The following is a 252,227-nucleotide window of genomic DNA, read 5'->3' on the forward strand; positions in this document are numbered from 1 at the left end:
TTGCTTTGCACTAGTTTATCTCAATGCTTGGGGGTGATCAATCGCTCAGCCCTTTTTAAAATGAAAACGCAAAGGCTATGATATTCACTGCAGAAATCTTCACTGCAAAAACTCATAGTGGATCGCAGTTTAGTACCATGTGATAGGTGAAGACACTCCACGTAAAGCAACTTGAAACTAGGGCACTGATCTGGCTTCTGTATTACAACCATGGAAGCCTTTCAGGAGGTTCTCATCAAGAACTGTCTTTTTAGGACCTGCAGAGACTGTGCTCAGGAAAGCCTGATTCCAGGGAATCAGGTGCTTTCATGGGAATGAACGACTCTTTCTTCTGCTTTATGGAGGTTCATGACACTGTTGAGGAGGGGAAGAGGGAAAAGCATGATAAAATGTGATACCAAATTGTGAGTAGAAACCTTAATCCTGTCCCATTTGCAAATCTCTGAAGTGGCTTCACCTAAAATGTAATCTGACTTCCTGCTTGAGACAAATAAATTGAAGTCGTGAGTCCACAGTGACTGAGAATCCATTTTCTCAGCACATTATGTACGTTGGGTTTGTCTGGGGCTCTGAACTTGTCCCTGTTTTTTCTTGCTTAGAATATTTGCTTATGTGCATTTGGGGGCTTTCAGGGGAGTGATTTATAAACCACATATATTCAGTCAGATATATAGACTTGTGGGAGTCCCTGATGGCAGTGAGGGATAACTTGATTTTTTTTTTCCAGTGGGTAATGTAGTCAAGAATAGGTTTGAGGAGTCCTGTGAACACCCCATAGAGCTTTCACAAGAATTGTGACCATAGAACCTAGGAAACATCAAATGATTTCTTTTAAACCTTGCTCAAGGCTTCTTGAGGAAATACTGGTGTTTCAGGATTTTTACCAAGCACTAAAGCCTTGATAAGAAGCAGGTGGTGGCAATAAGCACCTTATGAAGTATTCTACAGTGAGCAGTACCCGGGTGGTAAGCTGTAGTGTCTTGGGTCATTATTGTAGAATTGACTTATAAGAACCCTTTCTAAAGGGCCTTTGGAAATGAGATGTACTATCATATCCTAGAACATCTCTGGTCAAATGGAACTGCTGTAGGAATTTGAGGGGAAGTTCTATGGCCAGTGTCATACAGGAGGTCAGATCAGATGATCACAATAGTCCCTTCCGACCTTGGAATCTATGAAGCTATCCCTATTTGCCTCTGCTTCAGCTCGCTACAAACAGTAGCTAATAGTAAAGCTCCTTTCTTTCCCATCTAGACTGTTCTCAGTCCAAACAGCCAGGCTCTGCTCCTAGGTATGCTCTTGCAGCACCATGGACTTCATTGGGAGCTTCTTGGGGAAGATGCTTAGCTGGTATAAGCTGTCATAGCTCAGTTGAAGACGCAAGCCGAGGGTCTGCCCTTAGAGCTGAACTTGCTGCCCTTGGCACACAGCTTGATTTACTGCCCACTATTTAAAACACCAGATGTTAGTCATCTGATGTTACAATACCCGTGTCCGATTTACATGTTAACTTTTTTAGAAGCAATTGCTAATAGCTAAATGATGGTATGGCTGCTTTGCACAGGCCGGGTGAAGGTTCTAGTTTTATGGCCATAGTGAGTTACAGATTGCACCTGCACAATTTATGCTAATGAAACTTTAGAGCATCAGCCAGTTTGCTTTGATAGTTTTATTTTTTCTGTCATATACCCTAGTTTTTAAATTTTTACATTTTTGAACTCTGCCCATGCTTTACAGAAAATAAACGCAAATCAGTACTGCTAAAATTTCCTGTGTCACTTTCTCTAAATGGCTGGAAACAGAGGCGTGACCCCAAAACTGTAAAATAGCTGCAAATATTACCTAAAATCCATCTAAACCTGGTGCGTTTAAGGTCTGTATTATATGGAACTGCTTTGAGTGAGCTATGCAATTGGATTAAATTAGAGAATAAACAGAACTGAATAATTTTGTCTCTTAAGGAAAAAGATTCAATAAACAAAGAATTATAAAACTTGAAAAAAGTTTGATTCTAAAACAATTTACTTGAATCTTCTTAATCCAGTAGAATGCATAGGGTTGTTTTTCCTTAGTGCTACCTAAGAACTGTTGTCTTCTGTTTTAATGTGTAGCACCTGTCCTTTTGCAATGCAGTACTCTACCTCTGTACAAAGTGATGTGGAATCACTATTGGATGACAGTGATAGGAGAGACTGCATATATTTTGTCTTCAGAGAAGAGATTTTGCCTCTTTCCCCTTCTTCTCTCCCCCCCTCCCCGCCCTCCAAAAAAAAAAAAAGGTCAGTGACGTTCAGGCTTGATTTTTTTACAATGCAGATGACTTTCCTCCCCCAAACTCTTGAAGAGGGGATTAGAATCCACCCTGTTGAAACCAAATAGCACAAATTAAGTATTTTGTTTGAGGATTAAAGCATCCTTTCTAATTAACATTGCATACATCAGACAGAACACATGACTGCAGTGTAACTGTACAGTCAACTTTATGATCAAATCTGAGTTCATCAGAAGCTAACGAGGATGGGTATGAATATACTGAAAACTAGCTGGTTCTGGGAGCTGGAGTGGAAGGCAAGATGAAAAGGAGCAATGGCAAGGCTGGAGAGCATTTTCTTTTTTGTCTGGTAATCCTTTGACTGTCTCTTAATTCTTGCCAAGAAGTGGACCCATCTCGGGCTGGTATTTTCCAAAAGTCTGTGTTCAGTGTTGTTCATTGGCCTTTATCCATTGCCAAATTGCAATTAAGCACTTGTTGATAGCTTCAGTAGAGGCACCAAAGATTGAATGGGCCTTGTAAACTACTCCCTGCATCGAAAGGGAATGTTTCCAGATTCACTGCATTTATTTAGTGCCTTAAATCAAAGGGTCTTAAAACTCTGCAAATAACTGAGTTAAATCTTGTGACACCCTGGTGAGGGAGGGAAACATTTTCCCTATTTTACATATAAGAAAACTGGCCCAGAGAAGCTGTGTCTTACTCAAGATACCAGGAAGTCTTTGGTAGCCTTTAGCAAATCACTTAACCTCTCCATATGTAAAATGGGATGGCATTTCTCTCACTTAGCAAGGATGTTGGAAGGGTTTGTAAAGCCCGTTGGGTCTGAGGTGATGTAACTGAAGAGTATTCTTTCTAGACTACGGTGTGCTGCATGCTGCTAGGTGTTTTACAGAACTAGGGGCTTGAGGGGACATCCAGTGGGCTTAGGATCCTCTTTCTACATCTACTTGTGACCTCCCAGCACTCAACCCCAGCATCCCTGTTGAGAGAGAGAGAGAAACCATGGGGTGGGGTATGCATATCTTAGCCTGGCTCCCTTTCAGATTTGGAGCTCTCTTGTTTTCTTCCCTTGCACCTGCCAATCCCTGGGATGTTCTCTTAACCTCCTCTTCACCTTGCTGGCTCCAGAACCTAAATACCATTCTCCTTAGAGGGCTGGATAAAGGTCATAACTTCAGTTTGTCTTTAAGGGAGCTAATGTGGCAGCCCCAGGACTGACACCCAATGCAGCATCTCTGTTGAGTTCAAACATTGTTCCTAAACAACAATCTGGATTAGAGCCTCTTTGTGCCCTTTGACCAGCATCAATCCTCCTCTCCCCATTCAGAGCAGTTACCCCAAGCGGGAATATTTCTCTTATCTGTTTCCCCACACCCCAAACTCTGCCAATGCCTCTCAATCCTGACCCACAGAACCTGGGCTGCTCCAGCCTGAGGACAACCTCTCAAGAAAAATCTGGGTTTTACCACCTTAAGCAGACATGGGGGTGCTGTTAGGCCTTGGTACTACACAGCACTTTGCCCAGGGGCCCTGCTCAGTACATCAACAACTGGGTAAAGTACCCAAATGATAATATGCCTTGTGCTGTAAATAGGACTGTTCCTACTCTTCCATCCCCATACTCAACTCCAAAGCAAACCCATCAACACAGTGACCCATCAGTCCTAGTACCTCCCTATGAAATGTATAAGTGGCAGAAAATTTTTTTAATGTGGAATACAGGAACAATCAGAAGCTTCTTAATAAAAATCCCAGTTTGTGTAAGAAATCCTCTGTCAGTAACCATTGTTCCCATTGAAGGAATTCTCTCATTCCCATATTTAAAGCTGAATGCACAGTGTTCTATGAAATGGGGCAAGGGCTTACCAAGCTATCGACATCTGAATGTTTTCAGTGCCTGTCTGCAGAAGAGGATGTCTGCAGAAGAGGATGGTGCAGAAGAGGGGAGGGGGGGAATCCTGCAATGCTGCTGCCTATGCTGAACTGTCTGTGGATAGTGGAACTTTGCTCTTCAGGGCTGTCAACCAGGCACCACTTGCAAAAGTTCCCTGCTCTCCATCTCTTCCATGTCAAGCTGTTTGGTTCCTATTTGACTGATGCTTTTTAGCTTAAGGGATTTGCAAACTCACTTGAGGGAATCCGTACTCAGGAATCCTAAAGCTGGTTGCACTTGTGTCACTTCTGGGCTGAACATATGTGGTTTTTCTTGCAGCTGGGTGTTGAGGAGGGAAGATCCGTTAATCCGGTAATGGGATGTCGTTCTGCCCTCAGTAATAAGTCTTTTTTTTATTTGACTTGATTTTTTTAATATTGGGGGACTGTTTCTCCAGGAAAAAATTGATGTGCAAAAAACAATTTGATATTTAAAAAGAATAAACAAGTTTTATCACAATGTTGTCTGGTCAATTTGTTTACAGCATTAATATACAAAGATCATTTTCTTTGTTTTGCGATATATTGACCTCTACTACTGGCCTCTCAGCTTCAAAATCTTATCCTTATCTCTTTCCTAAGTGAAGGTAATTTCCTTGTAATATTTCCATTTTGACAAGTAACAAACTAAACAGAAATTCACACTGTTGTAAAAATCCTTGCTTATGATGGGTTCAAAATAGTCATGTAGGAGGTTGGTAAATTTCTGTTTGACCTCCTCAGAGCACTACTTTAGTATGGAATCTTAACTAAGTAAAGCACGTGAGCAAGATGTTGCATTCTGATTGGCTGCAGCATGTATTCACAGAAACAAGTCAGGCCACCTATACAAATGACCTCTGAGCCAATCAGAACGCAGACAAACATTTTGTCTCGATCTTTAACTTAATCCTTTTAAAAAAAGAAAAAAAAAACTTAGATTCATGGCCAGAAATGAAAGCTCATGTTAAAGATTCTCTTCCCCTGCTCACCAAGCCCATTTAACAGAATGGGTATAAGCATTTTTTTACAGTGATGAGGTCACAACTAGGCACATTTGGGCTGTGACATCATCACAAAGGCCAAACTGGACAATTAGAATGTAGCTTTGGCTAATGGGCCAAAGTCTATTAGTTTTGAAAGGAAACACTTTTTTCCCTTCTGAAATTTGTGACAATAATGAAGACGTTTCTGATAAAGAAACTGCCCCGGAGTGCAGTGACTGGTTTCCATGTCTTGACCAAAATCAGGGTGTACTGACCCTCGAGGTATCTGGTGAGCAGACTTCTTAATTCACTACGTCTTGATCATCTCAGAAGCCGTCATTGTAAGATAAGCTTTTCTACATTAAAAACCAAAGCTGTTTAAGAGCACGCAGTAACAGAATGACAAAGGAGTCCATTTGAACATTGGTTTCCTCTTCACTTGCCGTTCAGGGTTCTACACTTGAGGTGCTGAGGTATTAAACTCCTGAAATGGTGCTCGGGGCTGCTTGGGTGTTGGTATCACTGAGGAAAAACTGAACCTTGACTGTGGCCTCTGCAAGCTAGATATGGAAGAATCTTAGAGATGGAAAAGGCCTAAGAGGCCAGCAGTGAAAGAAAGTCCCTACAGAACACGGTCTTGTTTTGTCCAGTGCCGTTCTAAACATAGCAAGTGATGGGACCACAATCACTTCCTGTGGGAGATGATGAAAATGGAATAAATTCCAAGGCCAGAAGGGACCGTTGTGATCTAGTCTAGGGGTTCTCAAACTGGGGGGTCGGGACCCCTTGGGGTTGTGAGGTTATTACATGGGGGGGGCGTCATGAGCTGTAGCCTCCACCCCAAACTCCGCTTTGCCTCAAGCATTTGTAAGGGTGTTTTTAATTTATAAGGGGGGGGTCGCACTCAGAGGCTTGCTATGTTAAAGATCACAGGTTCAAAAGTCTGACCTCCTGTATAACACAAGCCACAGAACTGCCCCAAGATAATTCCTAGAGCAGATCTTTTAGAAAAACATCCAATCTTGAGTTAAAAATGGTCAGTGATGTCTTGGTAAATTGCTCCAGTGCTTAATTACTCACACCATTAAAAATCTTATTTCTAGTCCAAATTAGTGTAGCTTCAGCTTCCGGCCCTTGGATCGCGTTAACCTTTCTCTGCTAGAGTTCATTATTAAATATTTGTTCTCCATGTAGGTACTTAAGCTGTAATCAAGTCATCCCTTAACCCTTCTCTTTGTTAAGCTAAATAGTTTGAGCTCTATCACTATATGGCATGTTTTTTAAACCTTCAGTCATTTTTGTAGCTCTTCTCTGAACAGTCTCCAATTTGAAAAGGAGTACTTGTGGCACCTTAGAGACTAACCAATTTATTTGAGCATAAACTTTCGTGAGCAAATAAATTGGTTAGTCTCTAAGGTGCCACAGGTACTCCTTTTCTTTTTGCGAATACAGACTAACACGGCTGCTACTCTGAAACCCGTCTCCAGTTTGTCAACATCTTTCTTGAACTGTGAGTACTGGACACAGTATTCCAGCAGTGGTAGCACCATTTCCAAATATAGGAGTAAAATAAGCTTTCTCCCCCTACTCAAGAGTCCACTGTTTATGCATCCCAGGATCACATTCGCTCTTTTGGCCACAGCATCACACTGGGAGCTCGTGTTCAGCTGATTACCCACCATGACCCCCAAATCTTTTTCAGAGTCACTGCTTCCCAGGATAGAGTCCCCCAACCTGTAAGTATGGCCGACATTCTTTGTTCCTAGGTGTATATATTGACATTTAGCCGTATTGAAATGCACGTTATTTGCTTGTGCCCCGTTTACCAAGTGATCAGGATCACTGTGAACCAGTGACCTGTCTTCATTATTTACCACTTCTCCAATATTTGTCATCTGCAAACTTTATTAGTGATGATTTTGTTTTCTTCCAGGTCATTGTTTAAAATGTTAAATAGCGTAGGGACAAGAACCACTCCCTGCAGGACCCTACTGGAAACACACTTTCTCAAGGACTATTCCTGGTTTACAATTACATTTTTTCTTTGTCTGGAAGTTTTTTTTTCTCCAGACATCTGAGCCTTGTCTACACACAAGTTGTTCTGCTTTAATTATACCTGTATGGGAAGGGGAATACGCTATACCAGTATAAGCACATTTATTCCAGTAATACTGCATCCCCTACTTAGTTATATTGGTAAAACCGATCACTAAAAATCACACCCCCAACCAACAAAGTTATACCACTATGGAAACTCTGTAGACCAGACTTCAGCCACAAGTGGATAAGTCTTGCATCTCACACTTGTCTGCCCCTTAGTAGTTGGAGCAATGATAATGGGAAGGAAGAGGATTAAAGATGACACACAGCACCTTGGCGATGTCACTGAACTTAATCATAGAGGTTCACTTCTTACCTGCCTCATGCTCTTCATTAGTATTTTATACCTTACCCACACATGATGTAAAGTTATTCATGTTTCCTACAATCTGCTAATTCAAACATCACGTGGCTAAGGGTCTGAGAGGGCAGCTACATGGTCTAGTGGCTAAACCAGGAATGTGGGATTCAGGAAATCGTGGATTCTAATTCTGGCTCTTTCATTCTGTGGCCTTGGGTAAATCATTTAACACCCTTGCCTGTATTTCCCCATTTGTAAATTGTGGCTGAGACATCCCTCATGCAGGTAGAGAGTCTCCCATGGACAAAGCTTGTTAAGTGCTAAGTGGTGCCATGACTGTGCTAATAAAATTCATAAACTACAGCAGCTGAGGAAGCGTCTTGCATTGTTTAACTGTTGAGGAAGGCAGAGCCTGCCAAAATAGTGACTAGTTTTAAGTCACCTTCTAATTAAAAACTGCCAAAATTTTTAAAAGCTGAAGTTTGTGCCTGGCTTAAAGGCTTTGACTGGTTTCTCTGCAGTGTGGGGAGGTTCACAGGAATGCAGGTAGCTAGACACCATAGTAATTAGACACTGGACTTGCAGTCAATGTTCATGCTGATATTCACTCCCTTTTGCCACTGTCAGTAATATCCTTCTGCTCCTGGTATCGGTACCCCTACACTATTGCAGATGGGTCATGGCAGATTCTCCATCACTAACCATTGTTAAATAAAACTGGATATTTTTCTAAAAGATCTGCTCTGGGAATTATTTTGGGGAAGTTTTGTGGCCTGTGTTATACAGGAAGTCAGACCACATGATCACAATGGTTCCTTCTGGCTTTGTAATCTATGAATCTCTGTCCCAACCCCTTTTTTTAATCAAAGCAATTTAAGTCTTCAATTTGTTCTCCATAAGTCGTTCCAGGTCCTGAGCTGCTTTTGTTGCTCTTGTCTGAATTCCTTCCAGTTTGTTGACACCTTTCTTCTTATTGTGTCTGTGACAGTGTTCCATAGATGGTTGCAATTAAGCCAGAGCAGAGAACGGCTGTCGTCTACTATACACTAATATGTTTTGGATGTTGTAGAAGAAGGCGCCTGTAAGGCCTTATCTATGCTGGCAAGTTTCTGCGCAGTAAAGCAGCTTTCTGCGGTGTAAATCCCGAGGGGAGCACCCTGATGAGAGATGTACGACTTTCTGTGCCAGGGGTACAGCGCCGCAGTGCCAGTGTGGACACCCTGGTTGATTACAGCGCTGCAATTGGCCTCCAGGAGGTGTCCCACAATGCCTGTTCTCGCCTCTCTAGTCGTCGGTTTGAACTCTACTGCCCTGCCCTCAGGTGACCAACTGTCAGCCCCACCCCTTAAATTCCTTGGGAATTTTGAAAGTCCCCTTCCTGTTTGCTTAGTGACGCATGCAGTGGTCTCAGTGCATCTTTCCTGGTGGCCAGGCCTGCTCCACGCACCAGGCGATCCCCCACTTGGAGCAATACTGGGCTGCTGGACCTCGTCAGTATTTGGGGAGAGGAGGCTTTCCAGTTCCAGCTGCCCTCCAGCTGTAGGAATTATGATACCTACAGACAGATTTCACGATGCATGTCAGAAAGGGGCCGTGACCAGGACACACTGCAGTGCAGGGTCAAAGTGAAGGAGCTGCGGAACGCCTACCACAAGGTGCGGGAGGCAAACCGCCAGTTCTGCAAAGAGCTGGACGCGATACTCAATGGAGACCCAACCTCCACTGTGAAGGCCAATGTGGATACTTCGGTGGTTTGTCTGCCACTCAAGAGTGGACCAAGCCAGGAGGAGGAAATCTTGGACGAGGATGTGGAGGGGGACCCAGAGGCAGAGGACAACTCAGAGGTCAGAGATGCATGCAGCTAGGAGCTCTTCTCTACCCAGGAGGAGGCTAGCCAATCGCAGCTGTCGGAGATTGGCGAAGTGGAAACAGGAGAGGAGGCCCCTGGTAAGTGGCTTTGATTTTGGGAATCACTGAAGCGACTTGTTGGGGGCAGGAGGTTTGCGGAAAGCAGACTTGTGTCTGTATGATGCGCGTACACCATGCCTAGGCTGAGCAGCAGAACAGGGTGTTTGACTCCTTCGCTTCACAGGAACCTCCCTCAGAGATCTCCAGGAAACTCTCATGGAGATACTGGGCAATCTGCTGTTGCGGGTTCTTTGGCAGAGCTGCTTTGTTTCTTGCCCCATTAAGGGTAACTTTCCTGGGCCACTCTGCCGTCACCTGGGAGCGGGGGGGGACCATTGCTGGATACAGCCGAGCTGCATAAGTGCCAGGGTAGAAGCTGCAGTCTTGGAGAAGATCCTCCCTTGATTCCCTGCTCACCCTCAGCAGCAAGATATCTTCCATAATGAACACTGCCGGTGGAAAATGTGGGGACAGTAATGATTATAAAGCTTCCCCCCCCCCCCCCCCAGTGCTGGCTCTCGCCAAGTGCCCAGTGTACAGTACAGTCCTGGAACACTTGATTTCTCCTGCAGTTACTCACCATTTTGGGGGTCTTGTGGCTTATGTGTGCTTGCCTGGGGTCAGCCAGTTAGTGACAGGTAAGTGAATAGTGGCTGTGTTTTAAATCACTGAATCCGTGGTCTGTGTGTTGCGAACAATACTGCTTCTGTAAAATGTTGTGTTTAAACTTCACAGATATGACCTTGGGAGCCCAGCCTCCCTCTTAATCACCGGCTGAACGGCTGCACAGAATTAGAAAGCATCCACAAAGAACAAAAGAGGACTTTCTGCAGGATGTTATGATGCACTCCACGGCCGAAAAACAAGAATTGAAGGAGTGGCGGGACAGCGACTAGAGGGACCGAAAGGAGAACGCGGTGTGCCAGAACGAAGCCACAGAGCAGCTCTTAAATGTTATGAAGCACCAAGCGGACGGATTCCAGACAGTACTAGCTCTTCAAACCGAGCAGCTCCATGCCCACCCTCCCCTGCAGCTGCTGTCACAAAACTCTTTCCCATGTGTCCCCCAGACCCCGCCAACACACTCTTATCAACCTCCTGGCTTCAGTCTGTACCCACGGCATTCCACTCCTCCCCCATCACAGTCCAGCACTGCAGAATCCCAGAATTCAGTACGCTCAAACCCATCCCTCTGCAGTTTAGCCCTGCTGAAATACTGTACCCGCTACACTGTACTCCAAAGGAGAAGGTTGCATAGGATACCTGGACATACACAAATCTTTAATCGTCCCAGGACCCCACCTCCTTCTGGGACCCTCCCTTCCCCCATCCCCCTCAGTGCTGATGTGTTTTTTTTGTTTGTCTCTCTCCGCCGGTTGTTGTTTTTTAACAAAAGAATTGTGTTGGTTTGAAAGCAAACCCTGCAGAGCAACAAACAGTTTTCTTAAACCTTCATAGTGCATCATCTGCACCAGTCCCAATCACCTCCTAGCACTACAAGCGCTGCACTCCTGTGCATAGCAACAAATATTAGTGGCTTTCACCTTCAAATTGCTGCCTCAAGGCATCTCTGATCCTTCTGGACCCATGCTGCCCCCTCTCCAATAGCCCTGGTCTCTGGCTGTTCAAATTCAGCCTCCAGGCACTGAGCTTCAGTGGTCCAGCCCTGAGTGAAGTTTTCACCCTTCCCTTCACAAATGTTACGGAGCGTACAGCACGCGGTGATAAGCACAGGAATATTGTCATTGGCCAGGTGCAGCTTCCCATATAGGCAGCGCCAGTGGGCGTTTAAACAGCCAAAAGCACACTCAACAGTCATTCTGCACTTGCTCAGCCTGTTGAACTACTCCTTGCTGCTGTCAAGGTGCCCTGTGTATGGTTTCATAAGCCACGGCATTAAGGGGTAGGCGGGGTCTCCGAGGAGCACAATGGGCATTTCAACTTCCCCTATGGTGATCATCTGGTCCAGGAAGAAAGTCCCGACTTGCAGCTTCCTGAAAAGGCCAGTGTTCCAAAAGATATGTACGTCATACACCTTTCCGGAGCAGCCTGCATTAATGTCCATGAAATGCCCACAGTGATCCACAAGTGCCTGGAGAACCATTGAGAAATACCCCTTCTAATTAAAGTACTTGGTGGCTAGGTGGTCTGGTGCCAGAATTGGAATATGTGTGCCATCTACTGCCCCTCCACAGTAGGGAAGCCAATTTGTGCAAAGCCATCCACAAGGTCATGCACATTGCCCAGAGTCACGGTCTTTTGGAGCAGGATGTGATTAATGGCCCTGCACGCTTCCGTCAACACAACTCCAGTGGTTGACTTTCCCATTCCAGACTGGTTAGCGACTGATCAGTAGCAGTCTGGAGTAGCCAGCTTCCACAGTGCAATCGCCACGTGTTTCTCCAGTGCCAGGGCAGCTCTCATTCTCGTGTCCTTGTGCTGCAGGGCTGGGGCGAGCTCATCACGCAGTCCCATGAATGTGACTTTCCTCCTCCGAAAATTCTGAAGCCACTGCTCATCATCCCAGACGTGCATGACGATGTGATCCCACCACTCACTGCTTGTTTCCCGAGCCCAAAAGAGGCGTTCCACTGTGGTCAGCACCTCCATGAATGCCACAAGCAATCTCATGTCATAGCTACGATGCGTGGCGAGATCGATGTCACACTCCTCTTGCCTTTGTAGTTCAAGGAATAACTCCACTGGCACTCGTGACGTGTTCGTGAGAGCGAGCAGCATACTGGTCAGCAGTGTGGGATCCATTCCTGCAGGCCGAAGAGGCAGGACGCGCAGTACACAAACCGTTGAAAGATGGCACCAAATGCAGACGGAAGCACAGGGATTGCTGGGATGCGAAGCAATGCATCACGGGGCATTGGGACAGGACCCAGGATGCCCCACAACCCCCTCCGCCTTCCCACAACTCTTAGTGACAGAAGAGGAAGAGATGCTCTGTGGGATAGCTGCCCAGAGTGCACTGCTCCGAATGCTGCTGCAAGTGTGAACTCGCTATTGCACAGGCAGCTGACAGTGTGAACACACAACTGCGGTTTCCCTTCAGTGCTCTGAGCGGTGCTGTAACTGCCAGCATAGACACCCTAACTTTCTTTGGCTGTTTTGGGGGGTTTGCTGCCCTATGACATGACAAGCTCCTATTTGATTTGCCATCCGCTCTCATCTCTAGGTTACTGTTTTCCTGTTGGGCAATATAATATTTTGTATTGTAGTAGTGTGTAGCAGCCGCAGTTAGGGGCCAGGACCCCATTGTGCTAGGCACTGACAAACCCAGAACAAACACAATCCCTGACCTAAACAACTTATAGTCTGAATATAAAACAAGACAGCAGCTGGCTACAGATGGGGGAGCACAAGAAAACAATGAGACAATATCATCCCCGGAGCTGCTTTACCGAGTGACAACTGCCTCTGAATTCTAGGAGAAGGTGTCTTTCTGTAAATGTATAATTGTGTGTGTGTGTGTGTGTGTGTGTGTATTGTACATTGTCACTTCTTTGTATCTTAATGGTTATGGCTTACTCAGGTTGTGCCACTTCACCTGGAGACCTGCTAATGCTACATCTGCCAGTCGCATTGTAAGGGGCTTCAAGAGACGTGGATTGAAGGGGGTGACAGTCTAACTACAGTCTAGTTCCTGAGTGTATTTTTGATAGGTTGTGCAATGCATTTAGGCTGAGTGCTTGTTCCCAGCCCATGTTACCTTGCCGATGAGGCACGCCTGTTCCTATTACTCTACATTCCCGCCCACCCACTTTTTTTTAAACTAGGTAAGAGCCATCTGCAACATGTAGCGTTGACGAGACCTCCCCTATATGCCTGCAGCCCAGGGGTGCAATGCAGGGGCCGGAGGGCCCAACCATCGATGGCAGAGGCAGCCTGTTGGTATGTGTGGGGTGCAAGGTAGGGAGTCTCCCCTGGGGTACTTGAGCCTGGCTGGAGCTGCTGTGAGGCCCACCCTCCTCCACCCAGGCAGCCAGAGACTGGGCCCCCCCCCCTACTCCAGGAATCATGGCCTTGGGCTTAAGAGCTCCTGAGCAGCATGGGGCAGGGGTAGCTCAGCCTCCCCCTGGGGCTGTGATTCAGGGAGCTGGGCTGCTTGGGTCCCGGCAGGTCCTGCAGCAGATGCAGGCAGGCTTGCAGTCCTGGGGGAGACCCCCTGCCCTGCACCCTGGCACCCAGGCCCACTCCTTGTGTTGTGCTTGGCTGTGATGTGCCAAGGGGCCACCATTTCCAGGGATGGCAGAACCAGTCAGGATGGGGTCTAGTGCCCCCACAATGGAAATTTAGTTACGGGGGTGATCTCATTTCCACCCCAATGTGCTGTTCTCTGTGAATGGTGCACGAATGGGACAGAAGCAAAAGGAGGACCTGGAGGGGCCACAGCAACACCTGGGCCCCCAAAGGAACATGGCACTTTAGTAAAATTCTGGTTCAGTCCCTGCTGCATCCCCACCCGCATCTTTGCAGCAGCGGGCTGATCAATTTAATGGACACGCTGCCTGGGAGAAGGCGATGGGCAAAGAAGCCTCAGCTTATAACCTCTCCCTATCAACGTGCCGGGGGCAAAGGAGAATGAAAGACATAAGGCAGCCTTAACGAAAGGGGTGGGGGCTAAAGTAGAAACCTAGAGAGATCAAGGGACAGATGCGAGAAGCCCAAAGGGCTGAGGGCAAAATATGAGGGAACACACTCTGGTGCTAAGGAGTATGTAGCTGGAGCAGGCTCCAGGCTTGAAGCAAATTCCTGGTTGTATACTGTCTACGTGCAGTTGGGGATCAAACTAGAAAGAATGCAAGCGGATGCATTTAGTGTTGGCCAGTGGTGCAGAACCTTCATTTGCTATGCAGTTTAATCCCAAAATACATCGTTAAACAAGACCAATGTTCTACATGTGACCTGTCAAATCCCTTGAAAGGGAATATTTCAATGTTCAACGTTCAAATTCCGATCACTGTTCTGTCATTTCCTAACTCCTCCTTTCTGAGGTCATAGGGGCTAGTGGATAGGGCACTGGACGTGGACCTAGGGCAGCAGGTTCTAATCCTGCCTCTGTCAGTGATGTTCTATGTGCCTTGGGTAAGTCCCGTCCCCCATCTGTGCCCCAGATTCCCTTCCCACCGGTTGTCTTTCTTGGCTAGTTAGACTGGAAGTGTTTAGGGAGATCCAGTGCCAAGCCCGGGGGCCCTTATCTTTAGTGGGGTCTCTGGATAGAACAATAATAACATTTCTGATATTTCTACTGCAGTAGTAGTTGGGAACGAAAATGACTGTATTTTTTGGCTCCAGCCCTGTTCTACCCAGTGTGCTTATAAGCTTCTTTCCCAACACACTTGCTCCCCAAGAGGTTCTCCCACAGTCTCAGCAAAGTTGCAAAACTGGCTTGGCTAACTCTGCAATTGCATTACGCTGGTGGAGTTTACCACAAAAAGCTGGCAAGCGCTCAGTGCTCCATGCTGGAGCATCAGCCAGCTCACTGCAGAGCCCTGCCAGGGAATTATGTACCAGGTTGGGGAAACAGTGCAAATTAAACACATTTTTCTTGTTACTTAATGTGGAGGTGAAACTAAAATCAGCCATCAGTCCCCACAATCGTTTGAACATTGTGTTCAGTAGCGTCAGCTCCTGGAGTTCAGAAATCCTGACTCAAACCCCCCAAAAATCGTGAGACTGGCCTGAAAATTGAGATTTTAAACCAAGAATAAATCTAGTTTGTCTTGGAGTTTATGAACTCCCCTGCCCCACCCCAATATGGGATAATTACAGCTTGAAAATCCAACCTTAAATATACACAATGTGCAAATATAGAGACACCACCTCTCCGATTCCTCTCCCTCTCCCGGCTCCCCTGGTTCAATTCCGGCAGGCCTCCAAATCCCCAAGCAGGCAGGGTCCTGCAGCTGTCCCTAGTTCCAGCTTGCAAAGGAAGAGGCTTCCCTGAGACTCTTACACCCAGTCTTTTCATTCCTCCAGTCACTGTGTATGGGGAGGGTTGTCAGGCAGCTGCTGTCAAGGCTGGAGTGGGGCGGTTGCGCTCCAAAGCTCTGTCTGGCACAGGGGTGCCTGGCTCTGCAGACAGCAGCTACGTCTGCCCTCTGCACAGAAGCCTTTAGTGGCTGGATAGGGGAACTGCTGGTGGCTCAGGCCAAATTCCTGAGCTGCCTGGTTTATATCATGGTATTTCCCCACCCCCACCAAAAGGGGCCAAAATCATTTTAAAAGATTTTCCTGCCCTATATCAAATGAGTTTTAGTCCCTATTATTTTCCAAAACAAACTTCAATTATATTTTTCTTTATAAGAACAACTAGCACCAGCCCAGAAGTTCCTAAGCAGCCCCCTCCCTGATCTCTCGTGTGTGTCATTGCATTTTACTGTGTTTTAAGGAAATTACTTCTGGGTTTGAACAGGTCATTATTATACAAGCAGAATGGGGGAAATCGACTTGCTGCAGATTGGTAATGGGATCCCGTCATTTTTACCTCCCGGTCCATAGTTCAGAATCTACACAGGTCTGTAAGAGCTTGGTCCCATGAGGTACTGAGTGCTTCTAGGATTCTGACTCCCATCAGAGTAGATAAAAGTTGAGGGTGTCCAGAACCTAGCAGGATTGGACCCTAACTGACAGAAAAGTGGTTGGTTGGCTCAGGCCAATTGTTAGTGGACAAGAATCCGTGTCTCTCAAATGACTGTGACAGATGGCACCAAGTGGCTCCCCTGTTTACAGTCCTAGCAGAGAGGCTACAAGTTAAACAGACAGAACTCCTTTCTCCCTCTCAGAGGTAGCTCTAAGGTGGGTTGAGGCATGACAGCTGGGGAGGAAGCCAGCCCTGCCATTAACTTGCACCATCCCTGCTCTGAGAATAAGAGGGCATTGGTCGTCTAGTAGCACGTCCTGCATAGCGCAGGCCAGAGAACCTCACCCAGTAATTTCTGCGTAAAGCCTCTAATTTCTGTTTGAGTTACAGCATATTGTTTGCAAAGACATCCTAATCTTGATTTAAAGACTGCAAGTGACAGAGAAGCCATCAGAGCTGCAGGTAGATTGTCACAATGGTTAATTACCCTCACTTCATTTATTTCTAGTCTGGATATGTCTAGCTTCAGCTTCCTACCAGTGGATCTCATGCTGCCTTCTGCTAGTGAAAACGTCATCTTAGATTCATAGATCCCAAGGCCAGAAGGGACCTTTGTGATCATCTAGCCTGACCCCTTGTATAACACAGGCCAGGGAACTGCCCCAAGATAATTCCTAGAGCAGCTCTAGTAGAAAAACATCAAATCTCGAGTTAAAAATGGTCAGTGATGGAGAATCCACCACAATCTTGGGTAAATTGTTCCAGTACTTAATTATGTTCACTGTTAAAAATGTATGCCTTATTTCCAGTCTGAATTTGTATAGCTTCAACTTCTAGCCATTTGGTCGTGTTACAGCTTTCTCTGCTTGATTGAAGAGCCCATTATTAAATATTTTCCCCCATGTAGGTACTTATAGACTGAGCTGCCGTAGTTCAATATGCTAGAAGTCTCAAGCTGTGAGTACTAAAACATCCCTGGAATTTTTTAAACATTATAGATTACAATTTCCTAACTCTAAAAGTGTTTTAAACCAGGATGGGAGAATTCTAAATTAGATTTAGTCTTGACAGATAAAGAGGAATTGATCACAGAGTTAAAGATTAATGGTAGCCAAGGTACAAGTGATCATGACTTGATCACATTTGTAATGTGCAAACAGAATCAAGTCCAAACCAGTAATATGTATACTTTGTATATATGTTGTGACAAAGTTCCTCCTCTACCTTGGTGGGTCCTGCTCTTATTGGCAGATTTGCTCACCTTGGAGCTTCACAGCAGCCCTTAGTATGGCCGTTTTCATGAACCCACAGTCCAGATCAACTCCTCCTGTGTCTGACCAGGAGTTGGGAGGTTTGGGGGGAACCCGGGCCCACCCTCTACTCCGGGTTCCAGCCCAGGGCCCTGTGGAATGCAGCTGTCTAGAGTGCTTCCTGGAATAGCTGTGCGACAGCTGCAACTCCCTGGGCTACTTCCCCCGGCCTCCTCCCCGCCCCGCCCCGCCCCGCCCCTTCTTTATCTTCACCACAGGACCTTCCTCCTGGTGTCTGATAATGCTTGTACTCCTCAGTCCGCCAACAGTCCACACTCTCACTCCTAGCATCTCTTGCTCCCAGCTCCTTACACACACTGAAATGAGCTCCTTTTTAAACCCAGGTGCCCTGATTAGCCTGCCTTAATTGATTTCTAGCAGCTTCTTGATTGGCTGCAGGTGTTCTAATCAGCCTGTCTGTCTTAATTGTCTCCAGAAGGTTCCTGATTGTTCTGAAACCTTCCCTGTTACCTTCCCTGGGGAAAAAGGACCTATTTAGCCTGCCCTCTGGCCTGGGCTTTCCTTGCTTTTGCCCCTGCTTTCGGCTTCCCCCTTGACTGGGCCAGATGCTCTCCCCCCTTTCTTTTCTTTTCTTTTCTTTCTGTTGTTGTGTTTTTTTCTTTCGCAGCTGTTGCTAGAGTGCTGGCCGGCTGTTAGGTGCCCCCCCCCCTCCCCTGGCCCACCCTTGGACGCTGCTGCCGCTCCAGCTGAAACCCCCGCCCTCTGAGAGAGGGGGGATCTGCCGGCCTGCTTCTCTGGGGCGGGGGAGTGGAAGGACCCAGACCCCAGACCCAGCCGCTTGCTGTTTGTCTGCGGACCTGTCTCCAGCTGAGAGAATTTCTTACCATCCGCTCCGGCATCCCTGGAATGCGAAAAAGAAAGCCCGGAACAGACAAAGAAACAGCCGTCTATTGGAGGAACACCGCACAGGAAATCTACAAATCGCTGTGGAGGGGGCCCAAGACTGAGTAACTTTCGAACTGTGCTCTCGTGTGGGGAGAGGCCTTCACTATGTCGTGACTGTGTTTGTAGGGACACAGGGGGTGTGGCACAGAGCTGCCCCCTGATCCATCTGTGTCCTCCCAACCCACAAACTACTATCCTCATCACTGCCCCCTCCATCGTCATTGCTGGCTGTTTAACATCTGCCTCTGGACTTAGCTGCTCGCCCTGATTCCACTGTGTGGGCCAGAAGCACCAGCCAACCAAACAGGACTCTCTGGACAAGCGTACGGTGGTTCATGGCCTCCCCCCCCGAACTGCCCATCCCACGGCCTGTCCCTTTTTACCTGACCCCAACTCCTGTTAACCACCTGTCACCACTCCTGCTGGGGCATTGGCAGTGGAGGGCACCGGGGTGACCTCCGGCGCTGCCATGCCCACTGCCTCCCCAGACTCTAGGGGAGCCCCCCCCGCTGGCAGGAAAGGCCAGGGCAAGAAGAAAGGGAAGGGCCCCGCTAAAACCACCAGGCCCTCCGTGGCAGGGGCTACCCCCACTGCTGCGGCCCCACCACCGACCACGGCGTCCCTCCCCGCTGCCCCCTCCATCGGCTCTGCGGGTGTCCCTCCCTCACCCCCCAGGATGTATGCCCGGGCGGCGGCAGCCCTCCCCCCCCCCCCGCCTGCCGCTTCATCATCTCTCCCGCCCACCGCCTCTGCCACCATCAACACCGCCGGGGCCCCTTCCCCACCATGACCAGGAAGCTCGGTATCCAATGCCTCCTGGTGCCCGCCTTGCCCCACATGGAGACCTACGTGTGGGCGTTGGCGAGGGTCGTGGGGCCCTCGGCCATTGTGGCGGCCTCCAAAATGTATGGGAAGGTCGTCTTCTTCTTAGCATCGGAGTCTGCTGCCCAGGAGGCGGTGGAGAGGGGCCTGGCGGTGGGGGGGGGGTGTTTGTCCCCCTAGAGCCACTAGAGGACCTGGGCGTCCGCCTGGTCCTGACCTCCGTCCCTCCCTTTCTTCCCAATGCTGCCCTGTTACCCGCCCTTTCCACGCTGGGGAAACCTGTTTCTGTCATCAGCCCTCTCCTGTTGGGCTGCAAGGACCCCACCCTCCATCACATCTTTTCCTTCCGCCAGCAAATGCAGCTCCTACTGGCATCGGCGGCACGTTTCGGAGAGGCGCTCGAGGGGTCCTTCCTAGTCCCCCACCAGGGGGCCTGTTACCGGGTGTATTTCTCCACGGGGGAAGTCCGGTGCTACCTCTGCCGGGCGTCAGGGCATGTCCGGAGGGACTGCCCCTTAGCCCGGCAAGGAGAGGCACCTGGGATCCCCGAGACCCAGCAGGACATCGGCCCCATCATTGCCGACGCTCCTGGCTGCCCGATACCCGAACCTGCCCCCCCTCCTCTTCGGACCACCACTTCTCCCACTCAGGCCCAAGGGGCACCTCCCCTACAATGCCCAGACGAGCGGGAGAGCCCCGCCCTTGCTGCTGACAATCTGGCAGGGCCTATGGAGGAGGGTGTGGCAGAGATACCACCAGGCATGGGAGAGAGCCTGCCCCAGGGAGAATCCTCCCTCCCTTATGCCACCCCCACCGTCCCAAGTCCCGGAGCCATCGCCTTTACCCCCTGCTAACCAGCCCCCAGATGATGCCATGGAGGGCTGGGCCCTAGTCCAGGGGAAGCGATGCAAGCGGAAGGCTCGAGCTCCACCTCATCTACCCGAGGCGGAGGCCCCCCGGAAGACCAGGAAGGGGGGCACCGATGCCGAACCTTCCGCTTTGCCCATGAGAGCGTCCCATCCACCGGTGTCAGTCGGGAAAGACGTGGTAGCACTGGAAGGCAGTGTCTCCCCTCCACGGGAGACCCTCCCCTCCGAGACCCTCGAGGAAGCCCCTTCTGTCCTGACACTACCCGAAGCCACCGTGAACCCCGAGGCAACCGTCATGGCGGGTGCCAGCAGGGAGAACCCCGGGGTGATGGAAAGTGACCTCTCCTCCACGTTCAAGGAGAGCGAGGCCCTAGATCTGACCCTGGTCGCCCAGGGGGAGGACAACCTTCTGCCAGCAAACCTCGATTTGGGCAACCTCACTCCACCCCTCTTTTCCCCATGCTCCCTCCCCCTAACTGCTGCTTCTGCTCCCACCTCTGAGGAGCCCCTGGACTCCTCCATTGACCCGGCCACTGATGGCACCCCGCTGACGACCACTGAGCCTGCTCAGATGACAGCCGGCGCCACACGGCCGGGACACGAGCCGCCAGGGGCACCCCCCGTTGGTGCGGAGCAATCGACTTCCTTTCCGGGCGGGGGCCCTACAGAAGATAATCCACTTCCTGATACTGTAGCCGCTAAATCCACCAAAGAGCCTGCTCCCGGTATCACTGAGAGCTCCCTCCCCACCCTCGAGCCTGATCGGGAGGCGCCACCATCCAGCTGCTTGCCTCCCGAAACCCAGAACCTCGCCCCTGCCCCTGCCTCTACCCCTATCCAGTCTACCTCCTGCGATGTTATCGGGGCTGTCTCCTTCCCTTTTCCAACCAATGACCCCCAGGGAGTGGCCTTTGCATTCTCCTGCCCCGACCCATTAGGGGCTGTTATTTTCCCTCCACCGTCCCCTATCGCCCCAGGGCTTGAGGCGGGCCTAGAAGCTCCAGCCCATCAGGCACCTTGTCGGGGGTCCGCACCCTGCTTGCCCGTTTTAGTGGGCCACGGGGCTGCACCAAGGGCCCCGCCAGGGAACAACCGGGAAACCGTAACCCCACCCCCCCATGAGCTGCGAGGAGAGCTGTGGAAGTTTTTAGAGGATGTCCGTGGCTCCCGCAACAAGGTACAGCTTGCTCTCCAGCGATGGGGGGATTTTTTTCAAATCCTCCAGGCCACAAGGGCCCTCATGGGGGAAGGTAAAGGGACGGGGAAGCAGGATGCCACGGCCTACTGGCGGGTCCGCATCTTCCGTGACCAATTACTCACCTACAGGATGGGTCAAGGACTGTTGTGCGGCTCGCTGGGGGATGTGAGCGTCCCTGCCAGTGAGGAACCCCCAGCCCTCCCCATGACACCTCTCACCATCGCAACGTTAAACACCTGGGGCTGTAGGATGGCTCTCCGCAGGTCCCAGGTGCTCTCCTTCCTTTGGGAGGGAGGGTACTCTGTGATTTTCCTGCAGAAGACCCATACGGATCCAACCGCCGAAGACAGCTGGCGGCTGGAGTGGGGGGACAGGGTCTACTTTAGCCATTCCACGGTTCGACAGACTAGAGTGGCGACCCTGTTCTCCCCCGACCTACGGCCCGAGGTGCTAGGGGTCGCCAAGGCAGTGCCGGGCCGCCTGCTGCATCTCCGGGTCCGTATGGAGGGGCTCGTGGTTAACCTCATTAACGTCTATGCCCCGACATCTGGCCCGGAGCAGCTGCAATTCTATCAGCAGGCGTCCGCCTTCCTTGGCACCTTAGATTCGCACGAGTGCCTGGTCCTGGGAGGGGATTTTAATACCACCCTTGAGGAGTGAGACTGCTCGGAGACCGAGCAGTGCCCAGCCGCCGCGGACACCCTCCGGGAGATAGTTAAACATCACTCCCTAGTGGACATCTGGCGTGACCACTACCTGGATGACACTTCCACGTTCACCTTTGTCCGGGTGGAAGCCCATGGGTCGAGCCACTCCCGGTTGGACCGCATTTATTTATCACGCTTCCATCTCTCACGAGCCCACTCCTCCAGCATTCGGCTGGCCCCATTTTCTGACCATCACCTAGCCACCATGACAGCCTCCCTCTGTGTGGAAAGGCTGGGGCCGGCCTATTGGCATTTTAACAACAGCTTGTTGGAGGAGGAGGGCTTTGTGACGTCCTTCCGGGAGTTCTGGCTGGCCTGGTGAGGGCAGCGGCGTGCCTTTCCCTCGGCGCGGCGATGGTGGGACCTGGGGAAGGTGCGCGCCCGGCTTTTCTGCCGTGACTACACCCGGGGCAACAGCCGACGGAGAAATGCGGCGATAGAGCAATTGGAACGGGAGGTCTTAGAGCTGGAGAGGCATCTGGCCACCAGCCCCGAGGACCCGCTCCTCTGCAGAGCGTGCCGGGAGAAGCGGGAGGAGCTTCGGGCCCTCAAGGACCATCGGGCCCGGGGCGCCTTTGTTCGATCCCGCATCCGCCTCCTTCGGGAGATGGATCGTGGCTCCTGCTTCTTCTATGCCCTGGAGAAAATGAGGGGGGCCAAGAAACACGCCACCTGCCTCCTGGCAGAAGATGGCACCCCCCTCACGGAACCGGCGGAGATGTGTGGGAGGGCCCGAGCCTTCTACGCAAGTCTTTTCTCCCTGGATCCGACTGACCCTAGCGCTTGCAGAGTGCTTAGGGAGGAGCTCCCTAAGGTCAGCGCGAGCAACCGAGACCGGCTAGAGTTGCCTCTCACTCTGGCCGAGTTCTCAGAAGCCCTCCGTCGCATGCCCACCAATAAATCTCCAGGCATGGACGGGCTGACCGTGGAGTTCTACCACGTGTTTTGGGACGTCCTCGGCCCAGATTTAGTCACCGTCTGGGCCGAGTCTCTGCAGAGCGGGGTCCTCCCTCTTTCGTGCAGGTGAGCTATGCTCGCCTTATTGCCGAAGAAGGGGGACCTCCGTGATTTAGAAATTGGTGTCCCATCTCGCTCCTCAGCACGGACTACAAAATCCGTAGCAAGAGCAATCTCGCTGCGGCTAGGGTCTGTGCTGGCGGACGTGATCCACCCAGACCAGACCTACACCATCCTGGACCGCAGTATCTTTGATAACCTATTTATGGTTCAGGTCCTTTTGGAACTTGGGTGTAGAGACGGTCTGTTGTTCGCCCTCCTGTCCCTAGATCAGGAGAAGGCGTTCGATAGGATGGACCACGGGTACCTCCTGAGCACTCTGCAGGCATTTGGCTTCGGACCCCAGTTTGTGGGTTTTCTCCGGGTGCTGTACGCTTCCGCAGAGTGCCTGGTTAAGCTCAACTGGACCCTGACCGAACCAGTCAGCTTCGGGCAAGGAATACGGCAGGGGTGCCCCCTCTTGGGCCAGCTGTACGCACTGGCGATCAAGCCCTTCCTCTGTCTCCTCCGCAGGAGGTTGACAGGGTTGGTGCTGTGGGAGCCGGAGCTGCGGCTGGTCCTGTCGGCGTATGCTGATGATGTGCTCCTCGTGATCCAGGACCCCAGCAACTTGGCGAGGGTGGAGGCTTGCCAGGCCATCTATTTGGCAGCCTCCTCCACCTGGGTCAACTGGGTTAAGAGCTCTGGCTTGGCGGTAGGAGACTGGCAGCAGGCAAGCTCCCTCCCACCTGCGCTTCAGACCATCCCGTGGAGCGCGGGTCCGCTGCTCTACCTCGGCGTTTACCTTTCTGCCACGTATCCCTCTCCGCCGGAAAACTGGGAAAACTTAGAGGGCGGGGTGATAGAGCGGCTCCAGAAATGGACGGGACTACTCTGACGTCTCTCCCTCTGAGGGAGAGCGCTGGTGCTTAATCAACTAGTCCTGTCCACGCTCTGGTACCGGCTCAACACCCTCGTCCCGGCCCCAGGTTTCCTGACCAACCTCTGGACATCGATTCTGGGGTTCTTTTGGTCAGGAATGCACTGGGCCCTTGTAGGGGTTCTTCATCTACCCCTGAAGGAAGGAGGACAGGGCCTGAGGTGTCTGTACACTCAGGTCCGTGTCTTCTGCCTCCAGGCCCTACGGAGGCTCCTCTATGGTGCAGGCAGTTCGGCGTGGAGCACACTGGCGCACGCCATCCTGCGCCACATCCGAGGGCTCCGATATGACCGGCAGCTCTTTTATCTCCGTCCGGGAGGTCTTCTGCGAGACCTCTCCGGGCTGCCAGTCTTCTACCAGGACCTCCTCCAGACTTGGAAACTGTTTTTAATGACCAGGTCTGTGGCGGCCACCGAGGGGGTAGATCTCCACGCGGAGCGCCTGCTACACAACCCCCAACTCTGTGTGCAGGTGGCGGAGTCCCGCTCGGTGCGCCAGAGCTTGATCCTGGCAGAAGTCACGAGAGTCGGAGACCTCCTGGACTACGACCGGGGAGACTGGCTGGATCCCCTTACAGTCGCCCGGCACATGGGGCTCTCCAGACCTTGCACCCCCCGGCGCGTACTTCAGGAGGTGAAGGCTGCTTTGCCGCCTGCTGCTCGAGCTTACCTCGACCGGGTCCTGCTCGAGGGCACACCCCGCCCACCCTCTACCCCAGGCCCGCCGGACCTTTTAATTGGACCCCTGCCCCGCAGACCCACTCGACCCCCTCACCCCTTTACTGCGAGCCGGCTGCATGAACTGCAGCTGGTATGCTTCTAAACTGCACCAAGGAAACATCTATACATGCTCATGCTCCACACCCTTCACGCCCTCACCCTGGTGTCCTGCCCCGACACAAGTGGCGAGACCTTCTGCCACCTTTGGAGGGTGAGCAGCCCCGGTGGGCCAGCCTGTATTCCACCTTGGTTCCGGGGCCCGTTGGGGACATCAGTTGGCGGCTCCTTCATGGAGCTGTGAGCACGGGCATGTACTTGGCGCGGTTCACCCCCGTCCTAGATACTTGTCCCTTTTGTGGTGTGAGGGAAAACCCTGGTGCACGTATATTTGGAGTGTGCCAGGCTGCAGTCCCTGTTCCAGCTCCTCACAAATCTCCTATTACGTTTTTGGTTGCATTTTTCCCCTCACTTTTTTATTTATGCACTCCCCATCCGTGGCGTCACAAAGTCGCGGGATCTCCTAGTTAACCTCCTCCTGGCCCTGGCTAAAACGGCCATCTATAAAACCAGAGAGAGGAGGTTGGCCGATGGAGTTTCCTGTGACGGTGGGGCCGTTTTCCAATCCTCGGTCCGTTCACGTAGCCGGGCGGAGTTCCTCTGGGCAGCATCCACCGACTCCCTTGATGCTTTTGAGGAGCGGTGGACGCTGTCCGAGGTTCTCTGCTCGGTATCCCAGTCCGGGTCCCTTTGTCTGACCCTTTGATTGGGGGAGAGAGTAAGGGACCCCAACCCCAGCTGCTGCGGACACCACCACCTTAGAGGGGTCCTTTCACACGTGGGTGCATGTCCCCCCCCCCCCCCCCCCCGGACTGTCCACCCCACAGCCTGCCCCTCTTGTTGGGTGCTTTCAGAGGAGGGAATTGTTGGTGACACTCGGGCGTGGCGCCAGGTAACTCGAGGGGGTGGAAGACTGTGAGAGTCGAGGAAGCCCCCCGCTCTGGGCCCGTGCAAGCTTGAACACTTCCCTCCCCTGAAGCTAATGAGAAAACAATTGTGATTGGTTGCTGTGTTACACATTGCATATGCTGCTGTTTTTACTTTGTAAGTGTGTTATGCAAATAAAAATAGCTTTTGCTTCCAAAAAAAAAAAAAATTACTCTCCTGTAGCCATCTGGCCCGACCCTGTCACAATGTATACTTTGTGCTTTCAAAAAGCTGAAAACAGATATCAGCCAAATCAGCTGGGAGGAAAAAAGTAATCAGAAAAATGTGAATGATAATTCGGAATTGTTTTTAAGAACATTTTACTAAATGCCTCAAAAGCCACAATCAAGGAAGAAGGCCTTATTGGTTTAGAGGGGAGTGAAAGCATATATTAAAAAATAACAAATGGAAGAAAGGGGAAGTTGAAAGTAATAAATATATTTCAGAAGCTAGAAGTTGTAGAAAATTGATAAGGGAAGCAAAGGATCACAATGAGAAATCTATGGTCGGCACAGTTAAAGACAATAAGAAGGAGTTTTTAAAGTATATTAGGAACAAAAAAGAATCCTGGCAATGGTGTTGGTCCATTACCAGATGGAAATGGTAGATTTATCAATAACAATGCAGAAAAGGCAGAGGTGTCCAATAAATCGTAATGTTCTGTATTTTGGGAGGAAATGGATTATGTAGTCTATCATATAATGATAATAACGCTCTTTCCATTCCACTGGTATCTCAGGAGCTTGTTAAACAGCAACCACTAAAGTTAAACATTTTAAAATCTGCAAGTCCAGATAACTTGCATCTAAGAGTTTTAAAAGAGCTGTCTGAGGCGCCCACTGAGCCATTACTGTTGATTTTAAATAAGTCTTGGAACACGGGGGAAGTTCCAGAAGACTAGATGAAAGCAAATGCTGTGTCCATATTTAAAAATGATAAATGGGATGACCCATATAGGCCTATCAGTCTGACAAGGATCCTGCTCAAGATAATGTAGCGGCTGATATGGGACTCAATTAATAAAGAATTAGAGGAGGGTAATTAATTAATGCCCCATCAACATGGGTTTATGGAAAATAGAACCTGCCAAACTAACTTGATTTTTTTATGAGATTACAAATTTGGTAACGCGTTTGCCTTGGTACTGCATGACATTTTATTTAAAAAAACCAGAATGATATAAAATTAACATTAAATGGATTGAAAGGTAACTACGTGAAAGGTCTCAAAATGTAACTGACAATTGGGAATCATCAGCAAGCAGGTGGGTTTCTCAAAGAGTCCAGCAAGGATCTATTCTTGGCTCTATGCTATTTAACATTCAATGTCCTGGATGAAAACACAAAATCATCACTAATAAAATTTGTAGCTGACCCAAAAATTGGGGAATAGTAAATAATGAAGAGCACAGATCACTAAAACAATAATAAACTGGGTGCAAGCAAACAATATGCATTTTAATATAGCTAAATGTAAATGTATACAACTAGGGAGCAAGAATGTCAGCCACACTTACAGGATGGGGGACTCTGGGAAGCCATGATTCTGAAAGAGTTGGGGATCATGGTAGATAATCAGCTGAACATGAGCTCCCAGTGCCCAAAAGGGCTAAGGTTACCCTTGGATATATAAACAAGGGAATCCGAAGTAGAGGTAGAGAAGTTATTTTACCTCTGCATTTGGCACTGGTGGGACCACTGCTGGAATATTGTGTCCCGTTCTGGTGTCCGCAATTCAAGGAGGATGTTGATAAATGGGAAAAGTTTCAGAGAAGAGCCACAATAATTATTAAAGGGTTAGAACATATGCCTCATAGTTAAGGCTAAGATTTTTCAGGGTTCTTTTTAGTAAAAGTCACAAACAGGTCAGGCACAATACACAAAAATTCAGGGAGCCCGTGACTTGTCTGTTACGTGACTAAAAACGCGGCCCCCACCAAGCCCGGGGTGCAGCGGGGACGGGTCGCACGGCCCCGGCTGCAGCCCCCGGGGGAAGCCGAAAGGCCTGGTTCTGCCCCCCAGTTGCAGGGCAGGGGGGCACAGTCCTGCCTCCTGCTAAGCCCTAGAAATCAGGAAATCTGCGACTCCCGTGACTAAAGCGCAGCCGTCGGGCGGCCGAGCTCCCGGAGCCGCTCTCTTTAGCGAGCAAAGGCGGGCAGGCCCCCGCACTGCAGGCCCCCTGACCCTGGGGGGGTTCGCGGCTAGGTGTGTGAGGAGCCGGCCGGGGCCCCCGGGGCGCGATCGGGTGGCCGGGGGGAACATGGGCCTCGCCAGGCGGAGGATAACGCCAAGCGCAGGCCCGCGGGGCCCGTCCCGGGGGGGACGCCCGGAGCCCGGGGGCAGCAGGGGGCTGAGGCCAGGCCGGGGGCTCCCAGCTCCTCGGCAGGGGGCTGGCTCCGGCTCTGGCTAGGAGACGCCGCCGCCTCCCGCGCCGCGTCTCCCCGCCCGCCTGCCCGCCCCCGTCACGAGTGCGGCCGCGGCGCTGCGCCGCCTCCCCTGCGCCGGCCGGGCTCCCGGCACAGGGCGGCGGGGCCGGGGCGCAGCGGAGGGCCGGGCGGGGAGCGGGGCAGGGCCCCCGAGCCAGCAGGACGGAGCCCCCGGGCGCCTGGCGGGCGGGCGGCGGCGAGCGGCTGAGGCCGCCGGGCCGGCGCGGGAGGAAGCGAGCGGCCGCCGGAGGCAGCGCCATGGAGCCCGGGGAGGTGAAGGACCGGATCCTGGAGAACATCTCCCTGTCCGTCAAAAAGGTGAGAGCAGCCGGGCCGGGGCCTCGTCTCCCCCGGCACCCCGGGCCGCTGGCCCCCGGCCTGCGCCGCCCTGCCCGGGGTCCCGGGGGCCCTGTCCCCGCCCTGCCTGGCGTCCCTGGGGCCCTGCCCCTCCCAGTGCCGTCTGCAGGCCCAGCTGGGCTACAGCACAGAGTCTGGTGGGTCAGCTTCGCCCACCCATGGCTGCCCCTCACCATCCCCAAGCCGTTTTCTCCATATCTAGATGTTGTTTACATTGGGGCTGGGTTGGTCTTTTCCAGATTTCCCCAGTGTGCAGCTGCATCATTGGTACCCGCTGTGGGGAAGCTGGCGTAGGCTTGACTTCCCCAGTCATCCGCGGTGGTAATGTCCTGCTCTGCGCGGGTGGAGATGTTGTTAAACGCAGACAAGCGCACTAGGACTCCCGCCGGTGGTGTTGACCACAGTGGAAATAATTTCCAAACCAACACCCCCGAGTCAACCCAGCCTTGACGTGTGCAAGTTCTAACAAACCAGCCACAATCAAATAGCAAAAGTCCCAACTTGGGCTACAACTCCGCCCTCTAGCCACTGCATATGGAGCTCTAGTTCCTCCAAGGCATCACTTTCCTCCAGTTACTGGGTAGCTATTTTTACAGAGCTTCCTGAATTCACTGGTGTCTGACTTGGGCCCTCGGTCTCCAGCCTCCTGATTTACTCCACAGTGTACATTAGTGCGAGATCAGAACCGCTAATTAATTCCCTGCCTGCTGGAAATCAGGTAGCACCCTTCTAGACTCTGACAAAGCCCACACAGAGATCTGAAAATTCACCTTAAGCCTGACCTCCATCATCCTCTGCTCTTCCAGTCCTGGTCTTTCCTGAACAAGGCTGCTAATCATTCTGAATTGTCATGCTGTGTAGAATGGGTTTTAATATCATAGAATCATAGAATATCAGGGTTGGAAGGGACCCCAGAGGGTCATCTAGTCCAACCCCCTGCTCGAAGCAGGACCAATTCCCAGTTAAATCATCCCAGCCAGGGCTTTGTCAAGCCTGACCTTAAAAACCTCTAAGGAAGGAGATTCTACCACCTCCCTAGGTAACGCATTCCAGTGTTTCACCACCCTCTTAGTGAAAAAGTTTTTCCTAATATCCAATCTAAACCTCCCCCACTGCAACTTGAAGAGAGTATATCTGTAAGAGAGTATTGGATCTCTGATTTCAAAACCACTCTGAGCCCTCTAGCCGCACAGAAAGCTTACTTTAATATTTGCCACCAGTTTGATTTACACAAAATAGCCAGGACTACACCAAACACGCAAAGGCTGAAACAAATGATGAGTAGGAGGGAGGGAAAGCACCAGTGAAGTCTAGGGCCAATAGCGCCAATGCCTGTTGCTGCTGCTCCTCATAATTTCCTAAGCAACAACTGGAAATTGACCTGATGCGTCTTAGTTTTACTGCTTCCTACAGATTCTGAATAGCAACAGTGAATCGTGACCAGATTTTTGTCAGCTTCACGTTGCTTCACATTGGGAAACCATGGGACAAGGGCGGAGACACTGGAGATCGTGTGCTGCTGACTGGGACATCCTGCATCAGGGCACATTCAGTGTGTTACCTTCACAACGATAAGGGCTAGAAAAATAGGGCTTGATTCAGATTTTATACTAGTGTTACTTCCTTGCCTTCAATGGACTTTTGAGTTTCTCTGGTATGAGATCAGAACCAGCCCCTCGGGCTTTTTCAGGATGAAAGTAGCCAGTAAATTGTACAGAAATTGGTATTGGAGGCCTGTTCATTTACCTGGGAGAGTATCCCACTGGCAAGTGGATTTGTCAAGCCCTGGAAAGGAGGCAAGGATACTTCCTTATTCCCCGCCCTCTCAATGAAGTAATTAATGATCATGTGCCAGAGTATAATCAGTAGGTGAAAAATGTAAGGGAGTCAGCTTGACTGGAAAGAATAATTTAAAAAGTTACAGATCATTTAAGAAAAGTGACAGAAAATAGACCAGTGGATCACAAGAAGGACCTTGTTAAACTACCTTTTGAAAATCCTGGTGGAAGAAGGTTAATTTGCCAAGAGTTGTTGTGTATTTTAGGTATGTAAAATGAGGGGGGAAATACCACAATGACACAATACCACACTTGTTTGAATAATCAAGCATGGCAATTGTTGGTGTATTTCGCCTGCCAATTCTGCATCATTAAAGGCCATGAGAGTTTTACTGTTGACTGCAATGGCACAGGCTCGAGCCCCAAACGTACAGAAGGATGGGCAGAAATTCAGAGTTAAAGAAATCTAAATTGTCAGCTTCATCCTGAGGGGTGCCAAGTGCCGTTAACTCCCACTGACTGCATTAAGAGTTGAGAGGGCTCAGCACTGGCAGAATAGGCCCCCACTTGCTGTAACTGGAGCAAAACTGCTGTATGTATGACCTTTCTCCTTAATCAGCTCTGTACGGGTATTGCCTTTGGGAGTATAGAATTGTCTGCTGTTTCAAATCAAATATCGGGGGGAATTGTGAGTGATGGGTTGATTTACTGTCTGTAGTTTGTCAGCTCTGTCTTCCCTATTAGATACCAGTTCATTCAAAGGAAGATAGGTTAGCTTTTCTGGAGATTATTTGCACAGCTTAGTGATATGGATTTCATTATTTCTCTTTAGCTGCTCCTGCTTCTCTCCCTAACACCTGGCCAGAAGGCATGTGCACCCCACTTCCAGCTTAGAGGGCTGTGCTCAAAAAAGGAATTATGTTAATTGTGGCAATTTATGGATGATTGTTTTTTAAAATGAATATAAGGCTTGCCAAAGGCACAAGACTGTCACTGCTGGGATCTGAAGATCTCTGCACAGCCATGTGCAGTCAGTGACACCATAAGCTTCCACACTAGGTGCCTTAACCCTGGGATAGGTGGGGCACTTTTAAAGGTGACAGAGCAGATCAGTCTTTGGTTTCTCTGTAGAAATTACCACTCTGCCATGGTAATCATATGTACCGCTGTTGGCTGGGGGCACTAGATGGAGATCACCAATTAGGTACACACAGTACAGTAACAAATGAACACAGTATAAATGCATAGATTTCATATATGCTCCTGACCAATCCTCAGCTGGTAGCACGTGCAATCAGTGATGGCCTTGGTCACATTCAAACTAGTGACCCAAATGTGTCCCATTATCAGACTTCTGTGCCATCTGGGTAGCTGCAGGCTCCATTGCAAAGGAGGAATTTGTTATCTGCCTGGCTCAAACTCGGTGCCAGGATGTGGATTCCCAGTGCTGCCAATTTCAAAAGTTAAAAAATCCTGAGCAAGGCCCCAAATCGTGGTTTTTGTTCGTCTCCAGGCGTGTGTGACAATGGCAGGGTTGCCTACTCTTGCCAATTCATAACGTGGCTCTGGCCTCTGCTGCAGGAGCTCTCACTGAAAGACCCACCTGAGATCAGATCACACCACTTTATACAAAGTGCTGCCTGATGGTGCAGGGGGCTTCCTGCTGCTCTCCAAGCTTCCAAACTGCCCATTTTTAATTCTGTCCCCTCCAGCCCTCTGTCAATTCTCTGCCCCTCAGCCCCACATCAGTTGAGTCTCTGCCACACATCTGCCCCAGACCTACATTGACTCAGCACCCCCTCCAAGCCCCACATCTACCCCTTCCCCCCAGCAGTCCTGCTCCTCCTGCAGCTGTGGAGGCTTTTCACCCTCAGGGCTTGGGAGAAGGGTGAGCGGGGAGGAAGAAGAGCAGCTTCAGTGGTTCTTCACCCCTCCACCAGGCTTTGGGACCAGCTCCCATGTGTTCTTCTCCTTCTCCCAGGCCTGGTGTTCTCCTGGTGTTCTTCTCCTTCTCCCAGGCCTGGTGTTCTCCGGTGTGTTCTTCTCCTTCTCCCAGGTCTGGTGTTGAGGGGACAGAGAGGAGGAGGAAAGATCAGCTGACTCATTTTTCACAAGAGGGTAGTGGGGAGGTGGTAGCAGATCTTCCTTCCTCTGCTGGAATCTCCCCCGACCCCCATCCTGTGGACATGGTATCTGCTGCTCCCTCTCCTTCCTCTGCCCCTACGGGATGAGCTTTGCCTGGCTCCTGCAGCTGCTCTGATTGCCTGTTCTTCCCCAGGAGAGAAGTGGTGAAGGCAGCTGTTCAGAGTGGATTTCCCCTTTGGCAGGCTGATACTGCAGCTTCTGGCTTCACTGGGAGGCTACCTGCAGCAGCAGCCCAAGTCCGGTTATGCTCAGTGATATCATGAGAACTGGAGGGGAGGGCAGCGGAGTGAGATGGCTCAGCCTCCATTGCTTATGCTCTCCTTTCTGCAGGGCCTGTTCTAGCACAGACTGATTCCTCCCAGTTATATGACGGATGATTGATTTCACTGACCAAATGTCCCATACCATTTAAAGGTTAATGACTGTTTGGAATCTGCCTAGAATTGACATTGTTCATCACCTGTATTTTGACAAATGCTGTCTCAGGAGCGGGTGGGGGAGGTTCTGTGGCCTGCAGGGTGCAGGAGGTCAGACTAGGCCAGTGGTTTTCAAAGTGCGGGTCGCAACCCAGTACCGGGTCGCAGAATGGAAGGCCCTGAGTCACGGCAGCTCTGGTCAGCACTGCTGACCAGGCCGTTAAAAGGCCCATCGGCGGTGGTGTCTGGCTAAGGCAGGCTAGTCCCTACCTGTTCTGACACTGCACTGCGCCCTGGAAGCAGCCAGTAGCAGGTCCGGTTCCTAGGCTGGGGGGCCATGGGGCCAGCTAATGGGAACTGGGGGGCGGTGCCTGCAGGCAAGAGCTGCACGGAGCTGCTTGCGTGCCTTGGTCTAGGAGCCAGACCAGCTGCTGGCTGCTTCTGTGGCACAGCGCAGTCTCCGGTGCCAGGACAGGCAGGAAGCCTGCCTTAGCACCATCGCTGTGTGCCACTGACCGGGAGCCACCTGAGGTACGCCTGCACCCCAATCCCCGGCCCCAGCCCAAAGCCTGCACGCAGAGCCCTGACCCCCTCCCGCGCCCCAGCAGAGAGCCCCCTGCACCCCCACCCTCTGCCACACCCCAGACCCCTCATCCCCAGCTCCATTGTGTCACGGACATCAACACTTTTCTTCAACTGGGTCTCCAGAAAAACAGTTTGAAAATCCCTGGGCTCGATGATTGTGATGGTCCCTTCTGACCTTAAAGTCTGTGAGTCTATGAATCCTCAGCACTTGCTATGCATTTGCCTTTGTACTGGCCACAGTGTGACTTTGCTGTAGCTTTTACTAGCCCTGCATATGCAGAACAGCCTCGGCAGCCCCATGTGTGATCCGTGCCTCTGACAGGCCAGCTCAAAAAGAGCTGGGGCTTTTTAAAACCTCTTCAGTTGAGACATTTTGTTGTCTTACGGTAATGATCTACGGATAGCAAAGCAAATGTCACAAACCAAGCGCTCTGATGCCTTCCGCTCATGCTGTTGACCTTGGGAACTAGTATTTTTCTGTATTATACCAAGAATCCTCTACAATACTAACAAGAGTCATTGAGAGTGATTTACACCTCGTTATGATGCAAATGCTTTCTTCAGCCATTTTTGTGTTCCCCTGATCCTGCACCAGCTGTGTGTTGGCCCAGTCCCCTTAGTGAGAACACCTGGAGGGGTTGCTAATTGTGCCGTCTGAAGGGAGTGTAAATAGGACCACATCCCCTCTCCTCCGGTACTGTCCCCTATGCTGGCTGCTAAACCAGCTATATGTCACCAGAGGATCCTGCTGCACTGGGGTGATACTCTCATGGCAAGATACACAGCCATTTTGTGCCAGTGGAGTGGTGTGCAACAGCTGAAACACAGCTAAGGAATGGGGCCTCTGAGTCCTTCATCAAGGATAACTTCTGATGTATACAGTCATTAATGTTATTAACGTGTCTATCCAGCTAACCATGATTAATGTTGGAAAACAAATAAGAAATAGCACGTGGTTCCCATCATTCTCAATAGGTGTTGTGGAAGGAGAAATATTCCAGGAGAACCTCTTAGTGCAAGTATAACCCAGGGGTTCTAAAGCTTTCTGAAGCCAAAGGCAGCTTGTTTAAAAAAAAAGTTGGACAATAATTGATGACAAATGCGCTTACAAATTAGCCATGAATATATGGGGACGGTTCAGGTACTTTATGTACTCCTTCTAGAAAGTCTCACCGATCCCTAGGGGTGGGAACATGCTCCCCAAAGCTTGAGAACTTCTCTTCCAGTCATCCTCCAAGGGCATTTACAGGCGTCTAGTATTTGTTTGAAGGTTCAGTCAGGAAGACTATCTGCTAATAATAATAATATAATTCAACACAGATTGCTAAAAGCAAAACTTACCAAAGTATCGCCGTTTATTTCTTCCAAGTATATTTGTCATTTCAGGCGTTCTCTTTTGAAATATCTACTGCCGTGTCCTGATGCAGAGGTGAAGTTGTAATCAGGCTGATCTTTCAGTCACAAGTGGGTTAAATTATACAGGCATCTAAAATGAAGCCTACTCACTGTATCTGCTAGAGACTGTTTGGAAGCTCATGTGAACATCTGCTGGTGGAGAAAGCAGCAATGGTATTTTGAACCTTTACACTAGTTCTCCAGACTGCTGGTGCAAACCCTTTCACATGGTGAGAATGGCTTGTAAGGTGGAATTGTAACTGTGAAGCTGTGAATCTGATACAGTGACCGGTAATTGACATCCTTTGGTCTCACTGCCTCTGATCTACCATGGCTCCTAAGCATTATGCTGCTGGTCAGAGTAATGGAGAATGGAAACCCGTTGTCTGGGATAAAGAAATAACAGTTGAACAGCAAGCTCTTGGCATTCCTTAGCTGTTTCTTATTCATTTTAGATTCAGTCCAGGATATATCACCAGGCAGATTCAGACAAACTGGAGGGAATTCAGAGAAGAGCAACAAAAATAATCAAGGTTACAGAGTAGCAGCCGTGTTAGTCTGTATCCGTAAAAAGAACAGGAGGACTTGTGGCACCTTAGAGACTAACAAACTTATTAGAGCATAACCTTTCGTGAGCTACAGCTCACTTCATCGGATGCATGCAGTGGAAAATATAGTGGGGAGATTTTATATACACGGAGAACATGAAACAATGGGTGTTACCATACAGACTGTAACAAGAGTGATCAGGAAAGGTGAGCTATTACTAGCAGGAGAGCGGGGGAGGGGGGAACCTTTTGTAGTGATAATCAAGGTGGGCCATTTCCAGCAGTTTAGTGTCTTTCTCCCCCCCCACCTCCACCCCGCTCTCCTGTTGGTAATAGCTCACCTTTCCTGATCACTCTTGTTACAGTCTGTATGGTAACACCCATTGTTTCATGTTCTCTGTGTATATAAAATCTCCCCACTGTATTTTCCACGGTATGCATCCGATGAAGTGAGCTGTAGCTCACGAAAGCTTATGCTCTAATAAATTTGTTAGTCTCTAAGGTGCCACAAGTCCTCCTTTTCTTTTTAAAAATAATCAAGAGGTCTGTAGAGATTGACCTGTGAGGTGATGTTAAAAGTGCTTAATCTGTATTGTTTGGCTAAGTGATGGCTAATGAGGGGAACTTTGAAGGAAGCAGACACCAAGATGTAGAAGAATTACTACTTGGTGTGACAGACAGGGGCGTGACTAGGAATAGTGGAATTAAATTGAGAGAGAAAAACCATATCTAGCTGCTGGGATTCTATGAAAGATTGACGAAAAATCAAAGGCTGCTTCTTTCTGTAAAGAGAGAGACATGTTAGTACCTACATGATTTGCAGAAGCCGGATTTTTAGCCATCTTGATGTTGATCAGATTTCTTTGTTCCAGAGTTTTCCTAGATAGCAGACTCCTGAAAACCAGTTAGCTTGCTCTTCCTGTAGTGATTTTGAACCTTGCTTGTTTTTCTCTCCCGTGGAATCTGTGCCTCTGTTGTGCTGAAGAACTTGTGACCTGTAGTGCCTTTTTCTGTAACATCGGGAACACTCTCCCTTGCAGTCATGTGCCACCCCTAAGTCTTGATCATCTGTGTCTGACAAGCTGTACCAATACCAGGCTATTCAGACCTGGCTGTCAAGACTAGGGTGTGTTTCAGGTCTTAATTAAGATGCCAACCGTGTGTGCAATGACCAGTTAAGAGGCTGCTGTCTATTACAGGGGTTGGCAACCTATGGCACGTGTGCCAAAGACAGCCCGAGAGCCAATTTTTAATGGCATGCTGCTGTCGGCCGGGGACAGCAGCGTGCAATTCAAAATCCGGCCTGGCGCACTCTTCTCTGCCCACCGCTCTCTCCTTGCAGGGCAGGCAAGCTTCCCCCTCCCCCTGCCTCTTCCCCCAGCGTGCAGGGTTCCTGCCCTCCTTCTCTCCCTCCCTGCGCCGATCAGCTGACGGCCCTTGCTACAGAGGGGAAGAGGGAAAAGCAAAGCCGCAACGCACTCTCTGCTCCGGGGACGTTGGGGAAGGGGGTGGAATCGGCATATCCCCTCCAGCCCCCTGCCATGAGCCGCGCAGGGCAGGGGGCTGGGAGCACCCCCACGACCCCAGCCCACACCCCCAGCCCTCTGTCCTGACCCCTGCACCTCCCTCACACACCCTCAGCTCTCTTCCCTGACCCATGAACCCTCCTCACACACCCCCAGCCCTCTGCCCTGACTCCGGCACCCCCTACACATACCCAGCCACCCCATGCCCTGACTCTTGCACCCCCACATCCACACCCCCACCCCACCCCCACCCTGAGCACCGAACGGGAGCTCCTGCACACACACACCTACATTCCCACCTGCACCCCTCGCACCAAATGGGAGCTGCCCAGGTAAGCGCTCCACACCCAAACCTCCTGCCCCAACCCTGAGCCCCCTCCCTCATTCTAGCTCCTGGCCACACTCTGCACCCCAACCCCCAGCCTGCTTCTTCACCCCCAGCCCTGTTCTCAGTGTACTCCCACCCTCATCTCAGGTCAGAGAGAGGGAGAGAATGGGCCAGAACCAGGGAGAAAGTAGGTACCTACTCTATGTGGGCAGGGCCGGGACCCCAGACTGGCAGCGGGCTGAGCGGGGCCGGCAGCCGGGACCCTGGGTGGCAGGAGCCGGCGGATGGAACCCCAGACCGGCAGCGGGCTGAGTGGCAGCGGGCTGAGCCACTCAGCCCACTGCTGGTCTGGGGTCCCGGCCGCCGCCCCTGCTCAGCCCACTGCCAGTCTGGGGTTCTGACTGCCGGCCCCTTTCAGCCCGCTACCGGCCTAGGTGAACGGAACCCCAGGCCGGCAGCAGGCTGAGCGGGCCGACAGTGTAAGATCAGCATCTTAATTTAATTTTAAATGACGCTTCTTAAACATTTTGAAAACCTTGTTTACATACAACAATAGTTTAGTTATATAATATATAGACTTATAGAGAGAGACCTTCTAAAAAACATTAAAATGCATTACTGGCATGCAAAACCTTAAATTAAAGTGAATAAATGAAGACTCGGCTCACCACCTCTGAAAGGTTTCTGACCCCTGGTCTAGTACATGCAAACAGGTGTCACCAGCACAAGTTAAAACCAATCTCCAGTTCCTGTCTGGCTGCAACAGGGCTGTTTGTATAGATACAGTGCAAACGATTGGTGCCTGGAGTCGAATCTCTCTGTTGGAAATAGCATACCTAACCTAAATGAAGTCCCTTGGGTTTGAAAATACACAAGTGTAGGACACCCTGGAACAGGACAGTTCTAATGGAAGAAAATGACATGGGGTGCCCAAGAGAGCTCATGAGTAGAGGGAACCTGGACATGAGTAATGAGACAGAGAAGCTGTAAGCCTCAGATTCCAGTCTGTTGCTTGACTGCTTAAAAGTGTCGGGGCTGAGAGTTCTGTTCCAAGCTGTACAACTTCTACCCTCTATGGGTTCAGCACCCTGTAATCAAGGCTCCTGTTCTGGTGCACCATGAACATGCATCTCTCTCTCTCCAGGCTATTTTGACATCAGTGAAAATTGTTTCTCAGATGGTAATATGCTATTCAGGGAAAGCCACTGGATCTGCTAATATGAGAGCAGATATCTGGATTATAGCACAAGTTGTGTTGGTTACCTCTACGTTTCTGGGGTGAGAAATAGAATGCTGGGATCGCTGCTTTGTCACATGCTTGTTCTAAGAAACGTTGGGTCAGATCAGGTGACCCGGAAGCGTGCACCTGCACCCAGATACCCCAACGTCTCCTGCCTATGCAAAAGTGAAGGGACTTCAAGTTTTGCACATTTTTCATTTCACAGTTGTCTCTGGGACTCTTGCTGGGAGAAGCGAGTTTGATTAGAACCCAGAAGATAAGAGTATTGATTGGCTAATGTGTTGATCTTCAAGAGCAAAATGAGATTCTCCATCTCCTTATTCAATTGAGTCTACCTCAGGAAATGAGATCCAATAAACCAGACCTGGAATAAGTAATAATGACGGAGAGGGCGTTCGCTGGCAGAAATACCTTCTAGTCTCTTTGCTGCGGAGCTGACCAGAGTCGCATTGCTGCCCTTCGAAATTCACTTCATTTACTATAAAGCTTATTAATGAACATAAGACTGCAAAGAGTTACAAAGGGATCTCACAAAACTAGGTGACTGGGCAATGAAATGGCAACTGAAATTCAATGTTGTCATTGAATTTGGTGGTGTCAGGGTCTGAATTAGGTGTTACCACTCAGGAAAGAGATCTTGGAGTCATTGTGGAAAGTTCTCTGAAAACATCCACTCAATGTGCAGCAGCAGTCAAAAAAGCAAACAGAATATTAGGCACCATTAGGAAAAGGGATAGATAACAAGACAGAAAATATCATCATGCCTCTGTATAAACCTATGGTGCACCCACATCTTGAATATTGCATACAGTTCTGGTCACCCCATCTCAAAAAAGATAGATGGGAATTGGAAAAGGTACAGAAAAGGGCAACAAAAATTATTAGGGGTATGAAACAGCTTCCGTATGAGGAGAGATTAATAAGACTGGGACTTTTCAGCTTGGAAAAGAGACGACTAAGGGGGGATATGATAGAAGTCTATAAAATCTTGACTGGTGTGGAGAACGTGAATAAAGAAATGTTATTTACTCGTTCACATAACACAAGAACTAGGGGTCACCCAATGAAATTAATAGGCAGAAGTTTAAAACAAACAAAAGGAAGTACTTCTTCGCATAATGCGCAGTCGATCTGTGAAAATCTTTGCCGGGGGATGTTGTCAAGGCCAAAACTATCATGGAATTCTAAAAAGAACTAGATAAGTTCCTGGAGAATAGGTACATCAATGGCTATTAGCAGCCCCGTGCTCTGACTGTCCATAGGCTCTGTTTGCCAGAAGCTGGGAGTGGATGACAGGGGATGGATCCCTTGATGATTCCTGTTCTGTTCATTCCCTCTGAGACACCTGGCATTGGCCGCTGTTGGAAGACAGGATACTAGTCTAGATGGACCTTTCGTCTGACCCAGGCTGGCTGCTCTCACGTTCTTAAGTTCTAAGGCAGGCTGAGCCCACCCCCATTGTTCTAGTTCACCTTCATTCTTTACCTCAACCCCCTACCCCTCCCTCAGAGCTGCAATTACTGTGCTTGGCCAATGGCTGGGCAACCAACACGAGACAAGAGCTCTGGATCCCATGCTTCATAGAATATCAGGGGTGGAAGGGACCTCAGGAGGTCATCTAGTCCAACCCCCTGCTCAAAGCAGGACCATAGAATATGATTCCCGCATGGAGATCCAGGGTCACTCCTAAACCTCATTCTACTGCATTTTCACCGCAGGGCCAGATTAAGGCGGGAGCTTTAGGGGCTGCAGCCCAGGGCCCCGGCTCAAGGGGGCCCCACAAAAAATAAATCACAGGCAGCGATCTCCAACTCCGGGTCACTAAAAGTCCTGCAGTGCAGTGGGGCGCTCAAACAGGCTGCCTGCCGTGGCCCTGCGCCGGTCCTGGAAACGGCTGGCTGCTAACATGTCTCTGCGGCCCCTGCCCATGCCCCCAACACCGTCCTCACAGCTTCCCATTGGCCGGAGCTATGGGGGTGGCACTTGCCGCTGTCCCCCTCCCCCCAGGGGCCGCAGAGACGTGCTAGGAGCCAGTCACTTCCGGGAGCGGCGTGGGCTATGGCAGGCAGCCTGCCTGAGCCCTGCTGCTGCACCGCCAGCCAGGAGCCGCCTGTGGTAAGCACCTCCTGGCCAGAGCCTGCATCTCGCACCCCCTCCTCCACCCCAACTCCCAGCCCCAGATCAGAATTCCCCCCCCCCCGGCTCCCAAACTCCCTCCCAGACCCCACACCCCAATCTCCTGCCCCCACCCCCTCCTGCACCAAACTCCCTCCCAGGAAAAAGGCTTGTATACAGGGGCCCCACAAAATCTAATAGCCCCGGGTCCACAGGAGAGTTAATCTGGCTCACTGCCAAGCCCCTAGGCCAGTTGTTAATTGTCATTTTGATCACATTGCTAGACTTGATCACATTGCTAGACACATGAGCTTTTCAAACTGTGTTCACAGCAAACTACAGGCTTTAAAAACACACGGTTTCACTTGCAATGCAAAGGCTCCATACCCGTGCAGCAGGAAACCTCCAGTGACCCAGCTCATTACCAGCCCTGCACGGGCACAGTACATCTGTCACGGTGCTGGGTGAAAGAGCAGGCCGTAGCAGCAAACTTGTGGATATGGTGCATCTTACCAATGGCTCACGTGTCCCACCAACCTAATTCCCCACCAACCTAGTTCCATGATTTTGCTAGCAGTTGGAGTATTGTCTGTTCAGAGAAAGCTGCTTGTTCCTGATGGAAGATGTTATCAGCCCCTCTGGAAGGGGCTGAGAGGTTGGAAATGGAGACAGAAAGAAGCCCAATGTAATTAAAGTTACGTGATCAGCCTCCACTTCCACTCACTGCACTGATATAAGCGCTTGTTTTGCAATCCTGTTGCAATAGAATAATGATTGCTAATCAAGCACGTACTCAGGGAAGGGGCTTTACAGTTCTGCACTTCAGATCAATGGCCCTGCAAGAACACAGTGGTTAGGAATAAGAGCTGGCCCACAGGTGTGTATTGAGTAGCCCTGTCTAGCTGTTTATTTTGCTTTTTCAGAGTGTTTGTCTCATCAGGGGATATCTCTGAAGCAGTACTCAAGAATTTCAAAGCCAGGTGAGCTGAGCATTCAGTAACCAGTCAGAGCTGGAGACCACAGTTGAGTCATGAAGGTCAGTTCTAGGTGTGGAAGAAATTTCCAAATTCTAGTATGGTTCTGTTGCTTCCGGTGAGAGCTTTGCTGGGAGAGCTTGTGCAAGTTGTTTAACTTCTCTGAACCTCAGTTAATACGTGTGTGAAATGGGGATAGTATTTACCTATCTCATGGGGGTTCCTGGAACTTTTTAACCCCTTAAACTCCTTCCAGGCTTGACCAAAGCTGCAGTGCCATCTGTAACTGTCCCAAGACCTGGCATTTATTCATCATCTGTTTTCTCCTGGGAGAGGTACAAAACCTTCCCTCATAAGCATCAGTGGTTTATATGTCAGTCTGTCTCAGGAATAGATGGCATTGACGCTAAGGACAGGTACATGCCTTTTGTGGAGTACTTTGGTACCAATATTTCAGAAATTAGGAAAGCAAAAAATATCCATTGATCCTTGCCTGCTTCTGTATTATCCATTCTCAGTACCAGAAGTGGGCAAACTACAGCCCATGGGACCGTCCTGCCTGGCCCCTGAGCTCCTGGCCCGGGAGGCTCACCCCTGGCCCTTCCCCTGCTGTTCCCTCTCCCCCGCAGCTACGCGGCTGATCAGTCCTCAGAAGGGCTTTAGTTACTTTTCGTTACAGCAGTTTCTGTGTCTCCCAGTCCTGAAGGGACTTTCTACAAACTTGCCATTGTGTTCTTGAAGTAGTGAGCACAGACCACAATCTTTTCTTACTTCTCCATTTGAGCAAAGGCTTGCTGCACTGCATCCAGCTTTCGATGCCGTGAGTCCATGTTCTGTGTTGCAGTCTTTAACATCCACATTCCAGACTTCGGAGATGAGGGCAGCACCGAAGCTAACCTTGTAGCCAAGGTCAGAAGTTGCAGAGGAGGAGCAATCTTTATAGCTGGACATCCAGCATTTCAACTCCCTCTGATCTCACCACATGGCCCATTTGGTTTTTCCATAGGCCTTTAAAACTTTCTCCAGCGTGCTCTAGGATATGATCTCTCTTGAGGAGCCTGTCCTCCAGAGACATCGAAATGAAGTGACGTATCAAAACCAGTCCTCAGCATGGAGTAAACAGAAATGCTATGCTTTATCCACGAGTTATCCTGCCAAAGGAGTGGGGGTAGTGGGAAGAGGGCCTCTTCCATTCTACTCAATTTTTGCTCTGTAGTAGAAGAGCAGTAAAAAAGTGGATTGAAAAGGTTCACACGCACCAAGACTTGAGTTCAAAAGTCAATTTGTTTTTCAAGAGTTGGTGAAGTTACTATAAAGCGGTGTAAGGAATGTCCCATCCTGCCCTGTTCTAGGTGTCGTGTTGAATCTGGCATTGGTGATTGCAGAAGGAATGCACAAGCCTCAGCTCAATTCTTGGCTGGTAAATGAAAAATGATTTTCAGTGACATTAGCTCCCCTCTTCTCTGAAATTGGGTTATGTATGTCCCATCTCTTCTGCAACCCTGTTTATTCAAAAAAGTCCCCTATTCCCCATTGGACAAACATTTCTACTGTTCTTTGTTTACAAACAGATCTAAATTTACATCCCTGTAATTATTTGGAATCTTGAGGAGTTTTATTTAGAGTTTCTGTCCGCCTCCTTGCCTGGCTGGCAGGTGGAATTGTTTTTGTTCGTAAGTGTCGCAATGACATCGATCCGACTCTGTTCAGATCACGCTGTGTCCCGTCGCTTGTGAAACTTAGAAACACCCAGCTGGTAATTGCAGGGATGCTTTTTGGATGTGGACACATTTACTTTGTCCAGCAGAAGGTCTATAGATAGCTTTGGCTCAGAGCTCATTTGAGCCACATTCTGAATGGAGTGACGTCCTGCTCCATCTCCTGCATTGGCTTTGCTTATCATGCTATCAGAGCTGAAGTTACTGGGTTAATCCCAGCATCTGCAGTTGAGTGAACCCAGGGAATGATGAACTGAACTGACGAGAGCGTGTGAGGAGGAGAGAGGTGGCTAAGTGGAAAGACCATAGAATAATATCGTTGAAGGAAATGCTACCACATTGTCAAAGCTTCCCGGCCTTCCTCCTTGTCCAACTGCTAGAGTCTATATTTAAGTTACCAGCTCAGCCCACAGCCACAGGCAGGAAATTACTTCACAGGAGACTCTCATGTGAAGGAGTATTTGATCACCGCACTCCAAACAGTTTCTTTTGGCCAAATGACTAATTAGACTGAGAGAGGTTTGTTTTCAATTGTTCATTTGTGCTTTATAACGATATTTGCAGGAGGCAGCTCAACAGGACATATAAAATGCACAGAGCTCTTTAAAGCAGGGGTGAGCAATACTATGCATCTTGTACAGAACTGAGCACGTTGCTGAAGACCTGCAAGCAATAAGTGTACAGGTTACAGGTGTGGTATTGTTAACTGCAACTACTTGGGGCTGGATTGCTGTAGTGTGGTTACACAGGGATGGTACAGAGTTGTTGGGGTTGTTCTGTTTGTGTTTTTACCAGGTATATGGGCAGGTGTTTGGAGACACCTTGATGATTATTTTGTTAGCGCAGTTACAGAACCAGGGATTGGTGCTTATAATGAAAATTTTCCACCCCAGGCTGTCTCTGGATAATTTTCAGCTAGTCTTGAGCCATGCCCAACCATTTCATTATCTGATTAGAGCATCCACGTTTCAACCTGTGTTAGCCAAAACTAGCTTTAAAGGTTTGTCACTAGCTTGGTTTCCCCTAGTCAGTGTGGCCATGAGCTATATAATAACTAGATCACAATCCCAAACTAGAGATGACCTCCAGAGGTTAGTCTGTACTACCATGGGTTGGGTACCATGAGTTTCAGCTAAAATCCTGTCCCACCCCACCTTCCTTGATCCTACCACATCCTTTCCCTCAACGGGCTCCCCGATGCTTTCCAAATTAAATCCAAGCTTCCCATCCTCCCCTTCAAGGTTCTGCTAAATTCCACCTTTGGCTATGCCTTTGGTTTCCTTTCTTACTACCCTTCAGTGCCTTCATTCATTCAAACTTGCAGCCAAACAGCTTCCTTCTCATCCTTTTCCCACTCCCCTTTTCAGGCCACTTTCCATGGTGTCTCTGACTCTGGGTGCTTCCTCCTCTAACCCACTGCCCCTAGTGCCCCCCTTAAAACCCAGTGCTTCTGCCAGGCTCACTAGTATTGACCCACCTGAGCTAGGCATGTACTGTCTTGTGTCTTCATTTAGGCTGGAAGCCCTGTGGAGCCGTGGCCACGTCTGCCTTTGTGCCTTGTGTAGCACCAAGCCCCGTGGCTGTGCTTCACTGATAACTCTGTTTGATGGCTTTTTTGTGTATAATATATGCTGTCTCCCATCCATTGCATAGTGGTAGCACTTTATTCTGCCGTGTGGAGGGCACTAGTTTAGTCAGTGGATGCCCACTTCAGCTTGGCGTGGCCTGGAATTGTTGTGGGCTTTGCAATCAGTCCCCAAGGGTGGCAGGATAGTATCGCATCCCTTTGATGATTGGCATAGATAGTTTGTAAACTTTTGGGGAAAGGAATCTGGCATCCCTGGGAAGTGGCATGCACACGATAGGAGGGCTGTCCCCTCAGCCCCATCATCTTTAACCTCACCAAGGAGCTGTTGCTGCGAGCGATCTCCGAGGGCGCAGACGGCTTCAGCCTCCACGGTGAGAGGGTGAGCGTCCTGGCCTACGCAGATAACCTGGTCCTGACCGCAGACGACCCAGAGAACCTCCAGCATATCCTAGATGCCACCAGTTGAGTTGCCGATTGGATGGGGCTCCGCTTCAATGCAAAGAAGTGCGCATCCCTCCACATAGATGGCAGCAAAAGGGACTTGGTACAGGCGACAGAATTCCAGATCCAGGGCGAGCCCGTCATCCCCCTGGCAGAGGGGCAGGCCTACCGACACCTCGGCACACCGACGGGTTTCCGTGTCCGACAGACACCCGAGGACACCATCCCAGAGATCTTGCAGGATGCCACCAAGATCGACACCTCGCTGCTAGCACTGTGGCAAAAGATAAACGCCCTGAACACCTTCCTGATACCCCGCATCTCATTCGTCCTAAGGGGAATCCGCCGTGGCAAAGGTACCCCTCAACAAGGCAGACAAGATCATCCGGCAGCTGGTGAAGAAGTGGTTATTCCTTCCCCAGAGAGCCAGCAACGAGCTGGTCTATATCACCCATAGGCATGGCGGTGCCAATGTCCCCTGCATGGGTGACCTGTGTGACATCGCGGTGATCACCCACGCCTTCCGCCTGCTGACGTGTCCCGACGCCATGGTAAGGAGCATCGCAGCGAAAGCCCTCCATGACGCAACACAAAAGCGGATCGGTAGAGCCCCCTCCAACCGAGACACCACCAGCTTCCTGAGCGGTTCCCTGGATGGCGAATTTGGCCGAGATGGGGGTGACATCGCTTCACTGTGGTCCCGTGCCCGCAATGCCACGTGCCGCCTGGGGAAGCGCATCGGCTGGCGCTGGGAGTGGTGCAAGGAGCGCCTGGAGCTGGGAGTCCTGGTGCCGCAGATCAGGTCTGAGGGCAACACCATCGTCACCCCGAGTGCCCAGGAGCCTGGTGGAGAGGACCCTGAAGGCAGCCATGCACTCGCTGTACATAGAAGCCCTGAAGCGTAAGCTGGACCAGGGTAAAGCCTTCGAACTGACCAGCAAGTGGGACACCAGCAACCACTTCCTCGCTGGGGGTGGCTTCACGCGCTTTGCCGACTGGCGGTTCATCCACCGCGCCCGGCTCAACTGCGTCCCGCTCAACGGAGCCGTCCACCACGGGAACCAAGACAAGCGTTGCAGGAAGTGCGGCTACTCCAACGAGACCCTGCCCCACGTCCTGTGCAGCTGCAAGCCCCACTCCAGAGCCTGGCAGCTGCGCCACAACGCCATCCAGAACTGCCTGGTGAAAGCCATCGCACCGCGCCTGGGGGGCGGTCGCCGTGAACTGCACCATCCCCGGTACTGACAGCCCGCTGCGACCCGACGTGGTCGTCACCGACGAGGCCCAGAAAAAGATCATCCTCGTCGACATCACGGTCCCCTTCGAGAACAGGACCCCAGCCTTCCGAGAAGCCCGAGCTCGGAAACTGGAAAAATACACCCCTCTGGCCGACACCCTGAGAGCGAAGGGCTACGAGGTGCAGCTGGACGCCCAGATCATCAGAGCCCTGGGCGCTTGGGACCCCTGCAACGAGCGTGTGCTGTGGACCTGCGGGATCAGTAGATGCTACACACGGCTCATGCGGCACCTCGTGGTCTCGGACACCATCCGATGGTCCAGGGACATCTACATCGAGCACATCACCGGCCACCGACAGCACCAGGAGGTGTGAGCCGGTACGACATCGTGCACCCACTGTGGAAAAGAGACTGAGAGGCTTTCCCCATCGGACCGTATGAACTGGAACCATAAACCCACTGAACATTAAATCCCACCAAATGAGGGTAGACCCATCCCCACCGTCGTATCCACTCTCTATACTCCGCACCTGAACATAGCCGTTGTGTGGATATCTTATCTCCATATCTCAATGTCTGTACTCTGACTGGTTAAACTTTTACCCCCAGTCGGGGAGATGGCAGATTATTATGTAATTCTTACTCCACCAGCTCCTAAATCGAATTTCGCACCCCTTGATAATCTGTACCTTATCCCCTGACAACCAGAAACTTCTGTGCTTGAACTCTGTACCGTTTCTTATTTCAACATTATCTTAATAAAATTATTAAATCTGGTGACCATCTCTGCAGCGGCAGCTCTGATGGATTCTGCCCTACGCTGCGCGCTGGAAGAGGTGTCAGGAATGGAGGCCGAGTCCTCAGGTTTTTTGAAAGAGGGGATGTTACACTCTGTTTCTGCAAGATCCAGGTTCCACTAATGTCTAACACCGAACAGGTGTGTTCTTCTTGGGCAGGGGTTCTCAAACTGGGGGTCAGGACCCCTCAGGGTGTCGCGAGGTTATTACACGGGGGGGGGGGTCGCAAGCTGTCAGCCTCCACCCCAAACCCCGCTTTGCCTCCAGCATTTGTAATGGTGTTAAATATATTAAAAAGTGTTTTAAATTTATGGGGGAGGGTCCACTCAGAGGCTTGTTATGTGAAAGAGATCACCAGTACAAAAGTTTGAGAGCTACTGTTCTTGGGGGTTGGGCGTGTCACCCATCCCTTGATGTATCCATGTCCCCGTAATTCAGTTGCATAGTTCTGTGTCTATTGATCCACAGCAGTCATGACCACTTCTTGCAGTTCCCCATTATTAATCCCAGAAGCACGCTCTTGAGGGTCTCCTGCTGGCTCTGTTTGGTGTGGAGTTTTGGTGTGCGAAGTTTGGGTTGCATCCCCACTTCTAACAGCCCAGCAGATCCTAATTAAAATGGTGTGATTCAGAAACCCTGAGTCAGTCTTCAGAGGAATCACTGTGTGTGCATGTCTGCTGTGTACAGGTGCCCCACATTCACGGGGCTGGGTGCCGTCACATGACCACGAGCCCTTCAGCAAAAACAAGTCACACAAGTGCATCGCCCAGCTCCTGACATTACAGAGGAAAGTCTCATTGCATGCACATGTATTTGCACTAGACTAGCCCTGGACATCGCTGCAGATGGGATATGGGTGTGGCAGAACAGTAGCAAAGCAGGGCTTTGCACCATAGGGAATGTGTACAGTGCAGGGCTACACCCCCTGTACCAAGATATATTTTTCTCAGATAAATATCACATGTATATGTTTGTGACCATTCATTTTGTCACCAATACTAGGATGCAAGGGACCCCTTGGTTGTCTGCCCCTTGTGTGCTGAGTGCATTTGAGGAGTGCTAGCTTTCAAGGCAGTCTGACAGATAAGGAAGGGAAGGCTGCATTAGGAATCCTGCTCATCAAAGACTCTTCAGGCACCCAGTGTCAGGGCTCAAAAAGAGACTGTCTTGCTGACTTACTGCACGCTGCCCATAGGAGCAGCAGAATGCCCAACACTGTTTTGAGGTGTTGCCAGTGGACCATGCCCTGGAACCTCTGGCACTGTGGTTCAGAAGACAGGTTCCTCCTCAGTGCTGCTAAAGAAAATGCCGATGCCCTGTGTCAGAGGATCCTTAAAGAATGCAGGCAGCATGTTGTGAAGCTTCTGTTTCTGCTGACGTTACTTCCCCTAGTGGGAAGTGCTGCAGACGCTCCTTGGAGATGTGTAGAAATCTGGATGAAAAATGCTCGATGACCATCACAGTTCCGAAGCAGAGGAGGTGATCTAATCCTGGGGTTTGCTGACTGTTTACAAGCAGAAGGACGGTGTGATGCAGTTCCTTACATAACAAAAGGTTGAGCTCTTGGGACTGCTCTCCAGCTCCATAAAAGTAACAATGGTGGAGAGTCTCAAGCAGGCTGTAAGCTACGAATCGCGTTAGTTCGTTTCTAGCTGTGCAAAGGAAGAACAGGGATGGAAATTGAAACAGTCTAAATTGGTTTGGGGAAGGAGGGGAAGAAAATGAGGAAATGCTTAAAATAGTTTAGCCATTTGCTGTTGAGGCCTGGATTCGTTCCCTGAAATGGGAAATTTCCATAGTCTGGATAGTGAGGTGTTCAGGAGCTTTCAACCAAGGATAATAAACCATCATGACTTTCCAGTGCTGGGTGTGCATACAGAGGCTCATTGCAAGACGGGCAGGTGAGGTGAGATGGGCAAGGGAAGACAAATTCCTGACGAAGGTGAGAGACAGATCATCATTGCCATAGGATAGAATTCTCTGCTGGTGATCTCAAAGCACGTTACAAGCATTGCTAGCTTCATTATACCTTGTGACAGCCCTGGGAGAGAAGTACTAAGTTACATATATAACAAAACAAAAAATCATGAGTAAGATCCTCTGCTGGGGTAAATCAGCAAAGCTTTGTTGATTTCAGTGGAGCGATGTTGATTTCCATCAGCTTGTATGTCCTCTGACTCACCCTTGGCTGCAGAATCATATGATAAGTCAGCAGAGAGCCTGCTTTTCCGGTTTGCTCAGTATCTGCACCTTCTGCTTTCTCCAGTCAATGGCAGAGCTGCGAATAAGCATGTCAGCCCTGGAGGGACATATGTTAGTGTCCAACCTGTTAAACGTCCTGGAAGGAGACCGATCGGGACTCCTTGGATTCTACTCCAGCTCCCCTGTGTTGCATGAATTGTACGTAGTTGGGATGAGCCACGAACTTCTGCTCTCTAATTATGGGTCTGGCACCAACTTACTCTGTGGCAGGCACTTAACCTCCTTGTGTCTCAATTCCTCATCTCTAAAATGGAGAAATGCTTGTACATTGCAGGATGGTATATTCCCTAAAGCCTGTGCAGCAAAAGTCCAATACTCTGTAGGAGTGATGTGTTATTACTATTGTAGTGTACATGGTGAAGGGAAGCCACTTTGGTAAAGGGAGCAAATGTCCATTTAATGGAGCAAATGTCCATTCTGTCTGGGCAAAAATCACACTGAGGAAGAAACTACTAGAGCCTGCCCTGGGATAGTGCTTGCAGTGTGCTATAGACCGCTGGGATCCGATCTGGATATGGATAGAGACATTTTTAATGAAGTAAATACTAATGGGAATTGTGTGATCATGGGAGAGTTTAACTTCCCTCATATAGACTGGAGGACAAGTGCTAGTAATAATAATAGGGCTCAGATTTTCCTGGATGCGGTAGCTGATGGATTCCTTCACCAAGTAGTTGCTGAACCAACAAGAGGGGTTGCCATTTTAGATTTAGTTTTGGTGAGTAGTGAGGACCTCATAGAAGAAATAATAATAACAAGGATAAGTGCAGGGTCCTGCACTTAGGACGGAAGAAACCAATGCACCGCTACAGACTAGGGACCGAATGGCTAGGCAGCAGTTCTGCGGAAAAGGAGCTAGGGGTGACAGTGGAAGAGAAGCTGGATATGAGTCAACAGTGTGCCCTTGTTGCCAAGAAGGCCAATGGCATTTTGGGATGTATAAGTAGGGGCACTGCCAGCAGATCGAGGGACGTGATCGTTCCCCTCTATTCGACATTGGTGAGGCCTCATCTGGAGTACTGTGTCCAGTTTTGGGCCCCACACTTCAAGAAGGATGTGGATAAATTGGAGAGAGTCCAGCGAAGGGCAACAAAAATGATTAGGGGTCTGGAACACAAGACTTATGAGGAGAGGCTGAGGGAACTGGGATTGTTTAGTGTGCACTGGAATGCGTTACCTAGGGAGGCGGTAGAATCTCCTTCCTTAGAAGTTTTTAAGGCCAGACTTGACAAAGCCCTGGTTGGGATGATTTAATTGGGGATTGGTCCTACTGTGAGCAGGGGGTTGAACTAGATGACCTCCTGAGGTCCCTTCCAACCCTGATACTCTATGATTCTATGATTCTCTGAGATGCTTGCTCATCCAGCTTGGTCTACAACTCCTGCCTATGAGTTTTTTCCCTTTTCTTGGGATGCAGGCTTTTGATAGTTTCTGCAACTTTGACTTGAAATAATTCTAGGCCTCCTCTGCCTTTAGAGCCACAAGTTTTTCAGTCCAATCCACTTCCGTAACTAATTTCCTTAATTTTTTAAAGTCAGCCTTTTTGAAATCAAAAACTCTAGTCACAGATCTATTTTTGTTTATCCTTCCATTTAGTTTGAACTGAATTAGCTCATGATTGTGCGAACCAAGGTTGTCCCCTACATCCAATTAATAGAATCATAGAATATCAGGGTTGGAAGGGACCTCAGGAGGTCATCTAGTCCAACCCCCTGCTCAAAGCAGGACCAATCCCCAACTAAATCATCCCAGTCAGAGCTCTGTCAAGCCTGACCTTAAAAGCCTCTAAGGAAGGACATTCTACCACCTCCCTAGGTAACGCATTCCAGTGTTTCACCACCCTCCTAGTGAAAAAGTTTTTCCTAATATCCAACCTAAACCTCCCCCATTGCAACTTGAGATCATTACTCCTTGTCCTGTCCTCTTCTACCACTGAGAATAGTCTAGAACCATCCTCTCTGGAACCACCTCTCAGGTAGTTGAAAGCAGCTATCAAATCCCCCCTCATTTTTCTCTTCTGCAGACTAAACAATCCCAGTTCCCTCAGCCTCTCCTCATAAGTCTTGTGTTCCAGACCCCTAATCATTTTTGTTGCCCTTCGCTGGACTCTCTCCAATTGCGTTGGATTATCTTTTGTTTTAGCTTGTGAATTTTCCCTGTGCTAAGAGGGAGGTTTATCCCTGTTTTTTGTGACTTTGAAGTTTTGCCCAGAGGGGAATCCTCTGTTTTAAATCTTATTACCCTGTAAAATTACCTTCCATCCTGATTTTACAGAGGAGCTTCTTTTACTTTTTTTTTCTTTATAATAAAGTTCTGTTTTTTTAAGAATCTGATTGGTTTTTAGTGTCTAAAAACCCAAGGGTCTGGTCTGTGCTCACCTTGTTACCTATCTGGTTGGTAGATTATTCTCAAGCCTCCCCAGGAAAGGGGGTGAAGGGGCTTAGGGGGAATATTTTGGGGAAACAGGAACTCCAAGTGGTCCTTTTCCTGAATCTTTGTCTAACTCACTTGGTGGTGGCAGCAGTACTCATCTAAGGACAGGGAAGGATTTGTGCCTTGGGGAAGTTTTGAACCTAAGCTGGTAGAAATAAGCTTAGGGGGTCTTTCATGCAGGTCCCCACATCTGTACCCCAGAGTCCAGAGTGGGGAGGGAACCCTGACAGCCTTCCTCTGCAGCGTGGGCCACGGGTTACTTGCTGGAGGATTCTCTGCACCTTGAAGTCTTTAAACCACGATTTGAGGACTTCAGTCGCTCAGAGATAAGTTAGGGGTTTGTTACAGGAGTTGGTGGGTGAGATTCTGTGGCCTGCATTGTGCAGGAGGTCAGACTAGATGATCATAATGGTCCCTTCTGACCCTAAAATCTGTGATTCTATGGTTTATAAATAAGGAGGAAAAACCCGATGGTGAGGAGTGCGCAGAACCTCCCAGGATGGGGAGAAACAGCAGAGTCTCCTGTATTCTGTTTTCTAGCAATATAATGATGAGTTTCCAGGTGGCTTAGATGCAGACTGGAATGTGTCCAATACACCACTTGTTTGGTCAGGAATCCAACACTTTTATTCCCTACATCAATGAACTCTGTAACATGCTGCTTCTCCCATCCCTGAGCAACCACCTCCCTCAGAGCAAGGAGCTGCCATGGATAAATTTGTAGGGCCTAGCAGATCGCTCTTCCAGAACCCACCCTGCTTTACATCTGTTGCTAAATGGGACTGTGCCTTTAAATGTGACTTCATCCCTGGCCCTTAGGCCTCCTCACTGTGGGAGCATGTTAAAGCGTTGACTGTAGATAATGGCTGTCATAGATGTGGAATAATTGAATATTATGCCATTCTTCCCCCACCCTGGAACTGCATATTAATAGCATAATCTTCCAGGGTATTTTCATCCATCAAAAAGCTGAGAAAATATTATTAGCTTTATGCAGAGGGGTGGCGGGAAAGGGTTTGGAGGAATAAACTGGGGTAAGGATTGAAGTGGGGTGTGAGTTCCAGGGCGTTGAATGGTCTTTTTTCTAAACCTGAAAGATGATAGCATCTTATCACCTCTGCCCTATTAACACGGACCAGAGCCTCCAGGATGGATCACAGTCACTGGCAGCGTCTCCTGATTCATTTAAAAGGAATTAAAAAGCTTTGATCCATGTCTTAGCGGCACAGCCTTATACTTGAGTAATTCTGGTGGAGCTGTGGAGCCAGTCCTGCCTGGAGAACTCGCTGCCTTGGAAGGAACAAAGAGAACAACTGCACCAGAAAGCATCTGATTCCACCTGGGATAGAGCCTGGGAATAATCTAAGAACCACACCGGTGGCTTTATGAATGATTGCGGAGAGCTCACACGGTGCCCCGCTCAGTTGAGAGCACAGAGTCCCTGCCTCTCAGAGTTTCCATTTGGGCAGGCGGGCAGACAGACAGACAGGCGCTGTGCAGTCAGATGATTCAAGCTTCACGTTCCCATCCTTGGTCAGACTGGCGCTCCCAGGCACAGCAGGTCTTTCCCCGGCTTGGGGGCAGGGTACCCTGGGTGGGATCAGTCTGCACAGGGCCCCTGGCTCTGCAGGGCTTTCTCCTTCTGCTTTGGTTGCTTCTCCTTCTGCTCTCTCCTTCTGCTTCTCCTTCTGCTCTCTCCTTCTGCTTGGTTAAAAGCCCACCTCCTCCTGAAGTGGGCCTGGGACATGGGCCTGAATTCTCTGATTTGTAAGGGAGTCTATAGCGCAGTGGGGGTTTTCCAATGTCGAGAGTCAAGGCCGCTCCCCCTCTCCCCCACACTACTCTGCTCGGTTACCCCAGCGTCTGTCTGTACTAATTCCCTGGCATTATTTGAGTGAGGCTGGATTTACACCACTCTGAGAGCAGAATTTGGCCCTGAGTGGGAAGCAACTCCTAATTAATCCATAAACCAGTAACTTTTTTAGATCCGACCAGGTTTAAAGCCTCATCTAAAATAACACGCAAAAGAAAAAGCACTTAGAGAGAATCCTGTCCCTTAATCCGTACAACCAAAGGCTTGGCTCTAATGATCTGAGCCTGACACTTCACAGCTACTAGCAACAGCCTGGTGTCTGTCTGTCCAGCTGAGAACAGTGAAGCAGGGGCCTACTTGGCAATGAGGGGACTGAAAATTAGATGGGTCTGTTGCTGGGACTAGATAAAATTCAGTCCTGGGCCAGTGCTGGAAAGGGGCTATGGGCCCGAGGGATCAGATGTGGTTTTATGGTCTGCTGTCTTGTAAGCTGTCCGAGCTAGAAGCAAATGCTTTTGGCCACTGGAAAGCTGTGAACCACAGCTATCGCATAAAGAGCAGGGTCAGCACTTCTAAACTGTCTTCTCTGTTGTGCTCATGTGGCACCGTTAGGATCGTTGGTGTCTGAAATGCAGGGGCTTTGTCCATGTAGAAAATTCTGAGTGCAAACAGGCTGCACTGAGGGCCCCTTAAAACCTTGTCTCTGCATGTCTTCTGAACTGATAGAGAGACTAACGGTTAAAATCACACTGGCATTGAAGCTGGGGGTAGAGAAAAGATGATAATCCAACTGTGGTTTTTAGTGTTCATTATTAACTCAAAACTACTAACATTGGTCTTGAAACAGGGATCAGAGCAGGAAAGAATATCAGTTCAATTCACGATGAATTGTCTGGCCAAAGGCCAGTATGCTCAGAATATGAAAGCTCCTTGTCTTCGGTCTTGACCGCGTGGGAGGACTCTCTTAATAGATATGACATTAGATAGTCTCTAGTGCTCTTCTGCTTGGGTAGAAGAAACAACACTTGCCATTTGTTGCACTTGATTTTGCAGGCCCAAAGCATGACCAGTCATGCCTTCTTAATTCCAGTCGTCGGCTTCCTAGCCAAGCTAAACAGGGAGACCCCACTTTAATTCTTCAGGGTCCCTCTTCTCTGGCAACACTTCAGGGTCTGGTCTGATATAGCTCAGAGTTGGAAAAGGTGACTACAAACACCTGTAAAGCATGTGATTCCTTCATTTGTTACACAGAAATCACGCTGGTGGGAGTCTGAGGTCATAAGATTTAGAGGTGATCAAGGCCTATTAGATCATTTCCCTCATTCCCTAGAAGCCTAGTTCAGGATCACATTGCGCAAATCACATGGTTCCTCACTATCATTCTACCTATATTATATAGGAGTAGTTAATGTGAGGCATATGACTAAGATTAGAAGGTAATCAGTAATCCTACTGAATGAACCCTGAGTATGTGTTAGAGATGGCCCCAAATAGAAGGCTGGCAAGTCAGCGTGTGAGAGAATTAGGATTTAGAGCTAAGGGGATTTCTAGTGTCTCTCAAAAAGAAAAGGAGTACTAGTGGCACCTTAGAGATTAACAAATTTATTTGAGCATAAACTTTCGTGGGCTACAGCTCAAAAAAGAACAACTTTACACTGTATTGCAAGAAGTAAAAGGTCTGGGCCCTCTGAGCCATCCGCTGGGATTCCCTGGCTGGAGCAGGCCCATTCTGCGGATGTAGCCTCTCTCCTAGTCTCTTCGCTAATAATCTACGTTCCCATCCCAGTGAAAGTGCTGCCTGTGAAATTGCCTTCCTGCCTTTCTTACTGACGTGATGGGCTGAGCATAAGTGCAACGAGAAAAACTAAAGATCCATTTTCAGACCGTGAAATCTGATCCTAATGGAACCCTGGGGCTGATGGTGAAGGCTCTTGTTTTATAAGCCCAATTATGCAACACTGTCAGAGAGCAGTCCAGTGAGGTGATATTTATCAGCAACAATCTATAGTCCTCGCACACCATGGGGGAATGTGTGCAGTTCCGATCCTCCCTACCAGAGCCCTTTGTCAATATCAAAGACAAGTGTCTGACTTAAGCCAATAGTAGTAAGGAAAGCTGCCTGCCTCTCTCTGTCCTTAATCTCCTCCTGTGATTCTTTCACATTGCTGAGGTCTCTGATCCCTGTCTAATCTTAAAGTACATAATGTGTGTTGCAATATCTAGGAACAGCCCTAGCTTTAATTGTCTTGGCTCTTCCCTGTTCACACTGATATCCTATCTGATCCACTGGTCATTTAGATCCAATATGATTATCCAAATGTAGCTCAACTGGATTTGATGTAGTAAAAAGTGTTGATAGCCAATAGTAATGTTCTTGTCTAGTTCCTTTCATCTGGTAACCTCAAAATGTCTTTTATAACTGTGATTGGAGCCTCACGACACTCCTGATGATACTCCATTTTACACATTGGGAAATTGGGACACAGAGTGGGAAGGGGACTTGTCCAAGGCCAGATAGTGAGTCTGTGGCAGAGCCAGGAATAGCATCCAGAACCCTTGATTTTTGTAAACTGTGAGCCATGCACGAATGATTTGGTTTCTAAACCCCCTGGAAAACCTGTGTGTCTAATGGAACCCCCAACATACCTTTTAACTCCAGTGCAGAGATGTCCAGCAGCATGACGGTTGAGTAACATGTTGAGTTGCATTTCTCTGAAATGAGCACATGCTTCTGTGGATTATTTTGTTCCTCCCAGTGCTGCAGGGTGCTCTTGGAAACAAGTTGCTGCACATCTCTGAGCTAGATCTAGGTGTGACTTATTAAACTGTGGTTTACTAATGCTTCTCTGTAGTGCTTGCTGAGTTTCAAAGGGCGTATTCTGTTGCCCACATGATTACCAGAGGTGATAGCGTTTAATGTATGTGAAGATTGGGGTAGAGATGGGCCAAAAGCAACACCTTAGATCCAGGCACGCGAAAGGACTACAGCTGAGCTTTACGACTCAGACCTGCTGCTAGGTTTTGGAGAACACACTGAGCAGCCTCCTACATGTGTTTCAGAGCCATTCTTTAGCGAGGTGCTTACATCTGCAAGAACAGCTGCTGTTGCTGAGAAATGACAGGATAATCTTTGCTCTGTTAAAAGCTTACGTAGAACCCATCGGACTGTTCATGTGGGCAGACTGAACTGGAGCTGGGCATTTAAACCAGGCCATGGCCGCTGAGTCTCTTTCTTTCCCAAGCCCATGGCAGTTCTGTGACTAACTGGGTTGTCCTGAATGGAGGCATTGTGGGAGCAGTGCAGATGAGCCTGGAAGCTACCCGGAGACACAGCCTGCCTTTTGAAACCTGTCAGTGCAGAGCCAGCCTCAAGAATCCGATTCTGTGCTTTGCCCATCTAGCACATTCGGTGTGGAGGATCTCCGAGCACTTTACAGACCTTAAAAACTGAAGTCTCATTACCGTCCTGGGTGGCAGGACGGTATCACCACCCTTGTTTTATAGATGGGGAAACTGAGGCAAAATAACTCAGCCAAAGTTGCACAGTGAGTCAGTGACAAAGCTGGGGATAGAACCCAGATCTCCTGGCTCCTGCCAAAGTCACAAGACCATTCTCTAGGCATGTAGGTCAGTCTGAGGCCTAGTACAACGAATTAGTTACACTTTATTTATTACAAAGATGCATGACCATCTCGTTGCATCTGTGTAATAATAGGAATACTCTGCTCTTCTCCGGTGCCTGTAACCTAGGGGGCCCTACTTGCGTCACAAACATTAATGAATTAAATTCCAGCCTCTCTGTGGGTATTACCCCCATTTTATAGATGGGGAAATTGAGGTGGTGATTTACCAGTGGTCCCCCAGTAAGTCAGTCAGAGCCAGGAACTGAACTCCCTGTCCTGCACCCTAACCAAAAAACCCAGCTAGAATTGGACTGATATGTCATTACCCTTTAAAGATGTGCATAGGGAGAGCTCATGTTGCGCTTGAGTAGTTGTCCTATTGAATGATGAACGTTTGTTTTCTAGCACATGCCTGGCTGTGAGAACCATTGCCTACACATCAGTGTTCCTCACGCTGACTTTGGCCAGTGCTGAGCTCTCCTCACACCAGTGATAACCTGGTTTCTATAGTGACTGCCCGGGCAGAAAAGCAGAGGGGACTTCAGCACTGACCAACAGAGACATGACATCCACACCCAGTGAAGTGCCTGTCTCACTAGTGTCAGTGCAGCTGTTGTGAATCCAGTGAAAATTGTTGCAATCTCTCGCTCATGCGTGCATGTGGTGTCTGCAGAGCAACGTGCTATAGAGGCCACTGTAGGTCCATAAGCCATTTCAAGGCCTCCTTTGTGACATGGTGGTTAACATCCAGTTCACCTTTGAATCCATATTTGAGGCACTGCATGATGATGTGTTTGATGGTTCGGATGTTCTCACCGCAGTCACAGGAAGCGGAGTCTTTGATTTTCAGCTTGTAGCCACGCCATCCTTGGTTTGTTCAGGTGCTGTTCAGTGTAGTCCAAAGACTGCATGGCAGGTCGAAACTGGGGCAGCGGCTTGTTGGGGCAGTAATAATATGCTTGTTTGGAATGGTAGATGAGGTCCAGACAGCTGTGCCCTTCCCTGGCTAGATCCAGAGGCATGGGGAGGTCATAGTGCCGCCTCTAAAATCAGGCTGTTTGTTCAGTACTTCCCATTAACAATGGGTCAAGACTGGCCTGTGTTTCCAAGCACTGATGACTCTCAAAGTACCGAAGCGAATGGCTCATATCCAAAGCATAAGGAATAAATATTTAGACACAAATGCATGCTGGAAACATGAAACAATCACAAAGAAACATTAATCCTGCTCAGAAATCTCCTTCCCTTTAAAAGCACAGCCCTGCTGGCTGACCTGTGCCACGTGTCTCTGCTTCTTGGAAAATCACCTGCCAAACCTGTACTCATGGGTGCAAGCTGGTGAGCTTTTAAATGTGCTCAGCAAGCCATGGCACAGGCCGCAGGACAGGCTTACAGTCCGTTATGTTGTCTGTATGGTAGGGCAATAAGGCTGCGAGGAGATAGGTGGATGCAATCGCAGTGAAATCTGATGGAATTGCACTTGTTTACCCCAGGACTGAATGTGGCCCTGAAGCTGCATATGGGTGAGTTAAGGGCTTAGGGTTTCCTTACATCAGGGTGGGTCGCTGAAGGAATGTATGAATATGGCCCTAGAGATTGTAATGTAATTGACTGAAACTTGGAGGGCTATTCCCCTGCTCGGTAGCTGACACTGTCTCTTCTATTTTCAGTTGCAGAGTTACTTTGCAGCCTGTGAGGATGAGACCCCAGCAATTAGGAATCATGACAAAGTCCTGCAGCGGCTATGCGAGCACCTGGACCACGCTCTGCTTTATGGGTAAGATCTACCAGGCTGTGGGACGGTGTGCTCGGCCAGCCTGTGCCCCACCCAAGTTACAGAGCTGGGCTTGAAGAAGGGATGGGGTGTTCAGGAAGGGGAACAAATGATTTCATTGTGCAGTATCCTAGTGGGATCCCCAGATGCATATTTTGGCTACCTGCTTCTAAACTCCGGTGTCAAGGTCATCCTAGCTGGAAAAAAATACTGCAGGGCACCAAGATTAGGGACCCAATTCTTGTTTCCACCTTTTCAATCTCTTCCTTCTTTTGTCTTTCCCTCACCATTTGAAAGGTACTCTCCTCCTCCCACCTCTCTGAATTTCCTCCCCTTCTCCTCTCTGTTTTTTATTCAGAACGAGGTGCTTGGGTTTTGAAAAAGTCGTCCCAGTTAGGAAACCCTCTGTAGCTCATCCTATCCCAGCCTGATGCTGAGACACCATGAGTGGTGCTCTTGTCATGACATTCAAGGATGGGTGGTTTCCAATATGGACTATGGAAAGCGCATCCCTCCCTCCACTCTTTCTAGGCAATAACTTCTTTGCTTCAGGGTCTGAAAGAAATGAATTCTTTCCTTAACTATCCTTGCCGTTTCCATTCCCCCAGGCTGCAAGACCTCTCTTCAGGCTACTGGGTGCTGGTCGTTCACTTCACCCGCAGGGAAGCCATCAAGCGGATAGAAGTCCTGCAACATGTGGCCACCAATTTGGGGCGCAGTAAGTATTTTATTCTTCGCCTTCTAGGGCAGCTCTCTCAGCAGGCAAGTCTCAGTTCTAGGAAAGCTGGCATGAGATCTGAGTTGGTTTTAATTGCTGTAAGTTTGAGATTCTGGTCTGTGTTCATACCTGGTATATGCAGGAAGTCAGTGAAGTAGTAGTCACACATGCGATCTCTGAAGCTGGCCCTGCAGTACAGTCAGCAGTCTCCTCCATGTTTGCCTTGTCCAGACCAGGAAGTAGGGAGTCATTGTGTGGTGACCATAGGTAGCACAGGCTGTTTGTTACAGAGGTGCATAGATGACCTGGAATGAGACCATTTTAATAAGAAATGCTGCAAGCCCAGTTACCAGATGTTAGTGGAATGCCCCAATCTCCCATTTGGATGCTCAGATCTGGGCATAAAAGCCCATGGATCACTTGGGCCCTAAGACCTGGTTGAAACCTGGTTGGGGGGAGGGATAGCTCAGTGGTTTGAGCATTGGCCTGCTAAACCCAGGGTTGTGAGTTCAATCCTTGAGGGGGCCATTTAGGGATCTGGGGCAAAAATTGGGGACTGGTCCTGCTTTGAGCAGGGGTTTGGACCAGATGACCTCCTGAGGTCCCTTCCAACCCTGATATTCTATGATTCTATGATTCTATGAAACATGCAAATACAGATTGAAGTATCCAAATGCAGGATTTGGACAGCACCAGCACTGGAAACCTGTGCTGGGCATGGCAATAAAGTGTCTTATCTGATGTCTCCCAGTTGTCCCCTTTTGGGGTTTGCACACAGATCTCATAGCCAGGCTTTTCTGAATCAAAGGTCTGGATGTGATTCTAGTGGATCTATGAAACAAACCAACCAGCCAGGCAGTGGAATTGGCTTGTGGGAAAGATTTTGGCAGGATGGCCCTAGGTGATCTGTATGGGCTCCTCCCGTTCTGTCCAGAAGGTTACTGTGTAACTGCCACAGGTACTGAAATTCCTTTTCCTTTGAGACAGACAGAGGAAATGTGATGTGAAATGTGCAGATGTTCTTTGCCCATTATTAAAAGTGCGTGGGACCTTTTTCACATCAAGGCCAGCTTTGAGCAGGAGTGCTGTCGAGAGCCCCACTGTTCTACCAGCTTATCTCTACTCTCTTCCCCCCGCTTCCTCCCTACCCCGGTGAGATGAGAGCAGAACTGAGCGCATTCATCACCCTTCAGTGAAATTCACCTCTCTTTCCGCTCACACATTGTCCTCCAGCAGCTCCTGATTGTCTAGTATCCTGCTCATTATTTGAAATGATTTAGGGGGTGATTCTTGGTCTGTTAATCCTGCCTGAGCCATTCATTGTAATTATTCACGATTTGAAATAACAGCTGGTTTAGCTTTTGATTGCACTTGTAGGGCACATGGCATTGTGTCTGTTTTGTGATTGGGTGCGCACAGCTCTTTAGATTGTGGCTTCCGCTGCAAACACTCATGATCATTAATCTGAAATTAATTTCCTGCTACTAGTTTCTTAAAATTCTGGTGTCCAATAACATTCCTGCCAGCGAACTGATTCACTAGACTATTCATGGCATGTGAATGCAGATGGGGCTTGAACAGCCTCAGCACACTGGTTTAAAAATATGAATGAATATTTGTAGGTCCTTTTTTTTTTTTTTTTTTCCCCCTCCCAGTATTTGCCCAGCTCTGGAAAGCAGGGTCTGCTGATAAATAACCTTTGATGCTTGTTTCAGGTCGAGCTTGGCTATACCTGGCCCTCAATGAGAACTCGTTGGAGAGCTATTTAAGGCTGTTTCAGGAGAATCTAAGTCTGCTGCATAAGTACTATGTCAAGTGAGTAGCACAGTCCTCTCAGCCCTGCCAGCTGTCTCTTGGGCTCCGCTGCTGGTTACATTTTTCTTTTAGGAAGCTAATCTCCATTTTTCTAGAAACAAACTTGCAGCAAATCAGGGTCCTCCCCCAAGGTCTTTGGAAATGCTGAGTGCTTACAACTGCCTTTCTAGGGAGAGGCTTGGCCAGTTGTGCGGGCGCTGGATTGGCTAGTGCTGCAGACAGCATGCTGGTGCTGTGATGTCCCAGGCAAAGAGGAAGGTGTGACTCCTCTGTGTAACTGTGTCTGTAGCCCTGCCTGGAGCTAGCTGGTGGGCCCACTCACGGAGTTTCAGCTGCATGGAGCCAGTCTCTCACTCATGGATGGTGGCGTGTGGCTGCAGGGCACTTGCTTGTCATGGCCAACTCATCCTTCTAAACATCAACAAGACTATGGAGTCTGCTGGAACATGATTGTCTTTAATAAACTAGACAGAGCCCAGTAAGGCAGCGATAAGGCACATTCTCTTACGTCCTTGATTGACATTTGGTAACATTTTAAAAGATGTATAAGTGACCTTAAGAGGTGAAATCCCATGATTTTAGTCCCAAGGGACTAAATCGCTTTTGAAAATCAGACTTAGGCTCCTAAGTCACTCAGGCCCCTTTGAACATTTTACCCATAGCACTTATCACCTAGTTTATGATCATGGCAGCCTCTCTGTGTGTGTTCACAAATGTACTGGCTACTACAGGCACCTCCTGCTTTGTGTTACTGTACTTTGCTTCTCTCTGTCTTGAATGACTTTGACCCGCTCTTCCCCTGCCGCCCCCCCAGAGATGTTCAAAGGAGACCATAACTGTTTTTATTTTGCAGTGAGGGGCGCTAGAGGGCCTGCCACTTGACCAATGCTTGCGATGAATTTGGTAAGCACGTGGGCTGTACATTTAAAGAAGAAAGCTCACCAGTTTCTTGGCTAATTTGATGCCCTCACTGCAAGTCTAGTAGATGTCTCTTGATCCTCAGGGTTTTCAAGGAGACTCCCTGTCTGCCTCTTTCATCTGGAGGACAGATGGTTACAGCATGCCCCGACGGCTGATCTTAACTCAGGAAGGGGCAAATGTCTCAAGGAGGTGCAGCCTGCTGGCTCTCCTGAGCCTTGAGCCTGCAAGAGAAGTATGCTGCCTTCACAGCCATTCAACCCTGGTTAGCCTCGAGCACTGATACCAAAGAGAAACCTTGACGTGCTAAAACCAATGCAATCCCACTTCAGCTGTCTGAGTGTAAGGTTGTTTACTCTGTAGTTCAGGGTCATGTCCTGAAAACCAGATGGGTGGAGAATGTGTTTTGACTTGTAAGGTCATATGCTCGATGAGGGCACTCGCAACTGTTTTGTCTCCATGCCAAAGCTGAACGTTCTTATAATTTATCTGTCACAGGAATGCCCTGGTCTGCAGTCACGATCACCTGACCTTGTTCCTGACGCTGGTATCTGGGCTGGAATTCATTCGCTTTGACTTGGATCTGGTAAGAATTACTGTCTTGTTTCACTGGCTTCACTGCTGGATAGAAAGGCTGTAGAGCAGGAAAACTCCATACACCATTTGAAGCTTGGGCCAGCTTAATATTTAATAAACTCTGCCCCTTGGCTGTCCACGGTGCCTGCCAGAGAGATGCACCCTCAGAGCGTCTCTGCTGCAGTAGCTATGGGATAGCCCTTGGTCAGAGGCATCATTCAGTTTCACAAGTCAGCACTTATCATAGAATCATAGAATATCAGGGTTGGAAGGGACCCCAGAAGGTCATCTAGTCCAACCCCCTGCTCGAAGCAGGACCAATTCCCAGTTAAATCATCCCAGCCAGGACTTTGTCAAGCCTGACCTTAAAAACCTCTAAGGAAGGAGATTCTACCACCTCCCTAGGTAACGCATTCCAGTGTTTCACCACCCTCCTAGTAAAAAAGTTTTTCCTAATATCCAATCTAAACCTCCCCCACTGCAACTTGAGACCATTACTCCTCGTTCTGTCATCTGCTACCATTGAGAACAGTCTAGAGCCATCCTCTTTGGAACCCCCTTTCAGGTAGTTGAAAGCAGCTATCAAATCCCCCCTCATTCTTCTCTTCTGCAGACTAAACAATCCCAGCTCCCTCAGCCTCTCCTCATAAGTCATGTGTTCTAGACCCCTAATCATTTTTGTTGCCCTTCGCTGGACTCTCTCCAATTTATCCACATCCTTCTTGTAGTGTGGGACCCAAAACTGGACACAGTACTCCAGATGAGGCCTCACCAATGTCAAATAGAGGGGAACGATCACGTCCCTCGATCTGCTGGCTATGCCCCTACTTATACATCCCAAAATGCCATTGGCCTTCTTGGCAACAAGGGCACACTGCTGACTCATATCCAGCTTCTCATCCACTGTCACCCCTAGGTCCTTTTCCGCAGAACTGCTGCCGAGCCATTCGGTCCCTAGTCTGTAGCTGTGCATTGGGTTCTTCCGTCCTAAGTGCAGGACCCTGCACTTATCCTTATTGAACCTCATCAGATTTCTTTTGGCCCAATCCTCCAATTTGTCTAGGTCCTTCTGTATCCTATCCCTCCCCTCCAGCGTATCTACCACTCCTCCCAGTTTAGTATTGTCCGCAAATTTGCTGAGAGTGCAATCCACACCATCCTCCAGATCATTTATGAAGATATTGAACAAAACCGGCCCCAGGACCGACCCCTGGGGCACTCCACTTGACACCGGCTGCCAACTAGACATGGAGCCATTGATCACTACCCGTTGAGCCCAACAATCTAGCCAGCTTTCTACCCCCCTTATAGTGCATTCATCCAGCCCATACTTCCTCAACTTGCTGACAAGAATACTGTGGGAGACCGTGTCAAAAGCTTTGCTAAAGTCAAGAAACAATACATGCACTGCTTTCCCTTCATCCACAGAACCAGTAATCTCATCGTAAAAGGCATAAAACTGCCTTCTCCAGTTCTACAAAAGATGACATTCTCCTCCCTGGTCATGGCCGGGAGAAGGCAGCAGAGGGCTGTCATGTCGGGAAAGGAAACGGTGCTTCTACTAAGGGAAATTTTTGCCAAGCTCTGGCAAAGACTACTTATAAATCACTTGCCTTGCACCATAATATACACATTGCTTTAGATCAGAGGTGGGCAAACTACTGCCCTGTGGGCCATATCCAGCCTGCAGGACTGTCCTGCCTGGCCCTTGAGCTTCCGGATGGGGAGGCTCGCCCCCAGCCCCTCCTCTGCTACCCCCCTCCCCTGCAGCCTCAGCTCGCTTTGCCACCAGCACTCTGGCCCGCCACTCCTGCCGGGCAGCGCAGCGGTGTGGCTGGCTCCAGCATGGTAAGCGGGCGTGGAGAGAGGGGAGTTGGATAAGGGGCAGGGAGTCCCGGGGGGCAGTCAGGGGACAGGGAGCAGGGGGCGGTTGGATGGGGCGGAGGTTCTGGGGAGGGGCGGAGGGGCAGTCAGGGGATGGGGAACAGGGGGGTTGGATAGGGGGTGGGGCCCCGGGGGGCGGGAGGTTCTGGAGTGAGCAGTTAGGGGACAAGGAGCAGGGGGGTTGGATGGGTAGGAGGTTCTGAGGGGGGCGGTCAGGGGTGGAGAGTGGGAGGGGGCAGATAGGGGGCAGGGGCCAGGCTGTTTGGGGAGACACAGCCTTCCCTACCCAGCCTCCATATAGTTTTGCAACCCTGATGTGGCCCTCGGGCCAAAAAGTTTGCCCAACCCTGCTTTAGAGCCTCAGTGAAACACACATTCCCTGCCTACGGAGCTCCCAACCCCAGAGAGGTGGGACAAGATAATTTCAGCCATTCAAGAAAGGGTCACTGGCTAGGAGAAGGTGGGGGAATGATTCCTGGAGGGAGGGCTTTGAAGGCAGAGGTGTGACAGACAAAGACGAGCATGAGGGCAGCGTGGGAGAAGGCACAACGAGTAGGAGAAGGAAACGAAGCGGGGAGGTGGAGATTGAATTCGGGGAGGGAGTGAGAGGAGAGATGCTGATGGGGATGAGTTGACATAGGGCCTTGCAGGCAGTGAAGGTGGATGTCATGTAGTAAAAGACCAATGGAAGTGGGTCCGCAAGGGATTTCCAGGTTGGGGGTTTCTAGGACCCAAACATGTAGGTTCCAAAATCCCTACTTGTGGGGAAAAGTGACTGTAGAACTAGAGAAGTTAGAGCCCGTCATGCACATGGGTGGAGAGGAAAGAATGGAGGGTGTTTTCCATGCTCCCATGCGGTGCTGCTATCTAAGCCGCATTGAGCGTCTGCAGCCACTTGACTCCCTGCCCATCCTAAAGCAAAAGGCAGAGAACCCTAGCCCTGAGGACAGGAGATGCGTGAGGGAAGAGAGGAGAGGAAATGGTCATGGTGGCAGATTGTCTGTTGCCTTACTGCTTACGCGTTTAGAATACCGTGGCTACGAAGGGTTCTGTAATGAACTTCAGACATGAAGCTACACTGAAGCTTTCACTGAAGTCCATTTGAGGTGTGACATTTGGTTTGCTTTCTCCATTGGATCCATTTCCATCAGCCACTCTGTGGCTGGCACAGGTTTGCTTCCTGCTGCAGGTTCAATTTCCTGGTGGCGTCCTCTTCCTCCTCCAGTGTCTGGTCAGCGCAAGTGGCCTGCTGCTGGATCAGCAAGTCAGTCTTGTTTCCTCAGCATCTGTGTGCTCCAAGAAAAGAGATTGTGTTAGCCAGTGTCAGTAAATAGAGTCCCATGTATATGTGTGTGGAAATAGAAATGTGATTAAATCTAACTCTGGCACATATTTCCTAGGGCTCCCTTTGTCGCTCCTAAGTTATGAAAACAAAATATTTGATAACAGCCTGAGGGATAATGAAGTCATATAAAGGTTTATTATATCCAGCAAGGCTTCCTTCTCAGTCAGGGGAGAACTTTTCCAAACAGCAGCACCAGTTCAATCCCCAGTAGAAACTTAATCACATCACGAGCTACCATACAACCCTTGTCCCCATGCAGGAGTCAAACATCGGGGTGCTGCAAAGGCAGGACTGAGGCACGCTGACCGAGCTGTGGGAAGGGCCGGGCTAGCAAGGGGGTCAGGATTGAGGGGCATTGGCAGAGCTGGGTAGGGGAGCCCAGGAGTGGAACAAGAACCGGTCCTGCAGGGTCAAGATTGATGTGCAATGGTACATCTGTGTGGTGGAGGCTCGCTTGGTGCCGTACGCAATTTGCCTGCTGTTGGCTAGTGCTTTCAGAGCGAAGGAAAAACAAGGCACTGGAATGTTGTCATCTCTGCTCATCCCTTCGTTTACTAAACATGCGCAACCAGGTTGTTTGCACATCTAATGTCCTGTTTGTATTACACACGGCCGTCTGGGTTGTTGTTGTATAATGTCAGCACTGGCTGCGTTGTCAGAGGAAAGGCTGCGTCTGATGCAGTGTCTCTCTTCTCTGTGGCTCTGCTCTCAGGATGCCCCTTACTTGGACCTGGCGCCCTACATGCCCGATTACTACAAGCCTCAGTATCTGCTGGACTTCGAGGATCGCCTGCCCAGCTCCATCCATGGCTCAGACAGCCTGTCGCTCAACTCCTTCAACTCTGTCACCTCGACCAATCTGGAGTGGGACGACAGTGCCATTGCACCTTCAAGTGAGGGTAAGTGGCCACCGAAGGGAGGGGTGGACGTGCAGCTTCTGTTTGCACAAGAACCTGAATGTGCAGAAGAATGAGAGAAAAGCTCCCAGGTTCTAGGACAATACCCAGCCCAGCATCTCTTCTCACTGGGAGTATGATAAAAGCTTTGTAGCTGAACAGTACCCAGGCCTTCCCATATATCCAGTATGAGGGTGGCCCAGTCGGCTGTTAAGGCCAGAAGTAAAGTTCGCAGCAATTTTAACTAAATCTTTCCTCAGCTCCCCAGCAGCCTTCCTGACCTCCACAGCACAGCCAGCCTGTTGTTACTGTCGTAAGGCAGTCAGGAGCAATGCTGAAAGCCCCAGCCACACAGATTGGAGGCAGTGCAGGGCAGAGGGTGCACTTAGCAGGCATCAGTCCATTTTGTATTGATCTCCAAGCCCTTGTTCGCTGCCATTATACTGGAGACTAGGCCCAAGCTACTGGCTCACAGCCTGTCAGGTCCCCATTGTAGATGTAACCCATCCCCTGCTCTGTCGCCATCCGCAGAACGTGTCTGGGTCCCAGGAATACTCTCTTATGGACTGTCCAGTCGTATGAGATATTGCCATTGTGTTGTCACAGTGGTTACTACGGGTTTCAGAGGAGCAGCTGTGTTGTTCTGTATTTGCAAAAAGAAAACAAGTATTTGTGGCACCTTTTAACAAATAATCTTAAGGGTTAAATGTGGGAGATGCAGCTGTGAGGTTGAAACTCACAAGAAGCTGGAAGTGTGGTTTAGAAATGGGAACTGGGAGTCCCAGCTGCTAGGTGCAGTTTTTGGCTCTGGCACAGATTCACTTCATGACCGCTCTGCTCTGTGGCTCAGTTTCCCCATCTGTAGACGGGGATGATACTGACTGTCCCATCCCCTTCCCACAGTGAGGTAGGGGACTCGGTAAAATAAAGTGTCCTAAGCAGTTTCTCATTCTTTTCAGATGATTGTTTTGTTTACCCCACTCCCCGCTGTTCACATGCTCCCCATGTCCCCCATCCCTCCCAACGACTTCTGCTTTTAATCCTCCGTTTTATCCCTCGTTTTTGTAGATTATGATTTTGGAGATGTCTTTCCTGCAGTGCCGTCCATGCCCAGCACAGCCTGGGAAGGTGGGACATAGTCACCTATTACCATGTTTTCTCTCTTCTGCGTCCTTTCCATACCAAGCTTGCTGCATGCAAATGATTTTTTTAAAATAAGAATGACCTTCTAATCTTGGTGGAATTCTGTAGCGGCAGAAACAAGCTCTCTGTTGAATGGATCTTCTGAGCTCAGAGTTGGAGCTCTGTGTCACTTACTCTGTTTGCTGGTGGGTGAGGTTTCTTTCCCTCCAGTTACTGAGCACCCACAGAGATTCCGACATTACTATACATCACAGAACGTTGTGACTGTTTCTCCTGATGCTGATTAGTATGTCACGTGCACCGAGCATATGTGTCTGACCAATGGTTGTAAGACTCTGCTCAGGACACTGGTAGCTGAAGTTTCTATCAAGTGAAATTGGATTTGTTTAATCAAATGACTATCTAATATACTGTGGGAGCTGGATTAATAAGGGAATCTTTTTACCAGAATAATAAACCTGTTAAATTACTCCTGCCATGAAACTGACACACAGTGATCAGGGAACATCCCAAATGTATCAGGTAGTTATAAACTAAAGTACCAAAACGTTCCTTCTCAATACAGCATATGCTATATGTTTCCTGCATGTGGTAAAGAGCAGATGTGTTGATTAGCAGACATGTAGAGATCTACATTCATAAATTAGCCAGCAGGATATTGAAAATGGCTTCTGATGGAATTCTACTTTTAATAGAATTTTTGTTCAGTTTTAGGTGAGTTTTTTCTCCCCTTCACAGGCCTTGACTTAGGCTTCTCTCTTGGGTTAAAATATCTGTCAAAGCCATAACCTTCAGCTAATGACCTTATTTCGTTTGGTCATTGCTCTCCTTTTTAACCCTGGCTGTCAGCAATCTCTATTTCTTAGAGTAAAGGGCACATCTCCATTTTATGGGAGTCTGTTCTACTTTCTCTGCATGGAATACATCATCTCCACTCACATAAAGACATGACTAGACAGGTCTGTGTATTGTTCATATATAATTGGATTAGGAAATCTGTCTTCTTTACCCATGGAGGAAATATACGTATATATTTTCTGTCGTTTCTACCTAAAAGCTTGATAGATTCCTTCAGCTGAAATTGTTTTGTATTATCATCATCAAAACCAATACTTCATACCACATTTTGGTAAGGATCTGCTTGAATTCCATTAGGATGGCTTCTGGTCTCTAATGTTCTCTCCTCTCTGTAAACTTTCTCTCTCTCTCCAAGCACAAGAGAGACACTCTTTCTGGTTTTCAGAGCACACTCTGAGTAGCCGAAAACAAAAAACCACTGAACCTTTTCCTGTTGCAGTCACATGTGGTTAACACACAGTCTCGCCTAGCTCTGGAGTTCTCTGCAGCCAGGGTACTAACAGCGTTTACTATTCTGACCATTCCTGGAACGGCTGGAATGAACTAATCTGTATGTGTTTCCTCACAGCCACTCTTCCCTCCAGCACTTCATACCGAGGGGTCCTGGAACTATGATTCCCCCACAGAAGCCAGTGTTCCCCCACCACTACCCACAGCAGCTCTTGCTGGGAGAGGCTGGGAGCTTTCTTTAACCATAATGTTTTGACTGGGCCCTTTGGTTACCCTGGATGGAAGAAATTAGGTTTGATGCAGCTGTGGATTGCTAAACAGGGGATATTGGACAGCACTCATGGTGGCTGGCTTTGGTGTTGGTGTTTACTGGGGGTGTAGTTGGTGGGTATGGTGGTGTGCGTATTATCAGTCATTGTCATGTCATCCCCCCTTTCCTCCCTGCCCCCAGCCAGGCAGCATCCAGGGTGTCATCTTATGGCAAGCCTGTTTGGCTGTTGAGAGGTTGTGATTAATTCTGGTGTTTCAACATAACAATGGTGTTTGTTCCCTAAACTTGTAAATACACTTTGAAAATGCAGAGTATTCACTGCATTTTTTAAACAAGAAACAATGGGCTACTTAATAGTATGTGTCGTTGCGTGGGCTGTGGTGTAATCCCTCCTTGCTGTGCGAGATCGGTGCTGCTTCTGTGCGCAATTTCTGTTCATGCCACTATAACACAGCCCCAGCTGTGCAGTCTGATCTTTGGGGGCATGGAGCCACCCATGGGGGTCAGATTGCAAGGTTGGGCTCTAAATCATAAGGATCCAATTTTACAGTACTGATCAGACCTCTCTGCAATAACCTTGCTTGCATCAAAAAGACCCTTCTCTCCTACCTTAGCTTACTAAATGGATTTCTAGCCATATACACACAAATCAAGCAGTTAAGAATTTTTACCCCTCCTTTCACCCTTCCCCATTTAAATGGACCCTGTCAGAATAAAACCCTGTATTTTAGATAAAACCAAATAACCTTATTGGTAATAAAGGTAACAAATTAGGTGGCTGAAATTGAAATAGATCTAAAACGTCATTTAATTTTTCTGTTTTACTCAATTTGGATGGTGAAAATAGACCAGTCAGTTTCACTTTTGCATCTAGTTGTTTTCACTTTCACTGTGGTTTCATATCTGTCACTGATAACTACAGGGCAATGTTTAAATTTAAACAAAAACACTGTTTTGAAATTAATATTCCCAAACCATCTCTTAACGTCGGATTTTATAAAAACCTGTTTGTTTTCCTAACGCAAAACCTACCTTTCAAGTGTAAATTACTGGACAGTCTCTTAATTCTGTTAAGCAAGTAGGCTATTGTTTCTGTTTCTTGATTGATTGAGCCCAATGCTTTAGATTGTTGCTTCCACTGGAAACACTCATGATCATGAATCTGAAATTAATTTCCTGCTAATATTTTCTTAAAATCTCTGGTTGCAGGAACACTGATAGATTCTTATCTGGCCTGAGAATGTCTGTCTAAAGGGTATGGTAATGTTCCTTTACCTGACTTGATTTTGTGGACAGATAACCCTGAGTGAGAACTGCATGTGTCCACAAATCAGAATTGCACTGTATCTTCTGGCCCTTACCACTAATATCGGCCCAGCCGGTTGTACTAAGACTTTTTTGTTCTCTGTTGTTTCTTCTCCCTTGCTGCTGGGTGAGTGATGTATTTCTCTCCCCACACCTCCAGTCTGCTCTGTTTATTGTATATCAGGAGGAAAGTAGCATCCACTGTTATGGGCTATCCGCTGCAATCTCAGAACTTCTCTTTCCAAAGCAGAGAGCTCCTGGCAAAGGGAGTCTGAGCATTAATGTACCCTGAGCTCCATAGGGAAAAGGCAGCTAAATCCACCGCTACCCCTTAGTGGAGAACTGGCTACCTCTGCTCGGGTGGTTTCTCTGAACTATTTCTCTGATTTCTCATCGGAGAATTGGTGAAGTTAATGAAGATCTTCTTTCTAGGGTTCTTTAAATCACCAGGCCTATAAGAACAGAAGGATCATTTCTTTATTGGTTGGCCCTGTGTTGCAGTTACTGTGCTTCCAGCCAGTTAAGGTTGGTCACATCAGTCTTGGACCCAGTCAGTGTCCCTCCTTAAGCAGGGGTGGTAGTTTTGAGCAATGCAAGATACTCCATCCACAACAGCTCCTCTGGCCCCTGCCATCCCTAGGCTTTCTGCATGGCAGCTCAGAGAACAGCTGTGGCTTGGTCCTGAAGAAATTAGTTTGATTAATTGATGCTATTGAGATCTCCCTCTCACACACACCCAACTTGTAAGGGAAGCTTTGCACTTCTCCAGCACTGCCTGTGTATGTTTGCATGACCCTCCCCCCACTGCGCACAAGTTCTGAGCCCATTGAGGCTAAAGGCAAATGGCACCTTGGGCAGGCAAAAACATCCTCTCATTCTAGTGTCTTCAGGTTGCTTCCTCCTCCTCCCCCCCCCGCAGCTGAGGAGCACAATGGAACTGAGGTCTGATTGTCTCTATTGCCTAGCCCAGTGGTCTCCAAACTTTTTGGATCGTGCACCCCATCAGTAAAAAAATTTGAGCACGCACGCCCAATATATGTATGTTTATTTATGTATAAATTATATCCATGTACTACTGTACTGATATAGTGTGTAAATTATAAAACATACCCAAAAAATAGAAATTGAAAAACGATGAGATAAAGATGAAATAAACAATATTTTTAAAATATTTTTTTTATTTATTAACAGTACAAAAAACCTTTTTGCTCTCACTAAAAGAAATTATTATTCATAATAATATTTTTAGTGGGAGCAGTGTGATTGAATATGCTTTATTATTTTTGAAACTCTTGGTTTAACACTTTGATACAGCGGGCGCTCTGGGTGGGGTGTGGGGTCTGGGAGGGAGGGAGGGAGGGGGCGGGAGGGTGCTCAGGGTGGGGGTACGGGGTCTGGGAGGGAGTTAGGGTGCGGGAGGGCGCTCAGGGTGGGGTGCGGGGTCTGGGAGGGAGGTAGGGGGCGGGAGGGTGCTCAGGGTGGGGGTACGGGGTCTGGGAAGGAGTTAGGGTGCGGGAGGGCGCTCAGGGTGGGGTGCGGGGTCTGGGAGGGAGTTAGGGTGCGGGAGGGCGCTCAGGGTGGGGGTACGGGGTCTGGGAGGGAGTTAGGGTGCGGGAGGGTGCTCAGGGTGGGGTGCGGGGTCTGGGAGGGAGTTAGGGTGCGGGAGGGCGCTCAGGGTGGGGGTACGGGGTCTGGGAGGGAGGGAGGTAGGGGGCGGGAGGGCGCTCAGGGTGGGGGTACGGGGTCTGGGAGGGAGTTAGGGTGTGGGAGGGCGCTCAGGGTGGGGTGCGGGGTCTGGGAGGGAGTTAGGGGGTGGGAGGGCGCTCAGGGTGGGGTGCGGGGTCTGGGAGGGAGGTAGGGGGCGGGAGGGCGCTCAGGGTGGGGGTACGGGGTCTGGGAGGGAGTTAGGGTGCGGGAGGGCGCTCAGGGTGGGGTGCGGGGTCTGGGAGGGAGGTAGGGGGCGGGAGGACGCTCAGGGTGGGGGTACGGGGTCTAGGAGGGAGGTAGGGGGCGGGAGGGCGCTCAGGGTGGGGCGCGGGGTCTGGGAGGGAGGTAGGGGGCGGGAGGGCGCTCAGGGTGGGGCGCGGGGTCTGGGAGGGAGGTAGGGGGCGGGAGGGCGCTCAGGGTGGGGGGCGGGGAGGGAGGTAGGGGGCGGGAGGGCGCTCAGGGTGGGGCGCGGGGGCAGGGAGGGAGGTAGGGGGCGGGAGGGCGCTCAGGGTGGAGCGCGGGGTCTGGGAGGGAGGTAGGGGGCGGGAGGGCGCTCAGGGTGGGGCGCGGGGTCTGGGAGGGAGGTAGGGGACGGGAGGGCGCTCAGGGTGGGGTGCGGGGGCGGGGAGGGAGGTAGGGGGCGGAAGGGCGCTCAGGGTGGGGTGCGGGGGCGGGGAGGGAGGTAGGGGGCGGAAGGGCGCTCAGGATGGGGGTGCGGGAGGAGGCTCAGGCTGGGGCAGGCAGGGGGTGCAGAGCACTTACCTGGGGCAGTTCCTGTTTGGTGCCAGGGGGTGTGCAGGTGGCTCTGCGCAGCGCAGCACCACCCCCATGGCCACGATTCTGGGAGCTGCCCTCCCCACCCCCCCCCCGGCAGGTAGGGCCACCCGGAACGCAGGGGCTTTAGGGGCTTCAGGGTCCTGGGCTAAGGGGGCCCCGGGGCCCTGGCCTGCAGCTCCGAAGCCCCTTTCGGAATGCGGCCCTGCGAGCACGGGCCGGAGGACTCGGGAGGAGCAGGGGCAGCCGCGCAGCCAGTGGCTGGAGAGAAGCGGCGCTTTCCCCTTCAAAGCGTCTCTTCTCTCCAGCCGCTGGCTGTGCGGCTGCCCCTGCTCCTCCATGGGCCAGAGGACTCAGGGCCGCCCCCCCCCCTTTTTTTTCCTCTGGCGGTGCTCCTCCCGCTGTGCTCCCCAGTTGATCATCTTGCACACCTGACTTTGGAGACCACTGGCCTAGCCTGTGATGTACCAGTGCTGACAGTCCCTCCTGTACCAGGAGCTCCCATCAGACTGTGATCCTGTTTGATGGCTGCCTGCACAGTCACTGTCTGAACATTAAACTTCTGTTTTCAGGCATTACGTTTCCTTTGCTGGGAAAGGTCGATTGATACTGTCTGTGGCACTGGGATCTCTCCTGCCTCCCCCACATATGCCCTCTCACTACTGAGTGCCCGCTGCCTGCAGGGGACTCCCAAATGCTGATCCTAATGAGCAATTTGATGAGCAAGTCTACTGGATAGTTTATACCCAAGTGGTGCTCCGGGCCAGGACCTTTCAGAGTCCGCATTGAGCACCATGTGTGCAGCCTTGCTCTGTTGAGGTCCAGAAGCTCAGTGAGGAATTCCTGCTCCCATAGTAGCAGCTGACTGGGATCCTGGTTTTTCCCCTCTCCTGTTTCCCAGATGGAGACCTAACGGACACTTTCAGCTGCCCGCACTCCGTGGCCTCCGATCTGAACGGCTGCAAGGCTTCCATGAAGAGTCCCACGCAGCGCTACAACCCCTTCAACGAGGAGAAGGTGGAAGTGCTGTCCTCCACCGAAACCACCCCGGCGCACACCGCCTCCCTGGAGAGGATGGACACCACGATGGAAGGCACAGACCAGCTGGAGAGCGGCACGGAGCTGGAAGTCATCAGGTCAGTGCCATGCCTCCCAAATGCAAGGAGAGGGGTCTGCAAGCTAGTTGTGGGCAGGAGCTGACATTTGCCATGTGCTCTCCCTTGTACCACAGGGGGGTTATTGCTGGAAGCAGGAGCCCGGCAGGCAGCGATTCTGGGTTCTTGTTTCATACCTCTGGGGCCAGACTTTCCAACGTGCTCAGCACCCATCAACACCCATTGTTCTCAGTTGGGGGGGCGAGGCAGCGTTTCTCCATTGTTCTCAATGGGAGCTGCCAGGGGCAGAGGTCTCTTGAAAATGTGGCCTTTGAATTTTATGAAACAGATACTATAGCATGGGGAACAGAATGAAATATCGTAAAACGAGAGCCACAGTTGTGGTCCCCTGGGACTGACTTTCCGATCCCTGAGCATGCAGGGCTGGCACTGAGAGAACAATCCTTTTCATACTGATTTCATACTAGCCCCTTTTTATTCCCGCTGCACATCTCAGGTATATCTCCTGTATTACCCTCAGCACAGCACCCTGCATTTAGCTCAGTGCATATCAGCTGTTTCCTGGTGCAGGATCTGAACCTTCCAGGTCTCCCCCTCCTCCTACTGCTAATGGCATCAGTTGATTCATTCCTTCACTCAAGGCTGCCAGGCCTCTTCCCTGATGGCCTCGAGAGGCCTGACCAGCCTAGAAACAAACCCCATGAAGGACGTCAGTCAGTGGAGGCTGGTTATATGCCACCCCCTTGGTAGGCTGATGAAGATGCCGTGTGCAGGGCAGCCTTGGCACAGCCTGACCTGTGGCTAGGAACGTCCATCTGGTGAGAGTTGTATGTTTCTAGGCACAAGCTGATTTGCTGTAGATGTAGCAGATCTTGTTCCTCAGGCCCTGGGGCAGCTGGCTGGCTCTAGATGCACCCATACCTGACAATTTATTATCAGCAGAGAAACCACATGTTGTTTTAAACGTTTATCCTTTAAATCTGCACACCTGTATTGATTTCTTGGCCTGTGAATGTGTCTGATAGGGGGAGTTACTGTTTGATAGTGCCTCGCTCCAGAGCAACCCCCACATGATGCTCCTGGCATGCAGCGAGGGCCACGGGCTCTCCAGTGATCACAAGACCTCTGTTTAGTTTCTCATCAGAAAGTCAGTACTTCCAAGAGCCCAGCAAGGGCACTGATTGAGACCAGACTGAAGGGAGGTTGCCCCTACTGAACCACTAACCCCACCTTGCAGTAATACCCTGGGTTCTCCCCAGAAGTCTCTTACCCCTGCTTAACTTGTGGGATCTCTCAGCCTGCGGTGTCCCAGCCTGGTACATGTCCAGCTCCCTGGTAGCTGGGGGAAAGGGCGGTGGGAACAGCTGCTGCTTCTGACCTGCTGGGCTTTCTCCAATGCTGAGAGATGGGTGAGCAGGAGTGGGATTACATTCTGCTTTCTCTGGGGAACCTCCCTACACTCAGCACCCAACCAATGGGAACAGGATAATAGGTGTTCTGGCCCTTACTAACAGCAACCCTGACTTTGAGCCTGTTCCTGTCTGTGGCATGAGCACCCAGAATGCCACCTTCCACATGCGTATGGAGTGTCTATAACTAGAAAAAGGATCAGTGTGGTGGGTTGACGGCTCCCTCTACTGGCAGCTAGAGGCACTCTACATTGAATTTCCTCCATAAACTGGCACCTCAGAGATTAACACATTTATCTGGGCATAAGCTTTCATGGGCTAGAACCCACTTCATCAGATGCATGGAGTGGAAAATACAATAGGCAGGTATAAATATACAGCACATGAAAAGATGGGAGTTGTCTTACCAAGTGGGGAGTTAGTGCTAAGGAGGCCAATTCAATCAGGTGGATGTGGCCCATTCCGAACAGTTGACAAGAAGCCACATCCACCACGATTGAATTGGCCTCGTTAGCACTACAAAAAGTAATTTTCCCTCTGTTGATATTCACCCCTTCTTGTCAACTGTTGGAAATCATAGAATCATAGAAGATTAGGGTTGGAAGGGACCTCAGGAGGTATCTAGTCCAACCCCCTGCTCAAAGCAGGACCAACACCAACTAAATCATCCCAGCCAGGGCTTTGTCAAGCTGGGCCTTAAAAACCTCTAAGGATGGAGATTCCAGTTCTTCACCACCCACCTAGTGAAATAGTGTTTCCTAATATCCAAACTAGACCTCTCCCACTGCAACTTGAGACCATTGCTCCTTGTTCTGTCATCTGCCACCATTGAGAACAACTGAGCTCCATCCTCTTTGGAACCCCCCTTCAGGTAGTTGAAGGCTGCTATCAAATCCCCCCTCACTCTTTTCTTCTGCAGACTAAATAACCCCAGTTTCCTCAGCCTCTCCTCATAAGTCATGTGCCCCAGCCCCCTAATAATTTTTGTTGCCCTCCGCTGGATTCTCTCCAGTTTGTCCACATCCCTTCTGTAGTGGGGGGACCAAAACTGGACACAGTACTCCAGATTTGGCCTCACCCAGTGCTGAATAGAGGGGAATAATCACTTCCCTCAATCTGTTGGCAATGCTCCTACTAATGCAGCCCAATATGCCATTGGCCTTCAGTTAGGATGGATGGGCCACATTAGCGCTCACCCCCCACACTTCATAAGGCAACTCCCATCTTTTCATGTGCTGTGTATTTATACCTGCCTCTGTATTTTCCACTCCAGGCATCTGATGAAGTGGGTTCTAGCCCAGGAAAGCTTATGCACAAATAAATGTGTTAGTCTCTAAGGTGCCACAAGGACTCCTTGTTGTTTTTACTGATACAGACTAACACGGCTGCCCCTGTGAAACCTGCCTTTCTTGAGAGGCCTGGCACGGAGATGGAATATTTTGAACTCAAGTAGAGAGGCTACAACAAGTGAGATGGGTTGGCCAGAGGCAGGGAAGTCCAGTGCTTAGAACAGAGGAACAAGAGTTGAGAGACTTGGATTCTTTCTGCCACTGACTCTCACCTAGTGTCCTTGGGCAAGTCACGTAACCTTTCTACTCTCATTTCCCTATCTGCGGTGGGGACTAATACTTCCAAGCTGACAGGAGTGTTGTGCAGCTTCAGTTAATGGCAGCAAAGGGCAGTGTGGTTCTTGGATGAAAGGCACTGTGCGTGTGCATCTGAATCTGATTAAGTGCTGGGTCTTTGAGTGCCATCCTGTTCAGCTCTGAAAATACACCCCTGGGCTTTTCTCCTCTAGCCCATTGTTTGTGCATCCGAATCCTCTGATTAGTAGAAACACCACCCTGCGCGTATGAGGAATAACCCAGGGGGTGGTGTAAGTGCGCAAGAGGGAGACCCAGAGAGTCCAGGGTTCCCTCCCATGGGCACAGAGGGCAAGGTTAGGCTCTGGTAACATCAGTGCAGGTTTCTCCCCTTGCAGATTAGCTAAAAAGAAGAAAACCGGCAAGAAAAAGAAGGTGAAATTGGAGGAAATGGTGAACCCCCCTGCCCCCAGTGCCACGGAGGCTGGCAGAGACGGTGGCACAAACAGACTGAGTGAAGGAACTGAGCTGAAGACAGACAGGAGGCTGCCCTCTCCGGAGGGCCAGGAGAGGCTAGGAGAGAGCAGCAAGCACTCGGCCCTGAGCCAGCTGGGCCTGCGGATCCCGGAGATGAAGGACACCTCCATGGAGAGCATGGGGCAGCCGCTGAGCAAAGTGATTGAGAAACTGAACGGGCAGCTGGACCCCAGTGGCTGGAACTGCCCCGTCGACCCCCCCAATCAGTCCTTTCGGACTGACATGCCAGAGGAGACCCCGGATGGGCCGCCCTCTGGCAGCTATATCGAGCGGATTTCGACCCCCATGGACTTCTACCGCTTTACCGTCGAGAGTCCAAACTCTCCTGCGCCAGGTGGTGGCGACCATGACCCTACAGGGGCTGGCCAACCGCCATATGTTCCTGGTAGCCCTGAGGCTGCTGGACAAGATGAAGAAGGAGGAGAAGGAGAAACAGCTGGGGCGGTAGAGGACGCTCAGGAGGAGGCAGATAAAACCCAAGCCAGTGAAATGGAAACTGGCAACATGGAGGCGCTCAGCAGGCTGAAAGGAGACCAGCCCAGTCCCTCTCTGAGCAGCGCTGAGGACTCGGGGGTGGAGGAGGGACAGGGCAGCCCGTCGGAAATGGCCCATCCATCGGAGTTCAGGTAAGGCGAAGGGGGTAGGGGGTGTCTTTGCAGCAGGACAGCTCCGACTCTGAGGATCTTTGGGCAGGACCAGGAAAGCAGCAGTGTGGGGAATGGCTCTCCGGATAAAGTTTCCCCTCCATGGGCGAGAAGAGCGGCTGTGTGAGACCGTTTGCTCCCCTCCTTGGTCTGAAGGAGCTGGGAGTTGGGGGGTGATTTTTGGGCGGGGGGGGTCTGCCTTTTGGAATTGGGGGTTTCTGTAAGAGTTGGCTAGTGCTAGCTGAGATGTGCAGTTGGCTTTGTCTGGGTACTGGGGGTGGGGTGTTAAGTGGTTGACACGGGTGCCAAGGGCAGGGATAGAGGCCATGATATGAACTGAACAGAGCAGTCCATAAAAGAGGGGAGGCACAGCCCACCCATGTCATCCCAGATTTCCCCTCTGCAAAGGCAGGCCCTTCTGAGAAGTGGCGGGGAGCAGGAGGTAGGAGCCAGGGAGGGGCAAGAATAGCCACTTTACCCTGTATATTCACTGCTCCCGCCAGTGACCCCTGGTCACATCCCCTGCCAGCCTTTGGCACAGCTTCCGCAGGAGCAGCTCACAGGTGAGTGGCAAGTTCAGAGCTGAGGCCACCCCAGGACTCGGGAGCTTGCAGTGCTACCTCATAATCCCACCGCCTGCTGGGACCTGAGGACGTCCACTACTGCACCTTGGGGGTGCGCTTGGGGCCCCTGAGATACTTCTGCAGGGAAGGGTCCCTACATATCAAACCCTCCTTCCCACTTCTCTCAGGGTGGATAACAACCATCTATTGCTGCTGATGATCCATGTCTTCCGGGAAAACGAGGAACAGCTGTTCAGGGTAAGTCTGGCCATGTGAAGGCAAACGCCTTCCTCAGCCTCCCTTACAGCAGTTGTGGTGCTGAATGTGGGTTATTGACTGAAGGCTGGGAAGGAGGCACTAGCATCTGGGAACTGGTGGGTTCCTCTCCGTATGTACTCCTTATCTGCCCGGGCAGCAGGGAATCTTCAGGCAGGTCCCATCTACACTAGGAAAGGTGCTGTGGTGCTGGGGATGGAGTGGAAGTTAAGGATAATCTAGGCATGGCCGAATATCTAAACAAATACTTTGCCTCAGTCTTTAATAAGGTTAATGAGGATCTTTGGGATAATGGTAGCATGACAAATGGGAAAATATGGAGGTAGATATTACCATATCTGAGGTAGAAGCAAAACTCGAACAGCTTAATGGGACTAAATTGGGGGGCCCAGATAATCTTCATCCAAGAATATTAAAGGAATTGGCACATGAAATTACAAGCCCATTAGCAAGAATTTTTAATGAATGTGTAAACTCAGTGGTTGTACCGTATGACTGGAGAATTGCTAACATAGTTCCTATTTTTAAGAAAGGTAAAAAGAAGCGATCTGGGTAACTACAGGCCTGTTAGTTTGACATCTGTAGTATGCAAGGTCTTGGAAAAAATTTTGAAGGAGAAAGTAGTTAAGGACATTGAGGTCAATGGTAAATGGGACAAAATACAACATGGTTTTACAAAAGGTAGATCGTGCCAAACCAACCTGATCTCCTTCTTTGACAAGGTAACAGACTTTTTAGACAAAGGGAATGCAGTGGATCTAGATTTACCTAGATTCCAGGAAGGTGTTTGATACCATGCCACGTGGGGAATTATTAGTTAAATTGGAAAAGATGGGGATCAATATGAAAACTGAAAGGTGAGTAAGGAATTGGTTAAAAGGGAGACTACAGCGGGTCACGCTGAAAGGTGAACTGTCAAGCTGGAAGGAAGTTACCAGTGGAGTTCCTCAGGGATCGGTTTTGGGACCAATCTTATTTAATCTTTTTATTACTGACCTCGGCACAAAAAGTGGGAGTGTGCTAATAAAGTTTGCAGATGATACAAAGCTGGGAGGTATTGCCAATACAGAGAAGGACCGGGAAATCATACAGGAGGATCTGGATGACCTTGTAAACTGAATTTGTGTGGGGGGGTGGAGGGTGAGAAAACCTGGATTTGTGCTGGAAATGGCCCACCTGTTGATCACTTTAGATAAGCTATTACCAGCAGGACAGTGGGGTGGGAGGAGGTATTGTTTCATGATTTCTGTGTGTATATAAAGTCTGCTGCAGTTTCCACGGTAAACATCTGATGAAGTGAGCTGTAGCTCACGAAAGCTCATGCTCAAATAAATTGGTTAGTCTCTAAGGTGCCACAAGTACTCCTTTTCTTTTTGCGAATACAGACTAACACGGCTGTTCCTCTGAAACTTGTAAACTGGAGTAATAGTAATAGGATGAAATTTAATAGTGAGAAGTGCAAGGGCATGCATTTAGGGATTAATAACAAGAATTTTAGTTATAAGCTGGGGACGCATCAATTAGAAGTAATGGAGGAGGAGAAGGACCTTGGAGTATTGGCTGATCACAGGATGACTATGAGCCGCCAATGTGATATGGCTGTGAAAAAAGCTAATGAGGTCTTGGGATGCATCAGGAGAGGTATTTCCAGTAGCGATAAGGAGGTTTTAGTACTGTTATACAAGGCACTGGTGAGACCTTACATTGAATACTGTGTGCAGTTCTGGTCTCCCATGTTTAAGAAGGATGAATTCAAACTGGAACAGGTACAGAGAAGGGCTACTAGGATGATCCGAGGAATGGAAAACCTGTCTTATGAAAGAAGACCAAGGAGCTTGGCTTGTTTAGCCTAACCAAAAGAAGGCTGAGAGGAGATATGATTGCTCTCTATAAATATATCAGAGGGATAAATACCAGGAAGGGAGAAAAATTATTTAAACTCAGTAACAATGTGGACACAAGAACAAATGGCTATAAACTGGCCATCGGGAAGTTTAGACTGGAAATTAGACAAAGGTTTCTAACCATCAGAGGAGTGAAGTTCTGGTATAGCCTTCCAAGGGAAGTAGTGGGGGCAAAAGACCTATCTGGCTTCAAGATTAAACTTGATAAGTTTATGGAGGAGATGGTATGATGGGATAACATGATTTTGGCAATTAATTGATCTTTAAATATTCATGGTAAATAGGCCCAATGGCCTGTGACTGTGATGGGATGTTAGATGGGCTGGGATCTGAGTAACTACAGAGAATTCTTTCCTGGGTATCTGGCTGGTGACTCTTGCCCATATGCTCAGGGTGCAGCTGCTTGCCATATTTGGGGTCGGGAAGGAATTTTCCCGCTCCCAAATATGGAGGAGGCCCTGGTGGTTTTTCGCCTTCCTCTGTAGCATGGGACACGGGTCACTTGCTGGAGGATTCTCTGCTCCTTGAAGTCTTTAAACCATGATGTGACTTCAATAGCTCAGACATAGGTGAGAGGTTTATCGCAGGAGTGGGTAGGTGAGATTCTGTGGCCTGCATTGTGCAGGAGGTCAGACTAGATGATCATAAGGTCCCTTTTGACCTTAATATCTATGAATAATATCGTTAGTGCATGGCCTCATTATAGCACGTCTGCCTTGTGGAGTAGGTGAGACCTGAGGGTGCCCTGGAGCCATGCTGCAGACAGGGGCATTTCGAAGGCTGTGGCGCTGTCTGGGGACACGGTTATTACACGGGCTAGAGAACCCAAGTGCACGTCAGCCATGGAGGAGGCCACCGCATGCTGACTGGATCCCGAAGCTCGTAGCTTTGCACAGTGGAGATGGAATTGTGGCCCTGCTGCACGGGCGCCCATGGTAATTGTGGGCAGTGAGCATGGAAGCTCTGTTCTTTATGTGTCATCTCTCCTCTTCTCGCAGATGATCCGAATGAGCACTGGGCACATGGAGGGGAATCTTCAGCTGCTCTATGTCCTGCTGACGGACTGTTATGTGTACCTGATCCGGAAAGGTAGCCCATCCCAGTGGCCTCTCTAAATTACCTTCCTGGGAGGCACCATGGAGGCCGGCAGGGGTCTTTGGTCTTCAGCAGGGGGTTTACCTGTAGAAGTCTAGATGTATCGTGAGGGTGGCGTGTGGAGTACACACCCCTATGGAAAGGGCCATCTGCCCCATAGGTTCACACCACAACCAGCTGGCTCCAGGGCATTCGTAATGCTACATATCAGCTGTTGGGGGAACCAGAGAGGGGCAGGCCTGCTTAGGTGACAGGCACGGTACCTCACCAGCCAGTCTGCCAGGGACAACCCTTCTGGCCCCTAGAAGTTCAGATCCCCTCCTCCTGCTCCTCAGAATCCCTGGGCTGCTAGTTCTGCAGACTGAGCTCCTGCTGCTAGGCGGTGGGCGAGATCTGGGCAAATCTCTGTACTGCGTCTGGGGAGCGTCCTCCCCATCTGCCCATACACCTGTCCTGTGTCCTATGCTAGGAGCCGCAGAAAAGCCGTACTTGGTGGAGGAGACCGTTTCATACAATGAGCTAGACTACATCTCGGTGAGTCCAGGCCTGTCGCTCGCAGGGTGCAGCAATGCGCTGGGGGAAGCGGAGAGGATGTGAAGGAAAACACCTCTTGCTTTGCCTGGCTTTTCCAGTCCCCGGGGTCTGTCCCTCCTCTTGCTGTTGGAGGACGCTGAAGAACGACTCTTCCATGGCCGGGAGGTTTGCAGGCTCAATGCAGGTGACCTAACTGGGGATGCAGAGGGAAGCGCCTTTGCCTCCTCAGCCCTCTGGTGCCACCTCTACCTGCCAACATCCTCCCATCCCAGCTGTTGCTCTGCCACTTGGGCTCTGACACAGCCCCTGCTGCTGGCTCCCCCCTGTGGCCTTTAGTCAGCAGTACATCAGCCTTTTCAGGGCACATTTGGGGTGCCTTTCCAAAGCCTTGTCCCCATCCTGCTCCTCAGCCTCCCTAATGAGTGCTTGTGTGTTACCACGACAGGTTGGCCTGGATCAGCAGACAGTGATGTTGGTCTGCACCAACCGTCGGAAGCAGTTCCTGCTGGACACCGCCGACGTGGCCCTTACAGAGTAAGCTCTACTGTTGTGTGCAAACGGGTTGATCTTTCCATGCGCCTGGGGTTATTTGTCGGCCACTCCCCTAAAGCCTCCGGGCTGCCCCTTATATCTGAAAAATTACTTGGGAAGCAAATGCAAGTGATTCTAGTTAAGGGTAGCATTTGGGGAGGGGCTGGATCTCATGATCTCTCTTTCATTGTTGTTTAAAAGTCCCAGGGCTGTTGCTCAGATTTGATGATTGGTTTAATTACAACAATTTAGCCCCCCACAAATGGTTTGACTTCGATTGCATTAAAAATTGCAAAATGCTCCCAATAGCTCCCTCTGCTGGTTGACATGCTGTGCTGTCTGCAGGGCCTGCTACTTTCAATACCTCTCTAATTATCTTGACGCTGCTTACATTTGTTTGGTTCCCAAGACCCGCTGGGGTGACCGTGTTTTGCGGTGAATGGCTTTGCCTGTTCTTATTGCAGAAGAAAGGTTTGACATTAGCCTTCCTCCCATGATCGGGCAGTGACTGACTGGCCGCAGACAGAATAGGGATGAGGACAAATTGTCGGGTTTTGAGTTCACTGGCAAATCTGCAGCTTTGCTGTCTCCATGTTGGGCAGGGAGAAGGTGGCTTGTGCCCTCTTGGACTCTTTAGGCCCTATGTGACCTCTTAGGCAGCACTCTGGACAGCTCTCTCGTAAGCCAGTTGAAATGTTCTCTGTTTGTTTTCCTTCCCAGTGTGTTACTTCAACGGGGCTTTGTAAGTTCAGGTCCCTGAGAGGAGCGTTCTCAGGCTCCTTCCCAGAGATCAGCAGCTTCAAAGCTTCCATTTCCTTGGACTCTTACTTTATATCAAGACCCTTTAGCACCTTTGGGCCCCCATCCTGCAGTTGGATCCATGTAGGTTGAACCTTGTGAACCCCTTTGCGATATCTGTGGGAGGCATGGGTCTGCCCCTATGGACCTGATTGCAGGATTGAGTCGGCACTATAATTTCTGAGCTGGCATCCCAGCTCTCCTTGTGAACTGTGCTCCAGAGGGGTGTTAGTCCGAGAGGTGACCTCAACGAAGATCTCCATTCTCCCCTCCCCCAGGTTCTTCCTAGTCTCCTTGAAGTCAGCCATGATCAAAGGTTGCCGAGAGCCGCCGTACCCCAGCATCCTCACCGACGCCACTATGGAGAAGCTGGCGCTGGCCAAGTTTGTGGCCCAAGAGTCAAAGTGCGAGGTGAGGTGGGAATTAGGAGTATCTTGAAATATTTTCTTCACTGACGTCTCTTCTTACCAACGCACCTTCTGTGGAGAGGGGCTTCTTACTGGGCTCCTGCACTCTATTCTGTAGTGCGTTCCCACAGGTATTAACTCAACTGTGCAGATCAGTCCTCGCCACCTGTCCCTGTTGTGGTCTGTTCGCTGCTCCATACCACCCCAGAGGTGGCTGCAGTTTCAGCAGTGGGGTCCTTCAGTGTCCCATCTGTCCTGCAGAGGGCTGGGCTGAGTTCAGTTGTTAGGAACTGCATGGAGACGCTCCAGTGGAAGGTGCTCTGTACCATGATTACACTGTATTAAGCCTTGTGCCATGTAGTCCCTCACAGGAGCGATTCTCTGACTTGCTGCCCGATCCTTTTCTGTCCAGGCCCTTAAGGCTCTCAGAGATGTGTCCTAGAGATGTGATTCCTGCGGTATGGACCCCCCAGGCCAGGCTGCTGCTGTCCCTGGGATTAGCCCTATTGCTGTTAGGCCTGGGAGATTGGTAACCCTTTTGCTCAGTCTGCTGGTCTGTCTCTCACAGGCTTCCGATGTGGTCGTGCGCTTCTATGGCCTCATTCACTGGGAGGACCCCATGGATGAGACATTGGGACCGGCCCCTTCCCTTTATGCTTCTTCTGAGAACTCGGTCACTAAAGAAGGCATCCTGCATTACAAGTCTGGGACTTCCTACCTGGGGAAGGAGCACTGGAAGACCTGCTTTGTGGTGCTCAGGTGGGAGCTGGGACTGCGTTCACAGGGGCGCTCTGACAGGTCTGGAGTGTGAAGTGCTGAGGGAAGGCAATGCAGTGGGGAAGCCTTGTTGCTTGGTACAAACAGCCTTGTCTGGAGGAGCCTGGACGCCCCTGGGCGAGTTCAGGATGGAAAGACACCAGAAATCCCATCCCGACCGTCAGCCCTTATTGACCTTAGCAGATTGGCACCATAATATAAGGCTAACTTTTATCCAGGAGCAGGAGTGGGCCTTCTCCACACCCCTCATACCTTCAAATCTCCCTCCCGCCCACCCCCATGGCTGCTAGATCGGGCGTTGTTTGGAGCCCATTATTGTTTCTGCTCCAGTAAAGCCAAGTGACCCCTCGGGGCAGAGCCAGAGCTGGGACTTGGGTCCAGTCCTGGTTGCTAATAGCAGCAGCCCAGGGAGCTAAGCCCTGGGCAGCCTGCACTTGATGTAAATGATACTCTTCTTGCTGCCCTTGTTAATGTTGTACCATGATAGCAAGAGAGAGAGAATTCCAAAGATCCTATTGTCCTGAAGCCCAGGATGAAGTCCCCTGATAGAGACTTTATCCAATATCCAAGTGCAGACCTGACCTGTGCTTCCTTAGCTCTCGTTCTGGTGAGGGACACGGGCTCCGGCTACAGCCAGCCTCTCATAGCATCAGTGTGGCTCAGTCCCGTCGCAGCCTGTGCTTTGCTAGCAGCAGGAATCCACTGTCTAGCAGGGAGGGAAGTTTATATGACAGCTGCTGGGCTAAAGTGAGGGGAGGTTTGTGTTGCTGGTCAGGCGGCACTAGCTGAGTTATCTGCTTTGTCTTGTGTTTCCAATCAGCAGCAATGGGATCTTATACCAGTATCCAGACCGTACTGACATTATCCCTCTGCTCTCCGTGAACATGGGGTAAGTGGGCACTAAGCATGTTAGCTGTGGTGCAGTACTGTAGCAATGTTCCTCTCCCTACTGAAGTTGTACCTGCCGTAGGCAGTTGATCGTGTCACTGGGTCTCATTAGAACTGGCCTGTGGAGTGAGCTAGGGTGTCTTTGTCTGCTGGAAGGGATGTGTACGCTAAGTACATGTGTTACATCTCTGCACCTCCCAGTCTCTCACACCAGGAGAAGGCAGCAGCCCACATTTAAGCTGAAGCGGAGAGCGGTGGACAGTCTTGGATGATTGGTAATGCGAGCCGGAGCCTTTCACCTGTATTTCACCAGTTGAGATCTCCCAGCAGCAGGGAGAGAAAGTCAGTGATATCTGAGGGGCATTTGGCCCTATGTGAAATGAGTTGGGGGGAAGACCTCAGGCCAGTCCCTAGTGTGCAGGGGTCTGTGTTCCACATCAGAGACTACCATTACAGACAGCTGACGGTCAAATGAGCCATGGAAACTGGACTCACCCGCCTGCCCCCCAGGTCCCTGCAGGTTGGGACTGAGGTACGGAAGCTGGGCAAGGTGAGGCCACTTGTACTGTGCTGGAGATAAGTGCATCCACTTCCCAGGACTGTCGATCCAGCGCTAAGATCATTTGAAGCATACATCTGCTGGGGATAACTACACAGGAATTCCCCAGCGGTTGGCAGGCTGTTAGCAGTGATCCCCATGCTAAGGTGCAGAGATCAGTCACTGAAATACAACATGGCAGAAACTCTTCTCTTTCTGTGTTAAGTCAAAATTAGTAGGGATCTGGGAGTCAGGACTCCTGGGTTCCATTCCTGTCTCTGCCACCGACTCCTTGTGTAACCTTGAACAAGAGGCTTAGTCAGTGACTCGGTTTCCCCATTTATAGAAAGTGAGTTATTGTTTGAAGCTTTAGGTCTAAGCATGTGCACAAGTGCCTGTGAAATCCGTGGGAGCCCCAACCTGTATCTGAGAGCAGAGTATTCCCGTTAACAATACGGTGTTCCCTGAGTTTGGACCCTCCCATGTAAATACCTTCCCCACCCCCACCTCTACGTGCCCCTCTAGGGGCTCTCTGCTAGCCCACCTCACTTGCTCTCCACTCCCGGATGGTGCAGAGGAAGAGAAGCCAGGTTTCTAAGCCATAGTGATTAGAACCAACAAGTCAACTTGCACCTGGGGACCCAGTGCTGCTCAGAGGGCCTGGACGTGCTGGACTCACCGGGACTCGTTTCACCGAGCACTGAGTTTGCATTCTGTGCCAGCTGAAGCTTCAGAGGGCGTTGCGCTAACCCAACGGGAGGTGGCGAAAGTCTGAGGTGATGGTGAGACCAGGAATGCCACAGACTCTGAGCTACCTAGAGACGGCCCAAAGCAGGCCTGAGTCATCGCTGCTAGCTTGGTGTCCGGAGGGGTATAATTACTCTGGGATTGTGAGCTTCTTGGGCAACGAGTGCTGCAGTGGTATATCCACCCCGCTACCCCCACCCAACATTACCTCCATCCACTCCAGTCCGAGCCTCAGCCAGCTTGTCATCGGCCAGGCCCCAGTTTTGGCCAGACATTGAGAAAGCTTGGAATCGACCAGGCCGAGATCAGGAGCTGTATGTCAGAGCTAAGAATCAGCACAGCCCCGAACACCTCCCAGTCACTTCCAGTGGCTTCTCATGTGCATTGGAGTGGGGGAAAGGGCAGAACGAAGCCCAGAATCGCCCCACATGAGGGGTCCTCCGGCTGATGGAAGGTGAGGAGCCTCAGGGCCTGTGAGAGGAACCTGGTGATGTTGAGGCATGTCCTGCCCTCCCTGGAGCAGTGTGCCCAGACGCATGGTGCATCTGGGACCTTTGCTCTCCTCCCTTGTGGTCATCTCTTAGTCTCTGATCTCTGCTTTCTGATCCTTTCAGGGGGGAGCAGTGTGGTGGGTGCCGGCGATCGAACACCACAGATCGCCCCCACTCCTTCCAGGTGATCCTGACCGACCGCCCTTCCCTGGAGCTCAGCGCCGAGAACGAAGAGGAGATGGCAGACTGGATGCAATACTTGTGCCAGGCCGTATCCAAAGGGGTGAGCAGCTCCCTGTGCGCTCGCTGATCTGTGTGCGGCACAGGGCCACTTTGAATAGTGCCAGGCTATGATCCGTTTTCCTGACCCTGAAGGGAAACCTGCCAGCCAATGAAACCGTTGTGTAACACTCTGCAGTTAGCGTGCAAGAGGTGTGGGGGGGTGGAGATGAGAGCTGCGGTCCAGCATCGTCGTCATCTGTAAATTACACATCGTTTTGTCCATCTGCTTCACATCCATCCCATGCATAAAGGAGCCAGGCTCTCCAGCCCCCTCCCAGGGGTTCATTGAAACCTGTTAGAGGGCTTATTCCTTCACCCTTCCACTTCCCTGGTCCTTCTTGCATGAACAGAGAGCAACAATACCCGAAGTCCGAAGGTGCAAACAATTCGATGTTTATTGGGGTGAACTTTCAGCAAACTTAAATCCAAGTTCCTTTTTCCTTATTTTCGAATCCTAACTTACTTCCTGTTTGCCCCTAATTTATATACTAATATTCTCAGCTATACCTTAACCAATCATTTTACTGAAATTTACCTAACCAATCCTAACACAGGTTTCAGAGTAGCAGCCCTGTGAGTCTGTATTCGCAAAAAGAAAAGGAGGACTTGTGGCACCTTAGAGACTAACCAATTTATTTGAGCATAAGCTTTCGTGAGCTACAGCTCATTTCATCGGATGCATTCAGTGGCTAACATATTGTAACATGATTAGCTAACCAATTATATCCCACCACCCTAATTAGTTTACACACAGCAAAATTAATTATACAGCAGACAGAAACAATCAGAACCAGACAAAGACCATGCAAATAAACAATAGCAAAGTGGGAACTATAATGACAAAACAATACAGAAGTGAGGATTTCACAACTACATCTATAAAGACTTAAGGGTTTCCCAGCTGTGTCTATTGATAAGCGAGTTCTTACCAAACAGAAAACTATCAAACTAAATTTCCTTTTACATCTTCTAGGCTCTTCCCTTTCTCTGGAGGTGATAGATCGGATTACCTTGCTAACAGCCCCAGATTGTCTTATTTCAATATGACTGGTTTGAAATGTGTGAGGACGTGGCCTTTCGTTTTCCAGCTTATCCCTGCTCCCACTGCTTAGCCAAAGGCCTTAGCTTAAGAACAGAGCCTCAGACTGTCACATGAGAGAAGGCTCTTACACAGGCAGACAGTGCTTTTGATTCTTTCTTTTATACCTCTCTAACTAGCTAAATGATAAACATAGACCTACATTCTTAAAGTCTAGGCCTTTACAGACAGGCCCGAATATCTGTATCCTAACACTCCCCCCCCCCTTTTTTTTTTTCTCTTGGGATTTTTCTGCCCAGGTATTTCTGGAAAAGAGCAGGACATATGGAGACACACTTCCTGATAGGGCCAGGCAATCAAGGTGGAAGGTGTCGATATTTCATCTGTCCCACTGCCCGTTGTGTAGTACTGTGCCCTGCACCTTCTCTCTTACGGGCATACCACACCTATTCCAATTAGTGTTCCAGACTTTCACCTGCCAGCCAATGAAACCTTTGTGTAGCACTCTGCAGTAAGCATGCGGGGGCGCCTGAGGGCTGCAGTCCAGTATCGTCGTCATCTCTAAATTACACACTGTTTTGTCCATGATCCCATCTGCTCCACATCCATCCCGTGCGTAAAGGAGCCAGGCTTGAACCCCCCTGATTGTAGCTGATCATTCTGAAGCAGAACCCTCTGGGGTCACTTTCCACATTGGGGCAGTACTTGGTCCTCGGTACCAGGTTTGTAAAACGACTCTGGCTTTGTAGACTGCAGTCTCTTAGACGTCTGCCGTGCCCATAGCATCAAGTGGTGGGGTCATAGAATCATAGACTCATAGAATATCAGGGCTGGAAGGGACCTCAGGAGGTCATCTAGGCCAACCCCCTGCTCAAAGCAGGACCAATCCCCAACTACATCATCCCAGCCAGGGCTTTGTCAAGCCTGACCCTAAAATATCTAAGGAAGGAGATTCCACCACCTCCCTAGGTAACACATTCCTGTGTTTCACCACCGTCCTAGAGAAAAAGTTTTTCCTAATATCCAACCTAAACCTCCCCCACTGTAACTTGAGACCATTACTCCTTGTTCTGTCATCAGCTACCACTGAGAACAGTCTAGAGCCATCCTCTTTGGAACCCCCTTTCAGGTAGTTGAAAGCAGCTATCAGATCCCCCCTCATTTTTCTCTTCCGCAGACTAAACAATCCCGGTTCCCTCAGCCTCTCCTCATAAGTCATGTGTTCCAGTCCCATAATCATTTTTGTTGCCCTCCGCTGGACTCTTTCCAGTTTTTCCACATCCTTCTTGTAGTGTGGGGCCCAAAACTGGACACAGTACTCCAGATGAGGCCTCACCAATGTCGAATAGAGGGGAACGATCACGTCCCTCGATCTGCTGGCAATGCCCCTACTTATACATCCCAAAATGCCATTGGCCTTCTTGGCAACAAGGGCACACTGTTGACTCATATCCAGCTTCTCGTCCACTGTAATCCCTAGGTCCTTTTCTGCAGAACCGCTGCCTAGCCAGTCAGTCCCTAGTCTGTAGCGGTGCATGGGATACTTCCGTCCTAAATGCAGGACTCTGCACTTGTCCTTGTTGAACCTCATCAGATTTCTTTAGGCCCAATCCTCTAATTTGTCTAGGTCCCTCTGTATCCTATCCCTACCCTCCAGCGTATCTACCTCTCCTCCCAGTTTAGTGTCATCTGCAAACTTGCTGAGGGTACAATCCACACCATCCTCCAGATCATTAATGAAGATATTGAACAAAACCGGCCCGAGGACTGACCCTTGGGGCACTCCACTTGATACCGGCTGCCAGCTAGATATGGAGCCATTGATCACTACCCTTTGAGCCCGACAATCTAGCCAACTTTCTATCCACCTTATAGTCCATTCAGCCAGCCCATGCTTCTTTAACTTGCTGGCAAGAATACTGTGGGAGACAGTGTCAAAAGCTTTGCTAAAGTCAAGGAACAACATGTCCACCGCTTTCCCCTCATCCACAGAGCCAGTTATCTCATCATAGAAGACAATTAGATTAGTCAGGCACTACTTGCCCTTGGTGAATCCATGCTGAATGTTTCTGATCACTTTCCTCTCCTCCAAGTGCTTCAGAATTGATTCCTTGAGGACCTGCTCAATGATTTTTCCAGGGACTGAGGTGAGGCTGACTGGCCTGTAGTTCCCAGGATCCTCCTCCTTCCCTTTTTTAAAGATGAGCACTACATTAGCCTTTTCCCAGTCGTCCGGGACTTCCCCGAATCGCCATGAGTTTTCAAAGATAATGGCCAATGGCTCTGCAATCACATCCGCCAACTCCTTTTGTCCTCTCGGATGCAGCGCATCCGGCCCCATGGACTTGTGCTCGTCCAGCTTTTCTAAATAGTCCCGAAACACTTCTTTCTCCACAGAGAGCTGGTCACCTCCTCCCCGTGCTGTGCTGCCCAGTGCAGTAGTCTGGGAGCAGAGCTTGTTCGTGAAGACAGAGGCAAAAAAAGCATTGAGTACATTAGCTTTTTCCACATCCTCTGTCACTAGGTTGCCTCCCTCATTCAGTAAGGGGCCCACACTTTCCTTGACTTTCTTCTTGTTGCTAACATACCTCAAGAAACCCTTCTTGTTACTCTTAACATCTCTTGCTAGCTGCAACTCCAGGTGGGATTTGGCCTTCCTGATTTCACTCCTGCATCCCCGAGCAATATTTTTATACTCCTCCCTGGTCATTTGTCCAATCTTCCACTTCTTGTAAGCTTCTTTTTTGTGGTTAAGAGCCGCAAGGATTTCACTATTAAGCCAAGCTGGTCACCTGCCATATTTACTATTCTTTCTACACATCGGGATGGTTTTTCCCTGTAACCTCAATAAGGATTCTTTAAAATACAGCCAGCTCTCCTGGACTCCTTTCCCCCTCATGTTATTCTCCCAGGGGATCCTGCCCATCAGTTCCCTCAGGGAGTCAAAGTCTGCTTTTCTAAAGTCCAGGGTCCGTATTCTGCTGCTCTCCTTTCTTCTCTGTGTCAGGATCATGAACTCAACCATCTCATGGTCACTGCCTCCCAGGTTCCCATCCATTTAGCTTCCCCTACTAATTCTTCCTGGTTTATGAGCAGCAGGTCAAGAAGAGCTCTGTCCCTAGTTGGTTCCTCCAGCACTTGCACCAGGAAATTGTTCCCTACCCTTTCCAAAAACTTCCTGGACAGTCTGTGCAATCCTGGGTCCTGACTCAAGGAGCCCCCGCATGCTGAAGGGATCCCCTTTTCCATACTGCCATGGTGTTGATACATAGCGCTGGCCAACAGCCGTGGTGCTCTGGGGCAACGACTGTCCTGCCGGGAAGGAGACCAGGCTCAGGCATGGCTGGGGGGCCCAGTCTCTGGGGCACGGAAGCAGCTGGTGAATCAACCACTGCTTCCCCCTCAGCCAACAGAGCGGCCCTGGCTTCGAAGCACATCTGTCTGTTCAGACGCTTGGCCAGCCCCTCCCCAGAGCATCTGAGCACTGTCATTTCTAGGGCCTCTGTGACTGAACCAAAAGGGCAGCTCTCGAGGGATCCTTAAGATAAACAGTGAGGCAGAGTCTCGTGCACAGCCCAGGATTTGAAGCTGCAGAGGCGACCTGGAGTAGGATCTTGGAGAATGGGCCAGTGGAGGGTGGGCAAGATCCTCTGCTGGCGTAAATCAGTGTGGCTCCACTGAAGTCATTTACATCAGTTGTGGCTCTGGGCCTGGGAGTGGCTTCTATCTCAGGCACACGCAGCAGCGTCCGGAGAGAGACCCCTGCACGTACGCTGGGGCTGGATGAGAAGCAGAGCATTGTGGCCTGCAGCCAGCAGGGTGACTGGTTCTAACAGTTTACCTTTCACCCGCCCCCAGGTTATCCCCCAGGGCGTGGTCCCCACGCCTTGCATCCCCTGCTGCCTTGTCATAACGGACGAGAAGGCCTTCACCTGCCACGAGGATTGCCAGACGAGCTTCTTCCGCTCGCTCGCCACCGTGGAGCTGCCGGACGTGGCCACTGTCTCTACGGAAGCCGGCAAGGAGTACTGTATAATAGTGAGTGTGGGCACGTGTGTGGGCCTGACAGGCATACAGAAGGGGAGCTGGCTCCAGTAAGTAACCGCTGTGCCTCTCTGTTGGCATTTAGGAGTTTGCTCAGGATCGCAACCAGTTCATGCCCCCCTGGGTCCTGTACTTTAGTTGCACTACTGAACTGGAGAGGTTCCTCTTGGCGCTGAGCACTGTGTGGAGAAATATCTACCAGGTAAACAGGCCCAAGGCAGTGCTGGCAGCAGGGTGAGCTGCCTGTTCCTGCATCCCTAACTGGGTTAGGAGGCCCAACTGCGGGGAATGGGTGGGGCTGGCTGGTCTTGCAGAGGTTGGCCTGCATCTGCCTGCAGCTGGATCGGGTTCAAACTCTTGGCCTCCATGCTTAGGGTAAGAGAGCAGCGAAGATCCACTGAGCCTGCTGGGTCAACACAGCCCCCACTCCTGCCTTCTGCGGGTCAGGTTTGGTGGCCGTGGGGAGAGCTGTGTGCCTGCTGAGGGGGCAGGCACTGAGTGGTGTGCCTGGGGAGCGATGGGCAGTACCCATTGCTGGGGGTGTCACGTGGCTATCCTCACTGGAGGCTGCAGCTCACAGCCTGTATTGGAGATGAGTCAGCTGTGATGTGTGTCCTGGGTCCAGCGGGAGTTGGACGCTAATTTACACCAACTAGTGTCTGCTCAAGGCAGGCTCTGTCCAGGGATAACAGTGGGGGCTGTGGGGCAGGACTGAGGGGTATCAGCAGAGCTGGGGTGTGGGGACCCAGAACCAGATTGGCAGCGAGTGCCATAGGTCAAGAGTGAGGGGCATTGGGGTGAAGACTGGAAGAGCAGGGAGGACTGCAGGGCAGGCGGGAGAGGCATCAGGAGAGCATGGGGGGAGGCGAACAGTGACATAACCCATCCCCCACACTGCCAGCGCTGTTAGTCCTGCTCTTCCACAGACCCTAGTTTGTCTGGAGAGCCAAAGCAGTTTGTGGTGGTGGCGAGGTTCCTCAAATGGCCACGTGCCGCCCACCTCCTGGGCAGTGACCCGCAGGGTTCCTCAGGCCTGACGCAGCCCCACGCTGTGTTACAGTTTGTGCCAGTCAGCTGCAGTGACCTGTGGCTCTCTGGGTGTTCCAGGTTGATCTCCAGCACAAGGCAATCCAAGAAGCCTCGGTGAAGAAGAAATGCGAGGATGCCTTGAGCCTGATCCACAGCGCCTGGCAGCGCAGCGACAGCCTGTGCCGTGGCCGGGACTCCCGGGACCCCTGGTGTTAACAGAGGGAAAGACACAACCCCACGTTATAAGTGGCACAAACTAACCTACCCACCCCTGACACTAACTCTGTGGGGCAATCCTGCCCCTGTCCTGGTGGTGGCAGGTGCAGGCAGGCAGACTCTCTCCAGCAAACCAGCTTACGTTCTCCTTGGCAGTGTCTGAACTCGCTGCAGGCGGGGTTCCCAGTGATGTCCCTCTAGCTGGGAGCATACGTGTGTAAATCCTGGATTGGCTGAGCACTGCCTCTCAGCGCTTGCAATAGCGAAGCTTGGGCTTGTTGAGCGGAAACCTTCACCCTGCACCGTGGTACGTCGCTTCTCTGCTGCGTGGCAGTGGGACCATATGGTACCAGGCCCACAGCGTGGGAGTTAGGGGAGCTTCATCTAGGTCAACCACCATGCGTGGACACATGCATCAAGTTCTTTGTGCAGCGGGCCTCGCAGAGACTCTGGCTGGGTCCAGGCTCTCCTCCATCACTCAGCTGCCTCTGGGCAAGTTACTCTCTCCTTAAAGGAATAATAACCTAACATTAATGAGGGTGGGGTGGGTCTGGGCAGAGCGTTTGCTCATTTCATCATTGGGCACCAGACTGGGTCCGAGCGCTGATTAGTACTGATTAGTTGTTCATTTTAGAACACGTTAGGTTGTAAATGTGGTGAGATTGGAACACTAAATGGCTGCTGTGCATGTTTTATCCTTGTTAATACAATCGCAAACTAATGCACTGCTTCATCTCAAGGGGTGCTCATCCCCCCGCCCCAACACCTCTCCTTGACCATTCGTGAGCTGCATGGGCTGGGTCTTCTCTGCTCAGGAGATCTCTCTGGTAGTAATAGATCTCTGCCCAGGGCACATAACCTGTCCCATCACAGCCCTGCAAAGCCACAGCGAGAAAGAAAGATGTAGCTCAGGTAGAACAAGTTGCACCCGGGCTAGCTCAGTTTTCGGGCTATGGTCGTGGGTTCCTGGGTCTGATCTGATGTCTAAAAGGGGAGAGAATGGGAGAAGCTGGAGCGCAGGGTTGTGCTTGATCCAAAATCAACCCCCTTCTGGAAGCACAAGCAGCATGTTCAGCATCAGAGATGTTGGCCATTGGTATGTAGGCCCCTCTCTCTTCCACCCACTTGCCCAGTGGCTGCTGCTGGAGTCGTTAGGAGATTTGACACAGGCAAGGGGAAGTGTGTGAGAAATACTGAAACAAATCCAGGCAACCTAATGTAGGAGGAGCAGAGAGATTTAGACACATGGGGATTGAGAATTTCAGAGTATTCTAGAGGATTTAGACAAACGCCTTCCATTCATTTAACTGGAACATGTGTCTAAATCTCCTGGATTGCTTTCCAAATCTCAGCTTTGAGAGAGGTCGTACAAATATTGGAGAGCGGGGCAGGGGGAATATCTATTAATCCTTTGTGTGCAAAAGCAAATCCTTATGAAACTGGGGCCATGTAAGGTAACAGCAATTATCCACTGTGGAGAATGGTTTGGGGGTTTTATTTGTTTGGGAATTTTTTTAATAAGTTGGAGACCTAATGTAATATATATTCATGGGGCCTTTTTTTCAGGAGGTGAACTTTGTGACTGAATGTACGTGTATATACATCTGCTTCCTCTGCCCCAGAATAAATACTCATTGGTAACTTGGTGCCTGTCCTGCTGACGTCTGGCGAGCTGGAATTCTCTCATTGGCAGCTGGTTTTCCTCTGTGGCTTGCTCTAAACCATCACTGGTAATCTATGGGCCAGGATCATCATCAGTCTGGGGACTGAGGCTGGTCCCATTGCTGGGAGGAATGAAGGACTTTGAGAACCAAGCAGTGGGGTGTTGAAGTTGGAGAGTTTGCCCTGAAGGGCTCTGCCCACAGATTGAAACAGGAGGAGACCCTGAGCCATATAAGGAATCTTTAAAAGAAAAACCCCTGCCCCCTGTTACTGTGCTTAGCTGGACTCCCCTGGGCCTGCCTACGCTTTGTCTGGGCTAGACTGTTGCACAGCTTCCTATACCTAGGTATAGTTAAAGTGCTAGAACTCCCCTGGTGGGCATGCAGTTCTGTCAGTAAGGGTGCTTCCTACTGGTACAATGGTTCCCATGCAGAAAGGGGCACCTGCTGACCAGGTAGAAGGCACCTGTGTCCACACGAGGGGTTGTACTGGAAAAACAATCACACTCCTAACCTACTGGGAGAGCAGGCCTTGGACTAGAGCAGGGGTCTCAAAGTCAAATGACCACGAGGGCCACATGAGGACTAGTGCATTGGTTTGAGGGCTGCATCACTGACAAACCCCCATCGCTGCCCCCAGCCCTGCCCCCACTCCACCCCTTCCCTGAGGCCCCGCCCCTGCCCTACCTCTTCCCACCCCTTCCCTGCCCCCATTCCAACCCCTTCCTTTGATCACCCCCAGCCTGCCTGGTTAAGGGGTGTTTGGAGCTCCCAGTTTCCCCGCCCGTCTTTCCAGGAATGCAGGGAACTGGACCATTGCTCCCCACTGACCACGAGGGGTACTACAGTAACATTGTCACACCGTGTCACTTCATCCCAGATTAACCTTTCCACTCCTGGGTGGGTGGCTATGAAAGGTGGGAGAGTTGAGGGTTTCTGGTGGGAAGGGCCCCCTCTCTGATTTTGGGGATCAGATCCCTGACCCTAGCGCCCAGCCCTGATTCTGGGTTATGCAGTCGCTGACAGTGTCCTTGCAGGGGCTCCATGTTTGTCTGACTGCTCTGTGGGCAGTGTTGAGGATTCACTGGGCGTAGGCGTCTGGGAGGGATGGGAGATGATATCAAGTCTGAACGTAAAGTCAGCTGGGTGAGGTAACAAACAAACGTTCTCCTCAGCTGGGAGCTGGTGATTAATTTACCAACTTGTACTATTAGTCAGTTACTTACTTCGACCGGACTCAAATAAGGGACCATATGCACCTGCTGGCTAAGGCAAAGGCCTGGGAATTAGAATATCTACGGGCTCCTCCTGGCTCTGCACTGCTTTTGTGACCCCCTGGGCAGGTCTCTTCCCCTCGCTGTGCATCAGTTTCCCCATCAGTAAAATGAGGATGATGCTGACCCTGCAAGCATGCTGAGAGGATCAAAGGGAAGTTCTGCTCTGTAAAGTGACTGCAAAAAAGCGCAGAGCTTCAGCGAGTGCTGTGCATGTGGCTTACTGTGTTTAGAGGGTGGGGAACTAACTGTATCCTTCCACCTGGCTGATCAGCGATCCCCAGAAGATGATGCTCCCGTCCCTGAATTCTCCTCCATCCCTGGACAGCTGGCATTTGAGCAATGATAGAATAAATGTCAGATGGAATCACACGTTGGTTCTAGCCTAGAATTGGCCATAAGGCCGAAGCCCAGTTCCTGTTCTTGGGCATGCTAATCAGGTAACCGCAGCCCAGATCCACAGCAGCAGTTAGGGTCCTAGGTCCCCTTGATTTCAAGGGAAGTTGGGAGCCCCAGAACCTTTGGGGATCTGGGCCCAAGCCTTTTCTCCTTCCAAAACAAGGCTGTTTTGCAGGAGCCCCTCAGCCATGGGACATGCTCCTTCCAAAATCCCCTCAAGTGGTTGCCATCTTTTACTAGCCAATGTTCACCATGTCATAGTCACGGCGGAGGAGCAGCCCAGCACGGGGGGAGATCGTGAAAGTTATAAATAGCCTTTAGCAGCCTGCCTCCTATTGACTTTCAGTGAGAATTAGATGCCTAACTTTGATTAGCTTCCCTCCTGGTGTGGGCGTGCTCAGGAGGAGGGACCCCACCAGCCAGCATCTAAAAACAAGTGTGAGTGAGGTGCAGGATGGATACCAACCCCTGCCTCTTCGGAGTTTGGGCCACTCGTCTTCAGAACCCCTCCCTGGTTGGCAGCCCAGCTTCTTCCGTTAGATCGCAGGGAACATTGAATTGCCCCAGAACCCTTCTTGAACTTGCATCAGAGCTCATCCTAAGTCACCAGCTGCAGGTGACTGGAGGCAGGGGCTGCTATTTTCATGGCATTTCTCTGCCCTTTGGAAGGTGCATCTGACTCTGGAATGCTCTGGGTGTGGGAACAAAGGTATGCCTAGAAACAGTTGCAGTGCAAAGCACAATCCAGCCTGCTGCTCCGCAGGAGCCTACTCACCTGGAAGGCAAAGCACCTGGGAGCTGGGTCCAAAGAGAGCTGGTTGTTGCATCAGCCCCAATGAACTAATGCTCCGAGCTCTCCGAAATGGCCGCAGCAACTGAGCCAGTTCAGAGGGGAAACCTTCTCCTCCCGCATCCCCATCTGTGATGAGAGGATTTAAAGCGCAGGTGGTGCCTGGGTGCGGGGTCTGCAAAGTGTGGAATCCAAATTCCCAGCCTGTAAGAGATCCCCTGGGAGCCAGGGATCCTCTGCCCTGCTGCACCCCAGAGCAGTTGGGGTAGCTAATGACTCAAACCAGATTGCTACGAATCCTACAATGTGTTTGGTTCTCTGCTGGTTTTACTGTATTTCAGCTTACTGGGGTGCACCCCGGAAGAAGAGAGTGGCTCTGTGTTTAGCGAACAGTTAAGGGCCAGTCAAAGGGTCACCCAATGAAATGAATAGGCAGCAGGTTTAAAATAAACCAAAGGAAGTATTTCTTCACACAACGCACGGTCAGCCTGTGGAACTCCTTGCCAGGGGATGTTGTGAAGGCCAAGACTATAACAGGGTTCAAAAAAGAACTAGATAAGTTCCTGGAGGATAAGTCCATCAGTGGCTATTAGCCAAGATGCTCATGCTCCAGGACCAGGTGCCCTTAAAACTCCAACTACCAGAAGTATCTGGCACCAGCCACTGTCAGAAGATGGGACACTGGGCCAGATGGACCAGTGATCTGACCCACTATGGTCGTTCCAATGCAAAATGGCTTTCCAGGGACATCCTGATGTGGTCTGAATGATATTCACAACCATCACTGAGGTCTGCACCCACACCAGACTAACTTCACAGATGTCCTTGCATTCACACCTGCGTTAACACTGGTGCTTGTGAGAAGAGACTCAGGCCTCAGGAGAGGCAGTGTGGCTTAGGGGATAGAGCCTTGGGCTGGGATATGGGGTCTAGTCCCAGCTCTGGCACTGACCTGCTGGGTGACCTTAGGCAAGTCACTTACCTGCTTGGTGCCTCGGTTTCTCCATCTGTGTAGCAGGGACAATGATCCTGACCTCCTTTGTAGAGCACTTTGAGAGTGACTGATGAAAAGCGGTAGATAAGAGTTAGGGGTTATTATTAGGAGCCTGGAAACAGCACCTCCTACAATGGGTCCTGACAGGGGGTCTTTAGGTCAGTGGTTCTCAACCAGGGGTACGCGTGCCCCTGGGCGTATGCAGAGATACATCAGCTCATCTAGAGATTTGCCTAGGGTTACAGCAGGCCACATAAAAAGAGCGAGCAAAGTCAGTACAAACTAAAATTTCATACAGACAATGACTTGTTTTTATTTTATAATTATACAGTTAAAAATGAGACTGTAGGCAATTTTTCAGTCACAGTGTAGCTGTGACACCTGTATTTTTATGTCTGATTTTGTAAGCACGTAGTTTTTAAGTGAGGTGAAACTTGGGGGTACACAAAACAAATCAGACTCAAGAAAGGGGTACAGTTGTCTGGAAAGGTTGAGTCACTGCTTTAGGTGATCGGAACACTGACTGCAGTGACAGGAGCCAGTCTGTGGCGGTAGGGGACACCTGGGGACCACTGGGCTTTAGTCTCACAGAGCTGGGCCAGGCTTCGAGGGGATCAGTCACCCGAGACAACAGGGCAAGCCCAGTAGGACTAGACAGATCCTGACTCTGGCGCTAAGGCCTCGAGCCTGGAAGTCCATAAGGAGGTCGGTGCTCTCTAGTGTTTGCATCTTCTCCCAGGGAGTGCTGTATGTGTGGGGATGTCTTCCCCCCACTGCACATCATGCTCTGTCGGACTTCAGCAAATGGACCTTCATGATACAAAAGACCCGACTCAGCCTTGTGCGTTCCTGGATGGCAATGGGGAAGGAGCAGCCGCGCCTGTGTGCTTGGAGCAGAGAGGCTGCCCCTCTCCCAGCTCGGGGCTGGGTTTGGGAGCTCATGTCCGGGCGCAGCTCAGGAACTGTGTTGTGCAGAAGACTGTTCTCAGTCGCCCCCCAGCAATAATCGCCGCTGAATCCATGCACAGGCCACGTGCCGCGAGGGGCTCCGCCAGGACTGGGGCTCAGGCACAGATACAAAAGTTGCCACTAGCAAGGCAACACAATTGCTCAGGAGACCAAGGCTATTTCATGGGTGTGTTGGCTTCTCTGCAGTTTGGCCATTGCTTTCCCATGCCACGTACTTGTGTCAAGGGCATTTGTCTATCAGGTAAAAAGAAAAGGAGTACTTGTGGCACCTTAGAGACTAACCAATTTATTTGAGCATGAGCTTTCGTGAGCTACAGCTCACTTCATCGGATGCATACCGTGGAAACTGCAGCATACTGACTTTATATATACACAGAGAATATGAAACAATACCTCCTCCCACCCCACTGTCCTGCTGGTAATAGCTTATCTAAAGTGATCATCAGGTTGGGCCATTTCCAGCACAAATCCAGGTTTTCTCACCCTCCACCCCCCCACACAAATTCACTCTCCTGCTGGTGATAGCCCATCCAAAGTGATAACTCTTTACACAATGTGCATGATAATCAAGTTGGGCTATTTCCTGCACAAATCCAGGTTTTCTCACATCCCCCCCACCCCCATACACACACAAACTCACTCTCCTGCTGGTAATAGCTCATCCAAACTGACCACTCTCCAAGTTTAAATCCAAGTTAAACCAGAACATCTGGGGGGGGGCGGGGGTAGGAAAAAACAAGAGGAAATAGGCTACCTTGCATAATGACTTAGCCACTCCCAGTCTCTATTTAAGCCTAAATTAATAGTATCCAATTTGCAAATGAATTCCAATTCAGCAGTTTCTCGCTGGAGTCTGGATTTGAAGTTTTTTTGTTTTAAGATAGCGACCTTCATGTCTGTGATTGCGTGACCAGAGAGATTGAAGTGTTCTCCGACTGGTTTATGAATGTTATAATTCTTGACATCTGAACAACATACTAATCCACAGAGGTCTCCCTACCAACACTACAGAAAGAGGGATTCTAGGTGGACTCCTCCTGAAGGTCGAAACAGCAGACTGGACTTCTACATAGAGTGCTTCCGCCGACGTGCACGGGCTGAAATTGTGGAAAAGCAGCATCACTTGCCCCATAACCTCAGCCATGCGGAACGCAATGCCATCCACAGCCTCAGAAACAACTCTGACATCATAATCAAAAAGGCTGACAAAGGAGGTGCTGTTGTCATCATGAATAGGTCGGAATATGAACAAGAGGCTGCTCAGCAGCTCTCCAACACGAGTTTCTACAAGCCATTACTCTATGATCCCACTGAGAGTTACCAAAAGCAACTACAGCATTTGCTCAAGAAACTTCCTGAAAAAGCACAAGATCAAATCCGCACAGACACACCCCTGGAACCCCGACCTGGGATATTCTATCTACTACCCAAGATCCATAAACCTGGAAATCCTGGGCGCCCCATCATCTCAGGCATTGGCACCCTGACAGCAGGATTGTCTGGCTATGTAGACTCCCTCCTCAGGCCCTACGCTACCAGCACTCCCAGCTACCTTCGAGACACCACTGACTTCCTGAGGAAACTTCAATCCATCGGTGATCTTCCTGATAACACCATCCTGGCCACTATGGATGTAGAAGCCCTCTATACCAACATTCCACACAAAGATGGACTACAAGCCGTCAAGAACACTATCCCTGATAATGTCACGGCTAACCTGGTGGCTGAACTTTGTGACTTTGTCCTTACCCATAACTATTTCACATTTGGGGACAATGTATACCTTCAGATCAGCGGCACTGCTATGGGTACCCGCATGGCCCCACAGTATGCCAACATTTTTATGGCTGATTTAGAACAACGCTTCCTCAGCTCTCGTCCCCTAAAGCCCCTACTCTACTTGCGCTATATTGATGACATCTTCATCATCTGGACCCATGGAAAAGAAGCCCTTGAGGAATTCCACCATGATTTCAACAATTTCCATCCCACCACCAACCTCAGCCTGGTCCAGTCCACACAAGAGATCCACTTCCTGGACACTACAGTGCTAATAAACAATGGTCACATAAACACCACCCTATACCGGAAACCTACTGACCGCTATTCCTACCTGCATGCCTCCAGCTTTCACCCTGACCACACCACACGATCCATCGTCTACAGCCAAGCTCTGCGATACAACCGCATTTGCTCCAACCCCTCAGACAGAGACAAACACCTACAAGATCTCTGTCAAGCTTTCTTACAACTACAATACCCACCTGCAGAAGTAAAGAAACAGATTGATAGAGCCAGAAGAGTTCCCAGAAGTTACCTACTACAGGACAGGCCTAACAAAGAAAATAACAGAACGCCACTAGCCGTCACCTTCAGCCCCCAACTAAAACCCCTCCAACGCATTATTAAGGATCTACAACCTATCCTAAAGGATGACCCAACACTCTCACAAATCTTGGGAGACAGGCCAGTCCTTGCCTACAGACAGCCCCGCAACCTGAAGCAAATACTCACCAACAACCACATACCACACAACAGAACCACTAACCCAGGAACTTATCCTTGCAACAAAGCCCGTTGCCAATTGTGCCCACATATCTATTCAGGGGACACCATCACAGGGCCTAATAACATCAGCCACACTATCAGAGGCTTGTTCACCTGCACATCCACCAATGTGATATATGCCATCATGTGCTAGCAATGCCCCTCTGCCATGTACATTGGTCAAACTGGACAGTCTCTACGTAAAAGAATAAATGAACACAAATCAGACGTCAAGAATTATAACATTCATAAACCAGTCGGAGAACACTTCAATCTCTCTGGTCACGCAATCACAGACATGAAGGTCGCTATCTTAAAACAAAAAAACTTCAAATCCAGACTCCAGCGAGAAATTGCTGAATTGGAATTCATTTGCAAATTGGATACTATTAATTTAGGCTTAAATAGAGACTGGGAGTGGCTCAGTCATTACGCAAGGTAGCCTATTTCCTCTTGTTTTTTCCTACCCCCCCCCCCCCCCCAGATGTTCTGGTTTAACTTGGATTTAAACTTGGAGAGTGGTCAGTTTGGATGAGCTATTACCAGCAGGAGAGTGAGTTTGTGTGTGTATGGGGGTGGGGGGGATGTGAGAAAACCTGGATTTGTGCAGGAAATAGCCCAACTTGATTATCATGCACATTGTGTAAAGAGTTATCACTTTGGATGGGCTATCACCAGCAGGAGAGTGAATTTGTGTGGGGGGGTGGAGGGTGAGAAAACCTGGATTTGTGCTGGAAATGGCCCAACCTGATGATCACTTTAGATAAGCTATTACCAGCAGGACAGTGGGGTGGGAGGATGTATTGTTTCATATTCTCTGTGTATATATAAAGTCTGCTGCAGTTTCCACGATATGCATCCGATGAAGTGAGCTGTAGCTCACGAAAGCTTATGCTCAAATAAATTGGTTAGTCTCTAAGGTGCCACAAGTACTCCTTTTCTTTTTGCGAATACAGACTAACACGGCTGTTACTCTGAAACCTGTCTATCAGGTGCCGCAGTCACTGGCTCCTAATAAAGCCCCATCAGCCATTGCCCTCGCAAGGTGGATTGTGTGTGTTCAGTGCTCTGAGTTTATAAGTGCAAAGTCTGATGATGTGTGTTAAAGTGATAGGGGCTCAACACTACAGGGAGTGGGGCTATATAAATTCCTTCGGCAGAGCAAGCTCGAGGCTGCTTGAGGGGAAAGGGGGTAAGCAGACCTTGCCAAAGAAGCGCACGACAAACTGCAATCCATTTCTGATTCCTGCCTAGGGCCATGAGTCACGTGCTGTTTACTTACCCAGTGCATGGTTCCCCCCCACCCCTGACATTGTAAAACTATTACAGTAGCACTAGTGCATTGCTCAGCTATGGGGGGCAGAGCCTATTTGCTAACAGCTGGGGCAGGTCTATCCCATGAGACAGACCATAGACCTGCAGGGGACCTCTAGCGGGCATCAAGTCCAGCCCCCTGCACTGGTGCAGCTCTTGTTGTTTTTGCTTTGTTCGCCTGGCTGAGGTTGGGAAGGCTTGTTTGCAATGACAGCAACTTGTGTCTGGCAACTGCAACCAGCAGCTGTTGTGTACGTGCTGGGGGGTGGGAGCCCAGCCAGGGACCTAGGTGCTAGCAAATGTTTCTCCAGCTGGGTGCCACACATGGGAAAAGCCTTTAGCCTGATGGAGACCTGCCACACAGAGTTTTCACCCTGTGTCGCTCCATGCAGAGGTTGTGCTAAAGGGCAGACCAGCAGCGAGCTATAAACAGGGCTCACAATAAACACAGCCCCAAATAGAAAGTCCAGCCCGAGACTGAGTTCTGCTTGGGTTACATTACACGGGGCGGAGCTAGGGTGAGAAAGTGCCGAACAACCATTTCCACCACCAGGACATAGCCCTGGGGGCTCTCCAGATTCAAGGCACTTTGCACCCAACCCCACCGTTAATCTAGGGAGAAACTGACAAGCCTCACAGAGGAAACTATGGGTCACGGGCCATGAGAACATCCTCCTAAGCCTGCACTGGATCCCCTTTGGTCTATCTGTTTCAGGGCCCAGCATGGAAGAGAAAATCTTGAAATTAGCCTGGCCCTTCAAGTATCTGCACAGTTTCCTGTAGCTTTCTGTGACCAAATGTTGTCACAAGTGCAATGAGGTGGATGGTCTTAACCTCAGGTCCAGGGCATCTTTGTCTAAACCAGTGGTTCTCAACCTGCAGCTCAATCAACACACAGCTGCAGCCCTTGTGACATCTTAGGGCCATACAGTTAGTATATAGATTGTGTTGATGCTGCCCACACTGGTAAATAGCTTAAGAACCACCTGAATTCTAAAGCAACACACAGGCTGGGACAGCTGGAGGACTGCAGATCAGGGCTGAGATGCAGTACCAGAACTGGGGTGCTGACACAGGATGGGGGTGGCTGGGCTGCGGGTCAAGTTTAAGAGGTACTGTATTGGCATCATTGTGTTGGTGGGACACCAGACTAATGCGAGGGGGTTGCAGGTCAGGACTGAGGGGCAGCAGCTGAGCTGTGCGTGGGGAAACTTGCACTGAGTTGACCTGACTGTAGTTAGGGCTATTAGTTCTTTGCTTTCGTGAGCTGCTACATGGCACCTGGTATCTTACATAATCCTTAATTAGTTAACTGCAGGACAGTCAAACAGCTCGTTTTCCTCTCAAGGTGAGGTAGAAAGCCACCAGCCAGCTGTGTGCCATGTTACATCACCTTATTCTGCAGGTTTATTCTTGAAGCCACAAACAACTCATTCACTCCCCAAGCCCGAGGCTTCCCCACTGCAGCTCAGTATGCCTAGAACAACGTCCCTCACTCTGTCACTCAGGGCACCAGCTCAGGGTTTCTGCCTTGCGAGGCACACCAGGCTTCAGCTGTGGGACCTCATGGACTCTGAAACCAACTCACAACCCCACCAAGGGGTTTGAAAATATTTACCAGATCTCAGCTCCGGACAGCTCCAGCTGAATTGAATCCCTGCCGTCGCTACTCTCCTCCCACCGCCCTTTGATTCTCCACGAAGTACGGCCAGGCTCGGTGAGAGATCCTTCTCCTTTGCAATCCCTATTGGCTGGATCAGCCTTGCCATGGGTCTCTGCCTGAGTAACAGTCAAGCTCCTTTTGTATTTCATTTGAAACGTTCTCCTGGGCCAACAGCTCATCCTCTCTCCAATGGCCTGGGGGAGCGTTAGCAGGAAGTAGGCTCTGGTGAGGGAATGGCTCCCGGGAGCAACAATCCGGCTGCGGCCCATCTGAGTACCTAGGAGGTGGCCAGGCAATTCCTCGGGCCAGTCATAGCACGAAGGCAGCATGCGCAGCTAGTGTGAACAGTGAGGGTCAAAAATACCTGGCCAGGCAGCAGCTTTCTGTGAGCAGCTCAGATCCTCTTACTCAGGGTCAGTTTATACCAGGGATGCCAAGAATCAGGCCAGTGCTTTCTAAGGCAGCCTTCTTGAATCACCGTATGTCAACAGTGCTGGGTGGGCCTGCCCAGTATACGGACTCACCTGAGTACCCCACCTCAGCTGTGCCCATCATAGCAGGTTCACCCCCAGGCAACCTGCACCCCCATCACGCCTCAATACACTGTGTCACCCCAGGGGAGCCTGAACTCTGAGTATCTCCCACACACCAGGTCACCTCAGAGGACCCCACACGCCGACTGTGCCCTGTTCAATGGGTCACCCTGTACTTTGCACCAGGTATGCCAGGTCACCTCAGGGGATGCCCTACCCCAACTATCCCCGTTCACTGCGTCACCCTGTACCTCCACTGCCCTGTACACCAGGTCACCTCAGGGGATCCCCTACCGCAACTATCCCCGTTCAGTGGGTCACCCCATTTCCCCCACGCCCTGTCTGTGCCCCACCCATCCCCGCTCAATGGGTCACCCTGTACCCTCCCGAGCTGTGCCCCTGCCCACGGGGTAACCCCTGGCCGCTCACACCCTGACTGCGCCCCGCACGTTTGTGTGTCAGCCTGGACCCCCACCCCGGCTCTGGCCCCCTCCCTGGCGGCTCCCTCCAGGGGGCTGCGCGCTCCCACCCTGGTGATCCGGGCTGCACGGGCGGCAGGTGCGGGGGGGGGGTCGCTGGGGGCCCCGGGCCGGCCGCGGGGGGTGTGCGGGGCAGGGCCGGCGCTGATTGGCCGGGGGCGGGGCCCGGCCGCAGCTTGCGGGGCCCCGCGGTGCGGGGAAGGAGCGGGCAGTGCCAGGACCGAGGCGGCAGCGCTGCCCCGAGCCGCTCGCTCTGCGCCCTCGCGTCCTGCCGATGCGCGCCCGGGGCAGCCCCTCGGGGGCCGCGCTGCCGGGGCCGGGCTCGTAGCGGGGCCCCGGGTCTCCGTCCTCGGGGCGCCGCGATGGAGCGCGCCCGCCCGCCGGGCCCGGGCTCGGTCTCGCCGCACGTGGACCTGGTGCTGGGCGCCACGGCCTGCTGCCTGGCCTGCGTCCTCACCAACCCGCTGGAGGTGATCAAGACGCGGCTGCAGCTGCAGGGCGAGCTGCGCCCGCGGGGCACCTACCGCCGGCACTACCGCGGGGTGCTGCAGGCGCTGGGGGCGGTGAGCCGCGCCGACGGGCTGCGGGGGCTGCAGAAGGGGCTGACGGCCGGGCTGCTCTACCAGGGGCTGATGAACGGGGTCCGCTTCTACTGCTACTCCCACGCCGAGGACCGCGGGCTCACGCAGCGGCCCGGCGGCACCGTGGCGGCCGGGGCCATCGCTGGGGCGCTGGGGGCGTTTGTGGGCAGCCCGGCGTATCTGGTGAGTACCCGCCGCGGCGCTGCCGAGGCCCCCTCCGTGCCCCCGTCGTCTGGTGCCTTCCCTCCTCAGCCCCTGCGGACACCCTCTGCCTCCTGAACCATCCTCCTGCACGGTCACGGTCACTCGGAGGCAGGGTTCTTCTCCGCTTTCCCTCCCGAACCGCGGCTGGGCTGTGAAAACTGGGCAGCTGCCGCGGCCGGCTCCAGAGGGGGCTGCATTTCCGTGCTGGGGGAAGTGATCCGCCTGCTGGAGTGTTGGGAGACCTGGCCCTCTGGGCAGATGCAATGGAAACCTCCCCTGCTGCTGTGTTTGCTGGAGGAATTCCCTGTGCGGTCAGCCTGAGTTAGGGGGAAAGCAGGTGTCTGGTGGGGGCAAGGAAGGGACAAGACTCCGGGTCTCTGCAGTGGTGGCTCCATGGATCGTCCCCTCAAAGTGGTGTGAGTCTCCAGAAGGGCTGAGGTGGGGGCAGCGCTGCGAGAGGTGGCTCTTGTGGGGCGGCTGGCACGCTGTGGTCACACAGTACCAGGCTAGTAGCAACCTGTTATCCCAGGAGACCCCTCCTGGGGGAGCAAACGAGATATTGGGCCACATCTCTTCAGGGAGCCCTGTCACAGGTGGCCATACAGCCTGCAAGCTGGTAGCTCTGTCCCCTCCCGTGGCTCTGGGTGGAGAATCACCCCCATAATAGAACTCTGGGTCTGGAACGTATCAGCCCCAGTTGCATTTTGCATGGAGATTAGGGGTTGTTTGAACCCCAGGTGCAACCCACATGGGTGAAACTGATGCAAATGCTCGCGTGAACCCCGCCATGCTAAAGCCCCCAGGGCCCTGCAGGTGCAGCAGTAACAGTATGTGAGCTGATAACAACCTCCCGGTCACACCGAGCCGGCTGTCAACATTGGTGAGGGGCAGGAATCTATCCAACAGGTCTGGAAACCAAACGAACCCCTCTGAGACCACAGAACCGAGCAGAAATAAAAGCAGGAGGGGAGGTTAACATTTGAGCCAGACCCAGTACCTCAGCGCGATGTTCTCAGCACCACCCTGCCCCATAGATACAAGGGAGGGCTAGAATATCACAAGAGCTAGCTGGCCCCGTTCTCCTGCAAAAAGGTTTTAACTGTATCCTCGTCTCTGCTGCTTAAGGTGGAAAAGCTCAGATGGTTCCCAAGAGGAGCGTGGGGTTCAATCCCCCCCCCGAGGCTTATGATTTCCCTTTGGTAGAAGTGACAGCTCCCATCCGGATAGCACCAGGGTCTCTAATGAGAGAAAATGGGTCAAACAGAAGGGGGTGGGAGGAGACGAGGGCTCCTGCCACCTGTAAAAGTTGTCATGAATGTGCATCGTGTTTATGCTGCATCGTGTGTCAGTGTCACTCAGTTGCCTCCAGCGACATTTCTGGGTCATTAAGGATCCTGTTCCCAGACTGGCCTGGGTTTGCATCTGGAGTCCCTGTGAAGTACCTGATTTATGGCCCCCTTGCCACCTCTGCCTGTATGAAGAATTCCCAAATCGTCCCCCACAGCAGTGCCAGAGTGATGGCTCACAGGGGCCCTGCAGGGAAATTGAGCTGGGAGAGCAGCTGGCTGACTCTTCTGGCCCACAGCCATTGCCCCCACCTGCCCATCTCTGTGCTGCTGGAGGGGCTGGAGTATTTACAGAGCAGTCTGGGTGGGGTGGGTTCCAAGGGGCAATGAGTTCTGGAGGAGACTTTCAGCGCCCCGGACTCCTGGCCTCAATCTTAATAAGGTCGTGAGAGAGAGAGGGTTTGGTCTTGGCAAGTCCCTATCCGTGCACCTCGCAAGGGTACCACCAGATCTGGTATGTCTCTGCCGGGCAGACCTGGGAGTGAGCTCGGCTGAATCACTGCAGGTCACGGCTGAGGGGCCCCTCTAGGAGTGGGGGCAGACTAAGGAGACTGTGGGTCAGGATTGAGGGGCATTAGTAGAACTGTAGGGGAGAACCCAAGACAAAAGCAGAGGGGCTGTGGTCAGGACTGAGGGGCTTGGAGTGGGCTGTTCAGGACTGGACCAGCCTGGGTTCTGTGGGGCTGCCACAACCATAGAATCCTAGAGGATCAGGGTTGGAAGGGACCTCAGGAGGTATCTAGTCAAACCCCCTGCTCAAAAGCAGGACCAATCCCCAATTTTTGCCCAGGAATCCCTAAATGGCCCCCTCAAGGATTGAGCTCACAACCCTGGGTTTAGCGGGCCAATGCTCAAACCACTGAGCTATCCCTCCCCTGGTGAAGCCTGAGCTGAGGTGGTGATGACCTTTATCAAGTCCTCTGCAGTGGATGTTAGCTGGGCTCTGGAGAGGAGGTTGGCAGCTGCAAGAGAAGAAAACAACAGGGCTCAAAGTCTGAAAGGGAGCCAGGCAGAGACTCATGCAACCCACCCCCAGCTCCTCTCTGCTGGGAGGACAGGCAGACTTACAAAGAGGCAAATTGTTCATTTTCCCCAGATGCCTGAGCTCCCATGGGACCCCTTCCCCCTAGCTCTGTAGCAGGAGTGGGCAAACTTTTTGGCCCAAGGGCCACATTGGGGTTGCAAAACTATATGGAGGGCCGGGTAGGGAAGGCTGTGCCTCCCCAAACAGCCTGGCCCCTGCCCCCTATCTGCCCCCTCCCACTTCCTGCCCCCTGATTGCCCCCCAGAACCCCCAACCCATCCAACCCCCCTCACTGCTCCCTGACTGGCCCCACCCAGAACCCCCGACTCATTCAACTGCTCCCTGTCCCCTGACTGCTGTCCCCCGCTCCCTACCCCCTTACCATGCCAGAGCCAGCCATGCCGCCACGCTGCCCGGCAAGAGCAGCGGGCCAGAACACTGGCGGCGTGGCACGCTCAGGCTGCGGGGGAAGGGGGACAGCAGTGGAGGGGCCAGGGGCGAGCCTCCCCAGCTGGGAGCTCAGGGGCTGGGCAGGACAGTCCCGCGGGCCGTAGTTTGGCCACCTCTGCTCTATAGGATGCACTGCAGCCGCAAATCAGTCTCATTAGACACAAACCCAGCCAGGTGGATGAAGGGTGAATGCGGATGGCGGAGTTATACTTTTCCCCCTCAGCTCTGATTTCAGAATCAAGTCTGCTGAGCTCACAGTCATTGTGAGGAAATCAAATGCGATCTGCTTCTGCCAAAAGAAACAAAACAGGGGGTGGACAGAGCCACACTCGTTGGCTTAGGAGAGGGAATTTGTGCTCTCCGGTGAGTCTGGGGAAGTAAATTCCTTCCTTGGTAATAAATCCACATGAGCCATTGGAGGTGCCAGTTGGTCACCAGTCAACTAGATCACAAGCTCTTGATTGACTTCTAGCGTGTCAAGAAAGGGGGCAGCTGAATGGGCATAAGGATTTTTCCAGTGCTTTTCATCCTGAAGGATCGTAGGGGTATGTACAGGAATCGCTTCACCCACTACTGTAAATGCAGCCATCTCTGGGGTGGGATGTGGTAGCTGTTCAGCAGCGCTCAGCAACATGATACAGCTGCTGAGGAGAGAAAGTGAATGAGAATATCGTTTTCCATGTAAAGCGCAGGGGTATTCAGGGAGGCAAAATGTACTTAACCAAAGCAGAATTTGGCCACAACACTGGGGCTCATGCCTCTAGGCTAACAGGTATATGCCTAAAGTTAGGCTCCTAAATCCATGTTTAGGTGCCAACTTAAGTGACCTGATTTTTAAAAGTGCTGATCCCCCAGCACCTCCCATTGATGCTGCTGGGTGCTCAGTACTCCACAAGCACCATGCTGGGGCTTAAAGACTCTGAGGGAACAGCGCCGCCTACGGGAAGCCCAACACCACTTCCAGCAGCTCCCCTGCTCCTCCTCAGAGGTCTCCCATGTGAAGGTCTGACCCTGCTCAGCGTTGGAGCAGAGGAATTGAGACATGGATCAGACCAGCGGTCCAGTTACTCTAGGGTCATGTCCCAGCACCAGCTGCTTCAGAGGACAATGCAGTAAACCCCGTAGTGGACCCGTGGGGGGTAAATTAGAGAAGAAACTTCCCGTCAATCAAGTTATGCCCTTGTGAGGGGGCAGCCCAAGGCGGGGAGGATGCTGCCTCTCAATGTGGGTCACAGCAGTGATGGATCATTAGCAGCAGCACCTGGTGGGAGGGTTTGGAAAAGGACCTCCTGGACTTGGGCTCTTTGTGGGTGAGTCTGGAGAGCAGGGTGGGTCCCATGGGCGGTGGGTGCCCTGTTGTTTCCCACATCACTAGGACAGGTTGCAAGTTGGTGCCTGGATCTTCACTCCCTTGCATTAGAAGAGACTAAGAGGAGTGGGAGTGGTTCAGTGGGGTGACTCCTGCTGTCCACGAGGGCCTGAGCCAGCCCCACCACATGGGTGTCTAACTTGCTATGGGGGGCTGGGTGTAGCCTGGCAGCTTGCTCCTTTCTAACCTGGCCAATTCCCTTTAAATTGTGACAGGTCAAAACGCATCTGCAAGCCCAGACTGTGGCAGCCATGGCTGTGGGGCATCAGCACAACCACCGGGTGAGCAGAGGGTTCTGGGATCTGCCCAGTCTTCCCTGGTTTGTGCATGTGACCTGGAGCAGTTGTTAACGCTGGTGGTGGGATGAGGAGTGTTGGGTGCACAGGATGCTGAGGGGACTGCGTGGCTGTGCTGGGTGTAGAGTGTGCGTTGTGTGTATGTTGGTGTTGGGGTTCCAGGGTGAGCTGCAGCTGGATCTCTGTCTCTCTTTGGGCCCCTCTTTTAAATGGAACCTCAGGGGTCACTTGGCTACAACACCCCCTCTTTACACATCATATTACTGCCTCTGACCCCTCTGGCTCTGGGTATAGAATTCTCTCCGGAGCTTGTGACCAGTGTGAACCTGTGGTGCCTCTGGGCAGCTTGATCAAAGCCAAGTTTGGTTTACTGGTTCACAGAAATGTAACAAGCAGAGAGAAATGGGGTTAAAACAATAAAAGCCTAAACACATTCTGTCTCACCTAACCTGAGCCCCTCCTTGCCAGTAGGTTCCAGGTAAGGCACCCAGCTGCGGGAGACAAGTTGCATCTTGTAATGGCTGCATCTTGGATAGTCTGTCACCCCATCAGTATCTCTGCCCCCTGAAATCACAGGTTCTCTTTTGATCCTTTCCACACTCCTGTCCCACCTGGTGATCTCCTGTGGTTTTGTGCTGAGCATCTGAACCTGGCCAGACTAGTTTCTGCATTTCTCCAAACGGTCTGCTCTTTGCACAGTGGCTTCTTGGTGTTCTCCCACTGAGCACCAGGGGATAGATTCTGTCTTCAGCCGTTGTCCATGGGTTCTGCAGGAACCTTTTAGCCAGCAACACCTCAGCATCCAAACCCACAGAGATTATGTACAGTTATATTAGTCATAAAAATAAATAGAGAGAATTCCTATGTTCTCCACAGTAGGACGATGTGCAAAGGGGGTCTGAATGTATAGCACTATGGGGGTCGTGTGTGTGCTTGCATGTGGATTTTGTGTAGTAAATGGGCCTGCATGGATGTGTAAGTGTGACATGCATTGCATACTGGGTCCATGTGTGCAAATCTAGTGGAAATGCCTAGGTGCCCATGAGAACGGCGTGTGCGGTAGATGTGTGTGCCTGAGTGTGGTGTGTGGCAGATGGTTACATGTGTGTGCGATGGATGTGACATGAATGGTGGATGTGTGTGCATGTGTCCATGACACACGTGGCACATGTGCGACATGTAGCAACACGTGCTGTCTGTGTGTGCTGGATGTTCTGTCCGGCCTGTGGAGTGCAAGACCCTTGCACTTGAATGGCACAGGGAACCACTGAGTTTTCATGCCCGTTTCCCTGGAACGCACTGGTCCTGTTCCCTCCGGGGGCCCCCTTTGTTGAGGCTCCCGCAGCTGCCTTGCTCTGTACACACTCCCATGAATGCTCCTGCAGATGACGACACAGAGTGTTTTTCAAGAAGAAAGTTGCTGAATGGGAGGAACGGGCCTGGGCGGGCGAGGTGCGGGGGGACGAATTGTTGTCATGGGCCATTTGCTGCTGGGGACTCTGGTGACGTTGGCCCCACCAGGCTGTTTGTGTTTCTCTGCGTGGCAGCCGCACGAAGCAGGTTCCAAAGTCCTCGGCACTTTTATTGGCTCCACTCCTAGGGGCGGAGGAAGCCAAGGCCTCCTCATGGGCTGGAGGTACAGTTTGGCCAGGACACGCCGTACAGACAGCAGTCTGTCCCAGGCTGCTGGGTGTAGCCACAAAGTTGCCTGTAAGGGGATTATGTAAGTGGACACCTGCCAGCTCTTGGGTCTAGTGCAGCCCCGCTTCTCTCAGATACTAACTTACAGGCAGACCCTCTGCCAGGCTGCATCCTTGGCACAGGCTCACTCAAAGCCACTGAGCCCCATCAAAGCCACTGACTGGGTGCAGCATGCCCTGCCCACTGCAGTACTGGATTGACCCAGAGATTCCCCCCTTCCTCCCAGAGATCCCTAAATCCTCCTGTTTTCTGCCACTTTAATATCTCATCATCTGTCTGATTCTCTGCATAGGGTGTCTCCAGCGCCTTTGAGACCATCTACAGGAAGCAGGGGCTTGTGGGCCTGTGGCGGGGTGTGAACGGCGCTGTGCCCCGTGTCATGGTGGGCTCTGCAGTGCAGTTGGCCACCTTTGCGTCAGCCAAAGAGTGGGTCGAGAAGCTCAAGGTGAGCAGTGGTGGGAGGGGCTGCTTGGCCCCTAAGGGGTGAGAGATGGGCAGGGTCATGGGGCCTGGCTCTGGAGTAGTGTTGCCAACTTTCTAATTGCAGAAAACCGAACACCCTTGCCACACCACGCCCTTCTCCGAGGCCCAGCCCCTCCCTTCTCCGAGGCCCCTTCTCCACCCCACCACTTCTTCAGGCCCCGCCCCTGCTCACTCTATCCCCCCTCCCTCTGTTGCTTGCTCTCCCCCACCCTTGCTCACTTGCTCATTTTCACCGGGCTGGGGCAGGGAGTTGGGGTGCGGGAGGGAGTGAGGGCTCCACCTGTGGGTGCAGACTCTGGGGTAGGGCTAGAAATGAGGGGTTCAGGGTGTAGGAGGGGGCTCGGGCAGGGGGTTGGGGTGAGGGAGGGAGGGAAGGCTGGGCGTGTGGGCTCCAGGCTGGGGCTGAGGGGTTCAGAGTGTGGGAAGGGTCTCAGGGCTGGGGCAGGGGGTTGGGGTGCAGAAGGGGGTTTGCGATGTGGGCTAAAGGCGGCACTGACCTCAGGTGGCCCTGGCATTTCCCGGGGATGGAGGAAGTCTGCGCAGCTCCTTGGCAGCATGTTGCTCCGGCTCCTAGGCAGAGGGGCAGCCAGGGGGCTCTGTGCCGCCCCTGCTCGCAGGCATCATCCCTGCAGCTCCCACTGGCCACGTGGTTCCTGGCTAATGGGAGCTAAGGAGCTGGCACTTGGGGCAGCGCCTGCGGGCTGGAACTGCGCACAGAGCCACCTGGCTGCTTCTCCACCTGGGAGCTGGAGGGACATGCTGCCACTTCCCAGGAGCCACGTGGAGCCGAGCATGTAGTCTGCCTTAGCCTCGCTGTGGCAAACCAGACTTTTAGCAGCCCTGTCGGCGGTGCTGATGGGAGCTGCCAGGGTCCCTTTTCGACCGGGCGTCTGATCGAAAACCGGACGCCTGACAGCCCTGTTCTGGAGTGTGGGACGGGAGGTATCCAGGGGTTAGGTTTGGTCTATCCCCTTCTCGTGGGCCAGTCTCCAAGGCCATCCCTGCCCCAGCCTTTAAATTTGCACCCCAGCAGATGGGACGCTTAGCACAACACCCACTTCTCGGGCACAAAAGATTCCAGGCGCCATCTGTGGTATTGTGGGCCTCTAAGGCCTGTCATGTTAGACAAGCAGCCACAAAGCCCTGGCCTGGTTTCTGAGGCCATCTGTGTCCCAAGGCCCCTGGTCCAGTCGCTTGCAGCATCTCTTCAGAGATGATGCTCATGCCGCGGCTTCCCACCCAGGGCTCCTTGCCTTCATTTCCCCCTGCTTTCGATCACCAAGGAGGAATCCGTCCTTTGTGCGTGGATGCAGCTGCCCCCATGGAGTGACCCCACTCCTGGGAAGCAAACCCAGGGCTCCAATGGGGCAGTGCAGGGTGCCAACTGCTGAGCCAGGCAGCTTCTTATTCATTCATCCAGGCTCTGTAGACGTGGGGATCAGGGAAGGAGGGGCAGCCACCGGCAGGGGAAATCTCTGTTGCACCTCCCTCTGTTGTAGGAACACCGCAGCTATCTTCCTTGCCACAGATTCATTCACATGATCTACCGAAATAGCCCACGATGCCAGCTCCCCTGCCGTACACCCTCCAGGGTGGACTGGAGGGAGCAGGGACTGGTGTCAATTTCACATGGGTCTTTGTTCCCTTAGAGACAGTGATGCCTATTCCCCTAATCAGGTCTGACTCAGGCCTTCATGATCAGCAAAGCAAGCAGCTGCTGGGCTGCCAGATTTAACCCCCCACCTCTGCTCCAACTCCCCAGAAGTGGGGGGTGGGCGGGGGGGAGTGAGGTGGTCTCATAGCCTGCCCTCCCCCCCACTGGCCACTCAGATTGACAGGCTGGCTCTGCTCCTAACGTAACTCAGAAAAACACAGCACTGCTGCCCTCAAGTGGATCCCTCCCTGGCCCCCAGCGCTGACTCGGTACTTTCCCACCACGAGATCAACAGGGCTCCGGTGCGGGCGAACATTCAGGAAGGCGAGCGGAACTGACGCACTGCTTAAAACACACTTTATCCTGGCTTTTCGCCTGGATCATAAAAGCTAAAAATAACAGCGGGGCGGGTGAGCTGGCGGGGGCGCCCCGGCTGCTCCCAGCCCACGGGAAAATAAACAGCTGCCTGAAGAGGACACGCAGAGGGCAGGGCCACCTCCCCTCATGCTGTCGGGGCCAGTTGCTGCTCCGACAGGCCCATCTGTTGCCCCCTAGGGGCTGGGAATTAATTGCACCTCTGTGTCTCGAGAGATGGGTTCTTGGGCCCACGTGAATCGACATTTCATCATCCTGGTGGTTCAGGATTCGGATCCAGGGCCCCAGTTCGGCCCATTAGAGAGATGGAGGAAACCAGCCGTGTTTGGAGCGGATCTGGCTCAGCTTTTGAACGCTTCCAAGGTTCAGGGGTGGGTGGGGCGTCAGATTCAAGGGTTTGGTTCGACCCATGACGCAGAAGGGAGCATTTGTGAAATTTGGAGCCAGCCTCATGTTTCTGGCCCTGCCCAGGAGCTCAGGGGTGTCTGGATTTGGGTTTGGGCCTGGGGCTTTCCCCACCCTCAGTGGGCATGGTGGGTCACTTCGAGGAGTATTGGATCCCTATACAGCCTCATCTCTCTCACCCCCACCCCTATTTACCTTGCCTGCTCCCTGCATGTGCCTGTCATCTCTGTTGCTCTGGCGATGGTGGCGTTCTCGTGCTCATGGCAACGCGTGGCTGCTGCATCACGAGCAGCAGGATCTGGTGCAGGGTTGAGTGTAACTGGTCCCCTGTCTGGCAGTGGTTCAAGGAGGGCAGCTGGATGGTGGCCTTGGCGGGAGGCATGATCAGCAGCGTGGCGGTGGCCGTGGCGATGACTCCCTTCGACGTGGTCAGCACCAGGCTCTATAACCAGCCCGTGGATGAGCGGGGCATGGTAAGTCTGTCCCACAGGTGGAACGCCAGGATCCCCATTTACTGATAGCTGAGCTGTACAAGCAGGCTGCCGAATTGTGGGGCTTGGATCCCAGAGGTTCCTGGCTCGCCTCCCTGTGCTCAGCCTACTAGGCTATGCTACCTGGACCGTCTTCACGTGCACCAGTCTGCTGAATGCACTCAACTTCACAGCATTTAAAAGCAAAATCCACACCATGCTGCTCAAGGCCGGGCATAGGTGGTCAGGCCCGGACTAAACCGACACCACCCACCTTCTAGCCGCTATGTGCCAGCCTCACAGTGAGTGACCAGCTGAGCCATGCACCCTCCTGAGCCCGGCTGGACTATGGGGCAGTGAATCCCAGAACAGTGGGGCCTCTTGGAGAGCTGACAACTCCCAGGGCTTCCAGTGCAGGGCTGCTCATTTGAGCATCTCTGCTCAGCTGACCTTTGCTGAGGTGGGGCCTGGCTGCTGGGAGACCCAACCCATAGAAGGGCTCCACAGATCAGAGTCGACAGTTTTCCACCCAGACGCCGGTACAGGCTGAGGAGAATAGGTGGGAAAGCCCCCTGAAGCTGGCTGCACCCATGTTCTGCACTAGCTGAGGAGCGTGTGTTGGTGTCTGTTGCAATAGTCCAGCCTGAGAGCTCACAAAGACATGAGAATGCTCACGAGGTCCAGATACAGGGTGAATGGCTCCCGATGGAGGAGACCTGGTGGCATTAGGCCTCGTCTTGTCCACAAAACTGCAACATCTTGCAGGTTTTCATTTGAAAAGAAAAGACCCAGATTCTGCCCTCAGTTACTCTGGCGCAGGCTGATCAATCTCACTTTGGGGTAACTGGCAACACAGTCTGGCTCATTAATGGCTCTGTTACTGAACTGTGGATTTTCAGTACTTTACCTCTTTCAATGCAAAACCCACCCTTTTGTGAAAATGATCCAAAAGGTGTGTCAAGCTGCCCTGGTGGCTCAAGAGTGTGAGTGCCAACCTCAGAGCAGACTGTTTAGAATCAGGACACAAACCGCAAACTGGTTGTGAGTCCTATACTTAAATTTCACTAACCAATTATCAAGCATCAACTGCTCAGACACTGTAACAGCCTCCATGGAGTCACAGACAGTCCCCTTGGGTACGCCAATCTATCTTGCCACCCAAGTAAGCCTGCCTTTGTGATAGATAGTCCCTTATACCAAAATCACTACAAGATTCAGGTTATTTCCAGTCCCAAAGGACCAGTCACTTACTTCAGGTCAATTGCACCTTAGGTCTCATACCAAACACAATGTTTGTAGGCAATCCTATAATAAATGATCTGAGGATTTACTAACTAGGAAAAGGAAATAGGAGAGTTACAAGGTTAAAGCAGGTAAACAGACATGTACAAAATGAGTTAGTCTTAAGTTTCAAAAGGTAATAGAAGCTTCTCTAATAAGCAGGCTCTATGTGTCCGTCAGGGCTAACCCACACCAAACACTGGGCTTGTGCTTAGAATTCCTTGCCCTTAGAGTCCAAGCAGGCATAAAAGACACAAATTCCTCCTCATTAGGGCTTGTTATTCCTTCCCTGCTTCTGCTTCAAGTTGCAAATTCAGCTGTTGGAAGGAATTCAGTATCCTCTTCATGGCGGGGATGGGGAGGGAAGGGGAGCAATCAACAAAGTCTTTTGTCCTCTGATGTTCCACAATGCTTTGCCTGGCGTTGATGGGCCTCTTTCGTTGGGCAGGAGCCAACACCTGTTGGAAACGAGTATTTCACATTTGTTAATGCTTCTCTCCTGCCTGATGACTTACAGTTAGACAGCAAACACTTTAAATATTACTTTCTAACGGGGGATTCAGATATTGTGAGATGAATGCAGGCAACTATGTACCAGCATTTCATAAAGTCTAAAGACATTTATATAACTCTAGCTCCTATTTTAACCATGATGAACCAGACTGGTATGTGTTTGTCACTGGTCCATTGAGACCTAGGGGCCATGCACTGCAAACGTCACAAGCTGTAATTTGGGAGTGGGAAGATGGGGGGACTATAAAATAGTCAGAACTGCTTGTGCCTCAATTTTTCCATCAGTAAAATGGGGCTTAGTAGTGTTGACTTCCCCCAAACAGACGAGTGTGAGAGCTAACTAACCACTGTCTGCAGCATGTAGAGATCCTCAAGGAGCTCAGAGCATTGTGAATTATTCTGTTTACTGAGCTCAGGGAGGGCAGGGGGCAGAGTTTTCAGTAGTGCTCAGCACTAACCATGCACGGCTCTTTTGAAAATCTGGCCTGGCTTGGATGTTAAAGCGGGAGAATATCAAGCAGGAGTAGAGAGGCAGAGTTAACTCTGTGTACAGCATTCAACCATTCCTGGAGCCTCTGGCCAGTTCTGGTGTCCACACATCGAAAGGGATGTTGACAATTTTCCAAGAGTCAGAAAGATGCCACAGGAATGCTCTGAAGTCTGGGAGACTAGTGAAAGATTAGAGAAGCTCTGGCAATTTCGTTTCATAAGAGAAGGTGAAGAGGTAACTTGATCACAGTCTACGTGAATATGTGGGGAAGGGATTTCTGGTGGCAGGTGGTTCTTTTAATCTAGCAGAAAAAGACAATGAGATCCAGTGGCTGGAAGCTGAAGCTAGACAGTCAGACTAGAAATAATGTGCTTGTTACTAACAGGGAGGAATTAATCCTTGGGAGTGGTGGAGTCTCCAGCAATTGGAGTCTGTAACTCAGGACTGGGATGTCTTTTTAAATGAGATGCTGTAGCTCAGCCAGAAGTTATGGGCTTGCTGCAGAAATTATTGGCTGAGGTTCTCTGGCCCGTCTCAGACAGGAGGCCTGGCTAGATGGTCCTCGTGGTCCTTGCTGGCCTTACAATGAGTGAGTTACAATAGCACGTAGACCAGATCCATGTATATTAAACGTGAGGAGTGTCCTGTGTGTGCTGGGGCAGGTTTCTGATACCTCTCTGTGTCTCCTGTCCCCAGGGGAAGCACTACCAAGGGTTCCTCGACTGCTTTGTGCAGATCTCCAGAAAAGAGGGCATCCTGGCTCTGTACAAAGGGATCGGTCCTGCCTACCTCCGTCTGGGGCCTCACACCATCCTCAGCCTGCTCTTCTGGGACGAACTCCGGAAGCTCACCTACCGCCACCAGCAACATGGAGTTTAAGCCCCTGCGGCCATGTGGGCAGATCCTGCCACGAGATCATCTGCACATGGATTCTGGAATCTCTCTGCCAGTCTGATGGGACCAGAAGTGAGGGACGGGGGATACGGCAGTATAGGAGCCCAGACAGTCAGCTTGAGACTTTCGGGGGGTGCTGAAATCCCCCAGATTTGTAGGGTTTCAGGAGAGAGGAGCTCTGTATCCAACTCCACTGCCTACAAGAAGCTCCCACCTGCAGACACTGCTCCGAGTGAGAATGGGCTTCCGTCCGGGAGCGCTGGCCAGCTGCTGTGGAGCGAGAGGGAGCTGTCCTCTATGTATGTGCCTGGAAGCCAGGAGGTCTGAGTTCTGATCCCAGCTCTGACACAGACTCCCTTCTGGGGCCTTGGGCAAGCCCATGTCCCTGCTCTGTCTCTCAGTTTCCATCTGTGACATGGGGATCAGAGGGCAGTTGTGAGGATTAAATGACCTGATGTTTTGAAAAGTTCTTTGATGCTGTAAAGAGCTGAGTAGATACATGTGCCAGGTGGATTCTTGCCAGGTTAACTTGGCCTTCGAAGGACATAAAGGACCCAGTGCCGTTCCTAAGCGTTGTTCAAGGAGAAGTTCCCCGGTGCAGGCCTTGGACTTCTTCCCTGAGTAAATCGCATTTAACCCTAATGGGAGCTGCTGCAGGGAAGAGTGGACTGTCATGGACAGGGTACAAAGATTTCAGTCTGGAGGCAAATCCTGCAGCAGTCTGTCCTAAAGAGCACGTAACCGGCAATGCCTGAGTCCCAGCATGGTCCCAGCCTGGGTTGCCCATGAACCTTGCTGTGCCCATCCCTGTCCCGGGAGAAGTTCCAGGCGCTCAGACACCAGGCACGGCACAGGAACCAAAATCAACCGGGAAGCAAATTGGTGAGGGGCTGCCCTTAGATGAGGCCGTGGAGCCCCACAGCTGCGGGGCAAGGAGGGCAGCGCAGGCGTGGGTTTCACAGTGAATTTGATTTGCTAGTTTGGGGTTAACTTTCGACACTTGCTTCCCCTGGCCTTGTAAGGCAGGAACGCCCCACATCACCACCTCCCCACATTCCTGCTCAGTCTGATTCCAGGGACGAGTTCAGCTCCTCTGCTCAGCCAGGCGGCACCCGGAGGTGCAGGCTGTGCTCAGTGTTCCAAGGTCCTTGCACGCAGCCTGGGGCATGTGAGGGAGGCAGGTGCGGGGGTGGATGCTGTGCCACAGGCCGGGTCAGTGGGGCCTGCTCCTGCCCTCCCAGGGGGCAAGCAGGAGAACAGCTTACTGAGCAAGGGAGACGTCTAGGTCCTGGGCTCTGCCACGTCTCTAAGCCTTAATCTCACCCTGCCCTAGTGCCTGGCAGGCGCTGGGTGCGCCTAAGCCAGTGCTGCCCACTCTGTGCAGGGCGTTCACTTCTACTCAGCAGATGCTGGAATCAGCCCCAGCTCCGGGCTGCTTGCGGCAATCAAATAAAAGATTTTTTTCTACTTTTTTATTTTTACATCTCTCCAGCAGGTTTTTATTTTGCTGCTGAACCAGGTTCCTTTCCCTCTTCCCCGCCCCAACCACCTGCTTCTGCTGGGAGTACAGTGCCCAAATCACACCTGTATCACACCCAGCTCAGCGTGTTGCCAGTGAACGCTGCTGGGGGGAGATCTGGGGACTGGCCTCCCGGCTAGGAATTTCAGGCACCAGCAAGTTTGAACCGATGTAGGGGCATCTCTGGTATTGCCAAGGGAACGTGGCAGCAGTGGGCTCTCCCTGTACCCTCACACCCAGAAAAGGAGATGAGATCACTGCGTCAGTGCGGAGCTGGGCACTCTCGTGACAGATTTCAATTCCCCCCACCCTCGGGCCAGCACCGCCATGGGAGCGTTTGGCTTTCAGGCTCGCCGTGTGCTGCTGCTTTGGAGGAATTCCCCCGGGGTTGTTTAGGGCAGCAGGGCTGCCCTCGCGCCAGGCATTCAGCGGGGCACTAGGATGGAGGGAAGGCTAGGAGCTGAGCTTTTGAGAATCTGGCCCTTAGCAGAGCCAACTTTAACAATCACCCTTAGACTTGCTCTGAGCAGGGGGAGCTGAGGGGCCGATAAACTGCTGTCAGCCTTTGTATCCTGCCTGCGCGGCTTCCCCGGCCTTTGTAGCTGCCCGGGGTGGGGCTACTGTGCCTCCCCATGAACACGGTATGGCTCTTGGTCCCCCTCTGGTGGCTAGACATGCATAGAGATTTGTGGGGGTGGTACTGCCTGGAAACAAACAGCTCAGGCCGTAAAGCTGTAGGCATTGGCTCAGGAGGTCCCAGGCTCAACCCCCACTGGCAAAGCCAAGCCACGGGAGATGGTTAGAAATACACCAGTGCATACGAGGCTTAAAGACTGGGGGGAGGGATAGCTCAGTGGTTTGAGCATTGGCCTGCTAAACTCAGGGTTGTGAGTTCAATCCTTGAAGGGGCCATTTAGGGATCTGGGGCAAAAATTGGGGATTGGCCCTGCTTTGAGCAGGGGGTTGGACTAGATGACCTCCTGAGGTCCCTTCCAACCCTGATATTCTATGACTGCACCTGCACTAGAGAACTGAGCCATTAGTGACTGCAGCAGGGCAACGCCCTGCAGCGTAGTGTTGACAGTTAGCCATGCAGGTTTGGGGAGGCTTTTGCTCCACCCAGATACTTGCCCTGTATGGGAGCAGCAGGCACCCTGCCCTGTGGTCTGAGAGCACACCCCATTCATCCTGGCACCTTGAACAGGGATTCTGCAACTGGAATTTAGTGATCAGGTCACCTGTATGAGCCAGAATTGAATCCAGCTCCCCAGTGTCAGGGTAAACAGCAGTAATGACTTATGTCTGGCTCTTGATGTCTGGGGATCCAGGCCACAGTGTAAGAAGGGACCAATGTGTGCTCTTCCCTAGCTGACTGTTGGTGTATTTTGTGGGGGGAAAGGAGGTGATCAAATCCAGAGGGGTGCTCCAAGGGAAAGTGCAAAGAAAAACCTGTGCAGCTAACCGGGCCCATCAGAGCAAGGCCAGGCTCTGAGCCCCTTGCTGAGGAAGTGGAAGGGCAGCACCATGCAGACAGCCTGGGAGTGCAATGCCAGAGAGCAGCAGAATTGGGCAGGGAGTAGCCATCTGGGGGGCACAGAGATCGGTGCTGGTAACATGGTGCCTGCCAGGGGCCGCTTAAGATGCTGTGCTGCACACACCTTTAGAGATTTGCAGTGGACCCCCGGCACTTCCCCTGCTGCTGCTACCACCGCCCCCAGACCTGGTGCTGCTGGGTTGGAGGCTTCCCCACTCTGGCACTGCGAGTGCAGAAGGTGGGGGCCCGCAAAGATTCTAAAAATTAACACTGGCCACTCCAGGCTTGTATTAAACTCCCAAGGTCACAGCTTCTCTCTGACCTTGGATGGGTAGCTGTTGCCACCACCCAAATGAAAAGAAACCCTTTGAAACCAGGAAGGCACACTTGGGAATTCCTTCCTGTAGGGCACCCTCAAGCCCTTTCACGCCCCCTCCCAGGAAGGTCTGAGAAAGAAAAACAAAGGAAATCAGCTGTTGCCACCAGCTAATTAAAACAACACCTGCACAAACCTCTTAGGACCCCAAAACCCCAATCCTGTTCTTAAAAAAGGTACATTTTATTAAAAACAAAAAGAAAATACACCTGGAACGTAGGCTATTGCTAGATTTAAAAAAACCACTTACAAAATTTAAACATCAAGAATAACCTTCTTGAGGTCCAGCTTAAAGGTTACAAGTAAAGCAAAAAGCATTTGGGGTTTAGCACAGAGGAGTCCACAAGCCAATAAAAAATAAAAGGAATAATCCTGATCGTGGCTTCCTAGACATTCCCTGATTTACTTGCATTTTGCGGGGTTTTGATAAGCAATATTTAGGTATGATCTGATGGTTTTTCATACCTGGCTTTCAGCTTCTCACAGCATAACTGCTCCCTGTTCTCCTCTTTCTAGGAGAAAAACAACACACAGACAAAGAAGTTTTTTCCCAATTTTAAAAAGTTCTAGCCCTCCCATTGGCTCTTTTGGTCAGGTGCCCACTCCTTTTCTTTTACCTGTGAGCTTGTTAACCCTTTACAGGTAAAGCAAGTAGAGAACAGCTACTAACGGGTTTTATAGCTAGCTAACTGGCTGGCTGGGTGTCCATAAAAGGGAGCTCCCCCCTTCATTTATCACACCCCAGCCTGGGGCTGCAGAGGCTACTGGGCCCCAGTGACAGATCCTGGGATGAACTGGACCAGCCCGGGATGAACTGGGCCACACCAGGATGAAAGACCCCCTCAGCCTTAGCCCTGCAAGCGACTGAGACCTGCTCCCTGGGTAGGCAATACCCTCAGCCAAGGCTACCCTTCCCAGTGGCCCTTTCCAGGCAGGTCGGCACCATCTGCCCAGGGCCCAAGAGGGAAGCGAGCTCAGGCTTGAGTGGCTCAGCTCAACCACAAACAGACCCATTGTCTCAGCAGTGGGCAGCTCGCAGCCCGTAGGGCTCCAGTTAATGGGGAGCACGTGGTCCCCCTCCCTTCCCCAGCCCCAGCAACCCAGGACTGGGCACACTGATCTTCCATACGCAGGGGGTGGGGCGAGGGGGGTCCCCATGCCCCAGCACTGCCAGTGCCCCACACTCTGCCCCTCCAGCTTGGCCCCCCCCCCCCTTCCAGATGAGCACCTCGCTGTCTGGTTCGTGGCCGGGACACGGTGGCCGCACCACACTTCCATAACGTCAGTTGTTACCTCGAAGCTGAAGGATTCCCAGACAGTCTGTGGGCTGCGCTAAAATTCCTTTCCCTGAAGCAAACCTACTTTTGTATTAATATTAACCTTGCATAAAGCAGTTCAAGTATTTATACCAATTCACATGCAGTCATAAGAATGAGCATTGCATCATGCTGTGAAAAACACGAGACTTGCAATGCTTACTCTAAGTAGCATTCAGATATTATCTAGCTATATATTACAATAATACTCTGTAAGCGTTGTGAGTTTACAGACTGAGTTGAAATGGATACAAAAATATAATAAGGCGGAATTACCGGTAACTTTAAATTATGATAGGGATAGGAAGACTCAGGGTGCATAAATTCGGTTATATAGCACTGATTTAGGGTATCTCAGCAGACACCACAGAGCTGAAGCAGCAGCTGGGCAGCAGAGCCCATGGGTGCTGGGCACTAACATGGAGCCAGGTCAGTGCCTGAGCCCCGGCCTTACCTGTGCTGGGGGTGGGGAGCACCTGGGCAAGGGGCAGGGGCCACTTCCTGCTCCTCAGAGCCCCGTCTGGCAGCTGCCCCCGCCCTCAGGCTGTCCCACCAGCTTCATCCCTTGCCGCCAATCTGCCACCCTAGGCACCTGCTGGTCGGTCTTTGGTGCCGATGCCAGGCTGCAGCAGGACAGGCACTGCCAGGCATTTGTAACCCACGGGGGGGCGTTACGGGCCCCTCGGTGCGGAGCCACAGGCGGTTGTAGGCATCTCTCTCAGCCCCCAGCTGTGGCTCAAGCTGTAGATGCTTGTGCTTTCAGCTCTGGCGATCCCTAGTTCAATCCCAGGCACATCAGCCATAGCGTGTGCACACGGGGGCTGGGATCCCTGTCCTGTGCACCAGCAACTAAACCTGGCATCACCCTGAGCAGGCCTGGTTCACCTGCGAACTCCTGCCGCCACCTACTGGGGCCATGCAAGAAATGCGACCAATTATACTTCACTGGCATCATACCGCCATGTGCCCAGCTCCCCTCATGTGTGCCCCTGGAGCAAAGGGCATACAGCACTGCAGAAAGGGGCACAGCCCCATAGAATCACCCCCTGGTGCCCTGCCCTGATGCCACCAGCGAGTGGTGCAGAAACTCAACAATATACAGAACCCACCACCACCATCAATTCAGTGCTGGGTCCCCCCTCTGAATTGGCCCTGGGGCTAGCCCTAGACGGTTTGCTGCTCTAGTCAGTTCCCCTCCCCTCTGAAAGTTGGGGTGGGAGGGGGACCCCGTTGGTGCTGGGGGTAGGGGGCACTCTGAAAAGGCCAGGACTGTCACTGATTGGCCTCCAGCTGGTGGGCGGTGGCTGGGCTAGAGGTGCTTAAAAGGATGATGCTTTAGGTGTCTGCTTATGTGGCCAACACCTATATCAAGTCATGAGTAGCCCCATCCACTCCCTGCCCCTTCTGTCAAGCACTCAGCTTGTCCCTTCTAACTCCCCCAACCCCCAAATCACAGTCCCTCCCCATCCCCCTGAATTTATCCCCCTGCACCAGCAGAAACTCTTGCAGGACAGACACCCCTCAAACATTCCAGGGGCAGCTGGGCTGTAAGGCCATGGATGTGGGCTGGAGCAGACCCACCCAGCGCCAAGAATAACTGACACAAACAATTAACCCTCCTGCCCCAAACAGCTCCTTGTGCCATAGGGGATGGGGGCCGCTACCCAAGCTACATTGAGCAGTCAGAAGCTGGCCAGGTCGCAAAGAGATGACACCTGGCTTCAAGCTTTAGCTGCTCTCGAGGGTTTGCAGACAGGGCTGCAACTCTGAGCACTGGGGAGGGTTTCCAGTAGCAGGGAGCGAGGTGGGGCAGATTTGGGCTCATGCCCCAGAAGGTGCCCTGCTCTCCTAAAATCCTGGCTGACTATGATTTGAAGTACAGTCCACTCAGATGCTCTACAATTAGGCTTAGCAAGCAATGAGCCCTGCAGGGTGCATGGCTGTTAGCATTGACCCACACAGAGCTGATCACAGGAGTGGGGCCTTCAGATTGCAGCTCTGAAGGGGTTAAAGTATCAGGACATCATAGTAATCATTGGTTACTTTAATCATCACTAAGTACCAACAGGTCCCTCTCCCTCAGTGTCTGACCACACTGCTAGAGAAAAAGGGGGGTGTAATTCAAACACAAATACCACCGTGTTGAGAAACTGGCTGAGAAATGTTATATTGGACCATTCGCACCTTCCACCCTGTGGCAGGGACATGTAAATGGAGGCTGGTCCTTTGCCATCCTCTTCTCCACATAGATCCCACCAGGCTCGTTAGAAATACCCAGACAGAAGAGAGCTGAGGAAAGGGGGTGAGCGGGACAGAGACCAGCTTTTCCTCTAGTTTCTCTCCCATATATTGTCTCCCGCCCCTGTGTTTACACTGATTAACTACACAGATGCAGGGCGGGGTCAGGCTTAAAATCACTTTAAGAAAAGAACCAGTTTTCTTCCCCTAGGTGAGCACCAAGAGAGAGAATACAACCCACAAAGGTTTTTTTTAAAAACTGGTACTTTTCCATGTTTTGGCTGTTTCTGTTTCATGCTCAGAGGCTAGCGGAGAAGCTGGGGTGGGCAAGTTCACTTTTGTTTCTGGTCAGTTTTCATGCACTAAAAACAATATCCAGTACTTAAGGAGAGTCTTAATCAGAAGGGTTGGAAGCTCTTTAGAAAGAGGGCGAGCATCATTTGCTGCATTTTACACATGGGGAAACTGAGGCACAAGCCACAAACTAACTTGCCCAATATCACAGGCTTTGAGTTAGTAGCAGAACCAAGCACAGAACCCAGCTTTTCCCCTCCATGTTGCTACTGGGCCAGGCTGCCTTAGGCTAGCAAAACATTGCAGTGTTGGGGATGCGAAATTGGCAGGGCGAATGATTTGTGCCCAACAGAAATCTGTTCCTTGGCCGTGAACGGGGCAATGAGTGGAACTATTTCTTTAGGTGAACCCTTGTTCTGAGAACTAACTTGCCTGGCTGGGTCCCTTTAACACAGGAATTCCAGGCAACCTTGTGAAGAGCCCTTCCCACTGCTGCTGGCCTGCCCACTCCCCCGGCCCTCTCTGGCCAGCTGATTGCAGGCAGGGCTCATGGAGAATGATTTACCAGCACCCTAGCCTCCTCCTGGCGCCTCTTATCAAAAGTCTCTCTGCAGACCTTTGAGACCGTGCAGAGACCAGCTCCTCACACCTGATTCCAAGCTCCCTCAGTGCTGGTGAAAAATGCTCTCCTTTGAGTTCCTGGCCTCCTGGCTCCCTGGCTTCGCCTGGGGTTCCTCCCTGATGGACTCTCTCTTGCAAGGTGAGGCTAAAGCCCTTTACTGGGTTGCCTCTCTGGTCTTCTTGGCTTCCCCACAACCCACCCGGCTCTTTTCTCCCCTGCAGGGCTAATAGGAGCTTGTGCCGTGTCTGTCCTCTGCAGCCTGGTGAAGATTTATCTCTACATCCAGTGTCTGAAGTAAGTGGGGGAGGAATCGCTTGTCCCAACAAAAATGATTCCCTGAGCAGCTTTGATTTCCTCCAAGCACTTTCTCCCTGCCCCCAGGTCCCACCGCCCTGTGGGTTCACTTGAGATGGGCACCCAAGCTGCTTGAGTGCTACGTGGTGAAGAACGGACTCTGACGCCTGGCATTAAAACTCAGGCGGGTCGCAGCATCCTGGCCTGTAGCGTGACCGTACCAGGCTGTCTGGAATGGCTGGTTCTGTCCCCTGCTGGGCTCCTGCCAGTCCCCTGGTATCGGAGCTGCCCCTGGGCCTGGTGGAGGAAAATCTGTTTGAGTCTCTAGCTCTTTTTCCTTGGGCAGAGCCTTGGATCTGATTGCAAAGATTTACTGGCATCTGGGGCTAGACTGCCTCCTGCCTCCCTCCCCCCCCCCCGCCCCACACACGCACGCTGTTTACTAGCCTATAACACAAGGGCGTGATATACTTCATGCCTTGTGTAGGCCCAGCTCACTGCACACTTCCCTCCATTCTCTTCCCGCCTCCCCCCCACCCCCAAGATCCCTGTGTGCTGCCCCCTCATCCCCTTCTACTACAGGGACTCCCTGCAATCCCCCCACTCCTCCCTCATGCCAGGGGCACAGGGTGTCCCTCTCCCCCATAAAATTGTCTCTCTTTCTGCCCTGCATGCCAGGGGCTTTCTGTACCTACATTCCCTCTCCCCCATACCCATGGCTTTGTGGGCTTCCCTTCCGTCCCCCTCCAGCCCATTATTAATTCTGGGGGTCGGCACATTAGCCTCTATGGGGAGGATGGGCAGAGCTGGGTTGGGGTGGTGTGACGCTGGATGGTATTAAGGGCTGCCCCCAATCAGCTCTTTGATCTGCAGAGGATTGCAGGCCTGGCTGAAGCTGCTGGCTCTGCAAACCAGGTGCCAGGGTCTCCATGTGCCCCGCCCCCTTCCCCCTGTTGGTTTTTCTGACCCCTCCCCCGCCCATCAGTAGGATTCTGCCCAGTGATGCCTAGAACATTCCCTGGCTTTTTGGAATTGATCAGACAGGGCGTTCCAAAGTTATTGCATTAAAGACATGCATTCAGGGCCCCTCTTGGCTTGGCCAACGTGTCAGATCAGGCGAATCCCAAAGGATCGGCTCCCTGGCTGGCCCCACAGTCCTCAGGCTGGCTCTGGGGGCCAGCAGGGCCAGATACTAACTACACTTGGGGAAAGGGGGGAAGATGGCAAAAAAGAAGTCTTTGTGCCCCACCCGGCAATGCACAGGCCACTCTTAAGGTTGCCAATTTTGGCTGGCTTTTTTCCTGGAGGTTTCATCGCATGAAATGAATCCTGGAGGCTGGGCAACCTCTGCTGGTCGAGCTGCTCAGCCCTCTCTGTGAGGACACACTAGCGCCCCTGTGGCTGGGAATTGGGTGTCTCTAGGTGGCTGTGGGGGTGCGCCCCAGAGCCCTTGCCTGCAGCACAGGGAGGGGAAAGCACCAAGCTACCCCTGCACGAAGCGGCTTTTCTATAGCAGCTGCAGCCTATTCAGCGCAGCCCCAGCTGCTTCTGGAAGGAGTCTCTTCCCTTTCGCCTTGCTCCAACCTAGGGACACCTGCCCCCCCCCCCCCCCCCCAATGCTGCTCAGGGCAGGCCTGCCACCTCAAAAGCCAAAGGGGAACACCCCCTTCCCTGGCCCTGAACCCACCACCAGAGTGGATCCGCTCTATCCCCTGGCCAGAGCCCAGGAGATGACCTGTGAGGAACAGCTGCCAGGGAGGGGGGCTGAGACAGGGGACCTGGTGTAGGTTAAAGAGCATTGGGCTGGACAGTGAAGAGATGGGTGGGTAGTTTTGGTGGGGGAAGCGTCTGGAACTGGGTTTCTTCAGGGTTATTATTTACTTTGCGGCTGAGGGGGCCTCTTGTGTGGCCAGAATTCGAGAGTCGCTGCCCGTGAGGTGGAGCCAACCTTGGGCAGCTTCGTGTGCCTGGATCTCTTGGGTCAGTCCCGAAGACCCACAAGCCCAGCTGCTCTGTGAAAATCCCCTGCCCCTCGTTCATAAGTGTATGGCTGAGGCCTGGTGTCTTTGACTTGAGCTCCTCCCCCGCCCGAACCGGCTGCATCTCGCTGGGGCAGGATGCTCATAGCTGGCCTTTATGCATAAACTAGAGCAGACACGTGACACTTCGGGATCCTGAGCTGCTATGGTAGTTATTATTGGCTGCCTTGGATGGAGGACTTGGGGAGCAGGGGGAAGCCTCCAGGCAGGAGAGGGGCCTGGATGGACTGAAGGAGAAAGCAAGAAAAGCTGCTCTTGGTTGGAGTGATGGGGGGCAGTCGGACAGCCCCTTGGGGCTTGATCCTGCAGATGCTTTGTTTCCACTGAAGCCAATGGATGTTCCCACGCTCTGGCACTGCACGGAGGGGCGAGTTACAAGAACCTGGCTACAGGGGGTGAAGGTGGTTGAAGGTTAGCAGCCTGGGACCTGGACTTCCCCTAATGCAGCAGGAGGGAGGAATTTCCCCACGGACTGATCCTGAGCCAGCAGTGTCCTGAGCCTGTCTCTCTCTGTTCCCAGTGACCCGGACAGGCAGAAGGAGGAGGAGACCATCCGCTCCCAGTGGTCTGTACTGGATCACATCCACTTCTTTCTACTGACGTTGATCTTCACGGTGGTTGGGTATCGTGTGGCTGCTTTGGTGGTGCTGGAGTTTTCCCTCAGGGCTGTGTCTATGCTGCTGTCCCTGAATAAGGTGAGGAGTCATCTCTGAGTAAGGGCCTCTGTAATAATCGCCTGATTCTCTCTGTAGTCGTGTATGAGCCATCGTTGGGACTGGACCAGGAGGGTGGATTCCTGATGCATAGTCTAGTGCACTGTAGTAATAACTCCCAGCTCTTACAGGGCACTTTTCTTCAGTAGATCTCAAAATGCTTAATAAAGGAGATTTGTGTCATTTATTCCCATTTTACAGAAGGGGAAACCAAGGCACAGAGAGGGTAGGGACTTGCCCAAGGTCACACAGAGCCAGGAATAGAACCCAGGTCTCATGAGTCCCAGTTTAGTTCTCTATTCACTAGGCCACACTGTGCGTGGTTCTCCAACTTCCATTTGCCTGTAATATTCCTGCCCAAGGAAGCGTCCAGCCCTAGCTGATGACCTGATTACGGGTGGAGTCTATGAACACCCTGCCGCTGGCCTGAGGGAGTTGCTGCAGAGCAGTCCCTTCCAGAGCTGACTCTGATTCCTTCTCCAGACCTTGCTGCTCTGAGGACCAAGAGACTAGAGCCAGGAGTCAAACGTTGATCGGCTGAGTGGCAGCCTAGGACAGTGCTTTTCAAACTGCAGGTCTCGACCCAGGAATGGAAGACGCTGGGTCGCGGCAGCTCTGGTCAGCACCGTCAACCGGGCTGTTAAAAGTCCCGTCGGCAGTGCTGCCTGGCTAAGGGAGGCTAGTCCCTACTTGTTCTGACACCACGCTGCACCCCGGAAGCGGCCAGCAGCAGATCCGGCTCCTAGGCGGGGGGGCATGGGGCTCCGTGCGCTGCCCCTGCCTCGAGCACTGGCTCCAACTGGCCAATGGTAGCTGGCGGGGGCGGTGCCTGCTGCTGGCTGCTTCCAGGGCACAGTGCGGTCCGCAGTGCCAGGGCAGGCAGGAACCCTGCCTCTGCACCCCAGATGCGCCACTGACTGGGAGCTGCCAGAGGTAAGCCTGTCCCCCTGCCCCATCCCTGAGCCCACACTCAAACCTGGAGCCCCCTCCTGCACACCAATCCCCTCAACCCTGGCCCCAGCCCAGAGCCCTGACCCCCTCCCACACCCCGACTCCCAGCCCTGAGCCCCTCCAAACCTAGAGACCCCCTCCTGCACCCCAAACCCCTCATCCTTGGCCCCAGCCCAGAGCCCTGACCCCCTCCCACACCCAAAACCCCTCATCCCCAGCTCCAATTTTCTTCAACTGGGTTGACAGAAAAAAAGTTTGAAAACCACTGGCCTAGGGTACCAGCCACTGGCCCACCCTTCCTGGGCAGAGTCAGATGACACATGATTAGAAGCAAGTGTAGGCTCAGAGGTTTTGCACACCAGACCATCCCTTGTCTGGGCTGCTGTGGGATGGGAGAACCTACCAGGGTCTGCAGCTCACGAAACCTCAAGGCATGTATGTAATGTATGGCCCCAGGCCACCAGGGGTTGGGGGTGGAGGGCAGGCGAGGGGATGTTGTGCCGGACATTCGAAGGCAACAGAGAACAAAGGCGCCGCCTGCATTGGGGCAGTCCCTTAGCTAAGGCGGGGGGAGGTGGAGCTGAAGGAGCAGGGTTCTAGTCCCCGTGCTGCACCATGTGCACCATACTGGGCCGTCTCGTTACACCACCATTATCTTGGCTGTGCTGTAACATTACCTGCCCCATGTTGGCGGCTGCTCTCTGATGTCTTGAGTGGTTTCCATTTGCTGTGCTGGGGAATTAGACCAGCCACTGAATCCTAGCCTCCGTCTCGAGGAACACGTCCCGCTGCCCTACGGGCATGTAGCGAGCGTGCTGCATCTCCAGTGCTCCGCTTCCGCAGGGGGCGCACAGCAGCCAGCTGTACCTGCTGTGCCAGTACTCCCTGGGGTGCGGCATCTCCTGCAGCCTCAGCTACCTCCTGGAGGGGGCTTCCCACCGCAGCTGCAACCTGACCCTCAGCTTGGGCCTGGCCGGCCTGATCACCTGCTACGTCTGGAGGCTGGCCCGGCACGTCTGCACCATGTACGAGCTCCACAGCAAGGAGCGCTACTGCGGAGTCTGCATCTTCCTGCTGACCACCTGGCACGGCATCCCCACTCTGCTCTGCAACGCCCTCAAGATCACCTTCGTGGTGGCTGACCTGGCCGCTGTCGCGCTGATCAACAGGGATTTCCTCACCACCTCGGAGGCCATACGCTTCTGGACGCCGCTCACCATCTGCTACACCCTGCTGGTCATCTACATGCAAGGTGAGGTCCCCGTGGCCACTAAGAAACCAGCTGAGCTCTTTCCTGGCCAGAAGGCTCCCAAGGGCCCTTGGGATTTTTGGCAAGGGGCTTTGTTTTGCGCACTTCCAGGCATGACGGAGGAACCCCCTGGTCTTATTCATGAGAACTAACTGTTCATAATGGGACCTTTAAAACGGAGAGCTCCCAATGAGCAAGTCATAGAATCATAGAATATCAGGGTTGGAAGGGACCTCAGGAGGTCATCTAGTCCAACCCCCTGCTCAAAAGCAGGACCCATCCCCAGTTAAATCATCCCAGCCAAGGCTTTGTCAAGCCTGACCTTAAAAACTTCTAAGGAAGGAGATTCCACCACCTCCCTAGGTAACGCATTCCAGTGTTTCACCACCCTCTTAGTGAAAAAGTTTTTCCTAATATCCAACCTAAACCTCTCCCACTGCAACTTGAGACCATTACTCCTTGTCCTGTCCTCTTCCACCACTGAGAATAGTCTAGAACCATCCTCTCTGGAACTACCTCTCAGGTAGTTGAAAGCAGCTATCAAATCCCCCCTCATTCTTCTCTTCTGCAGACTAAACAATCCCAGTTCCCTCAGCCTCTCCTCATAACTCATGTGTTCCAGAACCCTAATAATTTTTGTTGCCCTTCGCTGGACTCTCTCCAATTTATCCATATCCTTCCTGTAGTGTGGGGCCCAAAACTGGACACAGTACTCCAGATGAGGCCTTACCAATGTCGAATAGAGGGGGACGATCACGTCCCTCGATCTGCTCACTATGCCCCTACTTATACATCCCAGGCTTCGTGCATTTGTATATAGGCACTTGAGGTAACCTGCTGATTGCCTCTCAGTATGAGGCAGGAGCCCTCCCCTCTCACGCGCTCCTGCTCGTGCCTCCTCCCGGTATCCCACTTGCCCACTTACCTCAGGGCTTTGGTCTCCTTCCCCCGGTGAACCTAGTTTAAAGCCCTCTTCACTAGTCCAGCTGTTGGATGCAGGACAAGGGGCCAAGCTGCCCACAAGGGTATGATCAGCCAATGGGAGCTTGTTCTGATGATGTGGCGCTTCTGTTTTGCCCTTTGTTGGTGGAGCGAGTGTGGTGGGCATGAATGTCTGGAACCAGAATGGGACCGAATTCTCTCCTGCTGCTTGTGTAGTTTCGGTAGCGCTCAGGCATGTTTCTCTCTCATTCTTAACCTCAGCATTTAGCTTTGCCTTTGCAATGAAGCACAGTCCCGGGAACTGTTCCCACCACCTTGATCCACAGATTATAAATCCAGAAGGGACCACTGTGATCCTCTCTTCTGACCTCCTGCATAGCACAGGTCGTAGAAATCCAATGCCTACAGTCCATTCTCCAATTTCTGCCAAGGGCAGAGATCTGGACTGTCCTGGGCAGCAGCTCAGGAGCATGGCTTCCTGCAGCCCCTCCCTGGGGACAGAACAGATGCCAGTTTTTCTCTCCCATGGCTGCAATGTGGCTGCAAAGCTCCTGGTGTCACAAAGGGTGTGTCTATGCTGGAGCCACAGGGGCAGTTTCCACCTTAGGTAGAGAGACTGGCATGAGATGTGGCCGAGCTTGCATACAAAACTAGCAGCGGAGCTGTGGCGGTGATGGGCTAGTCACCCTGAGAACCTGCCTGCCTGGGACCCTTGGTACATACTTCAGGTGTCTAGCCCAGCCCACCACTCGTGCTGCTGCAGCTACTCTTCTGTTCTTAGCACGCTAGTTTGACCAAAGCTAGTGCAGATGTGTCTACCCAAGCTGGGAGTTACACCTCCAGCGTAGCTGTACCCAGTGTCTTTGGAAGGGACCATTTCTAAGCCATTTTCCTGGCCATAGCAGCCCCATGGCGTGGCTGAAGCTGCTGCCCAAGCCCAAAGGGAGGGTAGGAAATGGTTCATGCCGTGACTGTGGGATGGCTTTGTTCCTGGCAGAGGAGCAGAGGCATAACCCCAGCGAGCAGATGGTCTATCAGACGGTGTTTGTGAGGATGGGAGGCCTCCTCATCCTCCTAATGACAGTCGGCCGGTGGATGGACATCATGAACATCTTCATCTCGCTGGTGGGTGAGATCTGGTGCCTGGTTCGGGCAGGGATCATGCTGGACATCTGCCGGGCTCAGGTGAGACTGCCCACTGTGACAGGATCAGGCCAGATGGCTACAGGAAAGTGATAGAAGGCAGATATATTAGCCCCAGGTTAAGTAGGTCCCTTTTCCCTGGTTAAGGTAACAGGGAAGGGTTTTTTTTTTGTTTTGTTTTTTTTACATGATACCATTATGATTTATTATATACTTTGTTACAGGGTCAGGCCAGATGGCTACAGGAGAGTAATAGAAGGCAGATATATTAGCCCCAGGTTAAGTAGGTCCCTTTTCCCTGGTTAAGGTAACAGGGAAGGTTTTTTTTTTTTTTTTTTTTTTTTTTTTTTTAAAACAGAAAGGAAATTTATTTGTAACAATTACAGAGAATACAAAAGGAGAAAGAAAAACTTAGTAACAAAACAACGCAATCAAGAGGTATAACACAACAGCTTTCAGGAGGGAGAGGTGTTCAGGTTAGCCCGGGCCCAGAGCGGGGGGGCTTCCTCGGCACTCGTGGTCTTCCACCCTCCTGAGTTACCTGGTGGCCTAGAGCGGGGGGGCTTCCTCGACACTCGTGGTCTTCCACCCTCTCGAGTTACCTAGTGCCGCGCCCAGGGTCACCGACCCTCCCTCTCCTGAGAGTGCCCAACAAAATGGGCACGGCTGCGGGGTGGGTGGTTGGGAGGGAGGGGGGGTACACCCATGTATTATAGGACCCCTCCTAGAAAACAATAATAATGGTATTCACAGCAACTAACGGCTGTGACTGGCGGCTCTCGCTCTTTCCCTCAATCAGAGGGTCAGACGGAGAGAACCGGACGGGGTCACCGAGCAGAGAACCCCGGACAGCGCCCACCGCTCCTCGAAGGTGTCAAGGGAGTCGGTGGACGTTGCCCAGAGGAACTCCGCCCAGATACGTGAATGTACTGAGAGCCGGAAAACGGCCTCGCAATCGCAGGACGCCTCATGAGCCAACCTCCGCTCTCTGGTCTTATAAATGGCTGTTTTAGCCAAGGCTAGGAGGAGGCTAACCAGGAGATCCCGCGACTTGGTGGGGCCACGGATGGGGAGTGTATAGATAAAGAGGTGGGGGGAGAAATGAAGCCAAAAGCGCAAAAGAATATTTGTGAGGAGCCGAAAAAGAGGCTGCAATCTGGCACACTCTAAATAGACGTGCGCCAGGGTTTCCCTCACATTGCAAAAAGGGCAAGTCTCCGGAAGGGAGGTAAAACGTGTCAAAAACACGCCCGTGCTCACAGCCCCGTGAAGGAGCCGCCAACTGATGTCCCCGACGGGCCTCGGGACCAAGGTGGAGTACAGGCTGGCCCACCGAGGTTGCTCGCCCTCCAAAGGTGGTAAGAGATCTCGCCACTTTGTATCGGGGCGGGACACCAGGGTGCGGGCATGAAGGGTATGGAGCGTGAGTGTATATAAATATTTCCGTGATGCAACTTGAAAACCGACCGGTTGCAGTTCATGCAGCCGGCTCGCAGTGAAAGGATGAGGGGTGTGTTGGGATCGGCAGGGTGGGGGCCCGATGGAAAGGTCCGGCGGGCCTGGGGTAAGGGATGGGCGGGGCGCGCCCTCGCACAAGGCTCGGCTAACATAAGCCCGAGCGGCGGGGGTCAAAGCGGCCTCCACCTTCTGAAGCACGCGCCGGGGGGTGCGAAGGCTGGAGAGCCCCATGCGTCGAGCGAGCGTCAGGGGATCCAGCCAGTCCCCCCGGTCGTAGTCCAGGAGGTCCCCGACCCTCGTAACTCCCGCCAGGACCAACCTCTGGCGCACCGTGCGGGACTCCGCCGCCTGCACACAAAGTTGGGGGTTGTGTAGCAGGGGCTCCGTGAGGAGATCTGCCCCCACGATGGCCGCCACGGACCTGGTCGTTGAGAACAGTTTCCAGGCCCGGAGGAGGTCCTGGTAGAAATCCGGTAGCCCAGAGAGGTCTCGCGGAAAACCTCTCGGACAAAGATAAAAGAGCTGTCGGTCATATCGGAGCCCATGGAAGCGGCGTAAAAAGGCATGCGCCAATATGCTCCACGTCGAACTACCTGCACTATAAAGGAGCCTCTGCAGGGCCTGGAGGCGGAAAACGCGGACCTGAGTGTACAGACACTTCAGGCCCTGCCCTCCTTCCTTCAGGGGCAAGTGGAGAACTCCAACAGGGGCCCAGTGCAATCCTGACCAAAAGAACTCCAGAATCAATCTCCGGAGGTGGGACAGGAAACCCGGGGCCGGGGCTAGGGTGTTGAGCCGGTACCAGAGCGTGGACAGGACTAGTTGGTTAAGCACCAGTGCTCTCCCCCGAAGGGAGAGACATCGGAGTAGCCTCGTCCATTTCCTGATCCGCTCAATCACGCCGCCTTCCAAATTTTGCCAGTTCTCCGGCGGAGAAGGGTGCGTGGCAGAAAGGTAAACGCCGAGATAGAGCAGAGGGCCGGCACTCCACCGGATGGTCTGAAGCGCGGGCGGGAGGGGGCTTACCTGCCGCCAGCCCCCCACCGCCAAGCCAGAGCTCTTGACCCAGTTGACTCGGGCGGAGGAGGCTGCCGAAAAGATGGCTTGGCATGCCTCCACTCGCGCCAAGTCGCCCGGGTCCTGGACCACGAGGAGGACGTCATCGGCGTACGCCGACAGGACCAGTCGCAGCTCCGGCTCCCGCAGCACCAACCCCGTCAACCTCCTGCGGAGGAGACAGAGGAAAGGCTCGATCGCCAGAGCGTACAGCTGGCCTGAGAGGGGACACCCCTGCCGCACCCCTCGCCCGAAGCTGACCGGTTCGGTCAGGGTCCAGTTGAGCCTAACCAGACACTCCGCGGAGGCGTACAGCACCCGGAGAAAACTCACAAACTGAGGTCCGAATCCAAACGCTCGCAGGGTGCTCAGGAGGTACCCATGATCTACCCTATCGAACGCCTTCTCTTGATCGAGAGACAGGAGGGCGAACGACAGACCGTCTCTCCGCCCGAGTTCCAAAAGGTCTCGGACTAAAAAGAGGTTGTCAAAAATGCTGCGACCCGGGACAGTATAGGTCTGGTCTGGGTGAATCACGTCCGCCATCACGGACCCTAGCCGCAGCGAGATTGCTTTCGCTACGATTTTGTAATCCGTGCTAAGGAGTGAGAGGGGACGCCAGTTTCGTAAATCGCGGAGGTCCCCCTTCTTCGGCAGCAAGGCGAGCACCGCTCGTCTGCACGAGAGAGGGAGGGCCCCGCTCTGCAAGGACTCAGCCCAGACAGTGACTAGGTCTGGGCCAAGGATGTCCCAGAACGCGCGGTAAAACTCCACGGTCAGCCCGTCCATGCCCGGAGATTTATTGGTGGGCATGCGACGGAGGGCGTCCGAGAACTCGGCCAGGGTGAGAGGCAGCTCTAGCCGGTCTCGGTCGCCCACGCTGACCGTGGGGAGTTCCTCCCAGAGCACCCCGCAAGCGCCAGGATCGGTCGGATCCGGGGAGAAAAGGTTTGCGTAGAAGTCACGGGCCCTCCCACACATCTCCTCCGGATCCGTGAGGGGGGTGCCGTCTTCCGCTAGAAGGCAGGTGACGTGTTTTTTGGCCCCCCTCGTTTTCTCCAGGGCGTAGAAGAAGCGGGAGCCGCGATCCATCTCCTGAAGGAGGCGGATGCGGGACCGGACAAAGGCACCTCGGGCCCGGTGGTCCTCGAGGGCTCGAAGTTCCTCCCGCTTCTCCCGGCACGCTCCGCAGAGGGACGGGTCCCCGGGGCTGGCGGCCAGGCGCCTCTCTAGCTCTAAGACCTCCCGTTCCAACTGCTCTATCGCCGCATTTCTCCGTCGGCTGGTGCCCCGAGTGTAGTTGCGGCAGAAGAGCTTGGCGCGCACCTTCCCTAAATCCCACCAGCGCCGCACCGAGGGAAAGGCACGCCACTGCTCCCGCCAGGCCAGCCAAAACTCCCGGAAGGACATCACAAAGCTCTCGTCCTCCAACAGGCTGTTGTTAAAATGCCAGTAAGCCGGCCCCGGTCCCTCTGCACGGAGGGAGACCGTGACGGCAACCAAATGATGGTCGGAAAAAGGGGCCGGCCGAATGGTGGAGGAGTGGGCCTGTGAAAGATGGAGACGGGATAGATAAATACGGTCTAACCGAGAGCGGTGCAACCGACGGGCCTCCACCCGAACGAAGGTAAACGTGGAAGTATCATCTGGGTGATGGTCACGCCAGACGTCCACTAGGGAGTGATAGTCGACTATGTCTCGAAGAATGGTCGCGGCGGCCGGGCTCGGCTCGGCCCCCGAGCGGTCCCGTTCCTCGAGGGTGGTGTTAAAGTCCCCTCCCAGGATCAGGCACTCGTGTGAATCCAGGGTGTCGAGAAATTCGGACACCTGCTGGTAAAATTGCGGCCGCTGTGAGCTCACTTGCGGGGCATAGATATTAACAAAATTGACCACGAGCCCCTCCAAACGAACTCGGAGGTGCAACAAGTGGCCCGGCACGGCCTCAGTGACTCCGAGCACCTCGGGCCGCAGGGTGGGGGAGAACAGGGTCGCCACTCCAGCTTGCCAAGCCGTGCAGTGGCTAAAGTATACCCCGTCCCCCCATTCCAGCCGCCACCTATCCTCGGCGGTTGGGTCCGTGTGGGTCTCCTGCAGGAAAACCACAGAGTACCTCCCCTCCCGAAGGTAGGAGAGCACCTGGGACCTGCGGAGAGCCATCCTACAGCCCCTGGTGTTCAGGGTTACAATGATGAGAGGTGTCATGCGGAGGGCTGGGGGGGTGGGGAGTTCTCAGGGGTGGGGGTACTCATGGCCCCCGGCGGGTCGCATAGCAACCCGTGTCCCATCCCGTGAGTAAGTAACTCTTTCCGGAAGCTGCGGGCCCGCTCGTAGGCCGCGGCACCGCCCTTCCCTTGCCCTCTACCCTCCCTCATAAGGGCTCTCGCGGCCCGAAGGAGTCGATCAAAGTCCCCCCATTGCTGGAGAGCCAGCTGTGCCCTATCGCGGGCACCACGGCATCGTTTCAAGAACTCCCGTAATGCATGCTGCAGCTCATGGGGGGGTAGGGTTACAACTCCCAGAGCAGTCCCTGGTGGGGCTTTTGATGCAGCTTCGTGGTCCGCTAAGGCGGGTAGGCAGGGTGCGGACCGCCGACGGGGTGTCTGACAGGCTGGGGTTACTAACTCCATCTCGTGCCTTGGGGCGGACGGGGATGGCAGGGGGAAAGGTGCAACTCCTGGGGAGTCGCAACTAGAAAACATAAAGACTGCTCCCTGGGGGGAATCTGCAAAAGGCGGAAAAGAAATAACCCCAGGGGTGGCGGTAGCCTTGCAGGAGGAGGGAGACTGAACCGGAATAGGGGTGGGGGCAGGGGCAGAGGTAAGGCCCTGGGCTTCAGGAGGCGCACAGCGAAAAGAAGGCGCCTCCCGAGCAGGGTCGGGGGTGAAGGGGCAAGGGAGGGGGCTCCGAGGAATGCTAGGTACTGGCTCCGGGGTGGTCGTGGCAGCCATGGCCCCAGGCGGTAAACCACTTTCCGTGGGGTGCTCACCCGGAAAGGCAGTCAGGGGGAAAGGGCATGGGGAGAGGGGGCCTGGGGTGAGATTGCCCAAATCGAGGCCGGCCGGCAGTAAATCATCCCCTCCCTGGGTGACCGGGGTCAAATCCAGGGCTTCAATCTCTGCGTACACAGAGGAGAGGCCGACTCCCACCACCCCAGGGGCCTCTCCGCTAGGGCCCGCCTCGGCGGTCACGTCGGGGTTCGTTGGGAGTTCAGGTGGTATCTGGTTAGAAGGGGCTTCCCCCGGGGCTTCGGAGGGGAGGGTCCCCCGCGGAGGGGGGATTCCACCCTCCAATGCTGGTCTATCTTCACCTCCCGACACCAGCGAATGGATCTCACTCGTGGCCGAGGCGGGAGGCTCAGGGTCGGTACCTCCCTTCCTGGTCTTCCAGGGGGCTTCCGCGTCAGATGAATGCAGCGGAGCTCGAGCCCTCCGCTTGCCTCGCTTCCCCTGGACTACAGTCCAGCCCTCCATGGCGTCGTCCGGGGGTGGAGTAGCAGGGGACGGAGCGGGGCGCGGAGGCAGAGGTGCAGGGGTTTGGGGGGGTAGCGGTAAGGCAGCATTAGGGGCGGGGGGTTCTCCTTGGGGCGAGCCCTCTCCTGCACCCGGTAAAAGCTTTGCCACACCCCCCTCCATAGGCTCTGCCGAGGTGGTTACGGCAAGAGTGGGACTCCCGTGGTCGCCCGGGCGTTGTTGGAGGGGTGCCTCTTGGGCCCGGACGGGGGCAGCGGTGGATCGGGTGGGAGGGGGGGTGGTGTCGGGTGCCGGGTGGCCAGGGGTGTCGGCAACAACAGGGCCGATATCCCGCCGGGTCTCGGGGGTCTCAGGTGCCCCTCTCCCCCGGGCCAAAGGGCAGTCCCTGCGGACATGCCCTGCCGAGCGGCAGAGGTAGCACCGGGCCTCTCCGGTGGAATAAAAGACCCTATAGCGGGCTCCCTGGTAGGGAACTAGGAAGGACCCCTCGAGCGCCTCTCCGTCACGCACCCCCGCCGGCAGTAAAATCTGCACTTGCCGGCGGAACGATAGGACGTGACGGAGGGCGGGGTCCTTGCAGCCTAACGGGAGAGGGCTAATAACAGAAACAAGCTTCCCCAGGGCAGAAAGAGCAGGTAACAGGGCAACATTAGGTAAAAAGGGAGGAACGGAGGTGAGGACGAAGCGAACGCCCAGATCTTCTAGCGGTTCCAGGGGGAGAAACACCCCCCCCACCACTAGGCCCTTCTCCACCGCCTCCTGGGCGGCAGTCTCCGAGGCCAGAAAGAGAACGACCTTCCCATACATCTTGGAGGCCGCCACAAAGGCCATGGGTCCTACCACTTTCGCCAACGCCTGCACGTATGCCTCCACGTGGGGCGAGGCGGGTACTAGGAGGCAACGAACACCGTGCTTCCTGGTCAGGGCGGGAAGAGGGCCCCGACTACTAGTAATGGCAGCGGAGGCAGTGGGAGGGCGAGATGAGGAGGCGGCAGGTGAGGGGGGGCCTGTCGCCACCCGGGCATACGTCCTGGGGGCCGGGGGAGGGATGGTCGCAGAGCTGGTGGAGGGAACAGCTGGGAGGGGTGCCGCGATCGATGACGAGGCCACTGTGGTGGGGGCGGCCTCTGCCACGGAGGGTCCAGCGGCATTAGCGGGGCCCTTCCCTTTTGGCCCGCTTCGATTTTTCCGTCTAACTGGGGGGGGGTTCCTAGAATCTAGTGGGGCAGGAACCAGAGCAGCAGTAGTAATCGCCCCGGTGCCTCCCACTGCCGATGCCCCAGCGGGGGCGGTGGCAGGGGTTCTAACAATGGAGGCGGTGGGGAAATCTTGAGGGGTGGGCAGGAGGGTAGATGGGGAAGGGGCAACCAATTTCGGTGGAGGGGCCTTGCGTCCCTCCTTCTCTGCCATTGTAAGCAGGGAGAGACAGGGAAACACTAGGGGGGGGGGGGGGGCAAAAATCGGGGTCCGGTAGTAGGGGTAGGCTATGGGGTAAACAATCCGGGGGGGGGGGGGGAGGACAACCCACCACAAGTGTCCAAAGAGTCTCGCTTGGTTGGTTGTTATGCCTGGTCCAAAACGCAAAGTCCAAAGCAAACAGCTGGATCCGAAGGCAGATGGCAGATTGCCAGCAGGGACGAAGCAGCGGGGGCCGTGATAGTTGTAATAGTGGTGGGGGGGGTTGGGGGCACCGATGGATCTGGGGGTAGCTCCCTGCTACACCCCTGTGCCGCCGCAGGCGCAGCTGAAATGCAGTCAACTCCCCCCCCCGAGGGTAGAAATTCAAAAGAAATCCCTCAGTCTTACGGCCTCTCTCCACGATGATTCATAGCTGCCCGGGAGTTCTCCGGCCTCTGGCGTCTGCTACAGCTGTTGGCTCTGTCCCAAGGCTCTCGGAAAAAGTCCAGGCAAAAAGCAAAACAGCTGGGTCTGGGGGGGTCCACTCCCCTCTCCGGACAGCAGGTTGGCAGTCCTCCCCCCCTCCTCCGGGGGTTTCAAGTAAGCAAGGAGCAAAGTCCAAAAGCAGGCATCGGGGGGGGGGGGGGGGGGGGTGCTGGCGACCGGCCAGCACACTGACGCAGCTCAAAAGAACGAAAAAAAACGAAACCAAAAAAACAAAGCGTCCGGCCCAAACGCAGGGGGGGAAACTAAGCAAAAGGAAAAGTGTGAAAAATCCGGGCCGGGGGGCTTTAGGAAAGAAAGGAAAGCAAATAGCTCAGGAGCGAGTGAAGAACGATTCCGGCTCCTTAACAGGGAAGGGTCCAGAACAATCGGGAAGCTTCTGGAAACAAGACAGGCTGATTAGAACACCTGCAGAGAATCAATTAAGACAGGCTAATCAGGGCGCCTGGGTTTAAAAAGGAGCTCACTTCAGTTTGTGGCACGCGTGTGAGGAGCTGGGAGCAAGAGGAACTAGGAGCTGAAAGTGAGAATGTGGACTGTTGGAGGACTGAGGAGTACAAGCATCAGCAGACACCAGGAGGAAGGTCCTGTGGTGAGGATAAAGAAGGTGTTGGGAGGAGGCCATGGGGAAGTAGCCCAGGGAGTTGTAGCTGTCGCATAGGGCCCTGGGCTGGAACCCGGAGTAGAGGGCGGGCCCGGGTTCCCCCCAAACCTCCCAACTCCTGGTCAGACACAGGAGGAGTTGACCTGGGTGGGGGAGGAATTGTGGGAGTGCGGGGAGAGGAGAAGTATGTTAAGCACAGCGGGTCAACAGGAACGCGGATGGGTAGCTAAGGAGTTGCCACAGAGGCAGGAGGATGAAGCCAGCCACCAGTTGCAATGGAGCAAATGAGAACATCCTGTGCACAGCGCAAGGGCCCAGTTCTCTGTGGTGGAATGACTCTGACGCCAGCAGAGACCTGGGCCCCAAGTGTGGGAGGGAGACAGGTAGCAGCTCCTCAGGGCACTCCTGTCTGGGGAGTGGGCCAAGGCTGTGCAGCCCAGTGAGAGCCCAAGAGAGCTCCTGTGTCCTCTTGGCTATGGGACCCAGGTAGCTGCCCGTTAGCTTATCCCTGATGCTCCTCGGGCAGGCTGCGGGTGCAGATTCTTGGCCGGAGAGGCTGTTCACTGTCTAATATTTGTGTGGTGGTCGGGGATGGGGTTTTCCTTCTCTGCAGGATTTTTCTCAAAGGTTCCCAGAACCCGGTTCCAGTTCCAGGCAGCCCCAGCCTAGGCCTGAGGCCCTTGGCAGAAAATCCAGCTCAGTGACCAAGTCCTCAAGTGGAGGGGCCGGAGCCGAGAGATGAGGAAGGGGCTGCCGTGTTCCAGCGATGGCAAGAAAGGCAAAGCCCCAGCAACCAGGACTGAAATGTGACATTTTAAGCTTCAGGCCGTGCCAACTGAAGCGGCTTAATTCACATGCCATATGTGCTCCAGATACTAACCAGATTCGGGGGCGATCTGCTGAGGACATGATCAAATGGACGGTTGTTAACCTGGGACGGTGCAAACTACCTAGATGACTCTTTGCTCCCCGCACCCCAAACACACTGTGGTTGGTCGATGTGCCCCAGTCCCTGGAAATGGGGAGGCCCCCAGTCGCCCTCCGCATCGCATCCTGGCGAATGGGAAACCATTCCCCCACCACCCCTGGTGTTTAAAGGTTTCACTTTCCCTGCTGGCTCTTTCCAGATCGTCTCTAGCCTGCCCCACCCAGAACCTCTCGTCCGCTAGCGATCCCAGCCTCTCCAGGTGCCTGAGCTTGCTGCGCTCGTCTCAGGAGCCAGCTGTCCCTGGATCAACCCCAAAGCCAAGTTTCTTGCCCATTGAACCAGTGCATGAGGCCAGTGATGGAGGTGGGTGGAGGGCAAGAGGCCATGGTGGACAGGAGGGCTAGGAGGAGCTTGGTCCAAGCCAGACCCGGCTGCTGCCATCTGCTTTTTTGGTGGCCAGCTGGATCTAGGCACAGGTGTCCCTATTGCCTGACACACAATCCCCATCGGCCCCCTGCTCAGCCTCTGCTAGCGAGTGAATGGGCATGGACCTTGCTCTCTTCCTGGAGGCTGTCCCTTCAAGTCAAGGCTGAGGCCCCTCGGCAGGGTAGCAGGGGAGACAAGTTGGGGGATGGAGGTCCAGGTCCAGGCCTGTTAATTCAGCACCTACACACTCATTGTAAAGAATTCACTCCTAATTCATTGCCAAGGGAATACCCCTCCACACTGGGTGTTGATGCAGGTGGGGGCTCCCTCTCATTTCACAGCAGCAGGCCAGCCCTACCCACCATGTGTACCTCCTCAGCGTCCCTCTGCACCAGGGGCTGGGGTGTCACTCAGTACCCCTAAGCATCTAACTGTCCTGGGGGCGCAGAGCCATTCCTCTGTAGCCCGTTCCACAGGGGCTCTGAAGGGGATGAGCCTGCAGCTGGGCTGGATGTTTGGATAGCACGGGCTGGCTCAGCTGGACTGGATCTCTGAATTCTGCTTTTGGGTGAGACTGGAGCTGACCTTGAAGTTCAGCAGCCCATGAGGGGACTGTCCGGACCTGCTGCTCCAGGCTTGTCTCATCCCCCTTGGCCATGTGTTTGCTCTGTCCATTCAGGCTCTGTCTGACCTTGCACAAGCCTCTCCTTCACAACCCTTGGTCCACCTCCTCCGGCACAGTGATTGCAATGAGCGACTGGGCTGGGCTCCAGACACGTCCCATCATGAGACATGAGGAGCCGTGCGCATCCACTTCCGGTCTAGTGAGTTTTAAGCGGAAGAGGGGAATCTGTGGACGCTTGTGCTGTCAGTCGTATGACCATACGAGAGAATAAAGTGTATAAAATACGCTGAGCTGGAGGGTGGGTGGCAAGAGCCCCTTCACCTTTCATTACTCCGCTTCTGACTGTTTATCATTGTCCTCTGTGGGTCCTGACCTGATCAGTGACAAGCGAGGTGCCAGGAAATGTTTGGAGCTATGTGGCCTGATGTGCTTCAATCTTCTTTTCCCCTCCCCTCCCCCCCACGTCAGCCTGCCCCCGACGTGCCCTCCTCTGATTGGCATTTGTATCTTTGCTTTGGCCTATCCAGCCAAGTAAGATCATGGGTGAAGGTAATATCATAGGCCAGTCCAACCTGCCAGTTCTTGGGCTCCTACCTTCCACATCAGTCATGGGTCCTGCAGAACCATTTCCACTCCTATCATGGACCCTGCTGCCACCTGGTATAAACCAGGACCAGAGAGGGGAACGGACTCTTGTAGCAGGCAGCTGAGTAGCCAGTGCTAGCAAGCCTGGCCTGACTGATGGGTCTCATGTTGCACTGCCTGCCTTGGTGAGATGGGGGCTCCAGGCCATGTGGGGGTTGTGAAATTTTGTGGGTGCTGAAGGGCTCCTGCTCCTTGGCTGAAAGGGCTATGGTGATTTTATTTTAACCCAAGCCAGCATGATTTGCTCATTTTACACACACATGCCCCGCCCCAGTTCAAAGCCTGGCTGCATCATGTTTCTCCAGCAGGGACCAAGTAACAGGGAGATTTTGGCCCTAAAACCTTCCGGCTGGGATTTCAGTGCTCTTCACCAGCCCACGGGAGGGGGTGGTACTGGCCTCGTTGCAGGTGGGAACACTGAGGCGCACAGAGTGTGTGGCCTTACCAAGAGTCGGGGGCAGAGCTTGGAACTGGGCTCTGGGCTCCTGCCTCCTAAGATTGTACCTTAGCCCCGTGCCCCCCTTCCTGTCCCCGGAAGGGTACAGTCACAATGCCTAAGGAAGCATGCGTCAATTCAAGGGCCTGAGCTGCAAGGCATAGCCCCACTCAGCCTCCCGAGCCTGTAAAATCCAGGGTAAAAACTTACCTCCCCCTCTGTTCAATGCACCATTCACAGTTGCTAAGTTAGGCTGCGTGCAGGGCCAGCCACGGCGGGGTCACACGATGCATGGCCCATGTACCCGCAGAATCACAACTTGCATTTTACAGCTGGGGCAGCAGCTTGCCCCAGGCCACACAAGGCAAAGGCAGCAGTGAAACCCAGAGGCCTGTTACAGGCTTTAGCTGCAGGACCATCTTCCCTTTCAAAGCCCCCTTCTCCTGGAACAACTTGCCCTGATGTGGATCCATGCCCTGCCGACAGCTCTGCACCCCCAGTGCCCCCCTCCCCCTTTGTGCTCGTGGCCAGGTAGAAGAAGGAGAGGGAGGATGCCCATGGGCAGAGGCAGATGCGCCCAGCAGGGGGTAGCAGAAAAGACTGAGTGGCGCTGAGGAGGGGGCGCAGTAGCCGGGGGGCTTGTAACAGGGAGGGGAGCTTGTGGATTGTAAAGTGCTATCACCCCATGGTATCAGCACCTCCCCAGTCACTACTGCATCCCCCTGGCCCACTTCCTGCAGCCACCCAGCTACTGAGGTCCCCATCAGTGACTGCATCTCTGATGGGCACCCCACTTCCAGTGGGGTTCTGAGCACTGGCTGGCCAGGAGGCAGCCCCTGGCTCTGATTGCTGGGATCAGCTGGTTCTCCAGCAAATGCAGAGTAGGGATATAGGCCAACCAGCCGGCCACAGGGTGTCACTGTTTGCTATCCCAGCAAAGGGCTGAGTCAGCAGCTGCTGGCTGGGAATGAACCTGGGCGTGACCAGAACTGAGCTGGATTTGCTGTCAAGTTGTCCTTCGGCACCAAGGTGCCTGATGCCAATGCAGCGTGGCAGTGCAGGCCCTGGGGGGCTCTCAGACAGGTCTATGGTGCTGTCAGCCCAGCCCACCTCTGCTGCTGATCCCCCTCGGCCTGCATCAGCTTGTCGCATCAGCCCCCTGACAGCAGCATCTGGCCAGCTGCAGAGGGGGTGGGCTGAGGATCCTCCTCATCATGATGAAGAGCAGCATTTGCAGCGATGCCCACTCAGCCTCCGAAAGCCATTGGGAGAGGGGGGGCACCTTGGGAAATTCAGGAATCGTGCCCAGCTCTCTTCCTGGGCACTGACAGCTCTCCCCATGTCCCCCGGGGGCTGGCAGGAATCCCTGCTCGAACACCGAAGAGCAGGCATCCCAGGCGCTCCTCCAGGGCCTGTACCTACCTGCTGCAGAACAGTGCCCTGCCAGCGTAATGCTGATGGCAACATTCCTTCACCAGCCCGCACCCTGCCTGGACTTGTGCCTGCACACGAAGGCGCAGGCTGGTGGATGAAAGGCCTTAAAGGAGGCTACTGTCATTATGACGGAAATGGCTTTGCTTTTATGTTCTTGTCAACATTTGACTTTATATCCCCTGCCAGCTCACAGGGCAATACTAGTCCAGTGCACATGCACGGCATCTCACATCTTTAGCCCTGTCTTACTGATGGGGAAATTGAGGCACAAAGCAATGACATGACTTGCCCAAGTTCACACAAGGAGCCTGTGGCATAGCTGGGGAAAGAATCCAGGTCTCCTATATGCCAGTCTGCTGTTCTGACTCCTAGACTGACTGGTAACATGCAATGTCTTTTTTCTAACATACCTGGACTGAGGAGGTGTGACTGGATCTGGACCAGACTCCAGGAGCAATCTAACACTGAATCAGGGTGAGGGGTTGCATTTGGATCTAAAGAAGCCAAAAATCTTCCAAGCTCATCTCATGAAATTTCAGCCCAGACAGGCAGAAAATGTCATAAGAGACACTGAAGTCAATATTGCAAGATTTGTGCCACCCTGACTGGTGGGGCTCTTGGGAGATACACTGTCCTACTGGGATTTCTGCCATCTTGGGACAAAGGCACTGAGAACGACAGCACCTGACCTGTAGCAGTAAAACAGACCCCCCTCCTGCTTCTGGGTCAAACCTGAATGCAATGCCATAGGGTCAGAGCCAGGGACTTGATTCCATAAGCTCCAGCATACCCTGACACACCAAGTGGTTTGGCATGAAGTTTCCAGTCCATTACGGCTTTTTTAAAGGCAAGATGAGAGATGTTTGGTAACCCATTGTCCCTTTAAGAATTGCAAGGGTCATGTGATTGTCAGGAGTAGCCACATGACCCTTTGAGGCCCATAAAAATGAGACCCTGAGCTACTTTAAGAGGCCTGGTGGGTCCTGCAGTGTAGAAAAGACTGCAATTGTGCTGGTGCAGAGGGGTGAGAAATGTTGCTTTACTTATCAGCATGGTTAGTGGAGCTGGATGAAAAATGGGGGATGGATAAGTTTGCTTTGTGGCAGGAAGTTGAATACCAAAAATTATGGCCAAAATCCAAAATATTTTGGTTTTTAGAAATGTTGCCCCATGGCTGTTGTAGGTCAAGTGCCTAATGCTCCTATTTGCCTCTATACACTAGGTTCCCTGGTTGGACTTTGTTTCCCATGATACACCCTTGCCTCCCCTCTTGGAGAGGTCATCTAGTGTGTCATGGGGAGTCCCTGGTGCATCATGGGAGATGTAGTTCATCCAGGAGCCTGGCCCATAGTGGAGAATAGAGATATGAGCCAACAGAACTACAAGTCCCATGAGGCACTAGCACTGCCCAATTGAAATGTTTCTGGGTTTGTCCAAAATATTTTGGTAGTGGGGTGGTCAGTTTTTATTTTTTTCCAAAAACATCAATTTTTTTCTGTGGAAAACAGACACCTTTCGTGAAAAATTTGTTTGTTGAAATAACCATTTTGGTGGTGTAATTTTCAAAAAGCCCGAATGGTTGGTTCTCGATATACGTTCCCCATAAGCAAAAGTGATATACCTGTTGTTTAGTATGTAAGTAGCTATTGTCCAAACTGTCTGGTTGAGCCAATCTCTGTTTTAATATAGTACCAGATGGGAGGATTAAACAGAATCAGACTTGAAAGCTATTCATGTCTAAAACCAGAGATGGACCCCAAACCAAAACATCAGTTCACAACAGTGACAGAGCTCAGTGGGCAAGGTTCCCCTGTTCTTTGCAAACAACTCTCACCTCAGACCTGACCAACGCACTACACCAAACACATGTCCTGCAGGGTATTTATCCAAAGGGTAACATGTAAGGTGTCTACAGAAAGCTTGTAATTTAGCAAGACTCAGGATCGTTGAGAAATGTGTGTATGGGTAACACTCAAGAAATAATGTAACAATGTTGAAAGTCTGCTTTATGGTCTTGGATGTAAAAGTTAGTCACCAAGGGTTAATGTGTTGTGATGATGGCCCATTCAAGCAGGAGGGAGCTCCACCCTTGCTGGTTAGCTGGTGATGTAATGCAAAGCTCTGATGTCTATAATTGCTCCATCCCAAGGCCATCCAAGAACTGCAAACAATCACAACCACTTGGAGCCACTCCCACAGGACCGGTTTCAGAGTAGCAGCTGTGTTAGTCTGTATTCGCAAAAAGAAAAGGAGGACTTGTGGCACCTTCGAGACTAACCAATTTATTTGAGCATAAGCTTTTGTGAGCTACAGCTCACTTCATCGGATGCATTCAGTGGAAAATACAGTGGGGAGATTACAACAGGCAGGGGATCGCCCAGTCTCAGAAAGAACCAAAAGACTTAACCCAAAGTTGGGAGAGGTCCTCTGTCTCCGGTCACTGAGGAGACATCTGGAGGAGAGTGGGTTTGGATTCTGGGTCCTGTAAAGCCAACCAGCTGGTTCAGCAACAGACTGAACTTTGGGGTTTGGGAGGAACCTACTTTACTGGTGAGCGTTGGCCCTAGTTTGTGTCTTCTGACTTTGTTTTGTATCGTAACCACTTGTTTCCAGGTGAATCTCTTGTCACTTTTAAATAAAACTACTTCAGTTTTATTGGAAGTCCTCGCAAGTCCTGGGTGTTATACAGGAGCGGTGGTTTAAAGTAAAACCGTGGTATGCTGCTCCTTGGGGGCAGAGGATTTGGGAGTTCTGTCAGTAGCCAGTGTCAGGGGCTGGCTCTCACAGGGGAATGTTTCAAAGGAACTTGGAGATTAGGCTGAACCCATCGTTAACCTGCAAGGCAAAGACAGGGCTGGTGTAGCCCAGAGGGGAGTGCGTGAGTGGTTAACAGCTAGCCACCAAGAACAAGGCTACCTCTCTTGCAGTTCTGGGGACCCTGAGAACCGTCACAGGCTCAGTACGCTGCAAGGATGGCCCTTGTGGGTCAGGAACTAGCCTGGGACTTAAGACGTGGTGTGACAGTACCCCCCATAAGGATTTATGGAAATATACTTAAGAATGTATATATAACATAACTAGAATGTGTTTTATGCTACATATGCCATGTAACATATCTCTGTAAAGGTTATGATCTACTGATTCTATTAATCCTATTTGTGTGTATGTATCATTTTTGTATTCAAAATTATGGATATTGGCTGCTCACTTGTTTGATTCTGAGTAGGTTTTAGTGAAGCCATTGGTCAACTTCCTGAGAAAAGGCTATTCTCAGTAAGTGCCCATCAAGAAGCGCTTAAACCATCAATAAACTTGGAGATGCCAATCCACATCTGGGCTTTCCCAGGAATGTGGCTTGGCTGGTAAGGAACTCAGTCACACATGGACATGTGACTTGCCCAAGTGACTCCAAAACTCCATTTTGCAGCTGGACTTTGCATAGGAGAGAGGAGGGGGTCTCCACCCACAAGAGAAAGTCTATTTAAACCCCTAGGAGACCCCTCCATTTTGTCTTCAGCTGGCTAAAGAGAGAGCCTCTCCACCCCCAAAGATACCTGAAAGAAACTGGAACAAAGGACAGTAACTACAGGGGGTGTGAGTGAGTGCTGGACCCAGACTAGAAGGAGACTAGTCTGTAAAAGAAAACTGACTGGAACTGATGAGGTTTTTATCTGTATTCAGTATGATTACTGTACTAGACATAGACTGGTGTGTTTTATTTTATTTTACTTGTTAATTCACTTTGTTCTGTCTGTTACTACTTGGAACCACTTAAATCCTACTGTCTGTATTTAATAAAATCACTTTTTACTTATTAATTAACCCAGAGTATGTATTAATACTGGGGGGGGGACACAAACAGCTGTGCATACCTTTCTATCAGTGTTATAGAGGGCGAACAATTAATGCGTTTACCTTGTATAAGCTTTATATGGGGTAAAACGGATTTATTTAGGGTTTGGACCCCATTGGGAGTTGGGCATCTGAGTGGCAAGGACAGGAATACTTCCTAAGTTTCTTTCAATTACGCCTACAGCTGTTAAGGGACGTGGTTCAGACCTGGGTCTGGGTTTGCAGCAGGCTAGTGGGTCTGGCTCAAACAAGGCAGGGCACTGAAGTCCTAAGGTGATAGGACAGGAAAGCAGGAGCAGAAGTAGTCTTGGCACATCAGTTGGCAGCCTTCAAGGGGGTTTCTGTGATCCAACCTGTCACACATAGGTTAAAGTCTCTGCTCTGCCACAGACTTCCTGTGTGAGGAAGTCACATAGCCTCCCTGTGCCTCAGTTTCCCCATCTGTACAATGGGGGTAATAGCTTTGCCCTGCCTCTCAGGGGGTGTGAGAATAAACCCATTAAATATTGTCAGTGGCTCCTCCTAAGTACTGGAGATAGACAGGGTGGGGATGTTTCAGGAGCCTCCCCTTTGGCTTTGGTGTTAGGACAGGCCTGTTTTCTGGTTCTAGTTCTGGTTTGGGTGTGGCCAAAATGTCACCTGGTCCTTCCTAGCAGCTGGAGATTCTCCCTAGATCACCCAGCAGCCTCCCCCAGTACTGGAAGGTGGCCAGGCTCAGTGGCTGCTGCTAGCTGGCCAGAGCCTATCCAGTGTGTTACCTCGGCCCTAGTGTCCCTGGGGCTGAACAGGACCCCCTCTGGGAAGGGCTTGGACAGTTTCTCGGGAGCTTCATTCTGGCCCAAACACAAACAAGGTGGCCTGCAGGATGGAACAATGTCCAGCGCTGTTCTAACCCCTCTCCCCTCCCCGCCAGCTCCACTTCCTGCCTAGATGGGGGTGAGCAGCTGCTGTGTGCAGTTCGCCCAACCACTTCCTAACGGGTCTCTCTTGAACCCCATGTGGCATTGGCATCGGTCCCATCACAGCCCAGGGCCACCCAGCTCAGCAAAACGAACCACTTGATCGGTCTGCGCTCAAACCCAGAGAGCTGCTTGTGAGAGCGGACAGCCAAGGGGACCCCAGTGGCGCAGACGAGGGATGCACATTACACACAGGAAGCAAAGAGCTTTAACGACTGCCTTCTATTAAAGGGAACATGACTAACTCCACCCAGCAGCTGTGCAGGGCTAAGGAATACAACCTTCTGCAGCACCCCTTCCCCTCCCTTTTCACCCTGGGTCTGCAGAGGCCCTGCCAGGCAAGAGGCTGCCAGCTCACAAATGTGGCCTAGCTCTTAGGCGTAGGGATTTCCGGGTTCAACGTCCAGTTCTGCTGTGTGATTTCACCTCTCTTCTTCCCCTCCTGCCCTTTCTCTATGTAGACGATGAGGGCTCTGGGGAGACAGCCTCTTGCTATGTGTCAGGGCGGTGCCTGGCACAATGGAGTTCCAGTCTCAGATTGGGATGCTCTATTTGTAATACAAATTAATAATAAGAGTCTCTCTGTCTATCACGGACTCTGCCACTAACCTCTTCTGCGGCCTCTGGGTAAGTTCATTTAGCCTCTTTGCCTCAGTTTCCTCATCTGAAAAACAGTGATAGGTCTTGTCTCGCAGGTCTACTGAGGACTTTGTCATTTGTGTTTTCCAGAGAGTTTTAAGGATGAAAAGCATTATGTGCACCACTACTGCAGTGCAGCCAGCTCTGGAGCAGGGGAACAGGGTGGCTAACAGAGCACAGTAACACTACAAACATGTAAGACAGGAAGTTGCCCTTCATGTAAGCTCTAATGCATGACAAGAAGACATGGGTCATCGTCTGTCCATAGGAGCTGAGGGCCTCACAATCTTTAGTGCATTTATCCTCTCACAGCCCTGTGAGGCCGGGCAGGGCTATTATCTATGCAGTGGGGATGAGGACCTGAGGCCCAGACCGGCTACATGACTTGCCCAAGGGCACACAGGATGTCTGTGTCAGAACAGGAGCACTACTACAGCCTAGGACCATCCTTCCTCCCAATTAACTCATTCTCCCCAAAACCACAGAGGCCAGCAATCTTTTTGGTGGTGACTTTTACCCCAAAAAAGCCCAAGACAAGTTAGTCAAACTCTTTTGAGACACCAAAGAAGGCAGCGAAGGTGCAGGGTTAGGCCTCAGGACTCCTGGGTTCTCTTTGTGGGTCTGCCATTGACTCTCTGTGTGACCTTGAGCAAATCACTTAACAGCTGGGGGCCTCAGCTGCTGCATTCATAGGGAGGCGATAATACTTGTCCTCCTGTGAGATCCGTAGCTGGATTGCGCTGGAGAAGTGCTAAGGACTTGACTCTGGCTGGAGCCCTAGACAGCAGGTCAGGTTAGCTCCTGTTTTTAGGGGCCCACGTGTTTCCTTTGCCCCTGAGCATGACCTCTCGGCTTCCCAAGCCAAGAGCAGGGAGCGGATGCAGACACCACAGCCCTTTCCTCTGGTGCAGTGAAAGCTTTGGCATGGGTGCAAGTAAACGCCACTCCCGTAGCGGCAGTGCAGGAAGCACCTGCTCTTGTAGCCACTTACCAGACGTGCCACTGAGTTCATTTGCAGAAGGCTCTGAAATGGAAACATAGTAAACCACCAGCACGGCGACTGGTGCTGTGGAAACAGATTTATGCCTGGGATGGCTTGGGCTCCTGGAGTCAGTTTTATTAATAATAAACCCTTCCCCTCGAATAGATCTCAAAGCACTTTACAAAGGAGGTCAGGATCCTTATCCCATTATACAGATGGGGAAACTGAGGCACAGGGGCAGTGACTTGCCCAAGGTCACCCAGCAGGCCAGTGGCAGAGGTGGGACTAAAACCCAGCTCTTCTGAGTCCCAAGGCAGTGCTCAAACCACTAGCACACACAGTCATGGTCTAAAAAGTTTTAAATCTAGAGAGCACTTTTTTAAATGTAAGATGAGCTTCGCAGCTAATAACCTGATTCCAGCAGTCAGAGCTTTACAAAAACCACTATGTACCAGGAGAGCTGGCTCTGCTGTGTTTTCATCCCTCGTGGTGTTGGCATAACTGTTAAATAAAAGCCTCCTGCAGAAACCCAAGACAACCTGACTCCTCAACAGTACAACACTTCACACCAAGACCACAAGAAGGGAGATCTTAAAGATTGCTTGATTTGGGATCAAGGCACCAAGAGGATGAGACATAAAGCCTGGGCTAGGAATAGCAGTTGAGAGAGAAGGAATTGAGCTGTGCCTGCAGTATCCTCAAAAGGCTCGATACAGAGACACGCTTCACTCGGGAAATGTCAGCTTGCCCTGGGCAATCCGAGAGTGCAGACTCATTCACGTGCAATTGGATGGTGCATGTAGCCATAGCAGATTTATTCAGGATAGTTGGAAATAGCAGCTTTGGGTCACACAGAGTCCATCCTAGCACACCTCATCATGCAATGTGATGTTGGTGAACACAGGCCTCCTCTGCTGTAAGGGGCGTTGGGACTGTAAAATGCACATGGTGTGATGCACAAGCTCTACAGATATAGAGCAGGTTGCACAGAGGAGCCAAGAGGCCAGTGAAGAAGCTTGGCAACATGTGACCTCCAGAAGAGGTAAGCGGAATGTCCGGGTTCCAGTAACACAGACACACGTAACTAACCGCTTTCATGTTCTCTCCACAGATATCGTTGCGGAGAGTGGACCAGATGATATGTCTGGGGCGAGAAAGCAGAAGGAGACTCCGATGGTTGGAAGGCATGAGATGCTATGTCCTGAGGTTGGGAGTTCCACGACCACCACTCCCAAGAGGAGAAGGCGGGTGGTGGTGGTCGGGGACTCTCTCCTCCGGGGGACTGAGTCATCTATCTGCCGCCCTGACCGGGAAAACCGAGAAGTCTGCTGCTTGCCAGGGGCTAAGATTCGCGATGTGACGGAGAGACTGCCGAGACTCATCAAGCCCTCGGATCGCTACCCCTTCCTGCTTCTCCACGTGGGCACCAATGATACTGCCAAGAATGACCTTGAGCGGATCACTGCGGACTATGTGGCTCTAGGAAGAAGGATAAAGGAGTTGGAGGCGCAAGTGGTGTTCTCGTCCATCCTCCCCGTGGAAGGAAAAGGCCTAGGTAGGGAGCGTCGAATTGTGGAAGTCAACGAATGGCTACGCAGGTGGTGTCGGAGAGAAGGCTTTGGTTTCTTTGACCATGGGATGGTGTTCCATGAAGGAGGAGTGCTGGGCAGAGATGGGCTCCATCTTACGAAGAGAGGGAAGAGCATCTTTGCCAGCAGGCTGGCTAACCTAGTGAGGAGGGCTTTAAACTAGGTTCACCGGGGGAAGGAGACCAAAGCCCTGAGGTAAGTGGGAAAGCGGGATACCGGGAGGAAGCACAGGCAGGAATGTCTGTGAGGGGAGGGCTCCTGCCTCATACTGGGAATGAGGGGCGATCAACAGGTTATCTCAAGTGCTTATATACAAATGCACAAAGCCTTGGAAACAAGCAGGGAGAACTGGAGGTCCTGGTGATGTCAAGGAACTATGACGTGATCGGAATAACAGACTTGGTGGGATAACTCACATGACTGGAGTACTGTCATGGATGGTTATAAACTGTTCAGGAAGGACAGGCAGGGCAGAAAAGGTGGGGGAGTAGCCCTGTATGTAAGGGAGCAGTATGACTGCTCAGAGCTCCGGTACGAAACTGCAGAAAAACCTGAGTGTCTCTGGATTAAGTTTAGAAGTGTGTGCAACAAGAGTGATGTAGTGGTGGGAGTCTGCTATAGACCACCGGACCAGGGGGATGAGGTAGATGAGGTTTTCTTCCGGCAGCTCACGGAAGCTACTGGATCGCATGCCCTGATTCTCATGGGTGACTTTAATTTTCCTGATATCTGCTGGGAGAGCAATACAGCGGTGCATAGACAATCCAGGAAGTTTTTGGAAAGCGTAGGGGACAATTTCCTGGCGCAAGTGCTAGAGGAGCCAACTGGTGGGGGGCGCTTTTCTTGACCTGCTGCTCACAAACCGGGTAGAATTAGTGGGGGAAGCAAAAGTGGATGGGAATCTGGGAGGCAGTGACCATGAGTTGGTTGAGTTCAGGATCCTGACGCAGGGAAGAAAGGTAAGCAGCAGGATACGGACCCTGGACTTCAGGAAAGCAGACTTCGATTCCCTCAGGGAACAGATGGCCAGGATCCCCTGGGGGACTAACTTGAAGGGGAAAGGAGTCCAGGAGAGCTGGCTGTATTTCAAGGAATCCCTGTTGAGGTTACAGGGACAAACCATCCCGATGAGTCGAAAGAATAGTAAATATGGCAGGCGACCAGCTTGGCTTAATGGTGAAATCCTAGCGGATCTTAAACATAAAAAAGAAGCTTACAAGAAGTGGAAGGTTGGACATATGACCAGGGAAGAGTATAAAAATATTGCTCGGGCATGTAGGAATGAAATCAGGAGGGCCAAATCGCACCTGGAGCTGCAGCTAGCCAGAGATGTCAAGAGTAACAAGAAGGGTTTCTTCAGGTATGTTGGCAACAAGAAGAAAGCCAAGGAATGTGTGGGCCCCTTACTGAATGAGGGAGGCAACCTAGTGACAGAGGATGTGGAAAAAGCTAATGTACTCAATGCTTTTTTTGCCTCTGTTTTCACTAACAAAGTCAGCTCCCAGACTGCTGCGCTGGGCATCACAAAATGGGGAAGAGATGGCCAGCCCTCTGTGGAGATAGAGGTGGTTAGGGACTATTTAGAAAAGCTGGACGTGCACAAGTCCATGGGGCCGGACGAGTTGCATCCGAGAGTGCTGAAGGAATTGGCAGCTGTGATTGCAGAGCCATTGGCCATTATCTTTGAAAACTCGTGGCGAACCGGGGAAGTCCCGGATGACTGGAAAAAGGCTAATGTAGTGCCAATCTTTAAAAAAGGGAAGAAGGAGGATCCTGGGAACTACAGGCCAGTCAGCCTCACTTCAGTCCCTGGAAAAATCATGGAGCAGGTCCTCAAAGAATCAATCCTGAAGCACTTGCATGAGAGGAAAGTGATCAGGAACAGCCAGCATGGATTCACCAAGGGAAGGTCATGCCTGACTAATCTAATCGCCTTTTATGATGAGATTACTGGTTCTGTGGATGAAGGGAAAGCAGTGGATGTATTGTTTCTTGACTTTAGCAAAGCTTTTGACACCGTCTCCCACAGTATTCTTGTTAGCAAGTTAAGGAAGTATGGGCTGGATGAATGCACTATAAGGTGGGTAGAAAGCTGGCTAGATTGTCGGGCTCAACGGGTAGTGATCAATGGCTCCATGTCTAGTTGGCAGCCGGTATCAAGTGGAGTACCCCAAGGGTCGGTCCTGGGGCTGGTTTTGTTCAATATCTTCATAAATGATCTGGAGGACGGTGTGGATTGCACTCTCAGCAAATTTGCGGATGATACTCAACTGGGAGGAGTGGTAGATACGCTGGAGGGGAGGGATAGGATACAGAAAGACCTAGACAAATTGGAGGATTGGGCCAAAAGAAATCTGATGAGGTTCAATAAGGATAAGTGCAGGGTCCTGCACTTAGGATGGAAGAACCCAATGCACAGCTACAGACTAGGGACCGAATGGCTAGGCAGCAGTTCTGCGGAAAAGGACCTAGGGGTGACAGTGGACGAGAAGCTGGATATGAGTCAACAGTGTGCCCTTGTTGCCAAGAAGGCCAATGGCATTTTGGGATGTATAAGTAGGGGCATAGCGAGCAGATCAAGGGACGTGATCGTTCCCCTCTATTCGACATTGGTGAGGCCTCATCTGGAGTACTGTGTCCAGTTTTGGGCCCCACACTTCAAGAAGGATGTGGATAAATTGGAGAGAGTCCAGCGAAGGGCAACAAAAATGATTAGGGGACTGGAACACATGAGTTATGAGGAGAGGCTGAGGGAGCTGGGATTGTTTAGCCTGCAGAAGAGAAGAATGAGGGGGGATTTGATAGCTGCTTTCAACTACCTGAAAGGGGGTTCCAAAGAGGATGGCTCTAGACTGTTCTCAATGGTACCAGATGACAGAACGAGGAGTAATGGTCTCAAGTTGCAGTGGGGAAGGTTTAGATTGGATATTAGGAAAAACTCTCTCACTAAGAGGGTGGTGAAACACTGGAATGCGTTACCTAGGGAGGTGGCAGAATCTCCTTCCTTAGAGGTTTTTAAGGTCAGGCTTGACAAAGCCCTGGCTGGGATGATTTAACTGGGAATTGGTCCTGCTTTGAGCAGGGGGTTGGACTAGATGACCTTCTGGGGTCCCTTCCAACCCTGATATTTATGATTCTATGATCACGACACCTGCTGGTGGAGGCCCATTGGTGTAGAAAGATGGTGGGAGAAGCCTACAATCTGGCAAGTTACTGCATAAAAAAAAGTAGTTCTTACTCCAGTGATGTGTTCCTTGCATACATTCGAGTGCATAACTCCCTGTTTTATTTCTGTGAGCCCTGCAGAAGCCAACACACCCATACTGTTACTCACACCTTCTTGTGAACTGTCTGAAATGGGCCACTCTCATTACTACTTCAAAAGTTATTTTTCCTCCCTTGGTATCCTGCTGTCAACTGAATTGTCTCATTAGACTGAGCTCACACTTGGTAAGGCAACTCACATCTTTTCATGTATTTATACCTGCTCCCATATTTTTCCACTCCATGCATCTGATGAAGTGGGTTCTAGCCCATGAAAGCTCATGCCCAAATAAATTTGTTAGTCTCTAAGGCACCACAAAGACTCCTCGTTGTTTTTGCTGATACAGACTAACGCAGCTGCCCCTCTGAAACCTGTCAGTGCTGGGAAAGTGGCGTTTCTGTGCACCAGCCAATTGTTTATTCAGTTCCTATAACTTACACCTGTGCTAACATGGTGTTAATGGGATTGCAGGGGTGTCACTGTTGTAGATTACACCCTCATGCATCCACTGTGTCCTGTGTTTGTTGATTAGCATCCTCGGCTGCAGCCAGTCCACTCACTGCAATGGCTAGTCTCAAAGCTACTGTACACCAGAAATCAGGGATCAAAGACCTGGGAAAATTCTAGGAAAGCAAATCCATGCTCAGCAGCAGCATTTGTGAAGCAGGTAGTAAAGATACTGCATTACCACTGTATGGGAGTGGGACAGAGGAGTGAAATAAGCCAGCAAATGAAGGAGCAAAATATCAAGTTGTCAGGGAGAATCATACCCAAGGGGGGATGGAGACCCTGTAATTGCAATGGTGGAAATACCAGCAGGCCTGGATCTTGTGCCATCCTACAAAGCGGGAACGTACAGAAACCAGCCCTTTCTGCCACGTGTAATCCATGCTAACAGAGTGGTTGTTCTCCCCTCTCTAGTGGCTGGTCGATGCAGCGATGTTTATGGGCCTGTTCCTTTTAGCTCAAGCAGCAGTAAAGGTTCACGGTTTGAAATATCGGGCTCTCTGCAGGGCTAGGGAGGCTAGGGAACCCTGTGGGGAGGGTTCTCTGGTCTGTGCCATGCAGGAAGTCAGACGAGAGAATCGAATGGTTCTTTCCAGCCTTGAAATCTGTGAATCTAGAACAGGATGTCCTGGGTTCACAACCTGCAGATGACCTGAGGGTGGGGGAGGGAGCAGTGGGGGAGGGAGCAGTGCAGGTTTCACTGCATGTCCCTGAGCCAGCCAGCCATGCAGGAAGGTGCTGTGTACTGCATCTTACTGTTGCTCTGAAAAGGATATGGGCTCACTGCCCACCAGTGCTTGCTAATGGCTCTGTCAATGTAGGGAGCCTGGCCAGAACCTCTCCACTTAGCAGATCTCCCTCCTAGAGCTATGCCAGGAAAGCCTCCTGCTGCACGGATGTCTGGGGAGAGGGAGATTGCACGGGCCTGCACCTTCCTCTGAGCATCTCAGACCTTGCTTTGCATCTCAGCAGAAATACGGTACCTCCATAGCACAGCGCTGCCCTGTGCTAAGGCAGTGACTTGGAGGGTGAGTGCCCCCTCTTGACCTTCTGCTTCACACAGATTCTCCTTGGAGATCTCCCATCCAAGCACTGGCCCTGTTTAGTACAAGAGATCCAGTGGCCTCATAGCACCACCTACCCATGGTAAGAGGTGGGGAAAACGCTTCAACCAAAACTTTTTTGGCCAAAAGTGCAGATTTGGTGACACCAAAACACTTAACAAATTCACATCCGTTTTGACTGGGGGGAAAAAAGATACACACACCCCATCTCCAAATTCCAGAATCAATCAGAATTTAAATTTTTCCAATTCAAAATGACGGTTTCAAAATGTTCATTGTTTCTTTAAAGTTTAAAAACCCGTTCAACATCTAAACAAAACGTTTTGTTCAACTCAAAACTAATTTTTTTCCCTACACTTTTAGACTTGCCAAAAAAGTCTAAATTTTTCTGTGTTTTTGAGTAACCAGTGAACCAAGAAGTCCGTTATTTTCCCAGTCTGACCTGCAGTGCCTAGTTTCCTTATGGGCTCTGGACCTGCCCCTTCTCCATCCCTTCAGAACCAAATCTTTGGAGGTTTAGCAAGCTTCCTTTGACCTCATCACTGTCACCAGAGACAAGAATCAAGAGCCCCGTGGGAACTGGCTGCTCCCAACCAGACAGAGCTGATTCTGTCTGCCAGAGCCATAGAGGTGACTAATCTAGTGTCAACAGCTGACACAGTTCAGCTCCCCTCGAGCTGCATCCTGTCAAAACCACAGCAAAGAAAACCAATCAGGAGACGCTGCAGGAACAATGCAAAGTCGGGCAGGAGGAAGGGGGGGCCATGCTGGGTCCAGTTCAGTTACCACAGTGTAAACTGACAGCCAGGGAGACTGCTCTGAGCTGGCCCCAGCAGGTGTGAGAGCAGATTAGGGTGCCCCGTACACAGCTCACCAGGGGATTTGTCAGGAGACCAAAGGTTTTGGCAGTGTCGTAACTCCATTTCATGAACACTGCCACAAACGGGAGGGCAACCCCTTCACAAACGTGCTCAAGGACGGGGAGGCTTGTTCCTGGTTGTGGTTTGGAACCTCTGTTATATGCCATCGTGTGCCAGCAATGCCCCTCTGCCATGTACATTGGTCAAACTGGACAGTCTCTACATAAAAGAATAAATGGACACAAATCAGATGTCAAGAATTATAACATTCATAAACCAGTTGGAGAACACTTCAATCTCTCTGGTCATGCGATTACAGACATGAAAGTTGCGATATTACAACAAAAAAAACTTCAAAACCAGACTCCAGTGAGAGACTGTTGAATTGGAATTCATTAGCAAATGGGATACAATTAACTTAGGCTTGAATAGAGACTGGGAGTGGCTAAGTCATTATGCAACGTAACCTATTTCCCCTTGTTTTTTCCTACCCCACCCCCCAGACGTTCTTGTTAAACCCTGGATTTGTGCTGGAAATGGCCCACCTTGATTATCATACACATTGTAAGGAGAGTGATCACTTTAGATAAGCTATTACCAGCAGGAGAGTGGGGTGCAGGGAGAGAAAACCTTTTGTAGTGTTAAACACCCATTTTTTCCATGCTTTGTGTGTATAAAAAGATCTTCTATACTTTCCACAGTATGCATCCGATGAAGTGAGCTGTAGCTCACGAAAGCTCATGCTCAAATAAATTGGTTAGTCTCTAAGGTGCCACAAATCCTCCTTTTCTTTTTGCCTCACGGCTGTTACTCTGAAATCTGTTTGTGGAGAGGCTGCATTAGTACGTGCAGCTGCCTTAGTTCTATCTACCTGAGGTCCTGACCCCCCCTTGCCATGGATCTGAGTGCCACAGTCTGTAATGGATGTAGCCTGTGAGGCAGGGCGCGACTATTATCCCCAGAGGGGAACTGAGGCACGCAGATTAAGTGAGTTGCCCAGAGTCATACAGGAAGTCTGTGGCAAAGCAGGGAACTGAACCTGTTGTGACCACTGACCCATCCTTCCTCTGACATTAACCAGCAATCTGAGAAGTGGTGTTATAACAGCCAAAAGCCTAGCCCAGACTCAGCCCTTATGAAGCTGAGCTGTTCATGAATGAAGCCAGGGTCCTTTCACGGAGTACGAAGAATAACCCTACATGTAGCTCAGCTGTCTCCTTTGCTGGGCACAGACCAAGCCAGGGGAGCTGTAGAAACAACACTTCATGAGCCTTTATTTCAAGGCATGATCTATGGCCCCTCTTTTCCCCCATGTTAATTCTGTCACCCCCCACTCAACTACGCCCACTCCTAGCTCACTTCATTTACTGAAGTTACTGCTAGGGCAGCATCCAGTGGTCAGGAGAGAAAAGGGAAACCTAGATGACTCTTCATTTCCTTTGCAGCAGGAAATCCAGCACCTCTAGCTTGATTTGGCTTCTGCAGATCATGCCTGCAGCCAACGCTGCCGGGCCCTACACGGATGCATGTCTCCAAGGGTTCCATGAGTAACGCCTGCTTTCCTTGTGTCCCTCACGGGTACAAGCACAGCCCTGCCACATTCACAGCCCCTGCCTACCCCCATCCTCTGCCTCCTCGTCAGGGATCTTTCCTCTTGGAAGAGCGGGCTGGGGTGCCATGGTCTTCCACAGGGAGGCAGGGCAGGGAACAGCGTAATCTCCTTGGCCAGATGACAGAGCTCCTACCCCAGACTCACCACACTACACTGGGGTAGCTTCAGCTCCCTCTCAAGCATGTTCATCTGGGCAGGCTGCAGGAGACCCAGCCTAACGCTGGGAGCAAGAGAGACGTCCAGGCCTGCCCAGCTCAGAGATGCAGCTGGAGGGAGGCTCCTGGCTGGCTGAACGGCAGGGATCACTGGATTAGAAAAGTAAGGAAGAGGAGGGCTGCTGCAGCACTGGGTCAGATTAGGCTTTAGCCATTGAATGCATTTTCCTTGCCTCCTAGCATGACCTCCCTGAGACCAGCTGACCAGAGCTGGCCAGTGGGGATGAAATCCTGGCCCCTGTGAAGTCAATAGCAAAAACTCCCACGGACTTCACTAGCTGGAATCCGACCCGAGAGTTTTCTCCCACCCAGGGGCCTCTCAGGCAGCGGGGCCTAGGGGGTGCAGGGGCAGACGTGGCATGGGGAGCAGCACACCACGTAGCAACAGCCCTCACGTGAGCATGGGCCAGAGCAGGGCTGGCCTTGGAGCCCGTTCTGAAGGACCAGGTCTGTAACCAGGTGAGCGGTGATCCACCCCCTAATAAGGGTGCAGAGGTAGCTGAGGGCTGGACTTTGGGGCCCAGCTGCACCAGCTCGCAGGGTGGGGCCTGCTACAGCCAGAGTCTGAGGGAGCCCAGAACTTGCCTTTTGTTTTACCCTTTCCCGGCTTGCTGGAGTAGGCACGTTCTCCTCCCTTCCAGCGCACTCCAAAGACCGCTCCTGCTCCATGGGGAGCTTAGGCCCAGTGACGCAGGCCGCATGCTGGGTCTTGCAGGAGCGCGGGTGCCTCCAGCAGCTCCGAGGAAAACAGTGTCTCCTCAAAGGAGACGAAGCATCAAACTTGCACAGGAACTGGCTGCCTGAGTTCCCAGGTCACGAGCGCTAACCCCAGGGGGTGTCTGAGAGACGCACAGCAGGCACTTGGGGCTGTGGGTTTACATGGACACAGCTACCATGATGCTGGGCACAGCGATCTCTCCTGATCTCTTCCCCCTGCACAGGCTTAGACGTGGCTACTGGGTTTCCCCTCTTCCTTGCATGTGGTTGTGGCTTAGCTGTTAGCAGGGCTGTCTGAGGACAGATGCAAACACTCAAGCACCCTCCCCAGTCAGCCCAGCGGGGAAGCCCTCCACCCACTCCACCCCCCAATTATAACTGGTTCTTAAAGGGAGACTGCTCTGGGAGGGGGAGGAGGACTACCATTTGAGCTCCCTTAAAATGCTCCTGTGTCCGTTTGGTATGAACTCACGCCTCGTGTCTAACCAGCAGCCCAGACTGTCTCTCCCATCTCATCCGATTCAGAGAGGCTATTGCAAACATGGGGCCAAATCCAGCACTTCGGTCTCGAGCAAATCTCCTGGTGCTTTCAGGAGGAAGCTTGACGCAGAGTAAGGACTGAAGGGTTTGGCCTGTGAGGGTAAAAAAAACTCCTGGCAGCACAAGAATGAGCTGGCAGGACGCGCCTAGCTGGAGGAAGCTCCTTTGATTTATGAGAGATGTTGCCTCTCACTAGTCGGTGTGTGACTGCAGGCTTCCGGGACCCCAGCTGGCTGCAGACTGGGGTTCTGAAGGGTGGCTGCTCACATGGCAGCCTGGGGTAAGGGACGTCAGATGGGCTTTTAGCATACACACATTCACCAATACTCTGTAGAGACACTGTCCCAGAGCTGCTGTCTGGTCAGACCAGAGAAGTGTTGATAGGAAATTGGCAGCTTTGCGGGGGACATGCGGATGGCTTATTGTATCGGTATTTAAGGAACCGAATCTAAATTTCCAAGAGCCCCAAATGCTGCCTGCAGCCAGCCTTGTCCCAGCAAACAGGACCGGAGTGCCCCATTACCCATCTGTCCCCTCATCCTCAGCCACCTGCTCCGGTTTTCTAGACCTCTCGCCACCTGCTCCCTCCCCTCCTGTTCTGGGTTGTTATACCACACTCCTCACCGTAATACCTGAGCACTGAAATATTGTACTCCAGGTAGCTCTCAGACTCAACCTCTGCATTGTCCCAGCTAATGCTGCTTTATAAGTACCATGTCCTAGCCAATGGTGCCCCTGGAGCACCCATCCTCTGACCCCTTTACTGGCTTCCTACCAATTCACCCTCCATTACCTTCCCTGGTTTTCTGTCCATCCCCTCCCCATCATCCTCCATCACCTTCCCTGGCTTCCAGTCCATCCCTAGTCACCTCCTCCACCACCTTCTCTTGGCTTCCTGCAGATCTCATTTAAAGCCGTCCCTCTCCGTGGACTTGCTCATCTTTCCCATGACCCTCTGCAGCTAGGGTCGCTCTTCCTTGGGCTACTCCTATCTGGAATGGTCACCCCTCCCCTACCGCCTCCTCACTGAGTCACTTCCTTTGGGCTGCCTCTCACTGTGAATCATTTTGCGGTGCTGCATGTTACTGATGTGAAGATAACATCATGTACGGCACTGGGTACACTTGCTAAGCCAGCCTCGTTAGAGAGGAACTGCCAATTCCAGGTCAGAACCATGGTCCCTCGAATCCAATATCTCCCCTCCAAGTGTGGCTGAGACCCGATCTTGCACAGCAGAGCAGGGCAATGGGTAAACAATTAAACCTCTAAACCAACATGCTGAGCTCAGCTGGGGCTTTGCACTGTGGCTGCCCACATCCAGGCTAGGCTCACCCAGGTGCCCATCACATGAGCTAACTCCACAGTGAAGGCGTTCCTATAGTTAGCAACACTCCCAGCCTCAAAGACATTACAGCCTAAACCCACAAGACAGAGAATGGGCAGGAGAGGAAACAGGTGAAATGACTCACCCAAGGTCACAAAGCAGGTCAGTAGCAGAGCTGGGGTTAGGCTTTAGGTCTTCTAAAGGCCAGGCCAGGCCCCTATCAACTGGTCCACACCCCTTCCTAAACAAGGGAGCTTGTTATCCCACATAGTCTGTTTGCACAGAAGGACCATGCTGACCCTCAGCTGGAGGACAGACTAATTCAAAGCCTTTTTTCAGGCATTCGTGAATGAATGAACCCTTCTGACACACTGCATGGAAGGCAAGGACTATGATGTCTCTTCTTACTGATGGGGAGGAACTTGAGGGACAGAGAGGTAAAGTCTGTCTAAGGCTAGAAAATTAGCCAGTGTCAACCTCGCCTCCCCCAGAGAGCCCTCAATCATGACAGAAGGTGGATTAATTAGACCAAACATTAGAAATGTGGTAGGACATTAGCTTGAGCTGATGATTTAATGACTCCTGTTAGGAGTGGCTGAGCGTGCTCTCTGCATTGTGTCTGCCCCAGGGAGCCTTCCCTCTTCTGCCATGAGACCAGAGCCTATCTGGCATGTGTTGTTAGCCAAAGTTCTGTTCCTAGAGCCTAACATCACACAGCAAGAGAGGCAGGGCAGAGCCAGGAACAGAAGCCAAGACTCCCGACTCACAGCTCTGATAACTAGCAGACCCCACTGGCTGCAAAAATCTTCTGGGCATGAGCAGAGAGGGAAAGTTCTCTGGGGAGGTAAAGGATGAACAATGAGGGCTGAACATGGTTGAGGAGGGGGATAGAACATGGCCTGCTGGTCAATGGAAAGATCTGGGGCTTATATGGCTCTGCCACGGATGCAGACTGTCCCTGTATCTGTGCCTCATTTTCTCTTTCTTTAAAGAAGGGACTACAGACCTACTACACCAGGGCACTGAGACTGAATTCCTGATGCCTTGCTTTGAGATCGTTCTGATGGATGATGATCTGTAAAAAGTTAAGCACTTAAAGGGACTGGGGGTCATCTCAGATAGAAAACTGTCTACACACACAACTTTACCTGAAATCTTTTTTGAAGCATCATTTAGCTGATGTGCAAAAGGCTCTAATTTTTGGTTTTAAAAACGTGCCTTATTTAATTATTGACCTTATCTACACTGCATGGGTATGTCGATCCAAGGCAGCTTACGTCAGTATCACCGTGTGCGCGCGCATCTACACTTACCTTCCACGCCCACTGATGTAACTGCCCCGTCTTGCTGACTTAATAGCACCAGCTCCCTGACCAGTGTAGAGTCACGGTCAATGTAGTTAGGTCTATGCAGCGTCAGTGTAGACACAGTATTACTTACATTGACTGTTAGTGGCCTCCAGGAATGCCACACCCTGACAGCTCTGGTCACCCTTGTGAACTCTGCTGCCCTGCGGCCAGCTGGCCAGGGAACCACCCCTCAGCTGACCATGCCAGCTACACACTGAGCGTGGAGTACACTGGAGGGGTTGGATCTCCCGTGTCTGAGGGGAGGAGAGGTGATGCAGGCACAGCTCCAATCCAGACGTAGAAACGTGGACAGCTACAAGCAGATTGCTTGGGGCACGGAGGAGAAGGGCTACAAGAGCCCTGTGGATACTTCAGAGGAGCCAGAGGCCCCCCCATCATGAACAGTGAGGAGGAGTATGGGGTACAGGTGACCAGGGATCCAGCTGTGCAACAAGCCAGGATGGGGGGATTTGGCTCCAGCACAATCCAGCCCATCCTTACAGTCCAGCAGAGGGAAGCATGATGCTGAGGAGGGAACCTCTGGTAAGCAGGCTGTTTGCTTTGAAGTTGCAGGGGTGGAACCCCTACAGCAGCAGGACACATCTGGTGACTTGCTCTTTTTTACTTATGCTGGAAGAAAGAGTGAAACAACTGTAACAAAGTTCCTCCTCTGCCTTGGTGGGTCCTGCGCTTATTGGCAGATTTGCTTGCCTCAGAGATTCACAGCAGCCCTCAGTTTGGCCACTTTTGCTAGTGGCTCAAACCTGCTGCCCACTCAGCTAACCTCATCACTGGCCAGCATGGGGGAAACAGAACAATCCCCAGTCTCTGTGTCCCACCTAGTGGTCAGGGACAGGCCAGATCCCTTTCCAATTTAGTCCTTCCCTTCTAGTGTTTCTCACAGACCAGGTCAACTCCTCCTGTGTCCAATCAGGAGTTGGGGGGTGGGGAGAACCTGGACCCATCCTCTACACTGGGTTCCAGCCCAGGGCCCTGTGGATAGCAGCTGTCTACAATGTCTCCTGTATCAGCTGTGTGACAGCTACAACTCCCTGGGCCATTTCCCCATGGCCTTCCCCCAGCACCTTCTTTATCCTCACTGCAGGATTTTCCTCCTGAAGCCTGATCACACTTGTACTCCTCAATCCTCCAGCAGCCCACCTTCTCACTCCTTGTACACTCCCCTACTAACTGATGGGAGGTCCTTTTAAACCAGGTGTCCTGATTAGCCTGCCTGCCATAATTGATTCTAGAAAGTTGTTAATTGGCTCCAGGTGTCTTGATTAGTTTGCCTGTCTTAATTGGTTCTAGCAGGTTCCTGATTGCTCTAGGGCAGCCCCTGCTCTGGTCACTCACTGTACCCCACTGGTCTGGGTCTGTCACACAACCAAGAGAGGCAGATTTGCGCTCTGGTTCTCACCCCTTCGAGTTAGGCCCTCGCCAAACACTGTGTTTATATGCACTGGGATGTCCTGTAAAGCCTCTGTCGATACCCTGATGACACTTTCCTGCCCGTAGTCTGCTATCCTCAGTTGCAGGTTTTTGCCTTATTTTTCCTGCCATGATAGGAACCTTCCCTCACCACTCAGTGATTACTTGAGTGGGAACCACTGCAGCACAGAAAATAGTCGCCCATGAACCCGGGCGGCACTCTGACGCCTGCAGGAGCTGATCCCATTCAGCTTCCATTAACTCACTCCTGAGGACATTAGTTAAAATCACCAGCACCTGTTGAAAACGGTGCCAGTATTTTCAATTGCCCTGTACACATAGGCTCATGCCCATGAGCTATCCCCCCTCATTTCCTCAATTCACCGCCTGCCTCAGGGCTATACTCACCAGGGCTGGTGCTGTGTCAATCCCAAGGAGAAGTGAGAGTGTAGTGCTTACACCTTCTGTGGCTCAAAGGGAGTGAGTTCAGAATCCTAAGTTTTGACTTCTGTCATGAATCCACTGGCAACGGTACCTCTGTGTATTGTATCTTCAGCAGCTGGAAATGCGGATGGAGACCCCATCAAGGCCACCCCAGCAGAATGGCTGAGCCAGCTAAGGAGAAGAAGGAAGAGGACTAAAGATGATATGTCCCAAGAGATCCTGCAAGTCTCCACTGCTTCAAATAACGAGCACAGGGCTTTGAGATTCACCTTTATAGACAACATGGACGGGACAGAGCGGAGAGGAGAAAGGAGAGGGATACTTGCGCTTCTCAGGCAGCAGACAGACATGCTGCTGACTCTGGTAGACCTGCAGGTTCAACAATCCTGTACCCGCCTCCCTCTGCAGCCCATGGGTGGACAGTGACCTCACTGTTGGGGGAGGCTAGCCCCCGACCGCTCCCCTTCTGCCCCTTCCCCTGCAGGAGCCCAGAGCACCCCCACCACAGGCCCTGGCCCCAGCTCCGGTGCTCTGTGCTGTGTAGCCATGGCAGCCAGCCCTGGAGCGCTTGGGCCATTTCTAGCCCTGGTGTGCCGGGCAGCGTGGCCCCAGCACCAGCTGCCCTGAGTCCCTGCGGAACTCAGGGGGGAGACCTGGCCTGGGGGCAGAGCATGGGCAGGGCCACGCTAGGCTGTTTGGCGAGGCACAGCCTCTCCCTGCCTACAATACCCACTGCCCATGCTGCAGCCCATGCAGAACTCCCTGTCTCCCCCTGCACCCCCACATTCCATGGGGCGTCCAGGGCTGCTGCACTTCTCCTACCACTCCACCCTGGGGGAGAGTACAGACCGTCACAGCCGCACATAGACTGACCTGTGAAAGCCATGGTTGGTGTCCGTGCATCTGAAATGGAAACGACTGTTCTTTTTCCCATAATTCATTAAGTTATAAATGTTTTTCTATCCACATTGTTATGCAATAAAAATGTGGTTTTGGAAACCTAATTCATCTTTATTAATTCACGGACTCTGCTGGCTGGCTCTGACCTCCTTCACAGACAGCATCAATAGGGGTACTGGCAATGTTCTCTTACTGCACACGTAGCACTCACCCAAGGGTTCACACAGGGCTGCAAAAGAGCATGGCCAGGCAGAGCACTTGACAGCAACACACACTACTCTGACTCCCTGCACCCTATAGCTCTGCACTGAGCTCTTCTTGTGTCTGGCTGGTCAAAATCAGCAGACAGCCACTTCACCTCCACCTTCCCCTTCCCCCGCCCCGCCCCCCCAGTGGAAACTTTCCCCCCTTTGCTTCACAGCTATTATGCAGGATCCAGCAAGCTTTGGACTTTTTTTTTTTTGCGGACGTCAATCTCATGAGTAGACAGCACTAGCAACCCTTCAGACAACCAAAGGCACATTCAACTTCATCCGATGAAGTGAGCTGTAGCTCACGAAAGCTCATGCTCAAATAAATTGGTTAGTCTCTAAGGTGCCACAAGTCCTCCCTTTCTTTTAACTGTCATTCTGCACCCGCTCAGGCTGTCGTTGAATCTCTCCTTGGTGCTGTTGAGGTGGCTCGTATGAGCTGTGGGAGGAAGGGGTAGGCTGGGTCTCCTAGGATCACTATTGGCATTTCAACCTTGCCAGTGGTAGTCCTCCAGACAGGAAAGAAAGTCCCTGCTTGCAGCTCTCTGAACAGTCTTGTGTTCTTAAAGCAGGTGCATCTCTCACCTTCCCTGACCAGCCCGCATTGATGTTAGTAAAGCCTCCCTCGTGATCCACCAGCGCTTGCATTACCATGGAAAAGTAGCCCTTTCTGTTGATGCACTCTGTGGCAAGGTGGTCTGGTGCTAAAACAGGGATCTGCATGCCAGCTATCACCCCACTGCAGTTTGGGAACCTCATTGATGCAAAACCATCCATGCCCTGCACAGTGCCCAAAGTCGCAACCCTCTGCAGCAGGAGGCGATCCATGGCCCTGCACACTTGCATCACAACAGCCCCGGCGGTGGATTTCCTGACTCCAAATTAATTGCTACCGGTCAGTCGCTAATCTGGCATTGCGAGTTTCCACAGTGCGATTGCCCCTTGTTTTTCTACTGTCAGTGCAGCTCTCATTTTGGCATTCCTGCGCTGGAGGGCTGGGGCGAGCTCTGCACGCAGATCCAGGAATGCAACCTTGCACATCCTCAAGTTCTGCAACCACGGCTCGTTATCCTGTACGACAATGTGATCCCCCCAGCCAGTGCTTGTTTCTCAAGCCCGGAACCAGCACTCCACCATCTGAGGCTGCTCCGTGAACGCCGCCAACAAACTCGAATTGTTTCTTTCTATGTCCCACAGCAATCTAGCCTCCAAGAAATCATCCTGTTCCTGCAGCTCCTCTTGCAGCTCTGCAAATACTGCAGGATCAGGCACCCGGGACTCACAATGTTCATCACAATAGTGCAGAGTTGTGCGAGATCCATGCTTCTGTCACAGATGGCAGACAGCAAGAAGGGTTTGTATGGGTGATTTTGAACAGAGGTGTGAAACATTATGGGATGGAGAGCACTGCATTAGGGGAAGTTGAACCCATGCTCCCAGTCACCCCTGCGTGACTTGTTTCGGCCCCATGAGGCATTGTAAAACCTTCTCAAAACACCCTGTGCTACAGTGGTGATGAGTTACCCAGTGGGATAGCTACCCAAGTGCACTGCTCTCCGCATCAACACCAACGCTCCTAGTGAAGACGTGCACCGCAGGCACAAGGAGTGTAGTGTGGACGTGCACAAAGGATGGAATAACTGCAGGGACTGTATGTCTGTCACTTAGCCCCACATAATTTCAGAGTTTCAGAGTAGCAGCCATGTTAGTCTGTATCCTGCTATCTGTAAGTACTCCTGTTCTTTTTATAATTTCGGAGTGTAGAACTATCAGATCAATTAGGAATTGACTTAAAAGACAAACCGACATCAGCCTGCTTAAAACTGAAATACCTGTCCAGGGAGCCTCTGGCACCAACTGAACTGAAGCGGTTTAAAATCACACCTTTGTGCAACTTTCTCATGTAGATCTGCCCTTCGATCTTCTATGGGGGGGGGGGCGGTAGCGCCCCTCCCCCTTACCCCCAGCTCTGCCCCGGTGAATAACCCTTGGAGCTTGCATGGACCCTTTTCTTTTCCACTCCCTGTCCAGCCCAGCCACGAAGCCCCCAAACCTCAGGGATTTAAAATGAAACGGATCCAAAGAGCGAAACAAAGGACCCCGGTGGCGAGGCAGCCCGAGGAGCGGTGGGAGGGAAGGAGCGCGCCGGGGTGGGGGGTCGGTGCGGGGGCCGCGGGTGGGCAGGTGAAGGAAGGGCCGGCTGGTTTCCTGCGGGGCTGCGCAATTCCCCACGCAGCCGTTCACCTTTTATGGTAACGCGGCGGCTGCGGGGCGGCGTGCGAGGGGCAGGCTGCGGGGGGGAGGAAGGGGCGGTGATGTCAGTGGGGCGGCTCTGCCGCGGCTCCCCGACCCTCCGCGGGAGGCGCGGCCGGGCAGGAGCGCCAGGGGCCGCGGGCAGCCGTGCGCCGCGCAGGGGCTGGGGCTGGCGCACGCAGCCGCGCAGCCAGGAGGGACCCCGGGCAGCCGCCCGCCGGCCCAGGTGAGGGGGAACAAGGGGAGCCGGGCTGGCCGGGGCGGGGCTTTGCTGCCTCCCGGCGCTTGCAGGGGCGCGCCCCGAGCCGGAGTCGGAGCCGCAGGGCAGCCTGGCACCCCGAGCTGGGACCCAGCCGGCGGGCGAGGAGCGCAGCGGGCAGATGGAGAGGCTACGGGGTGGGGCTGGTCGGAGCGGGGCGGCCCCGGGGGAACGCGCCCTCTCGTCTAGACTCTAGGAAAGGGGCCGGGCCAGGCGGAGTTGGGGGGTACCCGCCAGGGGGCTGTGTAACCCGCCCCCCGTCCCTCCAGAGCTGTGTTTATTGTAGGAGCCGTTTGTCTAACCCAGGGGTAGGCAACCTATGGTCCGCGGGCCGAGCTGATTTTCAGTGGCACTCAGACTGCCCGGGTCCCGGCCACCGCTCCGGCGGGCTCTGCATTTTGATTTAATTTTAAATGAAGCTTCTTAAACATTTAAAAAACCTTATTTGCTTTACGTACAACAATAGTTTAGTTCTATGTTATAGACTTATAGAAAGAGACCTTCTAAAACGTTAAAATGTATCATTGGAACGCAAAACCTTAAATTAGAGTGAATAAATGAAGACTGGCACACCACTTCTGAAAGGTGGCCGACCTCTGGTCTAACCCTTTGTTTTTCAGATCTGCTCATTGCCCCAGGGGATATTGCTGGAGTGACTGTGTGGGAGGGGAGGGGACAGGACAGGATCCTGTCTAAGTGCCCCAGGACTTGGGGTGGGGGATGGCTGGGTGGCAAAGGGGGGGTCCTGTCTCTAGGTGGCTGTTCTCTCCTAGCAGGAGGTGCTGGAGGGAGCGATGGGGGAGTGCAGGGGGCTCCCCGCCTCTCCCCACAGGAGGCACTGTAGGTGATATTATGGGGTCACTGCTCGGGTGCAGCTCAAAAATGATCCGATCCATTTCCCCCCAGCACACACATTGGTGAGGCAGAGATAGGAGCCATCTGTAATCCCCAACAGTGGCTAGGCAGTGCTGGGATATGGGACAGCTGTTTTAAATGTGCTGTTAGATTAGCTAGATGCTGCATCTCGGGGGGGCTCAGATGTCCCATTCCAGCCTGCATTGGAGGGGTTGCGGAAGGAGCTTGGGCTGTGGAGGAGATCTCAGCTTTGTTCAGCAGTTTCCTCACCAAGAGCCCTGTACAGAAACCCTTTGCCAGCCTCTCGCCCAAAGGCTAATGTGCTTTGCAAATGAGCCACAGCTCTCAGCGCCCCAGAAGGAAGGTCCTGGCTTAGTGATTCTCAAAAGTTTGTACTGGTGACCCCTTTCACATAGCAAATCTCTGAGTGCGACCCCCCACCCTTTTCACATAGCAAATCTCTGAGTGCGACCCCCCCCTTATAAATTAAAAACACTTTTAAATATATTTAACACCATTATAAATGCTGGAGGCAAAGCGGGGTTTGGGATGGAGGCTGACAGCTCATGCCCTCCCCCATAATAAACTCATGACCCCTGGAGGGGTTCCAACCCCCGGTTTGAGAACTCCTGATCTAGCCCCATTTGGCAGCTGGGGAAACCAACAGGAAGAGGTGTCTAATCCCTTTCCCAAGGGTACATGGTGAGTTAGCGTCAGAGGCAGGAATAGAACCAGGGAGTCCTGACTCCCAGTCCCCTGCTCTAACCTCCAGACGTGCTGCCGACAGTGGGCTCTTGGGGGCCTGTGCGTCTGAGCTGGGCTGTGAATGCTAAGAACTGATAACTGGGCAGGCTGAAGGGGGTGAAAAGCACCAGCTGTGCTGTAATAACTGCTCCTGGGGCACAATAGGCACTGGCTAGTGGACAGAAGACCGGCTTCCTTCCAAGGTTAGGGGGACCCCAGCAGAGCCAGCTCTCTTGCCAGTGAAGCCTCCTAAGGGAAGACACCCCTCTGTTGTTAATTGGGAGTCCCTGTAGGGTTGGAGACCGATAACCCATCCAACCACTGCATTACACCCCATCCAAACAGCAGCTGCAGTGAGCCATTAGGCTGGGCTCTGCAGGCTCTCTCCCTCCACCCTTTAAGGGAGCTGATAACCTTATGACCCCCAGCCTGGCTGCTATCCGATTCCCCCAGGAGGAGGGGACTGTGAAGCCTGAGGAAGCCGTGAGCTCTGCAATGAGGAATGTAGCCAGCATGTGGTTCATATTCATCCCTGAGTTTTGCTGCGGTGCCCTGCATGCTCTGTCCAGCCAGCCTAGCCGTTCAGTAGCCAAGGGGCATCTTGGCTTGTTAGGGAGAAATCTGATGGCCACCAAAGCTGGGTTTAAGAAGTAGCTGGGTGGAGGCTGGCTATGAGAGAGTCTTCAATAACCTTAGGTTTCAGAGTAACAGCCGTGTTAGTCTGTATACGCAAAAAGAAAAGGAGTACTTGTGGCACCTTAGAGACTAACCAATTTATTTGAGCATAAGCTTTCGTGAGCTACAGCTCACTTCGTCGGATGCATACTGTGGAAACTGCAGAAGATCTTTTATACACACAAAGCATGAAAAAATGCGTCCCCCCACCCCGCTCTCCTGCTGGCAATAGCTTATCTAAAGTGATCTCTCTCCTTACAATGTGTATGATAATCAAGGTGGGCCATTTGTGCTGGAAATGGCCCACCTTGATTATCATACACATTGTAAGGAGAGTGATCACTTTAGATAAGCTATTACCAGCAGGAGAGTGGGATGGGAGGAGGTATTGTTTCATGCTTTGTGTGTATAAAAGATCTTCTGCAGTATATAATGTGTGTATATAATGTCTTCTGCAGTTTCCACAGTATGCATCCGATGAAGTGAGCTGTAGCTCAGGAAAGCTTATGCTCAAATAAATTGGTTAGTCTCTAAGGTGCCACAAGTGCTCCTTTTTCTTTTTTCAATAACCTTAGTTTGCTTTCCACTGACTCTCCCCTAGGTAAGAACCACACCCTTCTTTCCCCACCTTAATCAGGTGCTTAGTCACAGGAGCCTTGAACACACAACCACTGTGTAACTAATTTCTAGATAAGATACATATTTGGTGCCCATTGCCTTGGTATCTGAGCACCTCCCCTTGTTTAGGGGGTTTATCCTCACACATCACTGGAAGACCAGGCACACAGGGGGAGGGATAGCTCAGTGGTTTGAGCATTGACCTGCTAAACCCAGGATTGTGAGTTCAATCCTTAAGGGGGCCATTTAGGGATCTGGGGCAAAAATTGGGGATTGGTCCTGATTGGAGCAGGGGGTTGGACTAGATGATATCCTGAGGTCCCTTCCAACCCTGATATTCTATGGCTGTTATCTTCATTGTAGAGAGGGGAAACTAAGGTACAGATCCACTAAGCGATTTAGATGCTTAACTCCCACTGGCTTGGTCACACAGGCAGTCTATAACAGAGCAAGGAACTGAACACTAGTCTCTCAAGTCCCAGGCTAGTACCCAAGCTGCTGGGTCATCCTTCCGAAGTTATTGGGGGTTTGTGTGATAAATTGTGCCCCTCACTGGTACCTCTCCCGTGCACATGAAATATCCTCTGTGAGGTGCTGGTATTCCAGCAGCAGGGAACGTGGCATGGTGGTTGGAGGGGAGGGATTCAGAATAAGAATTCGGGGGGCAGGTCTGTTTCCAGTCACACACACATGCTTAGGCACCCTGATGCTGTGGTGATGGGTGCCAGTATGAGAACATGGGTAGACAGACTGTGGGTGGAGAGGGACAATGGTAGGTTTTTAACGCTGGGGATCACGAGCACACAGGACCTCCCACGAGGATGTCGACTTGTATTGACTGACTCCCCTCTGAGGCTGAGCACAAGTATTTATCCCTGGTACTAGTGGGATGAGTATACAGGCTCTTTCTGCTCTAGCTGCAGGGGCTAGTCCAGTATTATTGGAGCAGCCGACCACAGTCAGGCAAAATCATCACTTGTGCCCTGTTTATTCCTGAAAGGCAAAGCAGAAAAGTCTGGGGAGGCCCGAGTGTTTTGTTCCATTCCTCTGTAGCACGCGGACTCTCGGTTTCCTTTGAGAATAAATGCCACATGCAGTTTTGGCCCCTGGGGGCTGGGCTGGGCACTGTATAAACATGGTTCCAGATGAAGTGCTTTCCAGCGTAACTTGGGCAGTCAGTAAGGGAGGAGCCAAACAAGGTTAAAAAGAGCTTTAAAATCCAGCGCTCCGTCCCGTGTCCTCGGTGCTAGAACTGACTGGTGAACAGAACAGTTGTTATGACATAAAGGTGCTGCACATGGTGGTTGGGGCAGGCAGGCACCCGAATGTCCTGTAGTCTGGGAATCAGTGAGTGGCCACCTTAGTGCTAGGCCCTAGGGGATAGGAGCTTCAGGACTCCCAGAATGCACTGGTTCAGCCATGGTTGTAAAGCCCGCTAGGTGTGGACGCACCAAAAGGGTTATGTCAATCAGGAACCTGCTAGACCATCAGAAGGACCAGCAGCACCACCAGCCGCTTCCTGCATCTGATGCCCCTGCCGTGGTTTCCGGGCTTAGCATAGGCTCATCCTGTGGTGGAGCATAGTGGCTTTTAGGGGCTCGGAAAGGAGAAGCTTGTGGCCTGAGCCCCCTGCAGCCTGGCCTGGTAGTGAGCGGGATGGGGGCAGGGGGAGCCTGTGCCACCTCCACTGGGACAGGGGTGCCCGGTCCATGCGCTCCTGCCCCCTCCAGGCTGCAATGACAACTCCCTCCTGGGGAACCCTGGGGGCAGGGAGCGGAGCTGGATGCAGGGCAGAGAGAGGAGGGCAGGGCAGGGCATAGGGATTTCTATTCCATCGTTTGAGGTATTTTTTTTTAACGTAAATGTACTAAAAAGAAATAAAACCACATATTTAATGGGTAACATGAACTAACCTGAAATTCTTCCCCCCAAACTGAAAATTTACAAAACATAGAAAGAATTTCCACGGGTTGATTGCTCGTCTGTCCGAAGCAGCTGGCCTGAGACCCCCGGCAGTGGAGCCCGAGGTTGGTCAGGTCTGGTAAGAGCCTAAATGAAACCCAGCGGCCAGGAAGAGGGGAGATGGGGGCTTGTGCCTCTTTTACTGAGCTGGAAGCCTGGGTGCGGTTACAGGAACATGGCTGTTGTCAGGCTGGATCAGAACCAAGGTCCATCTAGCCCCGGGTGCTGCTTCCAACAGTGGCCAGCAGCCGACGTGGGATACTCTGCTCCTCACTTAGTCTCATCCTGGTCTCCAATAGCTGGAGCAGAGGTGGGCAAACTACGGCCCATGGGCCACATCCGGCCTGCGGGACTGTCCTGCCTGGCCCCTGAGCTCCCAGCCAGGGAGACTAGCCCCCGGCCCCTCCCCTGCTGTCCCCCCCCCCCCCCCCCCCGCAGGTATGCCGCCGCGTGGGCAGCGCAGTTTGCGCCCGCCCACCTCCCAGGCTTTCCAATAGGCCTGTCCTGCCGCCCTGAGCAGCAAGGTAAGGGGAGGGGGCGGGGGTTGGATAAGGGGCAGGAGGTCCCGGGGGGCAGTCAGGGGACAGGAAGTGGTTGGATGGGGTGGGGGTTCATGGGGGGGGGCGGTCAGAAGACAGGAGTAGGGGGGGTTGGGTGGGGGGACGGGGGGGGGACAGGGAGCGGGGGGGTTGGACAGGGGGTGGGGTCCTGGGGGGGCAGTTAGGGATGGGGGTCCCGGGAGGGGGCGGTCAGGGGACAAGGAGTGTGGGGGAGTTGGATGGGTCGGGGGTCTCGGGGGGCCTGTCGGGGGTGGGGGTGTGGATAGGGGACAAGGAGCAGGGGGGGTTGGATAGGGGGTGGGGCCCCAGGGGGCAGTTAGGGGTGGAGGGGTCCCGGGAGGGGGCGGTCAGGGGACAAGGAGCTGCGGGGGTTGGATGGGTCAGGGGTTCTGAGGGGGGCAGTCGGGGTGTGAAGTGGGAGGGGGCCAGATAGGGGGCAGGGGCCAGGCTGTTTGGGGAGGCACAGCCTTCCCTACCCGGCCCTCCATACGGTTTCGCAACCCCGATGTGGCCCTCGGGCCAAAAAGTTTTCCCACCCCTGAGCTAGAGATTGGTTTGGAGCTCTGTCCACACAGCCAGATGGCGCTATGGAGCGGGAGTTGTGCGTGCCCTGTGTCCCATGCTAGTTCCCCATCTCGTGGGGCTGGCTCGCTCTCCTGCCGCTAAGGGGAAGGTGATTCCTGGGGGCCAGGCCAGCCAAAAAAGACCCTAGGACCCTGCTCAAGCCTGAGCCCGGATGTTTACACAGCAATGGAACAGCCCACAAGCCCGAGTCGGCTAGCACAGGCCAGCTGCGAGTGTCTAGTTGTTTAGACATACCCTCTGTGTCTCAGCCCTCCTCTTAGTAAATGAGGGGAATCCCTCCTGTGGGGGGTGATGGGCATATTAAGCAGCGCACCGTGCATGTCAGATGTGCTTAGGGTGACCAGATGTCCCGATTTTATAGGGACAATCCTGATTTTGGAGGCTTTTTCTATATAGGCACCTGTTACCCCCCACACACACCTCCTGTCCTGATTTTTTACACTTGCTATCTGTCACCCTAGATGCGCTCAGTGAGACCCTGAGGGAAGGCAGAGTAGCAGCTTGCACCTGGGTTTGCTATATCCCAGATGAGGGCCCTAAATATGGGGCTATTGGCTCTTCTGGGGTGTCTCACTCTTGTTTTTGTGACCCAGAACTTGGAAGATCTCATTTTCATTCCCAAGCAAAACAAAAACAATTTTGGAAACCTCAGCACGTTATGTAAGATGGGTGGTTGTTTATTTTCCAGCAAACCCTAGCGCTGTGAGCCATCAATTCTCGTTGCTTTCAGCGGGTGCTGTGGGCAGCCAGGGTGGGGCCCACACAAAGGTGAAGGCCCCAACTTTCAAACAAGTCCAATGACTCTTGGTGCTTCACTTCTGGGATGCCTGACTTGAGGCTCCTTAGGGCTGGTGAGCACCCAGCACTCCAGCTAGAGCTAATGGGCGTGCCTCTGAAAAATCAGCCCCAAGGTGTCTCCTATTGGACACCAGGAATCGGTGGCTACCCTAGAAAATGTTGGCAAAGTGGTTGACCCAAAACTGCAGTGGCACAGCTGGGATTAGAACTCAGAGTTCCTGTCTCCCAGTCCTGTGCGCAGGCCAGTCAGATGGGAGAAGGAGGACAGCAAAACGGTCAAACCTGCATCAGCACCCAGGCTTACGGTGCAGTGTAGATGTACTCTGAATATAGCGTTCACCCATATGACAGAGATCCAACTGACCCTCAAGAAAAGCTTGGCTTGCTGTGCTAGGATCAAAGTACCTGGCAGCATCCAAGCGGCGCAGAGGTTGAGCTGTCTGCACAGCTGTCGACATCTGCCAAGCAGAGACTCTCTTCCCCAGTGTTTAAGGAAATGTGTGTGTTTCCTTCTTAAGAAACTCAATTTAATCATTTCCCCTGAGAGAAATTCCTGTGGCATGTGAATAAAAACAAACTGGCCTAAATTCCCTTCCCATCCGTTCCGACTGCAGGGATTAGAGCTGATGTGTTGGCTGCAAAGGGGCAGGAGTGCAGTGGGCACGTTTGCTTCCTTGCTTTTAAGCAGGGGCATATATTGAGCCAAGAAGGAGGGAATTTGGCTATAAAAAAATCCCTGGATTATGTTGTGTATAAAAACACACATGATGTGTGTGTGCGTGCGCGCGTTGTGGTTATCTTCAAACAAATCTGAAAAAGCCTTTGTCATCTCTGGATCATTCACTAAACTTGGGGAGCTGGTAGTCATTCCACAGCACCCTCTTTACAAGCACCCTTTAAGTAGCAGTATAACTTACTTCCAGTTTAAGGCCCCTTTACTGCAGTCAAGCAGTGTAAAGGGGCCTTAGATCTGGGGTGCCCAGCATGAGACACCTAGGTCTGACTTTCAGAGGTGTTCACCAGCCGCAGCTCCCAGTGACTCGGCTGTTGGTCCTCAGACGCTCTGGAAATTGGGTCAGAAGTATCTGAAGTTGGGCCACTGAAATTGGAGGGACCCTTGAAAATTCAGGCTTCTAAAACTAGTGATGAACCAAACCTGGAACCTTGCATCCACATCCCTGTGTAATTTCAATGTGTGCATTTGTAGTCAAATCCTTGGCTCCAAGCCCACTCTTATCTGGTGTCCAGGTTGGAGCCAAAAAGACCCATTTTCCAGTTCTGTGACTACAATGCATCTGGGAAGGATTTCAGCCATTCAGCCATTTTAGGCTGAGTTGCATCAGCTGCTGAGAAGGTCTGTGCCATTGAGCATGAACCTGACCCCTAGCCTTGGGCCTCAGGCCCTGAACTGGAGTCCAGTGCTAGCATGGGTCTGGACACTGTCTCTTTGACCCCTCACTTATCCTATAAAACGGCCATCTAATTCAGTAACTGTAACAAGCCTTGGGCTGAGGGGGAATACATCAACCTGTCCTCTTTATGATGCTGCTTGGTAAAGGCCAGACAGACCTTTCCCCGTCTTTTTATTAATTCTTGATCCCACTGTGGGACTTGCTACAGACTAGCAGAGGTGACTAGCTGTCTGATCAAAGATAATCCCATGAATCCGAACCACCCTCCCTCCCTGCCATCAGTCCCCCTGTGGCTAAAGGATCCTGGCATCAGAACAAAGTGCTGATGAATTTTACTGCATGTAGCTGTGAAATGGAGCTTCTGTAACACAGTTTAACTGTTCCCAGGCCAGCAAACTTAGGGTCCAGTGTTCAGGGGATTTGCTCCTTGGATCAGTGCACCTCTAGGTCACTGGTTCAAGTCTAGCTCGGGTGGGTAGTGACTGAAAGTCTTCACCATCTGATGGTTGTGTGGTGGCCCCTATGTGAAATGAGTGACTGGTTTTGGCCCAGTTCATGGTAGACCAATGTCTGTCCAGAGATACCATAGCTGGTGCTGATCGGCCCGTGGCTGGCAAAGAACCTGAGGGTTTAGTGGGTATGGACAGTCACTCAGCCGCATGGCGATGGGCATGGTACCAATACGCAGAGCTCTTCTTTTGCCCATCAGAGTGGCTCTGAGGGGTGAGACATGTTGGGAGCGGAGGGTCATTCTCCAGGCACCGGGGAGTGAGGGAGATGCGGGAAACTCCTCTTGGATCCTTCAGGGAAGTGATCAATCTCTGGCCTTGCTGATGGGCTGGGGCAAGCAGGGGTGGGAGGAGGCTGGAATCCCACAGCTCCAATAGGTTTTTCCCCTCTAGCTGCTCCCCTTACAATTAGCTTTTGGGAAAGGCGCCCACAATACACAGGGTCTTCCTGCCAATACTCCAAAAACACCCATCTTCGGCTGGCCGCAGAGGACCCCGCAGGGAAGGTGGGGGAGCTGAGGTCCTGGATATGCCCCACCAGGGCGTGGCGGGAGAGGGGGTAGGGAAATAGAGACCTGAAGGTACCTTGGAGCCAAGCCAGCAGTGAGCCGAGGAGCTGGCTCGGCTTTCTGATCCAGAATGTGAGCCAGGCCATGGGAGCTTGGCTCCACAATTTGAACCAGAGAATCCATGGAGAGGTGGCCAGGATGGATGCCAGCGTACATGTGCAGGCTTGGCTCACGCCCCATCCAGAGAAGGAGCCAGAGCCAAGCTGCAGGTTTTATCCAGGCCCCGCTAGGCGGCTAGGTAAGAGAGCTAACAGCCTGCAGTTCCACTAATCCCTAACTCTGGGCCGGAAGGCTGTACAGACCCCGAGCCTTTCATCTTTCCCACCACAGCCACAGAGGGATTGTAAGTGCGGAGCGTGGAGGTTTCTGCCCTGTTCTCTCTACCTGGAAAATGACTTCCTGGCCTGGGAACAGCCCCGGACTTACTGAGAATGTTTTAAGGAGGCTTGTCCACCAGTCCCCCTGTGGGATCGTGGGCAAGTGGCTTCCTCTCTCTGTCGGTGTCCCCCTCTGTAAAATACAGGTGGTGCTGTTTGCCCGTCTCCCAGGGGCATGGCGGTTTAATTTGTGCGTCAGGGTGCTGTGAGATGCATGAACGGAAGCTGCTAGAGACGGGCAGGGGATTCTAAGGGCCGTGCCAAGGGCACTGGATCTTTCCTGTTAAGGCAGGGCAATGGGGCAGTTCCCTCTTCTGTGGGCCTGGTCACATGGCCACCTCAACCCCCACAGTCTGCTCCTCACAGCTCTCCTGGCAAGGGCTGGGAGTTCAGGTGGACAGCTCCACAGCCGCCCTGTGCCTTTTTACCCAGGGAGGGTGTGTGTGGTCTAGTGGTTAGAGCAGGGGCTTGGCAGTGAGACTTCCTGAGTTTCACTCCCAGCCTTGCTGCTGACGGCAGTGTGATCTTGCCCAAGTCGCATCCCTTCTCAATGCCTGTTTCCCCATCTGTAAAAGGTAAAAAATACATTCTCACTTCAGCGAGTTGGGTGGGAGGGAGGCCTAATTAATTAGTTTGTGAAAGGATCTGAGATTCTCCAGTGTGAGATGCCAAGAAAGTACACATCATTCTCTGTTTAATTACACCTTGATCCCGCAGCCACAGATAAATGCGCCTGTTCACAGGTGTTCAGTTACTCTGGGGCGTAAGTATTTGCAGGATCGGTGCCCTAGTTCCTCCAGAGAGTGCTGGTAGGCTCTATGGTCCCAATCCGCCCATCTTGATTCCAGCTCATCCTGCTTCCTGAAATAGATCTGCCAAACCAGGCCCTGTCCCAACAGTTCTTCAATACGTGCAGGAAAGGAACAGGGGGATTATGTTGTCTTGAGTTTTTTTTCTTTTGAGTGAAGATAAAGGAAAAGAAACATGAGAGGTGATATTAAAATATAAAACACTGATGGACAAAGGGCTTGTTTAAAACCCATGAAAGGAGCCAAGTGCAGAGCTAGGGGCCTCCTGCCGTGGCCCAGTGTGACACATGGCTTGCACATGCATGGCTCCGCAGCATGTATGGTCTGTATAGTCACCTGCTGCTCAGAGGTTCCCCAGGCATGGTGAAGAGGGGGAGGGGGATTCTGCTCAGACTAGAATCAACCCCCCACGTCCCGCCCTGAGCGCCACGCCATGGAACCAGCAATTCCCAGTTTGCTTTCCATCTGGGACGCTGGTGGGCTGCTCTTCTGTGCTTGGCTCTGCTTGAAGCCGTGCGTGAGCCGTGCCTGCTCACTGGAGCATTCCGTCCACCTCGGGTGAAGGCTGGGCCTCCTCCAGGTTAACGAGCCTGCTATGGCCTTGGCTCAGAGGGTCCTCGCTGCTGCTGAGGAGCATCGTGTTACAAGTGAGATTAGACTGTCCATCTCTCCTGGGCTGCCCTTTCTTCTTCTCAGCTCCAGTTGTTCTGAGTCACTGTTCTAATGAGAGGTTTCAGAGTAACAGCCGTGTTAGTCTGTATTCGCAAAAAGAAAAGGAGGACTTGTGGCACCTTAGAGACTAACCAATTTATTAGAGCATAAGCTTTCGTGAGCTACAGCTCACTTCCTCAGATGCATATCGTGGAAACTGCAGCAGGCTTTATATATACACAGAGAATATGAAACAATACCTCCTCCCACCCCACTGTCCTGCTGGTAATAGCTTATCTAAAGTGATCATCAGGTGGGCCATTTCCAGCACAAATCCAGGTTTTCTCACCCTCCACCCCCCCCACACAAATTCACTCTCCTGCTGGTGATAGCCCATCCAAAGTGACAACTCTTTACACAATGTGCATGACAATCAAGTTGGGCTATTTCCTGCACAAATCCAGGTTTTCTCACATCCCCCCCACCCCCATACACACACAAACTCACTCTCCTGCTGGTAATAGCTCATCCAAACTGACCACTCTTCAAATTTGACCTGCAAAGGGCTTGTGCCTATGCTCTGCTTCTTTACAGGGGATGAAGAAACCCCGACTGGGTTTTATTTAAGGCCCCAGCACCCCCATTTGTGTTTAACGTTAGAAAGTCTATCCATGTTTAGCCTAGACGTCTTCATGGTGGCTGGAGTATAGGGGGACCTGATGTCCCGATTTTATATGGACAGACCTGATATTTGGGGCTTTTTTTTTATATATATATATAGGCACCTATTACCGATTGTTCCCTCTTGCTGTCTGGTCATCCTACTGGAGTTGGAGTGAAATGAGGACATTGTAAGAGTGAAGAAAGCTCTTGAGAAGAGAGGACTTTTCATACAACTCTTTAAAACACACTCTGTTTTCGCTAACATTTGTTTCGTGTATATGCCCAATTAGCACTTTGGAGAAAGGAAGCTGTGGTTAAAAATGTGATCCCTCTACTCCTCAAATTAAAGTCCAGCCTTTGAGATGTCCAACAGACTCTCCAGAACAAAACTGTTTTGGGCTTTCTTTTTCCATAATAAAGGCAAAAATTCCAATTAAAAACTATTTCCGTAAGTCATCTACAAGTCCCACCCACTCCCCTTATTATTGAAATTAATAAAATAAAATAACTAAATCCTGAAACTATTATAACTCTCTTTATACAGAACTGAATGTCCCTTTAATTCTGCATGTCCCAGCTACCGATGGTTCACACCAAGGGATGTCATCCATTTTGAAATAGGATTCTAGAGTACACCGGTCCCTTTAACATTAGGTCCATCTCTTCTGAGGCAGCTTACATGGTTCATAAGCATCAGGGCTGGGATTTCTGTTCACATCTGCCTAGCACTGATTATAACTGGCTCTGCTTTTCCCCTGACAGGCTCTGTTCTGGGCTGATCGCAGCCGCTACTGACCTCACTGCTCCTAGTGCCTGCTGGGAAGGCAGCTGCTTCAGGAGAGGGATTTTGCCAACTTGTCAGAGGAAAGTAAAACTTGGTAAGAAACTCAAAATGTATTTCAAATTCCTGCTCCATGTGGTTAGCAGAACGTCCGTCTGAGTTGGCTAAGGTGGCTAGCTGTATTTTTGAAATATGTAGGCCATGTTCTGGCCCCGACTTTTGCTGTCTTCAGCCACTCCGGCCATGCAAAGCAGAGGGAAAACCAGAAGAAGCAGGTACCTAGGCATTCACCTTGACTACTGGCAAGTCACTGATTCTCTGTTTTGCGTCTCCATGTTAATAATGCCATACGAGAGGTACAAGGTGGTCTTACGAGACTGCATTTCCCTAGTGCTCTTCACTGGGGATCTCAAAGCAGTATCCAAAAAACCACTAGTGAATTGAGCCTCACAGGTCTCCCTCCATGAGATGGGTAAGTATCATTCCCCCATTTTACAAATGTGGAAACTGCGGCATAGATGAGTGGGGCAGGGGGAGGGGACTTGCCCAAGGTCACACAGAGAGTCCAGAGCTGGGAAGAGAGTCCAGCTCTCTTGACATCTTGCCTTTTAGCCCTTGGCCTCTGCTGCCTCTCTCTTGTGAATCACATTTTGCTGCTCAGGTGAAAGGTGCTCTAGAGTTGCAAAGTCTCCAGCTTACCTGTTCCAGCACTTGGGGCCACCCATGTGCTCCTGAAGATCACTGGAAGAGGAGGCTTGTGTGGGTGAAAGAGCTCCTACGCTGTAGCCAAGCTATCAGCCCAGTCAACAAAGGAGCCTTTCATCACATCGCCTGCTCGCTATTTGATCTTCCAAGGGCTGAATTTCCTTTGGAGAGCTAAAGAAAAATTCCCCCGCCCTTTCTGTGCACTTACTGTATCAGTGCACTGAATCAACCTGGCTGAGAAATCGGATTGCATAAGCACGGGCCTCCCCATGTGGCCATGTCTCTGCCTTCCCCTCCATCACGCAGCCAAGCTGGTTTCAGTTGCCTCCGATTAGATGCGATGGCTTATCCTCTCATTAACGCATGGGGATCAATTTCCAGCACAGCATGCAAGGGGGATTTAGGTCAATGGCTTCCGACGATGGCGGTGGCTTTATCCCCAAATATTGTGCTGAAAAGCTCACTGTGTAAGTTTCTTCCGCAGCCTCTGCCCAGTGAGGGGGATGCTGGGTCTCACGGTAATTTACAACAATACGGATTAGTCTAATTGAAGAGCCATCTGCTGCCCCACCTCTCACCAGGGACGCTGATATCGGCAGGACTGAAGCTGCTGGCTCTCAGGGCAGCATAATCCCAAGGATGGGCTGTTCATGTCAAGGCGCCCCTACTTTAGAATGCTCCCCTTGTCAATGGGAGCCAGGGCCCTCAGTACCATCCTTCTGAGCAAGGTTAAGAACTTGTGTCCCTTTTGGGGTGGCAGCATGGTTCAGGAGATCTGGGTTCTGTTCCTTGCTCTGACACTGACCTGCTGGGTGAACTTGGGCAAGTCACTTCCCAGCTCTGTGCCCCAGTTTCCCCACCTGGGAAGCAGGGGTAATGATACTTGTCCTCCTTTGTAACGTGCCCGCTTTCTAAAGATCTAAAGAGGAAAAGCACAGTGTAACTACTAAGTGTCGTTATTATTCCTTACATAAATCTACATTAAAAGACCATTAAGATTGCAGAGTGAAGCACTTAGAAGTCAAGAAATGCCAATGTGAAGGCTGCCCACATAACCTTAACTCTGCTCCTTGTGCAAATGCATCATGCTACAGCCTCTAGTAATAGATACTTATTTCCATAGGACACTTGACTCATTTAGGGCCTGATCCAAGCCCACTGGAGTAAATGAGAGCAGGATGGACAGTGCACAGTGAATGAGGGTGCTGCTCAATATTTAATTTTTACTCTCAACAGTAAGCCCACTGTATCATTTGGGTCCAACGTGCATATCTTACGTTACTAATTTCTGGTCAATACTGAGCTCAGCTGGATTTGAACTAGTGACTTTTCAGTACCAAAAAACAAACAAACCCCACAGTGGGGCCTAGTACAAATGCCCTTGAGCCATCCACTCCCCTTGTTTATGAGGTCATGGGGCCTTGGTGCCTGCGTATTAGGCATTCAGAGGCCTTTGAGTTTCAGGGCTGTAGAAAGGAACATCAATTATAATAATAGCCTGTCCATCTCTCTAACACTTTCCCTCTGAGTATCTCAAAGGGATTTACATGAATTAAGTCTCGTGCTGCCCTGTGAAGTAGATCGGTGTCATCATCTCTATTTTACAGGTGGGGAAACTGAGGCACAGGCATCTGCTTGAAAATGGGTGCAGAACAGAAACCGGCCCTTACCCTGCTTTCATGACCAAGCTTCTTTCTCAGTAACAACAACTGTCTATAGAGAAGGGAGACGAGAACAGTGAGGAATGTGGTCTTTGCACCTTGTTTGTTGAGAGACTCTACTCCAGGACCCTGGCAGCACTTTGCTATTCGAACATTTTGCTAGACTCCCTTTGGAGTCACAAGCTAGTTTATTGGATCTCGTTTTGCACGGGTTGGTTGTTTGTTTTTTCTGACTTTCCTTTCCAGGAAAGAAGACTTTGAACGCCAGGGTGTGTGCAGCGTAATAGCACTGTGTGTGCACCCACCAAAGAGGAAATCATTCCATCACCTTAGGAGCAGCTGGGCATTGCCTCCAGCAGCTACCCTGCACACATGCCTTAGGTTGCTGGGAACAGGAGAAGCTCAGCATGGGAGGGGCTTGTCTGGGGGCGGCTCTGGGTTCACGTGGTGTGGGAGTTAGGCCGGGCCGTGTGGAATGCTCCCCTGGAAGAGAAAGAGACCAGAGAGCATCTGGAGAAGTAGAGAGAGCCATTTCTGGCTTTGTTTTCATTGCCTCTGTTCCTTGCAGAATCCCCGATTGAAGATGCTGTCTGGGAAGGTGGAGAAGAGAATTGCTTCCTCCGTATACATTACCCTGGCCCCTCCCAGGAGGGACACAGTCATCCAGGGAGGTATAAAGCCAGAGGTGCATCAGCCGAGCTCAGACCATCCAAAGGAGGCTACAAAATCTGATGGGACCCACCAGCCCCAAGTGTCACCACCAAAGAAATTGCCCAACAGCAGCCGCCAGGCCGGCAAGCAGAGCAGCAGGATGCTGGGCAGTGCTGGGCACCCGTCTGGAGTGGCAGGCTTGTCCAATAGAGGTAAGATGAATGCAGTGGACAGACTGCAGTGCACTGTGTTCATATAGCAAGCTGGACAGGGCCCGTGAAGGCTTCAGAGGGAGCGTGGGTCGTCATTGACTAGAAACGGGCTCCCGCTGCACAGCTGGGATCCAGAGCTGGGTTCCAAACACCCCTGCACTCAGGAAGGTTGAGTTCAGAGTCTTGGGAAATGGCCTCATTCCCAGCAGGATGGTTTCCTGCCCGGGAGGCTCTGTGCCGGGGGGGTGCGGGGAGTGAGCCGCCGCTGGGAGGCAGGACAGGTGATGGTCTTGTCTGGGGCAAGTTCCTGCCTGAGCCCGAGTCTATTCCCCTGGCCTGTGCTCCCAATGTGACCCGTCATCCCCCTGCTGCTGGTCCTTGCTTCGAGCTTTCAAGCAGGTTGTGTCGGGAGTGCAGGACAGGAGCAAGGAGGCTGGCCAGCTGGCAGCCCCAGCAGTGGGAGTGAATTAGCTCCTAGGAGTCCTAGGGGGCAAACCACCATTTGGGCTGGGGGGCTAGCGAGCCGAACAGGAGGGGGCAAGACACCTGCTTGGAAGAGGGAACAGAAAACGGAGGCGAGACCGTTCCCCTTCGGTGTGTCAGTGCAGATCGCTGGGGCAGAGAACAAGGTGGAGGGGCTGAGCCCCGAGTCTTCCCATTGACTTCAGGGGGCTTTGCATCTGGTCCTCAGCACTCACGGGACATGCTAGTAGTGGCTTCCCAAGTTTGGTCCCACTCGGCTGGGTATGTCCTCGGGCGGCTCGCCCAAGCCTCTGCCTCTGCTGTGGCATCCACGCTGCTGTTTTTAGTGTGCTGGCACTTGTCTGTGTAGCCGGGTGGGAAGCCCGCTCCTAGCTGCCATGCAGACAGACTCTGAACAGCCACAGAACTCCCCTGGGACCAGGATTAGGGCTGCCAGAGGGAAAGGGGGTTTAATTTCCTTGAACATTGAAATGCATGAGTTCAGGGTCCCCAGCCCATCTCCCTCACACCCAGCCCCCAGCTGGTGACGTGACAATGAGCCTTCCCAGTCGCTCCCATTGTCCTGGCTGCCATCTGCTTTCTGTCACTGATCGGTTATCAGCTCTGTTTGCAGCCACCAGCCGGGCTGCCTGCTGCATGGTAAAGGCAGTTTGCTTTGTGGGCAGGTTGTGTGTTGGTTGCAAGTCAAACAAACAGCAGGAGAGGAGATTTATTAGGGCATTTGCTGAGAAGGAAGCTAACAATTAGACTTTGCCCTCCCTCAACCTACCTCTGCTCCCAAGCTCGAGAGACATTTTCCTTTGAATAAAATAGTGGATTCTTTGGGGGAAGGCCTTCGTTTCCCCCAGACAAGCCGTGGCCCCATGCAACACGGGAGTGGGGATGCACGATCAAAGCCCAGCTCAGCACACCCCTTCCCCCTCGGTATCTCCAGGTAAAAATGCAGTGGGCACCAGCACAGAAACCGGTGGGGTTCGTTCACCCATGTCTCCCCAGGGCAAACGTATCTCGGAAGTTCCTGTTCCGAGCGCCCTGGGAATGCGAGGCCCCTCCCGACTGGGCACAGCTGGGCACTCTTGTTAAACAACCCATGGGCACACATGACACACCTGCTGCTCACAATCTGAGAAACATGCCCACCAGTCACTACCCCACAAAGTCAGCCCAGCAGCTCCACCTCCCAGCTAGGTACGCGGGCTGCTCACGTTCCTCCCATCCTGCTCCTGCCACCTCTCGCTGCTGCCACGCTCCTAGCAGCTCGGTCCCCTGCCAGCAGCCTGCAAACACCTGTCTAAAATTCCCCCTGGCTTTGAGAAGTAGGTTTTTCAAGACCTGTCCACAAAGAGGCCATGTGGGGCAGTGGGACCAGAACCAGGACACGCAGGCCTCCCCTGCGTGATCTAAAGGAGAGCTCAGGTAGCCGGAGCACAGGCTGCCACTGCTGGAGCTGCAGGATCACCTCCATTAGCCCTCGGCAGTGGCCTGGCAGATGTCCTTTCTGAGGGTGGCATGTGCATTGCCAAGAGCATGTGCTGAGGACGCACTACAAGGCTGCAGTATTGACGGTGCAGGTTCAGTGATCCTGGGGCTAATGCTGCTTCGGACACAGAGGAGAGATCAGCTACTCCCAAAAACCCCTCGATGCCCCAGCGAAATGTCCGGGGCGCCAGAGCCATCACTGGCTGGGACTAGTTCTGATTCCTTCACTGGAGCTGCACTGACTTACCTCAGTTGAGGGGCAAAGGGACTGGGATCCCACCCAGCCTTTACAAAACCAAACCCTGACTGATGAGCAAGATCAAACCCACACCTGGCGGTGCCAATCCGGCATAAGTAACCAGAAAACCTGGTACCCAGCCATGGCCAGCCTGGGGCTGCAGAAACGCTTGCACCCTTTCCTGGAGTGATTTCTTTTATGCTTTAATGAGCATTTGTTTCCTCTTGATCCCAGCAGAGGGGCCTTGTTTTCTAGATGCTGGCTCCTAGCTTTGACGTGTAGCAGGAGCGGAGCTGTGATGAACACATGCTCTATGCAGGGGAACTTACTTTGTTACTTTTCTCACGCCAATTATGCAACACCACTAATGCTCCTGGGGGGGGAGGGGGTGCTTTTACCAGAGCAGGACCCTCCCTTAGTAATTATCAACTTTGTTAATTTCATCCCAGCAGAGATAAGAATAGGCCCTTCAGCTCTGGGTTAGAAGTGGTTTCATCACCCAGGGCACCCTTGGTGTCACTGCTGCCTGGAGACTGTTGAATGCGAGACACTTTAGGACCATCCAAGAATCCTGGGAAACTTGACAAGCACCAAGGCCTGGGTCAAGGGGGGCTTCCAAACACTGCTTTCCCCTCTGCTGCATGGAAGTGGAGGCCATCTGCCTGCCCCTGTGGAGGCATCTGTATGTCTAAGGCCAAGGTGGGAGGAAGGGGGAGATTGGGCAGGCCAGCCAGGAGAGGAGTGGGGCAGGGCTGGGACACACACACACTATGAACACACACACCTGCCAGCCCCAGGGGTAGGTAAGGGATTTTAATCTCCCGGGCTAACAGTCTGGCCCTGTTTAACCTGGTGTGATTCAGTCTGAGTTAGACCCTCAGGACCCTCTCGCTCAGCATGTGAGTTCCTTATACACCCTACTTCATGCCAGACTCCAGCATTGTCCTTGCTTGTTTCAGATTTCTCCTCCTTTCCTCGTCCTGTCCTCCCTGACGTTTCCACAGGCTCGGACCCAGAGAGCCCCCTGCCGTCTCCTCCGCCGTATCTTCTGTCCGATGAACTTAGTGCCCCGTTGGTGGAGACGCTTTCCCCTGAACTGCAGAAGCTGCACATGAGCTCACCTGTGAGCCAGCAGGTATTGAAGGAAGGTTGGAGGAGGCGGTTTCGTGTCATGGCTCACCTGGATGTTTTTAGTCCTGGTGCCCAAAGAACAACATTGAGAACCCAGCGGGAGGGCCAGTTGGTGGTCACGTCACTCACTTGGGAGACCTGGGGACAAGCCCCTGCCCTGCCACAGACTTCCTGGGTGACCTGGGGCAAGTCACTTAGCCTTTATGGGCCCCAGGTCCCCCATCTGTAGAACGGGGATAATAGTCCTGCCCTGCCACACCGAGGCATTGTGAGGACACATGCTGTGGACTGTGAGATGCACAAGTATTGTGAGCTGCTAGGAGCATATGGCAATGGCGTGTGAGTCATTACACTAGAGATGCTTCGGTGTGTAAGCTGATTGGCTGGGAGGCTCAGGGAGGAATTTCCCCCTTCTCCCTTGTGTATGTTTGAACAGCTGTTCTGTCTAATCTGTTACAACTCCTAGCTACCCTAGTGCTGTGTCTGCTCTCCAGGGGGGTGGAGTTGAGATGTGAACCTCGTGGCTGGGCCTTGTTACGCCGGGCTAGTGCCAGAGCTATCTGTGGAGAATCAGGCCCCTAAGCTTCACCCGCCGGCTTTGCAGAGGTCCGGAGAGCCTGGGCCCCTCTCTTCGCACTGCCAGAGGCCTGACGCTGGCCCAGCCTGTGCTTCGATGGCAGATGCTCTGTGGAGAAGCCCGCGTGTGTGTCCACAAAACAGAAGCGCCAGAAAGCCAGCCTTCTGGTGGCTGCACTCACGTTCAGCTAAATCAGCCCAAATTCTGCGGTAGGGGGAGGAGCCTCCAGTCACCTTAGCCCAGCCCCTTTGGAACCGAGCGTCACAAAGGTGTCTTCACGCTGAAGGGAGAGCGCTTCATCGCTGCTCTGTGCTGCCCGCTGTCTGGGGAGGGCGTCCTACCCCCAGGAGCGTGCAGCACTGCTGGGGATCAAGGCCCAGCAGAGCTGCCTGCGCTACGGTTGGTACTCAGGGGCGTCGGCACAGCTGTGGGTGGAACAGTAGGGGACTGGGTCGGGTGGGGGGGAGGGGGAGCTCAGTGGTTTGAGCACTGGCCGGCTAAACCCAGGGTTGTGAGTTCAATCCTTGAGGGGGCCAGTTAGGGATTTAGAGCAAAAATTGGGGATGGGTCCTGCTTTGAGCAGGGGGTTGGACTAGATGACCTCCTGAGGTCCCTTCCAACCCTGAGATTCTACGATTCTATGACCTAGGGACGTCCAACCTGCGCTGTTCTTGGCTTAATCCAGTCCCTTACTTTCATCAGCACTAAATTCAAGTCACAAATTTTGTCCAGATCCCTCCCAGCCTAACATCTTACCAGAGACGACCCACTTGTTCCTCTGATAAACCCCACAAGATTTGCCTTGCAGCTGTGCTGAGTTGGCAGACCCAGCCTTCGCCCGCAGGGTAATAGCAACCATCTCTCATTAGAAGATATGGGTCTTGTGCTGCTCATTAAACTCCGTGGCTCTGAAGACCTGAGCGTATCCCTGCTAATGGGGGAGCCATTTATTCCCCCATACAGGTCCAGTCAGCTGCATATTCATGTTCTTCCCCCCTTCCCTCCCCGTCTTGGGCAGTGAAATTGCCCAAAAATAACAGTGCCTGAAGGATGTGGCTGTTTAGTGTGATTCTGTCATGGGGCGCTCTCTGCCATCTCTCTTTGTGTGGCTAAGCAATCACCTGCCCCTCTCCTGGGCACCTGAGGCAGAGAGAAGCCGGCTCCTTCTCTCCAGCCAGTGAACATACTGCTTCTGCCATCCCAAGCTCCTGGATTCCTATCTCATGGTGGATCATAAAATCATAGAATATCAGGGTTGGAAGGGACCTCAGGAGGTCAACTAGTCCAACCCCCTGCTCAAAGCAGGACCGATCCCCAGTTAAATCATCCCAGCCAGGGCTTTGTCAAGCATGACCTTAAAAACTTCTAAGGAAGGAGATTCTACCACCTCCCTAGGTAACGCATTCCAGTGTTTCACCACCCTCCTAGTGAAAAAGTTTTTCCTAATATCCAATCTAAACCTTCCCCACTGCAACTTGAGACCATTACTCTTTGTTCCGTCATCTGCTACCACTGAGAACAGTCTAGAGCCATCCTCTTTGGAACCCCCTTTCAGGTAGTTGAAAGCAGCTATCAGATCCCCCCTCATTCTTCTCTTCCACAGACTAAACATCCCCAGTTCCCTCAGCCTCTTCTCATAAGTCATGTGTTCCAGTCCCCTAATCATTTTTGTTGCCCTCCGCTGGACTCTTTCCAATTTTTCCACATCCTTCTTGTAGTGTGGGGCCCAAAACTGGACACAGTACTCCAAATGAGGCCTCACCAGTGTCGAATAGAGGGGAACGATCACGTCCCTCGATCTGCTGGGAATGCCCCTACTTATACATCCTAAAATGCCATTGGCCTTCTTGGCAACAAGGGCACGCTGTTGAGTCATATCCAGCTTCTCGTCCACTGTAACCCCTAGGTCCTTTTCTGCAGAACTGCTGCCGAGCCATTCGGTCCCTAGTCTGTAGCGGTGCATTGGATTCTTCCATCCTAAGTGCAGGACTCTGCACTTGTCCTTGTTGAACCTCATCAGATTTCTTTTGGCCCAATCCTCCAATTTGTCTAGGTCCCTCTGTATCCTATCTCTACCCTCCAGCACATCTACCTCTTCTCCCAGTTTAGTGTCATCTGCAAACTTGCTGAGGGTGCAATCCACACCATCCTCCAGATCATTTATGAAGATATTGAACAAAATCGGCCCCAGGACCAACCCTTGGGGCACTCCACTTGATACCGGCTGCCAACTAGACATGGAGCCATTGATTACTACCCTTTGAGCCCAACAATCTAGCCTGCTTTCTATCCACCTTATAGTCCAGCTGGGATCAGCTCCTGCACATACACTGAGATTGCCAGCTAGGCCGCTGCGTGGTTTGCTGTTTCCATGCTGCATTCGCGAGGCCCTGTGGACTGCCTGAGCCAAGCTTGTGTCTCTCTCCTGCTCACCCTGCGCCTTCTGCTCTCAGCACTGGCCTTGTCTCTATCCCTCCACACCAGGTCCCCTCTATTGGAGCAGTGACCAGTAAGCGCCTGAGCCCACAGAGCATTGTTGTATCATGATTTTAGGAAAGCTGTGGACAAATTGGAGAGTCCAGAGGAGAGCAACAGACATGATCAGAGGTTTAGCAAATCTGACCTATGAAGAAAGGTTGAAACACTTGGTGTGTTTGGTCTAGAGGTGAGAAGGCTGAGGGGGGACCTGATACCAGTCTTCTAATAGGTTACAGGCTGTTAGAAAGATGGGGATCAGTTGTTCTTCACCTCCACCAAGAGTAGGACAAGAAGTGATGGGGGCTTAATCTGCAGGAAGGGAGATTTAGATTAGATATTCGGAACCCTTCTGAACTCCAGCACTGGGACAGGTTACCTAGGGAGGTTGTGGAGTCCCCATCACTGGAGGGTTTATGAATAAACTAGACTAATGCCCAGGGTCAGATTCATCGTTTGTGGGCCCTGGTACCTGGACTGTGGCCCCACTCTGCCATGAGGACCTGCCCCCACTTGGCCTTTTCCCCCCAAGGCCCTGCCCGCCACTTGCAAAGGGGGAAAGGGGGCAGAAAGGAGCAAGCAGGGAGCCAAGAGGGAGGGGGTGGAGAGGACCGGGCAGGGCCTTGAGGGGAAGAGGCCAAGGGGGGCAGGGCCACGGTCTGGGTGCCAGGGCCCCTTCTGAGTGTGGGCTTGGCGCCATTGTAAACCCAGTACTGCTAATGCCTGTCAGGGATGGTCTAATTTTACTTAATCCTGCCTTGCCCAGAGGGCTGGCCCAGCTGACCTCTCGAGGTTCCATCCAGCCCTATGGTACAATTCTCTGACCCAATGGAGTTTCATCACAGCACGTCCGAACATGCAGACAAGATGCAGCGATGTCCCGGTGTACAAACTCTGAGAAGCAGCCACAAGCCTGGGCTGGCAGATCTCAGCAGAGGTTCCAAGAGCACTTCAAAAATATATAGTGTCGGTCATAAAGGAGCTGGCATTGTTATAAACGGCAGAAATAAAACACAGAGCCAGATGGGAAGGGTTCCAGCCACGCTGGTGTAATTCCAGTGAAGTCAGTGGGGTTACCCCAAGGAAGAGAAAGTTCTGTCTGTTTATGGTAGTTATTTGTACTGTCAATGCAAATCTGTGGCCACTGGGACTCAGTGACTTTTTGAGATGAGAGGAAGGATGGTCTTGTGGCGAGGGCAGGGCTGGGACTCAGGAGAGCTGGGTTCAACAGCTGGCCTTCCTGTGCAATCTTTGGCAAGTCATTTAAAAAAAAAAAATACCCGCACCGTGCCTCAGTTCCCCCATCTGTAAATGGGGGGTAATGATACTTGCTTTCTGCTACCCTTTGTCTGTCTTGGCTATTTAGACTTTGCGCTCTCTGGGGCAGAAACGATCTCTCCCTGTGTGTATGTGCAGTGCCTGGCCTGATGGCACTGCTATGTGCTACTATAGTAAATGGCAGTAACAGCGCCTGGCTCGTTAACAGTAACAGCAGATCCCAAAGCTCTTGCCAAAGGTCACTGTCATTACAAGTGTAAATGTCGCTATTCTCCAGGAAGAGGTTTTCATATAAAATGGGATGAATTTTCGAGCCCTTCACTATGTCCCCGGAGCCTTGCTGGCGTGTCTGACTGGCAGCCTTCAGAGCCGGCATGATTCAAACCCCATCGTCCCCCACCTGCTGTCACAGGTCCAGAATGCTGCAGTCATTAGCCAAGCCTTAGACCAGCTGGGTTTGCACCAAAGCACAACGGAGCCCTCACAAAGCCTCAGCAAGATGCCCGCCCCAGCTCATAATGCCTTTTTTCCTCTTCATCAGGCGTCCTCCACGTTCCCAGCAGAACCAAGGCAGCATAAAATCCAGCCGACCAGTCTGGAACAAGTGGATGAGCACCAGGTGCCGAAACAGAACGTGAATGGGCACCTGGAAAGAGACATTTCCGCAGGTAACTGCCAGAGTCCATTAATAATACCTCGCTCTTCGACAGCGCTTGGCCGCCATAGATCCTATGATGCTTTGCAAAGCTCCGTGTGCTTTACTATCCCCATTTTGCAGATGGGGGTATGGTGATAAGTGACTTAACCAAGCCCACACAGTGAGTCAGCGGCAGAGTCAACACCAGGTTGCCAGGATCCCCAGCTTCATGCTCCGTCTACCAGATCCCAACTGTCCCTAAAGGGCTCAATTCTGACTTCAGCGGGGCTGCATTCACCTGGTTGTTAGCAAGGACAGATCGTGCGGTAATGGAAGGATCGGTTTTTGCTAGCTCCCAGCAGCACTCTCCTGTCCCCAGACATGGAGCATTTAAGCAGAGGAGTTTCTCAGGCAGAGTCCAGGCCATCGGTGTGAATGGGAAGCTGCAGGGAGAATGGGCCGATGTGTTTGTACAGCACCCTCACAGCAGGGCCCCGACTCTGGCCTCTGGGTGCTACTCGAAGGCAAATGTTAATTGTAACCCTGTGCAGGGGGCAGTGCGCCCAGTGTGTGCCCAGCAAGCGCTGGAACCAGCAGCACCAGGGCTGGGAGTGGCCGCAAGGCTGCTGTGGGAGGGGGCATTGGGAGCCTGGGGATGGGAAGAGGAGTAGCAGGAACCTCACAATGGGGGGAAGAGCTTGGCTGGTGCTGGGGCCCATGATTGGAGGAGAGGAGGAGGTGGGGGATTGAAGACGCTGGTGCATTCCTAGGTGATCCACCCCCCCTCTACAAAATATACAAGACCAGCCCTGCAGCCTGGCTTTATCCCCATGGTGCCAGTATGGCCCCCTCGGTGAGCTCTCTGCAGAGTTTGGCTGGCTGGCAGGTGCCTGGTGATTTACTGTCCAATGGGAGCTCCTTGGCCATAGTAAAGTGACTTGGTTCTTTTTTCCAGTCTGTGCCTTTTGCCACAAAGCCATTGCCCCCCGGACCCCGACCATAGAAGCTATGAACAAACAGTACCATGCAGACTGCTTCACGTGCCGGACGTGCCACGGCCAGCTAGCGGGGCAGCGCTACTACCAGAAAGAGGGCCGGCCACTGTGCAACTCTTGCTACAAGGTCAGCGCAACTGGTTCCTGGTCGTCCCATGAGGCCAATGTCATCCTGTTCTCAGGAGTCAAATCCGGCTTCCGAGGGAGCCCCTGGGAAAGTAGGAGGGGTTCAGAGTTCAGCAAGAGTAGCCGACCTGCAACGGTCCCTCAGATACAGAAGTGCCCTACCCTGGGAAGACCCACCTTTGTAATGCCACCGATACTGGCTCAGACATGGGTCTGTACAGGGGTGGCCTCAACTCCCAGGCTCTTCAGGAGGAGTCGTGAGGGGTAGATTAGTCTGAGGATCAGTCCCAGGCAGATCTAAAGCAGGGAACGTGCCTGGTGCTGAGAGCTGGGGACTGGGAGTCAGGCCTGCCATGTTCCATCCCCAGCTCTGACCCCGGCTCCGTGTCACCTACAGCATGTTGTGTAGGTCAGCGTTTCCAAAAGTGGCCTCTCACTCCACGTACCTCCAGTTCTGGCAGCTCAGCTTGAGGCACCCCGGATTTGGTTTTCAGTGGCACTGAGTGTCTTCAGCTTCAGCGCTCTGAAAATCAGGCCGAAGGTTCGTGCCATTGGCCAGCCCTGACCCAGACCGCTTTTGGCAATCTGGATCTTCATGTCTGGGCCTTAACTTTAACCTGCAAAATGGAGCCAATATGTACTTAATTTATGTAGTGAGCTGTAGCTCACGAAAGCTCATGCTCAAATAAATTGTTTAGTCTCTAAGGTGCCACAAGTCCTCCTTTTCTTTTTGCAAAGACAGACTAACACGGCTGTTACTCTGAAACCTTAATTTATGAATGTTTCGGAAGGGGCTTGGAAATACCTACCTGAAAAGTGCTACAGGAAGGCCAGGGATTCTCACTGTTACAGGCCAGAAGGCCATTTGTCCTGGGAGTGTTTCCCATCCATTCGCGTCGTTCATTCCGAAGCAGCAAATGCTGCAGTCTTCCATTGGCTACGGTGCCCATAGGGCCGTGGGGCTTAGCAGGCAGCTTCTAGCATAGAGGCATGAATGGCTTTGCCACTGTGCCGGGAGGGTCTCTGAGACCACACATGGCATTGAACTCTGGTTCCTCCCAGCTCTTTGGCCTGGAAGACCTCCCATCCTGCCTAGGTGAGGGCTGCATTGGGGATGCAGCAAGGGGCGAATGGTACCATCCACTTCCGGTTTCTGCACTTTATCCGCCTCTCTCCTTTCCGCAGGACACGCTGGAGAAATGTGCCAAGTGCCAGGGTCTGATCCTGGAGCACATCGTCCGCGCCTTGGGGCACGGGTACCACCCCGAGTGCTTCATGTGCTCCGTGTGCGGCCGGAGCATAGGGGATGAGAGTTTTGCCATGAATGACCAGAACGAGGTGCACTGCGTGGATGATTTCTACAGGTTTGATACGTTATAAGTGGCATGTCAGAGGGGTAGAAAGCTAGAGCGAAATCACTCGACACCTAAGCTAGCCTCCTCTTCAGCTCAGAGGGCCTGATTCTGTTCAAAAGGTAAATCTTGTGCACATGAGACAACCTGAAGGGCCCGATCCTGCAAACCTCCCCTCTGACAAGTAGCCTTTACTCACCCAATTCATCCCCCAAGCTTCAACAGCGCTCCTTGCCATCAAGAGTGTCTCCTCAGTATGCTGCTCTTTCTCCTACTGAAGTCAATGGAAGCAAGGTTGAATGCCGAGCTTGCAGGTGCAATAGACCCGATCCTTCCCCACTGTGCATCTCAGGAAGTTGTTATTCCCCTGGCCAAAGTGGGGGTGAGTGACAGCCAATCAGAATCTTCCATTCACCCCAGTGGTAGCATTTTACATCCCTTTTGCAAAGGTTCCTGTGATGCCACCAGGGTGAGTAACGGCCCTCTGCTGGAGGGATGGTTTGCAGGATTGCGTCCTTCACTTTGTGTCTTGTGTGCAGGACTGACTTTTTTTTTTTTTTTGTTGCTCCGTTTCCCCTTTAGTTCAGTGTCCCCACTATTCTCCCCCGGCTAGTTCACACTGCAGTATTCCTAAATACCCAGGGTCTGCCTCTCCTCTCATTCACGCCGCTGTTGTTGTCATTGGAGTTACACCACTGTAAAGCTAGCGTAAAGGAGAGCAGAGACAGGGCCACAAGTGATTTACTGGCTAGCTTGACCTGGCACCCAGCTCATTCCAGTCTGTCTCATCCTTAACCAGTGTGGAAAGAGGCTCTGCTGAAACTCTCCGTTTCACCTGCAATAATACAGAAGCAGCGTAAAGTAACATGGATCTAGCTTTAAATTGTGCTCTAAATTGCTACAGCTAATTGGCATGGCAACTGCTGTGGCATAAGAGGTTGGCTGTTTGTTTCATCAGGAAGTACGCCTCCATCTGCAGCGTCTGTGAGACACCCATCATCCCGCAGGAGGGGAAAGATGCCTACCGGGTAGAATGCATGGGGCGAAGCTTCCATGAAAGCTGCTATCGGTGTGAGGTAGGTCCTACTGGGATGCTGCGGATTTTTTATTTTTTAAATAAACTCTTGGTGGGGGAGGGTGTAAAGTCCTAGAAACCACCCAGAGGCAGCCTCAAACAAACAGAACTTTATTCCACAAACACAGGTTCTCTCCCTGGGCTCTCGGAGAGCTATGACAGGGTTTACAGTTAGGTTTTCCTAGCCAGGAAAGAGATTCTAGCAGTGACACCAGTGATCCTCTGGAGTCTTCTGCAAGGGAAGCAGTGGCAGCTCCATCACGTGAGATGCCTGACGCAGGGCTGGACAAACTTTGGAACGTGCCGCCCCGTCAAAGGGATGGAGGTAATGTGTCTCTCTCCGATATCTGGGATTCTGTAATCCCTGCACACTGGAAAATAGCTGTCACCAGCCTCTGCACGACCACTTAGTGCAGTAATACCACAGATGCTGTTACCACAACCAGTTGGTCCAGTAATAACCAGAGTCATAGGACAGGAAGGACCTCGAGAGGTCATCTAGTCCAGTCCCCTGCACTCATGGCAGCACTAAGTATTATCTAGACCATCCCTGACTGGTGTTTTGTCTAACCTGCTTTTAAAAATCTCCAATGATGGAGACTCCACAACCTCCCTAGGGAGCTTATTTCAGTGCTTCACCACCCTGACAGTTGGGAAGTTTTTCCTAATGTCCAACCTAAACCGCCCTTGCTGCAATTTAAGCCCATTGCTTCTTGTCCTATCCTCAGAGGTTAAGGAGAATAATTTTTCTCCCTCCTTGATGTGGCACCAAAAGAAAGAATTTGGTTCTTCCCTGTGAATTTTCTTTCTGGTTCCCTGCGTGACTGACAGTCTGACCTGTCGGGCGTTCTCCTCCCTGGAGCAGAGATGCAGACAGTGAGCCTAGCCTCCGGAGCTGACTTCACTAACGAGGCAGATCCCTGCCCTGAGTTGCTAACAGAAGGGGGTGCAATTTTAGGAATGAGACGGGACTCAGCTGTAATGAAGAGAAAGGGCTAATTGAGGTTGCTGGATAGAGATCAGCCCTGTGGTTCTCTCTCAGTCCCAGACTGACTCACCCAGCCTGGGCTGCCTGCTGTCACCACAAAGTGTCTCCTGAGTCCAGCTCTGGACCAGATAGGCATGGACTGGAGTGCTGAGTTTCATACAGAGGCATGGGGGCAAGGGATCAAACATGCAAGCGGATCTATGGAGGGGATTTTAGGATGTGTCGTTTCCTCCACCATGTTGGTAGGGTGTAGGTCACTAAATAAGTCAGGATCCTGTAGGCCACTCAGAGGCTGAAAGGCCCAGCTGCACCCGCCTTGAAATCCATCTCAGACCTGGTTGTTTTGCTGAGGCCTCCTCCTGGGGTTTGTGAACATGCAGCGGTGTCTAGTCCCTGCCATTCCATATGGAGCTGGGCAGGGTCTAACCTCGCAGCTGGAGAAAGGCCACAGGCCTCACATCATCATCCTTCACCACAAAAAATCCCTTCCTTTGCCGAATGGGGGGAATCGGGGAAAAAACACTTATGCTGGACCCTGTAACACTGCCGGGCCAGCAGCCTTGGATGCTTTTACGTTCCCTGAGTGTAAAGATCCACAGATGGGTGGGACTGTACAGACAGGATCAGGGGATCTATTTCCTGGGAAGTTGTAATCTCAGTAGCAATCCCCTGTGGCAGATACAGAGCTCTAGAATGGTTCATAGAATCATAGAATATCAGGGTTGGAAGGGACCTCAGGAGGTCATCTAGTCCAACCCCCTGCTCAAAGCAGGACCGATCCCCGACTAAATCATCCCAGCCAGGGCTTTGTCAAGCCTGACCTTAAAAATGTCTAGGGAAGGAGATTCCACCACCTCCCTAGGTAACGCATTCCAGTGTTTCACCACTCTCATAGTGAAAAAGTTTTTCCTAATATCCAGCCTAAACCTCCCCCACTGCAACTTGAGACCATTACTCCTTGTCCTGTCATCTGCTACCACTGAGAGCAGTCTAGAGCCATCCTCTTTGGAACCCCCTTTCAGGTAGTTGAAAGCAGCTATCAAATCCCCCCTCATTCTTCTCTTCTGAAGACTAAACATCCCCAGTTCCCTCAGCCTCTCCTCATAACTCATGTGTTCCAGTCCCCTAATCATTTTTGATGCCCTCCGCTGGACTCTTTCCAATTTTTCCACATCCTTCTTGTAGTGTGGGGCCCGAAACTGGACACAGTACTCCAGATGAGGCCTCATCAGTGTCGAATAGAGGGGAACGATCACGTCCCTCGATCTGCTGGCAATGCCCCTACTTATACATCCCAAAATGCAATTGGCCTTCTTGGCAACAAGGGCACACTGTTGACTCGTATCAAATTTCTCGTCCACTGTAAGCCCTAGGTCCTTTTCTGCAGAACTGCTACCGAGCCATTCAGTCCCTAGTCTGTAGCTGTGCATTGGATTCTTCCGTCCTAAGTGCAGGACTCTGCACTTGTCCTTGTTGAACCTCATCAGATTTCTTTAGGCCCAATCCTCCAATTTGTTTAGGTCCCTCTGTATCCTATCCCTACCCTCCAGCGTATCTACCACTCCTCCCAGTTTAGTGTCATCTGCAAACTTGCTGAGGGTGCAATCCACACCATCCTCCAGATCATTTATGAAGATATTGAACAAAACCGGCCCCAGGACCGACCCCTGGGGCACTCCACTTGATACCGGCTGCCAACTAGACATGGAGCCATTGATCACTACTCGTTGAGCCCGACAATCTAGCCAGCTTTCTATCCACCTTACAGTCCATTCATCCAGCACATACTTCTTTAACTTGCTGGCAAGAATACTGTGGGAGACCGTGTCAAAAGCTTTGCTAAAGTCAAGGAACAACACGTCCACTGCTTTCCCCTCATCCACAGAGCCAGTTATCTCGTCATAGAAGGCAATTAGATTAGTCAGGCATGCCTTGCCCTTGGTGAATCCATGCTGACTGTTCCTGATCACTTTCCTCTCCTCTAAGTGCTTCAGAATTGATTCCTTGAGGACCTGCTCCATGATTTTTCTAGGGACTGAGGTGAGGCTGACTGGCCTGTAGTTCCCAGGATCCTCCTCCTTCCCTTTTTTAAAGATGAGCACTACATTAGCCTTTTTCCAGTCATCTGGGACCTCCCCCGATCACCATGAGTTTTCAAAGATAATGGCCAATGGCTCTGCAATCACATCCGCCAACTCCTTTAGCACTCTTGGATGCAATGCATCCAGCCCCATGGACTTGTGCTCGTCCAGCTTTTCTAAATAGTCCCGAACCACTTCTTTCTCCACAGAGGGCTGGTCACCTCCTCCCCATGCTGTGCTGCCCAGTGCAGTAGTCTGGGAGCTGACCTTGTTCGTGAAGACAGGCAAAAAAAGCATTGAGTACATTAGCTTTTTCCACATCCTCTGTCACTAGGTTGCCTCCCTCATTCAGTAAGGGGCCCACACTTTCCTTGACTTTCTTCTTGTTGCTAACCTACCTGAAGAATTGTTTCAGAGTAACAGCCGTGTTAGTCTGTATTCGCAAAAAGAAAAGGAGTACTTGTGGCACCTTAGAGACTAACCAATTTATTTGAGCATGAGCTTTCGTGAGCTACAGCTCACTTCATCGGATGCATGCCGTGGAAACTGTAGCAGACTTTATATATACACAGAGAATATGAAAAAATACCTCCTCCCACCCCACTGTCCAGCTGGTAATAGCTTATCTAAAGTGATCTTCAGGTGGGCCATTTCCAGCACAAATCCAGGTTTTCTCACCCTCCACCCCCCCACACAAATTCACTCTCCTGCTGGTGATAGCCCATCCAAAGTGACAACTCTTTACACAATGTGCATGATAATAAAGTTGGGCCATTTCCTGCACAAATCCAGGTTCTCTCACCCCCTCACCCCCCTCCCAAAAACCACACACACAAACTCACTCTCCTGCTGGTAATAGCTCATCCAAAGTGACCATTCTCCCTACAATGTGCATAATTAAGGTGGGCCATTTCCAGCACAAATCCAGGTTCTCTCACATCCCCCCACCCCCATACACACACAAACTCACTCTCCTGCTGGTAATACCTCATCCAAACTGACCACTCTCCAAGTTTAAATCCAAGTTAAACCAGAACATCTGGGGGGGGGCGGGGGTAGGAAAAAACAAGAGGAAATAGGCTACCTTGCATAATGACTTAGCCACTCCCAGTCTCTATTTAAGCCTAAATTAATAGTATCCAATTTGCAAATGAATTCCAATTCAGCAGTTTCTCGCTGGAGTCTGGATTTGAAGTTTTTTTGTTTTAAGATAGCGACCTTCATGTCTGTGATTGCATGACCAGAGAGATTGAAGTGTTCTCCGACTGGTTTATGAATGTTATAATTCTTGACATCTGATTTGTGTCCATTTATTCTTTTACGTAGAGACTGTCCAGTTTGACCAATGTACATGGCAGAGGGGCATTGCTGGCACATGATGGCATATATCACATTGGTGGATGTGCAGGTATACGAGCCTCTGATAGTGTGGCTGATGTTATTAGGCCCTGTGATGGTGTCCCCTGAATAGATATGTGGGCACAATTGGCAACGGGCTTTGTTGCAAGGATAAGTTCCTGGGTTAGTGGTTCTGTTGTGTGGTATGTGGTTGTTGGTGAGTATTTGCTTCAGGTTGCGGGGCTGTCTGTAGGCAAGGACTGGCCTGTCTCCCAAGATTTGTGAGAGTGTTGGGTCATCCTTTAGGATAGGTTGTAGATCCTTAATAATGCGTTGGAGGGGTTTTAGTTGGGGGCTGAAGGTGACGGCTAGTGGCGTTCTGTTATTTTCTTTGTTAGGCCTGTCCTGTAGTAGGTAACTTCTGGGAACTCTTCTGGCTCTATCAATCTGTTTCTTTACTTCTGCAGGTGGGTATTGTAGTTGTAAGAAAGCTTGACAGAGATCTTGTAGGTGTTTGTCTCTGTCTGAGGGGTTGGAGCAAATGCGGTTGTATCGCAGAGCTTGGCTGTAGACGATGGATCGTGTGGTGTGGTCAGGGTGAAAGCTGGAGGCATGCAGGTAGGAATAGCGGTCAGTAGGTTTCCGGTATAGGGTGGTGTTTATGTGACCATTGTTTATTAGCACTGTAGTGTCCAGGAAGTGGATTTCTTGTGTGGACTGGACCAGGCTGAGGTTGGTGGTGGGATGGAAATTGTTGAAATCATGGTGGAATTCCTCAAGGGCTTCTTTTCCATGGGTCCAGATGATGAAGATGTCATCAATATAGCGCAAGTAGAGTAGGGGCTTTAGGGGACGAGAGCTGAGGAAGCGTTGTTCTAAATCAGCCATAAAAATGTTGGCATACTGTGGGGCCATGCGGGTACCCATAGCAGTGCCGCTGATCTGAAGGTGTACATTGTCCCCAAATGTGAAATAGTTATGGGTAAGGACAAAGTCACAAAGTTCAGCCACCAGGTTAGCCGTGACATTATCGGGGATAGTGTTCCTGACGGCTTGTAGTCCATCTTTGTGTGGAATGTTGGTGTAGAGGGCTTCTACATCCATAGTGGCCAGGATGGTGTTATCAGGAAGATCACCAATGGATTGAAGTTTCCTTAGGAAGTCAGTGGTGTCTCGAAGGTAGCTGGGAGTGCTGGTAGCGTAGGGCCTGAGGAGGGAGTCTACATAGCCAGACAATCCTGCTGTCAGGGTGCCAATGCCTGAGATGATGGGGCGCCCAGGATTTCCAGGTTTATGGATCTTGGGTAGTAGATAGAATATACCAGGTCGGGGTTCCAGGGGTGTGTCTGTGCGGATTTGATCTTGTGCTTTTTCAGGAAGTTTCTTGAGCAAATGCTGTAGTTGCTTTTGGTAACTCTCAGTGGGATCATAGGGTAATGGCTTGTAGAAACTCGTGTTGGAGAGCTGCCGAGCAGCCTCTTGTTCATATTCCGACCTATTCATGATGACAACAGCACCTCCTTTGTCAGCCTTTTTGATTATGATGTCAGAGTTGTTTCTGAGGCTGTGGATGGCATTGTGTTCTGCACGGCTGAGGTTATGGGGCAAGTGATGCTGCTTTTTCTGAAGAAACCCTTCTTGTTACTCTTAACATCTCTTGCTAGCTGCAACTCCGGGTGTGATTTGGCCTTCCTGATTTCACTCCTGCAAGCCCGAGCAATATTTTTATACTCATCTCTGATCATTTGTCCAATTTTCCACTTGTTGTAAGCTTCTTTTTTGTATTTAAGAGCAGCAAGGATTCCACCGTTAAGCCAAGCTGGTCGCCTGTCATATTTACTATTCTTTCTACACATCGGGATGGTTTGTCCCTGTAACCTCAATAAGGATTCTTTAAAATACAGCAAGCTCTCCTAGACTCCTTTCCTCCTCATGTTATTCTCCCAGGGGATCTTGCCCATCAGTTCCCTGAGGGAGTCAAAGTCTGCTTTTCTGAAGTCCAGGGTCTGTATTCTGCTGCTCTCCTTTCTTCCTTGTGTTAGGATCCTGAACTCGACCATTTCACGGTCACTGCCTCCCAGGTTCCCATCCACTTTTGCTTCCCCTACTAATTCTTCCCGGTTTGTGAGCAGCAGGTCAAGAAGAGCTCCGACCCTAGTTGGTTCCTCCAGCACTTGCACCAGGAAATTGTCCCCTACATTTTCCAAAATCTTCCTGGATTGCCTGTGCACCGCTGTATTGCTCTCCCAGCAGATATCAGGGTGATTGAAGTCTCCCATGAGAACCAGGGCCTGCGATCTAGTAACTTCTGTGAGTTGCCGGAAGAAAGCCTCGTCCACCTCATCCCCCTGGTCCGGTGGTCTATAGTAGACTCCCACCACGACATCACCCTTGTTGCTCACACTTAAACTTAATCCAGAGACTCTCAGGTTTTTCTGCAGTTTCATACTTGAGCTCTGAGCAGTCATACTGCTCTCTTACATACAGTGCAACTACCCCACCTTTTCTGCCCTTCCTATCCTTCCTGAACAGCTTATAACCATCCATGACAGTACTCCAATCATGTGAGTTATCCCACTAAGTCTCTGTTATTCCAATCACATCATAATTCCTTGACTGTGCCAGGACTTCCAGTTCTCCCTGCTTGTTTCCCAGGCTTTGTGCATTTGTATATAGGCACTTAAGGTAACCTGCTGATCGCCTCTCTTTCTCAGTATGAGGCAGGAGCCCTCCCCTCTCACGCGCTCCTGCTCGTGCCTCTTCCCGGTATCCCACTTGCCCACTTACCTCAGGGCTTTGGTCTCCTTCCCCCGGTGAACCTAGTTTAAAGCCCTCCTCACTAGGTTAGCCAGCCTGCTTGCGAAGATGCTCTTCCCTCTCTTCGTTAGGTGGAGCCCGTCTCTGCCTAGCACTCCTTGGAACACCATCCCATGGTCAAAGAATCCAAAGCCTTCTCTCCGACACCACCTGCGTAGCCATTCGTTGACTTCCACGATTCAACGGTCTCTACCCAGGCCGACAATCTCTTTCCTCAGGTTGCTGGGGGATTCCTGGTCTTCGTTCCAGAGTCTTTCATTGTTATCCAACCAGTGAGTTAGTTACTGAGTCCCCTTCTGTGAGCAGCCCTGCTGACGCAGGGAATGGCTTCTCCTCTCTCTCACCTCCGCTGGGATAAAGGAGGCAGGAGTAACTCCCCTGAACTCAATGGAGTTACACAAGTGTGAGATCAGAATCAGTCCTACAGTGTCCAACTGCCTACCGTACTTACCCTACTCTCTCTGTTTGTGGCACGTTCCTCTAAAAACTGTATCCCCCAAAGGACTATGCCCTCCTCAGTGACTGTTAGTGGTGGAGTGCGCCCCGGGCGGTGGCGGGTGCCCGGCTGGGCGCGTGGAGTGCGCCCCGGGCGGTGGCGGGTGCCCGGCTGGGCGCGTGGAGTGCGCCCCGGGCGGTGGCGGGTGCCCGGCTGGGCGCGTGGAGTGCGCCCCGGGCGGTGGCGGGTGCCCGGCTGGGCGCGTGGAGTGCGCCCCGGGCGGTGGCGGGTGCCCGGCTGGGCGCGTGGAGTGCGCCCCGGGCGGTGGCGGGTGCCCGGCTGGGCGCGTGGAGTGCGCCCCGGGCGGTGGCGGGTGCCCGGCTGGGCGCGTGGAGTGCGCCCCGGGCGGTGGCGGGTGCCCGGCTGGGCGCGTGGAGTGCGCCCCGGGCGGTGGTGTGTTCCAAGACCAGCACATCTGTTGCCTCCTCACTGTGGCCTCACTGCCATGGGATTTAATTGAATTCCTCCAGTGCAGGAGGGGTTTTGGGCCCAGATTCTCATGCCCAGGCAGAATCTCATTGGCCTGACAGTCTGGGTGTCATGACGAGGATGCAGCAGGCTGATGAAGCTGACAGACGTGGGGGATGAGATAGCTAGTCCGCAGGAGAAGGTGCTTGGAGCACTATGTGTATTGGAAGCAATGGGGCTCGCTCATGGAGTTCCAAGTGAATGAAAGTGACAAAACTGAAGTAGCCTGTTGCCAGCATCAGAAAGAAATTCCTGTGATGCTTTGGGGCTTTAGAAATGACTGAGTTTTTGACTGACTTTCGATTGACATGCTTTCTACCTCACAGAACTGCAGGATTCCCCTGTCCACCGAGCCAGCAGAGAACGGCTGCTACCCCTTGGACAGCCACATCCTCTGCAAGCCCTGTCACATCAAACAGAAGAATGAATCGTTCTGCTAAGAGAGCCCGGCGGGCTTCCCCAGGAAACTGTGGATGCAGTCACATGGCTGAGATGAGCCAAATCTCTCTACTACGGCATCAGTGTTCTTATCCTCTGCATTCATAAATGTCCAACTTTCTGTCCTGACTGTGTCTCTTATGGTAGGATTATATTAGTAGCTCTGAGCTTCAGCAGCAAGGTCCTACCACGCATGCTTCCTAATCGGCCATGCGACCAGCCCTGAGAGGTGGCAGTGGAACTTTCTTCTTCTCTTTCCCTCCAGACTGGCTCTGCTTATCTTCCAAGGCTCCGCCAGCTGGCTTCCTCTGCCCCCAAATGGCTCAGTGCATGGGATGAGGGGGACACCCCACCAAACCAGCAGCTGCTGATGGGACAAGGGAGATAGATTAAAATAAAGTTTCAGAGCAGGTAGGGCTCTGTCTCCTCACCGTGTAAATAACGCCCCTGCTGGCGGGAGGATCTTACTAAACAGCAGAGGGGCTGGGGGAGAGCACTGTGCTATCTATCAGCTCCGGGAGCACGGCAGGGAACAGGGCACGCACAGTGGGACAGCGATGCTAAAACCGCCTGAAGGCCACCCCGGTGCACCCTCAAAATAGGGCTAACGTAAGACCTAAGTGGTGCATAAGTTTTTACTGATCTCCTGCCCGTGAGTGACTTTTACCCACAGAGCCAGGTCAAATATATATACACACAGTTTTCTGCTTTACTGCATCCTGCGATAGTGCTGTGAATTATGACCCAGCAGTGTGCCAAAGAGGTTTGTACAGCAGCAGCTGAACACCACTATGCATTCTGAAAATGACACTGTACCAGCGACAACCTGAGGCCTGATCCTTCAGGTCTTAACTTGAGGGAGCGAAGGCTGCAGGATCAGCCCCTAATTAAGATTGTGTCTCCTGAAATGCTGCAGTGACTCAGTGACAGATATCAGATGCAGCTGCCTGCAGATCTGCGCTGGACGACCCGCTGGCTCTGTGCACATAGAATTGCCGGAGCCATGGTTCTGGAATTGACTCCTGGGATTACTGGATGTGCAGTTTCATCTCTGCGGTGAATGGACACGGACTGTGAGTCATGACACAACCTGGGGGCTGGGAGTGGAAAGAATTCAGCGTTGTTTAAGGAGTTGACAAATACACAGCCCCACCAGCTTCCCATAAAACAAGCCAAGACGCTGGATTCTCTCTCATCTGCCACTGGCCAATCACGCGTCTTTCTTGCTAGCATCATGAAATGATGCCAGATACAAGATCGCCAACTAAGAGAGAGCAGCTGATGGGCTGCCAGTATTTTAACATCCCTTTCCCCTCGCCTGGGATAAACCCTCTGGCTTGTGGGAATGGGGGTGCTCTCAGAGGGGAGCAGCTCATTTGTTTCCCTATTTAAATCAAAACGCCATTCTCAACTGTAGTCAAAGAAGAGAGCAGTACCACTAGGCCAAAAAGGTCCTGGTAAGCCTGATGGATGTGTGTCCTAGTGGGTAGTGCACTGGACTGGGCTGGGCATCAGGAGAGCTGGGATCTCGTTTGAACTGTCCCTTGCCTGCTGGGTAACTTTGCCTTTTTGTTCCTCAGTTTCCCCATCTGTGAAATGGGGATAATGAGACTGATCTCCTGTGTAAAGCGCTTTGAGTTCTACTGATGAAAAGCGCTAGATAAGAGCTTGGGGATGGCGATTGTTGGTGGGTGCTGCCATGAGTGTATGGATCCATATAGCACAACGTTAAATGAGTGGCATTTGAAATGGGTGGGACAGGAAATGTACCATCTTTGGGGGGGTATCCTCACCCTGGAAAATTACCTCCGATGTCCCACGTTACGCTGCCAAAGGCACACAGTTTGCTCTTCGGTGGGTATTTTGAGCACTAGCTACTCAAGAACAGCTGGTGAGAGATGGAACTCCACCAGCCTCTCCTCTCCTTTCGTGGCGGGATTTTAACCAGTGGCACGTCACGGAGGGGGAGCAGTAGGGGCTATATGAAAAGATACTTAAATGAAAGGAAGAATCTTAGCAGTGCTGTGCATGGCCTCTTTAAGAGCCCTTCCTCATTCCCATGGGGTTCCCTTGGCTTTGTGCTTCAGGCTAAACAGAGAGGCCAGGAGACCACACTTGTTGCCAAGAGAATCCAGCATTCTAGGCAGGACCATTAGCTGGTTCCGTTCAGTGGCGCCGTCTCTCCTGTCCTTGTCAACACTCCTCAAGAGAAAAGAGCTTGGGACCTTGGTTGTAATGATCACTTTCCATAAGTAGCAGTGACACTGTAAAATTAAGCTGCTTTGATAGGCAGTGGAGTGCTCCCTGAGCGAAATGGCTGTGGAGTTCTTTGGCGTTTGGGGAAGCCCCACAAAAGAACTGTAAATTATTGGCAGGGAAAGTCTCCGCTCACTGAAAACAATTGTACATGCTCGTTTCCCTGGGGCATTATTTTTGAAAACTGATTAAATTTAGGGCTTCTTCTGGGGACACTCATGAAAATTAATCCGAATTAACAAAAGGTGTGAATTTGAAGGGGATTAGTTAAACCCACATTAAAACCCTGTGGATGCTCTTTTCAGAATTAAAGGGACCTGAATTCAGTTTATCTTAATTCACTTTTTTGGACTACCTTTCCTGAGCGTCCCTATGTCAACAAGCTTTTACAGTTCAAAAGGAATAAGTGAGAATTTGGAACTGATGGAGCTTCTGCCAGCAGCTCCAGAGCACTCGGACCCTGGACGACGCTCTTTCCTTTCTTTTGCTAGTGGGGAGTGGGGCGGTGGTTTAGGTACTTTCTCAGTGTATTAGCACCAAAGTCCTGTCTATACCAGGATTGGAACCAGGGTTTAAACAGTGGTCACCTGTATTCTACAGTTTTATAGGCATTCCAGTGCCGGTGCAGGTAGCCGTTTTTCTCCCTTTTTAAGAAAGGTGCTAGCCTTACTGTGCTATAGACACTCCCTCTCTGGAATCCATGCCCGCAGTAGTCAGGGCAGGACTGCCCGAGCCCTGTTCTCATCAACAGGAGCAGCTCTGATTCGGGTCACAGCATCTGAAATGGTGGCAGAGATGCTGTGTACGCTGCATCGGTGTTGGAGGGCCCAGCTACAGCCGTGGATGATCTTTGCAGATTAGACCAACTGTTGATACTGGTTAGTATTTGTACTGTGGTGCACCAAGGGCGCCGGTCATGGACCAGAATCCCATTGTGCTGGGCACTGTATAGACACTGAACAAGATGGTCCTGGCCCCGAAGAGCTGACAATCTAAGCATGAGGCTCTGTCATCACTGCCAGCGAGATAATGCCCCCTAGCTAGTGGAGACAAGGCCCTGGTGAGCTTTTCCCACGATGAAGCTAGGGGAGGACAACACTCCGTGTCTGGCCTAGCTGAAGTGTGCTTAAAAGCTCCAGAGCCTTGGTTCCAATAGGTGCTTAATCATGAGAGAACTAATGTTGTTGGGTGACCCCTTCTCTTCTCAGTGAGGAGAAGGCCTAAGAAATAACAGGGACGGACAGGGGAGCACAAGGAAACAGACAACGTTGTTCAGCCTGACAGGCCGTTGTCTTGCTTTTTGTAGGTTCCTGTGTTACCAAATTTTCTGCCTTGAATCTTACAGGCAGGTCGTATGATTTGGTAACACCATTAAAATGGGTTGGGGTCAGGGCCACAGACAAGGTCAAACCGTGTCTCAGAGCTGTGAGGGCCTTGGAGCGTTCTAACAGAGTCTCCCCTTCCCCCCAATGTGGTATGGTTTTGCTATGTAGACAGGACTGCAGAGAAGAACAAGCTACACTGAAAAAGGAATCCTTTCTTCCTCCGGACAAACGGTGACCTCCCAGCTGCCTTTCCCCAGTCACAACAAGCAGCGGCTCATTTCAGAAAAAGAGGTAAGAAGCCCGATGGTTTGCTTCGAATGGATTTGTTTAAAAAAAAAAAGCATGTTCCCTGCTGAAATGATCCCAGGGAAAGTAGTTTCCTCTTGAAACATAATTTTAAAAAAACCTACCACCATCCCAGCTGCATCTGTGCACCTCCTCCATCTCCTTCATACACGTGACTCTTGTTGGGAAGGCAGGCAGCAAGGAAATGACTCCAGAATGTGAGCAGCTGCTCTGTATGCGAGTGGCAGACATCCCATGCTTCTGGCAATGGACTTTCTTACCAGCTGCCCTATGGTTTTAGCAGGTAAAGTTCATTTCCAACTTCTGCTCTCGGGCTCAAAGGTAAATGCTACAGCTTAACATGTCCAGGCTACGGGTTGGAGTCCCTGCTGGAAGTCCTGTAGGTATTCCTGCCATTCTGTCCCTCATCAGCAACGTCAGCAGAAGGAGGCTTCTTCGACCTGGGCTGTCCCTCGTGGCCACAGTTCCCTTTGCAGTAGCCTCCCCCGTCAGAGTCCCCGCTGCCTTTCTTGTAAGTTCTGCCGCCCGCTGCGGGAGGCTGGTTTAGTGCCCAGCAGGCCCCCCAGTGAAGTCCATCACTGCAGCCCAAAGGTTCATACTGAGATCTGGCTCTGGTGACCGACCATACAACCCGCTTTGGCTGGGACAGGCCCTTTTTCAAGCCCTGTCCCAGCAGCCCCGACTTTTTTGGCAAAACTGGGCATTTGTCCCGTTTCGCAAAAAAAAGCAGGGTGTACTCCCTAGCGGGGCACAGGACTGTGCGGGGGGCAGGGTGAGCAGCAACCCCAGCCCCACCCAAGAGGGAGGACTCGGGAGAGTGGCTCGGGCCGGCCCCGCACGGGCCTGTGGGGGGAGCTGGCCCGAGCTGTGCTGGCCGTGTGCGGTGTCCTGTTTTCCCTTTGGTCTGGCTCTTCTGCCAGCCATGCAAAGCTCTTCCGTTGCCACAGCCTGTGCTTCACAGGGGTGCTTCTCAGCTGTCTCCTGGAGCTTAGCTGTCGGGCTCTGGCTTCCTTCTCTCACCAGCATCTGACCTGTTCTGAGGGAGAACACAATCTATTTGCTGTCCTCCTCCTGATCGGCTGCCCCCCGCTAACTAGGGGGCTTGAGGCTGGGCTGGTAAAGGAGCAGTGTTCTGTGGGTTTTCCCCAACTTCTAATTCCCCAGGTTCACTTCCTCTCTTTTGCTTCTCCTGGGCCTTTGTTCATCCCAGCTCCCTGGAACAGGGTCTTCTGGGCCCCTCTACTCTTGAAGGGCCAGTATACTCCTTTGCATCTGACATGGCCCTTTCAAGCGCTGTGTTAGCAGAGTTTGGTGCAGCCTCGGGGCTGGAAGATAAGCAGGGTGACAAGCGGCTAATGCAAAGAAGGCTGCGTTATGTAGGAGTGAAAGGGGCTTTGTACAAAGCCAGCGTCAGTCTAAGTCTCCCACCATTCAGATGCCACCTGACAGACCCTTAGCCTGTGCTGAGAGGAGGGCATCTCAGCACTGTCCTGTAGATCCTGAAAGGCAATGACAGGGTTACTGGTTGGACACATTCCACCTCCAGAACAGCATCCTGGCTATATCCAGGGCAGCTGGAGCAGGATGAGCAGTGTCAGACCAGGGCTAGCTGGGGCTGGGGAACAGCAAGTGCTGGAACCAAAGGTCAGTGGAAGACTGGAGCACACTTTTCTTTGGGAATGAAGGGATCCCCGGTATTTACTCTGTACAAAAGGGAGATAACGTGTAGCCTCCGCTGACGTGGTAGTGTTGGGCCTCCAGGAGAGTGAGAGCAGCGTGTCAGAACCAGGAAGGAAGGTCTAATGCCTTTTTCTGCACAGCACATTAGGCTAGAGTTATGAAAAACGGAGGCCATTTCCCTGAGCTATAGTTGTCTCTATATAGTCCCCTGCCTTAAGCCTGCTGGGCTACCTCGAACCAGCCCCTGCTTTCCTGGTAACAACCCTGGCAATCTGGGAGGGAAGCATCTGCAGCCATAAGCTGGTGGCTATTTTGCCTCGGTTGTGTGTGCATGTATGCATGCGCTTGCGCTGAAGGTCCTGGGTTCGATACTGCAGTTGAATACGTACATCAGGAGGGTTGTATGTATTCAGCCACAGTTTGCCACATGCTGTCCACGATAGTAATATTTGGTAGCACTTTACAGCTGACGTTTTTGGCAGCATCTATCATCTCTAGGAACAGGAGTCACCAGACTGGATCAAACCCAAGGTCTGTCTATTCCAGTATCCTGGCTCTCACAGTGACCATTGCCAGATATGTCAGAGGAAGGCGCAAACCCCTGCAGTAGCCACGCCACTGCTCTCATCCTAATCTAACAGAGATTGGCTTAAACCCTGAAGCATGAAGTTGAATATGCCGTCCAAGGTTCATTGTGATAACTCTGGATATGCTTGGTCCCCCTATAAATGGCCAGTCCTTTTTTGAAGTTTACTAAGCTTGACTTTGTTATAGTTCATACAGAGAACAAGTACTGAGCAAACCTTGTTCTAACTTATGGCCATTTTCTGAAGAACTGGTTTCCTCCTTCCGTGCTCCATTTGAACAAACATTACCCTACTCAGGAGTCGCCCGGCAACACGCAGGACAGCGGGTTTTTAAAATGGACACATCCCTTTAAACCAAGTCTCCACCATCTGCTCCACCCTCTAATTACAAAGATAAAAGAAGCAGCATTCACAGCTCTAACCAAGCACTAACTAGGGATCCTGGATTTAGCTTTCTGTTTTTAGTTATTTTCATTGTTTACTTGGCCACTTGCATTCCTTGTAACTTCCTAGAAAAAGGCGTAGTTGGGGGGAGGGGGCGGGCTTAGGAGGTTTATTTTAACCATGATGACATAAACTAGAGGAGAAATTGATTCTTTAATTAGCAATGAAATAAAACTGAAGGTTAAACAGTCACTTTTAGTGTGCGCTTCCTCTGTTTCCACACTGGAACCAAACCGAAAAAGAAAGAAGCCATCTGACAACACTGTTCTGATGCACAACCAGGAAGTATGGCGAGAACTGACAGGGATTTATACAGCTTTTATGGACGATGGAAAAAGCCCTCTCTCTTTATTTGATTTTTATTTACTTATTTATTCACGGTTTGGATTTTTTACAGTGATTCTTTAAAATGTACAAGGGTTGTTAAGTTAGTGTTTGGCTTTGGTTTCAGCCAAAAACCAGAATCCTGCTGGCCAAGTGGTTAGGGTGCTAGCCTGGGGTTTTAAAGACCTGCATTCATGGCCTTGTTCCATCACAGGCTTCTTTGTGCCCTTGAGCCAGCCACTTAGCCTCTCTGGGTAGGTCTACACTGCAATAAACACCTGCATCTGGCCCATGTCTGCTGACTTGGGCTTGTGCAGGGAGGAGGGGATTTATAAAGTTCCAGTGTAGATGTTCTGGCTTGGGCTGGAGCCATGAGAGGGGAGGGTCCCAGAGCCAGGACTTGGGCCTGAACATCTACACTGCAATTTTGCAGCTCTGCAGCCCTGTGAGCCCCCATCAGCTGGCACCGGTCAGCGGCGGGTGTTCTGTTGCAGTGTAGCCGTACCCTAAGCATCTCCGTTCCTCACCTGGACAGTGGCACGAAGAGCCAGAGCTGTTAGGAGGACAAATCCATTAAAGGGCCCCATATAACTACCTCAGCTAGACCGTGGTCTCTCTTCAGGACAAAACCCCACTGTCCCCTTTGCCTCAGGGTAAGACTGTTCACCCAGGCATGGAGCCCAGCCTCCAGTAGAAGGGTGTAGTGCGGGGGCATGGCCTTCCTCCAAGACGGATGGGAAGAGGCAGCCACGCACTCCTACAAAGGGTATTGTAAATTGTGCTCTGCAGGTTTGTCCGTAATAATAGTGCATTTTATCCTGAAGGGTCTGGACACCTTCTGTTAGCTGTACAGAGGTATCTCCCGCTCCTGGAATGCAGCCACTGCTGGGCAGGGATGTGGCAGTTGTTTAACAGAGCAGCTAGGCTTGCCAACTTTCTACTCGCACAAAACCAAACACCCTTGCCCTGCCCCTCCTCTGAGGGCCTGCCCATGCCCCGCCCCTCCTCTGAGGGCCCGCCCCCTCACTCCATCCCTCCTCCCTCTGTTGCTCACTCTCCCCACCCTCGCTCATTTTCACCAGGCTGGCTCATGGGGTTGGGGTACGGGGGGGGAGGGCTCTGGCTGGGGGTGTGGGCTCCAGGGCGGGGCCAGAAATGAGGAGTTCAGGGTGCGGTAGGGGGCTCTGGGCTGAGGCAGTGGGTTGGGATACAGGAGGTGATGAGGGCTTTGGCTGGGGGTATGGGCTCTGGGGTGGGGCCAGGGATGAGGCGGTTTGGGGTGGATGAGGAGGTTTGGGGTGCAGGAGGGTGCTCCGTGCTGTGGCTGATGGGTTCGGAGTGCAGGAGGGGGGCTCCGGATGGGGGCAGGGGGTTGGGGGTGGTGACGGCTCCGGCTGGGGGTGCAGTATCTGGGGATGAGGGGTTTGGGATGCAGGAGGGGGCTATGGACTGTGGGGTGGACCCGAGGGATTCAGAGTATGGGAGGGGCTCTGGGCTGAGGCAGGGGGTTGGGATGTGGGAGGGTGTATGGGGCTCTGGGCTGGGGATGCGAGTTCCAGAGTGGGGCCAGCAATGAGGGGTTTGGGGTGCAGGGGGGGCTCTGGGTTTTGAGGGTCTCAGGGCTGGGGCTCGGGGTTGGGGCACGGGCTTACCTCGGGTGGCTCCTGGTCAGCAGTGCAGTGGGGGTAAGGCAAACTCCCTGCCTGTCCTTGTTCCGTGCTGTGCCCTAGAAGCAGCCAGCAGGTCCGGCTCCTAGGCAGGGCGGCCAGGAGGCTCCGCGCACTGCTCTCGCCCGCAGGTACTGCCCCCCCAGCTCCCATTCGCCGTGGTTCCCAGCCAATGGGAGTGCGGAGCCGGAGCTCAGGGCAGAGGCAGCGTGCGGAGCCTCGTGGACCCCCACCTAGGAGCCGGACCAGCTGCCACTTCCGTGGTGCCAGGACAGGTAGGGACTATGCTGCCTTACCCCCACTGCACGTAAATGCCTCAGCTGTTCAGAATTGCTGCCTCTGGCCAGGTTGACACATCTGTCAAGAGCGGTGGTAAGGCTTGCTCTGCCCGTGGCCCCTGTCTTCCCACGTCCCCCCCCCCCCAAAAAAAGGTTATGGTGCTGGGCTGAGAGAAGGACAGCCCCCCTGCCATAGGGATCTAATGGCACAGAGAGAACACTAACTGCTGCTTTGCAGAGAAAATTTCCCCTCCCCACCCTCCCCAAGTGGCGGAGTCGCCAGCCATTGCAGACGTATTGTAAGTGCCATGATTTGGGGGAGGAGTCACTTTTAAAAGCTGCTCACAGTCAAGCAAGCGGTTGCAAGCAAGCTCAGGCGCGTCAGCTGAGCTGTCTGCAGTTCCCCACCAGAAGCTGCCGTTCGCTCATGAACATAAAAGGAAAACCAGTAACTGGAAAAATAAACCAAGGCAAAAAGTGAAAATACAACAATGTGAAATGGGCAGGTCTGAACCCCATCTTGGCCAAGATGGGGTTAGCTGGAGCCCAAGAGCTCTATCAGGCCCACCTTGTTACACCTGGAGAGTGGGTCAGGCTCAGGGAGGAATAAGGAAGGGAAGACCTAGGAGAGAGGTAACCTGGACTTCCGGCTCTGTGGGAAGGCCCTGACAGGATCCAGGCAGCGGGAGAACCCTACTGTGAGCAAGGTATTAGTGACTCCTGGGATTTTCATCCCTGTGTTGTTCAGACTCACTATGAATGGGGTTAATTGGCCCAGTGGTGAAAATGCCAGCAGCTACCCAGAGCCCTGTCCATGCCAGCAATCCCAGCCCTGCTGCTGAGAGCACGCTGAGCGCTGCACGGGTCCCTGCATCTCTGGACATAAAAGCTCTGGGCAAAAGGTCAGAGTGTGTTACAAAACACAAGGGAAAGGATAATGCCCGGGCAGTGTGAGTCACAAAAGTTAGTTCAAGGCTTGCGTCACTTAAGGCATGGTGCTCACTGAGATGTGGGCGGTGACTTGCCAAGAAAAACATCAAGGGCTGTGGACTTTTCAGCTTTGCAGGGAGCACATGAGACAACTTTGATCTGTAATTGTTTAAAAAAAAATATCAGGGCTGTTGAACCTTGTTTGGGTGGATTTTGCAGGAAGACGCATGAACAGGTGGGGCAGCAGCCTCAGAAACGTGGCTTTGAAAGATCATAGAATCACAGAATCTCAGGGTGGAAGGGACCTCAGGAGGCATCTAGTCCCACCCCTGCTCCAGCAGGACCAAGCCCCTGCTTTGTGGCAAAGAAGTTAAAAAAGGAAAAAGGGCCAACTCCAGTTTCTGTTTCACATGCAGGTTCTCTTTTTAATCTTGACCTACCCTCTGTTACCTGTCAGCTCTGTGTTCTTAGGGAACCAGGGCGCAGTACCCAGCCTGTCTGACTCACGAAGGGCACCCCCTCACCTCCGCTTGAACCAAAGCCAATCAGAAGACAGACTTACAAAGAGCAACGAAAAGGCAGTGGGAGACTCACCTAAACCCCTCCGGACAAGGGTGACAGGATTCAGGAAACTCCAGTAACCTCATTTGCATCGAAGATGGGACAAGGAGGCATCGCCATTAGCAGACAGAATGGAGAACAGAGATTCCAAGGCAAGAACTGGATGTATTTTAAAGAATCCTTATTGAGGTTACAGGGACAAACCATCTCGATGTGTAGAAAGAATAGTAAATATGGCAGGCGACCAGCTTGGCTTAACAGTGAAATCCTTGCTGATCTTAAACACAAAAAAGAGTCTTACAAGAAGTGGAAGATTGGACAAATGACCAGGGATGAGTATATAAATATTGCTCGGGCATGCAGGAATGGAATCAGGAAGGCTAAATCACACCTGGAGTTCCAGCTAGCGAGGGATGTTAAGAGTAACAAGAAGGGTTTCTTCAGGTATGTTGGCAATAAGAAGAAAGCCAAGGAAAGTGTGGGCCCCTTACTAAATGAGGGAGGCAACCTAGTGACAGAGGATGTGGAAAAAGCTAATGTACTCAATGCTTTTTTTGCCTCCGTCTTCACTAACAAGGTCAGCTCCCAGACTGCTGTGCTGGGCAACACAGCATGGGGAGGAGGTGGCCAGCCCTCTGTGAAGGAAGAAGTGGTTTGGGACTATTTAGAAAAACTGGACGTGCACAAGTCCATGGGGCTGGATGTGTTGCATCTGAGAGTGCTAAAGGAATTGGCGGATGTGATTGCAGAGCCATTGGCCATTATCTTTGAAAACTCATGGCGATCGGGGGAAGTCCTGGAAGATTGGAAAAAGGCTAATGTAGTGCCCTGTTTAAAAAAGGGAAGAAGGGTGATCTTGGGAACTACAGTCCGGTCAGCCTCACCTCAGTCCCCGGAAAAATCATGGAGCATGTCCTCAAGGAATCAATTCTGAAGCACTTAGATGAGAGGAAAGTGATTCAGGAACAGTCAGCATGGATTCACCAATGGAAAGTCATGCCTGACTAATCTAATTGCCTTCTATGATGAGATAACTGGTTCTGTGGATGAAGGGAAAGCAGTGGACATGTTATTCCTCAACTTTAGCAAAGCTTTTGACACGGTCTCCCACCGTATTCTTGCCAGCAAGTTAAAGAAGTATGGGCTGGATGGATGCACTACAAGGTGGGTAGAAAGTTGGCTAGATTGTTGGGCTCAATGGGTAGTGATTAATGCCTCCATGTCTAGTTGGCAACCGGTATCTAGCGGAGTGCCCCAAGGGTCTGTCCTGGGGCCGGTTTTGTTCAATATCTTCATTAATGATCTGGAGAATGGTGTGGATTGCACCCTCAGCAAGTTTGCGGATGACACTAAACTGGGAGGAGTGGTAGATACACTGGAGGGTAGGGATAGGATACAGAGGGACCTAGACAAATTGGAGGATTGGGCCAAAAGAAATCTGATGAGGTTCAACAAGGACAAGTGCAGAGTCCTGCACTTAGGATGGAAGAATCCAACGCACCGCTACAGACTAGGGACCGAATGGCTCGGCAGCAGTTCTGCAGAAAAGGACCTAGGGGTTACAGTGGACGAGAAGCTGGATATGAGTCAACAGTGTGCCCTTGTTGCCAAGAAGGCCAATGGCATTTTGGGATGTATAAGTAGGGGCATTGCCAGCAGATCGAGGGACGTGATCGTTCCCCTCTATTCGACATTGGTGAGGCCTCATCTGGAGTACTGTGTCCAGTTTTGGGCCCCACACTACAAGAAGGATGTGGAAAAACTGGAAAGAGTCCAGCGAAGGGCAACAAAAATGATTAGGGGACTGGAACACATGAGTTATGAGGAGAGGCTGAGGGAACTGGGATTGTTTAGTCTGCAGAAGAGAAGAATGAGGGGGGATTTGATAGCTGCTTTTAACTACCTAAAAGGTGGATTCAAAGAGGATGGATCTAGACTATTCTCAGTGATAGCAGATGACAGGACAAGGAGTAATGGTCTCAAGTTGCAGTGGGGGAGGTTTAGGTTGGATATTAGGAAAAACTTTTTCACTAGGAGGGTGGTGAAACACTGGAATGCGTTACCTAGGGAGGTGGTGGAATCCCTTTCCTTAGAAGTTTTTAAGGTCAGGCTTGAGAAAGCCCTGGCTGGAATGATTTAGTTGGGATTGGTCCTGCTATGGGCTGTGGGTTGGACTAGATGGCCTCCAGAGGTCCCTTCCAACTCTGTTATTCTATGATTCTATGATTCTAACTGCACAGAACTTTGGGACCAGAGAAGCAGGGAAGCACTGCATGATGGGGGATTTCTGCTCCAGATGTTAATGAACCCACGCCTGCACACACCCAGCTCAGTAGTTATCAGACCAATTCTAGTAATAAATCCTTTATTGGTATCCAAAATACTGAAGCTGCCTAATTGCATTGTGAGCTCCCTGGCAGTAGCACTGCCCATAGCCAGGAATAATCAGTTCCTATTGTCTAGCCTGAACAAAACAACTTTGGTATACTCCCTTGAGCCGTCAGTTTACCCATAAACAAATCTCGTGTTTTTCCTTGAACCATTGTTCTTTCCCTACAAAAAACGTTACCCATGCTCAAGTAAGTGTTCTGATGCCTGGATCCAAAATCTGCATCAGTTCCATTGGGACTTCATCTTCTCCTGATTGATCGGGCTGGGGGCTCTGTCTGTCTCCAGCACTCTGGACCCTCAGCTACCAGCACCACCTGGGACCCCCGATCAATTCAACCTTCACGGAGTGGTGAGAACCCAGCTCTCTCTCTCTCTCTCTAGGTGTAGCCTTCTGACCCTGGCTTGTGTGATCAGTTAGATTTTTATAATCAAGTTTATGAGATTTAATATGATAACTGTTTTGTTTGTTTGGCTCCCCTTTGGTAATTACCTGGCAATAAATAATTTTCATGGTTAAGCCGGTTTCTTCTCTCGCTCTCTCCCCTACCTTGTGAGTGTTTTTTGGCCTCCTCATTCACTCTGCAGCAACGCTCCTTGTACCTAAGCTAAAGATCCCTGCAGCGTCCAAAAATCCTGTGGGGTTTGCTCATCAAGTCGGTTACGACCAGAACAAATGTAACGTGAACATGGGGACAGGGATGTGCTGAACCTGGGGCCTAGGAGGGTGACAGCTTGGAAGTGCTGATTAATCTGGTCCTCTCGGACACAAACTGTACATTGACAGAATTACAGAACCCCACCACCACCACCCAGAAGAGTAATCCTAATAAATGAGCATACCCCAAAGTAACAGGCAAATCTGGTAACACCTCCTGGGACCTTGTTATGGAAATCGCCGCCACCCCCCAACACCTCCCTGAGTGGGCTCATTGAGGTCTATGGATCTCTTCCACTAGAAAGTCTCATCCACCTGAGTCAGGGTGGTGATACCTGGCTGTACGTAAGTCCATGGGGCAGCTCCCAGCTGGTGTGAACTGTTTTCGCTCCAATAGAGTGCTGACGGTTTACACCAACTAGGCATCTGCCCCGGATTATGGCTAGAATGGTATTCCATGAGTGTTTGGTGTTTCTTTTTTTATTAGCCTGGCCTTAAAAGTTTATCCCTCATCATTTCTCTATAATTCTATAGTGCAGTCCTCACCACAGTCCCCTGGGAAGCACAGGAATTAGTAGAAACATTGTTACCGACTCTAGCCTGGGGCATATTTTCTACCTCTCACTAATAATGTGTTTAATTAGATACTGGTATGTAGGCTACTATGTTCTCCTTACTGACACTGGCCTTTCAAGAAACAAACACTAAATTACATTTATTTGGATGCCAGCTGAACTTTGATTGGATTCATTGCTTGCAAATGGGGCAGTTGGAGAATTCAAAATCAAATGGTCTTTCTCTTGTATTTGTGCTCTGAAATTGTATTATAGAGTCCAGCTGCGGTAACATGTAACTAGACGGCATTAGAGTCATGTGTAAGCTGCAGTAAATTATGCTGCCATGTCAAAGAACATATTTTTAATAGAATGAATTATTATTATTTACATACTGTGCTCGTGCCTACGAGCTTCAACCAGGGCCCCGTTGTGCCAGATGCTGTACAAATCCAGAACAAAGATAATCCTTGCCCCAAAGCATTTACGCTCACTGGTATGTTCTAAACCTGGTCAAAGCTAAAGCATTACCATAAATCTCCTCATTCCAATTCCTGTCTCAAGGTAGATTGCTTGGTCTCAGTGACTTTCCTTTCACTCACGGTGGGGAGAGTGTTCACAAACACCCTGGCTTTGGAGATGCTTGATTTTCATGTCTCGTTAGCAATGTAAGGAGGTACTGCAAGCACATCAGACCTGTCCTCTTCTCTCTGGCTTCCTATAGCGAGTCCAGCTTGAGGTCCCTCTCTCCCAGCCCTCAGTGACTTGGGCCCAGCGTATTTAAAAGAATATAAAACACTGGGATGAGGACCCGTGGTCGACAGTGCCATTATTCAGGTACGATGGAACTTTTTACCATCAGGGTAACGCTTGTATGCCCAGGAGACAGTGCTTTCTTGGGGGCTGATTCGAGACTGTCGAACAAACTCCCCCAGTAACTAAGAACCAACCTGAACCACCTCCCCTTCCATTCCAAGTGCAAGGCACACTCCTCCAGCCTTTCTCCAATATCACACAGAGCAGCGTGCCCATTGAAAAAAAAACCCCAACGTACCACACCAAAAGATTCCACTGCACACACAATTCTCCCCCTCAGGGAGACCATGAGAGTGCGAGAGAACAAACCACACAGAACAGATGTTAGTAGCGTAGGGTGCATCTACACAGCAAAAAATGACCTGTGCCAGCGAGTCTCAGAGCCTGGGTCAACTGACTCAGGCTCCCGGGACTGGTGCTGTGGGGCTTAAAATAGCCATTTGAGCTGGAGCCTGGCCTCTCAAACCCAGTGAGGGGGGGAGGGTATTGGAACCCAGGCTCCAGCCTGAGCTGGGACGTCTACACTGCAGCATGAACACTGGGAGCCCAAGGCAGTTGACCTGGGCTCTGAGACTTGCTGAGGGTTTTTGTGTGGTGTAGACATATCCTTAATGTACAATGGGAAGATGCTTAGATACTGTGGCAATGAGGGTGGGCTAAGAACCTATCGAACAGAATAGAATGTCAGATTCCAAACCAGCTCTTGCCCCTCTGGAACTGGTGCTGGTAGAAGTGGTTTCCATCATATCTGGGTTTACAGTTTGGTTCAATGGCTCTCAGCACCCCCACTATAAAAATTGTTCCAGCCCCTGTGATTGTAGGCTTAGAGTTTTCTCTCTGAGCTTTCCAGGGGCAAAGGTGCTATTTAATTGTTTTTAAAAGGTTTTTTGTTTTGAAAATGCATTTTTGTTTTGATCCACCCTGAATTATTTTCATAGCCACCAGGGGTCAGCGAAAGCATAAGTTATTCTCTTCTGATTTACATAACCATAAACTGCAGCCAAAGCACTGGTTATGTACACAGATGAATGATTTTTCTAGCAACGTTTCTCTACTATTTTATGTACTGTGTATTAAATTATGGAGGAGACAGTCAGCTGTCAGTTTGATTTCTGCATATTATCAAAGCTATCACACCACTATTTGAATAATTTTCCCTTCTGTTGTTCCAAATAACAATTAAAATGATTGTGACAGACAATTCCCCCCTCTAATATCTCCTTTCCCCCCCAGCATGGTTTCTTTATGCATTTCACCTCTCTCTGTAGAATCAAGTTGCACTGTTGCCCCTGCACATTCAGAGTCCCTTGTTTATTTGTGTGGGGCTTCCACACAGCAACAAGGGAGGGGGGATGAATTAGAAAATTATTGTAAAACAAACAAACAAAAACCTGGCAAGACTCAGAGGCAGGTAGAGCACTGGATAATCCTTTAAATTCTTTACTCTTTTTTTTAAAAAAAGTTAGACTTCAAGTTGACAGTGTTCCTTTAAGTGGTCTTTTCTGGATCACGCTTTATATTAAATGTACATTTATAAATAGTGAGTAAAGGTGTAATAAATTATTATTAATAGATGTTTTAATACTTGGTTAATCAGCAAGTCCAACAGGTCAGTAGGTTGCTTATAACGATGACTTATAACCATACATAAAAGAGACAAGGTGGGGGAGGTAATATCTGCTATTGGACCAGCTTCTGTTGGTGAAAGAGAGATGCTTTCGAGCTCCACAGAGCTCTTCTTCAGGTCTGGGAAAGGTAACCTGAGTGTTACAGCTAAATACAAGGTGGGAGAGAGTGTAAACCACAATACATGTTGCAGGAGACCACTTAAAATGAGGTGGGCAATTAGCACCTGTGCAGTCAAAGGGCAAAGGAGGTTTAGTAGGTTACAAATTGTTGTAATGAGCCATAAAGCCACTGTCTCTGGTTGAGTCCATGTTGTTTTAGAGTCTAGCAGAGTTATGAATTTAAGCTCCCAGGCTTGTCTTTTGAAGGTGTTTGAGGACGATACAGAGGGATTGTGAAAAGTGTTCACCCACAAGTAATAGGGTGCATTGTTTTTAACCATTTTTCTGTGTGGTTCATTTGAGAGTTTAATGATTGTCTGGTTTCACCCACATGCATGTTGGGGCATTTGAGGCCCTGGAGGAGGTACATCACATGTCGTGATAGGCATGTATAGGACCCATGGGTTTTGAGGGGTGTGTTATGGGGGTGTTGATCATCACAGCAGTGGAGATAGGTCTGCAGGTTTTGCACCTCAAATGAATGCTCTCAAATGAACTCACACGGGAAAACCAATAAAAGGTAAAAATGCCCTATCACCCGTGAGCAGACACTTTTCACAAAACAATCACTCCGTTTCTGATCGGTCAGTCGTCCAGTCGTCGTCTTCAAAGCAAACCTGCTCAACAACTTCAAAAGACCAGCCTGGGAGCTTAAACTCAATTCTGCTACACTCTAAAAAACATGGACTCAGCAACAACCCGTTACAACCATTTGTAACCCATTAACCCTCCTTTGTCCTGTGATTGCAGTGCAGAGGTGCTACTGTGCATTGGATTTTACATGGTCTCCTGCAACGTGTTACCACTTTATGATAAACAATCTATCCTACCTTGTATTGTGCTCTGGCACTCTGGTTGCCTTTCCCAGACCTGAAGAAGAGCTTTGTGTGTCTCCAAAGTTTCTTTCTTTCTCCAAAAGAAGTTGGTCCAATAAAAGATATTACCACCACCAATTTGTCTCTCTCAAATCCTGGGACCAATGCAGCTACAGCAACACTGCTGACAACCATTTGTGTAGCACCTTGTACTGCTGTGCTTCTAACTATAAAACACACTTTTTATGCTTCTAATAGTTATTAATTATTAACTCTTTATATACTATTGATAAATGTATTCTAAATATACAGTCTGAGCTTTTTGGAATCCACAAAGGCCAATTAAACATACTGCTCTAGAGATTCTCCATTGCCCTGCACCTTATTACAGCTTTGCAAAATGCTACCATTCTGATTTGCCACTCTTTTCCGGGGTGTAAATGATGGCATGAGGTGCAGCATTATGGAGGATCAGACCCCAGAGCTCTTGTTGTCTGGAAGAGAAATCCAGGGGTGAAATCCTGGCCCTGTTGAAGTCAATGACTTCAACAGGTTCCGACTTTCACCCCACAAAGTTTTTTAATGCCAGCAATGGGAAAATGCTCCTCCCCTTACATTAAAAAGCTTTGTAACCTTCATGGGGGAAGTGTTCACATCTCTTGTGCAGCGTGAAGATTGAACTAAAGTGCGGGTTCCATAAGGGATGGAAAAGTGAAGCAGAAGCAGCATGTGTTAAAATAAGCCTTTGAAGTGTCTTGGAATCCCAAACTGGAACTATGGATTAGAGATGACAGTGAAACTGCATATGTGCAAACCCCTCTAGGCAGAATAGTCACAGTTGCTCCGCGTTGCATCATGCCCACAAGAAATCCTGTGGGCCTCGTTAGAGAAATCCATACAGCATGCCACAGTAATCAGGGTGGAGTGATGGACTGGAGTACGTGGTTTAGCAAACATTTTACCAGCACCTGGACAACCCAGTGCTCCTCCCTGTTGCGTCAAAGACCAAACCATTTGCATTTGATCTGGCAAAACCCGAAAGCCATGCGACCTGCCAGCAGTACGGAGCTGTATTTAACATCAACAGGGAAATTCCATTACTCCAAGTCCTCCTTCACTCCCCAGTACTTTTCTTTCATCTGCTTCCTTGTTTGCTTGAGCCCTGTCGGAGGTTTAATGGAAGACAGGTGTCTGGGCTGCAAGCTGTCAGTGTGAAGTAATATCGATCCAATGCTGAAAATTAAATTAAAATATGTGAACACAGCTGAGCGTGACCTATGACTCTGTTACTGTTACAGGTTTCAGAGTAGCAGCCGTGTTAGTCTGTATTCGCAAAAAGAACAGGAGGACTTGTGGCACCTTAGAGACTAACAAATTTATTTGAGCATAAGCTTTCGTGAGCTATAGCTCACTTCATCGGATGACCCGTTCATTACCTTGTCTGGAGCAGTTCCCCTTCCCTCTGCTGGGCTCCCTTCACATGAAAAGAGGGCGCTCCTTTTTAAAGATTTTATTATGATTCAGAAAAAGCATACAGCGGCCTAAGCGCTTAGGCCCAGATTTTCAAAAGCACGCAGCACCCAATCCCCACCCTGACCATGCTCCGAAATGAATTGGCCTGTTTTTCAATGGTGCTTATAATCCAGAGGTCTCCATTGTTCTTTTAAATTAATGGGAATCTTTCCATTGACTTCACTGGCTTTAGATAAGGACCAGTAGGTGCTGCTGAGTATTTCTGAAAAGCTGGCTGCTTCTGCTAGGCCTCAATTCAGAAAAGCCCTTTATTATTATTCTGTACTATTCATATTACAGCAGTGCCTAGGGACCAACTGAAAACGAGGCCCCATTGTGCTAGGTGCTGTACAAATGCGGAGGAGTAGAGGGACAATGGGTGGCGGGGAAAGGGATAGTGCATACAAGCAGATCGAGCAATGGTATTTTGCAAACAGAAAATCAGTGTCATGATTTTTTTTTTTTGAAGGGCACCTGGTGGGTTATTTATTGATTTGAGGGTTTTTTTGGCGGGGACAGGGGCGGATTAACTAACCAGAGAGACAAAGGGAGAGGCCGGGCGCATTGAAGGGGGAAGAGGGACTGGGGAACATGCCGGGCAGGGGGAGTGAGGCTGAGTAGGGCAGGAACTTCAGGAAGGGTCGGCGCAAACAGCCCATCAGCGCTAGGGAGAGGATATCCAGCCTGATGACATCTTGAGTGTCTGAGAGCCCCTCTGCAGCATCTCCCTGCAATGCTGCATCCTCTCCCCTCTCTCCCCCGCCCATGCTGCGACACCTACTGAGGGTGCCTCTGGGTCTGCTCCTGCCAGCTTGGGCATTTCTCTGTCCCTGGGGCTGGCTCCTTCCCGGAATGGCCTAATTCCCCAAGCACACATGGCTCAGGGGCCCCTGAAAGGAATCACAGAATATCAGGGTTGGGAGGGACCTCAGGAGGTCATCTAGTCCAACTCCCTGCTCAAAGCAGGACCAATCCCCAATTTTTGCCCCATATCCCTAAATGGCCCCCTCAAGGATTGAACTCACAACCCTGGGTTTAGTGGGCCAAAGCTCAAACACTGAGCTATCCCTCCCCCCGAAGGGGAGTCACCCCTGCACAGCCCTGGATCCAGAGATTGTGACATGGGCAGGGGTGGCACTGTCAGGGTCCCACCTCTGGGATTCCAAAGTCCCTTGGGCTGACACCAGCTCAGTTCCCTTTTCTGATTGTTCTTGCCTAGCCATGCTCTCCAAGAGTTTCCCCTTGGCCCCCTCCACAACTCTTTGCTGCCTTGTTCAATGGGATGACTCAGACGCAGCAAGTTAAGCTGGTGTGTACGTTTTTGCATGCTGCATACTGTACAGTACTGTGATCCTGAACACTGTTTTCAGGGCTCTGTGTATTCTGCAATTCTGGGGAATTGGCTGCGGCACTCACACTTTGCTGCAGACCTGGGTTCCAGAACCTGAGCTTGCTTTCTTTGTTTGACTCTTTTGCCCTTCGGATTGCAGAGATTACCTTGAAAACGTGAACTGAGTCGTGTAAACCAATGCAGTGGCACCTGCCTGAGTCTGCGGACAGCCTGAAACAACAGCCCTCAGAGGTGTGACCTGCTCCATTCATCTCAGTTGGAGTCCCATGGACACCCAGTGGTGGATTAACACATGGGCCCATGGGGCCCCAACCAATTTGGGGGCAGCAGCAGGAGAGCTGAGACCTGTGTAGCAGCGGGGGAGGGGAGGTGGCAGGTGGAGGGTCCAGGGCTCACCACAGAGGCTCGGGCTCCCTGGGTGGCTCTTACCACAGCCTGGCTCCGGCTTCTGGCGTGGCCAGGGGGTGGAGCCTCGGGGGAAGATAACGAGCAGGGGAGGGGCCCCAAGGTGAGTGGGGGCTAAGGCCCATCTCATTCCCCCACTGGGAAGAGGCTGGTGCCACTAGCAGGGGCTGTGCCTTGCAGGGGAGCTGATCACCCCACCACAAAGAGCAGCCCCTGCCCCAGGCTACTATGCCCATGTAAAAAAGTGGACAGGCCTGGCCCTCCTGGCCTCTCAGTTACGGCCCCTCTGGGTCGGGAGGGCAAATGTTCTTTGTGCCCGAGGCCCCAGTAAACCTTAATCCACCTCTATGGCCACCAGAATTTCTACAGCTGTAGAATCTGACATTTTCCCAAGTTTCTGTCGGAGTCAGCATTTCTGCTGGGGGATTTGAAGAACCCGTCACTTTGCTTTGTGTCTCCTTGCCTGCCTATTGCTCACCAGCTTCCCCAAGAATGGGAAACTGAGTGGATTTCAGAGCATGCACAGTTCCATGGAGCCAGGCAGCGGGGAGGGAGCCAGAGCTGAGTCCAAGGTGCAGAGGGAGCCAGCAGGACAGGCAGCCTCGGAGAACAATACAGTAGCCAAGGTCCAGACAGCCAGGAAGGTGAACTACTCAAGTTGGCTACAAGCTTCCCCCTTCCTGGATGAACAGGAGGGGAAGTCTTAAGCTTCCTCTTGGGAGCTGAGGCCCGGGGTGCAGGGCTAGGCTGCTCACAGCACAAAAAAGACGCCATCCACACAGCCCTAGTTGAAAAACATCCACAAAGGGTTCATCTCCAAGGGTTCATCTCCAAGTGGTTCCAGCTGGGCCACAGCTGTGCGTATTTATGTGGAGGGGGGAGGGAGGAATGGGAATTTCACGGTGCTAGAATAGATTAACTCCGCTGCAGCATCGAGAGGAGGCTGCTGCTTTGGAATTTAGGGGCTGCAGCTATGGAATTTGGTCTGCGTATGCTGCAGAGTCCACAGGGCCGTGACTATGACACTGGTGTAACTTACACAGCCTGCTGTGAATGCTTGCAAAAGGGCAGTGTTGAAAGTGCACATTCTTTCTCATCCACAGCACTCCTTTGCAAGAACTGATAGTTTGCCATGAAAAAGATAAGTGCACCTGGATCCTGAGAGATGCCCTGATCCTGAAACTGGATACGTGCTGGTGGACCCTCCTCCGCACCCACACAAAGCCCCATTTTAGTCATTGCCGGAGAGCTCCAGGATCAGGAGCAGAGATTGTAAGGGCAGTTTAGAACACGAGAAATTAAGGGCATTACATAGGCAAACCTGTTATTGGCCACTGTCATTTTGGCGATGTTTCCAGTGCAGGACCCCCTTCTCCCCCGACCACCCATAAGAGGAAAGAATCGATAAACCTTGTTTATTTCTCTCCAGACAGAGGAAAATAACAAATATTTAACTCCAGCTTAATATTGAGGGTGTGATCAGTGGAAAAACTTCCACTGGTTTGCACAGGAACAGGATCAGCCGTGTGGTATTAAATGTGTTGGTGTTGCAGACTGCAGACCCCTGGGTCTGTGCAGGACTGCATTCATTGCGCTAGGTCTGTGTACAGCCCCATTTGCTACTAGTACTGTTCCAGCAGCGTGAGCTGGCCTTTAAGTCATTAGCAGAGGGACAAAGGCTGGTGAAACTTGGCACAAATGTTTTTAAAAGAGCTTTTCAATCAACATCCAATAATTGACATTTAAAATTAAACTAACTTTTTAAGAAAAATCCAGCGGAAAAAGGATTTTTTGCAACAAATAAACATTATCCGGGGGCTTCTGCAACCCCAACGTTTCAGTACCACTGTGATAATGGAACAGAACTGGCAAGAGAAATGGACTAGAAACTAACTACCTTGCTTCTATCAGCTGAGAGAAAGGTGATAAGCAAACAAAGAATAAACAGTAGGGAGCAAGTCACATTCTTAACATTCTTTCCATTTTAATAATTTACTTTAAGGTGCTGTTTGTAATGGAAATCTGCTTCGCAGAATTATACCACAAAGGGATAAAGTCAGTAGTGACTTATGCCAGTGAATCAGTAACTCAGGTCTGTGGGTGGAAACTGCAACAGGGGAGTGTGGCAAACTGGCCACTCCTCCACCTACCGGAGTGGTGTATAGCTGCCAGCACAGCATCAGAAGTGAGTGTTGCCGGCTAAAAAGGGGACAGGCCACGGTACCTGGCAAGTCCACTGAAACAGTAGTTCAATATGCAAGTTCTCACTGCTGGAGTTTGTAATGGTGCAATGGATTGGAATTAAAGCCAGAGAAAACCTGAGGGAGAACAGGTTTCAGAGAAACAGCCGTGTTAGTCTGTATTCGCAAAAAGAAAAGGAGTACTTGTGGCACCTTAGAGACTAACCAATTTATTTGAGCATGAGCTTTCGTGAGCTGAAGTAGCTCACGAAAGCTCATGCTCAAATAAATTGGTTAGTCTCTAAGGTGCCACAAGTACTCCTTTTCTTTTTGAGGGAGAACAGAAGCAGAAATACTATCTCCCTTCCAGAGTGAATCTTCCCTCTGGCCAATTGACCAGTGCAGCGAGAGATCGCACATTTCGCAGTGCCAGCTTTGCTGAATTTGGCATGTGATTCTAAATCTGACCCCTAAGCTTCCCACCCAAAAGGAATTTGTAATGATCTAACCTGCATTAATCTCAGCTTCTCAGTTAGTGAGGCTTCTTAGTGTTACAGGCCTCAAACACACCATAAAAACAAAAAGCGCAGCGCTGAGAATGTGTCCTTTGTCTGGTTGTGTGTCTGCAAAATGCACCCTCCCCTAACAATCAGTCATTTTTGCTTCAGCATAACCATTGTGCTTCCCCCTCGCATTGTTTCAAAACATCCTCCCACTCGGGAACTGTTACATATGTTCATGTTGTGGCCCAAACTGGAATGCGAAAAAGTCAAAAATTAAGGCAGCTTCATCTTGCTGTTGAGGGGGAGAAGGACCACAAACATCCTGAGCTAAAGGTGAACATAGTAGCTCTAACTTTCCTTTTCTCTGCTTTGCTGGTTTGTATCACAATTGCAGTGTAAAAATACAAAATCCTGCTTTTCAATAGTTCCCCTTTAAAAAAATGATAAAGAGGTTGAACCTGCATGAACAGGATTCGGGAATGGGATATATCTAAGCATGAATGTCACCTGAATACACAGTAATGTGATTTGCTTTTAAAGAGTACTGGTTTCAATACCACGGCTAAATCGATGCAGTCTGTTATGCAAGCATATTACTCGGCAGCAAATTATAGACTAGGTTACCAAAAAAAACCCCAAACACTCCTGAAAATAGATGCATAGCGCAGGCGTGAGAGCCGGGCTTTGATATTTAATATCGTAGCCTTTTAAAACCCCTTTATTTCATAATATCAGAATGATTACACCACACTGCAGGCTCATTGTTGCAGATGAATGATATTCGCTCTTAGCTGCGGTCAAGAGGCTGACCATTTCATTTTATGAGTATAATTCAGTAAGTGCCTACATGCTTTAGTTTTTTTAATTCAGTGAAACACCAAAATGCTCCACCCAGATCTTTTATTTTATAGTTCATGGCAACAGCTTCATAATGCTGGGTTATAACCCCTGCTGACTTATGGATGCAAGGAGGAAAAAGTAAGGGGGGAAAGACCCCCCCCCCACCAATAAATATATGAACGCATTCCCTGTGCCTCTAAATTCTCCCTGCCTAACCCAGTGAATATAGTCTAATCTCCCTTGTATTGTTCAGTGGACTGCTTTATCCCTGGCTAATCTATTACGACACCTACTGTATCTAGGCTGGGCTCCAGACTGGAGTCCTTTGTGTGTATGGCAATTTCACAGAGCCCTCAGTGTCCCTGCCCTTCAACATGACAGCTGCCTCCTGCCCCATCCACTGTAGAACACACATTATTATCTGTGCAGCCCCCACAGGCATAGGTGCTGGAACTAGGGGAGCTGCTGCACCCCCTGGCTTGAAGTGGTCTCCATCATATGCAGGGTTTACAGTTTGGTTCAAAGGCTCTCAGCCCCCCTGGACATTAACCAGGCAGGAGAAGCCAGGAATCTGCCCTTCCCCCCACCTCTGTGTTTTCACAGGCACGCCACAAGCCGGGGGGAAGGGGGCCTGGAAAACCAAGCGCAACAGCGCCCCCGCGCTCCCCTCGGTGGCAACTCCGCGGTACTGCAGCCCAACGGGAGGAGCCACCGGCTGCCGCTCGCCACAAAATGGCCGCTCGCCTCGCCTATAACGAGGATTCCAGAGGCGACAAAATGGCGCCCGGCAGGGAGAGGAAAGAAAGGGAGAGACAGGGAAGGAGCACAAGAGGGCCCAGGGTGAGGGGTATAAACCACACCAAAAGCAGGGGGGCAGTACCACCAAGCTGTATATTGCACTGACTAATGCACATTTGGTTGGAATCAGGCTGAAATCTGCTGCTCCACTCCGAAAATGCCCAGAAACCTCCATTCCTGTCCCAGGATTGTACTTTGGGGCCCAGATACAGGTTCAACTGATCTAACCCTTAGCTTCCCCCTAGGGGCTTTTCCCAGAGATTGCTACCTGGCCCTTCATTCCTGCAAATCCCACATTACCAAGGGGCTGATGCCAGACCCAGGATCATTTGCTTTTCTGTCCCATCTGGAGAGCAGCTTTATTATTATCTTTTCTGCAGAGGCTTCTAATCTGCTCTCTTCATTTAAAATCACATCCCCCAGATTGCCAATGCTGATTTACTACAGTAACTGGAGAGGGTTTGGCCCACAAACGCTTTTGTTCCTACCTTTTTTTTTCATTTTCTGCAGAGGGCTTTTACTACAGACTCTGCTATCTGTCTCTTCAGTAGGAAAACACACCCTATAAAATGCTATTATTAATATAAAGAACAGATTTGGGGGTCATATATAATAAAGCCTGTATGGTTATATAGTTATTTCTGAAGGGATTTTTACATGTCATAGTCTGCCCTCTATTCATTAATTCATGTACCTACTACGATCAGATACAATTATTCTGTAAAAATACCCCATACACTAAAATACTTTGTTGTTAAAGGCTGCAGCCCACTTACTGTATGTTTATTTTTAACACTTTTACCTTATGTTTTCTGCATGCTATTTCACTACAGACTACAGTATAACATAGCCCCTTCTTTGTTAAAAAATACATACCTAAAATGCTGTTTATTCCCATAATTATAGTTTTAGGCCCATACAGATACTATATTTCTATATATTAATATTCTTTCTTCCTGGGACTGATTACATACTATAAGTAAAAAAAAACCGCACCTAAAACACTAAAATTTAGTTATTAATATAAAGATCATAAATTTGGCCCATATAGATGTTTGATTTTTGTATATATATATATATATACACACGTATTACCTTTGCATTCCTCCATTGGCTTTCTACTACAACATATCCTAAAAGCAGAAGAAAAAAATGCCATCACCAAAAAAATAAAAAAACCCATCTCATTTTAAGAATCCATGGTGGAAGTTTGTGCCTTATTTTTTAATGTGTTCCACAGAGATGCAGATTTTCCTTGGGATATTTGGGGAGGACTGTTTAAATTACGAAACCAAAAAAAAAAAGCAACCAACAGAACAAAAAGAAAAAAATCATAACTGAAGCTGCAAATGCAGTCAAATATACTCCAGCTCAGACAGAGCCCCCAACCATTCAGTGTAACGAAAAGAGAGGACCAATTAGTTCAACAAACTTAAATGACAAGGATTTTCTGTAGGTCCAGCAGGAAGAATCAGTTCCTTTATTCCACCATTTAGAGCTCCAAAACACCCCCATTTTTTGTGCTGTGTTTTTGTTTGGGAGTTTATTTTATAAGGAGGCTGAAAAACAACCAAGCCAGGATGCAAAAGACACGGGTGAGACTTGTGCACATGATTCTGCACGGAGAGAGGTGCCTTAGATCCTTGTGCATTTCTGTCCCTTTTACTATGTGCTTTGCTCCTCTGTGAGTGTAAAAGGTTCTCTCCTCTCCCCAGCTTGGCCGCTTATTCCAGAAGTTTCTAAAGCAGAAACACTGCAGCTGCAAAGCCCTACGACAGCTCCCTGGCTTGGAGCAGGAGGGGGGAGGGTTAAACACTGCAGACCACAACCCAGCCTTTGCCGCATAGTGGAGCAGGCGTGGTTGCTCCTGTAGCAAGGAGAGGAGGAGGTACATTTCTACGCATGCTCACAAAGCACCGCCCCAGTGGAAGCATTTGAACAGCTGATGAGTATTCCGCCTCCCCTCCCCCGTCCTGTGCGAGTAGATCAAAGGCGTAGGCTATTTTCAAGCTGTTTGCCCCACCCCCGCTCCAGCTTTCACCCTAACCTGGAGGCGTTTGCCAGTGGCAAGCTTGTTAAAGTTAGACGTGGCGCTGTCTGCGGAGGGAGATGAATGAGGCAGGCTTTACAGCAGTGGGATCCTAGGCAGGCACGCCAGCCTGGCTTGTGCCCTGCTTTTCCTTGGGCTGAGGGGCTGAGAGCTGCCCAATCTCCGCTCGTGGGACGGGGGGGACTCTCCCAGTTGGGATTTATTTTTAAGAGCTGCTTTTTTTTTTTTTTAAAGAGCATCTTGCTCTTGCAATGACAGCTTTTCCAGTATGTGGTTTACAAACCTCCCTTAGACGAGCTTTGGGTTTGTAGCACGTCTAAAATACCCCAGATTCAAACAAGCCCTTATAGTAGCTGTAACTGCTCCACTTGACTAATGCTAGTAATGCTTTACAGACTTATGGTACCTTCCCTGGGAGGATCTCAAAGCACTTTACAAACATTCATGAATTAAGCTTCACAGTCCTCCCTGGGAAGTGGGTAAGTATTGTGATCTCTGCCCCCAATGGAACAGGGAAGTACTTCCCCGAATCAAATAGCAAGTCCATCGCACAGGTCTACTTCTGAGCTATAGCAAGATAGGGGCCATGGTATTTATTTGGCTAGAGAGGGAGTTTTTCATGTTGGTGATGCGAGTTGGGGGATATAACCTAAATCTGTTTAATAGTGCTGATGAGTACGAGGCATGTTACTGTATCTCTATATCCTGGAAACTGGAAAGTAATTTCTCAGTTTGTTCCATACAGTTGCCCTTTCTTCTCAAGCAAAGATGTTTAATTGTCTGCTTGTAGATAAAAATTCATGTAAAATTTTTGTATTTCAAACATTACCCCTTTACTGTGTTGTTTGTGGCTTGCCATAATTTTGCATTCAATCATGCTGCAAGTACTAATGTGCCTCTATGCATCTACCGAATTCCGTCCCCTGCTAGACAGTGCCCACTGAATGCAATCTTTCTAGTTTGGCTGCACAACTCTGCAATTTGCTGTAAGTGATTTCCTCCCCTGCTCCCAAAGTATATTGAAGCATCACAGTGGTGGCTGATAAAGTGAGATCCTTTGCCTTTTCTGCAGGCATATGGCATTATTTGTGTACCTTCCATTCCACAGCTTGTAATAATTCCCTGCAAGTACTGTAAACACAAAGTGATCTAGAGGTACTGAAGCTGGAATAAGTCTTTGGTTAATGTGACTGTAATGAATTATCATCTAATTGTGTAGGTGTACATTTCACTGGGGCCACAGGAACCCACAGAAGGTTTCCTCTTCCTTACCAGTTACTGCTTAAGAAAACTACTGGCATGTAAGGTTGTTTGGGGTTTAGGAGGGAAGCACTCTCTTTTCATGGCCTTTTAAAGAGGAACAGGAAGGAACTATCCTGTGGATTAGTAATTCCCACTTTCTTTTCCATAACATTATTTTTCAAAGTGTATGGTTGTGTGTACACAGCAGTGTGTACAAGTGTGTAAATGTTTTTAGTTTTACTGTATATGCTATGCCACCCCCCATGTGTATTATCATAGCACCTAGATGCCCTTTTTGTGGACCGGGCCCTCTTTGTGCCAGGTACTGTATAAATACTGAACAAAAAGATGATCCCTGCCCTTAAAGAGTTTACACTCTAAGTTGGCAGTGAGCCTTATTTATTTATTTTCTGGTCATCAGATGAATCTGATTCACATGGGAGGACTTATTTACCGGCTCAAAGCCATTGATGCCAATGGAGCTTCACCAGCACATCTCAGATGCAGGTCTGAGGTCTAACGTCATGCCAGGGGTGTTTAAATTCAAGCTTTTCCTGTCCTACCATGTTCTTAAAATACAGTAATTTCTTAACACCAAAGAACTTGAGTTACCAGGGGTGGAAATTTACAAATCATAGAACAGTATCCAGGCTCACTGTGCCTAATGTAGTTGGTTTACAATATTTGGCTAACAAATTATAATTTTTTTTTGATAGCTTAAACAAGGGTCACTCCCAACTTTAAAGGGGAAGCTGCTGTATTTTATTTTTCTAGATTGCAGTAGATTTGACCCCAAACCTGACTTACTATAACTTGCAAAAAGAAAAAGAACAATCTTCTGCATATTAAATATCCATTCTTTTTGTTTTAAACTATCTCTATAAATCTCCTTAGGTACTAGTCTGCATCCCCAGTAGTGCTGTGCACAAAAATAAATGTAATGGTAAAGAATATAATTTCCTTTTAAAATCTCCCACTGGTTTGTGCTCTTGTTTTGCCTTTGCAGCAGTTAATTTACAAATGCAGTTGTCAGCATTGTGCCACATGAAACAAATATGCAGCCTTCAGGGACTACAAGTGTAGGGTCCTCTAAACATACCAACACAGATGCCAGTTCAGCATCGTACATGAGCACAAGGTTAACTTTAAATTGGTGAATAATCCCATTGACCTCAGTGGGACTGCTCTCATGCTTAAGTGACCTGTTGACTCGGGATCATATATATAGGTAAAAAGCACAGTATTGCTGCATCCAGAGGGTAAGTGTTTGCTGGTAGAGTATACCTTATATGCAAGTATACCTAGACGAGCAAAGCCCTGCTAGTGTAGACATGGTCCATAACAGTACATAGAGCAGTACTTTGTAGCTTCCAGCTTCTGGTCAAGTCTTGGCGCTGTATGTATTTTGTGTTAAAGGTGACTTGCAGAATATTTTTTAATTGGATTTACCCCCGCCTTCCCTTTTTGATGTCTAGAGAATGTCTAGCATGATTTGTTTTTAAAGGTTTTGTTTTCCTGCTTGCTTTTTTTTTTTAACCTTTTGAAATAGTTGATGTCAACTTCTGTTTTCCATGATGGATGGATGGTGTGAGCTCTTGAAGCTTATTTGAAATAGGGAAAATAGGAAATATTTGACAAAAGCTTCCTTTCTTCAAATAGTTAATTAGTGGAGGTGGGGGGTGGTTTTTGTTTTTTGTGTTTTAATAAAGCATTTAAGAGTTTTAAACAGTCTTGCTAAGGCCTTGTCTTCATTGCCGAGGTGGGGTAGGAGAGTGGGTGTATTCTGTTTATAGCCTTTAATGATCAGCCAACCTCGGTGGGGTTAATCACTGCTTAAAACCAGAGTAAGCTCTATAGCAGTGTACCCCTGGTGGTATGCAGAGTTCTTCCACGGGGTACATCAACTCACCTAGATATTTGCCTAGTTTTACAGCAGGCTACATAAAAAGCACTAGCAAAGTCACTACAAACTAAAATATCAGACAATTATTTGTTTATACTGCTCTGTATACTAGACACTGAAATGTAAATACAATATTTATATTCCAATTGATTTATAATTGTGGTAAAAATGAGAAAGTGAGCAATTTTTCAGTCATAGTGTGCTGTGACTCTTAAATTTTTATGTCTGATTTTATAAGTAAGTAGTTTTTAAGTGAGGTGAAATTTGGGGCTACGCCAGACAAATCAGACTCCTGAAAGCGGTACGGTAGTCTGGGAAGGTTGAGAGAGACTGCTCTACAGGTACAAATAGCAGCTTCACCTGTCTATGGCAGGTGTTTGCACCAATGGCAGGCAATCCGTGATTGAAATGCCCAATGTAGGCAGGGCCTAGACATCCCTTCCCCTCCCAGTTGCTGAACTTTTACCATGTTGACTCTGATGTTAGAGAGACAAGGTGGATGAGGTAATATCTTTTACTGGACCAACTTCTGTTGGCGAAAGACAAGCTTTTGGGCTACACAGAGCTCTTCATGTCTGGGAAAGATACTCTCAGTGTCACAGCTAAATACAAGGTGAAGCAGATTATTTAATATAGGTAGTTAACACACATTCTAAGGGACCATTCAAGGTGAAGTGGCCTGTTAACACCCCTGCATTTATCAGGCTTACAGTTTGTTGTAATAAACCATAAATCCAATGTCATCTTTAAGACCATGATTTTTAGTGTCTAGCAAAGTTATTATAAATTTAAGTTCTCAGGCTCATCTTTTGAAGATGATGTGGTGGTTTCCATTGAGGATAAGGCCTGAGAGGCCAGATATGGAGTGATTGTTTTGTGAAAAGTGTTTGCCCACGGATGATAGGGTTTTTTTTTTGTCTTTTTATTATTTTTCCGTGTGAGTTCCTTTGAGACCATACTGATTATGGCCAGACAGCCTCACCTCAGTCCCTGGAAAAATCATGGAGCAGGTCCTCAAGGAATCAATTCCGAAGCACTTAGAGGAGAGGAAAGTGATCAGGAACAGTCAGCATGGATTCACCAAGGGCAAGTCATGCCTGACTAATCTAATTGCCTTCTATGATGAGAGAACTGGCTCTGTGGATGAGGGGAAAGCAGTGGACGTGTTGTTCCTTGACTTTAGCAAAGCTTTTGACACAGTCTCCCACCGTATTCTTGCCAGCAAGTTAAAGAAGTATGGGCTGGATGAATGGACTATAAGGTGGATAGAAAGTTGGCTAGATTATCGGGCTCAACGGGTAGTGATCAATGGCTCCGTGTCTAGCTGGCAGCTGTATCAAGTGGAGTGCCCCAAGGGTCGGTCCTCAGGTCGGTTTTGTTCAATATCTTCATAAATGATCTGGAGGATGGTGTGGATTGCACCCTCGGCAAGTTTGCAGATGACACTAAACTGGGAGGAGAGGTAGATACACTGGAGGGGCGGGATAGGATACAGAGGGACCTAAACAAATTAGAGGATTGGGCCAAAAGAAATCTGATGAGGTTCAACAAGAACAAGTGCAGAGTCCTGCACTTAGGACGGAAGAAACCCATGCACCGCCACAGACCAGGCTTGGCAGCAGTTCTGCAGAAAAGGACCTAGGGGTTACAGTGGACGAGAAGCTGGATATGAGTCAAAGTGTGCCCTTGTTGCCAAGAAGGCCAATTGCATTTTGGGATGTATAAGTAGGGGCATTGCCAGCAGATCGAGGGATGTGATCATTCCCCTCTATTCGACATTGGTGAGGCCTCATCTGGAGTACTGTGTCCAGTTTTGGGCCCCACACTACAAGAAGGATGTGGAAAAATTGGAAAATGTCCAGCGGAGGGCAACAAAAATGATTAAGGGACTGGAACACTTATGGATGGGGGACTGGAATGACTTATGGGGAGAGGCTGAGGGAACTGGGATTATTTAGTCTGCAGAAGAGAAGAATGAGGGGGAATTTGATAGCTGCCTTCAGCTACCTGAAAGGGGGTTCCAAAGAGGATGGATCTGATCTAGACTGTTCTCAGTGGTAGCAGATGACAGGACAAAAAGTAATGGTCTCAGGTTACAGTGGGGGAGGTTTAGGTTGGATATTAGGAAAAACTATTTCACTAGGAGAGAGGTGAAACACTAGAATGCGTTACCTAGGGAGGTGGTGGAATCTCCTTCCTTTGAGGTTTTTAAGGTCAGGCTTGACAAAGCCCTGGCTGGGATGATTTAGTTGGGGATTGGTCCTGCTTTGAGCAGGGGGTTGGACTAGATGACCTCCTGAGGTCCCTTCTAACCCTGATATTCTATGATTATCTGGTTTCACCCTCATAGTGGTTGTTGAAGCATTTAGTGCATAGGATGAGGTACACATGGTGTGATTGGTCTGTGTAGGACTTGTGCATCTTGAAAGGTGTGTTGATCATTGTAGCAGTAGAGATATGTCTGCAGGTTTTGCATCTGTTATGGCAGTGTCTGGTGCCGCTTTGAGTTGGTGGGTCTGTGGGGAGCTTGCGTCTGACAATGAGGTTGGCAAGGTTGGGGGCATTGTCTGAAGGCCAGAAGAGGGAGTTTGGGGAAGATTTCTTTCCAGTGAGTAGACTCCTAGAATATCAAGGTTGGAAGGGACCTCAGGAGGTCATCTAGTCCAACCCCCTGCTCAAAGCAGGACCAATCCCCAATTTTTGCCCCAGATCCCCAAATGGCCCCCTCAAGGATTGAACTCACAACCTTGGGTTTAGCAGGCCAATGCTCAAACCATTGAGCTATCCCTCCACCCATAATGGTTGTAACTATTTGTATGGTTGTAATTATTTGTTTATACCCCCTATGGGTTCCAGTGTGGGATGGTAGGTGACAAGTAGGGATGTGAGGTCAGAGGGAATTTTTTTTTTCTGTATTAAAGCAGGTTCTCTTGTGGTATTTGAGTGGCCCATTCCAAGATGCGATTTACTTCTCCGGAGGTGTGTCCTTGTTTGACGAAGGAGGTTTTACGTTTGTTGAAGTGTGTATCTTAGACTTCGTTGTTGAGCATATTCTGTGTTCTGAGTGGCTGGCTGTAGATAACAGATTTCTTGGTGTGTTTGGGATGATTTCTGGATCTGTGAAGGTAAGTGGGGTGGTCTGTGGTTGTCTTGTATATAATTGTCCGTAGGGTTCCATTGTTGAAGCTGATTGTGGTATCCAGAAAGTTGATGCTGGGATGGAGTGATCTAGAGAGAGTTTGATGGATGGAAGGTGGTTGTTGAAGTTGTGGTGGAAATCTGAGGGAGTTCAGGTTGTCTATCTAGAGGATGCTGAAAATATGTATCTCAGGTATATTATTGGTTTTGTGGTGCATTTGTCCAGAAATTCTTCCTCAAGGTAGCCTGGAAAGAGGATGGCCTATTGGGGGAGCCATTCTAGTGTTCGTAGTTGTTCCCATGGTTTGGACAAATGAAATGGATGAGTTCTGTGACTTGTCTGGAATGGATATCGGAGTGTTGTCCATTGTTTTGTAGCTATTTGAGGAAGGCAACACAATGCTGTCATTGTGAGGGATGTTGGTGTCCAGGGAGGGGACATCCATAGTGTTCAGAGGGAGGTTAGTGTTGCAGAGTTTCTGGAGGAAATTGGTTGTATCCTGGAGGAAACTGGCCCTCTGTGTGGTGAGTGGTTTGAGGATGGTTTCTTGGAGTCCTTAGATTCTTTCACTGAGTGCCATGGCCAGATACAATGGGACTGCCTAGGTTCCCATGTTTGTGTGTCTTGGGAAGCATGGAGAAGATCCCTGAGTTGGGTTTGTGGGGGATGAAGGTGTAGGGTTTCTCTTGGTGTTCTTTGGGGAAGGATTTGATGATGCTCTTAAATTCCAGTGTGAATTGTGGTGTGGGGTCTTTTGAGCTCTTTATAGTAGGCGGTGTCAGAGAGTTGTCAGTTGTGATGACTATGTCAACGAGGACGGTTGAGAACTACGATGGCACCTCCTTTGTCCTCTGGTTTGGATCACTATCTGGTGGCTGGATTTCAGGGACTGTATAGCTGTCCTCTCGGCAGTGTTTAAAAATCAGTCAAAAATTTAATCAATGTGACCTTAAATGTGCTTACTAGGTAGTAACTGTATCTATGCTAAAGTATCTTTGTATTGATCATACTGTATCTGCTAGAGTAGAAGCAACAGCATTCAAAGCATAAGCCTGTGTGCCCAGATGCTTCCCGCAACTGTGCTTGCATATGCATGCCTGAACTTCCATGAGCATGTTCTGTATCCTGAAGACTGCAGAGTATTCACAATGTGAAAATAAAGCCCAATTAAGATCAGAAATTCACTCCTGTTGCCCTCTGATTTATTGAAGTCTTGTTCAAAGAAATTTAATTTTAATTATCCATTTATCTAACAAGCAGTTACACCAATTTTTGTGTAATCAGTGTTTATTAAAATGTAGTAAATTGAGTTTAATATAGAAATAGCATTAGTACAAAAGATCAGATTTCTGTAAAAGCAAAAGCAAGGATATTTGTAAAATAAAGTTCCATTTAAAAAAAAAAAAAAGTTTCTCCACATCCTTTCAAAATCGTGGGGCTGAAGGGAAAGCAGCATCAGAAGACTTAAAACTTTGATTTGGAGCTTTGGACAGTGTGTTTCATATCCTAGCCCAGATCCTGCAAGTTGGTCAGTGTGAGAAGGAAGCCAGCCTCCTTGAGCTCAGTGATACTCCACACTAGTGTAAATGATGTGCAAGATTGGGCCCCATATGTGGCATTTTTCTGCTGTATTGGCTATAGGAAAATTGCATTTTTAATCCCATGTGCAGGATAGGCAAGTTTCTACAGTCCCCATGCAATTATTTGTATCCTGTGGGGTCTTGCTTTGACGATAATTATTTATTTTTGAGGTGCCTCTAGCATTTGTGAAAGGTGCTGCTTTTTTGCTGCCTTGGAGATTGGCTAGGCTGATAGGAGACTTCAGTGTGACTCACCCGTGAACAACCTTTGCAACATGAGCAAGTACAGTAGTTCAATCTGCAGAAACGGCTCTGTGGGTTACAGTGGGTCACAAATGAAATACGAACCAACAGTATGACACAGTTGTGAAAAAAGGCTATTATTCTGGGGTGTATTAACAGGTTTGTTGTATGTAAGACACAAGAGGTAATTGTGCTGTTTTACAGGTCAGTGGTGAGGCTCAGCTGGAGTAGCGTGTCGTTTTTGGGAAACACGCTTTAAGAAAATGATGGACAAATAGAAGAGAGTCCAGAGCAGAACAACAGAAATGATTAAAGGTTTAGAAAATCTGACCTATGAGGAAAGGTTTAAAAAGTAGACCTGTTTAGTCTTGAGAAAAGACTTAGGGGGGACCAGATAAGTCTTCAACTATGTGAAGGGTTGTTGTAAAGAGGATAGTGATCAATTGTTTTCCATTTCCAGTGAAGGTAGGACAAGAAGTAAGCAGCTTAATGTGTAGCAAGGGAGATTTGGGCTAGATATTAGGAAAAACTTTCTAACTATAAGGATAGTTATGTACTGGAATAGATTGCTAAGGGAATTTGTAGAATCCTTATCACTGGAGGTTTTTAAGAGCAGGTTAGGCAAGCCCTGTCAGGGAGGGTCTAGGTATACTTGGTCCTGCCTCAGCACAGAAGGCTGGACTAGATGAGCTCTCAAAGTCTCATTCAGCCTTACATTTCTGATTCTAATCTCTATGCTGCTCTGCTAACGTCTCCAAAAGAGTGCCATTTGGGATGTCCAATAGGCACTATGTTGAAATCGGATTTATTTCACATCTGCCATTAACATAGTTCAATGGTACTTTTTCCTGAAACACTTATTTCTTTGGCCATGGTCTGAAAACTATTAATTTTAATAATTCTTTAAAAAATAGGTTATCAAAATGACATTCAGCAGCAGTTTTTTGCAGTCCATTCATTGATACAGTATTCTTGGGTGTCAAATAATCACTTTACACTTTGCTGCTAAAAGCAAGCAGTATCTATTTTATTCAGCGTAGTGGTCTGAAAATCTGTTTACAAGCACTTTTCTTGATAGGTCTGGTATAAACTGTGGAGTGCAATCAACAATAATGTTTGTCAAAATTGACATATATTGAACCTCTTGTTGGTGGTTACCATTTTCATATCATCAGTGGTAATGATAATTAAAGATAGGCCTGGGGGGAGGGAGTGGGTGGAATAACTTAGATCTATCATCTCTAAACTTCGGATCTGGAGTCAGATCCAAACTTGCAGGACAGAACACTGATGGCTGGTCCTTAACTTTTAAGATAGGATGAACCAATATATTGGGTCCTAACTCCACTCCTAAATTGGGATCTGGCTCTGAACTTCATGTTTATAGAACAATAAAAATATTAACGAATCCCTGATCTCAGCCAAATACTAGAAACTGTATTCATCCTCCTTTCATATTCACTCATCAATTTTTAAAAAAAAATCATTATTGCTTAAGCACTAAACTTTTTATTTAAATGATAAATTTCTTGCAATAATCCAGGCCATTATTAAAACCAGATATATAATCTGGTTGCCAATCTGATATTCAACTACCCTATCGTCATTGTCAATAACAAATTTATATAGTCAACGGGCAGGGATACTATATAAAATACTGATTTATTAGCAAGATGGCAGACATAATCAGAAGACTCAAATTAAGAGAAGCTTCAGTGAATTTCTATATCAAGTATTCCTGAGAATACTTCAGCTACCATAACAGATCATGACTGTGTAATAAGCACAGAAGCCTGTTACTTACGATCACTGGTAGAATATAATAATAATTATCTCACTAGATATGACCAATGTTCCATCTAATCTTTTATGCAGACTCTGACATTTGGCCAATGTCTGCTTCAGAGGAAGGCATAACATCTGCCCCCTGATGCGTCTAACTGTGCATTTACTTTATCCTCTGGAGGACTGAAATACAGAATGACTGATAATCCTGAAATGCCCTTAAATAACAGTATGAGAAGTGATAATTTTAGCAAAAGTAACTGCAGTTGCTGTTCTTATTCACTGTCTAATCTGTTTTTGACATGGATGAACTCCTTGCCTCCATAACCTGTGGCAATAAGTTCCACGCATTGGTTAATATGTTGCATAAAAGTGAACTGCTTAACCATTGTCAATATTACCTGTTAATTACATAGGGTGGCCTTTTATTTTTGGGTTAGGGAAACAATAAATAACAGTACCTAATCGTCCTTCTGTGTTCTATTTCTTATTTTATATACTTCTAAGAACATTTTCTTACTCTTCTGATTTCAGAACTATATAGTTCCAGACTTTTTAATAGGTCCATGTATGGAGGCATCTCTTCCCCATGGCTCTAATTGTTGTCGTTCTTTCTGACCTTTCTGGTTTCTGCATCTCTCTTCTTGAGATGAACTTGAACATAATGTTCAGGCTGAGAATGAGAGTGTCTTATACGTCTCCCTTGTTAATATGCGGTTTGACGAGTTATTCCCTTGTGGCTGTTACTGTGTACTGAGCAGATGTTTTCAGTGAGTTGTCCACAAGGGCTCCTAGATCATTTTCTTGAGAGGTGAAGTGTACTTCAGAACCCATTAGTGTGTACAAGTCATTTAAATGGTTCCTTCCAATGTGCATTACCTTGCACTGAATTCCATACGTTTTGGAACAATGGAGACCAGGTCAATCTTGCTAGCATCAATTATGGTGCCAACTATAATCCATTAAAGTTTGTGTGAGAGTTTGATTGCTGTCAGGCTATGCAGGCCAAATTAATCCCTGGAGCATTCTATTGAAGCCAGCAGAGTTACACCAGGGGTGAATTTGTTGTCATGTCTCTGATGCTGGAGCTTTTTCTGGAGTACGACTGACCTCTGCCTTAGATCCAGTCATGAATCTCAGCACCAATCTGATTTTTTTTCCTCCTCCTCTCTCCAGCCTCCATGGAAGTCCTGCATACGTCTCACCTGTTGTAAAACAGAGTTAGGGGATTCAGTTATAATGCAGTTGTCACAATATTGTGTAGTCTTAGTGTAGATAGGAACTGTTTCCCCACAATCAGGTTAAAGTGTTGGGCAGTCCAAGACTTTACCCCACGTACACATACATGGCTATGTACCATCCCTACTGTTTGTAGTGATAATTAGGCCTTTGAATAACATGACTTAAGCTATTTCCCTTTCCACCGCTGACTGAATAGAGTTGGCTGACTTGCTTTTGTTTTTAGATGGTTCTAATCTGCAGACACCCCTCTTTACCCATAACATGCAGGAATCCACACCCTTGAGAAATGTAGCTATGCCGATGGCTGGTCTACACCAAAAACTGACATTAGTGAGGCTCCTTTTACAGGCCACGCCTACGCTACAAAATTAAGTCAACCCAGGGGTGTGAAAAATCCACACCCCTGTGTGAGATAGTTAAGATGACCTACCCCGGGTGTAAACAGCACTAGGTCGATGGAACAATTCTTCCATCAACTTAGCTACCGCCTCTCAGGAAGGTGGGTTAACTACAGTGATGGGAGAACCCCTACTGTTGCTGTAGTGAGTGTTTACACTGAAGCACTGTGGCAGTGTTGCTGTGGTTAAAGTATAGGCGTAACCTTGGTTTTGCCCCTCAGAGCTCTTGTGTGACAGTAGGGGAGGAGAAGCAGGCAGCGTCATAGCTGAAAACTGCATTCTGAACTGGAAAGTGAAAATCACAACTTGGGAAAACTGTGTAAGAATAAGCAACTTTACTGTAAAACTTGGAATCTTTTACCATTTATCCTGGAATGGATGTTTGTAGAGCTTTTTAAAGGTGTAAAATGCTATATATAGTAAATGCTTATTTATAATGATTACTCTATGTATTTCTGCTTTACAAGTAGCTGGTCAAAGTCTAAAACCCAATTCCATGGAAAAGAAACTGACGTGGTAAACATATCACTGAAGAGAGCTGGTAATATCTTTTGTTGCTTTAACATTTTGAATGCTTTGGTGCACATGGCTTGAGTGAATGTTTGTAAGTGGGTGGTGAACGGGGTCTTACTTAACTCTTGGGTGGGAGGAATAATTTCTCAGCAAGTAAAAGCCTTCAAGCTATAAAGTTAAATGAAAATATTGTGAGCACATTGGGGCAGGGACCCTCTTAATTTGTGCTCAGTACATCCCTGAGCGCATAACTGGGCACTCAGTGGATATTAACAAGCATGGATTGACTATGAATCCAGTGCCATTGAGCTTTGCTCATCCCAGCAAATAAGAATATGGTTTCAATCAATAGAAAAGCATTGTCAGCAAACAGGAGGCTTTGGCCAAAGGAAATGCATTGAAATATTAGTCTTTTTTCTTTGTGCTGTAAGCAGCTAACCAGGCTTATGTGGCGCCAAAAGAAATGATGTCTCTGGATTTGTGTTCAGTTTTACCCTAACCTCGAACTGGTTCACTTGGGGTTTGAATGCAAAATAGTAACTTGAGCGTCTCTTCTTCCAAACTCCTATGAAATAAATTGATTCTACGTGGAAAGGGGCCGTGATGCAGCCGCACCCCCTGGCTTGAAGTAGTAATAACAAACACCAAATACATGGTTTCCATGGCTTCCATCATCAGCACCCCCACTATAAAAATTGTTCCAGCACCCCTGGAAAGGGGAGACGGCTGGATCTTGCTGTCGATAAATCTGTATTGTTGCTCTTTGTTAAATGGGTAACCTTCTCTGAGTGCAAAATCGTACCCAGTTTCCTTCACAGCTGTTAAAAAGCTGCCTTCCAAGGAGAGGATGGGACAAGATGCTGGAGAGGATAGTACAGTGGCCTTATAAGTATTTAGTGTTTAATAGCTACTAGACTCCCTGGAACCAAAGCTTCATATCCAGGCAGGGTTGATTCAGCTCTTCCTTCTTCTGTATTGGGACACTGAGTTACATGTTGCTAAATGACAGGTTTCAGAGTAGCAGCTGTGTTAGTCTGTATTGGCAAAAAGAGTACTTGTGGCACCTTAGAGACTAACAAATTTATTTGAGCATAAGCTTTCGTGAGCTACTGCTCATAATGCATCTGATGAAGTGAGCTGTAGCTCACGAAAGCTTATGCTCAAATAAATTTGTTAGTCTCTAAGCTGCCACAAGTACTCCTTTTCATGTTGCTAAATGTGGCTCATTTAGATGAGACCTTTAAAAAGAAGGTCCTGTCTAATCTGTGTAAACACTAGGGGCCTAATCCTGTAAACAGTTAAGTATGTGAGTAGCTTTACTCTTGCAAGTGGTTCCCAGGATTGGGTGCCTGCAGGATTCAGTGCTAAAGATCCTGTGGCAGTTTGCATAAGAGTCTGCTCTGTTATGTCCTTTGCCAACATTTCTTCTCCCTCCCACTTTTGTGAAAGGTGCTGATTGGTTGTCAACTTCCCCTCAAACCCCAGATGAGGCTTTATATAGTGGTATTGTCGGCATGTGATGGAGATAGAGATGACCAGAGCTATAGAATTGTAAAATAGAGTGTAACATGGAAATCACACTTCTCTAATATAAAATGAACTTGTGCTTACTTTCACATGGAATACTCAATGTAATTAAATTGAGTTAAATTTAATTTTGCTTATACATATTGCATATATCTTTTAGAGGGAGAATGTAAGACTTAAGGCTGGGAAGATTCTTATGGCCCTGATCCTGCAATAACATCTCCATGGGTGGGGCCTAGGGCCCATGCAGCTTCATTTGAAGTTGGTGGGGTGTGCAAGGGTCTCCTGTAAAGATCCAATTGTGACTGGGATCTAAGACTGTAAGAATTGTTCATTCCCTCTGGGACATCTGGCATTGCTAGGTGGACCTTTGGTCTGACCCAGCATGGCCGTTCTTATGTTCTATCTACACCTCTAGTGAGGCACAATTTTTAAAATGTCAATGTGATTGACAGTAATGTTGCACAGGGTTATTACCGTAAAGTGCCTTTGGGGGTGAAAGTTGCTATGTAAATATTTTAAAATATGTGCAATTTGAAACCTGATGCTTTAGGGATTAAGCCAATCTCTAACTATTAGATCAGGATGAGACCTAACATGAGGGACAGATTATCCCACATTTGCCTAGAGCGGGGATGTTTTGTCTTCCTCTGAAGCATTTGGTACTGGCTACTGTCAGACAGGACACTGGACTAGAGGGTCTTGGATGTGATTTTGTCTGTGTTCCTAAATCTAATTTAAAATGTCACCTGGGATGAAAATCTGATTGATTTGTACTCTGTGGTATTCCTGTGGTACGTATCATGCTGGTATTGAAGCACCATATACTGCTATCA

General features: G+C 50.9%; 4 protein-coding genes across 14 annotated transcripts; all 4 read left to right on the top strand.

The window, feature by feature from the left end:
* Positions 1-28,028: 28,028 nt before the first annotated feature.
* On the top strand, positions 28,029-96,791 carry PLEKHM2 (pleckstrin homology and RUN domain containing M2). 5 transcript variants are annotated; one of them, XM_073317193.1, is made up of 20 exons: positions 28,029-28,267; positions 58,940-59,046; positions 59,652-59,761; positions 61,477-61,576; positions 62,993-63,080; positions 67,012-67,198; positions 68,264-68,323; positions 74,605-74,839; positions 78,209-78,973; positions 79,743-79,812; positions 82,733-82,823; positions 83,299-83,363; positions 83,809-83,897; positions 84,971-85,103; positions 85,668-85,858; positions 86,697-86,765; positions 88,664-88,823; positions 93,720-93,899; positions 93,991-94,107; positions 95,013-96,791. In XM_073317193.1, exons 1-20 carry the CDS (start codon positions 28,208-28,210, stop codon positions 95,148-95,150), a joined length of 3,015 nt encoding a protein of 1,004 aa, XP_073173294.1. In that variant the 5' UTR covers positions 28,029-28,207; the 3' UTR covers positions 95,151-96,791. The 5 variants fall into 5 exon arrangements, with proteins under 5 accessions (XP_073173294.1, XP_073173298.1, XP_073173295.1 ...); XM_073317194.1 differs by having other exon boundaries at positions 28,030-28,267; positions 86,700-86,765; XM_073317197.1 differs by lacking the exon at positions 93,991-94,107.
* Positions 96,792-107,976: 11,185 nt separating this feature from the next.
* SLC25A34 (solute carrier family 25 member 34) lies at positions 107,977-122,790 on the top strand. Of its 3 annotated transcripts, XM_073316301.1 has the most exons (5): positions 107,980-108,537; positions 112,963-113,028; positions 115,037-115,189; positions 118,000-118,134; positions 121,112-122,790. In XM_073316301.1, the coding sequence occupies exons 1-5, from the start codon at positions 108,136-108,138 to the stop codon at positions 121,292-121,294; spliced, it is 939 nt and encodes a 312-aa protein (XP_073172402.1). In that variant the 5' UTR covers positions 107,980-108,135; the 3' UTR covers positions 121,295-122,790. The 3 variants fall into 3 exon arrangements, with proteins under 3 accessions (XP_073172405.1, XP_073172403.1, XP_073172402.1); XM_073316304.1 differs by lacking the exons at positions 118,000-118,134; positions 121,112-122,790 and adding an exon at positions 115,292-115,538 and having other exon boundaries at positions 107,977-108,537; XM_073316302.1 differs by lacking the exon at positions 112,963-113,028 and having other exon boundaries at positions 107,979-108,537.
* A 6,151-nt stretch (positions 122,791-128,941) lies between these two features.
* TMEM82 (transmembrane protein 82) lies at positions 128,942-147,343 on the top strand. The gene is made up of 6 exons (XM_073316300.1): positions 128,942-129,346; positions 129,430-129,502; positions 132,062-132,236; positions 134,049-134,457; positions 136,394-136,581; positions 145,643-147,343. The coding sequence occupies exons 1-6, from the start codon at positions 129,268-129,270 to the stop codon at positions 145,769-145,771; spliced, it is 1,053 nt and encodes a 350-aa protein (XP_073172401.1). The 5' UTR covers positions 128,942-129,267; the 3' UTR covers positions 145,772-147,343.
* Positions 147,344-174,205: 26,862 nt separating this feature from the next.
* On the top strand, positions 174,206-218,816 carry FBLIM1 (filamin binding LIM protein 1). Of its 5 annotated transcripts, none has more exons than XM_073316641.1 (9): positions 174,206-174,275; positions 187,085-187,200; positions 190,038-190,332; positions 193,492-193,667; positions 198,535-198,661; positions 199,586-199,752; positions 200,937-201,115; positions 202,062-202,179; positions 210,693-218,816. In XM_073316641.1, the coding sequence occupies exons 3-9, from the start codon at positions 190,053-190,055 to the stop codon at positions 210,804-210,806; spliced, it is 1,161 nt and encodes a 386-aa protein (XP_073172742.1). In that variant the 5' UTR covers positions 174,206-174,275; positions 187,085-187,200; positions 190,038-190,052; the 3' UTR covers positions 210,807-218,816. The 5 variants fall into 5 exon arrangements, 3 of the variants coding, with proteins under 3 accessions (XP_073172742.1, XP_073172741.1, XP_073172740.1); XM_073316640.1 differs by lacking the exon at positions 174,206-174,275 and adding an exon at positions 174,409-174,502; XR_012155545.1 differs by lacking the exons at positions 174,206-174,275; positions 187,085-187,200 and having other exon boundaries at positions 189,785-190,332; positions 210,693-213,938; positions 214,554-218,816.
* The last annotated feature ends 33,411 nt before the right edge of the window (positions 218,817-252,227 follow it).

This window comes from Lepidochelys kempii, chromosome 18 (assembly GCF_965140265.1).
Source record: "Lepidochelys kempii isolate rLepKem1 chromosome 18, rLepKem1.hap2, whole genome shotgun sequence".
Classification (NCBI taxonomy): domain Eukaryota; kingdom Metazoa; phylum Chordata; order Testudines; family Cheloniidae; genus Lepidochelys; species Lepidochelys kempii.

Coding starts and splice junctions, on each gene's coding strand:
- PLEKHM2 (XM_073317193.1), top strand. CDS start 28,208: ATGGAGCCCGGGGAGGTGAAGGACCGGATCCTGGAGAACATCTCCCTG. Junction 85,104..85,667: donor CCCAAGAGTCAAAGTGCGAG/GTGAGGTGGGAA, acceptor TGTCTCTCACAG/GCTTCCGATGTGGTCGTGCG. Junction 88,824..93,719: donor GCCAGGCCGTATCCAAAGGG/GTGAGCAGCTCC, acceptor ACCCGCCCCCAG/GTTATCCCCCAGGGCGTGGT.
- SLC25A34 (XM_073316301.1), top strand. CDS start 108,136: ATGGAGCGCGCCCGCCCGCCGGGCCCGGGCTCGGTCTCGCCGCACGTG. Junction 115,190..117,999: donor AGTGGGTCGAGAAGCTCAAG/GTGAGCAGTGGT, acceptor CCTGTCTGGCAG/TGGTTCAAGGAGGGCAGCTG. Junction 118,135..121,111: donor CCGTGGATGAGCGGGGCATG/GTAAGTCTGTCC, acceptor TCCTGTCCCCAG/GGGAAGCACTACCAAGGGTT.
- TMEM82 (XM_073316300.1), top strand. CDS start 129,268: ATGCTCTCCTTTGAGTTCCTGGCCTCCTGGCTCCCTGGCTTCGCCTGG. Junction 134,458..136,393: donor GCTGGTCATCTACATGCAAG/GTGAGGTCCCCG, acceptor TGTTCCTGGCAG/AGGAGCAGAGGCATAACCCC. Junction 136,582..145,642: donor TGGACATCTGCCGGGCTCAG/GTGAGACTGCCC, acceptor CCTTCTCTGCAG/GATTTTTCTCAAAGGTTCCC.
- FBLIM1 (XM_073316639.1), top strand. CDS start 189,945: ATGCTCCCCTGGAAGAGAAAGAGACCAGAGAGCATCTGGAGAAGTAGA. Junction 193,668..198,534: donor GCTCACCTGTGAGCCAGCAG/GTATTGAAGGAA, acceptor CCTCTTCATCAG/GCGTCCTCCACGTTCCCAGC. Junction 202,180..210,692: donor AAAGCTGCTATCGGTGTGAG/GTAGGTCCTACT, acceptor TCTACCTCACAG/AACTGCAGGATTCCCCTGTC.